Source organism: Chlamydotis macqueenii, chromosome 13 (genome assembly GCF_036417535.1).
Source record: "Chlamydotis macqueenii isolate bChlMac1 chromosome 13, bChlMac1.mat, whole genome shotgun sequence".
Classification (NCBI taxonomy): Eukaryota; Metazoa; Chordata; class Aves; order Otidiformes; family Otididae; genus Chlamydotis; species Chlamydotis macqueenii.
In genome coordinates, this window is record NC_141568.1 from 16651180 (window position 1) to 16939537 (window position 288358).

At 37.9% G+C, this 288358-nt stretch overlaps 5 protein-coding genes and 1 long non-coding RNA gene across 15 annotated transcripts; 3 read left to right on the forward strand and 3 right to left on the reverse strand.

The window, feature by feature from the left end:
* Positions 1 to 6080: 6080 nt before the first annotated feature.
* On the forward strand, positions 6081 to 37808 carry SLC7A6 (solute carrier family 7 member 6). Of its 3 annotated transcripts, none has more exons than XM_086758486.1 (11): positions 6081 to 6169; positions 7571 to 7643; positions 13171 to 13743; positions 17535 to 17660; positions 19465 to 19609; positions 22133 to 22256; positions 33016 to 33119; positions 34182 to 34278; positions 34532 to 34681; positions 35391 to 35574; positions 36953 to 37808. In XM_086758486.1, the coding sequence occupies exons 3-11, from the start codon at positions 13212 to 13214 to the stop codon at positions 37045 to 37047; spliced, it is 1557 nt and encodes a 518-aa protein (XP_086614612.1). In that variant the 5' UTR covers positions 6081 to 6169; positions 7571 to 7643; positions 13171 to 13211; the 3' UTR covers positions 37048 to 37808. The 3 variants fall into 3 exon arrangements, with proteins under 3 accessions (XP_086614612.1, XP_086614610.1, XP_086614613.1); XM_086758487.1 differs by lacking the exon at positions 6081 to 6169 and adding an exon at positions 6216 to 6270; XM_086758484.1 differs by lacking the exon at positions 7571 to 7643 and having other exon boundaries at positions 6132 to 6270.
* A 1194-nt stretch (positions 37809 to 39002) lies between these two features.
* On the reverse strand, positions 39003 to 44862 carry SLC7A6OS (solute carrier family 7 member 6 opposite strand). 2 transcript variants are annotated; one of them, XM_010115519.2, is made up of 5 exons: positions 44680 to 44862; positions 43417 to 43794; positions 41380 to 41577; positions 40369 to 40498; positions 39003 to 39894 (listed from the first exon to the last, which is right to left on the reverse strand). In XM_010115519.2, the coding sequence occupies exons 1-5, from the start codon at positions 44836 to 44838 to the stop codon at positions 39773 to 39775; spliced, it is 987 nt and encodes a 328-aa protein (XP_010113821.2). In that variant the 5' UTR covers positions 44839 to 44862; the 3' UTR covers positions 39003 to 39772. The 2 variants fall into 2 exon arrangements, with proteins under 2 accessions (XP_010113821.2, XP_086614614.1); XM_086758488.1 differs by having other exon boundaries at positions 41380 to 41580.
* A 6-nt stretch (positions 44863 to 44868) lies between these two features.
* Positions 44869 to 61138, forward strand: PRMT7 (protein arginine methyltransferase 7). 4 transcript variants are annotated; one of them, XM_086758489.1, is made up of 18 exons: positions 44869 to 44963; positions 45434 to 45612; positions 46433 to 46469; positions 47835 to 47984; positions 48714 to 48822; positions 49137 to 49249; positions 50439 to 50680; positions 50821 to 50998; positions 52170 to 52297; positions 53107 to 53245; positions 53701 to 53784; positions 54980 to 55027; positions 56223 to 56312; positions 56985 to 57146; positions 58873 to 58947; positions 59751 to 59911; positions 60246 to 60342; positions 60928 to 61138. In XM_086758489.1, the coding sequence occupies exons 2-18, from the start codon at positions 45518 to 45520 to the stop codon at positions 61084 to 61086; spliced, it is 2067 nt and encodes a 688-aa protein (XP_086614615.1). In that variant the 5' UTR covers positions 44869 to 44963; positions 45434 to 45517; the 3' UTR covers positions 61087 to 61138. The 4 variants fall into 4 exon arrangements, 3 of the variants coding, with proteins under 3 accessions (XP_086614615.1, XP_086614617.1, XP_086614616.1); XM_086758491.1 differs by lacking the exon at positions 44869 to 44963 and adding an exon at positions 45038 to 45206 and having other exon boundaries at positions 45438 to 45612; XM_086758490.1 differs by lacking the exon at positions 44869 to 44963 and adding an exon at positions 45223 to 45340 and having other exon boundaries at positions 45438 to 45612.
* A 5684-nt stretch (positions 61139 to 66822) lies between these two features.
* On the forward strand, positions 66823 to 101859 carry LOC147599145 (uncharacterized). 4 transcript variants are annotated; one of them, XR_015259983.1, is made up of 5 exons: positions 66823 to 66996; positions 86506 to 86606; positions 99673 to 99722; positions 100752 to 100799; positions 101313 to 101859. It is a non-coding gene; the product is annotated as an uncharacterized LOC147599145 (long non-coding RNA). The 4 variants fall into 4 exon arrangements; XR_015259984.1 differs by having other exon boundaries at positions 101451 to 101859; XR_015259981.1 differs by having other exon boundaries at positions 100712 to 101859.
* On the reverse strand, positions 75265 to 199692 carry SMPD3 (sphingomyelin phosphodiesterase 3). The gene is made up of 8 exons (XM_086757871.1): positions 199554 to 199692; positions 111041 to 112662; positions 98448 to 98523; positions 91065 to 91220; positions 87780 to 87869; positions 86872 to 86935; positions 81387 to 81549; positions 75265 to 79962 (listed from the first exon to the last, which is right to left on the reverse strand). Exons 2-8 carry the CDS (start codon positions 112376 to 112378, stop codon positions 79861 to 79863), a joined length of 1989 nt encoding a protein of 662 aa, XP_086613997.1. The 5' UTR covers positions 112379 to 112662; positions 199554 to 199692; the 3' UTR covers positions 75265 to 79860.
* A 61717-nt stretch (positions 199693 to 261409) lies between these two features.
* Positions 261410 to 283578, reverse strand: PLA2G15 (phospholipase A2 group XV). The gene is made up of 6 exons (XM_086758214.1): positions 283381 to 283578; positions 273367 to 273523; positions 271792 to 271910; positions 270137 to 270235; positions 269466 to 269690; positions 261410 to 265585 (listed from the first exon to the last, which is right to left on the reverse strand). The coding sequence occupies exons 1-6, from the start codon at positions 283514 to 283516 to the stop codon at positions 265074 to 265076; spliced, it is 1248 nt and encodes a 415-aa protein (XP_086614340.1). The 5' UTR covers positions 283517 to 283578; the 3' UTR covers positions 261410 to 265073.
* Positions 283579 to 288358: the final 4780 nt, after the last annotated feature.

The window sequence follows — 288358 nt, forward strand, 5'->3', positions numbered from 1 at the left end:
GCAAAATACACAGAAATAGACTGCTGAGAAATCATTTTTTAAAAGTTAGCAAAGCCAACCATAATTTTAATTTTAGGGCTGAATACCTTCTAATATTAGCAAAGAGTGGATTAGAAATTGGAACAACTGTGCTGGCAGAGAAAAGACTAAATGCTTTAATAGAGCTATCATACTTACTGCAAAGGCAAATAGACTGGCAATAAATCCTCCCATGTTTCAATAAAATGCAATTTCACTAATCTTCAAGACTCTCTTAACGTTAAAATATTTTACATCTCAATTTTTAAGGTCTACTTTCAGGTACTGAGACGTTCTGAAAATCTTACTCATGGACTACGCAGCCTTGGGCAAGCACTCAGCGAAAACTTCAAGGGGGATCTGATCTCGCATTTGTGAAACAACATGGTTTTGTTTATTTTACAAGGAATGCCTATGCGATATAAACTTAAGAATTAGAACTTGATTAATTGACACGATTTCCACATGTTTAAAGGAGTATCCATTAATCTGTTCACTTTATAGGCAAAATGTATTAATTCTGGTCAACATGCGTAGGCATATTTGATTTGCATACATTGTGTGGGAATCTATACAGAAAGGTCTTTGGGTTTATGTTTTGGAAAACTTTACTTCTAAAGACAGCCTAAATTTGGAGCAAATACAACTACAGAATCCTCCAGAAATCTGAGAGTTTTGGGAATAAAGGCTGTCCTTATCATCTCTTCACCCAACAGTTGTTCCCACCACTGTAAAGTATTGCACTATTATAAATTCTCTAAATAAAATTAGAGAGAACTTTTTTAGAAAAGGTACAAATGTATTTGTATTGTACAAACTTTTCCGCATAATTCAGTAATTAGGAGAAAAGTAATAGGAGTGCACTAAAAGCAAAGATGCATCAGTGGGGTCAGTACTGGTGGAGCTGTACTGTAGCATGCTGAATTCAAAGCAGCTCTGCTGAGGAACATCTGGTTGAATTTAAATTGCAAAGTTTGGACTCAGCATGATAATACAAACAAAATAATGACATTGGCTTCAGCCTCTTGTAACTAGCTGCTTGCAAATAGGGTATCAATGTAACTACTGCTGAGTATTATCAGTCTTCTAAGCTTCCATACTCCTGCTTGTAATCAGAGAGAGACAGGTATCACAAGTGAAGAAAGTATATCCAAAAAAGAACTTACAATAATATAGGGAAATCTGTAACAGAAAGGAATTTTGCTGGTTTGAAGAAAGTCTGAGCAGTTATATTAGAAGGCTGAGAGTTGCATAACATTAAAAAAACAACAGATGTCTTCAAATTCTTGTCCAAAATAAATTTATCTGAATACTGTGAAACCGGGTTAAAAATGCTACCACTAAGGACTTCATAATCTACGCACACTCACATACTAATTTGGGACTTTAAACAACAACAAAAAAATATTCCTAGGAAGCTATTTTTTTCCAGCTAGAAATCCTCCTTAGCTTGTTTTTATACATAATCATTTTAATTTGCCTTCAAAACAGACATGGACAAAGAGCATTATCTTTAAAAATCCCTGCAGCTTTCTAAGTCTTGGTGAAACAATGATCGTAACTCCTACGTTGTTTTCCAAGAAAATGAAGCCAGTGGTTCACCCACTCTCATTAATAAATAGCCAGATCCTTATTAAGTTAATTCAACATAGATAAGACAATTTGTATCATCAAAGGTAGAGTCTTAGAGCTGAATGATTTAGTTGTCTAAAAAATTAAGTCAAACCATTTATTTAAAAATAAGTATAACCACTAAGAATTATATTTTTCCAAATAAACCCTCAAAATTGACTGAAAAAAAACATGACATACTGCACATTCCACTTGTAATAGAGAAGATTAGAGTAGCAAAAAAAAAAAAGAAAATAGAAAGTAAAATAGATAGAAAGCTTAGGGTATTAATCAAAGTAATGTGGAAAAAATACAAGAGTCCCTTGAAATTTATCTGGAGATTTGGATATTTTTTTTGGCTGTTGTTTCTTTGCTCTCCTAGCAAAGCTTTATTGATAATATTTGAAAATTTGTCCATACTTTAGAAGATATTTATTCCCACTTCTTCTTTGCAGCACGGACAGCACTGAACAAAGAGCTTGTAATCATGTGCAGCAAAGATATGTATAAGCAAATAATAAACTTTGATGCGAGTGGATGAGGCAGTGAAAAGGAAAATGCACCTGAAAGGCAATAGAAGCAGATAGAAAAATAAAACTAAATTATGGGATGTTAAAGCTTATTTTACAGCCTGTTTTTCAAAACCGCTGTATACAGAAGCTAAGTTTTCCATAAAAGAAGGCCTAATATTAATCTTCAGAGTATTTAAATAAGAATGCAGAGCTCTTATTTAAATAGGACAAGACAGAGCTATCCCACAGTTTCTGGTCCTTAAAGGGACATTTTCCACTACCTCCTCCTCTTCCTTTTCTCTCTGCTCCTAGCTTACTGCACATTTGTACTTTTGTGATTATGATACTAAAAAAATAACCTCCACAAAAGTATTGTTTTCTGCCATCTTAGTGAGCAGAATTGCCTCACAGAGGGGGCCAGGCAAGTGCCAGAGCCAGTCAAATGTGGAAAGCCAGTGGAGTAGGAGGAGATATGCAGCTAGGAGCAAGGAAAGATAAATTTAGAAGCCTAAATTTAGACTTTTTTAATTGCCTAGCATTTTGGTGCTTGTAGTCACTCTCATTTGTAAGGAATACTTACTCTGCTTAAACCACCTACAGTTTGTATGGTGGGAAGAGGAAGGTAAAAAGAAGGGGCAAAGGATCAGCTAATTTGTTCTTTGTAAAACTAAGTTACTCAGCTTTAACCAAAGAAAAGAAACAGAGGCACTTACACTCATTTTTAACTGTTTCTGTTGCTCTGCTGAAAGACTACAGAGTACATGGTTGACACTGTTACTTGAGATGATGAAGGTTGAAAACTACTGAAAAGAATCTCTGCTTTTCAGTACTTATAAAAATTGTCATTTGCTGGGATCTGTCTGAAGCCACAGATTAATTGTCCCGAATCATTTTATGATCCCTGTGAATAACTCCTGTGTCCACAGAATGTGCATTTCAAAAGAAGAACAAAAGTGGTCCCAAGGCACACTCTTGATGATAAAATTTCAAAAGGAACCAACATAAACCCTCAAACACATGGCTGGAAGCAAGATCTCCATGACAGTCAGTTCCATGTAGCAATGAGTACTACTTACATATACACAGCACAGCTTCAACACTGACCTTTAAGGAGCTCAGTACATGCTCATTCTTCCATGAATTAAGTACATGAGCAACACATTCTTGGGAGACTTATATAGTAAGGATATACTTAAAATCACTCTGCACACCAGAATTAACTTGCTAACGAGCACAAAGCTGATGATTAGGCTTCAGATTCACTTGGACTTAACAGCAATTTTACCTTGGCTCTGTCATGTCCTAAAACCATTTAATGAATATCCTGTGGATTCAGTTCCCTTTAGTCTGATGCAAGTTCAATTTTGATTTGTTTATGGGTATTTAATCTGTTTATTCTTCAAGTTTTTTTAGTTGAATTACATTTTCTAAGATGTATTTAAGTTGAAGTATTTGTTAGGCAAAAAAAAAAAAGAGGCAAATAGGGCAAAACTTACAGACTTACCAAAATTCAGTTTGACTTTGTTCTTTCTAGCTAAAAGAGATGTGATCTTAACTTGATTAAATTAGTATCCAATAAAATCCTAGTGGAAACAAAGTCTTTTATAAGGTTTTCTCTGCTAGCGCTTACAGAATGCCCACTCCTGTATAAAGACAACTTACGAGTGGCCATTTATGGAGCATCAGGGATGAGCCATACAGGTAATCTGTAACAAGAGAAGAAAAAGTAAAGTAAGAAGTCTAGACTTACATTTGGTTTCCACAGTAAAACTGAAAAAGTAGTTTACAAAGTTATGAACCTTGCCAAAATGGACAAAAAAAAAATTTATTTGGATTATTACTCTGAGGTTTGCTTCTGGTTACTTGCAAACACTTTAGAAGCATTGTCTAAGCTTACAATGAGGTCTTAACTTGGGTCTCTCCTACTAACCTCTACAGCATGGTAAGTTTTCATAATTCAAAGGGTGAACTTCTATTTTTAAATCCCCAAATGGGCATTTTTTCCAATAAGTCTTTTTCAAGGTTCTAAAATAAAATGTCATCCTCTATAGTTACAGCATATGCCTAATAATTTGTTTCCTATGTCTTTTCAGCTCTCATCTATTTCTTGTTCCTAAAAGCAATTTTGTAACTAGCTCACATTTTATGAGTCCATTTTTTTGAGGAACAAATGTTGTCTCCAATAGATTCAATTTACGAGAGAGCTTAAAAGACAGTCTAGCAACAAGTGAAATCAGCTGCATCTTTTACACTCAATCAATTTTTTGATTAATGTGCGAGATGGCTGTTGCAAGTATCTGTCAGCCTGAAAGATGTAGTAGTGTTAGTATTACAGAAAATAGAGCACTATCAACATTTGTAAAAATGACTAAACACTATTACCATCTAATAACTGCTTTCTGGTTCATATTTTCTTTACAATGGCAATCAATTAAGTTTCATATTGTACAAATTTGAGTTATATTCCGACGATGTCTTCTATGTTTTTTATCTTTTATCAGTTCTGAGTAAGTGGCTTAAAAACAAAGAAGCCATGTTACAGGGCTGTTGAGGTCACAGAAGGCAAACTGGTTTTGTTTGCTGCTTTGCAACATCGTCAGTAGTTTCAGGAGGGAATAGATTTAGTGTAGTTACCTCTGCATGTACTTGCACAAGATCTAAACCCGACAAAAGCCAAACAAAGAGCTGAAACAAAGATAATTAAAGAGCTGAGATGATCAGGCTATTTCAGAGTATGAACTGCAAATGACAGTTTGTTTTGCTATGGTGCTGTATAGTTTGGAAATCAAGTCTAATGTAATTCTCTCCCATATATGCACTTAAAAAGCCAACTTTTAACAAAGGACTTCCTTCACTCATTGATGTCCAAAGACAACGTAAGGAATATCTGGAGATATAGAGGAAGGCAGCAGCCGTTTGTATGCTGATTGTCTCTGTGACAATGAGAGAAAAAAAAAAACCTCGATAGAACGAACAAGCTTTGAGAGAGGAAGTAGTATGGCAATTAAAAATGTAAGCCTCATGGTAACAGAACTGGACTCCACCATCACATTTACTGGCATGTTTATAGGTATTACAGTGCATAGTTTGCCTTTCTCTGTTCTTTTACAACCTGATAATTTTTATTTGCTTGTAAGGCTTTTACCCCGGTATAGCCTATTGAAAAAAAAATCCACCTCTGACTCATCTGTTTGAGACTGTAGATAACGATCATGGACTGGGGGAGGGATAATTAGATTGTTTTGAGCAAGACAAAGACTACGTCTCCTGAACCCCTTTGTCTTTCCAGACAGTGACCTTCTCTTTTCCTAGCAGGGAGCAGCAAAAAAAGGACAGTAAAAGAACGTTAAGAGAGGGCAGGAACACGCTAATGGTAGTATTTTAGGGGTCTGCTTTTTAGTTCCATATCCATGATGGCTGGTGCGTACCATCTCGTAGCTGTACCCCCAAATATTACCGAGTTCAAGGGCTTCGACCCTCTCAGGCCCCTCATTTTCGACCAAAACCATGTGCGTGTGTGTGCCCCGGGGTTTTACAGGAGCTCCGCATCCCCGAGGCCCTGGAGTTGACGGCAGGGCCCACCTCCACCTGCGGCAGCCCCGGAGGCAGGCCGCGGGCCCACGCCTCCTCCAGCGAGCCCAGAGCGGGAAAAGGCGCCGTCTTCGTACCGTCTAAGCTTTTTCTCCATCTTGTGCCTGAGGAAAAGGATGGTTCCTGGTCCGGCAAGAGGAGGGGGAAGCGATCGTCCATTGCGGGGGGCGCGGGGGGAGTGGGAGCTCGCCGCCCTCCTCCCCCACAGGGCGCGGCGGGGCTGAGGTAAACCCGGCGGGGTCAGGCGGGAGACCGGGCCCTGCGGCGTCTCCCTCAGGCAGACCAGACGGGAGGCAGCCGGCGGTTTCCTGCCGCGGAGGGGAGGCGACGGCGGCGGCGGGCCCGGGGCCGTGGGGCGGAGCGCCCGCCATCACGTGTCGTGTGGCAACGAGCGAGCATCCCCGGGACACGGAGCGGCGCGGCCGGCAGGAGCGGAGGTAACGCGGACGGCCGCGCCGCCAGGAGCCGGCGGGGACGACCCGCGGGACTCCCCGGGGGCCGACACCGTGGCGAGGCGCGGTCTACCCTTCCACCTTGGGTAGGCTTTGCCCGGAGGGCGGTGGGCAGCGCAGCCTTCGCCCTGCGCGGAGGTTTCCGGCGTCTCTCCGCGCCGCCGCCCTCCCCTTCAGCATCCGGGGCTGGCGGTCTGGGCGCCTTGGGCCGGGTGCAGGTGTGCGGGGTGGCAGTGCGACAAATGCCGTGTATTTGTTTATTATTTTTTTAAACAGGGTGCTTCAAGGCAGCACCTGCGGGTGCCTCAGCCCTGACAGCCCCGGGCGGGAAGCGGCTGCCCCACGCCTGGGGGCTGAGGCGTCCGCTTCCCGCCCGGGGCTGTCCAGGAGGCATGAATTTTGTCTAAACCTGTCTTGTTTTGTAAGAACAAGGTATAACCACCGCTTGGGGAGAGAGAGGAGCGGCCACCAAGGGGCGAAATGACCCCAAATCCTCCCTTGCTGCGGGAGGGACCTTGAGGGCCGCTTGTCTCGCGCCGTTCCCGCCGGCGGCAGCTGCTCCTCGTGTCGTGCACACCTCGACTTTTTTTTTTTTTTATTATTTTATTTTTTGAACCACGTTGTTTTATTACATTTGGCAGCGGGCAAGTATGAGGGTTGGTGCTCAGGTCGGGTTATAACAGGGTGTTCATAGTGGCGGGTGCACGTAATTATAACTGATGTGTTAATTAGCTATCGCAGAGAACTGAAGTGGGTTTGGTAATGCCCTCAGGCGAGCATGTCTTTGTTTACTGGCATTTGGCAGTGGTTTTGATGGTTTATGTGTTTTTTTAAGTGGCATGCATTAAATGCAGTCTGATCAGGTGTGACTGTAAGTTGCAGCTAAAAAGTACACGAGTATAGATTTGTAGGTAAGTGTGTGCTTTCTGACATTACTTTTCCCCTTTTTAAGAGATTTTCGCTTTTGTGCCCCAGCATAAAAAATACAATAAATTATTTTAACAAATTCTATTACTCTCCCTTCTGTCTTTACCTGAGGCTTTTGTATAAATTTCACCTGCTGCTTCATGCACTCCCAACCTCACTTCTGTCTAAATCAAGACTGTCTACCACAAAGTCTCTTGTTGTGAGCTTGTTTCTATTTTTTTTTTCTTTGGAAATATAAAAATACTGTAAGTGTAAAGGATATAGTGGCATGTTATTTTCCACTTGTAGCTAGCACAGTTCCCTAACTTTAAGGTGACTTGGTTTAAAATCTAGGTTAATATTACTGAGGTGGATTTGTCTAGGATTGGTGTTTGAAGTTTTGAAAAGTTTCTGAGCCATTGTACCTGAATATCTGTTTGTGAGCTGATTATAGATCTTTCCCTTATTTACTGTTCGTAGTCTTATTCAGGATTTGTCAGAACATGTGGATAGTATGTGTATTTGCTGAACATCTCATGCAGCTGTGTTACAGGTGGGTATAGTTGATGATATGATGACTTAACTGCCCTTGCTGATACACTGTTAAGTGAATAATTGGCATAGTAACTTATGTTCCATACCTTTTAAACAAATTGATATTGCAACTAATTCTGTTTGATCAGAGGTTTGTGTTGTTTTTTATAGCACTAAAGATGGTGTGTTTGCATATGTGAATACAAAAGGCTTGGTTGAACAGATTAAATCTTTACATTGGGAATTGCTTTTGTTGCAAGGGCTTCCTGTCTGCTAGCTATATGTATGGCAGGGAAGTGATTCTTCTCTCACCAGAAACAAGAAAAACACATATTAGACAAACTCTAAGCCTTTCCCACTTGCATGTTCAGACTATGAGGTGCCTAAATAGATACATTGCAAGGAATAGGCATTTTGGGGACTTAGAACCTTTGCTCTTCTGGTGCTTAACTCCCTGAAGACTTTCATGCTGTTTGCTTGTGTAGGGCAATCTTGACTCTGACTCGAACGGCCAATCATTATGTTCAGGAATAGGACTTTTACAGCTGGTATATATGAATAGTCAAAGTATGTGTGTACAGCCATGCTACAACAAGAGCTATTTTATGCAGTCAAGACAGCTGCAGAAGACAGAGGCAAGAACAGTAGAAATCTTTGCTAATGAGCAGGTATTGTATAAAGAGTATAGCAAAAGACAGTAAGCTTTCAGCAGTTTGGTATTTCACACTGGTCGTTAACCCGCTTGCAGGTTGACCTCAAGTTGAACAAATGGCAAGTCAGCTGCTGTTCTGCTCAGTGGGAGAGAGGGGATCTTGGCGGGTAGTTCCTCTTCCCTCCTCTTAAGAGAGCCACCTTGTAATGCTGTGTTAGTTCTTTGGTAACTGCACTGTTAACCTTCAGTAGCTCCTTTGGTACATGGCCAATGTGTGATAGGCCTTATCAGAATATACATTTTTGGTGAGACAATGAAGTGATACTAGCTTCAGGTCACTGTGTCCTGGTTTCATGTCGAAGCTTTCCTTATGAACAGCAGTGTCATGTCAGTAAAAAATTATATGCATATCAGCAAAAAGATTCCTCACAGCTGCAGTGATCAGCAAAAACAAAGAGTTTAAGACTTTGTATTGCACAAGGGTGAGTGATGAGGAAATCCATGTGTTAGCTTGTGTGAAGGTATAAGCCTGCATTAGCCATAGCAATCCTGTGGCAAGGCTTTGGCAGCATTAGAGATCATTCTAACGGTGTTTTCAGCTGCAGTTACAGGATTGTTGTATGTTAGAAAATACATACTATTCCTCTCTGGTTCTTCTCTTGTAAGCCTGTCTTTCTGTTTCCGCAGAAGTAAAGGTCTTGTGAAAGAATCACAGATTTTAATATATGTGAGTTTTATTCTCGATATTGCTGTGCTGGTTTTGGCTGGGGTACTGCTGAGCAGTGCTTACATGGAGTGAAGGCCTTTTCTGCTCCTTACCCCACCAGCAAGTTGGCTGGGGTGCACAGGAAGTTGGGAAGGGACACAGCCAGGACAGCTGACCCCAGCTGACCAAAGGGATATCCCATACCCTGTGACACCATGCTCAGCATATAAAGCTAGGGGAAGAAGAAGGAAGGGAGGGATATTCAGAGTGATGGCATTTGTCTTCCCAAATAACAGTTACACTCCCTAATGGAGCCCTGCTTTCCTGGAGATGGCTGAATATCCGCCTGCCGATGGGAAGTAGTGAATCAATTACTTGCTTTGCTTGCGTGCATGGCTTTTGCTTTACGTATTAATCTGCCTTTATCTTAACCCATGCGTTTTCTCAATGTACTCGTCTGATTCTCTCCCCCATCCCATTGGGAGGGAGTGAGTGAGCGGCTGTGTGGTGCTTAGTTGTTGGCTGGGGTTAAGTCATGACAATTGCTAATTTTGTCATAGCTTCAGTTTTCTCTAGTCTCTGCTCTCCCTCTTCCTTTGTAGTATTTTTTTTTTTCAGTTGGTCAAAGCTTCTGAGTGTAGTTCCAGTTAAGATTAAGTAAAGTGCTTGTAGGAAAAAACTTGCCAATAGTTTAATTTCTGTCAGAGATGGTGTGATAAGATGTGCAGCTCAGGCAAATAAGTAGTTCCTGCCCTGAATGCTTTAAGGATATAAATCAAACAAAGTCAGAGAACAGAATGAAATGCCAGATCTTGAGTGAGCTGTTGCACATACCTTCATGCAAATCCTAGTTGTCAGCAGATGCCTGAAGTTGGGAATAACAAAAGCAGAGTCAGAGAGGAAGAAAAAGTATTGGGGGACAAAACAAGCTAGGTTGAGAGAAACTGTGGTTGTTCTTTCTTGGGTAGAGTAGGGCAAGAAACAGTCAAGGTCATCAGTAACAAAATTGAATAGAAGTGCAGTCACGTGTTGCTAATTGAGGTGGAGGCATTTGAACAGTGACAGGGTCTGTAGTTACAGGTAATTAAATGTACCTCTGAACTTCAGACCATGAGGCAAATCACAGTGACTCTTAGTGCAAAACTGCCTGTGTGTGAGCACATCTGATTTGATTTGATGTGAATGCTTCAATTGATTTGAATCAAATCAAATAATCAAAATGCTTGAGTAATCAAAGTAATGTTTTTGCTTCTGAACAAGTAGTACTTTGAAAGGTGTTCCAGGAAGAAATGGAAATGATCATTAGGATATATGGAATAAGAAATCATAAAGCTGTGTAGTTATCACCAAAATGTTATTTTTATGTCCATGAGTCAATTCTTTACATATAACTTGGTTTTATCCTTTAGCTGGACGTGTTGAGAAGGAGCGTGACATATTTTCAAACTGACAGTCAGATGTCATATTAATAGCTGTAGTGTTCTTATTTTTTCCACTGAGATTTCTCCAGAGTGATTTACTTTCTGAAATACATTCACAACTAGTGTCCTGTCCAAGTCAAAATATAAATGGAAAGACTCAATTTAGAGTCAAATGTTCTTTTTACAGCTGACAAATATTCTGTAAATCCACTTCTTAGGGTCAAATTAGTCATGAAGACATCTGCTTTGATTATTTGTCTTGCTCTTTTACACATTTTATGCTTTCTCTTGTAAAGCAAACCAGATGATCTCACAAGCTCATAGGCCACTTGTCTTTTTGAAGACTTAGCTCTACTACACCAATAACAGAAAAATCAGCCAGTATGTGTTTGCAAATGAATTTGGCACAAGATAGATGGAGAAGTAAATAATAAGGAGAACTGATAACAGCTGGTGAGCTTCATTTGCTTTTGTTTTTCTTTGCAGTATTGGGCACACTAATCTGTAGAAAACTGTGTGAGTCCCTCTCTCCTGGTTAGTTTAATTTTGTTGGAGATACCTCATTGTAACACTCGAGCTTTTAAGTTCTGAAATAGCAGAGTTTAGTTTCTGGAAGGTTGGCGATTTTTAGTCTAATTAAAAGTATGAAATTTGATGGCTTGTGATGTAGGCTGGACATCAGGAAATATTACTTCTCGGAAAGGGTAGTCAGGCACTGGAATGCACTGCCCAGGAAGGTGGTGGAGTCACCGACCATGGGGGTGTTCAAGAAACGTTTGGATGTTGTGTTGAGGGATATGATTTAGCTGAGAAGTATTGGTGATGGTTGGACTGGATGATCTTTTAGGTCTTTTCCAATCTTGATAATTCTGTGATTCTGTGATTCTGTATATATGACAGTAGATAAGATGTTCACTCATGTATAAATGATAAAATATGTATTTAGTCATTAACCATCTTTAAAGTGTTTATTTGAAATATTGAGGAGGAAAATAAATCAGAAGGTATCCAACTAAACAGATTGAGTATCTCATTTTGCATTATTTAAAAGAACACAGTCTCTATTTTAATGTGGAAAAAGCTAGTAGATTCTTGAGCTGGAGATGAATGATGTAATGTGTTTCAATAAATGGTTTGTACTCCATTTCAGTAGAAGTTACTTTTTTTTTTAATTGAAAATAAATTTTCTGATTTTCACATCTTTAAGACTATTCTAGTTCAGGGATGTCAAGTCAGATTTTCTGTACTGTAGTATGCAGGTGTTGGCTTTATAATAGAGGACAAGTATGATTATTAAGATTATTCCAGAAAGATGTGCCTTTAACTGCATGGGCAAAACCTTGTATGTTCAGATGTTACTAGATGCATAGATGTATATGTAGTTTGGGTGATTGCACACTGGCCTTTCAAAATCTCCATAATCAGGGGTTTTGTTCTCTTAGTTAATGAGTTTATTGTTGGAATAACAAAACTTTTTGTAAAATTAGTGTTGCCCCAAGAAAATGCAAAAAGGTTTGTTTTTTTTTTCTCCCTGCTAGATCAGCTCCTTTGTTCTAGTTGACTCAGACTTTTTAATTTTTCTATTCTATAGGAAATGGCTGAAGTATATACTGAGAGTTTAATGAGGGGCAGGGCAAATGAATGGTAGTGCATTCTGGTAATCATGTAGGGCCTATTATTTTTGCAGCTGATAACCTAGTAATCAAAGGTACATTTGTGATTTAAGCTGATTTCTATACAAGACTTGTTATTTGAATAGGTTATTTCTTACTTCTATAAAATGGGCCTTATTCAGAATTGTGCTAATAAATGTTATTACCAGTTAACTTGCTTTTGGAAGGCATGGGAGAGTTTCCTGGAGTCTTGAGAAGAAGGTGGTTCTTTTGCAAATGGTCAACTATGAGGCAGAGGAAAATATTTATTTCGTATCTGTGTTCTTAGGTGCTGTTAAGTACAGTTGCTAGTGGAGGAATTTGGATTGAAACTACTGTGGGTTTTGTCATGTATAGCCAACACTCTTAGATAACCCTAAGAAATGAGGCAGTGTGAACTGGGAACGGTTTCATGGGGGGTGAGGGGAGGGAGCGAACTGAAGTTATCAATTCAAAGTCAAGAGTTAGATCAAGGGGATTCTGGAGTAAGTATCTCTTCATACTGCCCTTAGCAAAAGCTTACACTGCGTTCATAAAATGTGCAACCGTCTTACTAGATCACTCATAACTTACTTGTGTAAGTACAATAGTTTGATTTTTTTTTTTTTTTTTTTTTTTTTTAGTGCTGCAATAAATCAGTGTTCATGCTTAGCATTTCCAGCTTGGTCTTACAGTGCTTGCTTTTCTGTATCACCTCACTTTGCTTCTCTCTGTTGTTTCTTCATTTTCTGCACTGGAACGCCTCAATTCTGCCCTTCCTATGTTTTTGGTGGTTGGTTGTTTTCGTGGGGTTTTTTTATTATTATTTTTGTTTGGTTGTTTTTTGGGGTTTTTTTTTTTGTTTTTGGTGGGGTTTTTTTGTTTTTTTTTTTGTTTTTTTTTTGTTTTTGTTTTTTTTTTACCCTAGAAGTTCCTTTCTTAGCTTAACTTACATTGGAATTTGTCTCTTTCACTATGTGTGTTGGTTTTTCTGTTTATTTTAACTATGCATGAATTTATCTTTGTGTAAGAAAACATATGAAGTAACAAGGTAAAAAGGCAGAAGGAAGATTTGGGAAGAAAGTCCTGGGATAAAAAATTGAATAATGACTTCAGCTGTCTATATTTTGTTTTAGATTGTGATTTGGAGTCATCGAGAATTCGCAGTCTTTCCACAATGGGAGAAAGGACAGATTGTACAAAGTCACATAGTTCACTGGCTGAATACAGCCCCGTCAGTAAATCAGACAGGACAGATCCAAGTGATGCCTGTGAAATGCAAGATGGAAACCAAAATACAATGCAACTGAAGAAAGAAATATCTTTGATAAATGGGATAAGCCTTATAGTAGGCAACATGATTGGTTCAGGTATCTTTGTCTCTCCCAAAGGAGTTCTCATCTACAGCAAATCTTATGGATTGTCTTTAATAATTTGGGCAATCGGAGGGATTTTTTCAGTCTTTGGAGCTCTCTGCTATGCTGAACTTGGAACCACTATTACAAAGTCAGGAGCCAGCTATGCATATATCTTGGAGTCTTTTGGGAGCTTCATTGCTTTTATTCGTCTGTGGACCTCGCTCCTAATTGTTGAGCCAACTAGTCAGGCAATTATTGCCATCACCTTTGCTAACTACATAGTTCAACCCTTCTTCCCTTCTTGTGATCCTCCATATTTGGCTTGCCGTCTCATAGCAGCTGCTTGTGAATGTAAGTATTTCTTGAAATTTACTATGGTAATTTTTTATCCAGGGTTAAGCTTTTGTTAAAACAAATGCTACCAAGTTCTTGCATACTGAACCTGCAACGGTTTGAGTTACAGTGGGGAAAAGAACAATTTCCACTCCGTGAAAAACTTGCAAGTATTCAATCAGTGAAATTACCATTTTCCCATTCAGAAGCAGAACAAGGTATTTAACTCTTCCAATTTTACTTACATTGGAAAAATGAGGTGAAAGGTTTGTTTTCCCTCAGAGAGGTATATTAAATCAAACCTCAGGATACTCTTGGTGTGGTCTAAGAGTTGTTGCAGAATAGTTTTTACACTGTGAATTCTGCTGTAATTTATTTTACAACAGCTTCTCAATGTAGATGTAGTTAAGTAATTAGTCTGGAAGAGTTTCAAAAGATCATTCAAGATTATGCTCATGATTAACAGTAACATGAAAAAGTTGTATCTGTTGTAAAGCTTTTTTGAAAAGCAGAAATTTTGTGTGCACTTAAAACATCAAAATGTTTGCAATCAGATAGCTAGTTGTGGTAGTCAATATGAACAACGGTCCAGGGGCTTCGAATCAGGACTGTTCTGCCATGTTAGGAGAATGAAACTGTAATTGTACTGTGTGTGTCTTAATTTTAGGTATTTCCTATTAAAAGTATTTATATACATATTTTACTTCTGCAGTAAAAACTGAAAAATATGTTTCAGAAAGTCTGTATGACAATCCTTCATCATGTACTGTTCACCACCACCACGCGCTGTGGAGTCTGCCATTCCTATTGACCTGATGCTTTTATCATAAAGCTAATACAGAACTTGGGCTTTTTTACTGCCAGCAATGTGCTAAGGGAGGAGATGTGCTGCTTCTATTTGGTTCATTTTTCAGGCAACAGGGAGTCCGTTGAAATAGCTGTAATGTTCCTTGTTACAGTTGTCTATTTAGGACTAGAAGAGGGGAAAGAGAAAGAGAGCAGTAGTGTCTCCTTCAGATATTTGACCTCTGTCTAACTACTTGTGTACGTTTATAGTGTCCCCTTCTAATTTTGTAAGTTAATTTGTTACTGTTGGGAAAGCGCTAATGTGCTGGTCCAGTTAGTGGGAAGAATAATCACAAACTTCAAAAAAACCTGATGGTTTACTGAAGCTCTGTTCCTTTCGTCTCCCTGCTCCCCCCCAAATGCGTGGCCACGCTTTGTTGTGACAGCTTCAGGAAAGAAATGAAGGACCTGTCATGGCGTGTTCAAATTCCTTGAACAGACACTGCCCAAGGTATTGTGGCACAGATTCAGAGTGTGGGGGAATCTGCTCTTCCATTTAAGATATCTTGCATCTGAGAGGAGTTAGCCCTTATAAAAAAAAAACCACATTATTAAAAAGCAATAAATTAAGATAAAGTTATTAAATTAAAATGAATATATAGTAGATGCAGAAAGACAATGTGATGTCCTCTACCCTTGCTGCTAAGAGAGGAGATTTAGGGCCTTTTTCTTTAGTGGAGATGTGAGATGGCAAGATCACTCTCATGTAGGTGGAACAACTGACTCTAACAGTCTATTGTATGGTTTAAGTGTTTGTTCTGCCCTGCTCTAGGTGTCGGTGCTGACTCTCACTCCTGCTCTACAACTTCATTTAGCTGTTTTTGTTAAAGCCTGCACTTCTCCCTGGCCTGGCAGGGCTGATATTGTGTGTCAAATCCTTACCTCTGGATAAGTTAGTAGTTTATTAATAAAGTTGCTGGGAGTGGAAGTCTGAACATTGGTTAGGTACCGATTGTATGTGAGAAGGGGTGGGTTTGTTGTGAAATTTCCTTTTGTTCTTTTTTTTTTTTTTTTTTTTTTTTTCCCCCAACTGTAGTAATAACAATACTAGATCTAATGTGGTGTCAGTCTTAGTGTTATACGTCATTACTTTGTCAATCATTTTGGCAGCAGAGGTGGCATCTGGTGCTACAGAACTAAACTTGATAGTCCTCAGGAACTTTAAGTAGCTAAACTATAATTAATTTGAAGAAAACATGAGAGAATAGTTTTAGTAAAAGAAGGAGGGAGGGGATGTGGCTTATTCAGATTCTTTATTATCTTGCTTTTTTTTTTAAAAAAAATTATTTTAAGATATCAAAGACAGAGTAACATTTCATCTGGAGTAGAGACCAAGCCCTAACTCATTAAAATAAGGAGTTAATAATAATTACTACCATAGAAAGTTGCTTAAAAAACAAAAAAGACTGAAATAAACCCTCTGAGCAGATACTCTGTGGATAACACCAGTCATTAATACTGAAGAGCAGAGATCTAGCAGAGACCAAACAGAGTTGTTTTTTTTCCTGAGGGCTCTTAGGGAGCTGCAGCAGTGACTTTTGAAATTTGATACAACTGTTTTTTCCCTTCATCTTGCCAAGCACAGTGGAATCTCGTTCAGCTATTCCACTTGGCCAGGCTGTCTAGTATACTAGTGCCATGCTTTTGAGATCATTACTTTTCTTTTGTTATCTTTTAAAAATTATTACTTTTCTATTTGGTAACTGTGCCAAGTACATTTTTATCTTAATAATACCACATTATTCTTGGATTATGGGGAAGGAAATAATTTATCACATCTTTTAATTTAATTTTGATTTGCTATTACCTTACTCCTTAAACAATCGAGTTTAGTTTTTGTCTACATGCATATTTAAAGTACATAGTACAAGAAAACTCTTGGGAGATTAAAAAGTGGGGTAGAATATAACCACTTTTTTACTAGGTAGAGGAAAAAATTAGGTTTGGTGAAAATATTTAAACTTCTGGGTTGGAATCGATAACATAATGATAATCTGGATAAGAAAAATATGTACTGAATTAGTATTCTCTTTAATGAAGAATACTGAAGATACTGAATCCTATTCAATATTCAGCATTCAAGTTCAGGCAGAAGTTGTTTTGCTCTCCACTTGAGGAAGAAAGTAATAAATGCAAAAGGAAAAAGTTGTAAGCCATGTGAACAATGTATTTCAACAATAGCTTGGAAAGTGTTTATTGGGGAACTTGATCACATGAGTAAGTTCAGTCATCCACTGTTACCAAAACATTTCTGAAATCTGAAAGTCTCACTTCAGGTTCCATTACAGTCTTGTGAGATAGGTCTGACGCTGATTTATTTTGTGATAGGAGGAGAAATATATTCAGAATACTTGTTACTTACTACCAGTTCTAAAAAACCCAGATTAATGCTGCACTAGCTGTAAAGCATGTGTTATTTGTTCAGATCTGTTCTAACCTTGCTTAGTGATACAGTTTAATACAGCTGGAAAAGAATATCGAATCACCTGTGACCATATTCAGTATTTCAAATACTCTGTGTATGTTGAACTCACCCTCAGACTATCAAGGAAGAGGAAAAAACTGTTTTAATATGTTTCCCTAAAGAGTTTCTAGATACTCTTTCATTTATCAGAACGATATTGATAAATTGAAATGTATAATGTCATGTAATGGTTTCTTTAGCTTCAGGATAGTTGCAGAATGCAGCTGTTGATTATTAATGTTAGGAAAATGGGCATATAATCAGAGAATGGGAAGGTCTTTCCTTCCATCTTTTGAAACAGTATGTATTATGAATCTTCAGAACATCTGTTTCCTACTGTTTTGTTTAAACGAAGGTGTTTTCAGTACCAGTGTATTTTGCTTAAATATAACAGGTAAGTGCATGTTTAGATTATACTTGAAAATATTTGAAAAAGGAATTAAACAAGAGTATTGTTCAAATAGTCTTTTCATTTTTCTTTTTTCTTCACCCTCCCCAGGTCTCCTAACGTTTATAAATTGTGCCTACGTTAAATGGGGAACACGGGTGCAGGATATATTTACTTACGCTAAGGTCACTGCTCTCATTGTAATCATCATTACCGGACTTGTTAAAATATGCCAGGGTAAGTTATAAAATTAAAGCAAAGGTTTATCAGTTAAACTAAGTAATTGGTCTAAAGACTGTGAAATACCTCTGTATGTATTATCAACTGCCTCAGTACAAGCATGCTATAGCCACTTTGAAAACACATTAATACCAGTGTTAGGCATTATCATGATATTATATCATGAGAAGCTATTCTCTCTCATTTGACTTTGAACTGGGTAAAAGAAGGTAACTGATTGCTCAGCAACGTTGTGCAATTTACAGCCTGCAGTATGGAATAATAAAGGAGATGAAAACAGCAAAATACAGAGCTAGCAAAATAGGATGGGAGCAGAGAAAGCTGTAAATTTCTGTAAGGAGCATACTACTTTACAATGAGATCAACTGAATATTTTTTTTTTAAATTATTTTTTTTCAAGTCTGAAAGTGACTAAACTTAAAGTAAAAATAGATTTGTAAGAATATTTGTAAGTAGATTTGTGAAACAGCAAGTTGGGTTTTTTTTGTGTTTTTTTTTTTTTTTCTTCTCAGATCCTGAGTTCTTCTATAGCTGTTGAGAATTAGAAAGTTCTTGGGTTTGGTTTTTTTTTAATTGGTATGTGTGTTGGGCATTGTGCCCCATTCCTGTGTTAGAGGAATTCTGATCTTAGTTTTGTTCATATGTCTTCCTTTCTGGAGAATGTATTGGTGTGTTAGCTTAAAATAATTACCCTGCTTTCAAAGCTGCCATAAAGGTCTTTTCCTGGCAACCTGGCAATTTGTGTCCTTTGTTCTAGCTGGTAATTGTTGAAAGTCCATAAGCAAGGTAATTATCGTGAATGGAACAAGAATATCCATATGTGAGCACTGTGCTGGAGCGTTTAATCCTTAGCACACCTGCCCAGCCCTTGTTTTGTAGATACTGAGCTTGTTCCCTATGAGCTTCCTTGACATTGTCTTGCTTTGCTGTTTCTAAATCAGCAGTTACTCTGCCTATATCTGTGCCAAGGGAATAGCAATGTATGATGAGGACAAAAAAGAGAAAGAAGTGAAGATGTTTTAGAGGCCTCAAATATTTTCTTGGCCAGTTTTGATGAAGTCTAGATGTTGCAGGATGTACTGGGCACATTTTGGAGTTACATAGTTACTCACCTTTCTGTATTTGGTGTTTTTGTGTGTGTGTCTGTGTATGGAAAATAGTCTGAATATAGGAATCTGTCATTGATGAGCTTGTCTTGACTTGCTTAAAGTCAAAAGATGGCAGAAGTTCTCACAAATACTGGTGCAAAGAAAATAAAATTTTTCCAAGCTAAGAGAAAAAGTGTATCTCAAGTATTGGTACTATTTTATATTCTGTTAATTGTTCTCAGTTTTCTGTTTTTAATAGCTAAAAATTAAAATCCATTTTGTGGGGTTTTTTTTGTCATAATTATCTAAAATCAACTGTAATCTTTATTTTCTGGATAGGTTAAATGATTGAAAATTTTAAAGAACATAGAATAATAGAGTGGATAATTTTATAAATATGTATGTTATTAAAAATGCCCTTAGCCTGAGTACTGTCATCGGCAGTTGTTTGTAGCTTAATGTTCCTGAATTTTCTGTGCCATTGTGGACAAACTAGGTGTTTAATTACAGAACAGTATCATCCACAGAACATAATTTTTGGTAGTTTAAATGCCATGCTTATTATTCTCATGGTTGAAGCACAGAGTAGAACTGGAAAAGGGCTTAATAAGCAGCTTTTTCTGAGGTTTTTTGTATTTGTGTGCCAAATTGAAAAAAAATTTACTTGTTGTATTTTATTATCCTGTGCTTCATTGTCTCTCTTCGACATACAGGATATACATCGCACTTTGAGAACTCTTTTGAGGGATCCTCTTTTGATATTGGAGACATTTCCCTTGCACTCTATTCTGCCTTGTTCTCTTACTCTGGTTGGGATACGCTCAATTTTGTAACAGAAGAGATAAAAAACCCGGAAAGGTAAACAATTCGAGCTTTCTAAACCTAGATAGATACCATGTTGCTTGTTTTGTGGCTCTCTTTAACTGATGAGTCCTGAGCCTATACAGAAATGAGTAGAACTGCTTTATACTTGGATGGTTAAGCTGTCAACAACCACCAGCAAAGATTGACTAGTTTGAAACTGCATTAAAAATGAAAAAAAAAAAGATTAAAAAAAGATAAGAATAAATAAGTCAAATGATTGCAGGATTGCTGTATTCGGTGCTTGATAAGCTTTCAGTTCAAGATATTTCTACTATTCATTACAATAGGTGTTAATACTGGCGTGAAATAGTTACAAAGTGTAGCCTGTGTTGTGTTTATCTGTGCAATAATTCTGATTTCATATTTGAGAATGTTATCTTTTCCATTAATTTACGCTATGGAAGTGTGACTGACTAATCTTGTTCGGTTGTGAGTCTGTAAGCAGATGCCTTTTATGTTAAAAATAGAATCCCATTTGATCATTCTTCCTTCCACTTATAAGCAGCAGCTCAGATTGCTACAACCAGAAGATAAAGAATGGAAGAGAGATTTTTTTTTTTTTTCAATTCTTCCAACTGATTTTTACTTCTGCAGTTTGTTCTGTTACTTCTGAGTTCTGTGCTGTGTGTTTATTTAACCAGGAAAGTTATTTTTTAAAATTATAAAATAGCAGATAAGTATTTTAACTCTAAAAATAACTATTTTTAGTCAAACTGAATTTCAGGTTGACAGTGTTTCCATAAATTGTCTAGCAAAGATTTGTTATATGTATTCAGAAGAGATGTATGTTTTGCATCACTGATTTAGTCCTTCAAATTGTTTTTTTTTTTTCTTCTGCTGAGAGAGCTCCCCTTTTGAGTGAGGTTGCAATGCCTTTTCATCTTTTTTGAAATTAATGTATTGTTCTGTGTTATCAGTTGGGTAACTCTTGTATTAGATGTATTGTTCTGAAAAATAATTTTTCTCACAGGATATTTATCTGATGAAAACTTACCTAGATTGATTTGTTATTTATAGGCATCAGTGCCTAATATAAGCTTACTTCTTGGTAGCATTTGTTGCTGATAAAGTAAACTTAGATTTCAGCTTTCTACATTAACAATTCTTGGGGATAATGAGATATTCCAGACTTCTATAAAATTACTCCAGTAATTACATATTTTTCGTACTCAATTGATTCATAGTGCCTTCATCTTTGTCCAGTCAAAAGTTGCAATCCACAAGTTATATTTGACATAGCCCCTTGACTTTAATTTTGGGTGTTGCAAAGTCCCCAAAATGCCTTTTAAGCTTTTTGTTACATTACATAACATTTCTGAATTAGTGTGTATGTGGTTTTCTAATTAATTTCTTTGCACTGAGGTTCAGATCTCTTACTGTGAGTGTGCAACCTGCAGGCAGAGTCAGAACTCCCAGTTACTAATTTACTGATTTATATGGAGGGAACGTGGTATGTGTTTGTCTTTCTGCTTCCATGCATCAGACAGACTGAGACGGAGTTCTGGGCTTCAGGAAATTTTTGAGGAAACTTCCAAACTGCATTTCATTTTTCTGCTTTGTTGGATTTTTTTTGTTGTTGTCATTGTTGGAAAACATGTTCATGGCAAATACTCATCCGTGCCAGCATGTCATGTTTGATTTCAAACTGTTACACTCTCAGTTCTGCTTTCCCTTTTGAGACATTTAAATATCCCTGCAAGCTTTGGGGTAAGAAAAAGGCTGAGTAAAGCCAGAGCCTAAAATTAAAAGTTTGCTTCTGCTTCTACTCTGCAGAGTTTCTCCCTATAGAGCTGCAGACTCAGGGCTATGAGTTTCTCAGCTTTAAATTAAGTCTTGTCTGTTTACATCTAGAGGTTTGCAGTGTTTTCATGTTACTCTAGCCTAGACATATGTTTGCTAGTAAGGTACACCACATCCTGAGATTCACAGCTGTGTCGCAGTTTGGGATCTGCCCTCTACATCTCTACTTTCTACAGTTACGCGGCCCAGTTAATTTGTTCTCTGCAGTGATGAGTGCAGATGAGAAAATATGAGGTTTGGTTTGGTTTAGTGGATTTCCATATAACAATTCTAGAAGTAGGTGCTAGAACAAAAGCAGCATTTCCCAGGGAGAATGAGTGCAGTGACTCAGAGCTCTGCCCCTTATGGGTTCTAGTTGTGGAAATTAACATGACCAGTAGGAAATAATTTAAAGTACATAAATTTAAAGGGTATTCTTACGGATCTGGAAACCCTAAAGTTAGGGTACTAGAAGAGCAGTTGCATATAATATCATTTTACACATATTTGGGGGTTTTTAATTATTGCAAAACATTATTTTTTTTTTCCTCAGTATTCTATATTAGTATTTTTAGTTTAAAAAAAAAAAACTCTTACACAGATACCTATTTTGAAATCTTTGTTCTGTCTTCATACCTTTTTTTTTAAGGTAAAGGATGCAAATAAATTTATTCTGTTATTAACGGATTTATTTTTTTTCCCCTGGGTTGTGGGTTTTGGGGCTTTTTTGTCTTCCAGGAACTTGCCACTGGCCATTGCAGTGTCTATGCCAATTGTGACTATTATCTATATTATGACCAATATAGCTTACTATACAGTGCTGAACGTTGAGGCCGTTCTTTCTAGTGATGCTGTGGCAGTGGTAAGTTGACCATGTGGTATTTTGCTATATTATTCACTTTTCACCTTTTTAAGATGCATTTGATTTTGAGGAAGAAAATAGGAAAAATCCCTAGTTTATCATAGCACTTCACTGAATACAGAAGGACAGAACAATTCAGCATAACTTAATCTTAAATAGAGAAGTAGTTAATGTAATCATGTATAATTATAATAATAATATATTAATCAGATTTATTAAAACAAGCACAGATGCATCTAGTTAACATATTTTGTGAAGATACTGATTAGACTTGTGCCCTTTGAGCTGGTTGTAAATTAAGACTCATTAGTACATAATTGTCTTCTCTGTTCCTTCATGCTGCAGTATTTAGAAAGCTGGAGCAGTACGCAAAACAGTGTTGCACTGAGTTACATTCTGTTTAGCTAATAATTGGTGCAGTGCGTATCTGTAAATGGATGTGTTGCAGCTTGGCTATGACAAAGTTTAGCTTTGTATCTCCTTTTTAATAACTTAAATCACTGTCTTCCCAGCATTGTGCTAATTCCAAGAACTTTTTAATATTTTGAAATTTGTTATTTTTGTATGTGAATGAAAGTTTGCATCCAATTAAAACAGATAAGCTTCTTAAAGTAAAAGCTGTTCAAAACATGTTTTATACTTAAAGCTAATCGTTTAAAAAAAAGTGAAGGGTTTTTTTTGACCTGTAGGTAGTGAATTAATTGGATAGTTCTGGTTACTATATCCTTTAGACTTGAGACTTGGAAATTTAATCTTATTTTTGGTTATTTCTTTTCCTCCAATGTAAACAGCTTTCCTTGTTTCAGATTCCAAATTGGCTTCCAAAATTAAGTAATTAGACAATGGACAGAGAGTTTATATGTATCAAAATTAAGGAAGTATTCCTCTGTTCCCACAGAGGATTATTGTGATTAAAAACTGGCTTAGCAAATCCGTGAACTCGTTTCAGGTATTTAGGCAAATGGTGAACTCGTTTCAGGTATTTAGGCAAATGGTTCCACAAAAGCACACACTTAGCTTTCTTTCAAACTTGACAAATACTTACATTAAATGTAAGCTTTCAAAATAGTTTATGGTAAATGCGGGCTGTAACTTGTTATTTCAAATGTAATTATGCAGATGTTTATTTCAAAATGTATTGAAAGTAAATAAATTCTAATTCTTTGCATCTTTTTATCTGGAATGTGAAATACAAAGTTGTCATAAAATATATTGTGAAAAACTTGGTAAAACACTTCAGAATGAAACAAAACAAGACAATTACAGAAAACATTTAGTTTTGAATCAGCATATAGTAAGGGGTGGTAAAATCTCCAGGAATATTTATTTCTGTTGTAGGCTATGGTATCCCAAATAAAGTACCTTCCAGTGATTCATAATGGAATTTTAATTCTTGTCTAGAATTTATTAATCCAGATGAAATTAAAAGCCAATACACAGTCTGTTGTGTGTCCTGACTTCTATAAAGCAATACACTATTGGTTTTTTTTCTAACAAAAACTTGGAAAATACACTCCTTTGACAGCAGTGAAGTTGTGCCATCCAGGCTATCCCCTAAGAGTATTCTGTGCATACTCTACTGCTCCTGGCCTTTGTCATCACAGAGGCTTATACAGCCATTTGGTGAATGGGATCAGGAAAACTGATCCACCCTGGGAGATGGGGGGAATAATTCCCCTGTGGGCCTGTCCAGTTGGTGTTGCTGTACACAGCAAGGGGTAACACTGCAGCAGCAGTGAGTGGCCAGATAAAGGAGGGATGATGGATGCCTGAACCTTACTGGACATGTGAAACCCAGGCCTAAATTTTTATGATTTTTATGTACACTTCATTTAGTTGTTCTTTTGACATTGTTCTTGACCAAAAGTGATATATTTTAAATATATATATTTTGTATGTGTATTTATGTATGTACACATGCTGTGAAATTTTACATGAAATTGTAATCCTCTCTAGGATGCATCTGGACATGGAAGAGAAAAAAGGAAGACTTGAGAATGATATAAATCCTTAGTCAATCTAATTGCATGCAGAGATATTGGGCGACCAGGATAAGAATGAAAAAAAATGTTTGTGATTTCAAAAGTTATTAGGGGATTTACTTCTTGTGCTAGTTTTAATGAAACTTAACCGAATGAATGACTTTGGAGGTCCAGAGCTGTGCTTTTTCTCTAGATCTCAGGATTGCCAAATACTTACACTTAAAATTTTAACTAAAGTTGTATCTAAAGGCATTTTTGCTGAGATGTCTCATCAACTGGCAAACAATGGTTTTCTGATTGCCACTACTTACTTCCCTTTTAGAATGACACAGTGAAGGTGCAGCTGAAGTTTAATACTTAACACATGACTCATTAAAGATTCTTTTCCATTGCTGATAGGAATTTAATTGCCTAGTTTTATGAAACCAACTTTAAGCGTGACCTACTAATACATTAGCAAGTAGTGCGGCCCTCTGGAAGGGTGTCTGTAGAGTGGAACAGTTGCCACTGAGGACCTGGCACGCCCACTATACACACTTCACGGGTATTTTACGTTGAACTGCCTCGACTGAGGTCCCGTGGACTGAATGCTTGTGTGGCTGGATTGCAGTAGGGGAGTGCAGTAGGTATGCTCTTGAAGGGCATCTTATGTAGCCTTCTCTAAAAGGGAAGCTCCCTTTAGCTCCAATGCTAAACAAAGTGAACTAAAAAGCAATAAGTGGCAATAATTGAAAGAGTTGCTTCAAAAGTGCACTTGCAGTCCAAATCAAAACACTCGTAATGCACCTGTAGTTTTCTAGTGAAGAGGGGTGGGGGGGAAAGAGCTAATGACTGTAGTGGTCTGTATTGGAAAACTGTCCTATAATACAGAAGTATAAAATTCTTCATGGTGAAATTTCTCTGGGTGGCAGAAGATAATTTTATCCTCAATGGAATCTTTAAGAAGACATAGGCCATTGTGTTCAGTGGATGAATGAAGAAAGGAGAGGATAATTAAGCCAATCCAAAAACTAATTGATGAAAGTGAGCCACTTTGATCTGCTCACATGTTCTACATGTGATGTATGATATAGATTGCTGTAGTTCCTTTATTGCCCTCTCTGCAGTTGTAGGCTGAAAATTACGGTAATGATTTTTCTAAAGAAACATGGTAGTAATATTGCTGTGTTTTAGAGCCTTTTGTGTAGTAAAGCAGCAGTTTAAATTTAATCTTTCTTTGTTGGGAAGGAATGGAGTAGCTTTCTCCTATTCATTTCCGTCAAGAGGCTTTGAGCTGGAAAGGAGGAGAAGCTGTTTCTGGTTTCTAAACGATAAAAGTTGCAAGTAAAAGAAATACTAGTAATAGTGTATCTCCACATCACCTTGTATACTGTTTTTCATGGTGGCTGGGAGGTGAAAGAAGTCTTACCAAGGCGTGATGCAGAACAAAATGATAAAATGTCCTTCCTTTACTTCAGTAGTAGCTTCATTGTGGTATAGTCCCAGTGCTGAGGCTAAGAAACTCAGTTTTTTTGAGCTCTCTTTTGTTGAAGTAATACAGCGACAGCTAGCTTAGAAGTTCTGCAAATGCTCTTCAGAGGGTTGCTGATTGTGTAAAAATTGCTTCCTTTTTTCAAAGATTCCTGTCAGTTTCACAGTTGGCTTCTGTTTTAACTCCTTACACAAACCATCACAACCCCTTACAGTTAAGTTTTATGCATATGAAGCTGTTACTTTGTCGCACAAACACACTTAAATAAATAAAAGCAGAAATTTTCTCTCATTTTCCCCTGTTACTGAACAGTTATTTTTCTGTATCTGCAAGTGCCATTGTATTTTTTGTTTGTGAAGAGAGCAGTTGGCTCCACAAGGACTTTTTGGGCTGCTTCATCTTCTGACAGGAAAGAACATAGTGGCTGCCAGTCCGTAGCTTATTACCTACTTCCTGTGTTTGGTCATGTCTGGGTTTTTTTTTTAATTGAGTTCATACAATAGGTGATATTTGGCAGCTTACTACTTTTACTTAGAAAAGCTAAAAATTATCCCTGGTTGAAGCAAAGAGTTAATTGTCCTGCATAGCCGGCTGTCTTCTTTCTTGGAGCTGTATGGCTTTCTTGGTAGATTAGGGGTAAAGATCACTACTTCAGTTGCATCTTTGAATGCCATCTTGCGAGTCTTGCATTGATCAGTCCAATTTACCCTGGTGTACTCATATTCTATAGTGGACTTACTTTGCTTCAACATGCTCTCTCCCTCAGTGAACCAGGCATGTGGGAGGCCCTGTGCTTTAGCTGTTTTATTCTTCTTTGGTGTATAGTTTAACAAATGATGAGTCTCTTTCTTCTAACTGAATTTCACCAGAAATTCTTAAGTTTAAACCTCACAAAGCCTTTTGAGTATTACTTCTCTTCCTTCATTTGGCCAGTCACTGGCTTCTTCCTTGAAGAGAAAAATCTGCTTGTCTTTGGCTGCGAGTGTCATGTCCCCCTTCTTTGCTTGCACTGGCACCTCCTAATAAGGTTCCTTTGGGTGAAACGCACATTCTGTACCTTACAGTGGAGGAATTCTTCATTGGGAACAGGCAGTTGCTTTTAGAAGAGAGCTGTTCAGTAAGTCCTTTGCCTTCTTTCTTGAAGCTAGCCGTAATTCACTACCAATGCAGCACTCCTGTGGCCACTTCTATATAGGAGTTCTCTGGCCTTGGAGGCCAAGCTGAAAAATTGAGCCAGAACTTGAAAGTGTGCTACCTAGTATTTTAAATATGAGAAAGGTAAGAGACTTTGGAAAACACTGAACCAGTGTTATGCTACAGCTAGCTATTAACAGTGCTAAGAACAGGATAAACACCTGAGAAGATTTAGGTCAGGTATCTTCAGCACCTCCATGCAGACATAAACAAAACTGTTTTACTGTTGGAGCTGGCATCTGTAATCTTAATGTGGGCCATGTGGAAGAGATGTAACGTACAGTAAACATGCAATATATTAACGCAGAGTAATGGTGGTTTCTGTTGCCTCAAGATTGTATTGGGTGACTGAAAGATGAAGAGAGAGTTTCACACTGGACCTTGCACTGCACTGGCACCTTTTTCTCCAGGAAAAGGCATTGCCCATAATACAAGGAGAGAATTATGTCTGTTTGAGTAGTATCAATTGACAGAATGGTGATTGAAACAAGATTTACAGGAAACTTGAACATTTAAATTGCTTTCTTTTGCACCTTTACAACTTTCTGACTCTGTTTTCGGTTGATGTGCACTCTTTTCTTTAATATATGTGATGTTAAATCTAATTTGGCCAAACTGAACAGATGTCATACTGTAGCTTGACAAATGTAATCTATGGCAATGGAAGAAAACTTCATCTACTCAGTGGCTTTTTTTGCATGTGCGGCTTCCTGATTGCCATAAATCATAGTTTCTTAGTTTCCTTTAGGAAGTAGCTCCTTAAAGTCCTGAGAAGATAAAAATTGTGAAAACAGACCGTAGTTGTGACTAACAAATCTTCCTGTAATGTGAGAATGTATTTGTATTCTGCCTCATTAGAAGAGTCAAAGCAGAATTAATTGCATTTCAAAGATACTAGTCAGATTGCTCGTATATATTAATCTCCTCACTGCTATATGTGACTTTCAGGGTAAGAATGGTATAGAACTGAGCCTGGAAAAGCTCACATGTGCAATAGGATCTTGAAATGAGCTACATAAAGAGGTTCTGTAGTTGCCTTTTAAGCCTTCCTAACAGAAACACCTCATCATCTTTGGGTATAGTTTTGTGTAAGTCTCTTACTCGTGTTAGACTACACTCTCTTTGCATTTGTCCATCTGATGAATACTGTTTAGCGCTTTGCCAGCCTAGCATGTGCTCGTAGCTCCACACGCTCTCAGTGTGGTCTGACATTTTTTGTGTGTCTCTAAGTGCACTTTTTGTGTGCAGCTAAGTGTGATTATATGGTTCTCATCTTGTAATTCATAACATAAATGTGGGTCTTTCTAATCATCTGTGTGCCTGAATTTCTGAGTGTGAGGCAGTATCCTGTGTATTTTGCTGGGGCAGCTCTTCATGTGGGGCAATTCCCGCTGCTTGTAGATCAACCTGTTTGTATAGAACTGTTGTTTCGACCTTCAAAAGGACAAAAAAGTGTTTTTGCAAACCATTCACAAGTTACCAGCTGATGATCATGAGATCAAACTAACCCAGGATAAAAATAAAATGTAGTTGAATCAGTCATTCATGTCTTGAAACAAAGCTATAATTCAGTTTTTGACCGTTCTTCAGGGAGTAATGTAATGTTTTAGTCATGACAAATGAGGGCAGTTCAGCTGAGAAGTGCATGGCTGGAAGCTTCTTCCTTCATTATTATTCCCTGTTGATGGTTTGGGAAAAAAAAATCAGAGCTAAGAGGAACAATTCCAGGTGCCTGTCTTTCTACAGTGTGCGTGTATGTGTGTGTATATCTTGTGTGTCCAATGGATGGGAGGGCATAAAAGGACTTTATCTGTAATTGCAAGTGCTGTATCAGCCACTGAATTCTCTCACTGTTTCCTAGCAGTTAGAAGCAGTTATAGTTCAAGTCTGGACTACAGGACTTGTCAGACTATAGCAGAGATGACAATTTAATTTCTTAATCCTTCTTGCTCTTTAGACTTTCTCAGAAGAAACCTGAGAAGAAATCCATCCCCATAGTGGTGGCTTTCTCCTGTTATGGTGGACTAAATGCTTCTGCTATAGCTGCCTCCAGGTAGGCTCCTCTGTCATCCTCCGCATACCCTTGCGAATGCTCCATTCTTTCCCCTGTTGCCAGCTCATTTGTTTTTATAAATGCATTTCACTACTCGCAGAAGTAGTGGTAGTTAAAGTGGAATTGGTCAGGTGCTCAGTTCAGAGCCCACGTCTCGCTGATTTGTGGAGGATCTATGATTGTGCAGTTGTGGTTTTAGCAGAAAGCAGCCACTAACTCTTCTCCCCACCCCCACCCCCCTTTTTTTGTTTCCACTTGTTACAGTGCACATGGTGTATGTCCTTGATAACTTGATTGCTTTTTGTACTTTTCTCTGCCCTTCTCTCTTATGCAAAATAACTCTGACATGCACACAGCTGAATGCTTATTGTGGCCACTTCTACTTACACTTCAGTAACACTTTCTGCAAGAAACACTGTAGAGATCTTTGGTTTTCTCATTGTTCACAAGAGAGTGTGGCTCAGTTTGGAGAAGACATTTCTTGGCGTCTTAAAATGGGAGTGTTGAAGGATTTATAAATGTGTACTCTAAAGTATAAAAGTGTGTTTATTGTCTGAGTAGTAATACACAACTTGGGTGATTTTTATGTTAGGAGTGAGGGTGAAATGCTGTCAGAAAACATCTTCATAAAGGCAGCTGGGTCTATACTTGCCGTGTTAAGCTAGTTACTATCACTGGAAAGTTTAGCCAAACTTCAAGTACCTTTCAGCTTTGTTTTGCTGAAAGATCATTTGGCAGACAGGTCTACTTGGCAAACCAAACTGAACTTTTTAGATAATTTTCAATTACAATACTCTTTTGCCTTACCTCACTTAGGGAGAAGTTAAGCTCTTGAAGTTAATGCTCCATCCTTTGCTCTCTCAGGAATCCCAGCTACATTAGAAAGTACACTTGAGATGAGTGTTTGGTAAAGGCTGTCACTAGGTTATTCTCTGTTTTGAAGAGTCTGACTCATACAGATATAGGGAAATTAATTATTTAGACTTTGAGCTGCATCAACAGTTGTTACACATCATATAGCTTGCACCCAGAATACATTGAATCTCTAACGTCTTGATCTGTGTATAATTCGTGGAAGGGAAACGATAGCTTTGCCTTAACTCTTGGTGGTTTTTACTGCTCGTGGAATGATTGCTGTTTTCCAGGATGTGTGAAACAGCATCAGCATATCTTGGAAAGATTGGATATATATTATAGGATGGAAATGGCCTTTGAGTTAGTCCCACATCTGGCATTCCACACTGGCCCATTACTAGATGTTTCAAAAGAAAATGGGAAGTGCTTGCAAAGAACAGATGCCAGCCTGCCTTTTGGGGAGAAAAGTTTCCCAAATTACATATTAGCTCCTTTGCATCCTGCAGCGTAAGATTACATTCATACATGTTCTCTCTTCTTTAACTTTAGCTGTTATATTACTTATCTAAATGCTTACCCTTTAGGCAATCATACTAAACATCTTAACTCCTTAACATCTTTTTGAGCGAGTTCTGTATCTTAGTTAAAAAAAATAATCCTCTAGCAGTTAAGTTTGGTGTCTAGTAATTTCATTTGCTGTTTGGGTTTGGAAATCAGCAGTCCAGGTTTGAATAATCCTTTAAAATATTACAACAATTGCCTATTAGAATTTTCATCTTGTCCTTATTCTTGCTTGTTCTGGAGAAGTCTGAACTCGTTCACTGGATCTTTATGAATTACATTCTGCTTTACGAGACCAGGTTTCTCAGAGCTGCATTTAGATCCAATAAGGATCTGAGAGAAGCACTGTGGGTTCTAGTAATTATTCTTGAGCAGCAGAAATCTTTTATATACAGTAATGTAAATTATTGGTTCAGGTTCAATTGACTGAAAATGGGTAATCATGGTGTACAGAGCATTTCTTACAGCATGGTCTTTTGCTAAATTGATGTTCTAATTTCAGCATGAAATAGAATTCATACATGGATTGGTTCTTTTATACTTGTGCTAATTTTTATAATTTCTGAGGGAATCTGTGTGCGTACATTTTTCCACCCCTGTGTGGAAGCTCCTTTTTGAGGGAAGCTATGCTAACACGTATAAACTAAAAGAGGCCAGGAAGAGAGGTGCTTTAGTAAGAATCAGGGTGACTAACAGTTGATGCATTGACTTCGAGCCTTTTGGCAAGGTTCCCATTAAAGTGATTTTATGCTTTTGCCTTGTTCCTTAGCAGCAGGAAATCCTATCTGCCTTTGCTGAGGCTAAACTGAATCACACAAAAGGATAGAATAAATTTTGATTTTTAGTGTGGATGATGGTATACAGCTAAGCAGAGTTGAATTCTGAACCTTAACCTGGATAATGGGCTGAACAAAGCTCTTTGTCAACCCAGACAAAGAACAGGAACCTTTAAACCATAAAATGCAGAAAAAATTGTTAACATAAAACAAAGCTTGGCTGGTTAAAGATTGACTTTATATGCAGGGTTTTGCCTCATAAAAATCAATGACTCATTTAATGAAAAAAAAAATCTATATTAATTCATTTAGGCTTTTTTGACCTACAGAACCATTCAGAAAATAGATCATGATGTGCTGCTTTTGGCGATCTTCTTCCTGGAGTAGTTAAATAAAAATTTGACCACTGTTAAATCCAGATAACTTTATATGCTACAAACAAAGGCCAGTTCTGAATGTTAATCCCCTTTGACTGAACTTCTTAGCTCATAAATGTTATAGTGAAGACCAGTTGTTTAAAGGGAGGTTAAGGAGGAGGTGTTTCAAAATACTAAAATATTAAAAACTGAATAACATTTTTGTAATAGGAAAGACAGACCTGCAGAAAGCTGAACTAGTATATATGCTTTTTATGTCTGAGGATCTTGAAATTGATAAAGCAAGAGAGAGCTAAGAAAGTGATTTAGGGAAAGGTTCATTAAAAGGTTTAGATTCCTGCTACGTGCTGACGTGTAAAATGTTCTAATACCCACGGAATCTTTGGGGTTTGTTTGAATACCACCTATATATAAGTAGTATTTGTTTCTAAAAATAGTTATTTCATGCTGTCTAACATAAACATGATCCTTTTGCTACTGTGGCTGTTAGTTTGTTTCTGTAAAATAAATCATGGAAGTAATTTACCTATCAGTAGGTAGAATTGGGGTAGGAAGGCTTCCATCCATGTCCTCTGAACACAGCATGAGCCGATTTCAGACATGTACAATGCTCAGACCGAGATGGGATTTAGAATAGCTGTCAGTCTTCACGTATTAAATTTCTTGATTATTCAAATATTTTGTCTAATATTCTAAGTCTCTCTCCCTTTTTTCTCCATCCAGGAGGCCAAACAGAATTGACCAGGACAATATCTTGCAAATTATTACCCATTTTCATTGTAGGTCCCAGATCACTGTCCATCGATAACTCTTACCACTTGCTGTGAAACTTTGATGCTCCTGGCTTCTTGGTTTCAGAGCTCTATCATGGAAAGTCACCTCAGTTGGCCTGCAGTATTGTCTAGCAACATTAACAAATGACTGCTAATAAGATATTTGCTCGGCCATTTGCTATGTTGTGAGAGTAGAGCTCAGAGGCCCTGCTGGTGGAGCTAAAGGAAAATATGATGTTGCTTAGGAAACTTAAAAAGAAGGAAAATAAAATAGATTCCTAGAATAGTGTCTGTAAACAGTAGGTGGGATGAGGTTATGTTTTATCATCTGCAATATGGCACTTCTCTTTTTGGCTATTTTTGTCCTTTAATCTCTGTAGTCACTATGTTGTTACACTTGAGTTCTGTAATTCAGTTAGATAATAAAATATATTAGGATTGCTGAGAAAATTCTAAAAACATTTTGTTTTCCTTTGGGAGCATTATTTTTGTGAGCAGAAAATGAGAGTTCAGGTGCTTGGCTAGAGAAATTTGTGCTTATTTAGAATCCATAAACAAATAAAAAAGCTGTATGCTTCTTTGTGCTGCATTATGGATTGTCTTTACTGTATTAATATTTTTCCACACAAACTTACTGCGAAAGATTTAATGTCATTGTTTTATGTGTGCTTTGTTGCAGATATTTTCATGTTTCCTTTTTCTTTTCCCTTTCCTTAGACATTTGCTGACCAGGTATTTGGTATCTTCAGCTGGACAATTCCCATTGCTGTAGCCTTTTCTTGTTTTGGTGGACTTAATGCTTCAATTCTAGCATCATCAAGGTAGTGCTTATCTCTTTCTGTTTGACAAATGTTCATAAGTTTTTTTTACATGTTACTGTTAAGCTTATCTATCAGGAGAGTGGCAAAAATTCTTTTTAAACTGAACCTATAATGAATAGGGAGAGTAAAATAACAGACCTAAATAAACCTCTGTCTATGTCTACATACAACCTTAACAGTGCCTTACTTCCCCAAAGCATTCCTAGCTGTATACAGAGTGCAATTAAAGATCAAATGAATGTTGTCTGTGTGGTGAGTCCTCAGGCCTTCTGATTATTTGGGTTGTGTTATCTTCCTTTTTTTTTTTTTTTTTTTTTGATACAATAATTCTAGCAAGTTCTTGTTTTCAGATGTATTTACTTAAAACTTACTGACTTTTTAAAATCAGTATATTTAAGGTTTTTTTTTCTAAGTAAAAAGTTTTAAAGGTTGCTATTGGCTATTAAGCTCCAGTCAAAAAGCTCAGGATACAGTACAGAAGCTTTCCTCTGAGCGCTGATTTTGCATGTGACTAGTGAAAGTTTTAAATAGATTTATTCAGGCATTTTAACATCCTTCCTGTCCACTGAATGTATGTACAATGCCTCTCTACTGAGAACAAATATGAACATGATCTGGTGAAGCAGTCAATGTAGAACAATTTGCAGTTGATAATAAAATTATGTATTTGTGTTTTTTGAGCATGTGGTTGTCTTTTTAGAGGCCTAGTGATCTCTTCTGGTTGGCATTGAAAACTATTCAGCTGTAAGCTGGAATGTTTTCAGCACTAGGTTTTAGAGCTTTTTAAAACAGTAGAAATTTATTTCAGCTACTATAGATGTTTTCTATTTTACCTCTAGGATTGTTTTCTAAAAGTGGATGTTAACAGCATATTTCTAAAAGCTTATTGGTTGTTGTACAGTACGTCTTTACTAGAAGGGTTGAATCCTTGTTCCAGTTCAAAGAATGGAAATTCAGTGGTGTAAATACTTACTTTGACTGGTATTGTTGTTTGATTTTCTGTGATACATTCTCTCTCGCCTGTGGCCTCAACATCCGTTTTCTAATGCTTGTGTTTTTCAGGCTATTTTTTGTAGGATCTCGAGAAGGTCACCTTCCTGATTTGTTGTCTATGATCCACGTAGGGAGGTTCACGCCTGTGCCAGCACTGCTCTTCAATGTAAGTTGTTATTGCTTTTCTTTTCAACTGTTTGGATGCGACTATATGAATTATTTAAAGGAAGACTTTATAAAAGCGTAAGAGAGAACTTCAGATTTACTGTAATTGAGGTGGTTTCTGAGTGTGAGTTTTGAGAGGCATAAAATCGTGCCAGACACCAAGGAGTCAAATGTGTTACTTTCATGCAAAAAGCAGCATAAACAGTGAGTTTCAAACTTCCGTTGTTCATCTTACTCCTGTTCTTTTCTGACAGTGTGCTATGACCCTTATTTATCTGGCTGTGGAAGATGTCTTCAAGCTCATTAATTACTTCAGTTTCAGTTACTGGTTTTTTGTTGGTCTGTCTATTGCTGGGCAATTATATCTACGTTGGAAGGAACCAGATCGACCCAGGCCTCTTAAGGTAATATTTATTTATTATATAATTGTTAAAAATACCTCTTTCACATAATGTAAAAGTACTGGCTAAAATCTGGACCATACATGTTAACGCCTAAAGGTTACAAATTGATCAGGACACAAAACATAGCTTTCATTTTATGTTGCACCATGAAAACTAACTTGTCTGCTAGATAAGAACGAGTGATTATTGGAGTAGTATCATCTTTTCTTGTACGTTAGTTCAATCGGTAGCCTTTCTCTCTGAGAAAGTCTCAATAGGTTAACATAGTAATTAGCCTTTTTTTCTTGGATTATAAATCCCAAATTAGGAATGCTTAAGTTAATTGTGTCAGTGTGGACCACATTTAGATCTGATGATGTTTCAGTTCAATATCTGATCCTCTTACCACCTTCTCATACTTAAAGTTCATATACTACATGAAGAAGTAATTCTTGTTTCCTGGGATTTATTTGATTTGTCTAAAACCACTTGATGCTCTTATACAGTTTCTCTAAACACAGCAGAGTTACCATACTTTTGCAGTTTTTATCAGCAGTTCTGTATTCTGCAATCTGCTTATAGTTCATATAGCCAGATACAGAAGAGAGAGAGCAGAGAATTCATAAAAGTGGGGTTGAGAGGGAAAAGTCTGTAAATCCCACTAAAACATTTGTAACTATAGACAACAAATATTTCAATAACATTTTGTTCTATTTTTTTCTGTCTCCAGCTGAGTGTGGCATTCCCAATAATATTCTGTATATGCACAGTATTCCTGGTGGTAGTGCCACTCTATAGTGACACTATAAATTCATTTATTGGAATTGCCATTGCTTTATCTGGAATTCCAGTCTTTTTCTTGGGAGTATATTTACCTGCGTCAAGGAGACCTCAGTTTATCAACAAGATTTTAGGTAAGTTTCTTTGTAGATGGAGATATTGTTAGGAAAGAGGGAAACTAAGTAAGTGAATCTTGGTTTGTTGAGGAAAAAGGTTGCGATCAGTTGACCTCAACAAGCAGCTAAGTACCTGGAGAGCTGCTCGTGCACCAGCATCCCCCAGCAGGATAGCGGAGAGAACAGGAAGAACAGTCTTGTTGGTCAAGACAAAGACAGTTGAGCGAGTGAAGGAAAGATGGGGAAAAAAAACCCCAAGTGATGCAAAGGCAACCACTTACCACCTCCCACAAGCAGACCGTTGCGCAGCCAGTCTCCGAGCAACAGACACATTGGAAGACACCGTCCCACATGCATGCACTTCTTCCTCTACCACAATTAGTATTGCTGAACATGGTGTTATATGGCATGAAATATCCCTTTGCTTAGTTTGGGTCAGCTGTTCTGGCTGTCTCCCTTCTGATCTTCCTGCCCACCTTGTGGCAGGGAGGGCAGAGTGGAAGGGAAAAAAAAAAGCCTTAATACTGTGCAAACACTGTTCAGCAATAGCCAGAACACTGGTGTGTTACCAGCCCTGTTTGAGCCACAAATCCAAAACATAGCACCATATGGGTGCTAAAAAGAATGCTAACTGCATCGCAGCCAGACCCAGTAAAGGGGTACACTGATTTTTATAGATGTTCTTACACTCAGATTTTATTTACTGTCTATTTAAAAGGCCATACACTTTCTATAGATTCTGTCCTCATGTTTTTTTACATTTCTTTTTAATCAGGCATATGAAAAGTCTTTTTCTTAAGCAAGGCTGATGACTGTAAAAGGGCTGGACATTCCTGGTAATACAAGCTGTCTTGCTTTACTGAATCAGTTGTTTGAAGATGGATAGATTTTGTCACAGATGGAATTCTGCCTCCTGTTGAATTGCTGCAGTTAAATGATACATTTTTCTCCAGCAGTGCATTGTTGTCATTGTTACTACGTGAGAAAACTAGGATGAGGGATGTGGAAAGGAAGTTTAGGATGCAACAGGATGTGGTGCTCCAGCAGCTAGTGACTATGTAAATACTCAGTAATGTTGTCACTTTCTTGTGTGCTATTTGATGTTCTTATTTTATTTCTTACTCAACCAATTTTGCACTCTTAACTATAGAGAAAAAAAGATTTTATTTCCGTTACTTTGTGGGATGCCTAAGAAGAAAAACACCGTGGGATATCAACAGAACAGTTTTAAACATTATTTGTTTAAAAATTGAGTGGAAGACACTTTTTGTATTAACTTTTATCGTTTATTTCCTTTAAGAGAAGTGTGGCCGCATTCTTGACAACTAACTTTCATTAGTCAGATGCATGTTGTGTAATTAGAGTTGTTCTGATGCATCTCCAATTTCCTACACAGGTGCAGTAACACGAAACATGCAGCTGCTCTGTTACTGTGTTTTAACAGAGATGGACACAAATGAAGAAAAGAAGTTAGAAATCAAATCTAACTAAAATTTCAGAGGCATTCAAGAAACGGGAGGGAGGACAAAGCAATTATGACAACAAAAGGGAAGAGACGGAACTGGAAAAAATAGGAATACTGTTTCCAGCAGTCTTTCAGAAAGACTGGAAATGTACTTACTTGCAGTTGGATTCCCACATAAATCATGCCCTTGCGTCACCCTCCTAAACTGTGGCATGTTTTCAGGACATGTTTTCATTGGATGATGATTACCTACTCATTTCAGGCACACAAGCTATGCGTCAATGTTGTTCCTTCTTCAGAATTGGTATTTAAATGGTAAGAGCTAATGGATCAAATTAGATTTTTGCAGAACCAGGTGGTGAAGTAATGCTTTTTTAAGTTAGACTGAAAACCACTGTGACTCAAAAGACCAAAAGTCATTTCCAGCTTAATTCTGATGGATGTTTGCATGAAATGATTTGCTGTGCTATCTCAGTTCTTATCCCAGAAGACAACTGGTCACAACAAACTACCTAATTTGTCATTATTAGCAGAAAAATGAATAAAGTTGTGCTACATTATTTAAAGACAGAACCAACCTTTCTCTCAAAGTTAAGTATTTTATTCTGTATGCCATGTGGAAATGTGGTATCTGACTGTGGCAAGGATTTAATCAACAAAGCACCTTGGCACTAAAGATTTGATTAACATTTGATGATTCTTTTCTGTTAGCTTGTTAGTACTTGGTCGATTTCTGACAGGCTTTATGGAACTTTCAAAATTAAAATATTCAGTTTGAAGCTTCTAAGTATTTGTTTCTGAACTGTTTCAGTGAACACACATTAGCAGTGTTACTTCAGCAGTCAGAAAATTTCCTTTCAAAATTTCAGTGCTGTTAACTAGAAAATGGCCATCCAGAAACTCACAGAACAAATCACTTTTTTCTTCTATCGTAGAAGTGAAGTTCTGTTGCAGCAACTATATCTTGAAAGATAAGTAGCAGGGAGATAAAATACAAATATAAGCAGAAATAAAAAGTCGTATTGCAATACAGACCAATCCTAATTAATAGTATTTCTAATTCCAAAGCTTTAAACCTAACATCAGGATGCTTCAATACTGAATTCTGGTGCAGCAAAAGGTAACATAAAGCCAGCCTGTTTGGCCAGCAGAGTGAGATACGCTTCAAAAACATACCTGGAATTTTTACCTTAGTTCAGAATGCTTACCTCAGTTGACCTGAGTTTTTTCATACATGCATTTTTTTGTGCGTTTAAGTTGAACTAAATCTTGTAATCACAATAATATGGCTGAAGCAATGTACGTTTCAAATGCCGCATCACATTTACATCACCCACTAGAATAGGAGTGGGAATATTTGGGTTCTTGTACTGACTCCCTGCCCAAGGTTGTCTTAAACAAAAAGCTACAGGTAATGGCAAGTGGTAGTACATGGTGAAAACTAATATAAAAATGGAGTCTTGGGCTACTTTTGTGAAGCAGCATTGGAACTTAACATAGCTAAATTCTACTTGAGGAACTCTGACAGATAAACATGTAAGGTCTTCTCAGTATTTAACGAAAATTTGCATTTAGCTATTATAATACATATTTTTAAATCTTGCGTATGATTAGAATGAATTCAGTATCTAAGTTGAGACATCTGTCCAGTGGGCAGCATAGTTTTAACATGCTACTGTTGTGGCAAAAGTTAACAACCATATTAACCTTTCTGTGAAACCAAGGGAGAAATATTTTGCCTCCTCTACCTTGTGGACACAGAACTAATTGACCTAAAGTTACTGCTGCAACCTACAGCTCATGACTAACATAGAGCTAACATCCTATTAGCTATTTTTTATAGACTCAAGTAGGGGAGTGCTGAAATACTTTGTGGGTCCAAACAGGTAAGATTAAATTGTTTTAAAGATGAATGCAAGTTAAATGCTGACACGGCTTCAGCTGTACCAACTCCTATGATCTTCAAATGAGTGGAGAAAACTTAGTCAAAAATTCTTTATTTACAATTTAAGTGCACATATATTATTCAACTCCAACAGTAAAATTACTGGAGGGAGATCCAGCAATAAAATGGAAAGGCATTTCATATGCTCAAAAACACGTAAAGAAGGTAACATGAAACTTGGGAAGAAATACAGTAGAAAGCACTAGGATAGAGTACCTTTTTCCAGGACTTCTACTTGCCATCGTGGCAGACGTGTTGATCTTCTTGTGAAACCTGACACTTTAGTCATGACAAGAAGGGCTCCTGCCAACAGTGTCTCCATATATAATAATGCAGAGGCACTGTCAGTACAGGTACAAATGCTTGGGCAGCTTGCTTTTTTTTTTTTTTTTTTTTTTAAGTCCTTTGGAACCTCAGCATCACAGAATGGGCAGAAAAATCTAATTTAAAGCATATATTATCTTTTGCTTGGAACAAAAATTTGTATTGTCGACTGGCATACTCACATCCATCTATTGAATATCTACCAGCTAAGGTGGCTGCTCAGATGATAGTAAAAGGTTCTAGCATTTACTGGAATCCCAATCTAGTATCTAATACTCAAAGCCTAAAGCTCATCCATGAAGATTCATCTCCTACTGTCCCAATGAGCACAACTTTTAACAGAAAGTGGTTTTCCAGGGTTTTGGTTGGTTTTTTTTTTTTAGTTCAACATTATTATGAATAGCCATCTGTCTGGATTTTCAGTTCTACTACAACAGCAAAACTACATCTTCAGTATGCATTTCACCTTCAGAAAAGGGCTGTTAGTCAGAATCCAAATCCTGGATCTCATCATATTCAAATTCCTGTAGAACCTCCTGTCGGTATTTGTTCCATGTTCTTCTCCTATAACTCTGGGCCTCATCACTGAAGCTCTCTTCAGAGTCTAAAGAAAGAGCATCAATACTTCTAGATTATCCTTTCTTTTTACTTAAACAATTAGGTTAATTAGATTATTGTAAGCTGCTTGAGTAACTCACATTAACAAGTACAAAGTCTAAACAACTCTACATCAGGTGAAGTTTGAATTATGCTTGGAGTGCACTGGGATAGGGAGTTAAGAAAGCAAAGACAGTGTTTTACAAGCATGTGGAACCAAGTCATCTATTCCTTCTCAAAACGAGCAATCTTCTGCAAGTGTAGTAGCCTGAAACTGAGTTCTTAATTTTGACTTTACAAAACCCCTGAGATCCCTTGTAGTTCCAAGAAAGATCCTTCTCTAAGCAGCTTTAATCCATTGTAAGAGCAGAACATTGCCCCAGCAGTGCTTAAGTTAGTTGTTTTCCTAGAAACAGCATGTAAAAATGGATGGGATTTATGTGTGCACAGCGTGAAAACAAACAATTTATGACAGGCATACCTTTTTCTCCATCACTATCTTCCTCAGGTAAGAATTCATCTTCATCAGGATAATCATTACGCCAGTTATTTTCATCATTTTCATCATCTTCATCTTCATATATTTCCCCTGGAACAGGATCATCATCTACCTGCATGTCACACAAAACATAGCATTCACTATAAATACAGACACTCAGCATTAAGTAGTTCTTCATCCGCCAACACATTACAGATCATAAACAGCCAAGAGATACTTGTCTACCACAAGCATAAGTTATTCAACAGTTGCACAAAGACTGCTGTAGAAAAATTTCTGTTGTTAGTATATTCACCATAGCACAGCAAGCTGCTTTAGGTGAAAAATCAGTTGTTATGCATTTAAATGTTCCAGTTCAGCATTTAAATGCAGAGGTTAATATCTAATTAATCCTGCTCACTTCAGCAATAGTGTAATACATCAAAGAACAGGACAAACAGCTTCAGGTTCCTCATATGCAGGTCTGTTGATGACAGTATCTGCACAATGAAAGACTGAAGCTTACATTTAACTTCCTAACTCCACAGTCGCTCACTGAAAGACAATTCTATTACAAGAAAATATCTCTTATTAAAATTAAAGTCAAGTCCTCAAATACTGGAAAAAATGTGTGTGTTCCCTTTGCTCCTTTTTTTTTACCCAAGCACATTTACAACTACATTTTAATTGCTGCCTCCTAGTAAAAAATGAGATGTGAATTACTTATATTTACATTTGTCTGCCAAAATTTCTTTGGCAATTTGAAGCCAGACAAATTTTTCTGAGTACATGAGCACTATTCCTTCCATTTTCATTGTCGTATCATAATTTGCTTGAATCAACAGTAACCGGTCAGAACACAGGACTGGCAGTTACAAAAAGCAACACATAAGTCACTGAGCATACCTGTAGTATCTCAATTTTCTTAGCATGGCTGCTTCTAAGGATAGGACTTTAAGGACGTTTATTTGTGACCTTTCTATTAAAAAAAGATCTCTTTTCCCACATCCTTACCAGTTCATATTCTTCTCTATATGGTTGTACAGAAAGGATATTTTGGATCCAACCAGGGGCTGATGTTTCCATATAGTAGATGTCATAAACATACTCATCTTCTTTCTCATGGTGTTCTTTTTTACCATCTTCAGAAACATTTAAACGCTCACGGATCATCTCTACTGCATTGCAGAGAATCACATCTGGATCAGTCTTCTGCTGAGAAAAAAATTAAAAATGCATATTTCCACTGAAAGTCTTGGCATACAAAGTCTTAGTTACAGCCAGCAGTTTTCGTTGTAGTTCTCCTTAGCTAGCAAATAGCTAGCTAAGGATGACATTCTGAAATATTAAGACTGAAACACTTTCCCACTAGAATGCTGACACTTGGAACATTAACAACCTAGAACTGAAAAACGTCAAAGAATTTTCTAATTACTGTTGTACTGTGCAACCATGCTTGGTTTCAAATAATAGAAAACTTCTGGGACAAGCTCATTAGAAACTATTGAAGGGGATATTACTAATCCTGTAGAACTGTTCATCTGCTTCTGATCACATGTTGGTTGAAAAAACAAGTTTTAAGACAGCCTTTGCTTTGCAGAGCATTACACTTGCAACACTGCAGGAAAACTGTGCATACAGTAGCATGGATAATAAGCAAGTAGATTACAGTATACAAAGTGTACAGGAGAAACAATGAAAATGTGACAGATTAACAGGGAAAGGCTGACAGGCCCTAGAGATATGCTTTTTCTTTCCTTTATTTCCTCACTTCAACATTAAGACAGAAGAAATTTCTCTTCCTAAAAAAATACTTGCAATATATTTGCTTTAGCGACCTGTATTTGAAGGTCTACAAGGGCAGGTTCTTGCTGCCAATTTTTCTCTGCTAGAGCTTTTCAGAATATCTTTTCCAATTCACAGCGGTGTCTCCTGAACTACTTAAGTAATTCTGAGGAAAAGCTACAGACCAGCCTTTCATTCACTTCTAAATACTTACAGAATGACAGAGAAAGCTTACTTCTTGTTTTCAACACTTACTGCTAGCCCTAAACGAATACAAAAAAAAATCTGATGCTGCCTCAGTTTGATTTCTGTTTTTCTAATCAGCAGAGCGATAGATAACAGTGAGCTAACAGATGTCAAATGTCTGTCTGAACTGCTTGTTATGGCTTAATAGAAAGTGAGATTTCCTACTAAAGTTTGACAGCAAAGCCCTGACATTGAAGGATGACAGCTGGTTGGGCTCTTGCTCACCTGAGTACCTCTTTTAACGTTAAGCATGTAAGTTCTCCTCGGCTGTGATGGGCTGCGTAAGTAAAGCACACAGTGAAGAAACTACTGAAAAAAGCATACGCAGCCCTCTTACCTTCTTTTCCATGTAGTTACGAGTCTCCAGTAACGCTCTGTATGCAGGGCAACTCTACTTAGAAGGCAGAGCTTTTCCATAATTAAAACCATGCTATATTTTGAGTAGATACTCTTCCAACTGAAAATATACTTAACTCATAATGCCAACAGAAAGAGGACATAGGGGCTTAAGCAACCTGCCAAACACCTAGAGTTCTGCTAAAAACAAAATATACAATAAAACCTTATATTGGAATTATGAGAAGGGAAGGCTCAAAAATATCTTTTCCTTTAGTGAATCTTGCCTATAAGTGACATTCCTAGGCATCTGAGTGGATGAGAAGACATTGAATTAGATTTTTTCTTTTTCTAGGTAGAGATCCACCTGACAGAAAAATGTGAGAATGTATACATCAGAACAGGGTTCAGAAAAAACAGGGACGTATAAGCCCTTCCTGTAGCAGCCAACTCCACACGGCTCTCTGCCTCAACAACATTACTGCACTTCAGAATCCTCATGAAAGTTATTTCCTGTACAATATATTAACTGTTCCAACTTAAAAATATCTAGTTAAAGCTCCTATTAAAATAGCAGAATACTTACAATGCAAAAAAAAACCACCTACAGCAGTCAGTTTGCCCACATGTACTAGTTAATAGTGATACCAAAGTACTTCAAGTACACTAAGTTTGTTTGCTGACCTGTGGGTTTGCAGCAGTTACACGGGAGTCTCCCATCACCTCCTCTTCTTGTTCGATATCAAACAACTGAAATTTCGCACAGCAGTCCGAGCTCTTATCCACAGCACCGCTCTCCTTTTGTGAGGCATCTTCCGTTGCTTCAGAGCCTGATCTGTCACCATCAATCGATGCCTCGCCATTTATGACAGGTGCAGCTGTTTCAGTACAGTTAGGTCGATGGCTGGCTATTACACGGTAACGGTTTTCCTTCCTTTTCACTTGCTTGGAAGAGCGGAGTTCCTGAATGATTCGCTGAGTGCTTCCTAAAGAGGGTCGAAGACTTTGAACTGCTTTGTCTCGAGTGATCACTTCTTGAACGTATTTCTGAACTGGTTCATTCTGGGTAGAGGAAGAAAAAGGAGGAGGAATATCATGACACCATCAACACAGTAGGTCATATTCGTAGAAGAGATTAGTAACTGCTATTATTGGTGCTCCCCATCTTGTTAGCATTTCTAACAAGATTCAAGTAACTTTACTATTGCTTTAAGCAACATAACTATCATAATATTCTCTTGATATAGGGGAAAAAAAGTATAAGATGTAAATGTTTCGATTTGACTTTTAAACCATGTACTTTATGGTACATAATAACCCTCCAAACAAACCACATGCCTTTGGAAGACTATGATGGTCCTAAATTTAAGGCACAATATCGTTTGCAGTCTCCTGTAAAGGCCAGTTCCCAAGAAAGGCCAGTTCTATTCCACATAAAAGACTGTAGAGCAGATGGAAGTTGTTAGCCTTGTTGACCTGAGCTTCAGCACCTGAAACAGGAAAAATTCAGGCTTCACTTATGGACTGTTCTGTAGTTTATAAGTGAAGAGCAGGCTCTAACTATGGAAAAGTCAGTGTTGAACACAGCTACTCACGGAGGTCGCTGTGTGCCTTAACGAAGAAATAACCTTAACACGCGGCCTTAACGATCAGCCTGCTTTGCACGCAGGTACGCTGCAGCTGCTGCGGAACGGGCTGCTCGGGCGGGAGGGGAGCGGAGCTCAGGCCGCCGTATCCCCATTCACCAGGACAGGCCGGCGTCTCGCACCGACACGCCGCTCCCCAGGCTTCCACCGAGAGCTTCGCACCCCCAAGGGATCCGGACAGACCCGCGTGGAAAAGCTGGAGAAAGCTTTCTGCTTTCCAGACCCCACTTTGGGAGCGCCACGAAACGCCCGGGCTGCACCAAACTGCCACCGGCCGCGGCGGTTGGACGGCCCGCGGTACCTTGGAGGACACAGTCGCCACCAGCTTGAAGAGGCTCCTCTCCACCGGCTGGGCACCGCCGCCCTCCGTGCGCAGCCGTTTGCAGGCGAGGAGCAGCGCCTCGGCCGGCTCCGTCCCGCCGCGCTTCCGCTTGACGCGCAGCACGGCCGCCCGCTCCATGGCGCCGCGCAGCACGGTAGGAAGGGGCGGGCACGGCCGGCGGCTCACCGCCCCGCAGCCCTCCCCTCGCCGCGCGGTGCACGCCGGGCAGGCGGCGCTTGGCGGGCCGGGGGGCGGCCTGACGGGTAGGTGGCGGCCGCCATGTTGGGGGGTGCGGGGGTGCCGCCGCGCCGGCGGGGGACCCTGAGGGGGAGATGAGGCTGCGGCTGCCCGGGGCCAGTTTCGGGCACGGGGTAGCGAAGGACGTTCTCGCCGTCTCGCGTGGCAGCTGCTTCCTGAGGCGAGGGGAGGTCCGGGCCGAGGCTACGTTCCCCCCAGAGAGGGCGGTTGGCCTCCCCCAGCCCGACGTGCTTCGCCTCGGGGGGAAAGTTTTTCCTGGAGAATTTACTGGTGATTTTTCTTCCGGGCTGAGTTCATGAACGGGGCTGGGTGACAGGTTTGAGCTTAAAACATCCATATAGAAAAAGTGCAACGCGATGACCAGTGCTTCTGGCCAAGGCAGGTGTAATAGGGAAAGTGTATATATATGTATCCAGAGCTAATGTCTGTTGTTTTAACTTTTGTGGGTTTTTTTTCTTTTTTTTTTCTTGTCCAGACAGGAAAATAATACCCATTTTGGGTATTATACTGAAGCCAAAGCAGAAAAACTGCACATAAATAACAGAAATTGAGATTGATCATGAAGACTTTTTGTGGAAGAGCTAATCCAACCACTGGTGCGATAGAGTGGTTAGAAGAGGATGAGAACTATGACTACCACCAGGAAATCGCAAGGTATGCTGGGAAAAGTAGCTTGTCGTTCCACTTAAGCTACAAAAAAGAGCAAACCCATCTTGTTTTTATGACAGTTTTTGGTTTTATCTTTGTAAAAGCTCCAGAGGCATGAGATGAGCCTGTAGGACAGTCTAAATGTTACAGTGCGCTGTGTTGTACAGGGCAGAACTGTAAACGTAGAATTTTGTAAGATGTTCTCCAAGTCATTTCCTTCTAGATTTTTTAAAATCGTTCTCTGAAGTGCTGATCTTAATGCTGAGAGCAACTGAGTTGTGGCAAAATGCATTGACTAAATTTCTTGTAAATCCCTAGTGCAACAAAGAATTGCCAGTTGTCTGTTCCTGCAATAACTTTTTAAGAGCTTAATGTAACAGCCAGAGAAATTGGGAAGAATAGATTTTGGTGTATTTTTAAATAGTGTGACCCATGAAGAAATTTGGACCAAAGGAATTTAAATCTTGGTAACAAATAATAGACGCTATGTATTGCTCTGTATGAACCTCTTTCTGTCACAGCTGTTACTTCACAGCTGTTTGTCCATAGGTCTATGTATTGGGTCTATTGCTGAAGAGAGGATATATGCCAACAGTTAATTAGTTCATTTATATGGTGATGACCAGATCACTGAAGAGACATTGTTTCTGAGATGTGGGAAACAGTTCGGATCCTCAGAGAGCATGTCAGTTACCTGCATGTTCATGGGCCGTGAGGACCAGCTGCCTTAGTAATTACTGAGAAAACAAAGCAGGCTATATAAGATCTAGCGGTTTGGGAGTGTTTTGCAGTATGTAGTATTTTGACTGCAATTTTTTTGTTGTAGGTCACGCTATGCAGATATGCTTCACGATAAAGACAGAGTAAGTATAGAAGCAAAAAACTTCTGAATGGTGAGGAAATACTAATTTCCTTTCACTTGACTAGCTATCAATGCGTGATTATACAGGTTTCTCTGAAAGATGAAATGTTCAAATTTGTACCCTGTAAGATACCAGATCTGCTGTTAGATCAACAGATGTCATCTTACTGACTCTAGTGTTCTGTTGTTTGCTAAAGAACATGATATTTACATTCAGTAGCTGATTTTGCTGTTCTACATTTTACATTTTTGACAGAGCACGCTCATTAGATGAAATTTCAAAGACTGTAAATGTGAATCTGGGTCTCTTAGTTTTTTGTAAAAATTTAAGTAGTCTATTCTTTTGTGGTATTTTTAGCTCTTATTTACTGCTTAGGATTGATGAGAAAATTGAGGTACCCAATCTACAGACATGATAAAGTCTGGAGTGAATGGTTTAAATGTTCTTTCTGCTCTAGCCATGTAGTCAACCATTTCATCAATAACCCTTTTAAAGACTAGACTATGAGTCTTGAATTCATACTGTATTGAAACATGCCAGTGGGATCAGCCATTTAATAAGCCATATGTCTAAGAGATTAAAACATCTCTACTGGAATTATATATCAAAAGTGTTAATTAGAATTATTCGGAAAGGGATCCAGCAGACTTTCCAGATTTATAATGTCCAGTGATAGTGTACTATTTGGAAAGGCTTGATTAATTATTTGGAAGCAATATCTTAAAATAGTCTGTTAATTGAGTAAATGTAAGCCTATATTTTGATATCTATACTGTAGCTGACCTATGACAACATTTGGTTTTTTTTCCTGTTAGTGCTAGTATGCTTGTAGCCCCGCTTAATGGCACATAACAGTATTTGCACGCATTGCTTTCCACGTATGAATGTTTTCAGTAGATGTAGAGAGGAATCTAAATCCAAGATACTTTAGCTCTTGTGCTGTCATACACACTATATATGACTATTTGAGTGGTGCTGCAGGGGAAAAGTAATCAGAAAAACAGTAGTATCTCACATGGAGATTTTTTTCTTTGCTCCAGGATTTTTATTTGCTCCAGAAAATATATTGTGTTTGTAAATTATGCACGCGCTATAAATAGCTGACTGATCAATGATGATGTGAATATTGTGGTAGAAATTTATGTACTTTAAATGGACTGATCCCTCCGAAACCGCTTGCTTTTGCTGAAAATGGCTTTGGTGTGACCATATAGAATAACAAATGTTTGTAGGCCTTTCTCTAATTATAAACTCATATTCAGAGAATGCAAGATTTCTGCATAAAAACTGAAAGTATAAATTGATAAAAGATTGCTGATCTTTTTTTCTTCTTTTTTCCCCTCCACCTTTGTTTCTTGTCCACAGAATGTGAAGTATTACCAAGGTATTCGTGCTGCAGTAAGCAGAGTAAAAGAAAGAGGTGAGAAAGCAATTGTTCTAGACATAGGGACTGGCACAGGACTCCTGTCTATGATGGCAGCTTCAGCAGGTGCAGACTTCTGCTATGCAATTGAGGTAGGCATTTATTACAGGTTGCATGTACTTCTGCGTGCGTGTTCATACCTTCTTTTTCGAGCTTCAGTGTAGTTGTTCCGTCTGCATGATCAGTGGAGTTGATGCTGTTTTGTGCTGTGGCTTCTAAAGTGCAAGCTTGATAACCTTTATGTGTCAAAATCACTTTGATCTTACAAGAATATAGTTGAAAAGGTATAATACATTTTTCATTTTGGGGATAGTTTTTGTAAATGTACAGATTAAAATTACTATGTCAAGTTTTATAGTATTTTATTTTCCCTACATTTATTGAAACTCAAGTGTACTACGGAAAACTTTAATCAAGGTTTTGAAAAATCTGAGTATTCTTGCTGATATTCTTAAGTTTCAGCTCTTGGAGATGGGTTCTGAAGTCTGTTGTTATTTACAAAAACAAGTTATTTTAAAAATAAATTTGTTTACTGTAAATACTAAAATATTCTTAAGGTGTATTCTTGTCTTTCGAAAGTTTAAATTGGAGTTGCTTTCAGAGACGAGTGATAGTTTGTAACAGGGACATTGGAGCTCTATGAACTTTTGAAGTGAGGCTTGCTGTCTTGTTTCATGGTAATAAACTTCAAACACAGGAAAAGATATAAAAGATGTTAAAAGTTCTTGCACGACAAAGTATGCTGCATTTTGTCTTGGTGTCTTGTCATTTTTGAAAGCTAATGTTACCTTACTAGTTTGTTACACTCTTGCTAATTACAGGTTTTCAAGCCAATGGCTAATGCTGCTGTGAAGATAGTGGAGAAAAATGGTTTTCGTGACAAGATCAAGGTAATCAACAAGCACTCCACTGAAGTCACAGTTGGCCCAGGTGAGAAAAAGAGGCTAGGATTAAAAAAAAATGGGCAAATACCTCAAAACCATGAAGGAATATGTCTTTTTCCTGTTTTCTGAATGTTTTAATTAAAACAAGCAAATTCTTAACTCTTTAGAAAGTAACATTGGAAGTTTACTTCCAAAGGAAGTGTTGTAATAGTACTTCAGTAGTCATTTGTATTTCATAGTAAACTTCTAAAGGAAAATAATTTGGACTCTTCAGATTCTTTGGCAGGAATAAGTTTTTTAATTACTTGTGTTTTCAGTGTAGCATCTTCTAATATTACAGTATTAAATTGTGTCTTGTAGATGGAGATATGCACTGTCGTGCAAACATCCTGGTAACAGAATTATTTGATACAGAGCTGATAGGAGAAGGAGCTTTACCAACCTATGAGCATGCACACAAGTATCTTGTAGAGGTAAGAAAACAGAAGTTGATAGTTTGTCAGATTTATCTCTAGAGAAACTTTTGTCTTTTTTGGAGTAGGATTTAGGCTTATGTGTCCTTTGTAAATACATCATCAGCTGTGCTAATTTTTTATTCAGTGAATAATTTACTAGATGAATTCCTAGAATAAAGCTATTGGAGTACACATTGTAAATCACAGGCTCTGAAATTACACTTAGTTGCTTTGTATTAAAACTAATAACTTTCTGGTTAACAAATATCTTTCAGGAAGGCATCCAGTTCTGATTCCTTAGTAGTTTGTTCCAATCCAAATAGGTTCCAAGATGTTTTAGAAAATTAATTATTTTTTCTCCTCCTAAATTTGATGGGCTTCACCTTCCAACCATTAATTATTTGTTGTCATTTTTTTTTTCCCCCTAAGGAGCTCTTTTCACATGTTTTTTTGCCTGTGGAAATAGTTTAAGCGCAGTAGTCACGTTAATATCCAGTGGGGTCTTTTGATACGTAATCTGTGGGTATAATTTAGGGCTTTCTTATTTACCCTTTGTAATTTTTGCCTTTAATTAAAATGTGGATGGCAAAACTTTATTGAGGTTTCTAAGTTTCATTTCACCAGTCTTACATAAAAAGGCAATGGCACTCCATAACTTTTTACTGCTGTCCATACATATATCTCTAAATTGTAATTAGTCCTTTGTGTAAAAGCATTGTTCTTGGACTTCACAGTTAGGTCGTAGTTCACGGCGAGTTTTTTTAACAGCTTACACGTTTTCTACTCTTTAAACATGGATACAAAATTGTCGTTGCATAAATACTTGAGCCATTCTTTTTCTTATTTACTCATTGCAATCGCAAACTTTTTAAAATGTTGATAGCTTAGTTGTTATCTGCCTTGAGAAGCTCACGATAGATCTCTTATTTCAGAATGACAACGGAAATGCAAGTTTAACTGAGGCTAGTAAACTGATAGTGTTGCATGGTTAAAGTAATCTGGCCTATTCACTGAAAGTGTATTGTATTTCACAGCTAGAGAGACAAAAGAGAATGTTCTGATGTTACAGAAGTCTCTGAAATAATTTGTGTTTAAGATTTCAAAGCTCCTGGTCCAACTTTTCTTTAAATTGGTTCACATTCAATTTTTATGCTCGTTAATAAGTCAAATTTGTTGAATGTGTTTACCCTTTGTTTTGAACATGCAGGAAGGATGTGAGGCGGTTCCTCACAGAGCAACAGTTTATGTCCAGTTGGTGGAATCCAAAAGAATGTGGTCCTGGAACAAACTGTTTCCTGTTCGTGTCGAAGCGGGGGATGGTGAAAAAATTATTCTCTCACCTTCAGACATGGAGAACTGTCCAGGTGTTCCTTCTGTTTGTGATATCCAGCTGAACCAGATGCCTTCAAGTGACTTCACTATCCTTAGTGATGTGGTGACAATGTTCAGGTAAGGTAGGCATTGTTTTGTTCAAAACAAAATTTTCCTGTTACACCATTTATGTAACTTCTGTATTCAGCTCAGGAAACTAGTGAGAGTTTCTGAAGAATGCTGAACTTTCTTTTTACAATTTTGATGCTTCTCCACAGTGTGGATTTCAGTAAGCCAGTGAGCAGTGCTTCTACCTACTATAGAGTGCAGCTGGAGCCTGTAAAATCTGGCAAGGCACAAATCGTACTTTCCTGGTGGGATATTGACATGGACCCTGCTGGGATGATAAATTGCACAATGGCTCCATACTGGGCAAAATCCACTTCTGATTTCCAGGTAAAATACTGAGCCTTCAGATACTATCATCAGATGACTGCCTGTAATTATTTTGAGTAAAGGCCATACTGGGTGTTTTAAGCAGCTGTTCCTTAAACCATTTAGGAACTTTGCTAATGTTTTATATATTGAAAGATACTAAATAAACAAATAATATAAATGTTAACCTAAAATGGGTGCATACTAAAGTTTTCTTTAATGTAAAACTTAAATGTAATCTTTAATGTAAAGTTTAAAACCTGAAGCTGCCTTCCGGAGTTGACTCCTCCTTTGCCTCCTCAACCTCCTTCTCCCCTCTTGCTTCCCCTCTCTTCTCTTCTACTTTCAAGAAATAAAACAAAGATTTCCACATATTTTTTCTTAACTAGTCTCTATCACTAGTCAAAATACTAGTCTGTGTTTTGCTTCCATCTAGTTCTTCTTCTACTAAATTTTCAAATAAGTGTTAAGTTCACAGTAATATATTTATACTCCCTTAAAAAAGGCTGTTGTGGGAAAATGCTGGGTTGATACTGGATATTTAGGAGAACAGGAGATGACTATTAAATCAGATTCACATGGTTTTGTATTAATGTATTTACTAGTAGGATCAACTTAGTCAAAAGGAAACTAGAAAACAATTGTTTGCACTTGCTGTGTTTGAGAATAAGATTGGAAACTATCAAGTTGCAGGGCGTTCAGTCAGCTTAGAATGACTGATCAGCTTGGAATATTTGCAGTGGAGAAAATAGCTTTTTGAAACAAAATAGTTTTGCTGTCATATAAGAGTGACATGAAGTGACCTCACTTGATGCATGAGGCTCCAGCCACTGGTCGCTGTCAGCAATTCAATACAGGTTTCTACCATTAGTGAACTATAGAGGTGAAACAGCATTAATAAACGTATTTTGTATTTGGTTTTCATTTGATTAAAATATGAGCTTAGCTAGTCCGCAAGCCAGTGGTCTGAGGCTTATTCTTTTGTAAGAGATCTATATAAAGTAAGTTTATTCTATATATGGTATTAGTCCTTATTCAGCCGTGCTGACCTGAACAAGATTCTTTCAACTAGTGGTACGTCAGTGCTTCAAAGTTGTGCCCATTCTTACTGATTGATTTCCTGCTATTTGTTTACTTTCTTTTTATTATTTATGAGTTAATTCCTAAAGTTTTGTTTATCAACCCTTTTCAGTGGAGAGATCACTGGATGCAGTGTGTGTATTTTCTTCCAAATGAGGAGCCAGTTCTCCAGGGTGAGATGGTCTACCTGACTGCCTGTCGTGATGCGTACTCTGTGTGGTATAAGCTGCAGAAAGCCAGGTAAGCATACACGTGCATGGAAAAAGGATGGTATTTTATTCCAAGCTCAAGTATTTGCTGCTCTTAGAGCAGGCATTTTGTGGAAGAGTAAGATAAGAACCTAAAGACTAGCAGATTATTAAAAGCCACTTCATGGGCAATGCACAGGTGAAAAAAAAACATGCAATGCATAAAAACACAGATGAGGTTTGGACTGCAGGCTCTTGCCTTATACCTGGTGGCATTCTGTGACAGAGAAACAAAAACCACTTATGGTTGGTTCTGGAAATCCTAAAATGTAGCTCAGGTGAGCTGGCATGTAGGTAAAGGACTGAAATAATTGCCATTCTGTCTCTCTTTATTTTCCTAGTCAGCACTGTCTTTTTGAGATTGATGCCTTTTGCTCAGCTTAAGAGGAGCTTAGTCATGTTGGTTCTGATGACAATAGCAGCCACCATTTTTAAAAATAAGTGCCAGCTTTAGAAGTTAAATGTCTGAATTTTATGTGCCTTTTTTACTTAGGAATCCAAATGAGTAACTTGTTTTCTAAAATATCAAAGCCTAAAATACCTAGCCATCACAGTTAGTGGGAGAGTTTGGGAGGTTCTTGGTTTTGTCTTTTTAAAAAGGTGAAAATTTTCCCTTTCTCTTCTTTTAATTTGGAAATGCAAAGCTGGAAAAAAGGTCCCTGCAGAACTGGTAAATTTGAACAAGTAACAGTGGAGTCCATATGCATTAATGTACACACTAGTTAGAATGCATAAATGTACCTGTTTGTGAAAACACCTTACTGATGCTGTAGTTAATACTTCGTTGAAACCCTTTTTCAGAGAAGGGGAGAATAAAGCAGGTGTTCGTGTTGAGAGTCCTGTTTGTAGATGTCAGGCTCATCTTCTTTGGAATAGACCGCGCTTTGGGCAATTGAATGATCAGAACAGAACACACCAATACATCAAATCTTTGATGAAGGTGAGTGCATGTTGCCTGTAGGGGTTTGGGTTTTTTTTTTGCTTCTGTGATAGATGCTTGTGTTGTTTTATTTGCAGTATGTTTCTCCCTCGCTAAAGGACTTTGCTTACAAAGTATATTTTATTTACATCAGCAGATGTGAGTTTTATTTTGTCGTGAGAACTTTGGTATTACTTTAAGCAGCCATTTTTGCATATGGATTTGTAGTAGCTCTGGAATAAGGGCACCCTATACATGTTTGTGCAAGCTTTCTCTGACCTAAACCGAGGGATTACATAAACATCACTTACACTATTCTGTTCTGCTTGCAGTGGTTATGTTAATCACCATATCTCCCAGTCCTTAGCTGATATGGAATTGTATTAAGTGGGGAAAAAAATTCCCACCAAAATGTCTAGAATTTGAAAGCCTTTTCATCTGGAATAGGAATAGTAATGACTATTTATTTTCTATAGGTTCTGCAAAGAGATAGTGTTTGCCTCTGTATCAGTGATGGCAGTCTGCTGCCTGTGCTGGCTCACTATCTTGGAGCAAAGCAGGTACAGTAGTTCTTCCTGTTTTTCTGATCTTTGCATGTCAGTATGGTATTTTTAGTTCTCTCAATCTAGTTCAGCATTTTCAGCCTGTTATTTAATTATTTCCAGTGCCTCTTCAGTGACAAGTGAGAAGGAGGCTCCCATTATGTTTAAGTGGCGGTTAAATTGATCTCTGATCAATCTAAAATCTAGGGAGATAATAATTACCAGTTTTGATGTTTACCAGTGTGTAGCCTTGAATGAAAATGGTGTTCTTCATTCCCCACTTATTCCTGTTTGCCGTCTCGTATCTTGGTGCTTTTGGAAATATTCTTTCTACTGACCTAAGTGTCTGGCAATTTTTTTCTTCTTTTATGTTTGCAATTCCATAAGTACATTTATTATCTAGTCTAAAATGGAAGATCTGTAACAGTAACATAAGAGGCATTAACAATGCTGAGTCTGTGTGTGAGAGCTGAGAGCTGCCTCGCTGTCTCACTTATATGTGTGCCTTACTTGGTGTGTTCTCTTGTGGGGCTCTTCAAACTAAAATCTAGTGTAGTTTGACTGAATATCTGGGAATGTGTAACATAATATAATCCTGAGGAAGATGCTAGGCAATTCATAGAAATAAATAAACATGCTGAGTTAAACCAGTGATCTATAGCCCCTGTATTTTGGTCTTTAGTAGTGGCTAGTCACAGATCACATGGGCAGACACAGATTTCCATAATATTTTCCTAACCCTGTTGCAGCATATTGCTTAACTATTCTCCAGTTTTGAATAAAACTTAATTATTTTTTCTTACTTTAAAGGGCTGATGTGCTGCATTGCACATCTTGAGCTCTTTCCAGCTGATACAGTAAGATCATGTTAAACAATGCTTACAAGGAGTAAGCTCACTGGCAATATGCTTGCATTTGTTCACGATTAAATATATGCATAAAGCAAATGTTAATATGCTTTGTGCAACTTAAAAATGGAAAATAAACATTTGCATTCTGTTGGGTTTTTCTCTTGTATAGCTGTGAAAACAGCATTATTCAGCCCGTAGTTATTGGAGGTGGTTTTGGTACATGACAGCGGGCTGTGGAATGGATGCATGGTTCTTAGGAACTGTGTTCACTGTGGCATCAAAATAGTCCCTTCATTGTTCATTTACATATTCTTTTAATTAAAGGTTATAAAGCTAGTTTGACTATTGTGTATTTTCTTCAGGTGTTTACATTAGAAAACTCTGCTGTGTCCTGTTCTGTCATGGAAAAAGTGAGTATTCGGTTTTCTGTTAAAGCAGTCGATGAACTCATGGCATTTCTAAGGCCAGAGCTGATGCCTTTGATTGTCCTTGCATCAACTGCATGGAGGTTAAATCGGGTTAAAGAATGTATTCGGTCATACAATCTGACAAAACTGTGGGAGATGGGATATATTGAAAGGAGGAATTGCTCTTTATTCCTGGTATTCATACGGAGCTTTATGCACATACTTGGAAGAATACATCCCATTGGAGATAAATCCAGTCTCATAGCTTTAGCTACCACTGAACAGGCCACTGGGGAAGTTGAGCTCAGCAGAGTAAATTACGGTTGCCAGTGCTTGATCTTTCCTTGCAGATGCCTTTTGGCTTGTCTGCTCGAGCTGCTGCTCTGCTGCCATCATTGCACTGGGGATAAAAGCCAAGCTATTTGTTTCTGAGGCCTGGTGGAATGTGAAAGCATCCCGTAGCTCACACCAGTTTTACCTGGAAAGGGGAACCTAGCAGTTGTGTCTTCCAGCTGAGGCAAGTTGGGAATGCTTCTCTGCTCTTTGGCTCTTAGGAGATGGTAGGCAGTGGTTCTTAACTGCAAGCGATATTTCAGCTGGTTCTTTAGGGTAGAGCACAGAAGGCCCTGCCAGTGGAGGGGAGGCTGTTCAGGAGAGGCAGCTAGTGTCTAAGTGACTGGAACCAGCTTCCTGAAGTCATCCTTCGGCTGTGTCTGTTTTAGTTGGAGCTACATATTTACAAGAGGTCTGTCTCAGCATGTGGCTTAGGAGTACGGAAACCTCAATGGTAGGCAAATTGCAACACAATCCTGGTCTCAAACGGAAGCCAAATATGTGGTGTATTGATAGTTGAAGTAATTTTTATCTTTCTTGACTGTCCTTCCCATATGCTCCAAAGCTTAAATGAATGAAGGTGTTATCTACCTTTCATATACTTAATTGAAGAAATATGTAGGGCATGTGCTTTAGTTCCCTAGGTGTGACATGTTGACTCTTAAGTGCATACGCCCTTCCAGAATAGACTTGTATCATCCTGATGAATTATGGTAGGCAGTTTTTAAAAAATTTCTTCCGGCTATTGATTTGGGGTTTTTTTTGTTTATTTAATAAAATTATTATTTTGGTATGGGTTTGAGTGTCAATTGTAGTTTTTGATAAAGACAGTATTTTTTTTTTGTTTGTTTGGTTTTTTTTTTAGTTTCTTAAAGCAAATGATCTTGAAGATAAAATAAAAATAATAGAAGCACGTCCTGAGTTGCTGACATCTTCTCATTTGGAAGATAAAAAGGTACGTTACAGTTGTCCAATACTGAATTTCAGTGCAGTGGTGGGGAGCAGAAGGTGAAAATGAATCTTGCTTTCCTACTATGCTACTGTAACCACAATGAATCCCGTTATATCTGAGTTCGTATAAAGTGTAATGAGTAAATGGTTCAGACCTTGTCCCGCTGAAACTAAATAAGGCTTAGACTAAAGACTGTTGGGAGGATTTTCACTTTGTTTTTGAAAGGGTGTGACTTTCCCTTCCTGCATAATCTACACCAATTGTAAGGGCAGTTAAACTGGTTTCACTGCATATGTGCTACTAGTCTGTAGCTCCTCTTTCTCAAGCCACTGAGAAGATTCCAGTTTACTTGGAAGTACTAACATCCTTAAATTAAAAATTTCAAAATTCTATGACTCCTATTACAAAGCCTTCAAACCTAAAACTGCAGTATTTTCTCTCAAACTTTGTTGCAGGAAAATTAATTTTAAAAATTGCCTACTAAAAACACAAAAAGATGTCTATTGTGCAGCATATGCATTTTGCAGTAATTAAATCCTTATGGAACAGTAGAAGTTTTTATCTAAATTACTTCCCTTGCTATATTGCATTGTCAGCTATTGAAGTTATAAACAGCCTGTGTTACTGAGTTGTTGTTCTTTGTTATAATGCTTTTTATCTCCTTTCTTTGCCAAGATTTCTGTTCTTATAGGAGAGCCATTTTTTACTACAAGCTTGTTGCCATGGCATAACCTGTATTTCTGGTATGCTAGGACAGCTGTGACCAGTCACCTTACCAGCAATGTCACTGTCCTACCTCAGTCTGCGTCTTTGCACATGATGATTGTGGAATTTGAGGTGAGATTGTTTAGAACTATCCATTTGATATTTACACAAATTCACTTAAAATTGAGTACTCTTCCAGGATTTTTTAACAAGAAGTTTATTTCATCTTAATACTGTCCACGTCTCAGACTCCCTTAAGAGTTTCCTTATTTGAATGCTCTTTATTCTTGAATATTCTTATTTAAATGCTCCTTATTCTCTTACTTCTACCTTTCATTTGTCCCTGCGAAAACATGTATGTTGCTTTTCCCTCTGGGACTAATCAACTGTGCTGCATGTTTTAACACACTTTTCAGATTTCTGCAAAAACGTAGAGATTTTAAATACCTACTGAGCAAATAATGTAAATCTGAATCTTGTAATAGGAAGCAGATGTTTAAGACTAATCAACAGCAATCAGATTGAAATAAGCAGTTAATTTTCATTCCATGCTCTCTTACCTGGAGGATTTACTTTCCTAGAACTCAGAGCATTTTCTAAGGAAGCAAGCATTATTCTCTTCATGTTCTGGATGAAGAAACTGAAGTATACAGAGTCTTGACTTAAGATTACTCAGCAATCTAGTAGTAGAGTGTTGAGTAACATCATGTCACCTGAACCTCAGTTTTACATTTTTATGTACAGGGTTGTGGTCAGAGATAATTTCACATAGCTATTTTGGTAGAACATTTAGCATATGTTTCATTCCATTAAGCCATTTCCAAAGCTATTACTTCAGTTTTACCTTTTGCTCTTTATTCAGTGGTGGATCTAGACTCAAAGTCTGTGGTTTTTAAAAAATAATCTCTGCATTTACCAGTTCTTGGTTAGACAGAAGGAACAGACATAGTGTTGTAAGGTATTCTGCAGAACTGGTTTTGTAGGCTATTCCTTCTTGTCAGAATAGAGATATGTCACTAGAGTTAAGCAGTTAGCAAAAGCTGGATCCAGGAGAAAGAATTTGATGAAATTATTTCTGTTATAAACTTGTTTTCTCCATAATTGCCATTAGCAGTATGCTACCTATCTGATTTGATAGTTCTATCAGGTATACCATTCAGAGATTGTTTATAGTCACTCTAGTTCATGCTGTATTCAGGCATAAATTGTAACAGCATTTATTTAAATGTATAGTAGTCCTGCTGCCATCTTGTAAAGCAGGAACATTTGAGATTGCCAAGTGCAACAATGAACAGGTAATAAAATGTATATAGCCACAGCTAGTGAATGTTCTTGTTCTATTGAGAGACCACTAACGCAGTCTAAGAAAAGGCAAAAGTTGAACTGAGTCATTGTCTGTCCAGTGGATTGCTCAAGTCAGTGAGAGTCATAGTATGAAGTGCCTACAATGATTTTACTAATCTTTGGCATGCTAAAGGGAAGTATGGTAGTTGAATAGGCTGTAAGATGTTTGATGCAACTGGGAGCACTTACCTGTGCTGGGTAGTGGAAATGGGAGGGACTGTAAGGGTTTAATCTTGGCAAATCCATACTTACTCTAAAGTAAATGCATGGAGATGGTAGAAGATGTGGCAAATTCTTTAGAAGGGTTGAAAAAAAAGGCTAAAGAAGTAACTGTCTTCAAAAACATTTTCCCAGAATACATCTCTTCTGATTCTTGCAGTAATTCTAACTGTTTAGAAATGTATAGATAGTCTTTACCTGACTTGTTATAAAATGACTAATCTACAGCTAAAATTATTTTAAGATTTACTACTTCTTTTTATAAAGCCAAACCAAATCCTATGGATTTTTTTAGGATTTATGGAGAATCCGGAGTCCATGTGGCATCTGTGAAGGTTTTGATGTCCAGACTATGGATGATATGATTAAAGTAAGAAAACTAAAATAAATTTCAGCACAAGTCTCAGCAAAAAAAGAGCAAAACTCACCTTGGCTTTAAAAAGTATTTAGTGACTGTTGAAAAACTTGTATGTTAGGCAGAACACTTTTGTTTTTAGTTTTTCTTAAATATGGTGGTTATTTAGTTCTTGCAAAACAGTAACTTCTGTGGCATGGGGTTTGGGGTTGTATGTTTATTCTCATTTGTCAAGCTCTTCAGTACTTTGCACCATTTTGAAAATACTTCTGTTCATTCAAAAAGAAAAATACTGTTCTCTACATTTTATTCTGAGCTTGAAATCAGATCATCTGGGAGTTGTTCACAGATGAATCCTGCTGCCCTTACTTGCCCTTGCGGGTACTTTTGAGAGAGAAAAAAGCTTTTAGACTTCTGAGTAATAGATATGAAGGGAGAGATTTATCTGTATCAATTTCTAGAGCTGTATTGTCAAGATCCATATTTCAGTTAGCCATTAGATTGCCATTTAGATTGCCTTATAATAATTGTGGAGAAGTACGGGCAATTCTAGAGTAGGATTCATCTAAAAGGAGAAGAAAAGTTAAATGCATTGTATTTGCAAAGTGCCTGTTTCTGTTTGACTACTGAGGACCATAGTCATAGCAACTAATTCATGCATGTAGTACGTATTTTCCCTCGTGCCTGAAAAATGCAGTCTTGTCCTCTTGCAGCTTTATTGCTTAAATACTTTGAGTTCAGGACACATAATTAACTTGAAAACAAGGACTGTTTGCCTTTGGATTGTTTTCAGATAGTTTATTACTTTCTTTCTTTAGAACTCTCTGAATTTTAGGGAATCCAAGGAAGCAGAACCTCACCCTCTGTGGGAATATCCTTGCAAGTCACTCTCTGACCCCCAGGAAGTTTTGACATTTGACTTCAGAAAGACCGTACCCCAACACTGTGTCAGCACAGAGGGTTCTGTAAATCTTGTACGGTGAGTTTTCTCATTGCAGTAAATATTTTTTGGTATCTTATGCCATGTTACTGAGTGCATATGACTCAATAACATGGTGTAAGTTAAATGACTGTGGTTAGGAGCAGACTGAGTTACGACATATTCTCCTTTTCCTAGTCTTCTTCTATATTTCATATGTGCAAATAATTTAAAAGTTGCTACCCATTTACCAAATCATTCAGCTGTTCAACTTTTTTTTCAAGGAAACAAGTTATTAATGCTTTTACAGCTCTCACCTAAACTATGTGAGGAATGGGTGCAGTGTTTCAGCTGTCAGTATGGTCTAAAGTACAGGTTTTGATCCTCTCCCTAGGAAAGGAAAGAGCCATGGAGCAGTTCTGTGGATGGAATATAATCTTGCTGCTGATATCTCCATTAGTACAGGACTGATGCAAATTTCAAATGAAAAGGTATTTCTTCTATCTAATTTATTACATAAAAGTTTGTAGGATTACAATGCTGGAAAATGGGTTGCTTGGCCATGCTTGATTTATGAAGTGCTCTTTGTTACGCTGTTTGAATACTGTGTAGACAGAACTAGTAGAACTGTCTGTTCATATTTTTCAGGGGAGCAGAATATGTAACTTAAAATGGCAGAGCCTGAATTGGATCCAAATGCTTGCATAGTTTGGAGCCACATTCAGAACTTTAAAATATGATGCTAGCTCAAAGTAGGATTTAATCATACAAATTCCTTTTCTTAGTTTTACAAAAGCAAAAGTTTTGGGGGGAAGAATTAAGTATTTTCGGTATTCTATCTAAATATTCTTTGACCAAATCCATTTTTTCCTCTACAATTTCTGTGCAATGTAGCGTATAGTAATTGAGGTTATGCATTCCTATAATGGAATGGGATGGCAATGGAAGTGATATCTCTATCTGATCATTGTGAACTGAACTGGGAACAAGAATTCTTGTGCTCTTACTGCATTATTACTGTCTAGTAATAATATCGCAGAGTTTTAACTGCTTTCGCTTTTAACTCTCTCCTGAAGGGAAACTGTGAATGGAATCCCCACTGCAAGCAAGCTGTCTATTTCTTCAGTTCTGTCCTTGAATCAGAAACTCCGTCAGACCTTCCTAGTGCTGTCACGTATGCTATAAATTTTGACACGAAGACGGGAGAAATTGCCATGGATTTTAAGCTATTATAAACCACTTTCCTTTTACTCATGTTCCTAAATTATAATAAACTTATACAGTATTTTTTGTATGGCAGAAGGATTTTTTAAATTGTGCTCAGAGAGAAAACTGTTCTGAAATATACTTTAAATCTTTTTTGGTTTTGTTTTCAAAATATATAGTTGGGGAGTTAGAGAGGAACTTTTTCTTAAGGACAGGTATTCCTGATAGGGTTTATATATCTATGTACACATACTTGTTATCATCTATTTCAATGTGAAACTCTGGTATTTTGAGGGTTTGAATAATGTTATGGAGCTAAAAAAAAATTGACTTACTGGTGATTGCATGGCACATCAGTGGATGAAGACACTAAACCTTACACTAACATTAGATAAAAGTGAGTTAAACTCATCTTTTTCTAGGCTTTGCTCTTGTCAGTGTAAAATGGGAAATAATCTTCAGAGGGCACAAAAAGAAATCCCATCAAGCTATATATGTATATTAGTACACTTACTAGGGAGAAGGAAACAGTTTAGCTGCTCACAGACAAGTGTAAGCTGTGGCTAGTATTAATCTGAAGTGGTCAATGAATTAAAGTATGATGCGCTGACATTCTGCTGGAGTCAGAGATGTTGCATTTCTGAAGAGACATTTGCCAGACAGTGACCAAAGTCTGTGAAGGTGTAACTGGAAATTAGAAAATGCACATATTCAGGTTAATTGGAAGTGACAAACTGATGGTAGTCTGACCAGAAATAAAATAAAAAGAGCCGTAGTCTAAAACACTTGCAGATCTGTAGGAGATATGTAATATGCATTATATGGTAAAAAATATGGCCTTATACTCATTCCATCAGAGGTCTAAATATCTGCCAGTATATCTAAGTTGTTGGTTTGCAATAGCACAGATCCACCAGTGAGGTTTTCTTAGTTGCATTCCAAATCACGCTGGCAGAAATTATAGTGTGTGACCATGTGTGTGCAATTAATTCTGCTTTAGATGAACAATCAATTGGTGTATCCATTTTGTATGTGTGACCTATTAAGGGAAATAGAAAATCAATGTACTGCCTGTCCTAAATTATGTCAGCCAGCCGCAGGGATAACTCTGCTTACCAAAGCTACTCCTGTTTCCTCTGAGCAGCAACTTCAGCAAAGTGAAAGGAATGCCATAAAGAAGCCATGAAGGGAGCAGGAGCCTACTCTGCTTTGCTTTCCTGGTCACCACGATGAATAGCTCTGGTGAGTAGGAATTCTTCCTCTTCCTAAGAGTGTGATCGTATTTATAGACCTGGAAGCCATCTGAAATATTCCTAAATTTTTTAAAACTATTTTCCTGAGCTAGGCCTTAACAATAAATGTAAGGAAGCAATGAAATACATGACTTCTGTAGAACAGAAACCCTGCAGCTCCTACTAAGATCTGTGGATTTCACTTTTCAAAACTCTACTTTTAAGATGCTTAACTTCAGACTCTTATTTCTTACAAACTTCACTGGAATATATGGCTTCCTGTTGTTTCTAACTTTGATACACTGCTCCTAGCCCACAGGCAGTATAGTGGCACAAATCTGTTTGTTGTATGTTGGAAACATAAGCTGTGGAATTGTAAAGGGAACAATAATATGGCCAAGCCTTTTAAATGGTAAAGGCTTGGCCCTCTGTGAAAAAAAGGCACAGAGATAGATGTGCAAGTCTGAATGCATAAGGCTTCCATTGTGTAGCTTCTCTTCTCCTGGAGGAGATAAGACGGCAGAAAAAACTTAGATGCTGCCTCCTGTCTTTGCTCGTGGCCTGACACAGAAAGCATGAGCTGCTGTTCCTGTTCTGCAGTAGGAATAGCAACTGAAGGTGCTTAGCATTTAACTGCACAAATTATTCTGGATCTAACAGAAGCATACAGTGTTACAAAGGGAACACAGGACTAATAGACACCAAAATATTAGAGTTGAGAGGCTTGAAAAATGAAAGGCAGATAAAACCACAATTGAATTTACAGTATTTTAATGTCTAGTATTAACTTTGTCAAAGGTAATTGTATACGTACGTGGCTGAATCATACTTCCTAAGAAAAAAATAAAACAGATACATTTGCTAAAATGGCAAAGGGAGGAAATCCACATTAATGGGAATTTGTATTTTGTTATCACTATTATCTATGTTGAAGATACGTGGGCACTGCAGCAGATGCTAGGCATGGTGACAGAGGTGTACCCTTTTTAAACTCTTTTGGTATTGTAAGATTTGGCACTATTGAGTATCTCGGAGGTGAGTGTAGTGAAAGTGAAGGGTGTAGTCTATATGTAGTAGCTGCATATCTGCAGAACTGGACTGTGGCCATTAATATGAATCATCTCCATGTGAGAAAAAACGTCTTAAATTTCAATATACCTGGAGTGGTAAGTGTGTTGCTACTGTCTAAAAAACTAAAAAGGCTGGAAAACTGAAACACTGAGCATATTTTAGCACCTGTGAGTTGCTTAGAGGAACAAAATCTGATGCATGGTTTAATTCACTGTGAGTGTGATCAGCATTACTAATGCTTGCTGGTTATGCCTATGCATTTAGACAGGTACTGAAACCGCTTTGAGGATTTGGTTAAAACATGCTGGAAGCTGTTATGTTGAAGCAAACCCTTACCACATGTATGGTTTGAACATTTTCATGAAAGTCACACCACTGCTTAAATTCTGGTACACATAAGACATATCTATGTTGATACAAATCTGGGTGACTTCAGGAAAGATTTGTTCACTTGTAATTAGGAGTGTTTAGTGTATATATCAGTCTTCCTTAGCTTCTGTGAAGTCTTTAGGTTGGACTGGAAAACCTAGTGGGATCTGTAAATCGTGTGGAAAACAGCTGCTTGTAGGGTGATACTGGCCATTCCTTAAATGTATGCAAAAACAAAACAAGAAAGTCCTTCTATCTCTGTCCTCTTCCACGGGGCATTTTCCTGCAAGCACACACATGGGGGAGGAAAGCTGCTTTATCAGAAAAACACATCTACCCAGTAGCAACGTTCAGACTCCTTTTTTCTCTCAGACCTGACAGAAGCATTGCTATGATGTGCTGAATTTCAAGAGCTTTTGGCTGCAGGCATCTTAATAAGCAGAGCAAGAATCCTGTTCTCTCTTGGAAGGAACTTAACTCTGTGTGGCCACCACAGGCAATTTTTTTTCTAAATGACAACAGCTTTGATCCTGACTAGGCCTGCAGGCATAGATGCATGTTTTAATAGAAACAGGATCCCCTGCCACCACTGAACTAACAATACTACAGTTCATATATTGCGTGAGAGCTAGTGTATAACTGGCAAGATTTTTTAATGTGTCACAGGAGATGCCTGCACTAAAGTCATAGGTTTTATTCGGGTATTAAATATAAACTACTAAGTTTGGCCATTCACATTTAACTTCCCTATTGTAGTTTTGCTGCAAAAATAATAACTTTACTGTAGCTCTGAACTGTATCGAAAGTTTTACTAACACTTCATACTTACCACACCGCAAATCCACAAGAGGGTGCTGATCATCCACTTCTAAATTCCTACTGCACGTTCAGATCATGTTTGCCTCTAATAAGGACTTGCAATGCAGCTGTATCATATGCAAATAAAATGCATGTGATGCGTAAGATACACCATACATACATGCACTGAAATGGAAAACTAGTACAAAAAGTGGCAACTGCTAGTAAGTTGGACTTGCAAGTAATATGGACTTACCATAAAACACAGGCAGGCAGGCAACAAAGTGCCTCATGCTAAATACACAGAATAAAGAATCCTTTTAGGACAGTGAAATTGTTATGGCCCTAATGAAGGCTAAGTCTTGCATTTAATTTAAGGGATGTTTTCTAAGTTGTGGCAGCTGCGAGATTTTTTCCTTTATTTGCAAAACAGGTACCTTTTGTCTAAAGGTTGGGCAATTCAAGGACTGAGATCCCAGAGCTTGCCTTTCTCCTTCATTAGTCCCTTTGAAACTGTCTGTGTAGGCTTTCTGCATTTAACAAGACAGAGGAAGCAGTTCAGGGCTAATTCATTTAGTCACTCGTCTTTTGTGTTCTATTTGTAGTTACAGCTGGTTGTTAGGAAGGGAAGAGACTATTACAGCTTCTTAGTGTTAGATTTTTCCAGTGACGATTGTGAGCTGAATACAATGGGTGCTTGTGTTGTCATTTTACCTTATTGACTCCAATGGCATTGCAAAATGTAAATTTGGTTTGGTACTTAATAATTTTAAAACTTCACATTTCCAAGCATTTAATGCAGCTGAATGATTAGGATGCTTCTTGGAGAGAGGCATGTGTTGTTATTTCCATTTTTCAGATGAGGAAAAACTAAGTGTGCTTTGTGTGGGTGTTCAAATGTTCCATCTGCCCCAGGCTCACTATAAGATTAGGACCTCAGAGCTAAAAATGACTTGCTCAAGGCCGTGCAGAATAAACTAATCTCCTGACTCCCTTGCTCTGCTTTAATCATTTGTTTTCTTAGCACAGTGTGATTTCAAATGCAGCCTTACAAGATTTGACCGAGATAGAGCAGATAAAGGCTCACAGGCAGCAAATCCTTAGGTACTTCCATAATTAAAGTCACGGGGTTTATTTATATAGGATTATCTATATTAAAACCATATATTTATATATAATATAAAAATATATTTAAATATATAGATAATACCTATATATTTACAAGGCCATAGAGTTTGGTTTTGTTTTGAAAGGCTGTCATTGAAGATGACCCACTTTTTTTTTCTTTTTCTTTTTTCCCCTCTCCCCTACCCTCAGCAGGATTCCGTCTAGGATTTGAGAGCCCTAAAGATGCCTCTTTGTAGACAAGGGCACTAATGAAAGAATGAGAGCTGATTATTTTCCTGTGCGTGAAGGGAAAGCCCCGCAATTGCAGGGCTGGTGGTACTCTTCGCAGTGGTGTGGGCAGTCCCAGGGTATCTTAGCTCTTGCGTTACACCCTACAGCCTGGCCACGTAACCTCCTGATCTTCCTCAGGGTTTTGCTGAACTGCAGCTGCATAACGTGTTGCAGCAGCTGCCTCTTTGCTGTGGGTTTTGTCTCTCGCTTCTGTTATTTTCTGCAGCCTCTGCTTTCTTGCCCTGTGCATCACTCTCCAGGTGAAGTGTTGCACTCGTGCTTTGGAAGAATGAGCACTGCAGTTTACAGGACTCCTGCTTCTCAAGGCTGATGCATCCTGTGATATCTGTACTCCCATAAAGTGACTGCTTGCTTCATGTTAGAGTTTCTAAGAAACCAATTATTCACAACCCTGAGAATCAGCAAATAAATCAAGCTGCGGCAATGAATGGGCTGGGAGGGAGAGACAAACGGCCTTTGCTGCACCACTTGAAAATGTCATTTCTTCTCAACTGCGGTGTTTCTAGGAACGGCTGAACGTACTGAAGGTCTACATGCATAACCTCGTGCCTACCTTGCAGGCAGCTGCGGAGCCATTCGGAGGGAAGGGCTGGTGCTCACGGCCCTCGCTTCAGGGGGAAAGGGCTGTGAGCGCACCCAGAATTAATCCATAATACCCCACGCAGAAGGGGAGGAGGGAGCGGCAGCCGCTTGGCCAGGGATGCCCGTCGAGTCTCCTGGGACTGGGGGACTCGGGGCTCAGTCGGGGTCCTGCCGCTGCCGCTCCTCGCCCGGCCCGGCCCGGCCCGGCCCGCGCGCCCCCGACGCCCCCTTCTCTCGGGAACGCGCCGGCCGGCCCACACCTGCCCGGGGCGCGAGCCCCGCCCTGATTGGCCGAGCCCCCTCCTCAGCCCGGCCGGGCGCCATTTTGCCCTCCCGCTGCCACCCGGGGGGGGGCGGACATGTTCTTGTACCCCCCCGCCCTTCCCACCACCGCGCAGGAGGAGGCGGCGGGGGAGCAGCTGGTGGGGGTAGCGGCTCGGCTCGCCTCTGCGCCGCGGGAAGGCCGCTGTAAGCCGGGCCGGGGAGGCGTTGCGCTGCGGGGTGGGGGGTCTGGGTTGGCCGGGCCTTTTGCGCCGCGGCGGGCGGCCCTGGGTGGCCCCAAGCCCTGCAGCGGTTTGTGGGCCGGGCGGGCCCTCAGCCGTCTGGCCGCGGTGGCCCTGCCCTGCGGGCTGTGGCTGGCCTTGCTGCGCCCGCCGGGCCTGCTGCCCCTCCCAGTGAGCCTGGCTGTTTCCTACGTAAAATAAATCGTGTCGGCACCTGCTTCTAGGCCACAGGTTTGCAGGAGACTTTGGCTGGCTTAGAGGCCTCTTTTGTTTTAGAAGTAATAGTGGGACTTCAGAAACAAAAATTCGTGCGTCGAGTATGTCTGCGTGACTTCCAGACTGAGGAAACCCAGGCGTACGCATGGGTAATGAGTGGGTGCTGAAAAAATATTCATACCATGTAATTTTGCCTCCATTTTGCTACGTGTATATCCTGGCGTGCTGGGACGTTGTACCAAGTAGTAATCTGAGCACCCAGACAGTGGCTTTAGTGTTGAATGTTCATGCCCCTGGTGTTCTAAAACAGCAGTAGCGTTTAGGGTCTCATCTCCTTGTCTGACGTTTAAGAGTTCTGCGTAATGCTTCTCATAGCCTGTTTCCTGTGAGTGGAGCCTCTGGCTTTTTAGTGGAAAGCTTGTGAAGAGGGAAAATGTTTTGAGCACACCTCTGTAGAGCTATAAACCGGCTTAATTTGTTTGTTTGTTGTAGTATCACTGAAATGTTGTTGCTTTTAGGTCTAATTTGCTGTAGAACTTTATTTTTTTTCTTCTAGATATACCTTTACAAATAATAAAATAAGTCTAAAGAGCTGTTTTTAAGCCATGCTGACTGACGAAAAGGCAAACAGTATGCAAGGGTTTTTTTGTGGATTCTGCCATACCTTTCAGTATTTTGACTAGCGTTTATTAGCTTTCCTTGTCCTAGGGGGAAGAAGGGAGAGGGCGATGGGGGATAAAAGGAAAATACTAGTTGGAGAGCCCAGTTTTGGGTTAAATTTAGTGTTAGTTCTGTTGTAATCTATACATGTAAAGCTGATATCTTGGGGAGAGTTCATTGTGTTAAAGTCCAGTCATCCCTGCCTATAGAATCATAGAATGGTTAGGGTTGGAAGGGACCTTCAAAGGTCATCTAGTCCAACCCTCCTGCAAGGAGCAGGGACATCTCCAACCAGATCAGGTTGCTCAGAGCCTCATCCAGCCTGGCCTTGAACGTTTCCAGGGATGGGGCATCCACCACCTCTCTGAGCAACCTGTGCCAGTGTTCTACAACTCGCATTGTAAAAATTTTTTTTCTAATTTCCAATCTAAATCTACCCCCCCCCCCTATTTTAAAACCATTACTCCTTGTCTTATTGCAACAGGCCCTACTAAACAGCCTCTCCCCATCTTTCTTGTAGGCCCCCTGAACATGGTTCATTTTAAAACTTATTTTAAAAACAGGAGGGGAAAAAAACACCAAAATCTGTCATAGCAGCTTTATCATACCTCCTGTGTTAAGTGAGGTGGATTAGCTTCACCTGCCTACATACACAGCTATCTCTGTTACTATGTGTCTCCAGTAGCATGTTCTCATCCGAGTGATTAAAATGGTAAACCCAGCAGTTTCGTTCTGTTCAGAGAGTTTTAGTGATGGTCCCTTAAGTGACCCTGTTGGCATTGTTCATCATTAAGCCTTGCTTAAAGTCGGTGGCTGTCCGTTTCATTCCTCCAGCCTCCCTTGTGCCCAGCTGACCAGGCAGTCTATCCGGAGAGCAGCGCAGAGGTTTCAGAGGCTAACAGAAAAAGCACGCTGGGAAGTTTCCCAGAATTAGGCAGGCACTTGCACTTCTCTTCAGCAAAAAGTGTTTCTGCGTACAAAAATGTTTAATTCAAAGTTTGTGCTTCTGGAACTGAAGCATAAAACCAAAACTTTATCTGAAGGCACTGGTGAGGCATGGGGAAAACACGATAAGATTACACCAAAGTTATCTCGTGCAGCTTGTGTGTCATTTTAGAGCACTAATCCTGAGCATGCCAAAGGATGAAGATCTTGGTGGAGGCAGAATGTAAATATGTTACGGTCTTGTGTATTGCATTATGATGGCTTAGTAGGTGTTTCTGTTTGGTTTTTTTTTTTTCTGAAATTGTTAGGGATCTTGCATCTCTTCTCCTTCATACATTAAATCAATTTTTTTTTTCCTCTTCCCCCCTTTTCTTTTTGTGTAACATTGATTAGTGCTTCACAAAGAGTAGCAGTTGCACAACAGAATAAATTAATCATAAGGTCAACTTCCATGTTAAATGTTATATTTTCACCTTGTCTTTTATTATCTTGGCATGTATTCTGCAATGTACATCCAAAAAGTCTCCAGAAAGGAAAGAAAGCAGGAAAAAAATCTAGGAAAGACTGTGTCTTCATATTTCAGTATGAAATAGGCTTTATGTCTGTTGTAGCAGGGTGCTCCACTCTGCAGGTTTCATGGGTGTATACTGACAAAACATTTAATTTCCATGTGTTTCCTTTTGTGCTTGTCACAGACAGGAAGTTCTTCGAGGCTGGTCTCTTCCTGTATTTGTGCGCAGTGTCTGCACTGCCAGGCAAAGGTTTGTATTTGATGTTTAGAGATGATGTGAAGGAAAGAGCAGGGCAGGAGTGTAAGTAGCATTTCCCTTCCAAAAAGGGGCACCAGCACCTCGGGTCATGTAAGCAGTTCTTCCTAAACCAGGTTAGTGTCAGGGTTGCATTACAGAGAGTTGAACTCCTCTAATTATCTGCTGCAGACAGGGTAACATAGAGATGTGGTTGGCAGCATCTTCTGTGTTCCATAGTGGTGGTCATCGGGTATCAACAGCTTTGCGGTAAGGACGCGACGTGGCCCTTTAAAGTGCTGTTTAGCCCGTTCTGTTTCTTTGAAGCCTCTCTCACTGGCAGAACGTGTCTCCAATTAGAATGCTGCCATTTTTGTATTTGTCATGGTGCCAGTCAGCTAAGCGTGTGGTCTGCCTGAATAAATAAAGGTATTTTCTCACAGGAGATCATCTGTTCAGATCGATGCAATGCCTTGTATCCACTGCCAGCTTCCTGTTGCTTTCTTGGATGCTACTGCCCGTATCCCTGTGCTTACGGGGAGAATATTCTGCTGGTGCGTCTGTCTCTAGCTGGGAACTAGATACACTGCTCCATTGTTTACCTCCTCTTAAAACTGAGAGCTGTGACTCTTCTTGAGACAGTCTGTAGTTGCATTCCCGGGGTTGTCTGGGCAACAACTAATCAAATAATTTCTATTTAAAATAAAATTTAATAAAAAAGCATCTCTAAAAGTAAAGGCAAGGTGCAGTCATGCTTCTCAGAAACAAAACAAGTCAGCAATGTATGTACTGTGGAATGTTTCCCAAATAAGGGCCATTTAATCTTTCTTAATGTTCTTTTTTTGTTGCTGGTGGTTTTTTTGGTTGTTTTTTTGTTGTTGTTGTTGTTTTTTCTTTTTTTAGATGCTCATGTATCTTTATAGTGTGTCTGCAGATTGAGTATCTCCTTCCATTCCCTGCCCTCTCCAGGCTGGACAGGAGCTTTGAGTAGGGTCTTCATACACAGCTCCTGGACAGGGAGCTATTCATACTTGAATGGTTTCTGCTAGTAAGTGCCAGCTCCATCCATGCTTAAAATGTGAATAAAACCATCATTTAAAAAAAAAAAAAAGAGTAAGCTGAAGGTCCCAAACAGATAATTATGCTTGCACTTGTAAATAATCATTACCCAGAAGCAAAAGAAATTCTGTACTTTTCCCCTGTCCTCAAACCAAACAGGACTGAGCAGGGCCCTCTTGGTTGCTCTGTATAGTCCCTTCCTGCCGTGGGGCTCATGCATATAATCTGTCTTTAAAAATACATCAAACTCTGTTTTAAAAGCAGTGGGGTTTTGGAGAGGAATCTTTGTTTGTTTGTTTGTTTTGCATTCCATTGTGGTCATTTGGAAGCTGGTTTTGAAATTCTCTGGTCTTGTGGTCAGAAACCTCCTTCTAATTGTCAGCCCCTGGGAATCCAGGCCTGGACAAGGACCTCTTATACTGGGTACGGAGCCACTGCCCAGCATTTAACCAGAGCCAGCGTTTCTTTCTGTTGGTGTGTAATAAATGCTACGTTTACAGCTTCTAATTTGCTCTAACATTGGAACACACAGCCGCAGAACAGTGTGGCTGAGGTTTTGCAGTGAGGTGGAAGGACACTCAAGGTCAGCTGTGGGTAGGAGGGATCTCACCAGAGTAAGCACCGTTACTTCTATGCACCACAGAGTTCCAGGAACACCAGTCTAATGATTAAGTAGCTACAGCATGAAGTCCTTCTTATGTGCTTATTGTGGGATACAATACACGTTTTGTTAAAAGTCTGGGTTTACTGTGGCTGTAGCTAGCTTTCTCTGCAAATGTGGAAAAGAGAAATTATATGTAACCAAAGCGTAACTGAAAATAGAGTTTAAACATCTGTTTCATAACAGTCTTATTTTGGGGCTGAGATAATGGACCAGGCTGTGTACTGAGGATTAGTTTGTCTTGTGTGATACACCTTTCATTAGAAGTATATTTAGCATAGGGCTTGGCACCATGCTAGGCCTAGGATTTTTTTTCAGTTGGTGTCTTGCAGACCTTGCCACTGCCTTTTGTTTCTTGATGTCCTGAAGGTCCTTACTAAGCAACATAAAACATTCAGCGTTGGCTTTGCTGAAGGTGGTGACAGTGTGACAGTTGACTTCAGGAGAGGTTTTTAATTGTAGAGAAAGATCTAGCTGGATTTTGCTGAGTATTCAAAATTCTAGATTGGCATTTGAAAGGTGTTTAAGAACCTGTTGCAGCCAAGCGCAAGGAAGGTAACGATTATACCAGATCTGAAAAGGTAGTGAGGATGTTGCCCAAACTGCAGCAGGACCAGGGTGTTCAAGCTGACAGTCTTCTACTAATTTAGAAGTTCATTAAGCTCTTTAATGAGAACAGAGGTACCTAATTACACTTGATCTGGAAAAACATCCTCTTCCTCTCACCATGCTCATCTCTTCCTGTTCATGGCAGCGGGATCCGATCAGAATACTCTGCCACTGGGCAATTCCAGGTTCTGAACTCCCACATCGCTTCTTTCCAGTACCAAATGTTGTGAGGCTGCCTGTACAGGCGATGTAGCGTGTGACACTGGCAGCATTGGAAAGCCCTCTGGTTGTGTTTACTACGTCATCTGCTAGGCATTTGTAGAATCGCAGCTCACAGGTTACATGTGTAGGGTGCGTCCCTCGCTTTACTGACATGTTACTGTCTTCCTACAGGCAGCTCTTTCTCTGGTGTAACATTGCAGTGCCTTATCCACCGTCCTCCATTTTGTATCGTTAAGGCAGAAGGATTTATATCAGTTACTGGCTAATACACTGTTTAATGTGTGTGTCTGTGAGGCAAATTTCATTTTAGCAGGGTGGAAAGCGGTCAGAGATATCAATATTCAGTACACTAATGACAGTGCGGCATTCAGGATCACATTAAGGTCTCTGCTGAGCTCATCAGGCTGACGCATCTTGTTGCTGGGATTTGGAAGAGTCAAACGTTTGCAAATAGGAGTGGGACTTTGAAGGCTTCTGGCTGCTTTGGGCACATGCTGTCATGACTTGAGGAGCTTTAGCAGAGCTTTGCAAAAAATCTGTTGTGACAGATGTAGTGTAACAGTGAAAACTGCTTGATTTAAGAAGCTTTAGGCTTTTGTTGCAGTGTTTACGCAGATAAAGGGCATTCCGACACACCTGGTTACCAGCTGTACCTTGGCACTTGCAGCAGTTTGGAGTTGTTCTGCGGGTTTGGCTTTGGAGACTTTATCAGAGGTTTACTTACAAAAGGGAGAGAGGGGGCTTGGCAGTGGTGCAAGCTGTGCAGGCATGTGTTGGTGAGTACGAGATGCTCGTGTGGGAAGTGAGGGGAGGTAAAGCATCACCTTATGGACATTTCCAGAGGAACAGAGTAAGCAGGAACTGTTTTCTAGGAATTACACAATTTACAGACAGGAAAGCAAGCTGAAAGCTAGTATGTGAATAGGAACATGGGAAAAATGTCCCTTTATTTTATGCGATTCTATTCAGTTGTCCTTTAAAGCACACGGGAAGGCTGTAGCGTTTTTCTACTACAGTTAATCTCCACTTTTGATTTCTGTTTACTGTTTCGACAGTTCTTGGTGCCTAGGAGCCATTTTCCTTGGCAGTGTAGTGCTGGGTGCTGTATAAAGGGCAGGACAGTGACACAGTCTTCTGCCCTAAAGAGTCTGTGGGTCAGACAGGAGGGGACGGAGAGGACGAAACAAACGGTGGAGGCAGGTGCATTGGGCTCACAGGTTGGAGAAGCCGCTGTCAGTGTGAGATGCAATGTTGTCAGAATGGGCGCTGTGGCATGTGCAGGGCTGAGCACAGTCTCTGCAGCTTGTATGATGTGCAATAGTAGGACATATTCATCGGACCTACAGAGGGGTTTTGGGAAGTCAAGGGAGGAGGGAAAGGGAATGAATGTATGGCCCAGATTAAATGTTGATGGAGATTCCATGATCTTTCTGGGTACCCAGACCCAATGTGAAACTATTATTGGATATCTTTTTTTTTTTTTCCTCCTTTCATTTTCTTCTAATCTTACCTGCTGTTAGTGCATACTTCTTCCTGTCCACATCTAACAGTTATAAGGAGCAGTTGTTAAACCTGCCATTATTTAACAAGAAAAGATTATTGTTATCTTGCCAGTCTTCCTAGCAAGGCCCGTTCACTGATTTCACAAATGGCTGCTTGGAGCCTTCCCTAAATGTCAGGGAAAGTGTGGAAGAAAATATGAAAGGTTTACAAAGTTAGGAGTGGTAGATGGGGAATCTGGATTGGTCAAACACAACAGTAGAGGGTAAAAGCATCTTTTGAAAGGCCATGAAAATGTAGACTAGCAACTTGAATTTGCTGCAAGAAGGAGAATTGGTATATCAAAGTATTAGATAGTCAAAGAGAAGGGCTAGAAGAGTTAATGGTTTCAGCAGCATTCTGAGCAGGAATTTCAGTGGGGTAAGGAGGTTTGTATTTTATTAGGTGCTTTGCCAAGAGAATGTGTGCAGTAGCCAAAGAGGCAGATGGCATTGCAGTTACAGTGCTGACTGACGGCAGCTGTGGGCACGAGTTCATGATAAACTACACTATGACGCCAGGGGCAGAGGCAGCAGGAAGGAGTTACCATTTTCTGCACTTGTTCTTCTTAGTTAAATGTCTGGGAGATGCCAGCTGCCCAAGAAATTGTTTTGCTTCTGTAGCCATTTCTGAGCCCCTTGCATAATGCAAAGTGCAACGATGGGGAAATAAATACATCATCAGGACTTGCAGGAGAGGCGCATACCAGGAATCCACCACTGGAGAAGGAACTCTGTCAAATGCTAAGGTAGCATCAGAATGCAGGCAGAAACCACCTCTGTACCAGTAGAGAAGGCTGCAGAGATCTAACAAACATCCTGTCTCACAAGATGGAGTGGTTCCTTCCTGAGCTAAAGAAGACAAATATGCGCACTGTGCTCTTCCTTAATAACTTGCATTCCACTCATTTCCTCCTTTTTGCTTGTGGAAAAAAAATAAATTCTTTGAGGTGGGGTTTCCTACTGGCTTTTATAAAGAACTTTGAGGACTGTTCCGAAAGACTGAACCAGTAAAATGGATTATTTTCCTTTGACATTGTTTTGTTCAATTACTGGATTTCTTAAGGACATGCATACGCGGGGGATTTTTTGTTTTGTTTTTAAATAAACTTTGATTGGACAGTCTACAGATAAAAACCTGCTCTCAGTTAGTTCAGGGATTAGATAACTGTTGAGCTGTTAAGATGTGCAACTGCAAAATAAGAAATTTTTCTTGTGAAGTGGTCTTATGTTAATAGCTAGCAGAATGCGATGTGGAGTGGATGTCATTGTACTTAGGGTGGGGTTTGGGTTTGCAGCCCGCAGCAGGTGCTGTGAATGCTTGTGTGAAGGCTGCACACCTTGAAAACTGAGTGGGGTGTGTCTGTGCAGGGGGATGTCTGGGCAGCAGAGGCCAAGGCGGAGGGTGAGTTAAAAGCACTCATTTCTTTCACTCTATTTTCTGCAGATTCACTAGAACAGGCGTAGCACAGGGAGACTGTACTTGACCCACCCACCAGACTGCATCTTAGAGCGAGATTTCCGTTAGTGCCATCAGACTCCACATCACAAAACCAGAAAAAGTGGACTGCACAGAATCATTTGAGCCTTGAAATTTTATTATCTTGTTTGCATCAACCAGTTACTCCTTTCAGCACCAGTAAAAGACAAAAACCCCTCCCTGTTGTTCAAAATACCTTGTTTTTATCAGGTCTGAGATTGTGGTTTTCTTGCAGGCAAAGAAACCAATGAAAATATTTAAATTTTTATTTTTTAAATACATTTATAACAAAATGTCAGAAGGTGTGTGCTTACCATATAAAAACATTAGGTTCCAGAAGGATACAATACCGAAAAATCATTGAAATAAAAAAGGTTATTCTTATTACAGGATTTCTAAACCTTAGCAATCATACAAGTCTTTAAAAGCATCAAGATTATATTTAAAACAAGATAGCACGGAAAAATGAGACCTTCAGTAACAATTTGACCCTCAATCGTAATGGATGATAAAATTGGGGTGTTTTTTTAATTTTTTTTTCAAAGTGCTTGAATTGTATTTCTGTTCTCATGCTGTAGTTCCAGGAGAAGGTAAAAAATGCTTTATTTCAGAGCTGATGATATGTGCTGACACTGACGTGCTGTGTGTGATCCCAGGGTAGCTCAGAGACCAAACTGGGGACAGTCAGATCTTAATCTGCACCACCAAACAAAGGCCGTTTTTTTAAAAAAATTCTTCATTGGAATTGTAAGTTCCTTAAATCTTACTGTCCTACCTAACGAGTAGGACTGACAGTCTAGCCAGACTAGCCAAGAGTGCTTCTGGGAAAACCTTGTCATCATACTAGCAGAAGACAGGTACCTCGTTACACCCGATGGCTTTCGCGTGGGTTTCTCTGCAGGAGGATGCAGCTCAGTGGGCTGCAGGCTTCTGCTGGAGCCAGTCTGTGGCACAGTTCATGCTTGGTTACTTTAGATGGCTTCTATTAAGTGTCCAGTTTTTGTAATAAAACCAGCTGGCCACCACGTGAATTAGTTATAGTAAACGCTTGTTACGTAGCAGGAAGCTGTGCACTAGGCATTACTACCCTGGTCCTCAGTGGCTGAGCTGTGGTGCAAAGCAGGTGGATCGCGTATCCCTCAGGCCAGCACTGCCCAGAGTAACTGGATCTGAATGTGCCTGAGAGGCTGCCACCTGTAGGTTGTGTTTTCAAAGTGATCTAAATGTACCAACTTTGTCAGGACCTGACATCCTTGAAAACTTCTGGAAGTTCTTAGTTTTTGGCTGTTCTTATTTGTGTCTTTTGTTCACTTGTTCTGGAAGTGCTGTTGTAAAATGCAAACTGAACATGAGAAACAGAAGGTGTTATCTAGCTTTTATAAAAACAGATGACACTTCATCTACAGTATCCCTGTTGAGTGGCAGTTATTAAGCGAAGAATAGCATTATCACCCACTCTTGAAGATACCTAAAATTCCTGTACAAAGTGGGGTAAGCGTAGTAGAGTAAGCTGAACTCAAATTTCTTATAAATATCATCGTAGTAATAAATTGGGTCATGCTGTCCTTAAGCAAAGTGGGATTGACTTCTGAAAAAGCTGCCCCCCTTCCCCTTTTGTTTTAAAATGCAAATATTCTATTACATAGAGTCTGTCTAAGGCTTGTAATGATTGGATTGATAGCCTGCCGGTACAGGTGTGTGAATGACTCTGTGAGACCGTATATGGAACTGTAGTAGTAGTGGTGTAGACAAAACTCACTTCTCTCCAGAACGTTACTCTTGTGGAGTGGAAAGCCTGTTTGTTACAGTTTACCGGTGTGTATGCTCTCTGACTCCTGCAAGCATACCAAGGCATCAGAAGGCACAGGATCAATGCAAAAAAAACCAAGGAGCATCTGTACAGTGGTGCCACAACGCTGTACCTCCCAGCATCACTCTCCTGCAAAGTTAGATCCTTAAGACAGTACATTAGTAAGAACTACCTAGACTGATTAAATGTATGTGTATTGTTTAAAGATAACATTTTACAACTATCTGTTTCTTGATCACTGAGAAACTAAGAACATCAAGATCTAAAACAGTTTACTTCAAATGTGAAAAATATTTTTCAACGTATCTCAAAAAGTTGACAAAAGTGTCTGGTTTTTAGTCAGCACAAAGCCACAGAACTCTTTTTGAAGTAATTTAGACCATGTTAGTTTTACTGTAAATGTAACATCGTTTGGCAGTAGTTTTATTATTATATCCCACAGTGTCAAATTCAGCTCCTGCAACTGATACTTAGTGAAGTTGATATCAAATTGTAATTTACACTGTTAGGAAAGCTATTAAAAATACTGTACCTTACAGTTAATCTTAGTACTGAGAAATAGCTGCTGGACAGCACACAAATTGCTACTGATACTGTCTTTTTTTAAAAAGGTTAATAAAATACAAGCAAGGTAGAAAATAGGATTAAAAGCATTGTTTCAGGTACAAGTCTTTCTGAATTGGGATAAGAAACCAGAAAAACACATTGCACATAGGTGCACCCTCTGTATAAAGAGAAGCATACAAAGTGGGAAACTGGAGGTGCACTGGGATAGTACACTGAAGTCTCTGATGCTGTAAACTTGAATTCCTAATTTTATCAAAAAGGGGAATTGGGTCTGGGTCCATTTTTTAGTCCCCATGGGTTACACTTGCAGACTACTCCGTGATTTGGCACAGTACACTTTTAAGAGGCAGTCTCTGCTGAAGGGATGCCAGGACTGGAATATGAGGCATAAAACATGTCAAGACCAGGTGCAGCGGGAGAGCGTGAGCAGTGGCTCACTACTTACTTGGAATTAGACAATACTGTCAGTCCAGTACTTCTATGAGTTTCTCTACTTTCAAAATTAGGCTGATCTAAGTAAAAGTTCTGTGGTTTACTGTAGCTAATTAAGCCAGTACCAGAGGCTGTGCAGATTGGGATTTCTAATTTAAATCCATTCTGATTTAGCTTAAGCTGATTCCTAGCAGGTGTAAACTAAACCAGAACAAGAGCATCTTCAGGGGTTTGTGGGTGGCGTAACTAAAACATTTTACTTAATGGAGTAAGTGTAGGTATTAGGTTAACTCTTTTTAACACAGGGAATTTGTAATGTAAGAGGAAATAACACTAAAATTTAACAGGACGTAGGCAGAAGAAACTAAGCATCTGTTAAAACGCAAGGGCATCTCATTGTTCTCCCAGCAACACAAACCCTTCTCCATTTAAATCCCTAAAAAACTCCCTAAGTCTCATTATGGACCTGATTCTTAGCTTTTCATTATTTTTGTGAAGGTTACAGAGGCTGGGTAGGTCAGGTCACGGGGGTAAAATGGCAGAGCGGAGCCCCGCGTTTAAAGAGCTGCAGTGGAAAGAACACATGAATTAGATGGCACGACCCCTGTTAAAGTCTGTGAGTGCATAAGAATGGAGAATTGTGTCTCACAGACCAAAACAAACCCTCTGCTCCTAGCAAGTAGTTACCTGAGGCTGAGGTCACAGGTCTGTTCTCTAGTAGCTAGCCATGCCACGCTTTCCTTTTCAGTGTACTGATTCCTTTGGAAAATTGTTAGGTTATTCTGCCTTATCGATCATACACTGTTCTACACTTTTTCTCCCAAAATGTCACTTACGTTTATTTTAACTCTATCTAGCATGCATTTTACAAGCTATTTCCCACTTATTCTTTCTAGCTAAGGCAGAATGTTGGCTCTGGTATTACCAGTGGCACTACAGGAATCTATTCACTCTACTGTAACATACATATCATCCCATAGTGTAATGCAGAACTGCCCCACCTACGGGAAAGAAAGAAAAGACATTGCAGGGGAACTATACTCCTCCTTAAGGGAATAAGTTGCGCTTAAAAAGCCAAAGGCCCAATTCTAGAGTCATTATTCAGACAAAACACTTCATAATTTCAATGGGAACACAGTTGGAATAAGGGTAGAACTGTGTTCTTAAAGTCTTAATTCCAAATCTCTAAAGCATCCTTAAATCAGACAGGAACATATTGGTCTGCAAACTGAACAGAGTTTTTGTTTGTTTGTTTTAAGGTCTATCTGCAATGACAGAATGGCTTGCCAGTCCCAGAATGCCTTACTTTGGCTGGTATCTGATTTTTGAACTCACTTCCATTCTGATATTTCCCCATGGTATCATACTGACTATTTTATCTCAGAGTGGCATGCAGTGCGGGCGCATGCTACTGATGCAAGCACGCTACTACAACTTTAGCAGGCTAAAAAAAAAAAAAAAGCTTTAGCTTCTTAGTTATACAAAGAAATTATGCAAAAAACCATTGAGCAGCACTAACTCACAGACTAATTACAAACTAAATTGTGCTATATATTAGTATAAAAACATGTTTTAGTAAGAATGGCACTGGTTCAGAAGGAATTAGGACTTCCATCTTGGTTCCGTTCGGTCCACAGTGAAAGCATTGTAGTACAGGCCTGCCCTGTTGCCTGAGCAACTTGCGATAGTGGCGTCTGGCCACAACCCCTTCCATTTCTTCCCTTCCCTTTTAAAATCCGCCATTGTTGGTACATTCTGGGAGTAGCCCAGGTCAGGTCTGGCTGTCTTTCCTAACATGGTACCAGAATAGTTCGTTCTTATCCTCTGATACTTTCGTAGTATTGTGAATGTTTCCCTCTTCCAGTCTCTCAAAGCTGGTCAGTTTTAAGGGTCATCTTCTCCTGTAGACACCATGAGACGCATTGCTACTGGTAGGTGGTCTGTCAAGCCTGCTAACTGGGTAATAAAGCTGAACTCTTCCACTTCCTGCAGAAGGAGAACAAAAGTAAGACAGAAGGAACTGGAAAACTGAGCTATTATACCACATACCATGACTCAGCTTGTATACTTTGAACTACCTTACTGTTAGTAGATGCGTGGGACCAGTCTGGCTTGGCTGGGCTAATGGTCTGGCACACAGGGCATGTCGGCGTGGTGCAGCTGATGAGCTGAACCATTTATACAAAACACAGTTTAATCAGGCTGGATGAAATCAGCTGTACTTTTCCTCTCCATTTACAATAGCATCTGTGTTGTTCCAGATAGACTTACTGGTCGTGCTGCGGTAGGTAAGCCATGTGCATTAGGAAGCGCTCGCCTGGGAGGAGGAGCTGGCTGTACTGCAACTAGATGTGGCATGCAGCTAAAAAGGAAGCCCGTCTTCATTAGACGGAGGTGTAAAACTTCATGGGAACTTACGGTGATCAGGAACTCAGCTCCTCGCATCTCTCAATTCCAGCCTTTGTCCTGGCAGTGTTTCACAGGACCAAATTAAAGTTCTGTAGGAAACACAGCATGCTGCCCAGCTTCGGAAAGCTGGATGGAGCAACCCAAGGCTGGCTTGGTACAATGTAGTTGTCCCCACCCAGGGGCAGGTACTTACTTTGCCAGTACTTCAGGAATTGCTTACAGGAAGCATAGGTACTTTAGTTCTCTTTATGCTGCCAGCATGAGCCTTATCAGAGACCTATATTGATTTTGTTGCTGTCTGTGCAAATTGTGAGATGGGTTTAATATACAGATGCACCATCGGCATTTGCGCATCTGAAACAGGAAACCTCAGAAGCATTTAGCTGCTAAGTTGCTGTGTCCACAGATGGAGGTATGTGCTAAGCTATGCTGAACTGTTCTGTCACCTGCTGTTCTACAGCAACTGCAGTGGGGTGTGGTAAGTAAGGGTGAACCAGTTCCTCATTTTTGTCATGGAATTCTGTATAAGGTGAGGTCCTATACTAGGAAGCAGACAGTGCACTACAAGTCTCATTCTGGTTACCCTGTGTCAGCTTCTGCCTGCGTATCACAGACTTGTAGCTCAGGTAGGTTTCCATAGGCATAATAAAAGCACATCCAAACACTTGAAAAGACTAAAAAATATTCAGACTGCTGGCATGGAAAGCATAAGCCAAAACATTTTGTCTGGCAAAAGTTTAAAGAATGGAAACAAGTTTTTTTTTAATTTGTTTCTGAAGAGCAGCCTATCTACCAGTGTTGCTACCAGAATCCCTAAACCAATCTTAAATTTGGTTATGCAGTAGGTTTACAGACTGGATATTTGCATGCAAAAGTAGAGAATAGCAAAGCCGCAGGTTCTCTGTGGAGTATGAATTTTAACCCAAGGAGAACGGGCTGCAGTGCAATCCGGACAGTTTGTTCTGTGAGTTATGGCTGTCATTGTTAAGTTTGAAACTCACCACTTTCCATTCCAGGTAGAGACCTTCTTCTGTATAGAGCATATAGTCAATCCTCCTCCCGTTTCCCTTCAATGATGCCTTCCTCCCCTTTTGACTGGAACTGTGGTTCTTGCTGGTGGGATAGACTAAGTATCCTTTCCTCCCTTCTTCACTTTCCAGCACCCTAATTCATTAAAAAAAAACAAAACAAGGGCTTTAAACACTTGCTTAATCTGCCCCTTTGTGTGTTACACTAGATGCTCTCCATATCCCCAGTAAGGGTAACGCCTGTCCAAAAGGACTGTTAAACTTGTAAAGCGCATCTTCTTCCCAACAGTGTTAGTACTGGCCCCATCTTGCATGGAGATTACTCAGCCCAAGACTATATACAGAAGCAGTCAAAATTAAGACTTCCCATTAAATTTTTAGGTTGAGTGTTCAAACCTTAAAAATAGATTTTATACAAAAGACTATTAAGGCCTTGAGCAACCTGATCTAACTTTGAAGTTAGCCCTGCTTTGAACATAATTTTGGACTAAGCCCACAAAGGTCCCTGAGACACTATTTTTACAATAATTCTATGTTGCTGTGGTGTTCTGTGGTGTTTTGCTGTTGCATTGGGTTTAAAAGGAAACTTGATTTGCCTTCTTGTGTTCTATTTAAAAGACCTGCCAAAGGAGCGCTAAAGGCAACAGACACAACTGTGCATGCAGCAGCAGGAGCTACGCACTGTAACTGCATGTGTGAGGTGTTACATAGACAGTTAAAGATCAAGTACAATCAGAGCTGGTTTACATCATAACTGTGCAGGTTGTGGTTTTGGTATCTGGCTGAAAACACAGAAACAAACTACTTTCAAAACCACCTCCTTGAAAATAATTTTCTTTTACTTACCTGCCAAAACCCTGAGCTCAAGGTTCTGTGGCTTCCCTTGTAAGAGTTGATTAAGCCATTAAGCTACATCATCAACTGCTGCAGGAAGAACACTGAGCCATGAACTTGGGTCCTAGCAGGTACAAAGCCTTTCATTTCACCTTGGAAAAAAGTAAGATATTTTTTATCACCCAGTTTTTTAAGACTTGACTTTGGATGGATTTTAAGGGGTTGGATTTAGAAGGTTGGATTTTTTTTTTAATGCATGCATATGAGAGTACAGAATGAAGGAAAAACAAGTGACAAACACTAGCCTCTCATAATGTGTTTTAATGTTTGAGATTCAAATGGTTTCTTTGTCAAATTTTGTCTCATTGGAAAGATCTGAGCGGTGGCAGAGGGGACATAGCACTTGGTACAGTTGATTAGGTCTCAGTAGTGTTATAATGTGTAAGTTTGGGTCGATTGATACATAAAAGAAGTACTTTCTGTGCCTTCAAAAGATAACAATGACAAAATTCTGGTCATACGGTTATTTAATTAGAACTTTTCTGAACCCCCTTTGGACTTAGTGAGGTATTGAAGATTTTTAGAATTTATTGTAACCAGTTTATAAAAGTAAGCTTCATTTTATGTATTACTCAGGTTTAGACTGTAATCTTATAACTAGTGTTAATTAGCTTACTGTCTGCAGCCTATTTGCAAGCTGATTCTACAAACAGCTACTGCAAATGATTCACTTCCTGACATTCTAAGTTCAAGAAAGCAAGCTCTTTGATGGGACTGACCTGTTTCAAAAAGTGTGTTTATATTTGCCAAAGCTGATTAAGTAACAAAGTAGAAGAAACTGCTGATTAGTGCTGCAGTACTATTGCAAAAAATCTTATTTGCATTAATTTAAAAGATGAATTTGTTTTCACTTCAATTGTGTCCTTTTAAAAAGTCTGTGAACGCTGAGTATTCACTTAACCTGTACAACTGCTTACGGAAGGGAAATGTTAATTTCAGATACATAAGGAAAACAAATTGTAAATGTGCGTGCATCTGCTTCTGACTAAAACTTCTACCACTTTGTATGCAGTGGTTGCTGTTTGCCTCTACAGGAAGTAGACACACGTTCTGGCCATCTGGCTATGCCATGCTAACAATTTAAGTGAACATAATTAATTAGACGGAGTTGCACAACTAAACCTGAATTTTGTCAGAATAATTGTCTTAATTCATAGGACACAAAGAAAGGGAGGATATAAAGTAACTGGAACTTCATTTTTTTTCCTTGAAAAATTTTCAGTCCCAGATAACTCCAAAGCTTAAGTATGAACATTCTGGCCAGAGAAGCTGCGTGATGATGGTTTCGCTGTAGCACTGACCATAGCTGCAGTGAACAAAGATTATGAAAAGCAGTTTATGTAAGGGAGCCATAAAACAAAACTTACTCCCTCATCATAAAGCTGGAGGGACTATCTCTCCTTCAGGCAAGAAGCACCCAAATGAAGGAAGACTTTCCTTACTGGTGTTCCAGCCTGTGCCCAGAGTTGTGAGCCACTGTCCAGCAAGTGGAGACTGGAAAAAAATTGCATTTAAATCCTGTTTCTTAGCTGTGCTGTAACATGCTCTCCTGTGGCAGACTCTATTCAGGGTTTAGAGATGAAAATGTGCTTATTGCTGTGCTTTGCTCGAAGGTGACAGTTGTCTTTGTGAGATGAGATTATTTGTGTGCATTTCATAAAAGCCTTTCTGAGCAGAAGCTTGTTTGGCTTCCAGCACTGTGGCATGGCCCAGATTGTTACATCATACAAGAAGGACATGGACCAGTTGGAGAAGGTCCAGAGGAGGCCACAAAGATGATAAAAGGGCTGGAGCACCTCTCCTATGAGGACAGGCTGAGAGAGTTGGGGCTGTTCAGCCTGGAGAAGAGGAGGCTCCGGGGAGACCTGATAGCGGCCTTCCAGTACCTCAAGGGGGCCTATAAGAAAGATGGGGAGAGGCTGTTCGGTAGGGCCTGTTGCAATAGGACGAGGGGTAATGGTTTTAAAATAGAGGGGGGTAGGTTTAGATTAGAAATTAGGAAAAAATTTTTTACGATGCGAGTTATAGAACACTGGAACAGGTTGCCCAGAAAGGTGGTGGAGGCCCCATCCCTGGAAACGTTCAAGGCCAGGTTGGACGAGGCTCTGAGCAACCTGATCTGGTTGGAGATGTCCCTGCTCCTTGCAGGGGGGGTTGGACTGGATGACCTTTGAAGGTCCCTTCCAACCCTAACCATTCTGTGATTCTATGATCTAGCTTATTAATTGTTCTATAATTATAAATGACTTGCTTATTATTTATACCAAGTATGTTCTTCTAGTCTGATGTTTTACGTATGCTGTACTTAACTTGAAAGAGATATTTAAGAACTAGTTGTTCTGCTGCTTTTATGGCCTAATTACTTTAGTAATGTGAACTACTTAATTTTATTTATAAACTAGAGAAGAGTGCTGATGAAGAAATAATCCTCTGGATAGCTTACGTTGCCAATTGGAATGTCTGCTTTAAACAACTGTAAAGTGTGATCAAGGTTTATTACTGAAAAATATAAGAACGGATCAATTTTAGGCTGTACTGTATTTTGCTGTGTATGTGAATGATGTTTGTTAGCTAGACAGTGCTCCACAGGTGCTTTGCTATTTCACGTATTTAAATGTCTTTAAAGCCCAGATTCCATTAATGGCTTTAGATTTTACTGAACTTATTGGCAATTTTTATGTTTACTAGTTCTTTGCAGAGATGGGAGGACAGGCTCTCTTGGCCTCTCGTGAAGTGATGGTTTCGCTCAAATATGAGCATGTCTACATAATGTGCACATGCAGAGCTCTGATTCCCTGCAGATCTGCATAAAAAGCTAGTGGAAATTCCTGTCTAACAGAGGGGTTTTTCCATCAGTTTAAGAGAATAGGAACGCATTGCAGAAAACTGAAAGCCACATCAAAAAGTATTATGTATATTCTGTTACCAACACTCAAGAATATTTTCCAGTTATTTCATACTGAGATGCTGTACAGAGACATAGGAAATAATACTCTTAAATCTTCATCAGTCATTTGATGGCTCTTTATCTATCAGGCAGGTATATTCAGCAGTTAAGTTCCACTGACAAATAAGTAACTAACTCTTCAGGAAATAAAACAAAATACCCCAAAATTAATTTGGTGACAGATTGCAGGTTGTCTCAAAAGGCACTTGAAACAGGGTTGGCTTTTAAAAAAAAAAAAAAAACAAAACAAAAAAACCCCTTTCCAAGCCTGCTCTTGGAACTATAAAATAGAATGTTACACCCACATACAGATTTGCATTTGCAAGCTTGATTGTAGGGCCAAATTACCTTACTTTTGCTTTCCAGAAACCCCTTTCACATGTACCAAATTAATGTTTTCAACACGTGAATAGAAATGCCTGGAAATTGTGCAGGCTCTTGAATGCACAAAGTGTGACTTGCTGTAACAAATCTTTATTTTGGATATAAGCTAAACCCAGACCTTATGTCTAGAATTCAATTTCTTTGTTCAAGACTGATAGAAAGAAGACTTCAAGACTTTGCCTCACCTAATACATTCAACCAAGTGTCCATCTGTGCCATGCAGTGTACTGTACTTAGTGAGTAAAAATGCCAACATGAAGTGTGCCTATATAATGCACTCTTTCTGTTACGTGTGTTAACTGAAGCATCTGCAGGGACTCATTAATTCCAATAACTTTACCTCTTTAGTATATTTTGGTAATGAACAGCTAGAACATCTTTTATAGTTACTCATGATAACAACAAATTTAGTCCATTAACCTGGCCTTCAAGGTAGAGATGGTGCAAAAAGGGTTATTACATTCATTAAAGGCTGCTCTAAAATGTACAAAGCTTATAAACTTTTTGAATACTCGTACTGTTTGTTAAATAATATGCCAGTCAAGAGAAATTAAGACTTCTGCAAATTAAGGGGATTTTTATTTCTCATAAGTCAACTAGCTCAAACCAAAGATACCTGTTTCTCAGTATCAAACGCTCCAAACATGCTGCACTAGTATCACCCATAGATATTAAGCCATATTCCCAGTTACGTCTGATGTGCTGTGTAATTCCTCTCTATATTTGTGAACTTGCTTTTTTAGATGTACTGCATTCTGCAAGCTTTCTAGAATGGGTAATTAGTTATTGGGTTGGGGGTAGAGTTTTAAACTTGATGCTTTTTTTATTTGAGGAAAACTACATTTCCTTTTGTTGCTGCCTTTATAGTGCTGTGACCACAGAACTGGCTGCCTGGAGAAAGACTTTCAGACAAGCTGCGTATCGCTTTCAGTAGTGCTCGGAGTTTCTCGTCCTATGGGCCTGTCCAGGTAGGACCAACTCTAGAGACATAAAAACACTGACTGGAGTTGCTCTCATCTTTTCACCCACTGAAGCCAATTCTATTAGACTTAGAGAAGCAGCCACTTTTCCTTCCCTTTTTTCCTTTTCAAGTACCCCTGAGTAAAAAATTATGTTAGGAGTTTTTTACAGTTCATAAAACACCCCTCAGTTTTTGAAATGTTAAATAGCAAGCAATGAACTGTCTTTTTAAGGAAATGTCTAAAGCATGTGGGAGGATTAGGAATTGCATACTTCTGTAGGTTATCTGGAGTGCACACTTCTTCATCGTACAGTCCTTCCGGATCCAACAAGGTACCTGTGAACAGAAAGGGAGATGTGACTGTCCCAGCGTACCGCCTGTGACTCACCTCTCAGGAAGCCCCTCTTCCAGGGCGGGAGAGGGGACGGCTCTGACTGAGAGTGCTTTGTGTTCACTTTTCTGTCCAGAGCTTCCTCCTGCCTGCCCCCTTTCAAAACACTGCCTCTGCCCTTCTGGTTTCTCAGCCCCAATGTCTCTGATTTTTTTGTTGTTGTTGTTTTTCTGCTACAATAGAGTAAAGCCACAGTATTAAACAGTTCCACATTCTTACCTTTACTATCTTCACAGTTACATAATTGCTCCTCTAGAGAAAGTCTAATTCCTAATCTAAAACTTCACCAAGTTCAACTGAGTTTCACTAGGTTTGAATATCTCAGAGTTCCATGAAATTTTTTATAAGATGAACCCTACAAGTTCGTACTGTTGTTGAATTGCTTTGTTACATCCTCACTTACAGTATTTATAGAACACCAAATGGAACATTGTGATCAGGCTTTCACTTTGTGCAGAAAGTACAGAAACAGTAACTTAGCTCCCCTTCCCCCCTGGCCCCAAAGTAATCTAGAGATTAATTGAAAAGTAGAAAAGATGTGGGAAGGCATTCAAGTAGCTTGATGCGGAAGTTCTAGAATGTGGACTGAAGTTTGAGATCTGTTTGGTTCTTAATTATAATTCAACAAGACACTGTTAAAGTCTATATAATACACACTACAGAAATACCCCTTGTAAATTTGGTCTCTACAAAATTCTTACTGCCCTTTAGCTGAACTATCTGCTGCTTATAGATGTCATGTGAGTGACAGACAAATGTTCACAAACCCATAGCTAGGGAAGGTCTTACCGATTGCCCATGGTTTATCCTCCCCAGGACCAATTCGACACGGGTCTTTGTAGTGTGTAAACAGAGAATGCTGTTGCTCCAACTTGTCCTCTGCAAGGAAAGAACCAGCCCAAGAAAAGGCATGTCAGCTAAATCTTGTAAACCTGTGGACAACTGTGTTCTGCCACAACAGAAAAGGCAAGTCCTTCCTACTCAGTAAACGTATACAGGGTGGATTTGAACCAGTTCAGTAGTAGCTTTACTGCACAGCAGTATCTTGTCTTGATTAGAAATTCCAGCAAATGCTTGTAGTTTCTAGCTGTAAACTGAGGTGAAGGTTTTCCAACATATTTCCATACCCTGCAATTGACATTGCATTGCTTACACCAGTACAAAACTTTTGTTGAGATACAACACACCATGGAGAATTGGACTGACTTCACAATGTAACTGGCTGATGGAGGGCGTATATGTACATCTTGGTGAGTTTGAAGATAAAAGTTTGTGCTTGACATGCTCCAGAAGAATTTATTGAATGTTTTCCAAGCTATAATAGATACGAGAAAGGACAAAGAATTGATAATTTGCTTGGGATATTATCTTATCTAGAGCATTAAAGCCATTCTAAACATGATCGGCATGACCTTTCTAAGATAGGCTAAATTTCTGTCATTATTAGTTTGTAACTGTGGCACTGATAGTGACAAGTCACAGATGATGAGACAAACTTAACTCATCTGACTGGAAAGCTTTTTTTTATAGTATGCTAAAAGATTTAAAAACATAATAGACACTTACTCAAGTCAGCCCAAAGCAACCTGACAGTAAGTAACTTTCTAATAATGTTCCCACTAAGGGTGAATTGACTGTATGAATGTTGTCGTAATGTTCTGTAAAGCTGGAGGGAAAAACTGAGTTGCAGAAATTTTGTCGCAAGCATAAGCTTGCTCATGGCCCTGGAGATCTTTGAAAACTGTATTGCCAATACATCTAAGAATAGAAGCTTGATATTCATGGAAACATTAATTACATGCCGTATCAGTCTGTGGAGTAGGAAAGAATACAGAAAATCATCTACAGAATTACAGGAAGCCGATTATTGTTGAAAAAAAAAAATCTTAAAATATTCAATTCTGTGCAATGCTAACAAATGTTCCTAAAGCAATGAGTAATGTAAAAATGGAGAACACCGCACAAAACATTGCATTAATCGTGCTTAGTTCATAAGAAATGAAATAGCCAGCTTAATTTCAGTTTCCAGCCTGAGTGAATTTTAAGGAGGAGGGGGATGTAAATAAGCTGCAGAGATACCAAAAATAAAATGTTGGGTTTTTTTATAACCTACTTTTCAATTCTCTTTAGTGTTTGCAATATTTACAACTATTATTTGCAAAAGCAAATAGTTGGTTTTACTTTTCCTTCAAAAGACAGGTCACAATAGCATTAATTATACTCTGTACTTCTTGTGCAAGATCTTGGTTAGAGTGCCAGAATTTCTCAGGTGGAGAGTACTGACCACATGTTCTGCCTCACAGTTTCACTCCCATCATTTTCTCCTGATGCTGCGCAGCCCCATTCCCTTTCCTGTTGCAGTCTGGCTGGGCAGTCTCTCCTTTGCTACGCAGCAGATTGTTTATTTCCTTGATGGACATTTTTGCCCCCAGGCCACTCCATCCGTCCAATAATATTGCAAGTGAAACAGTCAAACAGATGTGTCTGTCTGTATCCCCCAGCTTGTGTCTCCCTTCATCAGTGCTGCTGCAGCAGCCTCCTCAGGGTGTGTGTATCAGCTTGGCTAACTGAAGACGTGTTACTGACCACATTTCTTCCTTTCGTCCCTAAAAACTTAGTACCACTGCTACCAATACATTTTATGCTAGTACTCGTTTGTTTAAATACAGTATCCTGTACCCGTTACTACTTACTGTTCGCCTCCACAGTGCATAATGGATTCTTCTACCAGTCAGAGCACTTGCCAGCACCTTCTCTGACCATTCTGAGTTTACTTTGGATGATACAGTTGTGACGGAATTATTTTTTTGTACATATGAACTACAAACAAACAACAGAAGGGCTGTGGTTTGGGTCTTTTCTACCCCATTAAATGTTTCTCCAAGTTTGCTAAAATCTTCCATTACAAGTGTCTGATACAAGTCATAAGATTAGAGAACACTAGTTGTTTTTGAGATCAGACAATGCTTACTTAGCCTCAGTTACCTAGGCTTCTTATCAAGACTACAGAATTCTCATTAGATGCCGTTCACAAATTCACCTGTTAATCCACAAACTCTACTCTGAATTGCTGCAGCCTGAGCTCCCCTGTACACTGCACATCTCCCTGTAATGCAGCACAGACAATGAACATCTCCCTGTGATGACACCCCCCCCCCCCCCACTGTACCTGTCTTGTACTCTTTGTATCTCAGTATTTTGGTTTTGGCACAATCATGCAAAAGGCATTTTGGCCATCAGCCTTGCATGAGGCTGGCTACTGGCTGCTGCAGATCCATTTGCCAGCTCCAAACCAGTAGAGTCAATTGCCATAATAGAAAGTCAGCATGGAGCTCTCCCTGGATTCCTGAGCTGAATGAAGCAGGAAGGCAGAGAGGATACACAAACACAATGCTCTGCGCTCTATGTTGGCAATTCAACTGTTAACAGTTAATTTATGTTTGGACAAGGCTACCATCTCTGGGAATTCACCACCCGTTAATTACGGTTTTGTGTTCTTTTTCTGGTACCCTCAGTATCCAAATATAGAAAAAATATTAAAAATTTATTAAAATAAAAAACTTCAGAAGTACACAGCATTAGTTAATTTTTTCTAACTAACTGATTCACCACTGTTTAGTTCTCTCTGCAGCATTAATCTCCTATCTCTAAGTATATGCACTATCACAATATTTTCCACTGCATGAATTTACTACTTCTTCTCCACAGAAATCCCATAACATACATGTCTTTCATGAGTGACTAACATTCTAGGACAACTGGTGTCTGCCTCATTCAAGTAAAGCTAAACCACTGGATCTGTCCTTATTATCACTACCACAAGTCACAAATTGTTGCCCTTTGTGCCTTAGAAAGCATCATGCTTAAAAAGTCAGCAGAGCTCATAAGCATGAACTACTCTCCTTGGCTCACCTCAAGGCCAGTACCTATTTTAGAAGCATATGTAGCAATTAAGTCTTCCTTTGCAAAGGCCAGTCACTACTTGGCATACTGCTGTAATCTACAGGAATCAAGAAATTTCCTGTTCCTTTTTTGGAATAGGTAGACACCAGGAAAAGGAAAACTTTGTCTTACCAGAGGAGCAGTTATCGAAGTTGAGATCTCCACAGATTACATCAAAAGCCACCAGCTCCTCTGGATTGGCTGTACTGGAGGAGGAGGTAGATTTTCTGAATTCAGACAGCCAATCTTGAAGCATATCCAGCTGCTCACATCGAACAGTAGTATCTCCTGTAGCAAGCAAGCAAGCAAATGGTTAACCAAAACAAGAAATAAGACCTCCTTTTAGCATGTTACTCAGAGACATATTAGCTGCTAATCAGATATCTTGAGAAAAAGTGTGCAAGATAAAAAAAGGTGTGGCTAGCAGTATAGCGAGTACGTAGAGCTTATGAAGTACATTAGGAACCATACTTTCTGACAATTCAAGTATATCCTTCAGGAATCAATCATATTAGGCACATCTGGAGAAATAAGAAGACAAGTAATCTGTGCTGCAGACAGCTAGCCAAAATGGTGACGTTTCTAGCCACAGGAGGAGGGTGATCTGACGTATTACATTTATAATCAGGAGTTCAGAGTTAAAATCCTACTTCAGACAAAACTGGACAGCACCTTCTGGGGTAAATCACTTGATCATTCTTTGCTTTCCAATTTTTAAACATGAAAAATTTAACTTTCAAGTGTTACTAGTAAATAGACATCGATGGTAAATTCAGCTTACTCATACTGTAGTAGTGCATCCGAGTAAGGGTTTTATTTGTGTAATAAAAGTAAGAATGCCTAAGCTGGAGGTATTTATTTTTTTCCCTATTTTTAAAGGTTTTGCTAGGCACTACTTCAGAAATAAAGAACCAAATCCTTTTCACCAGTTGCAGGGAAGTTATACTAAGCTACATGTACTGAGGATGTGCCCCTATTCTATAGGAGTGGTATGAAAGGGTTGAGATTGATTGGTTGCCAAATATTCTTTGTGAAACCATCTGACACACAAAACAGCTCCTTAATTATAGCAACTAACCACACTTAATTTCAAGCGCATTAGGTGACATGAACTCTAAGGAAAAATTAATTACTGCTCTCTTAAAATTATTACAGCAAAAGCTTGATGTGGGGAAAGGAGCAGGAAGAGACACATTCTAGAAATAATCGTTCACTATATTGTCGTTCCTTTCCTTTTGTTTTTGCTGTACCTGTAGCTAACAGTTAGAATTTTGCTTGTTTCAGACTTGAAATGATATGTCAAGTCAGAACAACATTACTTCTTTTCAAAATAAAAAACTTGTTTTCAAATGCCTCAATTGGAAGGAAAAGCAGCAAACCCAAAATGACGTATTCTGACTACAATTTTACTTTAACCTAATTCACTACTTTGTGCTAGCTATTAAGAAGGTGTAAAACACAATTAGAAACATCAGCTATGTATGTCCAAAGCTGCTTTTAGTGTCCACTGTGGAGGTGGTGAATATTCAAGTCGACATGCTCACAGCTTGTTAATCACTCGTCTCAAGTGCAGCTGTCCCCAGCAGCTTAAAAGACATGTAAAAGGTGAACTCTGCAGCACACTGTAACTGCATTAGCATACAGACAGACTTTGGGGGTCAGGACTTCACTTGCCTACCACTATTAACCTGTGGAGGGTTGGATTTTCAAGAACATCTTGGGGGAGGGGGTTAAAACAACAGTTAAATACAAACCGAGTCAGAAATGTTCAACCAAGCATGATTTGATACAATCCTAAATAATTAAAATAGGGAAAAGAATATGACCAGGGAAAGAGAGAGCTTTAAATACGTTCTGACAATGACTCGTGCCTTCAGATTGGTATTTCCAACAGCAAATAATCTGATTTTTTTTTTCTTCCACATGCGTTATTCCCAACAAATCTTTACCAGTTGGGCTGCAGTATAAAAACAGGTACTTGCACCTCAAGTTCACATAATGCCCTAATCGCACAGCCTGACGCAAATCCAGACCAACGTATTCTTGGGAAAACCCCTTGCTGCAATAGTGCAAGAAATCCCCACAGTGAAGACGTAGCTAGACAAAAGCACAAGAAATAGGTCACGTGGAATAAATACAGCCTGGAGCAGGTGACACTACTCACAAAAGGTGTGCGTGACTAACATATGCATTCTGCTTAACTATAGATACAGACAAAAGTACAGATTCACAGAAAGCATGAGCTTGATAGGGACCTCTGGAGATCATCTAGCCCAACCCCCCTGCTCAGGCAGGGTCACCTACAGCAGGTTGCTCAGGACCGTGTCCTGTCAGGCTTTGAATAGCTCTACGGATGGAGACTCCATACCCTCTGGGTAACCTGTTCTGGTGCTTAGTCACCTGTACAATAAAGAAAAAAAAAAAAAAAATTTCCTTTGTTTAAATGGCATTTCTTGATTTCAGTTTGTGCCCACTGCCTCTCGTCCTGTCACTGGGCCCCACTGAGGAGAGTCTGCCTCTGTCTTCCTTACAGCCTCCTATCAGGTATTTACATGCTCAGGATCCTTCCTGAGCCTTCTACTGCTGAAGCTGAACAGTCCCAACTTTCTCATTCCTGGTGAAGCTTATGGAAATTCATGGACTGTCGTACTTCTGCAGCATCTTAATCTCTCTATCCTATCTTATCTCCTTAGGCCAGTACTTTCTTATGGCCTGCCTTCATTTCCTCATAACGTAACTTGTAAGCATGGTGCTTGTTGACAATGCAGTAACCGTCTTGCTCCCACAAAGTCCTGATAATATAAATTGCTTAACTAAGACCGGCTTTTACATCCCTGAACTGTCAAGGTTTTTCTTCCATTTTCTGTGAATTACCCGTCAAACATGGCTTTTCTAGGATGAGTGATAAAATAATGCGGCCATTACTATATGAGCATAAACCTCAGGCAGCAACCTGTCACAGACCAGAGTGAAGAATGCAGCAAACCCACTTAACTGAAACACACAAAGGTTAAATTTGTCCAAAACAGAAAACTCTTGAGAAAAACAAAACACAGGAAAAAATGTTTTAGGAGGATATTGTGAAAGGTGTCTGGTAAGGTGCATTGCTATTATTAAAAAAGCATCAACTACATAGTGACATACCTCTTCCTCAGTAAGAATGCTGAGACTTTGTAGCAGCACTGTACACCAGATAACCTCAGGGCTCTACAGAAAAATAGTAGCCTTGGCACTCTAGAGATCACTTTCATTTCTTTTTAGAAAGTGTAGAACTTGGGATAGTCTGGCATCTCTGATTATCCCCACTAGGGGTCACAGAAGTAACTGCACTTCAGTACAGTACCTGGAGCACGTGCAACCAAATGAGCTACATTTCTGTGACAAAAGATACGATCCTCTAAGGCGACTCGAATAGAATTGTTTTCTGAGATTAATGTTAAACTAATGGTTTCCAGCTTACTGCAGCTACACAGCAGGTACTGCATGTATCTGTATGCAAAAGTTATAGTGAGAGTCAGTCTCACTAGCTCCCAATGATCAAAAGCTTTCGAGATGAAAGATAACTGAACTTATCAGACACCTAAGCGGAGGAGAAGCCTCTGAATCCAGAACAGTCAGGGGAGCTGCTGCTGAAATGAAATAGCATCAGTAAATATTAACAGAGGAGAATTAGGTATTAACTCGCAACCCTAACATTCAGCTTATTGTTCTTCCAGCCTTCAGCTCTAATTAAACTGCCACCAGTGATTAGCCAGAGAATACAGATTTGTGCTAATTGCTCTACACTCTTTTTCTCAGTAACTGGCCTGGAAAATGCAAATAATTGTGTTGTGACTGGTTCCTGCAGTCAGCATTTCCAAATTCTTTGCAAGTTCCCTTCAGCTTCAAATTTTGTGGAAGGATGAAAGAGTAGTGTGAGTAAGTGAAAACCTCAGCCAGGGTAAATAAATACTGCACCTTTGTTCATTATAGGATAATCATAGTTGCCCTTACCATTCACTTTGGAAATGCTTAAGTGGAATAGGTAGGTACTACACACTGAGGAAGACTTTTTTGTCCAGCTCTGAAAGATGTTAGAAGGAGCACTGTGGTCTTTGAAAAAAGCAGCAAACAGGCCTAGTCAGGAAATGAAAAGATCCACTGGAGGCTTTTAAAACCAGAGTTCTCAGCACTGATAAGCGCTATGGGATATATTGGCGGAATATGAGCAAAAAAAAACTTGTAAAGTGTAGGATGTAAAGCCTAGTCAAAAGGAAAAGTTGTCTCCATATCACAACCAAAGGCTTCAGTTTAGCCATGAGTCAGGCTGTGTCACACCTGACTGTGTGACAGATTAAGTAGATCCCTACATTCATAAAATACTTAATCCAGGATAGGCTGGGAAAACAAAATATAACAATAAAACCCAACCACTCAAAAAACCAAAACAACAAAACCTCCCCTTTTATTTTGCTGGGTTACTTTTCAGCTAGGTCAGGTCCCCAGTCAAATGCAACACAGCCTACAACAGCTGTGTTAGCACACCTGAGGGGAGGGGGCAAGGGCAGGCTGCCATGGTGTGGACACGCCAGCTTTGCTATTTCAGAAGCATATGTGAAATCGCTGCCTGAGGATGTTTAGCACTGAAGTTACTCCTGACGGCACAGTCAGAATTTCAAACACTGAGGGATCTCTCAGTGCTGAGCCGAGTTCTGCTTAAGCTGTGTGTACACTTGTGGAACATGAAACTGGGGCTAGAGAAGTGTGAGTTGCCAGTGTCTATGCTGCTCATGACTAGATTCACACTAAATGCAAAACAGGGACGTGAACGAAGTTATGAGATAGCATCCAGCATGCTACATCGTCTGGACCTGGGCTGGAGTAGCTTGAGGCTAACTCTGTTTTGATGACGTGGTGGAGTGTCTGAAAGGCATGGCTCAGAGGGACTTGGGAGGTGGGTGGATTCTAGGCAGCAAAACCTGTCCAGAACATTAATCACTGACTAATTGAAAGACATAAAAGAACCATGTAAACTTAACAGCCCCTTGGAAAATAATTACAGTCAAGTCTCATTAAAAGATCCCTTCATTTGTCACTGAAATGCAGCCATTTCCACAGTGGAAATGAAGAGCTGCTTCACAGCACCATTTAGTAATAGGTAGAGAATTGACAGGATAAGCAACATCTAATTCTAAAGTTTTATTGAAAAAGGTGAATTTCAGGTCTGAAAAAATAGTAATTGCTCAGAACAGAGTTGAGCCAGCACATATCTTGAAAAAAGCATTAGTAGTTCACCCCTGACCGTAAGCAGTTGGATCCTGTCATTTTATACTCATGTAAGTATCAGAACTGTCAAGTGTAAGTTTATGTATCCTGGAAGGGAAGCCAAATTGTACTCAGCCATGTGTGACAAGAGGATTTAAATGGCTAACCTTTTAAACAGTACTTGTTTTTATAGATACCACATCTTTACATTGTTGAACTGGTTTTTAGATAATTTTTTAATGTGTGAAATGTTATGAATCAGATGATACAAATCAGAAAGCACAGCTCTGCCAAACTTATGAACTTTAGTTTTCCATTTGATTACATAAACTAGTATGTCAAAGAACAGTTAGAGTCTTAAATCATTGTCTGCTCTATTTGAATCTAGTTTGAACCAGATAAGCCTAAAAATGTGAAGGAAAAAGCTGGAAAATGAAAGGTTGCATTTTACCCTTGAAGAAGCTTTAGGCTGATTTTGAAAATAGAACATTACTTCCCCATTCTTCTTCCCTCACCCCTCTTCCTCTTTAGTATATTAGGGATTTCACAATGTGGTTATCAAAGACTAACTGAGAGTACATGACTGGTAGTAAAAAACAACAGGACTAAAAATGGAGGTTTATAACCTGAACTAGAACAGCAACGAATCTCAGCTCCACAACAGCAATCTCACAGTACATTACCATAATTCCAGAGTTAAAAATAGAAAACCAGAGAAGGATGTTACATTGTCAAAATGTAGCTGAAAAATTCATGAATCTTCTTTAGAACTATCCAGTCTCTCTAATGTACTTCAGGGACTGGCAGTTTTGTTCCCAAGTCTGTCTCTCTGCAACTGAAGCACTGGCAAAGTAGAATAAATGCTAGCTGCCTGACTGGGTTAATCCAGACATGCTGTAGCGCATAGGTTCAGAGTTCTACCATTTATAATACATTACTGCCTTGCCTCCGTCTGCAGCATACACGCTATCTTCAAGCGGTGTGGGAGGGCTGTGTCATGCTCCTCAGCTCTCAGGAACACAAGAATGGCAGTTGCTTTAAGTAAAACTAAGGAAATCAACCCCTCTGGCTAAATTAAATTCTGATCTTACACAAAGTACAGGTTTGTAGATTTGGCTTTTATTTTACTACTGCACCTACTCTAAGTATAGAATGAATAGTTTTGATGCAAAAGATCGAGAAACATAGAAAATTTTCCATAGGCATGGCCAAGAATTTAAAGTATTTGTCAGTTTTAATTGACGAGTGTTCAGGCAAACAGCCAAAATGGAGAAGCATTTTGATTTCAAGTAATCAGAATACTAAAACTTTAATAAAACAGCCCGAAGTTACTAACTTTTCTTCCCCTTGCTTTCTGGACTTGGGTTGTAAAATGGAGATAAGGCCACCCACCTACCTTAGTCTTGTTCTGAATTTTAATATTAAAAGGAGACCCGAGTGTTGAGATACTATCGTAAAAAGAGGTCATAAGATAGTTGAGGAGGAACAGTCTCCCCCAGCAACCTGACAGAGCTACATGAAATTCCAGTCTGGTTACAGGAAGCAGGAGAGTCCACGTATCTCACAAACACAGAAATCTGCTATTAAAGAACATCTCATTCTTTGTTAAGATAAATCAGTGAAAATTAAATTTAAAAAAAAAAAAGCCTTTGACATCCTGCTAAGAGTTTCTGCATTTTATTTATCTTTAATGACCTTAGAAAATATTTTTTCATGAAACAAAGGACACAAAGCATGCTGTGTCATGCAGTAGTGGGACTGCTTGTCCTACATGACTAAGAGAATTTTTCAGTGAGTGTATTAGCTTGCTAGCCATTTATGTATGATATTTGCACGTCAAAACCCCAAGAATTTGGGCTTGTTCCAGCTGCTGATTTCTGACGGAAAAATTGTCACAACTTGTATATTCTGACAGCCCCCTAGTTATGTATAAAGAAAATACTCACAGTATGGGTTGTTAAATGCTGTTGAGTAATGATGATAGGAATGTATTTACTAGAATAACAGTATTTGGTTAAGAGGGAGCAAAGAGAAGAAGAGCTCTCAAGGGATGTTTTTTGTTTGTGTCCTGTAATACTTAATTACTCTGAGACTGAAAATGTTTGGGGACATAGTTCTTTACCCTTCTTTTTTGGCTATTTCACTGCTGTTTGCAATGCACACTGCACTTTGTCAGAAGTATTGGAGGATAAATGCTCGCTACTTTTGCACAACAATACCACCATAGACCTAGAAATAGTAAAAACTAAGATATGTAAATTGGGACAGTACCTGCAATAGCTTGCAAGTGAGTGCAGGAAATGTATCCCACAATTCTTTGGTCCTGAGGTGTACTTCCCACTTGCACCTGGAAGGGAAGGAAGAAATAAAAAGGTGATTAATGGAAGATCTCGTATGACTCCACTTCCAGCCTGGCTGTGCAGCCTTTGTACACGGTATTGGCCTTTTTCACCACTCCTTCCACCTAGCTTCACTTTGAAAACACACACACACACACACACAAAACCCACCAGAGACACAGACTGGGGCCTACTGAGGTCACGCTTGCTGCTAGCACAGTGACTCCTCCCTGATCACCACTACTTCAACGTTTAGATTTTGATCGGCAACACACGCAAAAATTGGACTTTCTCGTGCTCTTCACAGTCCCCTTGGTTCTCAGTCTCAGTTGCATTGCTGTGCTTTTGCATCTCAGCCCTTGTTCATACGCAAGATTCAGGCCCACCACTGAAGTGCCTTATAATACTAATATCAGCAGTCTAACTCCTGGTATCTGTGTAAGACTAGAATGCAGAAGGAAAAAAGGCCAAGGGAGTCTGAGGAAAAAGATGAAACATGAAATAAATACTGGTTTTGACCATGTTTTCTCCATTCCACAGCAAGTTTTGGATTTTGGTGGATTTTTTACATTCTTCTACAAAAATGCTGAGGATTTTTGCTTTCTCTCAGCAAAGTGTTTACATTCTTCACCTCACAGCAGCAGCCCCCATGTCTGTCAACCAGATGAAAACACAACCTGAGCCCCTGCTCTTACACATAGGTGAGGCGGGGCTTCCAGGGAAGCTGAAACGTAGTATAACTCGTCATCCATATCATATGCTGTGGTCTTTTAAAAAAATTTGCTGGTGGACACACAAGCAAAGTAGAATGAAGTTCTGGTTTAGGTTTTCAACTCCGTTGAAGGTTTTGGCAGTTCAGGACTTAAGCTGCAAGTCAAAATTCCCAGTGATTTGAGGATGAAGATTTGGACTGAGGCAAGAAACTAGTTTGAGAGTATGGTTTTCCTGTTGACAGTTAACGTGGCAACACTGCGTGGACTGCTAAAGAAAAATGCCCACAGAGGAAAGTTGTACCCAGGGCTCAGAAAATAAAACCACAGATGACTCTCCTTTACAAGGCTAGGCTTAAATTTCATCTGACACCTCTAAATAACAAGCAGAGCTCCATTTCATACAGACACAATTTTGTCAGCTTGGTTGGTTTTCTTCTTTTTCAGCTATCCAAGAACCATCTGATTCATTTTATAACTGGAAAGTCAGCTTTACAGTAAGTGAATTTAGAAGTCATTTCTACTCAACAATGCCTTTTTAACTTTCAGCTTTTGTTCCAGCTAGAAGAATATGTAATAAGCAACTTGCATTATTCTCTCCACAGTCTGTTCAGTCCTCTTTTAGACAGTTTTCCAAATGGGTATTGATGGTGTTCTTGCTGTTCCCAGTTAACCTGCTTCAGGGAAGGTGAAGGGAGAGGTATACAAGGAAAATACATACAGTCATTGGTGAATCTACCCCTAAGCCAGAGGATTCTCCTAAACTCACAAGATGGTAGCAAATCTTCCCATCCCATCTGCTGGATGGCTGTTCGCGACTACTGCAGGAGCTTCGCTATGCAGACCTCTTTCTTACTCCCTCAGGCTGCCTAGGTCTGAATATATCACAGTGTCACAGGTGAATTAAAGGAGCATTCTCTCCCAATTTTTTATGCAACGTATGCCATTCCAATAAAAAAGTGAGAAAGCATTAGTTTATATCCTCTAAGGCAGGCAGGTGTATGAATTATATTTTCCAAACTTAATAATTCAAAAGCATATTTTCTCTTCAACACTGAAAACTATATATTGTAAAGTCTCTACTAGTTTACAAATTTGCACTGTCTCCTGCTACAGAGAAAAAGTGTGCAGGTCGTACATCTTTCAATGACACCTACCGCAACTACCCTGAAAAGAAAATACTGCACGTAGTTTTCTGCCTTATAAGAATGTGCTGCTTATAATCCTCTTATTGACTAAAGCAGATGGATCAATGTCTCTATCCAAAAAGCATAAAAGATTTAAGTCTAAAGGCTGAACATCCAACCATAAATTATATACAGTTGAGAAAAAGAAATCAACTCAAATTGGCTTTAGAATTTCCTGTGCAGCCTTAGTGGAGTGTCTGACAAGGCCTCACACTCAGCAACCAATTTATGTGTAGGATCACACTCATTTCCATTAATCATAAATAAATATGTAGTGTACAGTGTCCCTGTGTGCACAGATCTATACTGAAATGGACTTGGGATCTTTTGCTCTCAAAGGATGACAAGAAATGGCCTAGAAGAAAGACTGACTGCCACTATACGCAGGTGGGTGGGCACAACAAATGCCCCCCGGGGTTGCCACCACAGGGGGACAGTGCCCCAGGGCTCTGCGCTTTCTTTACACACACCCCTGAGGGGAAAAGCAAAGAGCCTTTCATAAATATTGTGCTAATTAAAAAACAAAAGAAAACAGAACACCAAAATCAAAAGCAAGAGCTGAAGACATTAACATAATTAGAATTTCCTTGGAAAGTGTCAGCATGGAAGTACATCCAAAGCAGCCTGCCTCCTAAATTTCACATTTCCTCCAACTTTGACTTTTGGGTTTTGGGGTTTTTTTTGAGTTGCAGTATAGATGTAAACCACCAAGCAGAGTCATTTTGAGTAGAGTCATAATGGAGGCAAATACTTGTGACAACTACTAGGAGAGAAAATAAATACCATTGCAGCCTCCTTAGTCAATTCCAAGCTACAGCAGAAGCACTAGTACATTAAATATGGTCTGAAATAAAATAGTAAGGAAAATCTGATGATTCAGTCTAATTTGGTATTTCACAGATGGACAAGTACTATGGGATGTGCAGACAGGAAAACTATTTGACCTCTGGAATATTACAAGCCCTATAATTCTGCATAAAAAACATTCCTTTGTGTGGCTAAATACAGTAGCTACTTTTAGACTGTTCCATTTCCAAGGGTATGTTACATTGTGGTGACTCGGCCTGAGCAGCTACGTGGCAGTCCTGCAGGAAGACAGCACTGAGCATTCACTTCAGCCTGCAACGTGGATCTTGGCAGAAGGGTTCTACTTCCACCAAACCAAGTCAGTCCTTCACAAATACAACATCATTTTTGCTGCTTATTACAGAAGAAACTTCTAAATTCATATTTACAGAGAAAATATATGAAAGCAAATAAGCCAGAGTGGCTCCTTAACCCTAAGCCTGACTTGAGTTCATCTCAGCTGTGCTATGTTAGTAGCTCTGTATCAAGAACACATTCATTGAATTACCCCTCTATAGGGAACTACTGCAGATACTGCTTTCTAAATATCATTGTATAGTCTTAGTTGTGTCATGGACCACTCTTCTGTGTCTATGGAAATTCACAAATATATTTAGATACTACCTTCCTGTAAGTTCCCAGCATTTTAAAATAGAATTATTACAAGAGAAAAAAAAATTGTATGTGATATCCTGTTAAACTCTGATGTTACCTAGAAGTAAAGTTAAAACTGAGGGAACATATTTGTGGTTTAATAATGTGTCCCAATTATATAATTTTGACAGGAACAAATTAATATTTTTCAATATTATGCTGAAATTTGCAAAATATATTCCAGTTCTCAGTACATTTGCAAAGGTTAAGTAATCAAATTAGTCAAACATTTGGAAGCTAGGAGTGGATTCTGATCCCTGTTACACCACTGAACATTTCATTTTGTAAGCTGTTAGGGGCAAGGATGGTGGGGGGAAGAGGCATAAAGAGCTCATTACAGATGAGAAGAAGGCTTTTTTTCCATGAAGGAGAAAGCCTGCTAAGGTTGTGTTTGGAATTCAAAATACCAGTTTCTACGGCTACATATTTACATTTGTCCCCTGCCTGTAAATTAAATAAATAAGTGCAAAAGTGACAGCTTTGAATTTTTATTTTCAGAATACTGACTGTGCCAAGTACACAAAAGTACTTGACATCAAGTACTTTTTATTAAAAGATTTCATCTCTGTACCACAGCACATTAGTAAAATCTGTTGGAGAGACCACGCTGATACTGTGCTGTATTACGCAAGGTTGTGTACATTCCTATAATTGTATATAAAATTTTGTCCTATATGGACTAAGGAGTAGTGTCCCCTTCCAATTAGATTGGTATCAGGTAATAAACAGTGCTCATGAAAGGAATCAAGCCAACAAGGCAGAAAGACTCTTGTTGACAAGGGAAAAAAAAATAAATGTAAGGAGTAGCAACAGTTGAAATTTTTAGAGCTAGAGTGAAGGCAGTAACTTTAAATTCAATCACATTACTTGCTATCATGGGCATTTTCTGAGTTAACTGGAAAATCTTGCACATCTCATGTTTACCATGCTGCATTATAGTAAGTATACAAAGCTGCAAACATGACAGATATCTTGTCTTTAACAGTTTATATTTACACACATCTGTCCCAGCAGCGCAAAACAGCTCTATTACATCTGAATGTCAAGAGAAGCATCAACAGATACTTAAACAAAAATAGGGAAATGCTACCCAAGTACCAGGGGTATTTCAATACCAGCTTCAAAACCAGCTTCAAACATATCATTGCTGTGTTAATAAATCATCAGCTACTTGGAAGGAAATGCTCTTTAATGCTTAGAAATTTGGGCCACGCCGTACATGAGAAATCTCAGTCCATTAAAGAATCAAACTATATTCTCAAACACTGACCAATAACAATGCATAGACAAAACCAAAAGGTTTGTTATGAGGGGAACTCAACCTTTAGTGATATTTTCTAGAAGTTTCACGTTGCCAGGAGCCATTCAAAAAATTCTAAATAAAGTAGGACGGTTTTTGTACCCTCCCGTATGAAGGGTTTCTGTACATACGGGTCCAAGCATATGCCATTGCCTCTTCCTTCACAGGAAACAAATCCAGGTGTGCAAACCAGAAGAGAGCTAAAATTTTGGCGTACTCCTGGAAAAAGAGCTCCAAAGAGTTTATCACCCCACAATCTATATGCAGCCAATAAACCCAAAGCTGGGAAAGGCAAATAATCTGAACGCAACATCAAGAATCCTTCAGGGAGGTAGTATACTACACAGAATAGCTCTAACTTCAGCCATTATCATTTAATCACATCTTGGACTGTAAATGAGCAAAGCCCTTCATTTCATCAGCTTAGTTGACCATGAAGGTGTCAGTTTTACCATTGGAATAAATGTGAACTGTATTACCGAGTCCTGTGTTATTTTCTTGAAGAGCGACACTTTTTGTCTCCAAAGTATATAGCTCTATGGCAAACAAATTTATGGTCATGACAAGAACCAAGCTAATGATGTTCATATTATGAAGAAAAACCAGCCAGGCTGAAAAGCACACCTGCATGCTCTGTGGGGAAAAAAAAAACCTCTCTGCTTAAAAGCAAAAGCATGAACACCGCATTTGTAAAGAACATCATCTAAGCAGGGACCTCAAGCTACTGTTTGTCTTAGAAATAAAATACCCCAGACAGAGAATAAGAGCAGGGCACAGAAACAGACTTTACAGTAGATGTGACAGTGACTTACTCCCACAGAAACACTCATCTTACCATATGTGGCCAATATTGTTTAAGTTCAAGGGAAGCTCCATTAAAAATACACCAGCCTAAGATTCAACTGAATTACTGCAGATAAAGCAACTGTATGTGCACAAGTAGCGCTATCCACACGCGCTTGTGTTTCAGACCTCCTGGGTTTGCTGCTCTGAGACATGTTGGTAACGGTGCACGGTTAGTACCTCCCAGTTTCAGCTACTGTGGGAATACCATTAGAGACATCCTATGCAATTATAATGAGCAAACAACAGAGTGAAGGAAAAGAATGGAAAATATAATTTCTCTTTCTTTCCAGTACAACTTTTCCATAAACTCCCAAACTGTATCAAGCCCTCCTGGACATTTTTTTTCAATTTCAGCAATTTTCCAAGACAAATGGGAGAGTCAGCACCAAGAAACTAACTGCAATAACCAAACTGTGTGCCCAAGTCCTCATTCCTGTTTCTGTCAAGAGAGAAGATGCTAAGGAAAACCTGCAGCTGCTCACATTCACAATTCAAACGTTGCTGTTCCACAGAGATGACTTAGATTAGTGGTAACTTCCAACAAAGATATATTTTATTCCTGTACTTTGTGTTCTTTGCAGTAGTTTTTTGTTTAGCTTAGACATATTGTAAAAAGATCTGTCTTATTTGTAGTACTTCGACAGCTCTGTCTTTTGCCTTTAGGGATATGTAGCAGTTTCTAAGGAAGATGCATTAGATGAATTACTAATTTATTATTATAGTATTTAAATGTATTAAATAAATTAGTTTAAAATGTTACAGAGATCAGCTCAAAATTCTGTTTGGTGCTCTGCAGTTCTTTCTAGCCACTTTTGCACTTGATTATTTCAGAATCCTGTTTTTTCCCCATGTTTTCTACCATGTGACAGAAATTACTGTTCCATGAACTCAGAGAGTTAGTTATTTGGCAAAGCTTCATTAAGCTTATATGCGAGGGAAAGTGGCTGTAAATTGGTGCCATGAATGAAGGGCTCTTCCTCTTCTGAAGAGGATAAAGCCCGCAGCTCACATTGTCTGAAACCTGTATTTCACCCTGCACAACAGTTTTAATTTATCCCCATTACTGAAGGACAATATTTAATAACATTAATTATGTCAAAGTGAAGGAACATGGTACAGTGCCGTGGTAGGGTCTTTTTAAAAAACAGTCTCAGGCAGTTTATTGGACTCTATCCAAATCCTGCATTAACATTTTACAGCAGAAACTGAACATGTGGAAAATGTTTACATTACCCTCCTGACTTAAATGGCACAGCTTTAGAGTTATTTAAACAAATTCATGAACAGCACTAGACAGTTCTTTTATACATCTTAGGATAACTTGATACTGGACAACTGATCAAGGACAAGAAAATCTAACCACTGAAGTCTCTAGATGATCTTTTACGGGGGTCAGAAAAAAAGCCATTCCCCTTTTCTGTGTAATCCTTAGGTAAAAAGGCTTCCCCTGAATATGTTGTGCAACTGTGTAGCAGAAGTTGCCCCTTCATTCCCAGCCACAAGAACACACAAGTTGGCATGGGACAGTAAAGACAGCTGAAATTACCCAGCAAAATGTATCTACATCAGTAACATCAAAAAGAAGAATCAGAGGTTAGTTCAGGGAACCCTATTTTACCATACAAAGCAGGCACTTCCACAGTAGCAAATAGTCAAAGCTGTGCTTCCAAGCAGTTCTGCAATCAGAGCTACTGCTCCTTCTACCATCTGTTACCACCGTATCAGCTCTTTTGAAAACAAATTTAGCTTTGCACATAAAGCAAAGGTTGCTAGGTTTCCTTTAAGCAATGAATAATAACATGTTCTCTGCACAATTACTGTACTTCCTGAGAACAGCAGTAATTTTCAGAGAATTTGAAAAGTAAATCTGTTAATAAGCTTAGGAATTAATATTAATTAAACACAAGTTATTTCAGAAATTTAGCAAAAAACACATGACTTTTTTTTTCCTTTTGATTCCTTTTGATTTTGTTAGAATACTATTAGCTGTTCAAACTACACACGTCAGACTGCAGTTTTGCTTTTGCTCTATGTTGACATGCTGTGTTTTATACAAGAATTCTTATTTTTGCTAAAATTCTCTCTTGGCAGATGCCAAAAACCAGAATAATTTCCTACTAAGAATGGTAGGAAGAACAGCCTTCTATGCAACATACTTCTGGATCTCCCAGTCTCAGTGGGAAGAAAACCACTCCAAAACCTCTCCTCATTCAATAGCCATTTTGAGAATACCGCTTTCATTCACCTCCCTACCCCAAATATGTATTTACCTGTCTTGAATGGCTTAGATTTACATTACAGTTATATCTAGTACAGTTTTAAAGATAAGAGAGAGGCAAGATTTGTCAGCAGAAGTGACAGGTTTTATTAGATTGATACATCTGGAAAAATATGGACAAGCTCTCCAACTCAGTAACTCATTAGCTGAAGTTCAGGATGTTTTCTGGTTTTATTACACTACTGTCCAAAACTTACACAGCATCCCTAAAAGCCTATGAAACTACAGCTAAATACTAATCCCTCTGTCTAAAGATGAATGTTGACATTTTGAAATCTAGTGAATTACAAACAGGTGATGCATTACACAATTTCTGCTTAGCACTCATTGGTACCTTTTAAACTTGATTTGACTGCAAAATCATAGAATCATAGAATGGTTTTGGTGGAAAGGGACCTTTAAAGCCCATCCAGTCCAACCCCCCTGCAAGAAGCAGGGACATCTCCAACCAGGTCAGGTTGCTCAGAGCCCCGTGCAACCTGGCCTTGAACGTTTCCAGGGATGGGGCATCCACCACCTCTCTGGGCAACCTGGGCCAGTGTTCCACCACCCTCATTGTAAAAAATCTCTTCCTTATATCCAGTCTAAATCTACCTCCTTCTATTACCCCTTGTCCTGTCACAACAGGCGCTGCTAAAAAGTTTCTCCTTGTCTTTCTCATAAGCCCCCTTTAGGTACTGGAAGGCTACTATAAGGTCTTGCTGGAGAGCCTTCTCTTCTCCAGGCTCAACAGCCCCAACTCTCTCAGCCTGTCATCATCCAGTTTCTGAAAGGGGCATGTATTTGAAAACTCCTTTTAAAGTCATCAAAACCACTGTGAATTAAAACTATGCATGTGTCAAATCAACAGCTGCAAGAGTAACCGAGAACACTGCAATCTGCATTATGCTATATACAAATACATACAAGCTAGATTTTTAGTTAGAATCATCAGTACAGGATAGCATCTGTGTCAGTCCCACTTCGCTCCCCTATCTACAGCAGAGCAGCATTAAGAGACAATTGGAGTTATAAAACCTACAAAGCAGACTCAAGGGTTCTTTTCTTAGGCATTTTAAATTAACGTGAAATGCAATGCTAGAACAGAGAGTCACGGCAGAGTCTCCCAAGGGCCCAGACTGTCAAAGTATGAAAATGGATTGGATTATTTATATATTTGCTAACTTCTCCTCTGAGTCTTTAGCAGCAACTAGGAACAGTGGTTCAACACTTCAGACATGAAACTCACTTAGATGCAAGTGACATTTCCTCCCTTCTTATATGCTATTTTTTCTGTGACTGTGTCCCTCTTACATCCCAATGAGACCCTCAGATTGGAGACAGAAACACTGCTGGAGTTTGAAGAGATCAAAGTGCTGCATGTAAATCAGTCCCCCAGTTACGCAGAAAATGAGCTTTACACAATAGCTACTCAGGACTGTGTCATGGTCATGCCTTCATCCTGACCTGGAAAGCATCAGCCTGTGCAGATGGAGAAACCAGCCTGTGAGCTGTCAGGAAAATGCCAGCAGTTACACCTTTTGTGGCAGACATCTTTAGGAAGAGAACAGACCAAGGCTAGCAATATTCCTTTGCACAGGTCTCCAGTTAGCCATTAGGTAGCATGAAACAGTGTTAAAAGCCTCTGTGATTTACTTCCAACTCCTTTCCTTGGTTGTGGTGCCCCAGGTGTTAAGCCACAATCAAATCACTTTACCATCCTTTAGTTTCTCCTTCTATTAAGCAGATATTGACCTTTCTTGATTATGCACTCTGAGACATATGAATGAAAAGCAGGGCGTAAGAGCTGATTGTTATTATAACTACTAATAATAACCCTTGAGCTGTGTAAGTCTCTCAGGTAAAATAATTCTGTATGACTAAGCAAATCTCTCAAATCCTTTGAAATCTCCACCTGAACTTTACAGCCTAGATGGTGAAGGCAGGGCAGGGAAGAGGGAGGCAGTGCAAAATAATTTCCTCTTCACTGGGAAAAGAATCTATTCCAAAAGCAAAAAATATGTGAAGCACTCATACCTTGGTGGTGGGAATCTGTTTTCTAACTTCCCCAAAACACTTTTGCCTTTTTGTTCAAACTATTAAACTTTCATTAGATGTTTCGTTCTGAGACCTTTAATTTATCTCTTTAACAGTTATATTTGTAGTAAACACTCATTAAATAGGAACCAGTTGATTTCTCTGAACTTTCTTCTGAATTGAGTCTTTCCTCAGCTTCAGAAAGATTTGAATAAAGGCTTCATCCTTGCAGTGAGTGGAAACATAAAGTAATTTTTATCCATTTTTTCAAAACATGCAAGTCTTCTCCCCTCACTTGCTTTTCACAACTTTTTTTATAAACAACATAGAGAGCAACTGCTCCTTTTCTCAGAGATGCAAGCTATGCAAAATAAACAGTCTTCGTAAGTATACTTCAAAAGTAAAACTCAATTGATGTCTTTCCTAATTCAGAAATGGGAGCACTGTGGTTTCCACAAGAGTCAGAAACTTAAAAACACAGTTTGCATAGGACACAGGGACTTAACTCTGTCACTGCTGAATGGAAAGCAATTTGGAGACTTGTTCTGCAAAGCTGTTTTACTGTGTTTGAATCCACACTGAGATAAACTCTAATGTAGGACTGGATTGCACCACATACATACAAAATACTGTAAGCGCCAGTACAAGTAGTAAAAGCAGTGATATAAGCTGTCCATCCTGAATGGCAGAGTACTGACTACAATAACACCTTCCAACCACAGCTCTGATACGCTGTGCTAATTTGCTGCTATCCCAGTGTAAGACCTCAAGACTTCTGAGGTTAATGGATTGATTCTGCCTGATTTCAAAAACAAACCAGGCTTTTATTTACTGTAGCTTTTGTCTCTGGAGTCCATACACACTCAGTTGCTGATTAAGCACTACATCAAGAAAAACCACCTTCAACTCTACTTTGTTTCAAAGCTAAAATTAAATAGATCATTCCTACTTCTTTTTTATGTATGTCGAAGAAAGAAATGACCAATGATCGCTTAATGTACAATTCAGAAAAAGTCATTTCATATCAGGATGGACTTAACTCAGAATGAAAAATATTTTAGGTATAAAGTACAGTAAGTTAGAATGACACAGACATGAAGAAAAATGGTCTTTTAGCTGGGCCAGAATTCTGTCATATTTAAAAGAATGTAGTCATCTTTGAATTTCATAATAATTGGTCCCTATTCCCTGCTCAGCTGTAACATTATTTAAAAACTCGAATCCATAATTAAGTTCATCATCCCTGTAGAATTTTGAAAAGAGGCTTAATTTTCTGAAAGAGAAATGGAGACATTGCGGCCTGTCTAGCATGGTAGCAAATCAATGACTCAGCGATGAGCAGCTGAAAGCAGATTGTTTTTAATCTCTTAATCCCTAGTAGATGCATATGTTGAAGGGTAGTCTTTGTGACCTCAGTAATATTTATACTTCATTTTTTGCAGGTAGCACTGTTTGTAAACTTTAGCTGTTTATAAATATGTAAGAGTACAGTATAGAAAGCTTAGACTCACTTTTTGGAAACCTATATTCAGATATGGATAGGCTTTTGTTTATGTAAATGTGTATGAAATACTGGACTACTACCAGACTGCAAATTCTAATATTTGCTTTTCTTATCCAAGTCACAATACCAAAAGTTTTTGCTTTGTTTAAAAATTACAAACAGTGGGTACAAAAGTCCCCACTGAGTGTTATTAACAATCCATATTCTTAAGGGCTATTCATGGCTTTTGTTGAGGACTTGTGAGCATATGCACTAGAAAGTACATATAATTTGAGCATTTAATGTATTTTGGTAGCATTAGTAAAAAAGTTTAGGTTTTGTTTAGTGAAAGGCATTCCAAACTGTGACAGAAATCACAAAAAATGAAATCTAGTATCCTAGGAGATTTTCAGATCTGTCAAGGTTTGGGTCTACAGATTTGGATCACTGCACAAAGTTTTGGATCTTGATTAATTACAGATTAGAAGATCCCACTTTCTAGTTTATGAAAAGCACAGCCAGATTCTCCCAAGAATTAAGCATGAACAGCCACTAGTCTTGGAAAAGCAAATCACTGCATGCAGACTTTTATTTCTGCTTTTCATGATTTACAGAAGTATAACCCCAGGCTTCCTGTTCTCACTACCATCAGTTAATTTACATAAACTGTGTTAATGAAGTGAGAAACCTCTGTGCTCCCCAATGTCCCAGGCTTTTTTGTTTACTTTTCTTATCTCTCCTTAACAATTCTTTTGCAATCAAGAGAGAGGGACAGTCATACATTTCATTACAATTCCTTCAGTTTTATTCTACTGGCATTTAGACTTTTGATTCCCACATAAACGCACAACATACTTAAACTGGTTTCCAACAGTAATGTCCATTGTACTATACTTGTGTTATGAAACTTAGAATTTGTGCATTTAACTAAAGAGATTTCTGTAAAAAAGAAACTAAAGTTACGTGAAAACTACTCCAAATTTTGACACTTGAAATTATACTCAACTACCTCTGAAAGTTCCTCATTATTTCATGCACATCCATCACTTCAACACAGTATCTAGGCCACAAAAGCCTATATATAGGTCGTATCAGGTAATATTGCTTCCTTGAACTCTAACAGAAACGACTGAGAGAAAATAATGTAACTTTCTAACTTGTCACATATGTAGAGTCAATAGTTATGGCTTCAAAAAGGCTCTTACCTTAAGAAACAAGGCTCCTTTGGAAGCCAAGGAGTCCGTTCCTCTTCCATTGGGGTAACAGTGATAGGCAGCATCCATAACAGGATAGCGGCTGGCAAAAAGTAGACCACTGTTCACAAACTTAAAGCTACAGCAGCCATGGCAACTGTAGACCCCAACATCATAGACAATGTATTCAAAATAGTGATGAAGCTGCTCTTTCAATTTCTCCGCAGCTCTTTTGTCAAACACTTCCTGCAAACACAGAAAGTCCAAGTTGGCAGGGAAGAAAGCAGAGATCTCATGATCAAAGGTCTCATCTGTATGTTTCTTTTTCCGCACTGAAGTCTTCTTCATGATTGAAGCTTTGTAGAGGAGCTTGTTGTTGACAGTGCTTTGGTCCACTGTACCATCTCCAACGCGAACTTTCACTAAGGACTCACGTGAGGCAGAATAGCTGTCTAAACTCCCAGAATCTCCTTCCTTCTGTTTGTGGTTAGGTGTTTTTGAGATCTCTGCGTCACCTTCAAGTGAGGGCTCTGCTGGGCCACTGGCATGAGCCTGGCCATTCACTGTATCTGTTTCTGTGTCTGACATGTGGCCATTATCCTCTCCATTTATGCGGACAATGCAAGTGTTTTCTTCTCCCTCATTTGGCTCTCCAGCTCCACCTTTATCTTCTCTACTATCCTCACTGTTGTTTGAGCCACAATTGTCTCCTTTATACTCCATTGATGTTGTCCTTTTGATACCAGCATTAACAGTACGATTAGTGTTATCTCCACCCTGGGGGGAGACCAAGCTGCTAAAACTTGCTGCACTGATGGATGTGTTGGTAGGAGAATCTATATATATTTTGATCTGTGGTCTGCTTGCTCCATTTCGGATCCTCCGGCCAATCTCTTTAGCCCTAGCCTGTGTATTGAAAACATTATTAAATCTTGCCAGAGAATCTGGCAGCAGGCAAACATTGGCACTGCCGAAGCAGAAGCTTTTCCCATTCCCTGCAGCCTTCCATTCAGTGAGCAGCGTGGCTCCGTTGGCATGGTTCTTGTCTTTGAGTCTGGAGTAGATATATGGCCTTCTGGCTGACTGGAGTGGGGACCACAACAAGAAACCAATCAGGGCAAAAGGAAGAGAGGCTACCAACAGTGCCAAGTAGATGGGAGTGGTAATAATGATGCAGAGAGCATGAAAATAGCATGGATCATCTGCTCTTTGACGTTTTTCATAGGTGGTTGGAACAAAAGAGGCCACAAGCCTATCCGCTAACCAGTAACATGGGAAAATCAGGCCCCAGGAAAAAGAATGCAGAACTGACAGAAAGCTGTTGGGAAATGGGGAAGTGTATAAAACCATTGCAACTCAGTTATGACAACACTTCAGGGTCTACTACATGATGTCACTGTGTCAAGCATCCATGAGAACACTGGGAGAGGGCTGGGGAGAAAGGGTCCAGTCAGGAGTTTTTTTTCCAGGAAGAGTCAATAACAAAACTTTAAGAGCACCATTTCACTGTGTTGGAGTAAAAATGAAACAAGGCCACTGTTTTCTTCTGGCTTTTTGGCATCTATATTTGTCAAAGGATGTCATTGTTCACTGGAGGCTGCCATAACGAAACACTCCGGAGGCAAAAAGGAAACCTGTAAAAACAAAAGACACACAACATATGTAACACTTATTAAAAGTTTAAAGCAGATTTTGTCACACTGATTTTGCCTTACAGTCTAAATTACTTCCCTTTTTTTCTTAGCATTTTTGATAGTCTGTTAAAGACTATGAATCTAGAGCAACTCCAACAACAAGGGACTGGTATTGGAATCATAGAATCTGCAAGTGAAATCAGTACATTGACCATTTAATGCACATGACTAATGTGATCATGAAATACATTTCTATTATGAATTTTAGGCCTTGCATTGAGAAATATAGTTTGGAGTTTCTTTTAGTTTATAATGCATTCACACTAATATTTATATTTATTTATATTAGCTGTTTTCAGAACCTTGCAAATGGTGCTTAGCAGTCATCCCTAGGCTGCTCTAAAAGACTATTACATCTAGTATGCTGTCACTGAAGTTAAATTTGCTTGAATTGCCAAAGTACTTAAAAAAAAATTATATAATGGAGGTACAATGGCAAAGGCACCTTGTATTTAAGAGCAAAAACCATCTGTTTGCTATAAAATATTATTTGCTTTGTTGCGCTTTTAAAAAAAGGTTTAATTTAAATCAATTAAAATACTCTTGATATGGTTGCTGTTGATAAGCTGCAGTTCAAATTCACTCAGCTGCAGTCCACGAAAAACTTCCTCTTAAAGGTTTATTACACATAGGGAATACTTAAGCAAAACATAAATTAATCATAATTAACATTATTGTTTTTAAACTGCAATCTTCAGCCTTGAAGGAAATGATACTAATTGAACATATAAAATAAGAAAAACAGTTTCACATCTCTCATGTGAAGAGAGATGATGTCTTCTAAAAGTTGTCTTACCAGCTGGAAAATTCTGACCTGAGGTATTTAGCAAATGTCATGATTAACCAAAGACAGCAAATTGTTAGGGGCTTGATCTTATTAAAAAAGCTTGGCAGTATACATACAGCTTACATATTGTTCTGCAGGGCACCCAGAGACAGAAGGGCAGTTCTATTTCTATTTAATAGCAAATTAAACAATTGTATGGGACTCAGAAGAGACAAATACAGTTATACAAAGCAATGCCACCTTAGAATCAGAACAAAAATACAATTCTTGAATTTTCTCTCACCTTTTACATTTTTGTCTCTTTAGACCAAGCCCTTGCAATTGACTTATGTTCCTACTATCAGCAAATTTTTAATTGTGGTACACAAGCAGTACCAGACTGCTGACACAGAGTATACTGTACAGGTCAGAAGCGGTAAGTAAGGCATTAAAATACATGGCTTAACTAGCTCTTTTTTTTACTACATGTATTTTTTTTGTTTATTAATGGTAAGAAAATTCTTCCCTCAGCCTAGATTCCTGATCAGCTAAGAGTAGTCACAGCACATCAGATGTGCAGCTATACATTTTTGGTAGGCACTATGCAAAGAAGATTTTAATAAAGGAACAGATGAAGATGAGACAGTTTTGCAGGTATCTCTTCCCAGAAGTGAAAGGCAACCCTGGAGAAAGCACGTAAGTGTTAGTCCAAAAAATCTAGTAAGATGGTGACAGGGGCTCATTTCAAAAACTTACTGGAGACAAGAATCAAATCCTAAAATAGAGTGAGAAAAATCAGGTTCAGTGGGGGCATGATTACAAAGACCTTTCAAGTAGCTGGTACCCAAATACTATAGAGGATCATAGAATCATAGAATGGTTTGGGTTGGAAGGCACCTTAAGGATCACCTAGTTCCAACCCCCCTGCCCTGGGCAGGGACACCTTCCACTAGACCAGGTTACTCAAAGCCACATCCAACCTGGCCATGAACACTTCCAGGGATGGGGCATCCACAGCTTCTCTGGGCAACCAGTGCCAGTGCCTCACCTACCCTCTTCCAGTTTAAAGCCATTACCCCTTGTCCTAACACTACATGCCCTTCTCAAAAGTCCCTCTCCAACTTTCACTAAGTCAGTAAGCGCATACATTGAAAAGGATGGCAGTGTCACAATAGAAAATTGCTTTTCAGTACTGTCTCCTGGGCATGCAAAGAAAGCTGTATCTTTGAGATCCTATGTAGAATCTTTGAGACAGAAAACGATGCTTAATAAATATGCATCTGCTGATATCAGGAAAAGATTGCCAAAACTTGACTAAAAATAAAAGGAGAGGGGAAGATAGAAGAAACAAGAGTTGGTTTACTGCAGCAACACACATCTAGCCTTCCAAGTGTAAGAGTAACACCCCTGCAACTGCTCACAGCAACTGCACAGTTTGCCAACACCAGGCAGCCGATTATGTTTTATGGGATATATGGTCCTGTGTATTTTTTCTGATGATACTATCTGGATGGAAATTGGAAAGGCTGGACCAAGGGAGGTTATTTTTTTTTCTTTTTAATTATTAGCTTAGCATAACTTTCTCAATCTTACGCAACATGTTTAAGTTTAAATAAATGAGTGACTAGTCAAGTGCCAAATAACAAATGCTTGGCATTTACTCACTGCCAAAAGCATTTTGGGATGTTGATAATAGAGGGAAGCTTAGCAGATTTGTTTTCCTGAATGATTTTTAGGACTCTTCAGTAAGAATACTCAAAAGAGACTCTGGCATCTACATATCAGATAGGAAAAAGAAAAAAAAAAAAAAAAAACCCAAACCAAAAAACCCCACCAATTTAAAACCTGTCCAATTATGTAATTACCAGTAGACACAAAAAAAACTGTAAAGAAGTTATCCTGTTCTACTGGATGCTTAAAATGCTTTATAAAAGCCTTGTGTACTTACATAATCACTCAGTAGACCAGAAAGGTTCTTCTTTACAACAGTGCCAAGGGTAACCAGAACACTGTTCTTCAGGGTTTGACAAGTTAGGATGGACTGCAAATCCAACTTTCACGCTAACCATCTTACCAGTGAAAGCTGCAGTTGTGTGGCAGACTACAAGGTCAAATTGACTTTTACTATTTTAAAATAACACACTAGAAAAAATGCAGAACCACGATAGATCCATAATAATTTGTCTAATTAGGTCTTCTATAGATAAGTATTTTCTTAAGTATACAACGACAGGGTGTTACAACTCCTAGGGAAACATGACATCAAGTGACAGTTTTGTAACAACAGTAGTCAATGCCTGCTCGATGATGTGATGAAGTGAAAAAAAAAAAAAAATATATATATATATATATATCAATCCAACATAACTCAGGCAGGTTCTGTTATGGACTGCAGCATGAATGAGCTGTAAGATAAACAGCTGTCCAGCAAACCATAAAATGCTCAACCGTAACAGCTTCACAAAAGCAATCACCCAGATTACAGGGACATACTAAATCTGAGGAATTAATGCTTACTGTAGATACAACATACTATCGTGTATTAGTAAAAAAGGAAGAAAAATGAATGCAATCAGAAATTCTTTCACAGGATAAGATTACACAGCAAGTGTTGTAAAGCAAATTGGTTCAGACTGAGGTCTGTTTTAACAACATTTAGCAAGAATGTAATTCTTTGTAAACGCTAAGAACTGAATGATGGTTCAAGGCCACATTGGTGACTCCCACACTTCCTCTGCCTTAAACAAGGCTAGTACCTTGGAAAATCAGGGATTTGCTGGACAGTTTTTGACCAGGTGCCAGCTGCATTCCTCATTGCTAGCCAGCTGAAAAGGGGAGGCAAAAGGGATCTGAGTATAGAGACACATTCCATCCATTTTAGTCTATGAATTCTAATAGAATTCTCACAACTAACGATACAGAAGTATAAAAACTGGCACCACAGCAAGTTTTAAAATATGATAGCTGGAGAAAAGGGAGGAGAGAATTATGAGTTGCATGTCCTTTAAATTTTTGCATATTGCAGACACAAGGCCCTGTCAGCACATATCAGCACATCAAGGCCCTAATTAAAAACAGTCTTCTTGCAAGTACAATATTATTCTAATTTATTAATCTTATAGATGAAGGAAATCACACAATTTGCCAGAGCTCTCTTACAAACTCACTGGCACACACGCCGTCAGGAACAGAGTCACAAGAGACTCATTTTATCTCAGCAAGATCTTAAAGGGTGAGGGAAGGCACCATGTGAGTAAATTGCAACTTGGAAAACATGACGTCAGTAACATTGCTCTTAATGCAACGGTTTAGATGGAGCCTAAAGTTAAAGTGCCTAATTCCTTGTGATGAAGGGCATTACTTGGTAATCCAATGCTTTATTCATAGGGTTTGAGAGATTAAGGGAGAATTTAAGATATTGCAATGAAACAGATATTTTTATATGCTACAAAAGACGTAAACTGCAGTCTTGTTTAGTTGTTTTTATTATTTTCTAAGTGTTTGAAGGCTAAAAAAAGACTTTATTTTATTTTTTTATGGTGCTGGTATAGAACATCTCAACTTTAGTGATAACAAGACATCAGGTGGAAAGGTTTCAAAGATTTTTATGATTATAATTATGCCCAGAAGTATGCTAGAGACAACATAGATCAAAAGAGATGTTCCTAGCTCCAACACAGCTCGCAAACTAAATAAAGGGCAATACAAGTCAACAAATAATAGAGAAACAGAAGAAAACCAAGTAATGTTGCAGTAACAAGGTTACTGGACAGTCTAGAAATGGTTAGAAAAGTTTCAATGTCCTTTTTCTTAGAAAACTAAAATACACGTTCAAGTTCAGGTAACTCAAATGTCTTCAAATTTGCTATTAACACCTCAACTGTATTTTTAAAATATATGTAAATTACTCCAAGAATAGTTATTTTTTTAAAAACAGAATAAAACTGCTGAAGTGACTAACTGATTTGGAAAGTTACTCTATGGGTAACTTCACAAAATAATTCACATGAATTTATTAAAAGTAGTTTTTCAGAATCTTGACAATTGCTTGGTCTTCAGTGAAAGCTGTAGCAATACATATCTAAAATTGGATTCTAGAAAAGTAGTTTGTTTAGACTGTGATGACTTTTTGTTAGCTTTATTTCATGATTGTCATTGTAATTTGAAGCAGAGAAATATAGCTTACAACAATGCTACCACTACACCATGCAAAAGAGCAAAAATTAGCGTTTGAAACTGAGAACAGGCGAAATGAAGATCCCAGGGAACTGAGAAAATTCCCACTCAGACCTACATCCTTGCTTATGAGACAAACCACAACTTAATCTCTGCTTTCCTCCATGCTCATCTGGTTTTGCTCCCACACACACTTCATAAATTCTTCCTTTCTTCAGTTTCTTTCCCCTGATTATTCTTATACATGCTTTTAATTAGAGTCTAGTTCAATAACTAACTACCCTTCTGGAAAAAAGCCTACTCCAAAAGGCAAAATACATGTGACCTGTTTTCCATGCTTGATTACATGACTCATTACAGAGACACAGCCATCTCAAGGTGCCAATGGCTCTAATGGAGAAGCTTTCTTGTCCCCCTGTGATCACTTCACAGCCTGATGTTTTAACTGAAATCCTGTCATCCTGTATGGGGGCTCATTCCATGAAGCAGTTCAAGATGTAGGCTAAGGGAATGTAAGCACCACTTACTGGCTTACCTTAACTTCCACTTAAATCAATAACAATTTACAGCTTATGAAAATCTTAGTAACAACTCAGTAAAAATGTGGATTCACTATGATATGAAAAGTTGAATTAGGTGTATTACTGGCACTCACGAATAAAGCAGTACCCATTCAAACTAAGGATTTGTCAGAAGGAAAAGGGAAGGAGGAAAGTGTTTTTGCAGACTTGCCATTGCAATGTTCATTTACCAGTTTCTCCCTAAACTTTCTTCCTTCTTTCTAAAGAAGGTAATCAAACATTGCCTAGCTACTCTGCGTCTTGACTTTATTATGCCCATAGGCTGCCACCAGGCAAGAAGCCATTATAAACAAGATGTCTAGCTTAACTGGACTAACTTGTAAAAAGTAAAATATTGAAAAGTGTGAATTTACAAGTCTCACTGAATACCAGTGATGTCAGAAGTTAAGTAAGTGTCTGTAGAAAATAAAATCCAATCACCTCCAGAAGTTCATAGAGCCTGCTCAAATCTCTGGCATATTTAGTGATGAGTAGAGTTATGAAGATGCAATCTCTATTCGAAATAAAGAGGTATCAAGCAGTTGGGCTAAGTTTTCAACAGGAGTCTTTGGAACTCAATGACACCTCACTGAATTTCTGTAAAAGCTTACATTCAAGCAAAGATGGTGCTGTTATTAACCACAGCCTTCGTAGCTTAAGGGACCTGAAACAGGGCTATCAAGTCGAGAGCAAATCAGCCCTTCTGTAACAAAGCCCATCCTACTGGAGTTTGATCGGTAGTGACAGAAGTAGCTCTTGTCACCTATGTGACAGCCTGCCCACAATGAATGGGAGGTAGTAATCCTGCTCATTTGACAAAAGATTGGCTGTAGCCAAACCAGAACACCTGCTTAGACACCTTAGCAGAGAAACTAAGTTTCATACTGGCATGGTATCCTATATAACTCCTCACCCCAAACAGGAGTTTTTCTATCACAGACCTGAAAATTTGCTTATGACCAGACTGTAGAACTTGCTCTGTGCTTTACAGTTAAGTGTGGCACGGCAACAGATTCTCTTTTCCAAAAGCAAATCATCTGAATTTGGTAGTCTCAGATCATATTCCCAGGCCAAAAACCAGACCCACACACCTTCTGCTACCTAAATTAAACTGGATTAAGTTTTAAACTTTATATTAAAATACAAATTAAACTATGTCAATGTATGGAAACACACATTAAAAATATATCTAAACAGATATAGCCAATCAAAAACCATGACAGTTTTGTGCCTTTTTTCTTTCAGAATGGATGGAAAATTGTAGCTAAATTCATTATTGCAGAAAACAACCAGCTTTTTACATTCCTGCAAGGAACCTTCATTCCACTCTGACACAATAGATACTACTTGCTTAAAACTTAATTTTGGAGTCATAAATGCAGAAAGGATACATCCAATCTTTCAATCCTAGAAGAGATTTATTCTTTACTTTACATATATTAACTGCAGTCCCAACAATGAACAGACAATTGGTGTCTACATCAAGCTAAACACCAGCTGTAACAGTGACTCCCAGCAGGCCTAACCCAAACTCGGAAAACCTCCAAATTCTAAAACTAAAAATTTTGTGCATTCTGTTATTTGAACCTGAGTGCACCAATACCAGCCCGCAAACACAAGCTGACTAGTCAGATACATGCCACGTGGGAACTTCTTAATAGGGCATTTAGTCTACTTCACTGTTGGGTGCAAAGACTCATCTGAAAATCAGGACTCCAGAAACTTTCATAAATTATTTCAATGTAAAATAGAAGCAGACTGACAGTTGCTATTGTATTTTAGAGGAGCCAATGCCACAAACGCCTCTAAAACTGTCATGGTTATGCAAACTAAGTAACATAACAACCAGTACTAGTTATGATCAGCAAGAACATTACTTCAAAACATAAATTTAAGTGTATCATTTGAGTAACTTCTTCAGGAATTCATACCAAAAAATCCTAATCAACAAAACTGTCCCTTCTTGTACAGGAGGCACAATCACATATTTACAAATTATCCATTCATAATCAACAAAACTGTCCCTTCTTGTACAGGAGGCACAATCACATATTTACAAATTATCCATTCATATTTATGGCCTTAGGAACTGGTAAGAAATAGAACAATAGTATATTCTCTAATGGCTGAAAATAATGGCAGATACTTCATATAGCTTTAAGTTTTCAAAAAAGCATTGCTATCAGGCAAGAGTTAGACAAAACAAATTCGTCTGACCACTTGGTGATCTCACTCAGCACCTGGAAAGCTAAACACTCTCTATTCTGAGACCTTATTTGGCGTACTTCTGTAGTGAGACAACTGTAGCATAAAAACGCATGAATCTGTGACACTAAGCTCTATTTATACAATAGAAATGGAATGGGCTCTATTTACAAAATACCATTTTAGTGTGCTTTAGCCCCCTATTTTACAGGAGCTGGAGTAATTCAATAATGGCTAAATAAATCTGATCTTTGTAGATGGTTTGTTTAACAAATCTTAGTGAGATGGAACAATATTAGCTTTGAGTGCCCAAGACAGAATTGGAGATAAAATTTTTCCTACTCATCTTTCACCATCTAAAAACTACAGAGGCTTGACTACAGCCTAGTCCATAAATTGTTAGGGGGCATCGGCTCCCTGTAAAATGAAAAGCTGTACTTTCTCAAGCAGCACTTTAAGCCTTCAGGATTCTAGTAGTCCAATATGGCTCATCAGATAGATTTTCCCTAGAGTGAGTATTTTTATACTGTTGAAGTTTTTCTTAACAGCTGGCAAAGAAAAGTTATCTTAACCTACAATAAATCCAACACAAATCCCTGACAATAAGTATCTCTTCTATAAAAAAGCTCACCTATAATTCTCAAAATACTTTATAAAGGAAATTAAAATACAGCACAACAGAATTAAAACACAGCTATCCCTATAGAGAAAATTAAAGTACATTTGTGCATGTTCTATATATGGAAAATTGGAAAAGCAAAGCATTTGTAACTTACGTAAGTTTTCATGGAAACCCTGAGATTAGACTCCTTAACTCACAGTTTCCTGCTCTACTCACAAAGGCATATTTCCTCAGGATTCAGAGATTTAATTGTATGGTGTATAATTATAAAAGAATCATCATTATTCAAAACTAAACACATAAACACTGAAATCTTTCCCCAAAACTTGTTACCATATCAGCCTTTCTGTCAAAAACTGAAGAGTTCAAACTCAAGATTTTTTTCAAGATTAAATTGTGTTGAGATATATACAACAAAAATACTCAACTTTTCCTCAAACAGTTAAATATTAGACTACTGAAATTCTGTTTAAAAAAACCTGACAACTCAGAGCACTCTACACTTGTGACTTTTCCAATGTGGTAACAAATTCAAGCAAAATTTTTTTTTTTTACTTATTTGTAAATCCATTTCACTGTAATACACTAGTAGACTAAAGTATACCAATCCTCTCATATTTTTATTTCTTGTTACAGAATAAGACATGAAAAAGGTCTTACTTTTTATGATTATAAATATTATAATTTTTATATATGATTTTTTAAAAACTGTCTCATGTAATCAGTTTGCACTTTGTTTAAGAGAACATTTGTTGCTATCTTTACATAAAGCATGGCTGAATTTTGCTCAACTATTAATCTCTCAAATACTTACGAATAAAATATTTGAAACCACAAAATCTATTTGGTGATTTGTCTTAAAACTGCTCCTAAGAAAGCAGAGAGAAGATCTTGTGCAGGCTTATTCTAGGGAGCCTCATGCCATGTTACAACTACAAAATACACCACAGAACAGTGGCGCAGAATATTTCAACTCTTCATTGTCTACAGTGGAGTAACGTGGCACTCTGTTACACTGAGTACCTCAGGAATAACAGCAGGTTATACCTATGTCATGGTTTAACCCCAGCAGGTAACTAAACACCACACAGCAAGTTTCTCACTCCTCTGCAGTGGGACAGGGGAGAGAATCACAAGGGCAAAAGTGAGAAAACTCATGGGTTGAGATAAAGACAGTTGAATAGGCAAAGCAAAAGCCATGCATACAAGCAAAAGCAAAACAAGGAATTTATTCACTACTTCCCACTGGTGAGCAGGTGCTCAGCCATCTCCAGGAAAGGAGGGCTCCATCACGTGTAACAGTTACTTGGGAAGACAAATGCCATAACTCCGAACACATCCCTCTTTCTTCTTCTTCCCCCCACTTTATATATGCTGAGCATGGTGTCACAGGGTATGGGATATCCCTTTGGTCAGTTGGGGTCAGCTGTCCTGGCTGTGTCCCCTCCCAACTTCCTGTGCACCCCAGCCAACTTGCTGGTGGGGTGGGGTGAAAAGCAGAAAAGGCCTTCACTCCATGTAAGCACTGCTCAGCAGTAACTAAAACATCCTTGTGTTACCAACACTGTTTCCAGCACATATCCCAAACATAGCCCCATAATAGCTGCTATGAAGAAAATTAACTCTATTCCAGCCAAAACCAGCACAATCTAATAAGACTCATGCCAAGAATCCACTTTACTATCTAAGTACACAACTCCACTTCTACACGTTTGTAGAAACACTCTCCAGCATTTTTTAAATGTTTGCCACCAAAATAGCATTCTTGCAAAAAAAAAAAAAAAAAAATCTTCTAGACTCTCACACGAATGCAAAACAGAAGGACTGCAATATGTTTCCCACTCATCCTAAAACTTATTTCACTTTTTATTAAGCATTGGGTTATACAGAAAATGCTGATCCTTTCTCTTTCCCTTCCAAGACATCCTGACAAACTGGGAGACATGCTCAGTATGTTCTGGACGCCTTACTGTTACAGTACAGGAAGCAGTGTTCAGTCACAAAGCATTCTTTGAAGTCTACTAACACTGCCTGATAAGAGCCAGGTTTCTGGCACCCAATACTAAATTGCCTAAGAGTCTTACACATTTTCTGCTGGCAAAACAGATCCTGGCTCACATCTGGATGCTTCCAACCTTTCAGGTTCCATGCTTCAGAGACTCCTATTCTATACACATCACTGTGATTTTGTGCATAAGTTGGGGGTAGATTTGGTAGAATAAAGTGAACGCAAACTTAGAGGGGAATCTTATTTCTGAGACAGAAGATTTTATATCTCTGTAGAAAAACAAGAATAAAAGGAAATTTCATTTTTGTAGCATCAACAAAAAGATGCTTAATCCATAACACATCCTGAAATATCCAAATTGTGTTGTTGATACTCAAAGTGGTTCAGGTTTAGGAAAGAAATAACAGAAGCTATGCTAAACACAGAACATTCTAACACTTCTACCACTAAAACAGAGAACTGCATAAGACAGTAAAAGAGTCTGGCAAGAATTTAAAAGGAAAAAACAATGAACAAGTGAAAAGGAGCAGCTACTTTATTTGGTATGCATATAGAATCATAGAATCACAGAACAGTTTGGGTGGGAAGGGACCTTTAAAGGCCATCCAGTCCACCCCCCACCCCTGCCCCCCCACAAGGAGCAGGGACATCTCCAACCAGATCCAGATCAGGTTTCTCAGAGCCTCATCCAACCTGGTCTTGAATGTTTCCAGGGATGGGGCATCCACCACCTCTCTGGGCAACCTGTGCCAGTGCTCTACCACCCTCAGTGTAAAAATTTTTTCCTAATATCTAATCTGAATCTCCCTCCCTCTATTTTGAAACCATTACCGCTTGACCTGTCACAACAGGCCCTACTGAAGAGTTTCTCCCCATCTTTCCTGTAGGCCCCCTTCAGGTACTGGAAGACCACTATAAGGTCTCCCTGGAGCTTTCTCCATACAAAGTTCACCTTGCAATTCTATGGACTTTTATTTTCCTTAAAAATGCAGTATTGTTTATGCATTGTAAAGATCAGGACAATGTACAGATATTTCATTTTACACCCTAGACCCCAATTTTTAAATTACTCTTGCAGCTACGATGAAATCCGCAAGTTTTATACATCCAGCATGAGCAGGAGGGACAGAGTTGCTTATTTACATATTTTTAAGGAATCTCTGCAGTGTTCTTGTGTGATCACCAACAGCTGATGAATACTACATGCCTCTCCTAGCCATCAGCAGAAAAAAAAAAAAATCAATATTTAATATGCTTTTAAAAAATTCTACTGAGTCAAATCATTATCAGTATTTTCATTGAGACTGGAAGTAAAATATTTAATTGAAACAGTTGTTGTTTAATAAATAATCAGAAGCTGTGCACACAAATGCATGGTATTGCCAGATCAGATTTTCATGCATTATATTTTCCATATACTGAATATAAGACACATTTAAATAAGATCTCAATCCAAATAATAACACTTTAGAGAATCAGAAGCATTGACTCCAAAATAGACCTGGGCCTATCTCCAATTTAAACGCAATCTCAGTATTATATTTAGGATCCAAAGCAAGCATCCTATATCCTCACTGCTGCTTTTACTCCGTCAGGTAAGCTTTGCTGTTGCAAGTATTTATCAAGAAGATACATACTACAAATAAATACTGCTATTCCGGGGGGGGGGGGGGGGGGGGGGGGATTCTGAGTGCATTAAAATTTGGTCAAAATATGGTCAGAAAATAAAAAATGTGGCATTTCTTTTTTAAAATCAAATCTCTGATGCATAGTAATGTGGATGGAACTAATTTTACTTTCACAAAGTTTAGTTTTAGTAGCTTCTACACAGTCAGTTCTACCATGGCAAGTTAAATGGGGTTTTGGTTTTACAAGATTTGCATGAATGTATTTGTCAAGTTTGTTCCATTCCCTGGACCAACTGTGCAGTCTATTATTTTCAAAGAGCATCTGTAGACATGTACAATACCTGTATAAATTATTAGGGTTATAAAAGTGCTAAGAAGCATTCACGTAGCAGAATTTTTGTTAACAGCATAACACAGCATAGAACTTTTGTTTCCAGCATAAAGCTGGAAAGACTTTTGCTACATCTTCCAAACCAAAACAGTATTGTCTTGCCATTAAATAAACTCACTTGCACTGTGATTCACTTCAGAATTCAATTTTTAAGAGTCATTTTGTAGAGTAGAAATACATTTTAAAAATTCAATTGTCTTTACTAGACAAGCAGGCCTTAGTGTGTTGAATGCTGTGATCTTAGAAGTGAAACTCTTCAGCACTGAAATGAAAATAATATTCCAGGGTAAGTTTGCATTATCTCCTGCATGTAACAGGAGTTGTCAAAGAAAAGGTGTAAGCCACAGAATGCTACATTTCTGGTACTTTTCATCTCCTTGGCTTTGGATTATCTCACCCCCACTACAAACCTGAAGTTGTCACATACAAATATCTGAAAGTCTGTGTTAGAAATGATGCAGCTTCAGAGATGAAACAGCAACTGTCATTTTTTTAAAGGGCAAAGTGATCTTTATTAGCTATTATTTGCATTTCTACCTCTGCTAACTGCCTCTTGCCTAAGCTACACTTTGCAGGACATACATTTCTTAGAGTACTGCAGGTAACGATGCTGTCTGTTTGTTGGCCATGGGTTGTACTCCTATATTGCCTTTCACAGGACCACTCCCAGAGGTAAATCTGCATTAGTGAAGCAAATGCATACCGGGAAAGTATCAGAGCACTGTCAGACAGAATAACATTATTTATACAATTCTGATTATTATGCATCCCAAATTTTTTAAGATCTGAGGAGATGTAGAGGGAACATACTGCTAGTATCTTACATAATTCATCCTGATCACTTAAATAGTTTCTTAAAACAGCATCCCCTGCATGCCTGTTTTTGAAGTGTTTAACAAGGTATACATAAAGAGGGTAATAATTATGATGGGGGTGTAATGAGCTTCACTATCAACAGGAGTCAAAGTACAGTAGATTTTTATCTAGGTAATTATTTCTATGTGCAGTAAAAGCACCTGCAAAACTGAGGAAATAAAGCCTTTGTATTACCTCTAGTGAAGGGAATTCACAAAAGGGAACTTCAAGTTTTATTCTGAATTTGTTATATACATCTGACAAGTATTAAGCTGATAAATCAAGAGACCAGAAGCCTCATGTATTGACATAGAGCTTATACAGGACAGCATAGGAAGTAGAACTTCAAGTTCTAGTGTGCCTTGGCTACAGGTAACAAGAAACGACTTGTGTCTATGGAGTTAGATGTCAAACTTTCCACATCAAAAGGACCATTTGTAATATGACTGAGAGAAATAACTGCCTTAGCTATGAGTAGCAGATTGCTATCACAACAATACCCATGGACCAGCATAATCCACAAGCCACACAGTTACCCAAAAGTGAATGACCTTTTCCCAGGGAAGAGAAGTAGTTTATTTACAAGCCACGTTCATACACTCTTAAGTCCAACAGCCAAAACAAGCACAAAGTACTGCTGATCTATTTGCAGTAAGCGTTGTCAAGGTGGTCAGGGCTTGGGCTGAGATCACTGAACTCACACAGGACACTGAAAGCAGGTACCATTAGCTGGTTACATTATGTATTCTGGTTAACGGGATCATTGATCTGTTTTGGTGGGAAATACTACACGGCAAAAGCCATAAGGCCAGTAAGCAACAAGAAGCTATTTCATCCTTCTAAAGGGAAAAACCACTTATACTAGAATAAAAAAGTTTGTGTTCTGGTTTTTTTTAAATTTATATTCTGTTTTTCTTAATAATTTTTCCTTTGTATCTCAGACTGTCTTATGCATTTAAAGAAGTAATTTTGTAGCCGAGACCAAAATTACTCTCTGAAGTTATTATCCTGAAAAACTAATTGAGAATGATGACCAGCTCTATTAAGGCAAAGCAGCCCAGCTGGTAAGCAGTGAGGACAGTAAGGCTTCGTTGCTCACTCAGTTGGTAACCCAACTTCATTTTCAGCATTATGAGAAATTAAGCAAGCAACTCAGGTCAGTTTGAGAGCTCCAGCCTGATCCTGTAAAACTGTTGGTAAACCACAAACCTGTCAAGGTTCTGTCACATGCTACTTGGCATATTAATTATGTCACCATTATACTATGTTTAAAATACACAGTTGATACATATATCAATGAAATTACAAGGAACTGACAGAAGAAAGGAAGGTATGAATACAAACTAAGTAAATTCAAAGCAAATTCATTTAAGCTCCAAAAACACTTCCCAGTATGAAAGACACTCTTTGAAGTCAACTGTTATTTAAATACAGATTTACCAATTTCTTTTTCTACATCCTTGGATTTTCTGTACTGCAACACTGTCTGAAAACAAACAAAGCAGAACAACAGCAACAAATAAAAGCCCTCATTCTATGTTTGTGAATATTTCTCAGAAGCCAAATAGCTGCCTTGTTTTACCACATTTATCCTTCTTTTCAACTCTAAGAACTCTGACAAGTTTTGAGCAAACAACTGCTTTTGTAATCAACATTGATTTCTACAGGCAAATATGTATTGGCTCTTTCCTGCCTTAGGCCTCTAGTAAGCTATTTACATTCACCAGCTATACTACAGCTACTTAGATAACAAGTATGCACTGGAAAGTGTGAAGCACCTGTTTTAAGTTAGGACTCACTTTTGAAAGTTCTTTGCTTAGTCCATCTACCATGGCTCATACCTACCCACCTACACAACTGATTTGCAACAAGTAATTCAGCCAGGGCTAAACTTTTTTCAGGCTGTAGCTCTGCAAGCATGCCACTCTAAACACTAACTCTCCAGTCAGCTACAATCAGCGTCAGTCTCTGAAGACACTCACATCATCTACTTGTGTCTATACTCATGTGAGAAAAGTACTTTGAAGCAGAACTTGACTTGGTAGAGGAAGAAAGATCAGGAAACTCAAACTTTGCATTACTCTAACAGCACAGACAATTATTAACTTATAGAACAGAGTGAAATCCAAAACATTTCTCTACTGTGTTGCACTCAGTAGAATACTTGGGAAGTTGAAATAACAGAAAGATTTATGGGCTTTCTGGTGGGAAGGATCTATAAATAATTATCCTTTTTTTTTTTTGTTCTTGACCTCCTACCCACACATGTACCTCCTCAGCCAGATCCCATTGCGGCTCAGAACAAGATCTTCCTTTGTAATCTTGGGATATGCTTCAAACAATATGCTTGAAAACACAGATGATAAGAAAATTCATCAGTACCAGTGCTATATTTTAAAATAAATGTCAGAGTAAAGGACTTGAATAATACTGAATGCAAAATGCTCACTTTCCCTTTTGTTACTACACACAAAAGGTGATGCCACTTGCAAATTAAGTTAATATCACAGCAGCTGAAAGCCAGCTTCTGTCATCAGGACACAAAGAACTTGGATATGGCTGTCAGATCCCACTAACTCCTCCAATGGACATCTCCTATTACTGACCTTTTCTTTCTTGATTCGATTGCATTAAAAAAAAATGTTAAAAACAACATTAGAAATGCTAAGAGTAACATGCAGAGAAGTCAGACAGAATTGAATTAAATGGCTTGTACATACTACCTGCAAACTCAAAAGCAAGGAAGCACCGAGGTGAACAATGCAATCCTTACTGGGTTTTTGAAGTCTAAATGGACAGGAATGGCTCTCATGAATCTGAAATAAGAATTCACCTATAAAAACCTGGATTTTAATATGCAGTACCACAAATAGAAATAAGAAGTTGCTCTCAACAAAGTGTATGAAAGGCTTTATAAATGAATTCAGTTATTATATTCCACTGTGCAGAATGACCTTTTCTTAAATCCTATTAGTGCAGCAGTCATCCACATGGACTCTTGCTGACACTAACAGATATCAGTGTTAGAGTTTAAAGTGTACTGATTCAAAAACTGGACATCATGTTTACCATTCTGGATGTACTCCTGACCAGGAATGGGACATCTGAAAACAAACGATTTCTGCATGCGTACACTTGGCTCAAAGAACCACTTGTGATTAATACAAACCTACAAACCTCTGGCTTTATTTGGAGGGCAGAGTGATGGCACATTTTAAATTGTGAAAGCTTAGAGTGCCGCTGATCACATTGTGTCAGCTTGCTTTGTAAGTGTAAGATTTCAGTGTTCAAATGCTTTAAATAATTACAAGGAAAATTGCTTTTTTTTTTTCAAAAGATAATAATCTCTGGGATAATCAGAATAATCAACAAACCATGCATACTTCGGTTAGCAACTGGACAGATATCTTGGTTGTTTGGCACTTCAGTGGACCAATTTTTCTTTTAGTTCAGTCATCTCTCCAAATTGTAACGTAAAGAGATGAGAGCTTCGGTTAGCTCTCCTCTAAGTACATTTTTGCTTGCTTTTACAAAATACACAATGCTTCATGTTAAAATACCATCAGGCAGAAGAATCAGAACAGAACTCTATCACCATTAAGAGGTTTTTATGATATGTAAAAATCATATTCCCTCACAAGCCAACTCACAAACTACAGACTGCAGCATGTTTTCCAGACAGGCACTGAGTAGTCAAATCCTCAGATATCAAATTATCACTATCATCAGCATACACACCAATTCTTACAAACAAAACACATTCGTATTCTGAATACCCTCAGTCTGAACCCTGCAGTTACCTATAAAAGAGCTAGTCTCTGTCTGAAGCAACACACTTGAGACTTCCCAGGAAGCACAACATACAGTAGCAGTCATCAGCTGTAACTCTAGCAACCACAGAGAAAACAGTTGAGGAAGATCATTTGATATTGTACCTCATATGAGGAGGCTGCAAGCCAATGAGGTTTAACTACTGTAATTTCAGTTTCACGTGGTGAGGCTAGGACAGACTTTATGCCTTAATTCAATGACAAAAAAAAAAATCTCTTACTTATAAATGGATAATCTAGGCAATGTTCCCATCAAATACTCAAAGTAATTATAATGCAGGATGTGTGACAACTTTCTGTTTTGCTTTATGATACAAACCTGTTAGCTCTAGTTTTTAGTGATTTAATAGCTACTAGATGTATCTGGCTCCATTTTTTTTTCTTTTTAGCTATAATCTGTGACCACTTCTTTCTTTCTCTTCAAAAATTTCTTTGAATTACTTCTATTTCTTCTTATTTGAGGGAGTATTACTGTATTATTATTATTACTTCACAGAAATTCCCCAGATAGGAACAGGTTAGGTACACATACACAAGAAAGACCATCACCAACAAAAGACTTCACAGTTCACACAGTAGGAAATCAGAATCTTACAACAAATCTAGTTTTTTCCTCTGCCTAACATTTTCTATTTTACAGTTTTCTTTTAATGCACGTAGACATCCAAGTATTGTAATACATCTTGTTTCTATCAATTCATAGTTATACAGCACACAACTGCTTTCAAGGTAACACTTTTACCTACTTTTAGATTTAAAACCCTACCTTCAAGACATGCTAAATTAAAGACAAATATCATAGGAATAAACCAGAGATGTGTCTCTTGTCACTAGCTGTCATCCCAAAGAGACAATGGTAATGATGGAATTAAAAACTAACTGAACTGTCAGGCCAGGTCTAAAAGGTGATCTTCACAACAGCCTAACACTGTAATTCTAAATAACTTGTATTACATTTTTTAATTGCATCAGGAGGAAAAACTTGATAACCAGAGTAATGACCAGGTTATGGGAGCCAATCCAGGACAAAACACTGATTTCACAAACTTCTAAACTTGCTTCACAGTTTCTGACATTTCCGAATCATCCATGGTCCCAATTCAAACACTATCCTGCCTTTGTCTCCTTGCCACTGCACAACACAAGCAGCAGAGACAGGGCGATCCAGAAAGCGCGGAGCAGCGGGAGCTATGGCAGAGACACAAAGCAAAGCACATTCCTGCTCCTGTCACCTGCACCTAGGCGAGCTCTTGCACTTCTGTGTGCACCTCCTCATTCACTGCCCAATTTCCTGATTCACCTGCTTGAGTTCTGTGCTGTGTTAGACCTTGAACTTAGGCAGAGCTTATTAGGGAGGGATCTCACTGATTAGGAGCCCAATGAGCTAGTGACTCTGCAGCCAGTCAGCATATCAGAAGACAAGCTGCCTTCTGAAAATAAGAAAAGAATTGTATTCTTTGAGGCAACAATCAGATGTGTAATGCTAGTCAAGCAACTTTCCCCACTGAGATCACTTAATTTCTTGCCCTGTGTCTCAGCCCTTCACAGCATAAGCTTTTAGGAGTGCAGTAACTGTCTATCTTGGTATATTTGATATACAATGAATGATAATTTGTCCAAGATTTCCCATCATACATATATATATATTTCATACTCATCACATTAAAAGCTGACACATTTTCATCAATATAATTAATGTTTGTTGTATTATCACTCAAATAAGTATATGCAGTTGTGGTTCAAGAACAACACTCAGCTCTAAAATAGCACTCTTCATCTGCAGATCAATGCAAATGCAGCTGGTAATTCAGCTTTTGTGAACAGGTCATCAGCATGACTAGCATATTAACATCTCAGCCAAGGAGCAACACTTACAGGCATTCTTTTAACGTTAATGAAATGGCTCAATGTGTACTTCAGCAGTGATTATTTCCAAGAAGCTAGCTCAAGGCAAATGGACCTCACTTGAATGTTAATTCAAATTATAATTTTAATCTGAACAGTTAATACAGGTGTTGCCTGACTGTTATGAATATATGCTTGCTTCTGTTCCTGTTGTAACCTGCTTTCAAATTAATTGTGTATGGTGTTATTGATTAAATTCCCTGGGAAAGGACACAATACTCATATATAATGACTAATTCACTCTCAGCTTATTGATTCTAAGTTCAGAATCATTACGTCAGTACAAATGCAGAATATATGAAAGACAGATGCTATACTTAGTTCACATCGGAAGTTCATACCAAGAGTAGCTCTCCTATGAGCACAGGCTGAGAGAGTTGGGGCTGTTGAGCCTGGAGAAGAGAAGGCTCCAGGGAGACCTTATAGCGGCCTTCCAGTACCTGAAGGGGCCCTACAGGAAAGATGGGGAGAAACTCTTCAGTAGGGCCTGTTGTGACAGGACAAGGGGTAATGGTTTCAAAACAGAGGGAGATAGACTTAGAATAGATATTAGGAAAAAATTTTTACACTGAGGGTGGTAGGGCACTGGCACAGGTTGCCCAGAGAGGTGGTGGATGCCCCATCCCTGGAAACATTCAAGGCGAGGTTGGATGAGGCTCTGAGCAACCTGATCTGGTTGGAGATGTCCCTGCTCTTCTACAATTCTAGCTCATAGTAGCCATAACTATTTAACATTAAAGTTGTATGCTGTTACATACCTAATTTTACATTGATTTGGCCACCCACCAAAATAATTTTCTGACCAAATAAATAAATACATACACCCCAAACATCCATTTGGAAGCATTCACCATATTAATGTATTATTCATTGCAGACACCCATAATGGAGTCCTCCAACAAATTGTCATTACAAACAGATCAAAAAGCATCAGTTCCAAAGACTTAAAGACTAAGGGAAAGAACAGGTTAATGCAGGCAGCCTACCTGCTGTTAACAAAAGCTACAATTATCTTTCATATTTCTTCAGCTGGGCTTTATGTCTCTTGTAGGGTAATCTTCACCTTTGCAGCCTGAAATCCTTGAGGGCTTCTTAGAAATGCATCTCCAGAAAGATCAGACCCTTGAGGTAGAATTGCATCACTCCATGAGTCATAATGCCCCAGGTAAATGAACCCGTTATTCACCAGTTTCTCAGCAAAGGCAACCAGCTAGCATTTCAGCTACAAGAAGAGCTGAGACCAATGTGTAAACACAGAGACCCAGAATGACTCTTTCAAAATTAATACTGTCTAATTGTACATCGGAATATAGCAAACAGAAGAAAGATTTTAAAGAAAGAAATTCTTTGAAATTATTCCTATATCTTACCGAGGGAAAACATAAATGTTAGGGTCAACTTATCCTAACCTCATTATCTTCCAAGGAGAAAGGTTCTATCTGCTGGAAGGTGCCTCTCAGCAATTTCTGGGGATTTTACTTTTAACTAAAGAAGGTTTGTTCAATCTAAGTCTGCTGAAACTCCTCAAGTCATATGTGGTATCACACCCTGAGACAGTGGAGATAAAATTCAAAACATTGTTAGCACTCAGCAGAGTCTACTAAATGTTGCCAAAAGGATTATTTAAAGCTACTCCTTGCCTCCTGCACACATAAGACATGAACTTAACAAGAGATAATGCTTTGAATGCAAATAGCAAAGCAACGTGAAACAATAAGAAACAACAATAAAGAGGCAAGCGATATTATGTTCATAAAAATAATGCAAGAAACTCCCAACAAATAACTAACACCCTTTGCTTAACAAGCATGACTGCTGCCTATCTTTCACAAGAACAACGCTGTTAAAATATCACTCGGAAATTCTGCATTAAACGCTATTTAGCTTTTTTTAAACTGTTCAGTAGCATGCACTGTTCATCAGATTTGTTGTTTTATGTGCTTGCACTGGAAATGTTAAGCAGAATGCTTTCTCCAACAGTACAGTTTTAAAACCAGATGTAGATAGTAACAGGCAAAACCCCCCTACCAGTATGGAGGTTACACAGTGTATGAGAGATGAAACAGTATCTGCTTCTGTTTCTGTGGTGGCATATTTCTTCGCAAGGGTTAGGAAAGAACTGACCTTGACAGAAATGTTCTGTATAAAGGAGGAAAAGACAGAGCTCCACAATCACTGCAGAAATACACAGAGATTTTTTTTTTTGCATTATTGTTATTTATTCTGCTTTATTTTTTTTAATTGTCATCTGTTTTAACATTCTAGAATTTATCATCTAGTTTTCTGTACTTCCTGTATTTTATGCTGACTTTATGGAAGCAGGAGGTAACCTAAATTATTGAAACTAAAATTTCTGTCTGCATCTACAAATTTATTTAATAACTTTCTATACTACTCCTCTAACTGTACATTACTGTAATTTTAAAAGGCATTTTAAAAGTCTTCAGAAAATTTCTGTTATTATCATAAATTAAGTAAGTATGGGTACTATATAAATTAAACATGACACTTGAAAACAAATCCTACAATCTCTGCTAGGCAAAATTCCCAATCAAACGAATAAAGCTCTACCTGAGCTATATCTAAATAAGAGCTAAAATAGATGGTCGCAGTTACCAGCTACTGACTCTTAATAACAAATTATAATTTTTAAAAATCACTCTAAAGCATATACTTATTTTTCCCAACATCAATTAACTACTTCTCTAGATATCACTGAAAATCATCTAAAGGTAACACTTAAAATCCTTTCAAGATACACCAAAGTGAGCTGAATAATCTGTACAGAAAGCAAAAAATGTAATTACTTAAAATCCATAAACACGTGCAGCTTAAGAATACAGTTACAATAAACAACTTAACCTAAAGTTTAGATTTTCTATTACTCAAGCACTATCTGCTCCTAACACCTCCACAGATCAGGCACTATCAGTGGGAACACACGGTTGCAACCAACAGTAGACCAACAGCCACATTTTTAGTCTTTCCTTGCATATTTCACTCCTGCAGGCCAGCTTTTATCCTTCCATTTCTGTGAGCAGCTAAAATCTGAGCAAATGGGAGCTGTACAGATCTGAAGACAGAATCTGTCCACCAGTTCTGTGTTACGTGTTCTATAGGCGCAGATCATGACACTTATGCAACTTTGATACTAATGAAGGAGAAGTGTCAAAAAAGGCAGGACAAAAAGTCCTCCAAAAGGCAGGAGCTGGGAGACATGTCAAAAAGCAACTAGGAGCACTGGAAAACTTGTCTTCCAGAGGGAACTTACTCTGCACCATGCTAGCCATGCCCATGACTTTCCTCACCTAAGACTTCATCTATACGAAGTGATGAGTGTGTAGGTGTGCATGAACTTTTATTTATGTAATTGCATATATTAACATTGACTAGGAGAACTGCTAAGCTGTTTTATCACTCATGTAAGAGCTGTAGGAAAGAACTGGTGGATTTATTGCGGTGTAGATGTGCATACTTAATACCGCCAGTCCACCCTTCTCCATAGTATTAAATTATTTCTTTCATTCACACAAGGGAAAGTATTTTTACTTTATGATATAAAATATTCCTTAAAAAAAAACAGAAAAGAGTTAAAAGTAATCACAGATAATACGAAAAGAATAAAAAAATACTTAGAACTCAGCAAGAATATATCTCTCTACTGTGTACAGAGATCCCAAAGGACAAATGGCCAAGGAAGAGGAAATTTGCTCATGCGTACCTCTCTTCTGGAGATGAATTAAATATAATATGCGTCCCTGTGGATTAAGGAATTCCAAATACATGGAGTATACATTCACCTCCCAAATATGGAAAAAAGGTATGTCTTTCAAGAGACACAAAAGCAAAACAAAAATCTCACTCTCTTGAACTCCCTAAGGAACTAAACAACTGACTGTCCCTTTTATGGCTCTGAAAACCTCCTCCTCTTAAAATCAACTTAAATGCTACTGTAATAGGTGCTGATCTGCATAACATTATGGTAACACATGCAGTTTCCTTCTCTGAACAAAAGATGCTGTTTTTCCAAATTCAGTTGAAATCAACCCACTAAAAATTGATTACATTGAATAGTTGCATTACTAGGCTCTCTTTCTGTAATTATTAGTTTATCTTGAAGATAAAGATAATTTATACTATGAAATGAAATGTTTCTTGTAGCTCAGAATGCTAGAGTTGTGCTTTGGATAGCCATTCTTCAATAGCCTTGATGTCCCTTCCAAACTGATAAGAGGTTTACACACAGTCTGTGTGCCAACTAGTGGCTCATTTCTGCTTTCAGAAATGCAGCTGGCAATACAAAAACTGCAAAAATTTTTAAGCCTTCTGAATCTTGTTCTCACTTAATTGAAAATGCTTTCTTTTTTCTCACAATTGGTATGCAATTCATTACACTTCAGCTTTTCTTCTTGGCCACAATAAACCTGAAACAGTAGTTCACGGTCTTCTTAATTAAAAACATTTTTACTTTGAAGGTTTTGGGACGTGCTTTACCTTTATTGTCTCCGGTGAGTAAGAGTACATTAAGAAAAAAAAAAAAACACAACCCAAAAAACACACCTCTGTGGGCCTTTCTGCACCAGCTCTGTTTCCCTCTCCGTTGCCTGCAACAGTGAGGGCTTTGGATTTGATAACCCAGATGGTTCCTTCTATTCTTACATTCCTTAAAAAGGACACCAAGTACTGTAAAATGATGCCACATGGCATACAAAAATCACAAAATTCTTTAAAATGTCATATAGTTATTGAACAAGTTTTAGTCCCATTAATCCAATTTCACTAAATGAAAAATACTGTTTTCAAATGCAGTTTGGGTTAAAAGCTCTAGAAGCAGAAAACTAAGCTAGCTCTAACTAGCTCTAAACCACAAAGGCATAAACACATCTCTTTCCTCTAGATCTGCAGCAGAAGTAATATGATTACTGAAAAAAACTCTGCAATCTTGACAATAGAAAAAATATTTTTTTGGACATGATAATCTTAAAAATAGCCACTGAGATGTACTTCTGCATGGATATGAGTACTTGACAAATACAGGAAAAGCAACCCTCCATCATTATTATAGAATCATAGAATGGTTAGGGTTGGAAGGGACCTTCAAAGGTCATCTAGTCCAACCCCCCTGCAAGGAGCAGGGACATCCCTGACTAGATCAGGTTGCTCAGAGTCTCATCCAGCCTGGCCTTGAACGCTTCCAGGGATGGGGCCTCCACCACCTTTCTGGGCAACCTGTTCCAGTGTTCTATAACTCGCATCATAAAAAATTTTTTCCTAATTTCCAATCTAAATCTACCCCCCCTCTATTTTATAACCATTACCCATCGTCCTATTGCAACAGGCCCTGCTGAACAGCCTTTCCCCATCTTTCCTGTAGGCCCCCTTGAGGTACTGGAATACCGCTATCAGGTCTCCCCGGAGCCTCCTCTTCTGCAGGCTGAACAGCCCCAACTCTCTCAGCCTGGCCTCATAAGAAAGGTGCTCCAGCCCTCTGATCATCTTTGTGGCCCTCCTCTGGACCTTCTCCAACTGGTCCATGTCCTTCTTGTGCTGGGGGCTCCAGAACTAGACACAGTACTTATGATGATGATCTACATCTTGTCCTCAAAGTTTTTATGCCTTTTTGCAGCAATAACTGTCCTTTAATGACATGTCAATATGCCAGCAAGCATAGTGAGCTCCTGATCTTACAGGAGAACCTTACATGCCATGCAATAAGCAAACAACACAAAACAGCCCAAGAGTAGCATTTGTTCCTGTAGGTATCTTAATCATTCATGGAAGTTAAGCTGGTAATGGGCAGCTCAAGACTGTTAAGAACTTTCAGACAGAATCCTGACTACACAAAACCACCATTCACACATGATGCCAAGAAGACAAACTTCAGTAGGGACCAAAGCCAAGATGGTTTAGAAGCTAGGAATAAGCTAGTAAGAAAACATACGAAGAAAAGCACCAAATCCAGTCTGCAATAAATATGGAGATGTGCACAGGAAAATTTAATACACATTTACATAACAGTCAACAAGGAACTAAAGCACTGCTCTGTGTTAGGCATCTCTTTCAGGGTACACTGCTCACAACTTATCCTCTCCAGGGATCCAGATTCAAGTACCCAAACATTCATTATGGCCTCCTTATAACGGAGAATGCATTTGGGAAAGCATGAGTTTGTTTGTAAGGAAGCAGCTATTAGATTAAGAATGTTTGTCCTGAAACTATGAAATCAGTATGAAGTCTTATGAAAGGCTTTCCAATTGAAAAGCCATTCTAAATCACCTTTGTTTTCACACGAGCTATTTTTAAAAGGCATAAAAACCAGTTTGGTGCCCAAATGCCTTTAAAAATGTGACAGAAAGCCACCAGGGAATTAATTCAGTGTTACAGCTCTGACTTTTTTCAACACTACAAGTCAGTGTTTTGTCCCTCCTGTACAAAAAGTGCAACATAGATTTATGTGTTTTCTTGGAATTAAGAATGAAACATACCCCTCCTCACACACAAAGCATCGAAGGTGGGATTTTCTGGTCTCCTTAGAAGTCAATAGCTCAAATAAGACTCCATCTTCAATTCGCAGGGCTCAGAGAACTTAACCCTTATGCCAGTTTGTAACAGTGGTAACAACCTATAGCTCCCTTACAGACGCAGGCTGATCAACAAAAGGAACACTAAGAAAATGTGGGTCCTCTCCGGAAGGAAACAGGAGATCTGGTTACACAGGACATGGAAAAGGCTGAGGTATTCAACGACTTTTTTGCCTCAGTCTTCACCAGCAAGTGCTCTAGCCGCAGTGCCCAAGTCACAGAAGGCAAAGGCAGGAACTGGGAGAATAAAGAACCACCCACTCTAAGAGACGAGCAGGTTTGAGACCCTCTAAGGAACCTAAAGGTGCACAGTTCCATGAGACCTGATGAGATGCATCTGTGGGTCCTGAGGGGACTGGCAGATGAAGTTGCCAAGCCACTATCCACCATATTTGAGAAGTTGTGGCGGTCCAGTGAAGTACCTATTGACTGGAAAAGGGGAAACATAAGCCCCATTTTTAAAAGGGAAACAAGGAAGACCCAGGGAACTACAGGCCAGTCAATCTCTCGTCTGTGCCCAGCAAGATCATGGAGCCTTCCAGTACCTCAACGGGGCCCTGCAAGAAAGCTGGGCCTTTGCGAAGGTTATGTAGTGACAGGACAAGGGGTAATTACTTTAAACTGAAAGCGGGTAGATTCAGATTAGATATAAGGAAGAAATTCTTCACTGTAAGAGTGGTGAGGCACTGGAATAGTTTGTCCAGACAAGCTGGGGATGCTCCATCCCTGGAAGTGTTCAAGGCCAGGCTGGATGGGGCTTTGAATGATCTGGTCTAGCGGAAGGTGTCCCTGCCCAGGGCAGGGGGGTTGGAACTAGGTGATCCTTAAGGTGCCTTCCAACCCAAACCATTCTATATTTCTATGATAATTAGAAATTTTTTTTTTTTAAAGGTAACATGACAAATTCTTGAAAACTATCTGCAATAAGTGGTACTGGAAAGCAACAAGCAAAAAAAACTTGGCATCAGTAAAAGAATTCTTTGCATGTTTACATGGGAAAGAAAGTACAAGGCTGTCATAACCACTGTGAACAGCTGCTTAAGAATAATTACATAGTGGTTGGATCACTTTTTCTCACAATTTTGCTCACTAGAATACTGACTGATGTGAAGCCCAGTGACTGGTCCACGATGGGATTTACAAGAGAATAATTAAGTTGCCTTCCTATATCTCAGTAACACTGGTAAACCAATCAGTAATACTTTAAAATTTGAAATGCTCCTGCTATGCAACCCCCTGAAAACACTGACAAAGAGAAGTGCATTTGTATAGCTTCTGCTAACTAAAGGAAGATCTGGACAAAGCATGCATCATATGCATGCCACAAATGTGTGCAACAATCCTCTGAATAATTTTACAGGATGCAGTGAGATTCTTTTCCTGTCATCACCAGAACAAAAGCGTAAGTGCTTAAGAATTATGATTAGAAGTCAAATAATCCAAGATGTGACAAAAAGACGTGTGCCTGAAACAAATATTTAAGAACAAAAGTTCTTTTTGAGGGTCTTAAATCCATTGTCTATGCCTGAATGAGTAAATAGCATGACAATGAAGAATAAAACTAGCACAGTTTTGTAGAAACATACTGGTTTGACTTCTGCAAATTAGTATTATTGTCCAGTTAGCTCATAATTTTGAAACGAAAGCTGCCATGAAAAAACATGTCTTTCTGAAAAAAAAATCTCTTCTGAAAAATAAGCATTTCACCACCTTCAAGAGATTTTTTAATAGAATCATTATTTGAAAGAGAATATTCAATTTTAAAGTACGTGCTTCTAACTAGTGGAACAAACAACGATATGCAAGCCTTAAGGATATTAACTCAACTATGGATCTCTGCACTAGAGAAGTGTGCATATGCAGACAATGAAGTTTATCTTACCAGATGTCAGTTCTATCTTTGAGGAAACAAATTTTTATATAAAAGGGAAATGCAAATTTTATATAAACTAGGTTGGTAGAAAGGAATTTATTTTACGAGGTTTAATATTACCTTTAGACTGAGATCAAATATCATTTGCAATAGATACGGACTTTATCCCAAAATCCATTTTCAATGTCAGCCTTTGAAAACCGATCCACTTCACTCTTCAAGGTCACTACTGAATTGGAAACATTTTATAGTAATCACTTTTATTAAAAACAAACAAACAAACAAACAAACAAAAAATCTGTTCCATTCTTACCAGTCATCTCTTGCCAGCAGAAGCTATGTTAAGTGAGACCACTTCCAAAATTATTTTCTGAAATCAGTTTCTGAAGGCAGAAGCGGACCCTCACAGGGTGCTAGGAATATTGCTACAACTTGCTGCTAACATGCTTAACTACCATGAAATACAAATGCAAGCATAACCAACCGGTTATTTTAAATCTCAGGAGGCCAAGAGGCTTTAAGAAAGAGTCAGGAGAAGCACTTGCAATATTTTTACTTAAAAAAGAAAAAAAAATTATAGCGAAAACACTAGGTCAGTCCATCATTCTCTTCATATGTATAAATAAAAGTTGTTCAAGTATGCTTTTACTTTTTACATGGACTACATATATAAAAAAATATATGCAATACATTTATATAATACATATATGTACTCACACATATATATGTATATTCATATATACATAATTTCCCTGACTTTTCATTTGCAGATCCCCCCAGAACAATTTCAAAGACTAATCCAGGAAGATGCTTTTCCCTTTTTTATTTTTTTTTTATTTAAATCTACTAACACAACCCTTTCATACAGCTTGAGTTTACTCTATAGACTGAATCCACAGCCAGATGAAGCAGATTATTTTTCAAGTAGTACCCTAAAAAAAAAAATAAATAAATCTTGCTCAACTGTGATTTAAAGCCTAATAACGACTGTTCTCTGTAAAGAACTGCACCTTTCAAAGCAGCATTTAATTTACAACAATCACAGAGTACATATTCCAAATATAAGCCCTAGTTTTAAAATGGGTATTCCAGCTGCCTTAAAGATCAGCTTTCATTTAAATGAAAGCGTGAATCATTCCTCAAATTTATGCTTCACTAAAATGAAGTTTGCACAGAATAATAATAATTGCACCAAAAGTACACAAGCTTGGATGAAACTGTGTTTTTAAAACTGTGTGAAAAGAAAGAGGTAATGTGTTTGACACTACCTTTTTGTGACATTACTCTGCTTTATAATGGCAGTTCTTGCAGCATATCTGAGTGATGAAGAATCTGAGTACAAGATCATTATCATACTGCTGCCACATCTTTCCTTTAAAAAAAAAAAAAAAAAATCTTATTTCACCCTTCTTTCTGTGTTCTGAGACATACTGTGCTCTCTTTTACCTAATTACAGGAATGCAATGAGTTGCAATTCATTTTAATATCTTAGTCTCTTACATGTGCTCTCAGAAGGCTATCTAATCTCAGGTGATTTTAAAGCTATAGTATTCTATCACTTAAAGCACTGCACGGGGAAGGGAGTATGGGGGAAGAAAGAAAGAGGAAAGGTTATTCTCTAAAGATGTCCTGGACAGGTAAAGAAGCTGGCTATGATCTAACAGAAAACTTCTATTCTTATAAATACCTGAAAGCCATATCATTCCTTAGCTTTTAGGCACCTGGACTTCAGAGGGGAACTCTCTGAACTGGATACCTAGCTTTGCCAGATAGCTCATACTGCAAGCTACCTTTAGAGTTTAGAATTCAAAATAACTGATAACACGAGCAAGAAACTAGCTGGAATTAACTGTTTAAAAGATATTCTGTTACTTGGTTAAAACTCCAACAATCATCTTACAAGGTTGCAGAAAATCATGCCACCCTATTGTCCTTCACAGCCTTGTTCATCCACTGAAGACAGGCGCTGGCATACCTTCAAAGGAACTGTGCAGAGCTCAGTTAAAGGCTTATCAAGAGCACTCACCTAAGGGCGGTTTTCTCATCTGTAGTTTCTGGACAAGGTAACTACATGAAACAGTCCTGGAAGTAGACAGTAGAACACAGACTGGAGTCCTGCTCTCTGTCCTCAAGACATTGTGGTTGTTCATTCCTTAAGTCTTAAACACTCTCTGAAGAATCATGGGGAAAAAATGAGCAGAATGAATGAAATGAGCAGAAACACCACCCAAAAAGTTATCATAGCACCGGTCAGGGCTATAATACCAGTAAGCTGTTGATGTACAATATTTATATTCTTCAAGCAAAATCAGCTAGTTTCCACTATTACCTTTTACAATCTCTTTTACGTATTTCTTGTTTAAATTCTCTAGTATCAATTCACAACAGTAATTTAACTAATGATTTTTTTCACTTTTCCAACTTCCTCCACTGACTTAACATGCTCTGTTAGGTTTTTTGTCCTTGACAGGATCCATGACCAACATGCTAGTTAGAAGGTGGGTATTATCCCCATAGTCTAGGAAATATTAGCCCAAACCTCTCCGGTATACAGCACCGCACATAGGGAATATGGGGTGCTTCTCTAATACACAGCAGAAGACAATAAAATAACCCAGAGAAATATAAAAAGGGAAAGCAAAATCCTCAATTTTGGAAAGAGTGAAGATTTTACTAAAGCAGTAGCACCCAAATGTACAGGGAGATGGGAGGTCCCTGTTTTCTACCACAAAACAATAGGACAACAGGAACAAAAAGATAACAGCAGGGCTCTCCAGAATATACCCACACATCACAACTTTCATCTGTTTATATTTGGGGGGATTCTTAGTTAAGGCTGATAACAAGTTTTTGCTGTCTTTTATCCAGCTGCACTTACCCTAATAGGTTAGGATAGAGGTCAGAGGACCAGTAAGCACACAGCTCACCTTCAAAGAATTACAAAATAATTACTTCAACTGTAAAGGGTCTTTCCTAACGCATATATAAACTAAATAACATTTGAATTATTAGGATATGTGTTACTTAAGTCAGCTTTGCTCTGTCAGACATACAGATAAGCACCATCTGCTAAGTTTGTAACTGTCACATTGCAACTCTAGATTTGAATTTGGGTCTAATACTCTTTACTATTAGCCTTTCACATTCTTAGTTGCAACTTCCAAAAATTCTCTGTATTTTCGTATCATCTTTGTTCCCCTTTTTAATATTTTCAATTAAGTTGGTGCTATAAACATAATTAGGCAACTGGTTATATAGAATACTGTACTTTTACAAACATTTTTAAAATACAAACTGTTAAAATATTTAAAAAAATAAGGTTGATCCATCTAGTACAAGCCTGCTATCCATATGTATATTTAGAAAGAAAATGTATATATTTGTGAATGGGTGAGGAAGGAGTGTTAGGAAGAAGATCAAATTAAAGAATTTTTCTCTTAATGGACACTGTGCATGTGGTCACCTACTTACCACATCACCCTTCCTTTTTACACACTAAGTAACTCTTTGTGGTTTTTTCCATTTACCATCCCCAAGGAATGAACACATGAAAATATGCCCCAGCTGGGGACATTATGCTCACAGATGTTTATATGCAAGTCTCTCACAGGAGACATTTGCAAATCTTCTCCAGCTATATTCCACAATCTGTGAATCTACAGAAAAGTGCTGTAAGCACCTCCCTTCCTTCCGATATGGGTTCTATCCACCAGTTTTCATATCCTTTTATTTACCGATTAAAACTTGTCTGTTATTTTGTGCAATTAGATTCGGAATGCCCTGACAAATAGCCATGCCGATTATAATGCCAAATGATCATTCTGAGACTCAAGGATCTATAGCATCACAAGAAGATCCCAAAATCCCAATCCTGTAACTGCAATATTGTAATCAGTTCTCTTACACTGGTGCATGTATTTCCAGAAACATACACGTATTCCTAATTCAAAGCGCAATAGTCCTGTTATTTTTCAAACAAACACAATATATTGTGTTCATTTTTAAATCCTCACTCAGAAATATTCAAGATTTATCTTTTACATTTTTCATCTTTGCCATAACATTTTGTTTTCTTGATAAGAGGAAAGATGGAAAAGAAAGAATGAAAAGAAAAAGGGAAAAGATTATTCTCCTTTCTCCAGTGACAATAACCTCTCCTGTCTTGCCAGAAGTTGGCTTACCAGAGGCTAACAACTAGAGCTTCTTACTCCCTTATAAACTTCTGTTAATCTTTGGTTTCTCACCTCACCAGCGGCCTGAAACATCAGCCTCAAGTACATCTTGAGTTTACAGACAATATGCTGCTTTCATTAACAAAAGATCTCCCCAAAAAACTGCGCTGCTCACACTCATCTGGAATTGCAATAAATTGCATCAACACAAATCATGGGTTGCAGGAGTTTATCCACTTTCAGCACCAGAAGTGTGGGGTTGCCACAACTGCACCAAAGGCTATAATCAGGGCAAAACCTCTGTCTTCTTTCCTCGTGAAGGAAGTGAGTGAAAGCAGAAATCAAGCAGTTTTACACATGTTGATACACTTCTCCCAATGCTGCACACCAGCTCCAGAACAAAGAGCAGTTCAGCTCCAGGAGGCCTAGCAGAACTGTGCATACAATTAACATGAGGCTGAAAGTTTTGACTGCTTCATCATCCAGATTTCCTGTGCAATGTACATGGATTGTAAGTAAGTTTTGAATCCTGAACAATTAAAATCCATATTTGGTATTCAAAAAACCACTTATCTGCAGCAAGAATTTTCCCATTAAGTTTGATAATTTTGACATTTTGAAAGAAAAGATTCATCTTCCTTCTAGCATATTCATTTCAATATTAGCTCCTTCCTCATCACAATGTAAACTAAAAAATCATACTAGTAGTTGGCACATTTACCAAATCTTGCCAGTTTGGCTTAAATGAACAGCCACAGCAACACCATGCATGTACCTGCATAAGCAGTGGTTATAAAGAAATCAGATTACATTCTAAATTATGAAGATAACATACAGACTGACAATTTTTTAGCTAAGTTGTGCTATATTTCACATACTTCAAAATGATACAGTAAATCATAAAGAATGAGTTTCAAGTTAAAATTTTAAGAAGTCCACAAATTATAAGTAAAGAAGATCTTCTGGCATCAAGAAAGAAAAATAACGAACAGAAAATTCATTATGAAACTTTGTTTTTTACAACTTATTTCATACATGTTCTGAACCACAAATTATAAAATTTAATAAATGAAATTCTTAAGTAGTTTTTAGTTGGCTGAAAGACATTTCTTAACTCATCTCAAAATTAATTAATTCATTTGACATTTTCAAGTGGTTTCAAGATACACTAATAAGTGTAACAGCTAAATAACTCAAAATCTACCTTGAGGTTAACAAGCTTCTCTCACCACATAACTTGTCATAGTTCATGACTTACCAAACATGCAGCTAAGGTTGAACTTCAGATCATGTACTTATTAAAATATATTGACAACCTATTTCATTTCAGTGAACTGGTGAATTCAAAGTTTTCCTCCAGTCACTACTCAATTGTTACATCAACTTCAGTACTCAGATTAACAGCCTGTGAAGAAGGTCTAAATAAAATTAGTCCTCGTACATTAAACAAATCTTAAGTTTATTCAGTTACATTTAAGAAGAATAGGAAACAGGAAAATCAGGAAAAAAAAAAGTTAGTATTCCAGTGAAATGTGGAAAGCACTAGAGAACATAAGAGGTTACTCTAAATAGTGGCACTGGAAGATTTTCTCAGCATCATGGCTGAGACTTTCAAGGAACAATAGGATAGGATCAAACTGTTAAAAATTTCACCTGCTGATATGAAAGGCTTAGGGAAAAAGCTCAGCATGTTTCCAAGATCAATTGATCAAGTGCTTTCAGAATCCAGCAGCAAAAATCAGGAATCTTGACAAGAGCACTGCAATCAGAGTGCTAATGGAACACATGTTGCCATCACAGTACAGACATAAGAGGTGAAATGCTATTATTATTTGTTATTACTAAACCCTGCATGCCTGGATGCCCATTTGTGCATGCAAATACTTGCACAACATAAGCTTCAAGGAAAGTAAAACTACAGGAGTATAAGCATGAGCAAAAAACTGTAACAGAAATGCATAAACAAATAAAGCAGAAAAAATCCCATAGCACAAGCTCTTCTTGGTAGTTTACAATATAATAGACAGTGAAATAAAACTCTGAGTTTTCAGCTCAAATATTGTCTTTTGTTTCAAAGGTCACCAGCATAGACTTCCACTTTCTACACATTCATATTGAAGTATTTCAGATTAGAGACTCCCTAAATAAAACAGAGAATGTCTAATAACATCTCTTACGTATCTTAGTCTTTTTATGATGAAGACCAAGTATGTTATTGCACTTGAAATGCTGATCTCCTTACGCTGACCACCTTATATTCTGCATCCTTTTTTTATCTCAACAGCTCTCCCATCCAAATTTAATATTACTTTTACCACTATTTTTTCATTATTTATATATTTCCTTTCCTCTTTATCCATTACAATGACTCATATTTAATTTAGTTATTGCTGTATATTTCAATGGATTGTTATATAAAGCTCCAGTTTAATAAGTTTATATAATAAACATACTGTGAATAATAAACACTGAAATTACTTGTATGTCAGGACAAACTATATCCAATATGTCAATGGATTATGTTGATACTTTTGCATATCAATTTTTTCAAGACAAGCTGCATTAACACTATTTTAATTCTTGAATATTGTGACTACACTCTTTATAGCTAAACATGTTCAACAGCATTACTGTAAAACAGCATTAAAGAGTGACAGTAACATAAAATTTACAAGTACTCTGACAACTAACATTTCCAAAATGAAATTTTAAGTACTGGCATTAAGAGAACACATCTCAAAAAGAAGAAATAATTAGTTTGAAGAATTTGGTGCTTCATTAACTACAGCTACCTCATTATGAGTACCAAGAACAACATAAGCCATTCAGACAGTTTAGGGTTTTTTCATTTTGTCAATAGCTAGCAAGGTCTGCTAGCAGGGCTGAACCAACCAGCTTTCCTAACAGCAAAAGCAAGGCATCAAGCAGCACTGAGACCTGTCAGGCAGTGTCATAGGAAAACACGGAACAACTTCCCCCTGATATGAGGAACTACCAATAAATTACAGAGGTCTTAAATATTTTCTCAGACATATAGTTCAACTCCATGTTTTCCGCTCTGGCAGTAATTAAGTGAGGTAAATGTTATGCTTAGATTTTAGAATTGCACTGGGATACTCAACAGATTTTACTGTCATCTTGGGAAGTCCTATTCACACAACCCTGCTGCACTGGCTTGAAAACATTCAAAGAGATTCCTATCAGAGCAACTCATTGCCAGTTTAATATAACTGGCAACATTTTTATTATAACCCCTTCTGCCAGCACTGGATGATGATCAACTGTGTCCAGCTCCTTTTTAACCCATTCTTTGACTGCGATTTTCTCCTTCACTCTTCTTTTGCAAATGAAGGCTGATTGAGTTACATAAAATCTCCATTTTAAGTACATCTTTCAGGATTTAAGCCCGAAAGCAGCTCAGCACGTAAAGATTAGCACACGCTAGAATCAAGCTGCAAACTCCAAGGCTCTGGTCTTTATTTGGCAAACAAATCCACTATAGGAAAAGTCAAGTGACAATCTTCTGAAAACATTCCTGAAGAAAACAGGAGTGCACGAAGAGTAACACGTGCTAAAGAGACAGCATCCGTTTATTAACTAGATATTGTAATATGCTCTCTATTTTTACAATGCAGTTAGAGTTAATATTTACAAGACATACTTTCAATCAGGTGGTTAATTTCCGCATTCAGACAATCTGATGTGTTTTAATTCAGTGGCATGTCTTCACTTATGCATCAGAATACCAAGCTCATTTCCTGTGTAGTGGAAGGTAGGTAGATGTAGTGCATAGAGTTACCACTCAAATTATGTTTCTAGGTGTTCTGCCTGACAATGCATGATGTAAAGATCAAAGTATGCTCTGTGAGCTGATTTCCTGTGATTCACAATTAAAAGCTTTACATGAACCACTAGTTAGTGCTAAAAATTTCAGATTAATTTCAGGTACACATGACTCATCTAGCTGTCACGTCCTGCTGTTGCCTGGCTTCTTCTCACTAAAGTAGCTGCAAAAGTAGCATTACTCTCTACAGAAACTAAATTTACACATATTGTTTTACAAAGATATTACATTTGAGGCCTGCTCAGTTCATTAGCTACTATGACCAAATGAAAAAGAGTTTTTCTCCAACCTGGGTCACAAATATAATAGCAAGAGTTCTTTTTTAATATAGTAGCATCAGACATTCAAGAATAGTGCCATGCGGTCATTCCACTGGGTAACAGAAGTTTCATTTGAGTACCACCTGCAGAATTTGGCCTTACGCAATTCAGTTGTTAAAAGACCAACAGAAATCCAAAGCTGATGATATAAGATTAGAGCCAAAGACTTGTTTGCATACGAGAAAAATTCTGCACAGTTGGTATGTGCTTATGGATGTTTTCATCAAGTGAAAAGTTCATTATATTTGTACAGTTGATCAATACACAATCCCTACAGGCTGCAACCTAAAAAAAAAAAATAATCTGATCAACAGAAATCTGTAAAAATACAAAAGGTAAGTTTTAGTTAGTTTCAGCTCCAGGTCCTTCCCCTGAGCTTAATTCATACTTTTTATGGGAAAGGACTGGGGCTATGGAAATCTTCGTTAAGTCAGAATTACAACTCCCATGCTTTCACAGTCAAATTTTGTGGACAAATAAGGAGTCGGCCTTAACTGCTCAAGGAATTCATGCATCATGTAGAGTCACAGGAAGACAGCTTACTGTGCAAATGAGGCAGTCCAAGACAGACTGTATCTATCAGGTATATATCCAAGACAGGCATTTTATGTGCGTGATACATAAAATATAAATGTATCATGCAAAATTAGAGTCCATCACCTGTATATTGTTCTAGGTCTGTACTATATGCCGATAAAACAGCTGTTATGCAGCAGCTCCTAATTAGATTTTCTGCCCTCATCCCCCTTTCTACAGTTTAGGCCTCATTAACATGATACTTGCAGATGTCAAGAACAACTTCTTTGAGTGTAGTGCAATGAAAGACTTAAATACACAAAGCTCTGGCTGCCATCTCACAAAAACACTCCCAGAAGAAACCAATGGTTGACAGGAAAGAGTCAGATCCATTAGTGTCTTAGTTCTCTTTAAACTTTAATTTGTAAATCTCTGGTATACACAGCTGCACCTAGTAGATCTAAACTACAACTCACATGTTTTGGTTTGATAAGCTTCTATCTACTAGCAGATCAGCTTTTTAAACTTCATTGCAATATATATTAATCTAGCTTATAATTCCACACAACTAATAGTAATAAATTTAGTTACCTTTTGGCTGAGATCTCATGTTTTAGCTGCATTTTCCATGTTTAATAATAAACACTGACAAAGTGCACTTGCTGCTGTGCTGAACATTTCTTAGTGGAACTGTGGTCTGGAAGGAAGGAAACCTCATTGGGACATTATATAACTACAGTTACCATTAATTTAACTTTGTTGCTTTATCTCGTTAGCAAAAATCAGTATGCAAAAACATTGCAACATAAGTATTTTTAATTAGCTGATATTGAGTTAAAGACTGCTTTCTTTAACATGACCCAACAAAAATCTAAAGAGTATTAAATTTTGGAGCCACGTGAGCTTTATGATGCTTTCAGTCTAATCTTCAAGACTGGCATTTCTAGTGCACAAAATACCCTCCTAGAGACTTGAAAAAGTGTTAGTAAAATATCCCACAGAATTTCCACTTACATAATCAATCCACAGTCTTCCAAGGAAGTTTAAGTAAACCTGGCATGCTCACCATGTTATACACAGTGCTGTCTGTACTTTCCACATATTTGTGAGCAGAGGACTGAGAAACAAATAAAGCAGCAGGGAAAAAAAAATTAGCTGTTTAACTCATGGAAAGGATTTGCTTCAAGAAGTAAGTTTGGGAAGGTATTAAAAGGTGCCTTCCAAAGCAGTCACTAAATCAAAACATTCTAACAGGACATTGTAGAATTCTAACATAGAAGTCTAATCAAGGTCTGTGAAGGCCTTAGAGATTTAAAAACTTATTGAGTATGATACTCCCTAATCTCATCACCTACCCCAACCTAGAAAACACAAACAGAGTGGGAGAGAGGAAAATACATAACTGCCCTTTTCTTGAATCTAAGGAAGGAGTAAGCTGTAATTCCAAAGGAGGATGCAGCATTAGGTAAACACATCTAGAACATTAAGAAAAAGGAGGTTTGTCTTTGATATTTCACAAATACCTAACGATCAGCTGTAGGCAAATGTAGAAAAATCACATATAAGCACAGAAACACACTTAAATTTTGTCCATGAGACCACTGTCTCAAGAGTTAGTTTTGCTAGTGGTCTTCTTGTGAAACATCTTGCTTATCCCCATACTGCCACCACAAATAGTCTGTGCATGTCCAAAGTAAATGAAAGCAGAGTACAACTCCAACAACTTTACAGAGACAACTAGATGGCAGGCAGAATTTGAGTCAGAAGCCTCTCTTTCTTCATCATATCACATCCATTTTATAATCCATTTTTCATGGAACTTACTATACACTTATGTTTTGAAACGCCAAGTTCCCTCAAACTGCACAAAAATAGGAAACTGTAGTGTGCACACAGAGGGAAAGGAGAACAACAGAAAGACTAGATTAATGCATAACATTAAACATACAAATGGTAAAATACAATGTACTTCTGAAAGCTTCAGCTAGTGCAGAACCACATGGAAAGGCACCTCCCTACCTATCACACAGTTTAATTTCACAGCATCCACCTCTGTGTGGCTACACCTCAGGGAACAGTGCTGCCATGGTAACTGCAGGCTCTATGGCTTTCTTTTTTTTCCTATTAGCAGTCATACAAGTCTTTTGTTAGCTTCAGGATCAAGTAAATTTAGACTGATAGCACTGTTTATTTGGGGAAAAAAAGGAGAAGAGGGGGTTTGTCTGAAAATAACCAATACTGCAGGAGGGAGAAGCAGAAGCACAGCTTAGATTAAAAAAAAAAAAAAAAAAAAAGGAAAAATTATACATGGTTGTACTCCTCAAAACAGTTTCAAGAAAGAACATGCATCAAAAACTTTGTCAGTAAGGACAGAACGGGCTAAATTTCACTTTTACTCTGGTGCCTTCGTTATCAGTTTCAGTAGAAAAGCAGAAGAGTGGCCAGAATTAGAAAAAGTCTTTAAAAGATAGTTCAGTTAATTTTAAAATTAATTTTTGTAATTGAGGATTTTTTCAAATAATTTTGACCCTAAGTTACCTTAATAGCCATCATATTTGTAGATCTGATTTTATACACAGGAAAAATGTCAGGTCTAACCTTTTTAAAGTAGAGTGCCTCATACTATGCTTCCATTATTTTTATCAGAGTAACTTGCAGACTAATGAAACACTACGTATTAGAAGACTATCAGAAAAAAAAGTATGGAAACCACAATTCTTACAGTTTAACCTTAACTGTAAAGTGTCTCAAGGATTCCCTCACTGACCGAGTGAATTATTTCCTATTCGTGTTGCCCCTTTCTACAATCCATTTGCACAATATACACTAACTTGACCCAGTCAAAGCCACGTGGTGCATAACAAACAATCTAAGAATTCATTAGACAATGCTTGTAGTGGACATGCTGTGGAGATGGCAAGGGGCTATAATATATCCCCACAACAAGTACTGAGCGAATTAAGTAATCTTGTCAGTCTAAAGGTTTATGTAACTCTCTCTGTTATACATGCAAGGGTTTACTCAGTAGTCTGAAAATGCACTGAATAAAATTACACTCTAGGCATTCCAGGTACCTATAATAGGTAGTGCCTCTTTGCACCACCATGTAGTAATATCGCCATCTCTTCTTGCAGAAACAGATAGAGAACATGCTTCTGATACCTTCTGGAAATGTCTATGACTGTGAATTAGACATGCTGTCACACTGGTATCTCAACTATGTTTCTTTTGTCCAAAGTGTTTCTCATTTGCCAGATGATGATATAAGAAAGAGAGAGAATTAACAGATTATCTTGCTTTTTTAAAAGTCAAATCTATTTCAAATGCATTTTATCCACTTCTTTCATACTGCAGTCTAGGCAACCATTAATCAAATCTCAACTTCATTTTTTCCCAGTTCCTTACAGCTTTTAAAAAAAAATAATAAAAGCAATATAATTAAGAGAAGTGTCTTGGCTGTTCGTAAGATCTCTCCCATGTCTCAGTTCTTCCACTTTACCTTCCCGATTCTCTAAAACATTAGATCTCTAAAACCACTGTCCTTTCTTGCTACCCACCAAAAAAGCTCACCTTCCTCAAAAGTATTCAAAACGCTTTGGTAGACGTCTGTGGGGATGAGTGGATGTGGAAACACTTCTGTGTTCATGTTCACATAATCTAACAATTGCTATCCAACAAAGAAAAGCCGTAACGGCTGGTCACGCATAGGGCTGTGTGCCTAATGTTTGAAGAAATAGCATTTATAATGACTGCAGGTGTGGAAGAGGGGGGTGGTCTGTGAGTTTCATGCTAGGTTGCTACTGTTACTTTACTGTTCAATTTTGTAGAACCCAAAGAAAGTGCAACCAATTTTAAGCCAATGCTAGAGCAATCAGAGTATTCACTTCCTGTCTATTAGATAGATGAATACTTTAAAACAAACAATTTTCCCCCTCTCAAAGGAAATCATTTTATCAAAAACAAAAAGCTCAAAAAGACAGTGGTATTATCTGTGCTTCAAAGAAATGTTTATAAGATTAAGAACTGAAGCAGCCTGGTGCATTCACACTTTCACTACCAGGAAAGAATATACACAAACTTGTTCTGATTAGCACCTACAATCCCTACTTTTCTGAAGAGCCCCATTCTCACTCGTAAAGGTTATTAGCAGCATACTGATTAAGCAGGTATGGCCAAAAGCCAATCAGGGTCTAAATAAGTATTTAAGAGCTTTTCTTACTGATTGAACAATAGGGTCCTTCACCTGCACTTGAGCTCAGTTCAGCTTTGTAAGCCTCACTCTGCAGGGCTCTGCTGCTTCTTGTAGTGTAAGAGTCCAGACTTGTTCAGTGTGGGTTAACCAGTATTTCTGACTCATTGACACTGAGTTCTGTACAGTAGCTTTGGAATGAATTTGCCTTCTAAACATCTAATTTCTTATACGGACATTGAGAGTGAAAAAAAAAAAATACAATTATTTTCCCATTAAGTTTAAGTGATGCTACTCAATTCTGTATTGTTCCCATTGGCCAGAAACATTTTATTTAAATATTATTACAGAAATTAATGCAATCACCTACTTCTTTTTGTCATTTGACATTTTTAATGACTCTCTAATCTATTAGATGGATTTGTGTGAGAAAGAGGACACTTTTGGTGCACAGAATAGAAGTGCAAGCTTAACTTCAAAAAATCTAGTGGTGAAAGAGCTGTTCATTTGCAAACAGCAAATTTAGAACTTAAAGTAATACTAGGTGCAAATCTATGCCTTTTTCTATTATCACTTTCTTTTTATTAAAGGTTAGAATTGTAGATGATAGTGTTCACTTGCTTCCATAGCTACTGTAGTTCCACATGCATAATAGAGTGCTAAATTTAAAAATCAATGTATTTCAGAGTTAATAAAAAGGATACAGTGGTAAGTGAACATGAATCATAAATAAGATACAATTTCTTCAAATTCATTTTGGAATAGTCAATGAAACATCTGAATGACAGAAGGCCAAGTAAGTACAGTATTCGCATTTCAATGCAAGATGATCGATAAGCCTCTAGAAACTATTACAAAAAAGCTCAAACCCTGCTCAGGCATGTTCATCACTTTATTTTCCATGCTAAGACTCTGACTATAGGCTAAGACCATGTTTTCTTGTTATCTAGGAAGGCTGGAACCAGTCAAGTAACAAAGCTTGTATTATATAACCACATCCTTCTAAAATCCAGAACAAAGATTCCTGTTCTGCATATCACCAGGTTCTGTTACCTGGTGATTTCGCGTTGCTTTTTGTTTTGTGGGGTTTTGGGTGTTTTCTTCCTAAATCATTAGGAAATCTAGATATATTTGTAACATGGGAGTTACACATCTATGTCTTAGTAGGGAACTGAGCAGTGTGTTTTTCTCCTTCTCATGCAAAACCATTCTTTTCTACAACTAAGAAAAAAAACATAGAACAATAACTTTACCTCGTTTTTAAGATTAACTATCATGTACAGTTTTAAAACTGAATGCTAGACAGTTAATATTTAAGAAGCATTCAAATTATGTAAAACTAGATATACAGAAAATACTGAACAGAAGACCTAGTTATCTCTGGAAGTTTCTTATCCAAATTACTGTTAGACCAGACTGATTATCACACTCAGATTTGACTGCAAATGACTGGATGTAAGGATATAATACCATAAACTATTTGTAAGAATTTCTTGGCTTTATGTGTAAAGATTTCTTTTCATATACAGGCTAGTGTTCTCTGTCTAAATCATTATGACCAAAGTCATTCAATAGAACCCCTTACAACATGTTATTTCACAGCAAGGCCTAATAATATGCTATATCAAAATAAGATTTTGTAAAGGCAGTACAGGAAATAAAGGAAATAAGATTAAACTAATTCAAACACTGAATAAAGAATGGAATGACTGTCTTAATTCAGGCAATTTGAATTATTAATGAACTGCTCGCATCTGTAAAGATTTACTCTATTAGAAAGATTTCCTCAACCATCTGGTTCAGGAAATTGGAACCTCAACTTCTGAAAGGTCAGATGCAACAAGCTGGAAAGGGCTGCTCTTTTCCAGAACTTATTTCTTTGACTGAAACAAAATTACCAGGAAGTCCATCCTCATAAGTGGGTAACAAAACGCCACATTTAAAAAGTGGGATACTGAGACAGTAAGCTACATACATGGTTACAAAATTATTCTCAAATACCATAAGGAGATGGCATTTCTACCACCAAAATACCATGGCAGCAGGGAACAGGTGCCATGTCAGCTTTGTATCTGAGTTTTGTATGTCTGTCATCATTCATTACTGAACAGTCACAGTAAGAAAAGAAGTCCCATTTTCTCCTATTCCTGGTGCCCTTAGCGTTCTGCTCCAAAGATAAACTGTTGTGAAAGCTGATATGCCATATCAGTTTTAGTCAGCCCATTAACTACTTTGAGAACAAAGAGGATGCTTTTCACTCTTGAACAAATGTCAACTTTATTTGTTCATTTTTCACACTGGAGAGTTCTAAGATTTATAACATCTTAGATGTAAAAACACTCTGAATACGTAAATCACCTGATTTACATATTAGTAGACCTCTAGACTTACAATAACAATCTAGTATGTTCTCAGAACCTAGTAAATTCTACTTAAAGAACAGCACTATTTGTCAATGTTTAAATTTGACCGAGACTTCCTGTGAAAAATTTGTTACTATTGTCAATATGGCTAAAAGAAACCACCAGTCCTTTGCATTAGATATTTTATACCTTTAATCTTGCTTAATTATATATTTTATTAAGTCTTTTATTTATTATTTTTTTATCTCTCTGCATGCCATTCTTTTGGTAATTGGCCAGTCTTCTTTACAGTTACTTCCACTTCAAAAAACGTCTTCCTTCCTTCGAAAGTTACTCTTGGCTTTTAAACTGGAACCAATATTAAAATCTTACTTTATTTTGGAATTACAATGACAGAGATAATTCCCTTCTACAAAGCCAATAAATCATACAGATTCAGGTAAACAAACAGAGGTGATCTCTTAGGAATTCAAAATGTTGTTTTTGCAGCCTTGATGTTAAAATCTGCACTCATGACCACAGGCTGTCTCTTCATGATAATATATCAGATGCTATTAGAAAAAAAAAAAAAACAACACAAGGAACTTCCATATAACAATGTAAATAAGAATAAGCAACAATATTTAAAAGAAATCTAGTACCAAGCTTCAGAATTCTGCATACAAAAGTTAATACCCCCTGCATTTATGTCTCACCAGTTGCTCAAACACCCTATGCCTTGTAATCATACAATCCTCAGAAGGGATGCATATAATCAGAAAATGCTGTCATTGATTTAGGGATACCAGTTGGTAAATATACATAACATGTACCGTAAGAGAATTCTACTACCATCTGCACTAGAAAAGAAAAAAACCAAACAACAAACTTCTTACGATGCTTTAAAGTCAGCTGGCTAATAGTATATGGATAATTTTCCCATCCATATCATAAAAACTATTATAGCTACACATTCAAGCACTGCAGCTTCTAAAACTGTATAAACAAAAATCTTGCAAGTAAGACAATCAGAAGATAAAGGGACAGATGGTATTGGCAGTCTAGCATCACTGAGGCTTAGAGTAACCACTTCCCTAATAGAGTTCCCCAACATCTCATCCTATCCCACTGCATGTTTTAAGCATCTATTAAACAACATAGCAATTCTCATTATGCTCTTGGCAAATCTTTTTCATCAAATCAAGCACAATATTCCCAATGGTAATCAAAAGTTATGTTTCCAAGCCTGGATTCATCAGCACATTTGTCATACATAATAGATGCCTTAAATTTTCCTGATCAGTGTAAGTCACAAAAGCCAACTAAATTGCATTATGTTTTTTTTGTACCTCACGCTGCATCGCCCCCTTGACCCTGCCATTCATTTCTGCCATGACCGAGACATTCCATAGTTCACCATTTTCCAGTTATAATATTCTTAAAACAAATAAACCCACAAAATAAAAAAAAACAAACACAACCAAAAAATAAATTTTTTACCACCAATATGCTTGCCTTGCTATCATTCATATGAGACATGTCTACTACTCTTCATAAATTTCAGCAATGTCTGTTGAAGAGGAAAGCTGCAAAGAAATACAACAAATTTCTGCTGGAAAAGAACTGCACAGCAAATGATGGCATTTTCAGAGCTGTAGGTATCCACCATTGCTAAGTAAAGCATGAGGAAGGTATGTGGCAAAGCACAGTCATTAAAGCAGTTTTCAGTAATCAGGCAAAGGCTTTACTTTATACTAATGCATCATTCTTGACATTTAGCTGTATGGCTTGTTGTACCATCAAGTTCCACAAATCCTAGAATATTTCTGAAACAAAATGTGCTCTAATTACTTTAGAAACTTCTTGTAAAAAATGGCATAAGCAAAATGGAATGTACAACTGAGTTCCAGGTTCAACAGTTAACCATACACACTTGTCAGAAACCCTTTATACAGTCCCATACCATCCCCTACAGAAGACTGGATAGTCTTACAGTGTCACCATCTGACCTGTGTAAATGAACATATGGCACGAAAGTGATAACACAAAACAATGATTGCTTTTCATTATGCCTCTGAACTACTTTGTTCTGAAGCAGCCAGCCAGAAAGACAGCCATACTCTCCTCCTCATTAAGTTTTCAGAGGCACTGATTCAACATTTTGTATGAGAATACTGAAAAAAAAAATAACTGTGCATCTTAAATCTGCAGATATCAGTAGAACACATTCACTTCCCAAACGGTTCCAAAAATTCATTTATTTACAATATTAATACCTCAGCTATGTTTCCAAAGTTTATTTAATATGAACGTGTTTAACGTTCTACAACATATCAGAAGTTTCAGGCCTTTTTAAAAAAAGAATATCCATTTCTCTTTCCCGTATTCAGCAGCCAGCTATGGATATTTCCAGCAATGTGCTCAGCACCCTCTTCTCTCAGCAGCAGTGTTCAGCACATTGCATTATCTTACTGACACTGCAGATAATTACTGTAGTTTTGCAGAGAGATCTTGACTGCAACCAGTTCCTGCTGTACTGATGGAGAGAGAGTACATGCAACTCTCTATGAACACTGACTGCACGCAAAGACAGAATCTTCTAAGACCTATCAGGGAATACATATCATGGCTTCCCTGGACTGAAGATCTGGCTCCTAAAGAAGGTTGGTATGTTATTCTATTAACATCACTAGGAATCACACAGGTGAATATTCGCATCAGGTTCTGCATACAATACATTTTTTATTTTAACAACTAATGCCAGCATAACAAAGGTAAGAATAGTCCTCTAGTCAGGAATTAGTGGGAGAAAAATAATATATAAATGATTATGAATATGTAAAAATAATTTGGCCATTCAAATAAGGCTTTAAGGAAGAAAAAATTTATGCAATGCCACTAACAGAGACTTTTATCTGATAAATACCCATCTCTGCTTCATCAGGTCAATTTACATGCACAAATCTTTGTAAACTCAAGAGCTATAAACAGCTTTCTTGAAAACAACAACAAAAAAAAGCCCTCCCAGCAGCCCAGTTTTATAAAGACTTCATAGCTACTTGTACGTTTAAACATTCCAGAACACATTCCATGATTAAATTCTTGAGAAGATTTGAAAAACAAAACAAAAGCAAATTACATTCCCAGCCTCACAAAACCATGACTATGCTGTCAGTCCCTGAAAATAATAATTTCTGACTCTAAACTACTGCAGCATAGACAACCTAATGCTGCAGTAACTACTTCTGATGCAGAACTTTCAAATTTAATACCAGACAACAAGAACTTTGTATATTTCCCAATAAACATATTGCTTTCTAATTTTAAAGACCTATTTGGAAATCATTATGCATCAACCTTTTCTCCTCAGTGGGATTCAGCAACAGATTAGCAGCAGTTAAAAACCTGAGATTTGTACCCTGTGGTTAAGCAAAGGAAAAAGCCATGCTGGTTGCTAATATTTTGGTCAAATTTGACTTTAAAGTAAATAAGAAGCTTGGGACTACTGACTGTGATTTAAGTACTATTCTACATGGGACAAGTTCAACCTTCATAATACTAGGACAAATTTTTGATGACAGGTTCTAGAACCATTCTAAGACTTTCTGCAGGGGAACAGCTGGACATACAAAAGTCATGCTGCTAATCACTGCAGCCGTTTGTGAACTAGGTTTACAGACAAGTGAATCCGATTTCCTGCTGACTTCTCTAGCAACTACATTTGGCTTTATACAAGCAACACCTGCAAGTACTATTTTACAGTTTGACTGCAAGTATGGCTGAGCTGATAATTTTAACTTGAGCCCACAATGTCAATGAATTCTTGTGCGATTTTAAGAAATCCTATATACGCAAACATCATGGTTTCCAAACACAATATATCGTCAAAAATTGTGAGTTTATTGTGAAGATCTCCGTAACACTTCAACAGAAAAAGAAAGCCCTGTAGTAGTAATCTCCCCAAACAATATAAAAGAAATAAACAAAGTGGATTATTTTATTTACAAAAATACCTATAAATTGTTTTTATCTTTCTCTGTATATTCAGGAAATGGGCTTCAAATTTTTGTCCCTTTCATGTCAGTAAAGCAAACAGTAATAGCAATATGTTATCATAGTCCTAAAAGCATTATCAAAGCCCTCCATATTACGAAGGATAGATTTCCTTTCCAGGTTTTATTTCAGAAGGTATCAGACTTGTCCAAAGACTGATCCTCATCATGCAATCTCTTTTCTCTGGGCAAAGAGCCTCTAGGCAACATCTAAGCACCCTATTCAATACAAGGTGTGCCTCTAGTCCACCTCTTTCCTATCTTTGTGCCTGGCTGGGTACAGGTGCTGGGCCTCCACACTGATGTAGGATCAGTTTTTGGATTCAAAGTTTGCTGTTTGGACCATTCTAATTTCTCTCCCTTGGAAATCTCCTATTCAAACTGTGAAGTCTTTGGGACACATGCTGTCTTTCGTATATCCTTATAAAAGTTATCAGCAGCTAGAAATTACAGAAAAAAAAGGACAGGGGGAGGGGGAAGATGGGGGTGGAGGCCCTGGTACAGAACGAAGCAAACTTTAAGAGAAATTAAATGCAAAAAAGTAATTAGAAGTTTATAAAAAGACAGCAAACACACATATCCTTCCCCCCCCAAAAAACCCACTGCACTATAGGATTCAAAAGACAGCCTGCACCAAAAAAAAAAAAAAAAAAGCAGAAAAAAAAAGTGGTGCATGGAAGATGAGAGAATTCTCCACATAAGTGACAGGAGAGCTAAAACATGCAGTGTAAAGCCTATGGTAAAGAGCAGATCTGTTCTTCCCTCCCCACTTCAAGTCTCACAATTACTCAGACAGAACTGCTTGGTTACATCCCCAGACTAATGTTTAGATTCTGGTTCTGTCTGAGGCTCTTGCTCACAGCCCTCTGAGATTTTGACATGTGACTTTTCCCCTCCCCATCCCCCTGCCTTGCCACATGTTCTTGCCAGTCTAAATGGACAAGTAAGACTTTTTTCGAGCAGACACTGCCTTCTTGCATTTTTGTACAACACTCATCAAAATTACCAGACTCTAAAAGATCTAACTACTAATAAAGTGTCCAGAACCAAGATTTTGGCATAGTTCAGTATTGCAGTAGACATTGATCTCACTTTTATCATGGGCAGACTGTCATCTAAAAATACATTTTGGTTTAGGTTTCAAAGTAAGTCTAAGACATGCAAGATTCTGTCTCCTGTGAACTCTCATGAAAAGCACTGTATGAAATTATTTTCTCACATCAGTAAAAGGTCTAAAATACTGAAATATTTCTTCAAAAGTGGAAAATTTTCAAATGTCTACCCCTCCATCAAAAGTCATAAGCTTAATTTTAAAGAATTGTATTTTGATTTTAGGACTTCTCCAGAAAATAACTGAAAAATGGATTTTTAATGAAAACTCTAAATATTTCATTTTGAAAATATAAAGTTACATTAATTTGGGTTTTTTTTTTTCCTTAGGGTGAGAGATTTATGAAAAACAGTCCTATTTGGCAAATGATTTTGTTTTCAATTAATCCATATTTTGATATATATAGCTTATATAGAAAAAAAACATCAGGAAGGTCTATTTCCTTCATCTACAACATTCTTCAATAGGAACTGATGATGACTCAGAGTTTGCATCATCAGATTTTTAATTTTCACGTTTCAGCCTCCTCGGGAGGAAAAAATATACTATTTGCCTGGAATACAGAAGGGACACAAAGATCCTTACACTGCTTATCCTGTAGCACTTGCCTCAATATGGTAGAAGGTGAAGTTCACTGGAAAAAAATCCTCCCGGATTTTTAAATGCATAATAGAATTTGGTGTAGAAAAAACATGCAGGGCAAATAACCCAGAGGTCAACGGATTAAAACTACTCTCTGCCATTATTTAGCACCCTACCATGGCACCAGGCCTTAAAAGCCTGGCTTTTGGGTACAACTAGGGCACCAGACAAGGTCCCATCTTCCCTCAAACCAACAGAATTACATGATCATTTGCAACATTTCCAAATACAGAAGTACAGCATGGCAGATTGTGGAGGTTTGCTGTATTGCGAGGTATTAAGCAGAGAACATCCTGTCCTCTTTCAAAGCAGTCTTGAGTAGGAAGCATATCAGAGGAAACTACAAAGTTCATATTACCATGTTCAGCTGAATCTAACTTCTGTGAATGTAAAACTCAGTGCTGCAGCTGAAAGGGCAGTCTTCTCTCCATGTACTACATTCTTGCCATCTACTCTGTGCTTGTGTTAATGGTGAGTTGGATCAGTGCGGAGAGAAGGCAAGCCTGCACAGACAGCAGCAGTGTGACATTAGATTGGCTAAAGTGTACCATGAAACCACCTTCAGGTATAATCAAACAATGCTTCTAGCTAAGCATGATATGTTGATATCTGTCTCACTCCTAAAGTTATTAAATCTGCACTTTCCCCACTCCCTCTCTATTAATTTGACTTCAACACTTGGGGCTGTGGTAAGGACCTGGAGTTAAGATGAAATGGTAACTGCTACTTTTCTCAACTGTGCAAAGACTGGGAAGACACAGCTATCAAGTACCTGGTCATCATTATCAGGTGAATAGTCAAATATTTGGACCTAGTTTAGATGTATACTTCAGACATACAATTAGCCATACAATTCCATTTTTATACTACATGGATACTAATAACATTGTTACAACTGTAATTATACAGTTTGCTTTACTGCATGCAAGTTCTCTGCATATTAAATTTACCTTACTAAGCAATAATAAATTTAATTTATTCAATCACGTATGCGCTACACAGTCTTCTTATTAGTTGGTGTTATTACAGCTGCCAACCACTTGGACTAGTAGTAAACAGTTATCACATCATCATTTTAATGAATAAGAACTCAGGTTGTACTGTACATGTGTCAAACTACCACCATAAACCAACAATCGTAGCATACTAATGAGCATCATTACTGTTGGCTGTTCTCAGAATCGATTATTCACACTTACCTTCATTTAGGTTGAATATCAGGATTGTTCAGCACCAACTCTGTCCAGAAGACACTGTACCTGCCTGAATTAGGTAACCTTTTTACTTTGCATAACTCACCTAAGAATTATTCAGTTTAAAAAAGCTTAGCTCATTTTCAGATTAATGCAGGAATTGTCCCCCAAACAATTTTCACCACACATGAGAACGTCAAAGCCCTTAGTGGCCTCTCTATACTCATAGGATCATGGAAAACTGAGCTCAGAAGGGACCTCAGGAAGCATGTAGACCAACTTCCGGCTCAATGTAGGTTCAGATGTGAGGTCAGAGTTATAGAGTCTCAAGTATTTTCATTAATGAGAATAAGGATAAATATAAGTGTATTTAGCCTGTGCATGCAAACACACTTTGAGCTAGCTTCTACTGTTAGAAGCAAACCTCAGTACCAGGAGTATAGTGCAGAGAAATCTGAGCTCGATCCACATGATCCAGGTTGATTCAGAAAACCCTCTGTGGGCTGAGCTTAGTTTCAGCACAGTTCACAATGAAATGACTACGGTATTTCTGGTCTCCAAGCTGGGAAGCATGAATAGAACTTGGGCATTTGCTCCTCTTCCTTTAAACTATTAGCTAGGGCCATCAAGAAAATTGCTTATCCATTTTTTTTCCAAATTTATTACTAAAATAAATGTACAATTTTTCAGGGCAAAATACCCAGTTAATTCAGTCTGTTTCCTAGGCCTGGTTCTTCATGGACTGTTACACAAAAAGAGCATGAAATGGAGAAAAAAACCCTCATGCTTAAACAAAATTTAAAGTTAGTGCTTGATGTTTCAAGCTTTCTTTCACTCCTCTCGTTTCTGCGTAAGACTGTTGTTTCTTAACTAGAAATCAGATTTATATAACTCAAAATTACTGAAGAATAAGTAAACATCATTTTCATCAAATAAAAGTTAATACAAGGCTCATAATCTAATTGAAATACTTTTAGAACAGTCTGTGTGTAAAACATCTAAGTATATAACTTTTTTCTTCCTACATCTATTTTAGATTTCCTAAAATAGATGCAGAAGTAAATGTTAATGTATACAGCACACAAATAATAACAATGCTGATAGAGAATCAGTAGCAAATACAGGATTTTGCTAGTAGGGAATAAATTTAAGGGGTAAAGTTCCCGAAGACGGAGAGGGGATAGATCTTTAAGTTTCTTGCTGCAGTTCACAACATTAAAATTTAAGCACTCTGGAGTGAGAATGAGCAAACTTTATATTCAAGTATTTCTGGCTGTTCAAATTTACTCTCTTGTTAAAACTCTATTAAGAACCTTTCAGAGGCAAACAATGGGCTTTTCAAAAGTAAGACAGCAAATCTCTGATAAAAAGCACCAACCTTGAGTCAAACAAATGAAGATTCTTAAACGTTTTTTAATAACTGAGAGCATGAAAGAATTTTTTCTCCTTAAAAATGTAAGAATTCACACATAGCTACCAATCAATAAATATCAATAGATTTAAGGGAAAGCGGTTATTAGTTTCTATTTTAAATTGGTTTGTATGTGTCTGAAATAAACCAATTGTGTATTACAAAGTTAAAATAACAAAGTTCCTTTGTATATATATTTTTTAGATGTCTGCCAATTTTGAGAAGTGATTACATTTCATATAGATAAAAAAGAATTATAAAGTTATATAATGAAAACACCTTCACCATATAAAGTCCTCCTTGCTTGTACTAAGTCTGAACAACAAACTTCCACCTAACAGTAAAATAAGAGAATCCACCAACCCTGTACCATGGGCTCAGAAACTACAGCTTAAGAATTACCTCAGAGTCACTACTACTTCAGCCTACTGACTGAAAAACTACCAAGCTTCTGAACCTTCGCTGTAGCATTTTAAAACCAGAGGTAGAGGAGAAAAGAAACAGCAAAGAAATAGAGCATCAGTTGCTTGACAGAGTGACTGAGCACTCTCCACTCTCTTCAATTTCAATTTCTGATTAATTTTTAGACTAAACATCTACATGCATCCAGTCACTATAAGCTAAAAAGTTATTAGCAGAAATTATTAGCCACAATCTTTTTCCCAGTGAAGGAAGCAGTAATCAACTTCCATCAGTGTTAATGGACACAAGAAGAGCAGCTGCTTATATTGTTGTTACATCTCTTCAGTGCTCAATTCTTGGCCTGCTCCTTAGAAGAAACCGTTGAAGAAAATCATGCTGTTTCTGCTCAAGTTTACTACCCCACTGGCTTCTAACTAATTACCAATCAGACTAATAAAAGTTAGATATTTGAGGCCTATGAATAGCTTTCCCTTGTTGTGACCCATTTGCTAGCTGCAATCTATGAGAACAGAATGTGGTCCATGAAAGGATCACAAAACTTGATTTGAAAACAACACTTTCCGTGCAACACACACATTCATAAACATGATAAAATGGGAGGAAGGAATGAAGATGTAACAAATATTCAAGCATTAGTCCTATTTTTAGTAAAGAAAAGCCTTTGTGATTAGATTGCAAAAGAGCACATGGATTTTTCTTTCAATGAAGTAACATGACTCATGGCTTTTTAAAAATTATTTTTCTTTAATCAGTAAGATCACTTAGATTAAAGAAGGTGCAGAAACACTACAATAAAGAATGACGTCTGCAAGCATACAGCATACACAAAAATGCCCATATAGCATGTGCTGTATGATCCCTCATACAAACAAAGCAAGAAACAGAAGACATTTCAGCCTGAGAAACCAAACTTCTGACACTTCCCAGGTCCTTCAGCAGGATGTATGCCAGACAATAATATTAAGCTTTGTATACTCTAGGAGAAATTGTTCCACCCCAACAGATACCTTCAAGTAAGACTGTATATTATACACGTGAAGCTAAGTAGTGGAAGATGTACTACATTTTCCATTAACAAAACCTTAACTATCTTCTTTACTTGCAACTTCAAATGTAGTTTTCTATATGCAATTAATTTTGGACTGTAGATCTTTTTTCCTCCTCTTACAAAGAATAATACTGAAGTCACTTCCCTGAGCATACAAATACGTCCTAAATTTCCCCACTCAATCTCTTTAAATTCTAATATATATCAAAATTCATGCAAAGAAAACCATGTCTAGAATACAAAATACGGAATTAGATAATTGTGAAAAACTGTATTTAACTGTACTCTCCCAGGCCTAAGTCTACCAGTTGAAATTGGCATACAACTAGAAAGAAACAGACTGAAAGCAGTCTGGAATTACAGATTCAATCCGCTCCCAGAAGCATTTATGGATGGAACTCACAAAAGGGTTGAGACTGAGTTGCAAGCCTGGGCAGAAACAGCAGCATCTCTGTAATGGAGGCGTTTCTGTCCCTACCATTACGTTTTGTTATTGTAATTTTGTGGATCTTTTATGAGGCCCTCCCCCTCCCCCAGTAAAGCAATTAAAGCGTATTAATTAAGGTATCAACAGAATATACAATAAGAGGCATGGGAAAGTAGTACCCCTATATTCCTCAGGTTAATTCCCTTTAGTTTAGAGATCAAGTTATGCACGAGGTTGCATGTTATTATTACTACTAATTATTATATTATTGCATAACATTATATATATGCAGTCTTTAAATTGTTCAGACTGCAGTTATACAAGCTGATTCAGAGAGACTGTACAGAAACCAAGCCTCCCATATGCAGTTATTACTGTGCTATGTCTAAAACATTTGAAGTGCTTTAGAGCTTATATGAAACGGTCAAAACCACTCATCCCACAAACAAAAAGGAGTACAGATTTTCTGGAAGATAGCAGTAATTGTGCCAAATTTTTGCATTTTACTTGTAAAAATGAGAAGCAATGAGGGAGCTCTCTAGGTAACTAGCACTCTCACAGTTTCTATGGATGCAATTAGTATATCAAGACAACTACAAAATTTACTCAATCCAAAACAAACCTGTAAAGTCTTAGAATCTAACACACTAATTTTTACATTCAGTGTTTTATCCTCCTGCAAAGGCTATACTAACACAATCTGGGACTGGAGTCTAAATTAACAGACATAATAAACTTCCAAAGATAGGTGCCTTAGCAATAAAAGAGGTGTATGTTTGCTAAGTAACTCACTGAACTACTGTAAAAAAAAAAATTACAGCATTGAAAAGAGGCCTTTTGACTTCACAACAGACTTCGGAACAGAAAAGGTTGCCTCTTTAGCAAGAGGCTTACTACTGTTGATGAAAGCCTACAACACAATATAAAATCTTTTCAAGGTCATGCATGTCAAACCCATGAAAAGCAATCTGGTTAAACTCAATTATCTGTTTACTACCATCCCAGTTCCAAACAACTCAAATTTTATATCTGAAAGCTTTAACTTAGGCCTTAAAAACTATTTGAAGGAAAATAAATACATCTCCAATTCCTGAGTGAATTGCTAACGTGGCGAGCCAGTGATTTTTTCATATCAGCTCCAAACTTGATTATTCATACCGTAACCATTGAAATGTAGCAGCAGAATGAAAAACAGACACTACCAGATCCATACTACATGTAGACTAGATTTAAATAAAATCAGAAATGCCATAAAAATCAAACTGAAGGCTTTAGAAATCTCACGTACTGCAGGCCAGTAACAAGAATGAAACGGTGTTACAGCCTTTTAAAACAGACAGAACACAAAAACTCTCTGCTCTACTGCTTGATTGTCTGTAAATAGCTCTGAACATTTCAACCAAAGAAAATATTCATGCAAATACAGAGAATCCTAAAAAGATACAAAAAGCATTGTAAAACATAAATACAAACTTAAGGAACTATTGCAGTAAAGTACCTTTTTCTTTACATAGAATCATGCTGGAAATCAAAAGGAGCTACAGAGTTAAGTATCTGAGCAGCAGAAGGATGTAAGGGATTGAAAACTTTTCCTGTTTTCTACTCCTCCTACTAAAAACATCCAGGACAGACTGATGTTACTTACAAAATGTTCTTTGTGCATCAAATTAGTCAACATTGCATCATATCAAATACCCTCAGGGTATCCCGAAGAAAAACAAACAAACAAACAAAAAACCCCAACAAAATATTATGGCCAGTGTGAAGAATCACCTTTTTATCTGAAATGGCTCAAACCTCAAACAGCATGTAGATACCTTAGAAGAAAATTAATTAGCAACCAAAAGTCTTTCCCATAGAAGATATGACCCTGAAGAGAGCTTAACAAGGAAGAAAAATATGTCTGTATGTGTCCAGCAGTGCCTATAAAAAATATTTTATTAAAGAAGATTTCTTTTCCATTGTGCTGCCTGGCATTGTGCCTAATTACTGTGGTAAAAAGAAAAATGGATGAAAAATTATCCTGCACAGCTTTAACTCTCTATAAGCACTTTGTAACTTGAAAATTATATTTGCTCTCAACAAATGTTAATTTCTCTGCTAAAAAATACCTAGGACTGCTGAAAGGTTAACAAGATATACTTTAAGTAATATTTTAATATATTTTATTATAGCAAGACAGTAATTAGTTTTAATTAATAAGAAAGCAGTAAATCCAAAGTTACACTTTTTATGGACCTAATCCCCTAAACATCTCCAGTCATTTTATAATAATTACCTCAAAGTCTCTACCCAAATAAAATTTAAAGTGGAAACTGCTTTATATCCAGCTCCCATAGTGTTTGGTTCAGACTCCAGACAACTGATTTAATAGTAAGGCACTAACTAACCTGAGCTGGTTTAATTTTCAGCTCTGTGCTTTGTGATTTTTTGGTTTTTGCTTAATTAAAAAAGAGACCCTCAAAACTCTCTAATCTCTCTATACTGTACTTCTTTGTTCTTGGTCTGAAGACGCTGCTATGTCAATTCAAAAAATCATCTGTTTGTTTGAGCATCCAGACAGTTCTATAATTTAACATTAAGCCTATTTAACAAATGGTTCAAACTAGGCTCCTAAGTGTTTTACCCATCATCATAGAGCAAAGCACTGAATGGAAGAAAACTATCTATAAATCCTGCAAGAACATCCACAGCATTTAACACATCTTTGCAGCTCTCGGTTAAGTTTAACAGTGGGCAGGCAACTGAGTAAGCAAGTCTCTGAACTGAAACAGGTAACTTTTACATCAGTCTATCAACCGACATCACACTATTTTTTTCCTTGAAGTGACAGAATAGTTAACAAAAGCTACATATATTTCTCTTAGAACTTCTGATATAAACTTGAGATATAATTAACAAATTGACAGCTTTACTTAAAGGAATTCACCTTGACGGTTGCTGTAGGGTATCAAGTTGTACTTGTCTCTTCCATTACTGGGGAAGAAGCAGTTCTGAAATTATGCTTGTTCTGTATCCTGTCAGCATTCTATTTTATTAATTCTGTCGATGAGAAACAGACACTATGTTTGGTTTTTTTTCTGACAACAGTTCAATGGGGGAAGGCAAAAAGCTTGAAGACAACTCAAGAATGTTTAATTGCTTTACAAAATGGCATGCTACAGGACTCTTTGCACTCTGAGTGCAAAGTAGCAGATGGACAAGATACTCAATTTCTGTAAGTTTAGGACTGTTCCCTAAATCATATCCCTATTACACTGCACAATGACAATAGTTTATGGGAAGAGGTCAGCATCTTTACTGAAAAAATGACACACAACAGACGTTTGATTACTGCCACTGTGCCCACCTCCTAAATGTTAGCTTTAAAACCAGCAAGGTTCCTACTGAGTTATCCAATAAATGTAGATTCTGTTTTCTAGGATGAAAAAGTCTACAGAAGGCAGTCTTCTAGTAAAGCTGCAAAGCAAGCCAAAAGGAGAGAATGTGAAAAAAGAGACACTCTTAGAAAAACAAAAGGTTTTTTCTGCTAGAAGTTAATAATTGCTTTCTCTTTGGATTAGTAAATACTAGCTATTAACATTAAAGGTCTTTCATGACAATATTTAACATTTTATCCGTGGTTCAATCTGATGAGAAAACATCATGCCATATTTTCTTTTCTTTACTTACAGTGACCCATGAATGGAGCATTTTTAGCTAGTAAAGCATTTTAAGAATTTATTTTATTTTCTCTTTCTTCTTCTGTTTCAGCCCTTTAAAGGGCTTTAAACAGCTTCCTACGGTCATCAAAAACGTAAGATTTGCCTTCAACCTGACTGTGACGTACCCACATTCACACGTAGCATTCTTAATGAATCCACAACTAGGTGGACTTCTTACTCCCAGGCTTCAGGAGCATGGCTTTACCCACATTGTTAGTTGCTAGCTATAGTAGGTTTATATGTATTAGCTGCATGAGTGTTGTGTCCCTGATAAACTGTGATGCTAGGTAGCTAATTATCTTCTCCCTCCTTTCTGTCACTCTTCTTCAATACAAGTTGTTTGTGTCTTTTTTTTTTTCTAACTGCCCCACTCCCTGACCTATTGATCTTTTAACATTTCAGAAAACAGTTGTAGAATATGTAGCAGGCTATTATTGCATCTTAAGAAATTTATGATTCTGTTACTAAATCAAACATAATCAGATATATAATTCCATCTTGTAGCTTTAAGTAACCATTGCCACATTGTAAAGGCTACACAGATAAATCAGTGGCTCCATTTCTGAGTAACAAGAACTGATGTTGGATTAGAAGTGGACAAGACAACAAGACAACTCTGGTCACTATGGGTAGATTCTTACCTAACTCCTCCCCAATTTTCAGGCCAAACCTGCTTTTACTGCAATCAATTTGAGAGAATGAAGAGATGACAATACAACTGTCCCACCATTCTTAATTGCAAACTACTAAGGAAAACAGTATTGACCCGTGGAGTAATCATCTTCTATGTTAGACTATGCTTGTGAATCTGTACCTTTCTCAAAATGAATTCTGGAAAGGGCAAGAGTAGGATAGAAAGCAGAATCAAGCAGACCTAGTGCTATTCTTCTCATCTTGCAAGTAATTTCTCAGGAATACAATACAAAGAATCAACCAAACAGCTGTTTAAAGGAGCTATCTCACTATTACAAACCATAATGAAAGAACCATAGTGTAAACTACATACATTTCACTGCAGTATAGAATTATTCTGTATAGTTTTTGGCAGGGTTAAGTATCATGTAGGAGATAACGAGGACTCTCTGTTCTTGCTGAATATAATTTTGTACAAAATAGCAATGGAAAGGATTTTCTTCATTAACAAACCACGATGGGGGGAAGAATGAAACTTGAGAGCTAATTTTTCCAGGATGATAATGGTCTTCACTTTTAGGTCATTTGAGTTCCATATTAATTTAGAAAGATGGAGGCTTTATAATCGCCCTGCTCCCTCTCTAATTGCATATGTAATTGTAAAAGCTACCTTGCTGTAATAGAACATTAATCTCTGTACTTATTACAGCGTCACAGACTCGTAGTGATGGATGACCATGTGTCTGAGCACATTTCCACATTATGCTGTAGTATCACTGAGTCATCATTTGGAATGTGAAAGCACAAGTCCAGAATCTTTCCTAGACTACATCTGTTTGTTTGTTTGTTTGTTTTAAACAAACTTGCTAAAGTATCTTCTGAGTAATATCATCGAGCTACCTGACATGTTATTTAGGCATAGTCATACCTCACTGAATTATTCTGTATATGTAAAATACACAGGACTGTAACTTGTTCAACAAGACCAAACGCCGAGTCCTGCACTTCGGCCACAACAACCCCAGGCAGCACTATAGGCTTGGGGCGGAGTGGCTGGAGGACTGTGTGGAGGAAACGGACCTGGGGGTACTGATTGATGCTGGCTGAGCATGAGCCGACAGTGTGCCTGGGTGGCCAAGAAGGCCAACGGCATCCTGGCTTGCATCAAAAACAGTGTTACTAGCAGGAACAGGGAGGTAATTGTCCCCCTGTACTCGGCACTGGTGAGGCCGCACCTCGAGTACTGTGTTCAGTTTTGGGCCCCTCACTGCAAGAAAGACATTGAGGCCCTGGAACGCGTTCAGAGGAGGGCTACGAAGCTGGTGAGGGGTCTGGAGCACAGGCCTTATGAGGAGCGGCTGAGGGAGCTGGGATTGTTCAGTCTGGAGAAGAGGAGGCTCAGGGGAGACCTTATAGCTCTCTATAACTTCCTGAAGGGAGGTTGTAGTGAGCTAGGGGTCGGCCTTTTCTCTCGTGTAGTCAGTGATAGAACTAGAGGCAATGGTTTCAAGCTGCGCCAGGGGAGATTCAGGCTGGACATTAGGAAATATTACTTCTCGGAAAGGGTAGTCAGGCACTGGAATGCACTGCCCAGGGAGGTGGTGGAGTCACCGACTATGGGGGTGTTCAAGAAACGTTTGGATGTTGTTTTGAGGGATATGATTTAGCTGAGAAGTATTGGTGATGGTTGGACTGGATGATCTTTTAGGTCTTTTCCAATCTTGATAATAATTCTGTGATTCTGTGATTCTATCTGCTGAAACTTGCCCTTCTTGAAGTGTTAAAGACAGAATTCATTATACCTAGGAACAGTAGTACAGGACATGGGCATGAACGTTATGCAGATATGAAAAAAAAAAGACTGGAGAAATACTACTTCATTGCAGTTGATATAACAGTACTTGCTTTGTACTGCAGTAATGATAGAAATTAGAACACTTGTCTTACCTGAAGATCTATCAATGCAGCTTATTTCATCTGCAGACAAAAAAATTTTGGCACATATCTTCATTCAGCTGGTGTTTAAATATGATTTCTAATGTGGCTTTTTACATTTTTTTTTTTTTCTTAATGTGTTCTGTGGTCCAGGACAGACACAATCTACAAATATATGTGGAAGATATATTTACCTATTTACAGTAGCTACTTACAGCTGCTTCTAGATTTAAAAACAAAACAAAAAAAAACCCCACAAAACAAAAAAAAAAACCCCACAAGCAAAAACTAGACTGAAAAGGGTGTCAGTCAGCAGCTTTCACTAAAAAGAAGTAAGTTAAAAGAAACAAACACTTGATTCCCAGGTTCTTAGAAGCCTAGACTGGAAGCTATAGAAAAGTCTAAGCTAAAATTACTGCATTCTCTCAACCTAAGGTTCCTACGTCTTTTATCAAGAACAATCTTCACACAGAAGGTTAAGTACAGTTCTTTCAAATATCCTGCCTCTCAAAACTCATTGCCCTGGTCATGGAAATTGCAGTGTGCAGGTCAGTTAACTTAAAAGTCTTAAAATAAGAACTCAATTTAATTTTTGGAAAAAGACAAAAGAAACACTGGCTCCTTGGTCCTTTTATCCGAAGGAAAATTGGGACCTAACTCTAGTGCTACTGACATTTTTTATGAGAGGAATACATAAATATCAAGATAAGAATCATACAACCAATGCACTGGCATATATATTTATATATACACACAAGTACAAATATTCTCAGCAAATTCTATGCAACTTATATAAACAGGTCTTCTGGAAAGAGGGGGCAGGGAACTCAAAAAACCCTCAAAAATTTGATCTATGTTATGTATCTAACTGCACAGACACAATCCATATAAGTATGCATAAATGAGTTTCTCACACACAGTACTTACACAGAATATGCAGATCTCCCACACCTCTGAGAAGGGAGAACGAATCATAAAACCACACTATCTTATTTGTTGATTCTTATAAAAAAGGAAGGCTTACAGTGGGAAATCCCAGTCTTTGGATCAAAACAGTGAAAATCAGCATCAGATTAGTATAATTGGGATGATGTTGCTTTGCCAATCCTTGTACTTCTCTGTAACTCAAATTATACATGTATACCTTTTACAGAATATTTTCCCTTCATCCTGTCCAACACAAAATGCTGAGTTTCACTTACTCTTAAATTTAGGGGGAAAAAAAGAAAAAAAAAAAGTGTTTGAATTTCTGACTAAGCATTTAACATTTTCTTATCCAAACTGAGTTATATACGAAGATATTTTACTTTCTCAGTAATTATGAAGTAGAAAATACAGAGTAGTAAGTATTTAATTTTAGAGAAAGATCTTAACACCATGCAAACTGAAAAATAAAGGTATGAAATTCCCATATTCAGGTTTCAGTGTCACTGGTCATTACTCACATAATAGGCTTAAAAACTACTTGTAGAGGAGTGACTGTAACAAAGAAAGAGTGTCCATGGTCATTTTTCTTCTGCAAAAGCAAATGTGCTTTGTTGAGGGACAACAGCCATCTGAGAGACCTATGCAGTCCTCTGGCATTAAGGCTAAAGAAGTCCATGGCAAGACACTGCAGACATATGAGCAGGACACAGGAATGGCAAACTGATTATTTCTTACCATAACTCCACAGAATTTCAGTATTCATAACCTAACAGGTCCAGGTCTTTAAGGATTCAAAAAACACTGATTGCTTTAGTATTTTATACTGCCTATCATAGTTCACCAGAGCAAACAAGATGAGTAACTAACTGGAAACTGCAACATTTCTTGTTATTTATACCAGAAATTATAAATTTGCTTTAGTTTGTAAGTAACCCTACAATGCTCTCTTTCCCTAGATATGTTGTTTCTTCATATTTTCTTTTAGTTCTGATTTACTTTAATTGTTGCCTTTAGCTCAAGCATTACAATTAACAACACAACACGGCAACATCCACCTGACATCAAGAAGAAGGGGTAAATACAGTCAATAACCAAATGCTCCACTTTTCAAATGAAAATTATGTTATGCACTTTATAAAACAAGCGTGTCTTGCTGGCGCCACAATTCTTAATGAAGAGGTGACAGTCATTTAGCCATGCGATATGTTAGTAACTGCAATCTGTTACAAGTGACTAGCTTTTGGACAAAACCTATTCAAAGCAAATCTGTTCTATGTTTAAGCATACTCAGGACAGACATGTGTAGTTTAAACATCATCTGAAGTGATCTAAGACACAGCCAACTGTGCTGTGCTCCTCTTCCCCTACAAATATATCCAAGAAGCTTTATGGGCACAACAGGGTAGACTGCTCTGATCTCTGTAAAGCAGCTATTTTCACTCAGATTTACAAAGCTGAAATGAACCACACACTGAAGTCCTTATGTCTTTCCACTGACAATAAAGGTTGTGCAGATGATTAGCTCAGACGCTGTGCAGAAAATGTGTTTATTCTGTAGCTGCACAAAGCTACACAAGTTGAATAACCCTCACAGAAATGCAACCTCCGTGTTTTCCTTGGCCTTTGAAACTACTTTGAACTACTCTATTTTGAACTTTTTGCCAGAACACGTTTCTTTGTCATTATTCTCTTGAAGATACTAGCAGAAAAGGTCACTTGTACTAATAAATCCATGCCAGTTTTAAAATTTTAACCATAATTAAACTGTAGAAAAATACTATCAAGAACAGACAAACATCTGAGTGTTCAAAGAATGGTGTTCTATTTACAGAAAGTACTGGTAGTTAAGAATATTCAAAGTTAACAGTTTTCATATAAGGGGACAGCACAAGACCTCATACAACTCAAACACTTAAACAACGCATATGCTTTCTACCTATCCTCTATAAACTAGTACATTTTCCAGAGATAATTCTTCAGCATTTCTACAGGTAGGAGGGAACAAGATTTCAAAAAGTCATGCATAAAAAAACATGCAGTAACATCAGGGAAAGAATCCAGATATCCCAGTTCCTAAATCTTACATTCAGTCCACTAAGCCTCTTCAATTTTTGTTCAGGAAACACAATTTAATAAATTACGTGAATTTCACCCCTCAAAACTCAATTAAAATTAAATTTCACAAGTTGTTTATTTTTTTTTACGCCAAAAACTAAGAATGAAGGTTCCATACAGAAATGAGACAAAAAAAAAAAGCTTTGAATTTATTAAAGTTATTTAGCTCTGTTTGAAAAACAACAGATTTTTTTCAGAAGTCAGATTTATAGCAAGGGAAAATGAGGAATTGTGAACAGCAGAGCAGAACTAATTTCTGAAACCAGCAAAATCTTTCAAACAGGATTTAGTAAGGAAAAGAAAGCATGCTACACAGAATGCTGTCTCAAATAGGGATTAGACATAGGAAGCTCTCCTATAAATTCTATTTTTTTACAGAGATAGATTGAACAATAACTAGAAATCTGCCAATTCCATGAGATATCACCATTAAAATGAGAAAAGATATAGTATGTTTTAGGGAAAAGTGCTCCTCTGGTGATTTGACGCTTGAAAATACTTGAATTTCTGATTCTAAACCAGCACAGTAGATACATAAGAACCAATAAGAACAGTTTCAGCATTATCTCTTTTTTTTTCTTTTTCAATACCCAGCAGTAAAGAATGAAGGATACAATGGTGATTATCAGTGAACAAAAATTGAGGAATGTGAAATATGTAATGTTTGAGACAAAGCCATAACACTACTTGGGAAGAAAAAAAAAAATTACAAACGAAACATGTCTTATTTCCCCATACATTCTCTTCCCCCTCTCTAGAGTGTCTGCTATACTCTCTCAATTTTCCAGATAAAAACATGAAAGAGATTCATTATACAAAGGGTAGTTCCCAGTTATAGTGGAGAGCCACAGACATTTCAAAAAACACAAATCTTACAGGTCACAAATACAGTCTAGGAATAAACACTTTTACAAGTATATATGACCTTTAATCTTTTGTAAATTCTTCTGGTTCTGAAAGCTGGAGTGCAACACCAGCTTATATGCAGGTTTTTATTGGCTGACTATTTGACTTTGAAAGTGAAAGGCAGATTTAGGTCAGATGCTAATGTATTATTTCCTTTATTTAAAACTTAATATAAAGAAGTCATCAAAACAGTCCAGGAGAGAAACCCAGTCAAAATACTCTATTTTGGAATCCCTGTTCCTGATAAACAATTTGCATATAGCAAAGCAGATGATACCTGCACACTGAAGTAATTCAGAGCTAGCTACTCATCCATCAGATGCACTTTCTTCAATTTCAAGACTTGTGTTAAACCTTGACATCAGAATCTCCTTACTTTTAAAGCACTACTGTCATCCCAAAGTATTCTACGCTATTTTTTTTTTTAGCTAGTAACTAGGTACTGTTTGCTGCCAAACACTACAAAAATAAGAGCTAACTAACATAAGCTATGTCAGAATTGTCTGTCTTCAGGCAAAAACATCTGCAGTCTCCACTGTAGCCCAACTATCTCAAGAAAAGAGAACAGCTGAGTACAATGCCTAGAAAAATGCAGACATTGCTACAGTACTTCCTAATAGCAAACAAAAATATACCACAGAAAGGAGCTAGTGCTTCTCATCTGAGTTCCTCAACCCCTTGCTGTTGCAAGAAGTGCCATGGACTCCTGAGTGACTTAAATTTTACAAGTTTATTTCCAAGGAAAAACTGTAACTGGGAAAGGAAAGTATCTATTATACACAATGCAACCAGGTCACAGTTACGCCCAAGAAGAAATGAAACTACTTTTTGTCAATATTCTCCAGAACCAAAGAAAACAACCTATAGACAATATGTCCATTTATTAGGACCCAAATCCTACTGTATTCTGCTGTAAGTTATTCAGGTAACACTACTGGAACACAAACCCAAGACATTTGGATGAAGTTTCTACTTGCAAAATAGGTTAGACTGCTACTTCTACCAAAGTCCCAAAGCAAGACAACAGATTCTTCCACAGTCAGTTTTTCTTGCTTAGCCTCAGTAATCCTTCCCTGTAGCATACAGCAATCCTTTACAAGTATTACATAGGCTGCTTTTTTGGAGGCAGAGGAAGAATGACAACAAACAAAACCACAGAAGTGCAGGTTATCATTTATTCCTGCTTTACTAAACAAATTATTAGAGTAATCTGTAATAGCAGAATTTGAAAAAAAACCTAATAAAAACACTAAAATATTTCCTTGGTTTGAAGAATCTATGAACAAAACTCAGCTTGTATATATGCTTCTGAAATTTCCAGGAAATGTCAACATTTTGTTTCAATTGCATCTGGCAGTGGAATCTCAGTATAGCTTCATTTTTGTGATGGTAAACTTTGTGGGCACAATTTGGAGATGGCTATGGTATGAAGATGGATAATCAAAACAGTCATTGATTTCCCATGCAATACAACAGAAAAAAGGTCTAACATTCTTTTAAATTTAATGCTGATCTAATGGACTTAAGATTAACAACGCCCAACATACTTTTTCTTCTAAGGTTCCAGCAATTTATAGGAATCTTAATTCTTTTAAAATAAAAAATGGTTCAGCTCCCTGTGGCTCAAGAGATGAGTTGGAAATCTGTGCTGTATAGGCCCAAATGACAGTGACAGATTATGTACTGAGAAAAATTAAGAGAAAATTTTAAAAACTAAGCCACTTATTTGGGGCTGTAAAGCATGACTTGTTTTTTAAAAATTTAAGCAGGTACTGGTAGAAGTATGTATTTTCTTATAAATTTTGATCTACATACCTGTAGATACTTCTATCTAGGAGATGAGTAGGAATTGTTCTCTCCTGATCATGCTTTGTGTACATCATCCATTAGCAACTTAAGCTTTTGAATTTATGAACAATATTTCCGTACAGTCTTAAAGACCTAATAGTACTTTTTGATGCCAAAGGATTATTTAATATTTCATAAGGAAATAACACAAGTTAAAATAAATAACACCTTTCATGTCTTGAATCACTAAAAGCTACAAGGATTCACATGGTATTTTTCAAAGTAATAAAGCACAAGACTGATGCTCATAGCTCCATTAGAAACATTTATATGCAAAACACTGCTTTTTCCAATCATGAATTTCTTTTGAGATTCATTATTGCCCTACAGTACTTTTGTCTGAAAAGAGACTCTAGGGAGATGACACTTTCCTTGGTTAGCATTGTTGTAGCTGACAGAATGCATAAAAGGCAAAACGCTTTTTCTCCAGCTTTCAGCCTGAGCCAATCAAATGCACAAATTCTCAGTGTCTTCTAATCTTGAATTCTGGATTTTGAAGTTTAAAGAATAATTGTAGCTTTCGAGCACAGAATCACTTTGTCACATAGCCCATTCTAGCTCATGTAAACGCTACTGGTACCCTAAATACCGTTAATAAAAAAAAACTTGTTCTTTGCATTGTAGACATGTCAGTCTGATTTAAAATTATTGCATATTGTTAGCATTAATGCACATTTCATTATGAAGAAATGATCCCTGAAGGCACCTTACGCTTACCTTCCTATCAAAAAATAATTTATACCTGGAAACATTTTTTCCTTCTCTCTCGAGCTTGTGTTACAGGCGTCTGCCTGGATTTCTGTGCCCTGCTGTGTTAAACACTTGTACAAAAAGACAATCTCTGAAAAGCTCACAGAATCTTTCATTTTATTTTTAGACAACAGCACAGAGTGATTGGAAAGTACAAGTAACAGGATGATTTTGAACATCATTATAAGCACTGTTTCATCACTGTAAAGGCTTTATAGATATCACAGCAAATGAGAGTTTCAAAAGGATGGACTTGAAAGGAAGGTGACCTCAAGGGATATTTAGAGGCAGCTTCTTCTAAACACAAGGGAAGGTAAAACAAAAGAGGCTTGTTAGAAAGCTTGATAAATAAACAACCAAGACACTTTGACTGCTCATTTGTAGTTCAAAATAAAAACTAACAGCAAGTGAGGAAATAGATAAGGCAGAGCAGACCACAACTAAGTATCTTTCTTTGGAAGTAGCTGGAAAGATCCTGTCACAAGTATACTTAAGAGGCTTGTAGGGAAACCATGCAGGGCAGCCAACTCAAGAACCAAGCAAATGACCCTAGCAGCAGAGTTCTGCATTGATGTTAACTGCACAAAATTGGATTCAAAGTTCACAGAGACAGAGGAGGGGGATTTTTCTGAGAGTGAGGGAGAAGTCTGGGATTTGTAAAGCTTTTTAGGGGGTTCTGGTTCTGGTTTTGCTCCACTTCGGTGCAAGATACTGTGGCAAGTTATTAATGGCAGCAGCATTTAACATCACCCAAGGGTTCAATGCTGAAGAAAAAACAAGCATTTATTTAATTAACAGTGGCACGTAAAGCTACACCTATAGTATCTCTTCACTGCTCGCTCCTCAGTTCTCATAAAAGCCCCATGAGTGGAGAAGCCACCTAGAAAATAAAGGTTTATAAAGGTCAAGACAACCCAAGTACCAGAAAGATATTTCATCATATACTGAGACAGAAAAAAAAAGGCAGAGTTAAACAGGCAGTGTAATCTGGCCCAAGTCTGCAAATAATACAGACACCTGAGCTGGCATCAATTCAAGCTAATGCAGCCATATGGTGTGGCTCAGCCCCTGTGTGGACACAACGGGACATAATGCAACTGAGTTTCATTAACATAGCACGGAGGGTAAGCTAACAACCTCGGCCTCTCCACATGCTCTACTATCTTCCCAACAGTCTACCACAACCACTGCTAGCTCAGCAATTCTGTACCACACTCCATTGCTCTGTTATGCACCAACAACCACCCATGTTCAATAGTAACTGTAGCCATCTGTTTCCCTTCTCCAGGCCCCCACTGAAAATATTTCTGACATCAGCACTGTCTCCATAGCACCTAGAACACTTAAGTGAATTTTTACTGTTTTAAAGCAAACCAGAACAGAAAACTGGACAGATTTAAATGCAAGATGGCATTTAATAATTTAATAAACTACTCCAAATGGCAAGCAGTAACTAAACTATGTGCAAGTCCATTTTTCATATGTTCACTGAAATTTTGACTCAGGGTGAAGCTGTGTAGTCACCAGAAAGGACTGTTTTGCACTTCTTCCCCCCTGCTATATGCATTTTCACCATAACCTTCGCACTGATACTAGCACCTCAAGCAGCCCCACACAGTCAACTAAACTAAGGAACTGATGCAGCTAAAAACTGTGTGGCAGCACTGATTTGCATCATCTTAAAACTGAGCATGGATCTGCATTCCCAAAGTACTATATTGCATCACAGCATGTCACACTGCAACTGACAACTTTGAAATCTGTATGTGACTGTAGATAAATTGGTGTCCTGATCTGGCTAGGATACAGTTAATATTCACCTGAGCTGGGTGGAGAACTGGAGCTGGTAGCCCCTATGGCTGGGGCACCCAGCTGGGATAATTAACTAATTAGCTAACAGCTGGGGTTAATTTACCCAAATTAGCCAAAGGGCTATTCCATCACATCTGACATCATGCTCAAGTATATAAGTGAGGAGGGTGATGAGGGGAACCTCCTGCTGCTTGGAAGAAACTAGGTGTGGAGATTTGTTGTAAGGAATTATACTGTATTTGTATTCCATCACTGTTTTGTTTTCTTCTGTTATTGCTGTTAAATTTACTTTTTGTTGAATCTCAACCCACGTGTTTTTGCTAGTTGGTTTTTCTTGTTTACCAATTCTCCCTTCTGTCCCACTGGAGGGTGGGGGAGTGAGAGAGACACTGTGTAGTCTGGTCCTGATCGGGGCTGAACTACGACAATTGGTAAAAAGGGCAAAAAGAGTATCTAAATCAAACTCACTATTACTTGCTATTCTGCCAGTCGACAGTCTTACTGTTCATATTCCACTGGATCCCTTCCTCTGTCAGAAGTACCAATACCTCAAGTTTGATATAGCTCCTCTGAAAAGAATGTGCAGCTTTTGCCTCTGTTTCTACCTTTTTTCTTAGATTTCACTCTTTATTGTACCAAAAAAGTTATTTCCTTGCTGCTCAGGTTTATTCCATTTTCTCTGGCCACCAGTCCTCTGTGGGTCTGTTTGTTCTTCAGAACGGAAATACTCATACTTTTGAAGCAATATTAAATCATTTGATACTACACATGTAATTTATATGGACTCTGCCCCCTATTGACAGTTATTATCCCTCTGCTTCCTCTGATCCTTTTAGTTTTCTGTGGCACATTCAGAACAATCTCAGTGAAGTGATTTTACAGCAGGCAGGAGTTTCTCCAGAAGTATATCCTGTAGGATCCCATAACAGTCAGTTGCAAAAAATTCTATTCACACAAGAGAAAGGACAGTTTGGAAGGGCACACAAATTTAGTTTCTAGTATCTTAAACCACGGAAGACAGTTACATTGATTTTATATGAATGCTAGTAAGTATTTGTGTCTTCTAGAGCACAAATAAATCCTCAGACACTAAATATCTTATTTTCAAATCTGAAAGCACATTAAACACCAAAGCAGGAAATATGCTTTCATGTTAGATTTTGAAGTGTATCTTAGACATTATTCTCACAAATTAAATAATCATTATGATACCATACTGCTTGACCTTGTTTCAGTACAAGTGCTATGCAGTACACAGAACTACAGAAATCGTAGATATGTGCATCTGAGACAAATTCCACTCTGTAGCCTGGATGAACAGGTGATGGCACAGTAATGTTTCACACTAACACTTCTTGGGGACTCTTCCAAAGTAGCCACCTACGAAAAATGGCCTTTTGATAAATAACAGTGTAGTTTTGGGTTTGGTTTTTTTTTTTTGTTTTTTTTTTTGGTTTTTTTTTTTTGCCTCATTTAAAATTCTTGCCACACTGCGCTGGGTGTGTACCCTTCATTACTAGGCCACTTCTTACCTTCATGCCTGTAACTGTAGAGTAATAATGCCATAATGGGCTCACAATGTCACTGAGGTGTGAGCTAAATAAGATTCACTATATTAGCATCACCAAATTAAATCTCCATTTGCAGAAGGACATTTGAGGGATACAGATGTAAAACAGAGCTAAGTTATACCCCCTGAATGTGTGACAAAGGAAGCTGCGTCTCATCACCAGTACATCAAATATTCTTTGTCCAAAATGAGGTGCATGACTGCTGTGAGATTGATAGCCTTCTGTGATAGATTTTTTTTTACAAGTTTTTAATATTGTCAGTCTTTGTGATGAAAGAGGAAAGATTTATAAAACATACCGCTTCTCAATCTTAGTTATTTACCACTGAGACAACTGTGTACATACTATAAAAGACAGACAGAAGCACAGTGACCCAATGATGTGTCTGGGAAAATAGCTTTCACTGATCTAGAGACTACATACAGTCTACATGCTGCAATTTTAGTGTTCAAGTTCCACATTAAAAAAAAAAAAAAAAGATTAAAAATTAGCAACTGCTACATTAAATTGCTACCAATAATTTTAGAATCTATATGTCACTCTGTATACGTGTACGTGTATGTAATACTAGAAGGATAACTGAAACTTCAGAACTTTGTGTCCATGCTAGCAATGAACACAAGAGTATTTCTCAAAGCCCAATCAAAACCTTTTATATTAAACTTGCTTGCACTTGGCAACAACAAAACAGAATAATGTCATATCATCACAGCTACATTGCAAGTAAAACATAGTCTCCACTCAACCACTTAGACAGGCTCTGAAGCAAAATGGAAGGACCTGTACCTGGAGCTCACAGAATAGTGACAGTGTTTATGGGCAGTTCTCTTCATGCAAGCTTTTTCAATCTGTACAATCACCATACTATTCTAACTTATTAAGCTTTTTTAAAGCCTAGAATTTGCTCCAGCTAACACTGGCAGGCTAGAAACAGCACGATGTCTTAAGTCTCCAGTTAAATTTTATGAAAAGCCTGTAAAGCAGTTATTTTAACAGCAATTAATCTCTTGTCCCTTATCACCTTTATTAGGATGTTTCTGAATCTTACTGCTCTGAGAGTTGTAGCCATTTAGTTTATTTTCGTTCGTTTATCTGAGGTTCATCAGCTATTCTGCAAGTGCAATACTAGCATATAGACAGATATCCCATGCTTCCTACATAAGAATTACAATATTACAGTCTGCTTAATCTGCATTAAAGTCCATATTTAAACTGTGCAAGCATAGCATAAAAGAAGTACAATATATGCAAAAATACAGCTGTCTAAATTTGTTTTGTCTTTTCATTTTCCCTCAAAAGTCCACAGAAAATTATTAGTTTGTTTCTTCAGTTGCAACAATTAATAATCCATTTTCCTAGCGTTTATGCTTGCATCAGGTGATGGAGCTTGTGTGTATAAAAATTTTTGTCCAAAGGCACACTTAAATTATTATAGAACAGTCGTGTTAGTATCTCCTGCATTTAAAACAGAGGATTTACTTTCTCCATAACAAATCATTTTCTATCAAATGATGTTGATCAGTTTTTTGTTTCTTGCTTCTGTGGAAGTAGGACTTGAAATTTTTACAAGGAATCTTGTACTACATTCCCACTCAGCAAAAGAACACAAAAGATGGCTGATTGAAATAAATTTTTTCCAACGCAAAACATTAATTTTGTTTATACTGCAACTATTTTTATACAGGACTCAACACTGCTAAATCAAATTCAGTAGGATTGCACCACTGATGACAGTGGAAGGGAATCAAAATGTTTATCCCAGCCTCTAGGCTAGAAGGCAGCATAGCTGTAGAAGCAGTGGTGGTATCTCAGAATTCACAATATTACGAATGGTTACTTAACTAAATTTTAATTAAAATATTTCTCTCTTTACTTTCCCAAACACATATGACATTTTGCACTCTTACAGCTAGCAGCCTCCCATTCACAAATGCTTATACTTTAAATAAACACACTGCCAGAATAAAGGTAGCAAAACAGTAGTTACCTGCGCTGCTAAGTTTGGTTTCAATCTAGGAAATTATTTGCCTGCACATACCAGAGAGCTAAACTCTGTCTTACACTGTGCTGAGTGGCAGCTTTGGGGTACTGAACTGGGGGGGGAGTGGGGGGGGGGGGTGCGGTGGCGGCAGGGGGGGAAGGGGAGCTGCTATAGAGTTTTGTTGTTTGGGGTTTTTTTTGTTATTATTGCCCTCACAGCGTTCCAAGAATGCCACGCTTAGCTATAGGGACCAAATTTTCAAGAGATCAGTTAAGTTAGGCACAAAATCAAAATGGACAAATCTTCACAAGAGCTCAGAACAGGCAGTGCTAACCTCTTTTGAAAATCTGTCCCCAATTATAGATGCCAAGTACTTGAAAACTTGGCTCCAAGCTCTTAAAAATCTGTTTTCATATGCTCAAAACAGCACCGCAGCCACTAAAGGTTTTGGGACTCCTGACACCATGTATTTCTACCAGGGGAAGAGCAAAGCAAGAGGCAACCAGAATAGACTGAATGTATCTAGTGAATAAATCTACTTTAAGTGACAAAACTTACTAGTACTACATTTAATGGCACTGTCCATGGGCCAGTTTTGGGTTTAACCCCTCTTTTATTTATATATTAGTCTTTCTGAGGCAAAACTGAGCACCTCTTCCTTTTACCAGTTCCTCACTGATGTCAGCCTTGGGTGTTGCTAGTCACAGGAGATCAGAGCCAGAACGATGAGCTGGCCTGAAAGAAAATGCAGCATTCCCTCACACCTTTATTTTCCTGTAACTAAATCAGGTTGAATCTATGTAAATGAATTGAGTTTACACAACACGGACAAAAACCACAACAATAGAATACTCATCCAACTGGCTATTTATACAATTGCGAGAGAACATAACCATTTGTTATTTAAGTGGACTAGGATGCTATCACTCAGCTTTAACACACACTCCAGGAATCACTTCCTAAAAGAAACTGCTGTGGAAAATGAGATTGAATAATACATTTTGAAGCTTTCACAACTTTGAACTTTAACATAAAATGTGGAATACGAAGGCCAAAATTGTGTATTCAGTACAATTCTTTGTCCCAAAGACCTGAATTAAAGTTGTTTTGTTATTGGAGTTTATTTGAGGATATTTTAATCTAGTACAGTAGTTGCTCACACTTTTATGCTCAAATGTAAAAACTGAAATGACAGCTTTGGCCTATTCATACACTTACTACACTAGAAAGTCAGTTTCCATTAGTTCCCTGAACTGCCACATAGAAAAAGTAGAATCATCAGAGTTTTTTGCATGCTGTGATCAGAGCTATAAGGAGAAGTCTCCAAGCATCTGTTAAGGAACTCTTGCCTTTAAAAGATGTGCATGACATCTAATATAGAAGCGTTTGGCTTTTTACTGCTACCACCTGCCCTGATAATTTAAACATGTTATTTTCTTAACAAAGACTCTCTTTACCCTAGTTAAAAATACAGACTTTTTAAAAGAGGCAATGTTAATTCTAGCTTATCTAAACATAAGATTATTCTTATGAGACAACAAAAACATCAGGGACTTTATGTAAAAACCTTCTAATACCCTAGCGTATAATTACATTATTCATTAGCAAGTAACTTCAAGTGGGTGTAATTTAATGTTTCCTTCCTGTCCCTTGAGCAAATACAAAACAGAATTGTTAATCAATTTGATCCCAAGCTACTAAAAACCCCTGTCTCAACAAAATCTGATACAGAGACTAACAGAGGAGCTCCACCCCAGCCTACCCTCAAGGATCAAGAGTACTTATACAATTTACAGGTTTGCTCACTTAAGGAGGGGGAGGATGACAGACTGTGCTTCCTTCACTTTTCAGTAAGTTCAGCAGGAAGAAATTGCCCTGTAAGACTTACTTATATAATCTGTTGTGCCTTTTGACTAACTGTGTTTTGCAAAATGGGCTGGCCATTCATGAGGTGCATTGCAAATGGGCACAGCTGCCCTGATTCTCGCCTCAGACCTCCCCTTTCAACAAAAACAGTAACCAGGTTGCTTTGATCTCAGCCTGCATAAGGAACTGCACACTGACAAAAACTCAAAGCTTTAAGAGTTTTACACAATCTCCCTATTAAAACCTTGCTTATTTAGTAACAAATTGTTTAATAAAACATTTAATTATTTAATAAAGCTATTGCCATTGAAACACCCTCGCTCCATCCTGCCTAGCACGGTCAATTTCCAACAACACTGGAGAAATAGACATAAGAGAGCTTTACAAACAGAAATTTACACTCTGAGGAGCAGGGTGACCCAAGAAGCCCAGCAATAGCAGGCCACGCCTTCCTACTCACTTCCTCACACCTCCCTGTCCTCCTCAGCTTCTTCCTCAGCTGCCACTTTCCTATGGCTCATCCAGGCTTTTTTCCTCCCCTCTTTATTTTTTCCTTCTCCTGCAAGGCTAGCGTGATAAGGGCAAGAAAAATATGAATTAAGAAAGCCGCTTTTAATTACTGCCTTCAGGCTTACCTCCCCTGAGGACACGGAACGTTCAGAAAACCAGCCGATCCTCGTCGCCTGTAAGAAACCTGTAATGGCGCCCTCACCCGCCAACCGACGCGATAGTGGAGAACTCACTTTCCCGCCACCCTCGCTCTGATTGGCTGCTCGGCAGCAAAGGCGAAGACACGGCGGGAAAGCACCAACCAGAGGCGAGGGCAGCGCTAGGTAAGGGCTGTGAAGCTGAGGAGGGTACAAAATGGAGCCCGTTGGTGCTGTGAGGTGGTTTGGTGAAGGAAGGCTTCTCTTGTTCCTGGGAGTGAAATACTTAGTCTTTGGTGAAGAGTGAAATGGCTACTGATGTTCTTTGGATGAAGTATAACGTGTATGTTACTATTTTCAATGTTATATTTGTTTGGAGACATCTAGTGTTAGCTTTAGAAGTAAAATGTCAGTGCCTTCTTCATGAGTAGTCCTCCTTTATCTTACCTATATCTTTCCAATACTGTGCAACAAACTTAGCACCCCAGTTGATTTTTTAAACCAGGACAGAAGATGCCTTAACTGATGTCTTGCAAGTAAGTCCTGCCATCTTTTTTGATGCCAAACTGCCTGGCTCACTTGCTGGCTGTTAGCTTACTTTTACCAGTTCCTAAACTGGAAAATAACTAAGGTATGAAATCAGAGGATTGGCTGGCAGAAGCTGACTTCATTAAGTGAGCACTGCATGGGAAAGATAGTAATCCCCTCTGGGATGTAGAAGAATGGCTCATGTTACCTGTTTGGCCTTCTGGTGTTTTTGTTACTTGGTCCCTCCTGGCATCTTACAGCAGAGATGGCTTTCCTGCCCTCTTGCTGTGGCTTCACATTGCAGCTACCTTCCTTTGTTGGAATGCAACAAAAAGCTAGGAAAGGGAAACTTGAGATAGACTGAAGAAGAAGGGAAATGCTATGAAATTGTGTTTTAATTTCTGATATATCTGTAGACAGATAATGGAATGTGGGGTTTGGGGGTGTGGGAGGTGATGTGAGCTCTAGCAGCTCTCTGTGAGCCTGTTTCCACTTAATGGAAGAGGCTTCCAATTGATATACAAGTTCTCTATAGTTTTCAGAGAGAATGTTTTCATCTCAAACTTGTACTACCTGCCTCTTTAAAGTAGCTTGATCAGTAGTAGATTTATGTAGTCTTGCTGATGAAAGCTCTTAAACTGTTTTTTTTTTTCTCTGAACTGTAAGCATATGAATTAGTTCTTGTCAGTTGGACTGACTTGTTTTTGTCATTCTGATGATTTTTATACTTGTTATTACATTAGTGGTTTGTTTAAATCTATTTTATGTACCCAAAAGTCTGATATGAGTACTTCATAATTATGTTGGCTTTTTGCATTAACGTGTGATCTATAATGTTTTGGAACTATTCCATATTGTTTATTTAATTAGGTTGCCTGGCCTGCATATTAAAAATCTTTCTGCATCTTGGAAAGTAATCTAATTTTCTGAATACCAGAAAGATAATCTTATTCTGTAAGAAATTTGACAGGGTTTTTAATATTCTACTTGTCTGTGCCACAGCCATTTTTCTTTGGCGGTAGCAGTAAAAGTCTCAGTACAGCTTAAAGAATTTTGGAAGGGCTGTCTTCAGCAATGATTTTTTTTTTTTTTTCTTGAACTGTACAGCTTAAATATTATACAGTACATGTTTCATGAAAACAGCATGTACTGAAGTGTATATCTGTGTAGTAATATATCCTTCAATACATAAACACTATCACAGCAATCAAAGGAAGGATGCAGTTTTCTCCTTGTTCTCAATGACTGGCAGCAGTAATGGGCTGGAAAAGTAGTAAGAAAAAGTAAATTGGCTAATCAGTAGACAATGTAAAAACTATTTTTTATTTAGGTGCCCATTTTGGGATAGTATCGTGTATCTCCTTTTTGTCAGGACTATTGCTTGTTAGGACTGTATGAAGTGCTAATAAAATTTGAGATCAATTTTCATGAGACCTCAGGACACCTCCCTGTGCATGCAAAATGTTCAATTCTCAAACTTGTTCTTCCTGCAGTCCCCACCTTCTGCGCATTTAAGTCAATATTTCAAAGAGCTAGCTTTTTGCAAATTAATTCTAGGTGATTATCTTTTCAGTGCTTATGTCTATTGAGCATTTTCTATACTCGCTGGTGAAATCAGTTATATGTCTCTGAACTATTTGCTGCTGTTTTTTCAAGTAATGCTTGACCTTTTAATCATTCCATTGTCTCTTTGCTTTTGCACTGATGCTGAACAGTCAGGCTGGGGGCCTTATGCGCTGCCTGCAGTTCAGCATATCATCCACATTTTTATAGAAACTGTTGAAATTGCATGATTCCTCTCACTTATGTGCTTGGCAGCAGTTCCTTCATGGGTATAGCTGTTGTTTTTCCTCTCTACTGAATGTTCTAGCTCTTGCAGTGTCAGTTCCTTCACGAGCCATCTGTCTTGCTGGCTCACTCACCATCTTAACAGTTCTCCTTCTCAGACTAGATGCAAGTTCTAGTGCGTACACCATCAGCTGTTAATTTTTTATTCAGAAGCTTTTAAAACAATAGTTGCTGCACACAAGTATCTTATACTTCAGTACTCTCTATTCACTCTTGGCATTTACAGTTGCTTTCTTCAGCCTTCTCCTTTTTCGAGGTTCTTTTGCAACTTGTTTGTCTAGCACTTCATTTCTTTTCCTGAAATTTCCTAGAATAATTTGACAACCTAGCTTGCCCCTGAATTCTGTCTGGAAGGTGCATGTCTGAATGCAAGGAAAGTCTAATCCAGTTCTGCTTATTGTTTCTCAGTAACTGTTATTTAAGATCTCTGAAAGAGGCATGTAAATACTTTAAGAGATTACATAAGTCAGGTGGTAGCTCCTGAGAAACGCAAGACTGATATATTTTGTTGAGAACTTCAAGAACAACTTCTTTGTAGCAGTATCAGTGTTAGGATAGATTGTCTTGTGGCTCAGGGGCTGGCATATTGCTAAACAATCTAGTGGTCTTTTTGATGAGAAGTTTTATTCCCTGTAAGCCAGTCAGGCCTGCATGCAAAATTGCTTTATGAAGCCCTGAGTGTATAATATCCCTTATTATAGTAGCAGTTTGTTTTATTTTTGTACACTATACCTGCTTCATAATCTGCCAATAGCTAAGATTCATTTAGATAGTGTCTAGAGCATTGCAAACCACTACTTGGTGTTAGTGCAATTTTCAGGAGAGATAATAAATCACACAGATAATAATTTCAATAGAGGCATACCAGATATTTTTCTTAAGGTATGTTGATAAGCCTTTCTAAGACTCTCTGTTCCTTTCCTGGACAAATTAAAATATTGTTTATTGCTAGTGCAAATTAGCCAAGCATCTGTAGCTGGCAGCTGTCCCCATGAAGAAGGCTCTATGAGATTAAAACTCCTGGGGCACCGATTTGCATGTTAGATGTTACAGTTTGTCATCTTCTAAGAGTCTTTCATACATGTTATTCTTTAATTATAAAGAAAACTGAGTGTGCTTAGAGTTGTAACTAATAATTGGTAAGCTGGATTTTATTTTGCCACTGTACTTATGGACTCCAGGGTAGGTTTAGACCTGTCATTTAATACCTTTAGTGACGGACTGTCTATGTGAGGAAGGTTTGTTTCCAAACTAAACCATTGCAGCTGAAACAGGTATTTTCCTATTGTGATGTTATGCTGGTAAAGGTATGTTCATAATTGGTTTGTCTGTTCTGGGCTAGGAAGTTAAAGCTGTATTACTACATTGGTAATAGAATTTATGCTGGTACAGTAATTCCAGTAGTATAGAAAAGTAACACAGTGTGTCTTTCAGGCATTGTCTTTTTTTTTTTTTTTTTTTCTTCTTTCCCCACAGAAAGTGAAAGCAGTGAAGTAGGATAGCAGCATGGAAGAGAGTGGGGATGTAAATTAATTTATTTTCTGTCTCTCTCTCAGGCAAGTCAGCTTCCTGCTCCCAGGATGTGACTTCAAATAGGAAGGTGGCATAGTGCTAGTATTTGAGGCTGCAAGAAGCTGTCTCCAAAACCCTGTTAAGTGAGGTTCTCAAATGTGGTCATGACAAGCCTTATGATTATCATGAGAGGCAGATGAATTTGAAAATGTCCAGAAGTCTGCAACAGTGAACTGGTAACTAACAAACTTTTCCTCTCATTAAGTGAAGCTGCAGATACCTTACGCTAAAAAGAGCAAGCAGTGAAACCCAATAAAGCTGCAGACAGAAGCTGGTGAACTACAATTTATATTCCCTCCTTGTTACTAGAATGCACTCTGTAGCCGGGTTCAAACTAAGCATTATCCCATTAAATACCAAGGAATGTCATTACTGTTAGGTGAGCACACTGCCTATGTTAATTTACAGTGCTGGAAATAACGAGTAAACTCACTGCAGAAGAATAAAACTATTCACCAGAATGTGATTGGGAAGGATATTTTAAGAGCAGACAAAATCCACTTACATGCTAGGCTAGAAGGAGCTAGCTGCTACTTAGCATCCTATTAATTAAAAGGAATCTCTCAATTAATTCCCCCTGAAAAAAAAAAATCATTAGGCCTCAAGATTTTGAAATGTTGTGCTTTAAATAATCTCAATTATGAAAGAGAATTCCTACTAACCAGTCAAAATTTGAACCAATGCATTTAAGGAAGTGTGAAGTGAATGAAAACTTAACTTACGTATTAGGTTAATAAAATCTTTTCATCATGGAAAATACAGAGGCTTTAGCTTCATCACAGTTTTTACATTGTTTTCTAGTTAAATAATTTACATTATATTAAAACTATCTGAATAAGTCACACCTCCAGTTGCCAAGACATGCTCATTTCCAGCACCTTAAAGTAATAGAAACATCACCGTGCAGAGCTTGTTGATCTTTTTCATGCTTCACAAAACAAGACAGGCTGCTCTATTTACTTGTAATGGGTTCAATAAGAAGTTAAGATTAAGTAACTTTCCCTATTCTGTAAAAATAAGTGATATGAGGTGACATAACTTGTGTTGTGGTGCAGACATAAAGACTGCATATAGTTCTGAATGGAGAAATCTGGAGCTGGGCCCTGCAGCGTTGTCGGAAGTAGCTCTTTGGAGGCAGATTATGAAATTAGAGCTGTAATCTCTGCTTGACATAGAGTTAATATGCAGCCTTTCCAGGGCTGAAGCTGTTTACTGGTTCTTCCATCTGTCAGGACTTTCCTAGCTTCCATGGAAAACAAATACATACTTTTGAAATACATATATTTGAAACTGAGATTGCATAGAGGAAAGCTTTCTTTGCGGATGTGTAATGGAACCCTTTCTAAGAATTGTAGGTAGCTGCTGGCAGGCCACCAGGTGAAGGAGTGAATGGGTGTAATTAAAGTAGTTATTTACAGTAACTAAACAAATTAAAAATCCTTTTTCTCCTATTTGGTGTGACACTTGAAACCTGTCTATGAGAAAAAGTAGTGAGGAAAATAATAGTCAAAAGCATTAAGACCTGAGGAAAATGATTGACCTGAGTGGAAGCCAGTGGGGTTGCGGGTTGAGGGGTGGTGGATTGTGGTGTTTGTTTCTTTTAGGACTGGGCTTGGCTTTTTCTTTCTGAGAAAGTTTAGTGTGCAAAATCTGCAAGGTTAATGTATAAACTAAACTTGAAGGACCTTACCATTGTACAATAATGAAATCAAGCATCATATCAGCTAGCAGAGATTAACTCTTCATATTTGTTGTAAGTTGCTTGCGCAGACTGTATTGGAAAGTCAGAACAGCAAACATGTAGGACTGCTTGTTTCGTGCTGGCTTAGTGATCTGATAAGATAGTGTTCTGCACCTGTAGATTGACTCTTATGTTCCATAGCCTTTTCTTCCAGGGCCAAAACACAGACTAATGTAATTATGTGTTAGATGTATGCATCAGCAGCCTGTGTGCTGTGTGTCAAAGAAACTTTAGGTAAAGGTTTCTCTATACTTCTGTTCCACAAAGATTTAGCTGTGCCTGTTCCTTTTCACCTTATGTACCTTGGATACATTACTCTTTCGCTTTGGAAGACTTTAAAGAGTGGAATATTGGGCTAAAGCTGGAGGATCTGAGAAGTGATCAGAAGGCTGGCTTTTAAAAAGGTGCAATCATCTATTTCTGTCACTCATGTAATTTGAAAATTAATAGTTTAACAAGGAAGCTGAAATGACAAACTCAGGGCCTTCTCTCAGTCATAAAAAATGATAAAAATCATCTTATATCCAAGATATGCCAATCCATTTACAGCAGTATACAACTGGAATTGGGTCTGCCAGTCTGTGGTGGCCAACTTCTCGTGCTTCATTTCCATCGTCTATTGTTCTTTCAAAGGAATGCTTATCATATAGCTGATACCCTGGCAGCAACTAGAGTAATCTACATAATTGCACCTTATCAGGACAGGCTTTTTTTTTGGTAATTTTTCTACCTTTGGTGTGGGAGTAGAAACAATGAAGTGCTGTTTTTTAGACTATACAGTCATCTTTAGTTTTACATTGTCTTGCCATGTTTGAAGGGTACATGCAGCTGAAAGTTAAAGCTCTATGGAGCTTTAAGTTTCATCATGAAAAAGTGATGGTATGTGCATCTACAGTGGCTAGCAATCCTCATCTCCCATATGTGTTGGCAAAATATGCACCCTTATCCTCCAAAATTAATTATGGACACTGTCAGGGTTTCTTCCTCTGTCTCTTTCTCTAAGAGGTACTAAGGGATTCCAGCATGGATTTTACCCTTTCCTTTCACTCATGGGGACAAGAGAACACAAACTTCTCTCTAACCTCTGAATAGATTTGCTGATGTATCCCAGTCCACACAGAAATAATAAATTAACAAGATTGTTATATTTCTTCATTTGTCTCTGCCAGTTCTTTAGCTTGGATAAGAGACTCCTGTCTGTGTTGTGTTTTCTAGCGTCTCCCTGTCTTTTCCTTCTGCTAGTAGAGTCATTGGTGGAATTCAGCTTTGAGCTGGATGAAGCACTTCTGTAGAAAAAGCTATGAAACTCTCATCTGTATGGCCATACTGATTTCACAGAAGTAACTGTGCTGAGTATTCAGGAACTGAATAGTCTTTCTTCCAGTCTGTGGTATTTGAAGCATTTCATGGCACACTCACTATTTTAATGTATCTCCACTCCACTTGTCACTTTTCACTGAGACAGAATTTCTCATTGTTTTCAATATCAGTGACAGACAGTTCTGCTTAGTAATGTGGTAAGGGTGGAGCAGCCTGAATAGAAAGCTACAGCCTTTCAACTGATAGCTGCTATTTTCTTAAAAAAATAATATTATCTCTTCCCAGGCAGGGTTAAACTCTGCCTTTTCTCCATCCAGTAACTGCTTAATAAAGAAAGAAAACAAAGTTGCACAACTTGCTGAGGTGAGTGATCGTGAATCTTTCTGCTGGCCTCTTTACAGTTACGGTAAAGGAGTCTATGGATTTTTACCCCTTTTTCTAACATGGCTTTGTCAATGTTTGAGTAAGTAAAGGGAGTAAAGTGATTACTTAACTCCTCTTTTGGCAGAGAGGAGATTAAAGACATCCTGCTTAAAAGCAAATTAAAAACCTAAAACCTGTGTTGAAGCAAAACTGTTAATTAAATGTTAACTTGTTTCGAAATAGTCAAGAGGGACAGATGGAATCCTGTGATTCTCTCTTCTCCTTCAGTCAGTTTTTAAAATATATTAAAAGCTTGTATACTTCTGAGTGACAGATAAGGCTTGTCACTTTAGGGGTTATTTTTGCTATTGTTAATACTGAAATAGATTGTGCTTGAGTTACAGTAGTTGACAGAATTCTGTAGTACCACAGAGCACATACTTGTCTTGCATTTATTATCTCAGTTTTCAGATTTAAGGAGCTCAGTGTGGTTAAACTTTGAAATCATGTAACAGTAATAGAATCCTGTTCAAGTTGATGCCTTTTAGCAAGCAAGGGAGCGGGGGGGGGGGTGGTATGATTGTACAGTAAACACATGTTAAACTTGTTTCTTAATGTATTCTTTAAGCCAGCATTCAGCTACCCAGAATAGTGCCTAGAACATGCTCTCTGCAGTTTGCACTGAACTCATAGTGCATCTTGTGGTATTTTTCCCATGACACAGTGATCTGAGCCTTGATATACTTCGTATTTAAAGCAGAATCTCTCAGCTTGTGTCATCTAATTTTAACCCTTTTTCTGGTAGTGTATTTCTGGAGTAAACATCCTCTTGATTATCTGAAGAATATACATTTTGAATGATCTCAAAATTGAACTGAGTTGTTAAATCTTGTTCTAATTCTGTAGTTGAACCATGTCATAAGTCACATGCTAGTTTCCAAACTACAAGTTTCAACAGATGCTGTGGGAATTTTAACAAAGGGCACCCTTAATCGTTGCCCATATTTTCAGGATGCCAATTTAATGTTTGTCCACTCTGTATTTGCGATGCTGAAATTTTAATGCACTTCCAAAGCAAAGATACCAAACCATGTCACCAGAGCTGCTCTCTACTTGCAAATACAGGCAAGAATAGTCTCTGTCTGCAGGCATCAAGCGAAGTGGACAGGCAGAGGCTAAACTTCTTGAGTGCAATATTGCTTGGGCATAGATGACTCTTCTATTATAATGCCTGAGACATCTTGGATCCAAACCTAAAGTAGACTGAAGCTACTGGAAATTCTGTCTGTTTCAGAATTTTTAAAGAATTTGGTCCTGTATGTTTCATATGGAATATGTAAGATAGCTGTATTTGCAAATTTTATCAAGTTGCTTTTTTTTTTGAGGACAGGTAGCAAGAGGGTTAAAAAAAAAAAACCCACCAAAAACCCTGTAACTTTTTAATAGTAGCCTCAGATAAGTCTCAAAGAAAGCAAAAAAAGAAACCTGAAGAATGACAGAGTAAGTTATTTTGGTCAGTTCTCGCAAACAAATGCTAGTCCAGGCACATCATGTATGCTAACTGTAGAATAGCAGATGAGTGAAGAATATGAACTACAAAGTAGCATTTAACCTGAAGCCTAGTAGGCCAGCAGCCAGAGGGAATAATCATCACACACAGAACAGCAGGCATGCTGCCCAGGCATCCTTTCCCATTGAGGAGACTAGGGTCAGCTCACACACAGAGTGCTTTCTTTGTGTTCTTTAAATATACTTGTTAAACCTCAGACTCGTAGCACAAGATTCAAGACCGAGAGATTTCTCAGTCTTCCTCACCTTCACCGAGATTTTCTATAACCATGGAGTTGCTTGCTCCTGCTTTGACTTAAGAGGATGTTTGCTGGTCACTTCAGTGAGATACGGATGGCAGGATTCTGCCCGCTTTTAGAATAAAAGCTGAGTAACCCTGACAGTGTAGCCATCAAAGAGCAGTATTTGCATGACTAAGTCAAGAATTGCCAAAATCTGGTGACGTCCCAGTGCATAAATACAACTGTATGTGCAGGGCTTGCCCTCTATCTCATAGTCTTCCTCTTCTTACCCTCATCCCAAGCACTAGAAACAAATCTGAGTAAAATTTAGTCAAGAAGGAAAATCTTTTATCCATTGGCATTCCACACAGATACTGTCCCCAAACTATATGTTTCTCAGAAACTAGTTGTTCGAGACAAAATGAAATGGAATTGTATATTTCTGCACAAATCTTTGTCAGCATTGTATTGTCAGCTCAAATTATGGACTGTTTCTTTTTACAACAGTGGTCCTATTTCACTGCAGTCTAACATTTTCCCAGATTTTCCAGTGAGTTTGACCTGCGATACATAAAAAGTACATGATTATAGCAATCATTCTTGGAGAGTGGCTACAATTTTCTTCTGTTTACTCCTGAGTGTTGTGGAAAACTTACTACAAATGCTTAAAATCTATAGTTAAATATTTGCAAGTTAGGAGCTATACCTTCAAAAATTACTGAAAATATTACTTGCTACTTGAAGCAAGTCACTGGGATTATACCTTTTAAGTTAGCAGGCCCTCTCTTGTAAGAGGAAGCAGTTCAGTAACTGCTTATTGCATTGTGCATTTAAGATCTATGAAGGGCAGACTTGGGAGTATCATACTAACAATTTAAAGACATTTGTGGGGATAAGTAAAATCTAGTTATATTTAATGCCAAGCACTGCTAGAATTCAAGCAGAAAATTGCCACTACACAGTAGATAAAATTATTTTTTGCTTTTTTTTAGAATTGTGGAAAATACATAGGCTATCTCATCCACAATCCAAGGAGCAGAACAGCAGATAAAATACTTTATTCTGTAATACAGAGTGCTTTGGTTCTTTTTCATAAAGGTATGTGTCTTGTCACTCTCCCTCATATAGCTAGCAGTAAAGAAGCAGTAGTCTCTGCTTTTCAACAGCACATGTTGATTGTAATGATAGCATTTTTGTACAGATTGTGCTTATAAGGATTTTTTTAATCTTAAAAAAATCAAACCTCATTGTGTTGCTGTATAATGAGATCATAGCAGTAGCTCTAATGTTAAAAATATTTCCAGGTCAGTTTTTGTGAGTCTTTTTGAAAAACAGACTTTTACTTAAGTGTAATGGAAACATTTCCATTACTTTAGCAGTCTACTATAGAAGTTAAAATAAACATTTCCACTAAGAGATTGCAATTTGAGATTTATTGTACTGTGCTGAATGCATAATAAGTCGGTAGGGAAAGTTACAGTGGATTGTACATCAGAAAAATATTGATTGTTTATTGCCCAAGCTGACATGTAAGTAATTAGCATAAATGTTCTATTTGCAATAGCCTTTAGCGTAAACAATGTCAGGGTAACAGAACTGTCCTTTTTAAAATATTTTGGGAAGACCAGATCGTTGGCTCTATTAAAAGCATGCTGTGCTAGCTTCATTAGCACAAAGCAGCTTTGTCTTTGTCCTAACTGATCAGGTAAAAATATGAATGTGGCAGCAAGCACAGAGTCTCGGTTTATGAATTATAGCAATGTAGGGGTGTGGTCAGAGCATGCTGCTTAGCTCTTCTGATATTTTAGTGGCTTCTCAAGGGCTGTTGCAGGCAGCAGTAACTGAAAACATACAACTGAAATGTCTTCAGTGCCCTTCTGGTATTAAGCCTCTTTCATTCCTACCCAGAAATGAGAACCTATTTTAAGGTTTAACAGTGTCCTTTTAAATTAGAAGCAAACTGCCACAGTGAGATATTCAGGCTGAGTTAGGCAGTGTATGCTATGGTTACCACCACTAAACAGAGCTAGATCTGTTAAGATCAAAATGGTTGACTTGTCACTCTATAGTAATTGTTCTCTGTGGAAAAAATTCAATAGCATAGCTTAAATCACACATAGCCGATCACATGCTCTGAGGCTTCTGTGGTGCTGAGACTAAAAGGCAGAGGTAGGGAGGAGCTGTGTCAGGAAATCTTTTAATTCTACTGGTGGGGGGGGAGCTCTCCTTGCATACAGTCATATGCAGAAATTGATTTTTATTTTACAGTAATGTGCTATTATAATTGTTAACTAGATTCCTAAAAGGCTGCTTTGAAGGGCGTGATGTTATGCCCCTGCATATCCCAGGTGCCCATTAAAGGAGAGTTTTTGGATATGTGATGACTGTGAGATGGTATCAAGTCATTTTATTACGGTAAAGTACACAAACTGTTAAACTGCAGCCTGTCTAAGACAGATGGAATGCATGCTATCCTGGAAATGAATTACATTCGTGAACCTTAAAAGCACTAGTACAGAAAGAGTCATCAATGAAATATGAGAAGTAATAAGCTTCTATCCAGGCTGGGGAATCTTAACAAACTGATATGAGTCCCATCAGCTTGATTTTAAACACCTGCCTTACTGATCCCAGCAATTGCCTTTCTGGCTCTTTTTCTGGTTTGATACATTATATAGTAACATGAGGAGCTGGGGATGCCTTATATGCAAAGAAATTATTATATTCATACAGGGTAGAAGTAGTTAAGAGTATGCCAATTAGACTGCATTTGGTTTTCTAAAGGAAGCAATTTTTCAGTCTTTGTTTTGGTTCTTCAGTTTCTTTTCAAAAATAAGTGTAGAAACTGTGCAAGTTGCTGGTCTAACAGCATGCAGTCTCCTAGGTTAAACTTCTCTCACTATCTACACCTGAGAAAAGTGCCGAGTTTCTGTTTTGCCACCTTCCCCCTTCCCATACCACTCTGAGAAATTGTAAGTCAGCCTGTATTACCAATTAAAAAAAAAGTATAGCTGCAGTCTGCTCTATCTAGGGTAAAACACATGGTCTTTTGATAGCTAAAGAATACTCACCAATCCTTTGACAACAGAAGCTACTACACATACAAGCAGTTAAGAACACTTGCTGGTTGATTATGCATGTTTAATATGCTTGCTCAATTCCCTATTCATCATCCAGCACTAAGAGGAAGCCTGAAGCGTCAGGCATAGCAGCACAATACTTGGCTGTAAATGACTTCATGTAGGATGTAAATTGTCATTTGGCCTTAAACATAGTGGAATTTTTTCCTCCCTTTTCTGATACACAGTGTTTCTGTGAATAGGTATGCTAATCTGTCTCTAACCTGCTGCTGCTTGTCCTAGCTCTTTGGTGGGGCTAGTAATCCACACAGAAATAAGTAAGAAATGAGTGCTGTGCTGAATCTATACAAGCACTACAGCTAAGGAGGGTACTCAAGGAAACCATTTTGCAGTCTTGACTATAGCATTACCTTACCTGTATGACAAACACTGTCTTTATCTTTCCCACTGCTGAACCATAAGAATAGGAACATGATTCCCAGAGCAAATTAATATATTTAGGTGGTTTTTTCCCTGCGTGTATCTAGGCACAGATATTTGCAGTTAACCAGCCGACCCTCTCTTCTCTTCTCTTCCCTTCCCCACCCCCCGGAAATTAAAATAACGAAACTACTTAAAAAGCAAATGCACTGCACTGCTTTGTTCCCCGTGGTCCAGCTCGCGGTGCTCGCTCCCCGCCAGACAGCTCGCCTCTCCAGCAGCCTTCGGGTCGGCAAAAGCCCCCCGAGCCGGGCCCGCAGGCAGCTTCGACCGGAGGGGCGGGCGGGGGTGCAATGCGGCTGGGCGGGGAGGGAGAGGCTTTACCTGCCGCGTTCCCCCGCGGAGCCAGGGGCGCCTGGAGCTGCTGCATCCACGCCGGGGCGCGGCGGGCGGGCGGGCGCTCAGAGTGCCTGGCGGAGGCGGCCGAGCGCTGGAGCCATCGCCGCGCCGGGGAGCGGTGGGAAGGGAGCGCCGCCGGAGCCTCCGTAAGCCGCGGGGAGACTCAGCACCTGGGCGCTGAACAGCTCCACGGAGCGCCACAGGCGGGGCCGGCGCCGCGCTCCCCGCCCCTGGGCGCGGGAGGGCCGCGCCGCCTCCCGCCTCGCTGCCCGGCGCTGCGGCCGCTCCGCCCTGCCCCGCCCCTCTCCCGCCGCAGGCGGGGAGCCGGCCCGCGGGCGGCGGCCGAGCAGAAAGGGCGGGAATGAGCGCGCTTCCCAGCCGCCCCCGCGGCGGGAGGAGATGGCTTTGTTCCTAGCGGCAGCCGGGAGTTGTAGTCCGGTGGGTTGCGGAGCGCTGGGAGCACCGGCATCAGGGGTTCAGTCGGGCGGTGCCTCCCATCCGGTGCCGTAACGGGGGCCTGACTGCAGGCGCGCTTGGGGGCCGGCGGCCTTGCGCCTCCCCGCGGTGTGAGCCCGCGCGAGGGAGAGGGGCGCTAGCGGCGGCGGCCCCGGCGGCTTTCCGCCCCTCAGCGCGGCTGGGCTGCTCCCGCGCCTCGCCGGGTGCGGCCGGGGGCGGCTGAGCTGCTCGTGGAGACTTCGCGAAATGTTTCACTGTGTTCTTTTTTGTTTGTTTTCTTTATCCCCCCGCTCTTTTCTTTAAATCAAGAGTTTAGGATGCTACTGTTCTTCCACAGTGTTAGAGGCTTTTTTTTCAGGAGAGAAAAAAAAAAAGTGATAGAGTTCTTATGGTCCTGGCGGAAGTCTGAACGCTGTACTCCTTCCCTCCCTCCCTCCCACCGAGGTTCAGAAGGTAGAAGATACATGTAAAGCAGTCAGACGGAGTCAGGACTCTACCTTGCTCATCAAAAGATGTAGCAAAAGATACTACAGCCCAATTGCAGCTGGCTTTCAGAAAGACATCTCTAATGCCGATGTTTATACAGGGCTCTTCAGATAGTTGTGAAGTATTTTATGAAGCAAGATATTTTATTAGTTAACTTATAACTGAACTGACATAGTATTTCCAAACAGTTTTTGTATTTGCTTGCTCATCAAAAGAAAAAATAATTATTCAGTGTAGTTTTAATTAGACGTTAATTTACACTTTTAGTAGTGACCACAATAGAAGAATCTTTCAAGAGTTGTTTAAAAAAGAGTTAAGGTTAACAAGTTAATTTAGCAGTTTGAGCACTAGCCCATCTCTCACCCTGAATTACGTGGTGTTGAAAGGTGCTGAAGGCTTGCGTATAGAATCCTGTATGTTAGGGTTGCATGTATGCACCTGCTAGCGCTGCTTGGAAACCCTGATGTTCAACCGTTGCCCTTATCTAGGAGAAGGTTTTTGGCAACTGTGCTGCAAGCTAGCAAGCAGTATGACAGAAAGCTAGGACAACCAAATTAAACTAAGCAGTATGTTTTATTTATGCTTTTAGCAAAACCTTCCTTTGGGTTATCTTCATCCCTATGTTGTTTATGCTAAACTAGTGATGCAGAAGAAGTTAGGTTTACTGCTTCTTTTTTTCAATGGGTAGATATTAAAATGATTTCTCATCCCCTTTCAGGTGCTTTCTTGTATAGTTCTTAAATGTAGCAAGTTTCCTTGATAGCAACTGGATCTCGCAGCCGCGCCCTGCTGAGCAAGTTCAATTCTGCAGCTATCCTTGAAAAGGTGAGAAGTTGACACTGACTCCGATGTTACCTGTTGCATAGCAATTCTTGGATTTAAAGTACTGTCACCTTTGTGTTGTAATGGATGCCTGCTCTGAAACTATGTTATATGCCACCAGCATACTAACTTGTTCACAGCGTAAGTAAAGTCTGTGCAATACATACGGTTGTTTGATGATTGTTCTAATCTTTGCTACATGACTACTCAATTACTTCCTGAAGTACCTTCCCCAGTGTTTTCACAAGACTCACTTAGATCAGAATATTGTACTCTTGGTTCTCTACCTGAACTTGTCAGCCTTATAGAGTTGTGGCAAAATACAGCAGATAAGTTTAAAACAGTATTTACTTTATTACAGCTTCTGTTTGACTGAAGCAAATTGTAGGTGTGGAAAGTATTTACAGAGCTTTGAATAATGGCTCTTGAGATTATTGAAAATGAATTCTTGGTGTAGTAAAGAACAAATAATGAAAAACCATTTCTTCCTTTTGTCATTTCCTTCACATTCAAGTAACAATAGAATGTACTTCCTCAAAGCCGGGTCTTTGGTGTGCTGTTTGAGCTCCCTCTCCAGGACGTGTGTGCTGTATCTGAGACAGTAGGAAACTTGTGCTGATAAAGAGCCTAGCTGAGGTAAACAGTATAGTTAAGGAAAACCTTCAGTAGTCTATGCAGCTGTAGGGCCCTCCCAAATTAGAAGACCACAAATAAGCAAACCTTTTGGTGCTGATGTGGAGGAGAGCCACTACAACTCACTGCTCATTGCTCTTTGTTTCCTCACCCCATTAATCTTAATGAAGCTATGTTCGTTCTTTTGTTAGCTGAAAGGGCCCTGCTAAAGCAGTAACCATTTTCTGCTTTGCAAAGCAGAAAAGTTGAAATAGAGACGCGTCCAAAATACTTTCAAAATAGTTGTGAATAATCTAAATATATTAATTCAAACAGTAACACAGTTCAGATTATCTTTAAATTAAAGGTTTAATGACTACAGCAATTTTATACAAGTTGCAGGTAACTTAGTTAATCCAAACCTCAGATCTCACATCTTTCCTACTCTCCTCTTCTCTTTCGTACCTCCAGTTTGGAACTATAACTTTTTAGGCACCAAAATAGAAGAACAAACATCACTTTGCTTCCAAATTCACATAGAGATTCCTCAGAACTGTCTTTGAAACTGGAGGTAGGTCTGCCTAGGTTAAGTCTGTTACAGTTACATGTGGTTCCAGATAGAAGTAGAAGTGGAATATCTTTTGTCAAGTCAAATATGAAAAGTTCTGTAAGATCTTATGTGGACACTCGTGAGCCGTTTGAGTACAGCTGAACAACTGGATTCGTGGATCCTGGTTTCTGCAAACAGCAGCTGTAGTGTGCTGTTGTCAGCAGCAACCAGTCTGCTTACCCTGCAGACAATGACTCCCATTTTCCTACACACGTAAAACAGATTCAAGGAAACCCAGACAGAAGATTAAATTTCTTCCCTATTTCAATGAGATTCCTGTGTTTATCTCAGCAGCTCATCTGTCTTATGAAGGAAAGCAAGAAAAGATTACTAATGTTACTTTCTACAGATACCTCAATTTGTTGCTTTTTTCAGTTTGTTGTACGTCCAAATTCTTACTGATGGGCTTAGTAAACATTTAATTAGACATACTGAAGGATCACTGATCATTTTGTCTAAGGATTGCCGAATTATGCTTCCAAAGGTTTTCTCTTATTAAGTGAAAGAACAGCAGATGTCATGATTCATCCTCACTAGCTCCATTTTCTCATCCTCAGTAAATTATTACCATACAGGGTCAACACTTTCTTTGCCTTGCAAAGAAAAAAACTGACAAATTAAAGTAAAGGAAGAAGAATTTCTGTCTAGTTGATAGCAGAATAGAAAAGAAGAGATTGTGCCAAATGGTGTAGCTAAAATAAACGGCATAGCCATATACAGTAAGAGCCTCATATAACTGAAAGGATATATAAAAGGGTAAGTTCAAGGTATTTACTCAAAAATGCAACAAACATTTAAAAAAACCCCTTCTTAGAAACAGCCTTAATCTGCCCTTAAGTACTCACTATGTAAATATGTTTTTGAAGTTATTTTTAGATCTTCCAGTTCACAGAGTACTGAAAACTGATTTGAGATGTCCTACACAACTCTTTCATGGTTTGGCCATTTGAAGTTAATTGTTTTATCAGTAAGAGATACCATGGCCCATTATTCTATGCATGTAGTTGTAATAGTTTGTTTGTCACTGTTCAACCATAGATATCAAATGCACAGAAAAAAATAGACTGAACTGAGAAAGCAGTTGATTTTAGTGTATCAGTTAACAAACCAGGAGCAAAAAGGTATGAAATAGTTGTAGGTGTGCAAGATTTCAGAGTTATGAAAGGGGAAAAGTCAGACAATAATGCTAAAAGGAGTTAATTAGACAGTCCAACCTTTTCTGGTAAGTGGGGAATCCAAAGAAGATGATCAAGTTGGCTTCACAGAAGATGACTACAGCTGTCATGTTTAAATGGAGCGCAGTGCCTTACCTCTAATTGTGCTGTATTGTTGGAAAGCAGTCAGGTAAGGGAATTAAAGTAGAGAATGATAGAAGCAGAGAAAGCAAGGTATAGTGAAGACTAAGACAATAGGTATTGGAATTATTGCCTGCAAGTTCTCTTCTGTCACTGCGATGACAATAATTTTTTTAGTTATAATATGATTTAGTTGTGTACTTTCATTTATTAGTATCCACAATGGGAAATTAATTTTTTCAGTCTAACTTTATACTGTGGCTTCTGACACCCTCACTGTGGAGTCTACATGAAGAGTGAAAAACTTGGGTCAGGAATATTTTTTTAATAAGCAAGAAAATCCTATGCTTTGTTCATCAGCTGTACTTTGTCTAAAGAAAAGATAATTTATTACAGTAACTGTCCTGCTGTCAGCAAGGAAGGATAAGGGGTCTCATAATGACTAAACTATATCTGAGGCTATTAGGAGGTAAAAGTTGGTCTAGAGAATGAAGTTGGGTTGGTTTTCTATTAATAGTGTTGTATTGATAAAGAAAAATATTTTACTGGCAAGGTCCTCAAAAAGTAAGTTTGCTTAATCTTCTGCTGCATCTTTAGTTTAACTTCTTTAGGGGAGTGGCATTTCAGGTCACAGTTTCTGAAAGGCAGGCAAACACGGCTATAATTAAGTTTAATAAAAGATATGTGCTAATTAACACCAAATCCTCAAAAACAGAAACGTGATTTAATTCAGCTTCCTAAATACACAGTCAAAATAATGCCCATAAACCCTGGCTTTCAATATTACTTGGATTTGCATGATGAAAGAGTAGCAATTGCTTCTAAATTCAGCTTACCATCGAGAACTGAAGGCCTGTAGTGTGCAAAACCACTACTGCAGCCTTATAAAATTGATTTTAAATCTCTTATTGGACCATACAACCAGAAGGCAAACTGCTGTATATTGAGACATGAAGACACCTAGTACTTGTCAGTTAGTATTCAGATTTGGCATTTAGGGTACATGAAGTTAGCTTGAGGCTGCTCATAATTTATGGAGGGAATTTTTTATTGGTATGGATGAGAATTATTATATTTAGCAGGGAAAAAAAAATGCAGTACTTATAATCTAAGAACATATTTGACCATGACAGGTTATTTCTTTTGCAGTGTAAGGGAAAAAAATAACCTCTCTGCGTGGTTACTGAGTGCAGCCCAACAAAGCTTTCTTCAGGCCACCACCACAAACTTAATTTTAATCACTTTTATACTCTTAACTACAAGCTTTTTTATCAAAAAGCATTATGTTGTTGAAATGTTTCATTAATATAAATTGCAGTAAAATCAACTATATAGAGCAGATTGTATTCAGAAAATGCTGAGAGTTAAAAATAGCATAATTAAAGCAACTTTACTGTACTTTTTTCTCTCAGTATTTCACTCAACTCTCAGAGTTTATATTCAAGACAACAGTATCACACTTAATTTAGCTATCATCAGATACCTAGTGCTAAGAATTTTACTAAGTTCAAAATTGTAAGAGGTTTTGTTACCTCTTACGAGATGACTGGTGTGGGTGATTTATCCAGTATCTGCATGATATCTTCAGAGAACAAGATATTTTGGGATTTGTAGGTAGGTTGTTTTTTTACCTCATCAGTGTTGGAAAGCAGTCTGAAATATATTTTTTTCCTCTCTTAACCTTTATTTCTCTTATTTGTTTGTTAGAAATCTGAGCAAACTCCTTTTAAAGCGCGGCTGACAAATGTCTTGAGTTCTTTCTAGATTTTAGTGGAAAAACAGGTGAAAGTGAAGGATAAAAATTAGAGAGTAACTACAGGAAAACATATATGCTTAGTTTGCGGCCACACAATCCATTATTGTGTTCCCTGGTAGAGTGTACAAAAGACAGCGAAGCAAGAGTCAAATGTTTATTTTCAGCTTCAGATCTTTTTGTTGCTCAGTAAACTGAACAATTATGATTGGGTCTGTCAATTTTTAAGCAGTGTAGTTATCCTGACTAGTGGACTATGCATCAGATTTTTGAAAGAATGGATATTTTTTTTTCAAGTCCTATTGGCCAGGATAATTGTAGCATCTAAGTGAGCAACAGAAGACGAGAATAGCTATTAGCCTCGTCCTAATAATCAGAAACAGCAGGGCATCTCATGCTCTTGTCCTGTGAACAGTTTCAATGAAGTGTAATAGATACTACAAACCTAGTTTCACTGGATAAATAAAAATGGCTTTGATTTTTGATCCTTCTGTTCAGAGCTGTACATTCATCTGTATTCCTTCTTGTTCACTGTCTATCTTTGAGAATGCAGACAGACTCCTTCATTACTGGGTTTATATAACATAGAAAGGTCCCCAGTAAAGGGGGCCATTCCACTTTATTTAAAAAAAAAAACAAAAACCCAAAACAAACCACCATCAGCACATACCCAGTGCATGAAACACTCTTACAGCTCACTTACTAAATTTAAGGATTTTTCTGATTAGTCCTTTGTATTTTTGAATGATTACTAGTTTATGGTGATTTTTTGAAATGCTTGTCCCTTCTTGATTTTTGGGCTAGCCATTTAATCAGAATTTTAATTAGTATCAAGTAGTAGGTGTAATCTCCTAACTTGATTTTTGGCAGTTCTTTCCTCTTGCAAGTATTGCCGATTTTTGAGCATTATAGCTATTTCAAAATAAAGGACAACCTTCTTCTTAGGGCTCAAATTTTATTGGTTATTTCACTTCACGTTTAGTGTTTGAGTTTCCCTTGCAGAGAGAAGGGCTATGCACAGATTCTGTTTAAACCTTGAGAAAATAACATTAAATCAATATTTTGTTAGCAAATCAAAGAATTTGCCCTGCATTTGGCTTTAAAGGTCTGGAAATCATGCTTAATATTTCTTTTTCTGGATAGCCCAGTGGTGGGGAAACTTACATGTGCCTACACATCTGTCACTCCACACTTAGGATGTATGCTTTAATAACTTGGAAATTTAAGTGACTGTAGAGAAAATGGAAAATTCAAGTGTAAAACAAAGATGTGATTTTTTTTTTTTAATTAACAAATGAAATTTCTTAACAGGTCAGATATTTTAATGTAAGGTAGGAGCTCTTTGGCTTTTTAAACCTGCTGAGAAATTGTTCTGAATTCTTTGAACATGATGGATTTGTGAGTTATATTGTTACTTTCAATATTTCAGAAAAGTTTATTTTTACAGATGTTAAAATAGGTATCAAGGAACACACTTCACTGCCAGCCATCAGTAAAAAGCTCCTTGTTTTGGAATACATTACCAGCTTCTGTCTGTGAGATGTTTAAAATACTCTTCTGGGTAATCACGTAAATGATGGGTTGCCACAGAAATAGTGAGTGTTCATTCTGAGATGATTTTCTTAAGTAGTTCAGCAAAATCTACATTAAGAACCTTCATGAAAGGTTACTCACTTTCAAGAAGTTAGTGACAAGGCATGATTTGATTAAAAATTTATTTTATTATATTCTGAAGTCTGCACAGATGTTTTACTCAAGATGACATCGTAAAGATAAAATATTTAAAATATCCTGAAGTTCAATATAATTGATGTCCTATAACATGAGTAACTAGATGGGAAGCTTTTCAGTTACACTGGATGAATGACCAATTTTGTAAAGGGTTTTTGATAGTGCCAATACCTGAGAACAATATAAAAGACATCTGGACCCTGAAAGATGTTTGGCTTTTGCTGAGAGGTATGACAAATACCAATATTTAGTTGTGACTTGTCATTGAAACCATGCCAATAAGTGGCCCTTCCTTGAAAACTGAGATTGTGAGAACTTCTATCTCACTTTATGTCTTCCCCCAGAGTGTCTCTGGAGCACTTTACTTTTTTGGGATTTTTTTGGAACTATATAGCAGATACTTTTGTGCAGCAGTACTGCTTTTGAGAGAAAGAGAAGAGAAGAAGAGGAGGGCAGACAGGCAGAGAGGAGAGGAAAGACGTAGTTCTGCATTTGACGCACAGTACTGGCCATGCTGGATAGACATAAGTTATGATTTAGAACACAGAGGGTGAAAAAAACATTATTTAAACAATGCTTTAGTGGTAGCAAGGGCCAAAAGTTCAGTCTGAATACTTATTTTCAGAGTTTGCATCTTTTCATCTCTGAAACCTACTTTTATTTGAATGCCTAGTACAGTTTTATTAGTGTGCCTAAAAATGGAACTAGAGATAAATTTACAGTTGTAATGTCAGACTTTTGGATGCTTTCATTTTGGGGGTGCCTTGTACAACTTTTTAATAGCAGACCGTTATGATCATTCCCTAAAAATGTTCTTTTTAGTGAGTCAGGCTGGATCACTTGTAGAAGAGTAGCTCTCTAGGCTTGACTTCAAGAACACGAACTGGAAAATACTGGCTGGGCTCTGCAGTTTGTGTTTCATAGATCCAGTTAAATAGTTTTACATAGTTGGATGTTTGTCATGTTGTCAAAGCACACCACTTATTAAAGTGTACAGCGTCTTGTATATATGAATCTTCTTGTTTCAGGTTCTTACTGTTCCTAGGAAGAATGTGTGTACCTTTTATCAGATATGATATTTTATTGTAATTCCACTTTCTAACGTAACCGGATAATTTCTTACCCCACGGGCAAAATAACTCGACCTTCTTCTGGACCAAAAACATATTTAATAGCAGTAAAGACTGATAAGCTGAACTTGTCCTTTGTGTTGTGACAAACACTTCACAGAACTCATAAACTCCAAAATGTTTTGTTGCTTTTTCTTCAACTACAAAATGTGTTAACAAGGTCTAGCCAGTCAAACAAAGCTTTAGAAGACTTGAACGTCATCCTTCACAAGGAGAAATCACTAGCTAAATGAGAGATACTGGGAAATGTTTGTATTACTTTCTCCTTTAAAAAAAAAAACAAACCAAACCGAAAAAAAAAAAAAACCCAACAAAACAAGAAAAACCCCATATGAATCTGATTTCTGGCTGCCTATTTTTCTCAGTGTCTCCTGTCTCCTGTCTCCTCCTAAGCTTCTAGGAGGATAATTGATTGTGTATCATAGCACCTTCAGTTTCCACATTGGCCCTAGGAGGAAATTAGGTGATCTGTAAGTAAATATTGTAAGCATAAAAACTGTGCTGAAGCCTTCATTTGAATTGTCTGTTTTGGTTTTTAGAAGAAAACTTCATTGATGTTATGGGTGGTTTTACTGTTTTGTTTAATGTTTTATTTATGTGGGAGTACAAAGCCACTTATGTAACTTTTAACTGCAAGAACATTAAAATGCCATTCTTCTTTTTGTGAGCTATTTGGGAAATGAAAACCAAGTATTTGCCACTTTCATAACCCTTCAAAAATATTAAGTTTGTGCAATATTTAATTAGTTATGCCTTATTAGGCAATAAAATAATTTTACTTAGCATATTTGAAAAGCGAGACCGTTGATGTAGATACCTAAGCATAGATCAAGCTGCCTATATTTGGACATCCAAGCTGGAAATTTCAGAATCCTTTGTAATTCAAATTAGTTTAATATTGAATAATTGCCATAAACAGTTTGCCTTATTAGGCTCTAGTGAAAAAATAACTTTGATTTTCAAATTAATTTTGAATAACAGATTATTTCAAGAAAATTTGATCTGAGCATAGATAGTTAACTAGTACAGGGAGAGGGGAAAGGATTAAGCTAATTAAAACAGAATTCATTAAGTATTAGTCCATACTGAAGCCATATGCTGCCTATCTGGTGAAAAAAAATTGCTGTAATAAAAAGTTAGGAAAAAGTTTAACAAGATTCGTGAAACAGACTTCATTATCTGCTAAAACAGAAACCTCTGAGAAAATAATATTAGAGAGAAGAGACATAATTAAGACATTATGTAATGAAGCAGATCAAAAGATCAGACCAAAGTCTAGAATTCAGCAGCTTCTCCATTTCCTTCTAATTTTTCTGATGGGGAAAAAAAATACATTTGAAGATATTTGTGGCTACTTTTCTTTGTTTCGGGTGATCTTCCTAGTTGGCTTTCTTGGTAGATTTATTTGTGTATTGAAGATGAAAAAAAAATTAAGTTGTTAAGTAGCTCTCCTCTACCACCCAAATACTCTCTATTATGAGATTCTTTCCTTTCTGTTTTTGGAAGAAAGATTTTGGCTTTTAAAGCTGTATGTTCTACAAGTTTTTCATTTAAGATATTCCCACTAGATGTTTAGTTTTAAAACTTACTGATTATCTAAATCCTTGATTCTTCTAAAGACACAATTCTGTCCAAGTCGCAGAAGGCAAAAGCAGGGACCGGGAGAACGAAGAAAAGCCCGCTGTAGGAGAAGAGCAGGTTTGCGACCATCTAAGGAACCTAAAGGTGCACAAGTCCATAGGACTTGATGAGAAGCATCTGCAGGTCCTAAGGGAACTGGTGGATGAAGTTGTCAAGCTGCTGTCCATCGTATTTGAGAAGTTGTGGCAGTCTGGTGAGGTTCCCACTGACTGGCAACGGGGTAACACAACCCCCATTTTTAAAAGGGGAAATGAGGAAGACCCTGTTCAGCCTGGAGAAGAGAAGATTCTGGGGAGACCTTATAGCAGCCTTCCAGTACCTAAAGGGGGCTGATAGGAAAGACAGGGAGAAACTATTTAGCAGGGCCTGTTGTGATAGGATGAGGGGTAATGGTTTTAAAATAGAGGGAGGTATGTTCAGGCTAGGCATCAGGAAATTTTTTTTTACAATGAGGGTGGTGAAACAGTGGAACAGATTGCCCAGGGAGGTGACGGATGCCCCATCCCTGGAAACGTTCCAGGCCAGGTAGAATGAGGCTCTGAGCAACCTGATCTGGTTGGAGACATCCCTGCTCCTTGCAGGGGGGTTGGACTGGATGGGCTTTGAAGGTCCCTTCCAACCCAAACCATTCTATGATTCAACAAGATAACCAGAAGATATAATTAATGTGAACATATGAATATGGTAGGAATCTCAGTGACTTGCTGACTCAGAATTTAAGAAGGGTTATTTTTTTTTTCTGATATGACATAATATTCTCTTCCAGTGAAACATTTTGAGTTTGTACTATCAGAGATATTTGTTTTTTCAAATGATAAACTGCCAAGTTCCTTGCTTTTATCTCCTGCAGACACTTGAGTGCCTTTTTTGAAACTATTAGCTGTGGTAGGTGCAAAACTACTTCAAAATGTACAGTAGGTGCAAGATCATTTCAGCTGCAGGGTATTGTTCATGTTAAATGCTAACTGAAGACTAAAAAATCGTTACAGACTGGATTTCTGTGCTAAATACTTCTTTCTCCAGTGCTAACTACAAGAATATGAAGATAATATTGAACACCCTAATTTATTTTTCAGACTTCTTTTTCTGTGTGACATCATCCTTGAATTTCCAGTTTTAGTGTTTTGGCAGTTTCACCCTGTGACATAAAAAACTGACTGTGTCAACAAAACTATATAATTAGTTTCTTATGATTTTATGATACTTTCCAAAATATCTTCAGTTAACCAAAAAATAAGATGGATTTGCACAGCGGGCAAATTGTTATTAAAAGGATTATGAGATTTTATCTATGCTGAGCATTTGCCACAAGCCATTTAGTTGTGAAATTGAGAACGATCAGAAATGTGTTTTCATTTAAAGCCATTTAGATAACTCTTTGTTTCTTCTCGACTCAGTTTCCTTTTTTAAAATTGTATCTTCACTGAATTCTGAATCAAGAATTGGATTGAGGGGGCAGGTTATTACTCCAAGGAAAATTTTGCCCAGTCTATTGCTAATGGCTTTCATAAAGGCATATGCTCTAGAGAAGTAGCAAGTCAGCGGTTTAAGGGAATCTGACGTAGAAGTGCCAGAAATTGTAAGCTATTTAATTACCATTGCCATCAGAATATTTCCTGCTAAAAACAAGCTTTCCAATACTCAAGTTGTATATTTAAAATATTGAAGTTCTTATAATTCTGCCATTTCAGAAGTGTTTGCTTACTCTCTGCTTTAACAAACAGGTAAGCTTGTCAACCTTTTAATAATTACTTTAGTAAGAAATGAGCTCTTTAATAATTACTTTAGTAAGAAATATGCCTATGTCAACTAAATACAAAGATGTGATGTTTATACACTTGAAGGAAGTATTTTAATGGGTGTTTTAGAAGTTTATGCTCTGCATTATTCTTTCAACTACATTTTAATTAGGTTGCTGTTTATTTGAGTGACTGTTTCCTAGATATAATAGTAGTCTTGTAGCTGTAGAGTTCAAATTCAAACATCAGTTGTGAAGGCTTAGTAGGTTAGCACCCTTTAGTCCAAAAAAGAGACAACTGGAGAGAGTAGAAAGAAGGTCTAAAAAAAATTACATTAGTTTGGAGGGAGTTAATAGCCATTGTCTCATTGAGTACAATGAAGGGACGGTCACTCAGAAGTAGCAAGAAGCTTATTTAAGACAAACAAAAATATTCTTTACCAAGATAAGCTATAGCACTTCTGAGAATCTGAGCTAATTTACATATTGAGGAGTAATGGTTTTAATATAGAAGGAGGTAGATTCAGATTAGACAACAGGAAAAAATTTTTTACAATGAGGGTGGTTGAGCACTGGCACAAGTTGCCCAGGGAGGTGACAGATGCCCCATCCCTGGAAACATTCCAGGCCAGGCTGGATGGGGCTCTGAGCAACCTGATCTAGTTGGAGATGTCCCTGCTCCTTGCAGGGGGGTTGGACTGGATGGGCTTTAAAGGTCCCTTCCAACCCAAACTATTCTATGATTCAGTAGGCTACTAGTCCATCTTCTGATGTGTAAAATATTGTTCTCTGTATCTAGAAGCAGAATTGGTAAATAGTGGAGAAGTAGACTTTAGAGCCCTCTGGAAGACAGCCACTCCTAAGCTGGCATAGGAGATGAGTTTTCTAGGTTTTTCTGGTTTTAACTACAGAACTGTATTTTACCTTGTAATGTATTTTAGTATGCTTTATACATTAATGTTGTGGTTTTTTACAAATGTATTGTACAACTTTCACCTATATAGCAAATGAAGACTTGGAGCCTAACACAATAACTTCCTGATTGTCCACATTTCTTTGTCTAAGATTCAAAATTCCTGTTCTTTTGCAATCATTGTCTGATACTGGCCAGTGTCGGAGGCAGGACTGAGCTAATCATAGGCATAATCAAGCTAATATAACAATTCTTATCTTTCTAGCTTCTTGCTCAGTATAGTAAAAATATCATCAGAAAGGCCTAATTTTGAGGTCTTTGCTCAAGTAGATAACTTAATCCTTTGTGTATAAAATAGCAGTTGAACAGTATTTAAGTCCTAAGAAATGTAAAATAAAAATTGCTAAAACATTGATCACCCGGAATAGATCAAGATAGCATAAGGAAAGAGAACAAATCCAGTAGTCTTTGGAAAGCTACTATGCATCATCCTCTTTCTTTTTTCAATTCTGAAATCTATATGCAAATGTATTAGACATAAGCGGTATGTTTTTGTATGAGATTGATGTAGCTTTCTTTGCATCACTTTGCCTAATTCTGATCTCTGCGATTATATGATGGAAAAGAGATAACAACACGAAAGATACCAAGGTTAATTTAATTTCTTCAGTTTTACTAACCAGAGCTCACAAATGTCAACAACTGAGAATGCAAAACTGTTGCAGTTCTTAAGCTTGATGAATTTGTGGGTGAAGGCAAATGTGTATTCAGTATAGCATCTGACATCAGGATGAAATGTAGCAGCAAAACTACAGACCTAAGGATGAAATTAGAAATGCCAAAGTTCTGCTTAGGTTATGACACTGAGTAGTTCTAGCTTTTAAAATCATTTTTACAATGAAATTTTTTTGAAGTTTGATTAGCAACTGCAGTGGCTGTGTTGCACTCAAGGCACTCAGTCTAGCTTGAAACGGACCTGTGAGTAACTATTGCTGGGGAAAACATTTCTACAGTACTTTGTAAAATTTTACTGTAGTATGCAGTAGTTTTACTGCTCTGCTTTCCTGTGCTCATGATACTTGTCACCATCTTTGCAATTATGTCGAGTGTTGTCACATGGAAACGAGTTTAAAAGTTTTCCCAAACCTCGGAAATTAAAGGCTAGTGACCATGATGTAGCAGTTTAAGCCAGTCGTACTTTTTGGTTTGTGGCATCTGTGAAGCAAGCAGCTAGCAAGACAGTGTTCTAAATTCTTAATTTCTTGCTGTTGTTTAAGCTTTATTTTTCTAATTCTGAATTTACTGCCTGTCTGTATAATAACAGTTCACACTTTGCATAGTAAAACACTACAATTACAATTATTGTGATGTTTTTTAAAAGCAAAAAATGTTTACTCTTAATTTATCAAGTTAGGAGAGTAATTTCAGAGATGAATGTGGCCCAAAATATCTTTGCTAACTAGTGTATTTTGATCTTCTAATTTAAGCAATAAAGAGTGAAACTGAGACCACAGAGGAGTCTACCATTAGTTTAAGGAGAAGCAAGCCTTGCAATTCAAGCCTTCTGCTACAGATAGAGCTGTCATTCAGATCAATTATGAGATCTTTAATTTGGACTCTGCAGTCACTTTTATATAATTATGTTTTCTTTGAACTGCATTGATGTGGGTCACTAGCAAGCATTGAAAAACAAATCTGAAATCTGAGATGCTGTGGTTACAAAGAAAACAGAGAGAGCTGCGGTCATGACAGTGTATTTTCTGTCTCCCTTGATCTCCTGGGAAACCATAACAAATGGACAGAGAGCTTTCAGCTTCTGAAGCAAGAGGAAAGAAGAATCATCCTTCAAGGAGCAATGAGAAATGAGGAAACTGCACTGTTTAGGCCATTAAGCTTTCCGTTAATACTCAGTCAACTTCCAGGTTTATGTGTTTCAGAAACAGTTACAGCAGAAGACTGTCAATATTCAGACAAGCAGAAGAAAGCTTACAAATATGCCTCTTGTTCTAATGTTGCAGAACCATCATATTTCTCAGATTTATGTACCACATGTTCTGTCTTTCCAACAGTATTCATTTATTGGTGAACTTCCAATTGGAATCTTTCTCAGAAGTAAGTCTCAAGAAGGTGCTCATTTATTGATAGTCATTCCAATTATCTTTCCAGAAAATACAACTGTTTAATGTAGTCTTAACTCTCAGGTCAGTTCGTTTGATGTGATAATTTCAGACTTGATCCCAGGTGAATTAATTATTTTCTTTTTAGTTGAAACAGTTAGAAAGTTGTGCAAAGGACATGAGTGTGGTTGTGTTTAAGGTCCTGTGCTTTACTTTTGTAACAACCAAAAGATCCATTATCAAAACTCAAGTCTTCCCCTGCTGAGGCTGCTTCACCAGCATAAGATAATGAAGATAGTCTTAGAAAAACATAGGACAAATCTCTTTGTGGAAAGTTATTTATTTATTTCTGTTTATAACATCAGAATGCTTACCTTCTGTCTGTCTTGCAGAAGCGATACAGAAAGGTTGTCTGAGATGTGATGCTCTAACATTCCCTGGAAAAAGTATGGCTTCTTTAGTTTTCTGTGGTTGTTGTCTAGATTTACGTCAGGAAGCACTCCTAGAAATTACTTTTTCCTACAGTAAAGGATATAGCTCATCTAGTATTTGGTATTTGCATGTTTTGTCTCTATCTTACCTAGACAACATAAACATTTTATGATTCTTTTTTTTTTTTGCTGTGGCACACCTAGGCCAGCAGGAGGGAGATGATGTTGTTCTTTGTGCAGGTACTGAAAAAAAAATGCAAATAAAGGAGTTCTTGTAACGTAACTAAGTAATTTGCTGAAATAGATTCTAAAATACCTTTAGGAATTTAAACCATCTCTAACTCTGAAGTATCTGAGAGCATAGGCCACAGCAAAGGATTGTGTGTGTTATTCTGTTCTTACATTGAAGGAAGGAAGAAATACAGATTATTTACCTACCACCACAAAATTAGCAAAAATCACTCAGCGTACACAAGAGATTGGAGTAAGTGTTGCTGATTCTAGAGGCATTGCGCACGCAGCTTTACGAAAGTCTTTGTTTTAACTGTTGTAAAGCACATGAGCATTAGTGCAGTAATTTGGTAAGGGTTGAGGAGATGAATCGTTTGAAATGCAGAGGTTGCTATGCAGTGGGAAGTCCCTTCATCCATCAGAATGTGAAAACATATGGTATGAAATGACAGCTTATATTAAGGAAAGCGTTTTCTAATACTTGATGTTCTAAGGACGTTTTTAGAAAGCTTAAACCTTTCTAGTTTCAATTCCTTTCTCACCTAGCTGAAAACATGGTCCTGATGAGCAAGGAATAGCTTATGTTCCTTTATCAGGGTGCTTTTTGACTGATTGGCATTATATATATTACAATTATTTTTTGTATTATTACTTATTTCTGGGGTGAGCTACAGAAACTGCCCAACAGAACTACAGAAACTTAGGACCGAGACTGACCGATCCTCTATCACAGGGCTTTTAGCAAAAGCCATTCAATTGTAGTCTGAAGATGAAGTGCAATGAATCTCTCTTCAGGTAAAAATCCCACTTTGCAGAAATGCTACAGGTTCTGGGGACTATACAAGTTACAACCTAAATAAGTGATGATTTTCTTACTAAAAAAAAGTTTTTTCCTCTTCAGAGTTTTCTCCCAGAATGTTTTTATTTGTCTGTGATAAAGGGAATGGCACCTAGGAGCTCAGCAACAGGAAGCCTCCAGGGCTGATGTTGTTCCCCAAAAGCTCCGAAGTTTTGCTGGACTATAAATTCCATAAGCATTCTTAGTTCACATTTGGCTTCTTTGTGGACAGGTAATAATTTATATCAGACATATATGAATACATGTTGAAATTGCTTTGCAAAAAGTAAAATTACTTCGCTGCATTGAATAACACCACCGCACTGTAGACCAAATAGTACTTCATCTATTTAACGGTGACATTTTCCTCCCTATTTTTGTACGTGGTCAAAATCTGTTAAAAATTACAAGGTTTCTTCTGCATCTGCTTATGCTTTCAGAATCATCAAGTGTCTGTATATCACCTCAGACAGATTTTTTTCTTCCTCGCCTATTTTTTCTGTCTTTCTCTCAGCTTACTCCTCTGTCTCTTCTTCATCTTTCAAAATTGTCAATAGCTACTTTGTAGTTATGTGTTTGCATTTTAAAAGTTCTTAATTTGTGAAGTGAGACAGATAAATCTGTAAATATTTTGCATTAATAACACATTTTAAATGTGTTGACTTCTAAGAGAAGTATTTTTATTTCCAAAAATACTTTAAAATTATAAAATACTACAAAAATAAAACAATTGTATTCCAAAACAAATTTATTTTTAAATTAAATTTACATTTATATATATATTTATCTAAATAAAATTAATTTCTACTACTTAAAAAAACAGTAAATCTAGGTGTACTTCAGAAGTAAACGTACTTTAAACATAGGTATATAGTATTTAACTTGGAAAATATGCTTTAGAGAGTCTCGTAGAGTACTCCTGCTAAATACTGATACTCAGAGTGTTTTAACTCTACAGGATAGCATTACATCTAACATGTCAGTGTTCTTACCATAATTCAGAATTTCTGATCCTAGGCTCTTTTAAAATAAACTCAATAGTTTAGTAGGGTGCATGTATCAAAAGTTACAGCATTCACATGTTGCCTGGTTTGCAAGTCAGAAGTAGAATGATTTTATATGGCTAGTTTGGGCTGTAATTTTTGTAGGATTGCTGATGTCAGTCTTGGAAATTTAGCCCGGCAAGTAACGTTCCTGATCTGAGGTGCTTATGAATAACTCAGTGGGACTTGGTTAATGGAGAGTTTGGAAAACTTCGCTTTACTGCTGCGCGTAGGTTTTGGAAACTGGTTCATTCTTGTGAGATTTGAGGGAGGAATGGGGAGAGAATATAAAAAAAATATATATCTGTAGTTAATCTAGAAACCATGTAAAAGTGGGTAAACTTGCCTACAGTGCACTGATGAGCATATAGCATTGCTTCACTGTGTTAATTGTCCATCTTGTTAAATAATACTGAATTATTGTTGGCATATATGGCCACAGTAATCTAGTTAAAATTCTTTCTTAACAGATTTGAGTTATTTGGTTTTAATATTTGCAGTCTGGTTATGGGTAAAGTAGATATGTAATCTCAGAAAGAATCTGGTGCTACAGGTTCTGACAACTGTGTTCAGTAGATTTAGAGGGGGGGGAAAAGAGGCAAAGAATGTCTAAATGTGTTTAGATGCTGAGTATTTCTGTATGCCTTCCAATGGGTCGATTACTTGTATTTGGGGTATTGAGAACATAAGGTTATTAAAAGTGCCTATGTCAGTAACTGATTTCTGTTGTACAAGTAATGGATCTCGTGTGTGGGAAGAAATAATTTAGTACCTAAAAAAATGGATATATTTTTAAATCTTTCTGCATCCTACCCTAAAGAGTATGCCATGAAGAGCTGTGAATTTAGCTTCAGTACCTGATTGATTCATTCTAGCTGAAAACTGAGCTGGATGCTCAGAATTAATTTATGCAGGAATCTCACTGCTTCCCAAGTGAAATTATTCAGAAGGAGATTTCATTACTTTGCTGTTTTCTTCACAGACTGTTGCTGATTAACTAGAGCTTTAAGATTTTCTTTGTCTGATGAAGCTATTTTTGCTTCTTCAAAGTAAAACCTGCTGAGATGGAGTGGCAAAGGCACTGATGATATAAATGGCACACTGAGTCAGCTCTTACCTCAATCAGCTTTAAATAAACATTTGTTTCAAATGGTGAAACAATTAATGTAAACACAAAGTATCAAATACAGCTCTGGAATGAGCCAGTGCCTGTCTACTGACTCCAATTGGTTTATGCCAGTGTTGAATATGAGCACAATTATGTCTCCCTCATAACTGGTAAGGTTTTCAAATGAACTTCCCTTCAGACAGTCATTGGTGGAAGATGACCTAACAATAGGAGAAGGGATAAAATAACTGTATATGAAAAATGAATCAAGAGCTCAGAGTTGGGCAGGGACCATCGGAAACCGAAATAATTTTACCATGCTAAAACCTGTTTCTTAGGAAGAGTGATGAAACGATGAGTACTGTTCTGGCATACTGGTTTAGCTAATATGAAGTTTTAATAGAAGACATTTTGAGAGGGGAATTCTGCAAAGGCAGCTCAATATAAGAGGTGGAGGATTGTGCTCCGTATTCTATATACTGTGATGGATTGAAAGTTTCCACAAGTTTAGAAGTTGGGTTTTGGTTTTTTTTTTTAAGAGAATGTGTAACGCTTTATTAATCACAGGCTGGCCTGACCCTCTGTAATCAAATAGGCTTCATACTCTTACTGTGCTTTTCTTGACTCCTTAGATCTTCAAAATTTAGCCATCTCTCATCTACATAGACAATTGTTTAAAGCCTAGCTTCAATATCCTCTTTCAACTGTGAATGATTTTAAAATTTCAAATAGGGGAAAAAAAGTACCCAGAAATAGAACCACGAGTTTGAAGTGTCTTAAACATTGCGGTGCTAGTGACTTCAGTAATAGATGCTTCAGTACTATTTAATGATTCTTACTTTACAAAAATGAACATTACACTTCAGTATGGAGTTTCAACCCAAATAGCCCTTTTTCATCAGCAGAAAGATGTTGAACACTAATATTTTTTTGCTTCTATGCAAGAGGCAAAGCTGGAGTTCTGCATTACTTTTGGCACAGAGCCCTTAAATTCAGTCACTGCTAAGTGGTAGTGTTTATTAAGTAGAAAAACCTAGCCAGAGCTGTGTCCGCTATGATCTTTTCCAGTCTCCCAGTTGATCTGTTTCAGATGTAAGGCATGCCAATTTGGGAAAAGAGCTATTTCTGTAAAAAAAAAAAACCAAAAAACCACAAAATAAGATTCTTTTGAAAAAAAAACCCAAGAATGGTTTGGTTTTTTTTTTTAAAAAAAAATACAGTACTTTTACTATCCCACTGGCTGTCCAGTTAGGCACCTTGTTATTACTGCTGTGTGGAGAGTAAAAGTGATAGTTCCTTTCTTTTCTGTAACAGATGACTCATTTATGTATACCAGATCAGAAAAATGTGCACAAAGGGTGCGGAGTTGATTTTTTTTTTCTTTGCCCTTGGGTTTTAATATATGTCATTAAGATATACCAGAAAAAGATTTAGGTGTATAAATGAGAGGAGGTTTCCAGATTAGCTCAGCAAATTTGGATTCTGGACTAGTCAGAGAAGCATTTTCACAGGAAAGACTTGACATTTCTGTGGAAAGTAATGTGAATGTTGTCAGCCACTGTTTGAAACAGCTTCATTTTCCTCAGTCCATCCTATATGCGGTATGCTCCAGGCAGAAATGTTTGGCTATATGAATCTTGGAATAAATGGGATAAGTTGGAGGTAGTATTTTAAAACATAGGATTTAATGTTTTTCCTCCCTGTCTACTGCTAAACTGTTCAGTGTGTCGTCACACAATTTTCGCAATAGTCCTTCCCAGCAATCACTTCACTACAGCTGAACAGTTTCTTGTCACTTAACTCGTGACATATGGCTAACCAACTACTCCACAGTGAAGACTGAATTGCTTGCTTGACCTGTAGTTCCTTATTAAAGGCAGACACATGTCTAGAAAATATAAATTTTATCTATAACAAAGTGTCCTGAAGCCTGAATGCAAAGCCAAATAAATATATTTAAAATTATAACAGGAAGATGCTAACTTGTTGACTGTACCAGTACAGTGAAAACCTAATTGAAAGATGAGCTTGTCGTGCTATTTGTAATAATAAGGTATATTTTGAATCCTTCATCAAAATAGTACTGTTTCATTTTGCAAGGCTAGGTAAGGGAACTGAAGTTTTGCATATTTAGTACAAATATCACTGAGTTTTAAAATTTTTTAAAATGGAAAATTATTACTTATTCTCTATATCCCAAGACATGGCTGTATAAATTGAGGTTGCAGGGCTTGAATCTCATTTTGTATAGAGGGCTTTTACAAACAAGGCCCTGTAAATTCAAGGATGGTTCAGTCATGGAATTAGAGTAAGAATATATTTATAAAAGATTAATATTGAATTATGTACACCAGAAATACTGTCTTCATTGTTCTGCTTAATGTGATGAACATATACATTAGCTTTCTCTATCCTGAATTATCTACAGTATGTGATATACCTTCATTGCCACACTTCTTTTGTTTTCAGTGACATTTTTCCTTCTTTCATTAAGTTTTATCTCTAGTCATAAAAGATAATCTATATTTAATATGACTGTATCCAGCCAGGGGATTAAAAATCTATAAATATTTTTACTCCAACATGTGCCTGCAGGCTTGTATTTCATTGCATTCACTGTCAGAGCAGAGAAGGATGTGGTCAGGAGGAAAGTGGCTAGTCTTTTGATCAGACAGAATATTACCTGAAACATTTTAAGAGCTGATGGGGAAAGGTTTCTTCCCAGAGCAAATTTGCTTTGCTGAAGAAGGCAGCCTGCATTAAGATGTTGTTAATAAATAATATCCTGTCTCTCACGCCCCTCTCTAATAGCTGTACATATATCTTGAGGGAGAGTGGTTTGGACGCGTTCCATATTAGTGTCTAAAAAGTTCTATTAGGTGTACTGTGAGCTCTAGAAATGTACTTATAGAACAGAAATGAGTGAAGGATATATAGACTATTTATCTCCCATTGAACTGTGTGTTGAGAAATTAATGGTTACTAAGTGCCTATACTCTGCACTGGTGAGGTCGTGCCTGGTGTACTGTGTCCAGTTCTGGGCTGCACACTACAAGAGAGAGGTGACTGGAGAGAGTCCAGCAAACAGCCATGAAGATGGTTAAGTGACTGAAGCATCTCTCTTGCAAGGCAAGGCAGAGAGACTGGGACTGTTCAGCCTACAAGAGAGAGGGCTCTGGGGGAACCTCATTGATGTGCATAAATCTCTGAAGGGAGGGTGTAAAGAAGACACAACCAGCCTCTTTTCCATGGTGCCCAGTGACAAGACAGGAGGCAGTGGGTGCAAAGTGAAACACAGGAGAGTCTAACTGAACATAAGGAAACACTTTTTTTTTTTTTTTTCTTTCCTCGTTTTAAATCTCTTACTGTGCAGGTGATTGAGCACTGGAACAAGTTATCCAGAGGTGGAGTCTCCAACCATGGAGGTGCTCAAAAGCTGTCTGGACACAGTCCTGGGCAGCCAACTCTAGGTGACCCTGCTTGAGCAGGAGGGTTGGACAAGATAACCTGCAGAGGTCCCTTCCAATTTCAACCATTCACTAATTTTGTGGCCAAAAGGTTTATCTTTGCACTCTCCGTTAGAGTTGTTGCAGGTATTGTTGCATGCTCAGTTAAGCTAATAGAATGTCAGCTTCAATATATCAGGCATCCTCATTTCATTATCTGGTAAGACTTCTGCATGTTGTCTGTGCTAGTGGCAACATGTCTCACTGAGCTTTATGATGCACAGGGGACAGAAATTCAGGATAGGAACTGTACAGAAGTGCCTACTGCAGGAATGCTGTAATCCTGATTAAGTTCTTTGTGAATACTTCCAGTAAAAGTTTTATTGTAAAAATAAATAAATAAATTTACCTGAGACTGAAGTTCTACATCTCCTGCAACAAATGTGTACTCGTTATTTAGCGGATTCTGCCTTTTCTGCCTTTCATGATGCCCAAATTTTACTTTCCATACCACGTAGGTTTGTCAGTAGAATTCTGAAAATATTGACTATAATTGAGGCAGCTGTAAACAAGCAGAAAATAATGTTTGGCCTTGTGAAACCTGAGTTTAGAGATGTAAAATATAATTTTGGTGCAATTACATTGATGGTGTGAAAAAATGTCCATTTACGTTTTGAGGTGTAAACTGATTGTATAAACAGGTATACTTGCATCTTAATAACTTTTTGTTATCTTAATGGAAAAGATCCAAATACTCTGCTTTTATCTTTCTGCTTGAATATCTGTAAGGTTCCTTTTTATAGTTTACTATGTACAGTAAGTTTTAATGTTTGTTCACTAAACATATTAATGACTAAAATTCTGGAAGAAAGACTTGAAATAAGGAATACATTTTTTTATGAATCTTGCTGAAAATATATGTCCGTATAGACGGCTGGTTTTTTTAGAAATTCAGTGCAGGTAAGATACAAAGGATGCTGCTCTGAAGAACTGGATTGATTTACAATAATATAAACTTGAAACAACCTGGTAATTCTGTGCATTATCTTGCTTAGTGAAATAAATTGTTAACCCCTTGTTCTTCCTACCCGACCCTCAAAAAAATCCTTAGATACATTTGCAAAATGTTACATTTTATTTATGCTGTAGGCCTATGAAAATCAATCACCCTATTCATATAAGTGCAATTTTCTGGATCGGTTTCCAGTTATTGGCAGATTACTACAGTAGCTCTGCTGAAGTCACAGGTGATTGCTCCTGGTTGCTTACTTAGTGATAAAGCGTAGATACGGTGTTAACCAAAGCTCATCTACTGCTAACATTGATAGGAGGATAAATGAGGAAAGATAACAGCTTAAAAGAAGGTGTCACAGATATAAGGGCAGGAGCAGTGCTGTTGTAGCAGATCCCACATAAAAGGCTAGCAGTTTTTCCGGATGGCCAGATGAGTTTGATACATGTGAGGCTATTTCTGTTTGTTGTTGTGTTCCCTACCATGCCAAGTATAGTGAAATACAATGAAAGCGCAAAAGCTATCATGAAAATTAGCAGCTGCCTACAAAAGGCACCTGTAAAAAAGCAAGCAAGCTGATTTTCTTATGTATGCAAAATCTGTCTGGATTTCACAAAGAACTGGATCTTTCCCACTATTGTGTGCGTCGTCTGTGAAGGCTTACTCTGGAGTCCCAAGAAGGTTCAAGAAAGAATTAAGAAAGAATTCAAGCAGTCACTATTCATTAAGTAACCTATGTGTAAATACCATAAACTTGGTGAATAGTACTTTGAATGATAATGATGTTTACTTTTTTTTTTTACCTTTTTTTTTTTCTTTCCCAGTCAGGACTTTAAATCATTACTCTATGCTGGTATGAGCATAAAAGACAGTAGTGTGTAACAGTTCTCCCCCACGTTTCAGGAGGGAACCAATAACATATGTCAGGGTAATCTCTCTAAACTTGCATATTTAATTAACACTATGAAAGACAAAGATTCTCTCACCTGCTTTCCTGAAATGAGCTATAGAAGTATTTGGCATTGAATTTCTTCCAGGTGGTTTGTCTTTGAGTTCCTTCAACCTTGTATGATTTTATAGTACCTTAATAAAACCCCTATAACTACACAGATTACTTGTCTTGAAATGTGTTTTTATATGCTTCAGTTTTGCTCCTTTTTGGAGTAAGGGCACTTCTGCTGCTGTTCTTACCTTGATAGCTGTAAATTATATGTGCGTGCCTAGTTACCAGTGTAGCTGGAGTCTTAGAGAAACACAAGGCACTGAACTCACTGCTTGGTACTTGGAATGTGAAAAGAACGCCCCTTTCAATGGACTGTTGCTGTCCAAGTTCTAGTTGCGCTGTTGTGCTTTATATCACTGTATATTATTTGTTCTTAACTAGTTTTCATGTGTCTTTTTACCACACAGTGCATTCTGATTAAGTTCAGCTTAGAAAACAGTACATTGTGATGTGCTGTAGAATTATTAAAGAAGGTGAAGTGTTTAACAGCTATCCATAACAAAGTATTTGTCAAGTTGACTGCTGAAATAGGCCTAAGTTACTCTCTTCCTATTACGGTCTGTTTATTTTAGCTATACTTCTCAAAGCAGACATTTGGGGCGGGGTGGGGTGGGGTGGGGTGGGTGGGAGGGAAATAACCCCAGCCAACACGACTTCACTGATCAGGCGTTGTTTCTGTTCCAAGTCACAGCTCAATGCCTGGCCTGAGCAAATGAGCCAGGCTGTGGGCAAATGTGCCAGGGCCCAAAGAACAGAAATCGTAGTCGCAGTCATTTCCAACTTCATGCAGCAAGCCACATTTGCAGAGAACACTGTTGGTTTTCTTTCCACTGAGTTTTTTTCAAATGCGTGAGAATTGGAACCTTGTTTTTCCTCTCTCATAGTTTTATATATACTTGCTGGGAAGTGAGTTATTACCAAATATAGCTTATGGGACTGCAGCAGAATCTTTCCAGTCTGGCTGTCTGCCAGGTTCAGAAAATATAGGGCTATCATATTTGTTTGAGATTTGCTGGGAAGTTGTATGTGTATATGAACTATGGAGCATGCATACAGTAAGTCTAATGTTTCACCAAAAGACTGTGCTTACTTTGTTGCTGATACATTGCTAAAAGTACAATTGTGATTACTGTATTTTAGAACAAATGTATATGCTCGTTGTAGTAAGTCAAATACCTTTTGGAATGTACATGCATAACAAATGTACGTGGAATTTTTGGACATATGGTGACCCGTTTGGTGCTGCTGTGTGTGCGTAACTGATGTGACCTAAATACAAAATAAGTAGGGTATGTATATATGTATGAATAACAGAGTGAGGAATCCCAGAGGAACTGGGAAATCCTCAGTAGTCAGAGACATGCAGGGCTATGCTACATAAAACCTCATGACTAAGAATCTGTACGTTAAAATTCTTAGGATCTGGGAAGAAACTATTAATGAAAGAACTGTACAGGAGTTATGTGGCTTGGTGACTCTGTATTATCTGTCCAGCAACAGCTAATGTCATTACTGGTATTCACAAATTATACCACCATCAACATCTTGTCTGTTATAATTTATTTTGTTCACAGATGGGACCTCTAAAGAGACGTTTCCAAGTATAATTCTAGTTATAATTCTGTTTTTGCAGTACTTTGCATAAATGTCTATTTTTGATGATACACTGCTTTAATTCATTACAGAATTTTTGTCAGTTCTAAATTGGACAAATTGACAAGAAAAGCCAATTGCTTTTCATATAGTATTTTTTGTTTCTAAGAGATTTTTCAGAACCAAATTGCACAGACATATGTCAGAGGAAAATATGATCCTGTGTACAATTTGTGTACTTCATGGTGTTGAACAAGGAAGGCTAAGTACAGAAAATAGGGCTTTATAGTTAACCTGTAAACCTATTGATTTTAAGCACCTTAATTTTAAGAAAAAAAACCTCTGGTTGGCCAGTCTACATTAAGCATTGCAGTTATCCTGATAAGTAATATGCTCATTAATATTTAAACTACACATTAGCTGCATCTCTTACAAGGAGGAGATAATATTCCCCGTAACTTCCATTAATTATAACCAAATTAACGTGAACTGAGAATAACTGATTTGGAATAAATCTTTCATGGTTCAAGGCAAATCTTAGTAAAAGTGATAACAATACTTATATTAAAAGTAACAGTTATGATAGTTATTCCTTATTAACTGTACAGTAAGAAGGAGCACTCCACTCATGTTGCTCAACTCAGCAAATTGTGGAACCATCTGAAATAAAAGGAAATTAGTACAACGCCAACATCTATGTAATATACATTCACATGTTATTTCCCGTTCTTCAGATAATCCTGAAAAGAGCCAGTTTAGAGAATTAACAGAACTTTACTATGAAAAACAACATTCTCATACTGTCAGAGAGCACAGATTACAGTAGGTTTTGTTTTGCTGTTGTTTCACATGCTTAGACTTTGGGCAAAACTTCAGTGTCTTAGGTGAGACTTAGTATTCAGGTGTCCTGTGTTAGAGAAGTTAAACATACAAAGCTTTCTCAGGTTGGATTTGTTCTGGCAAATACTTACTGGATCAATCTGAAGTTGTGGTAGTACCTCCTAAATTGAGACAAAGCTCAAGTTTGATATAATACATTAAAGAAATCTGTCAGTACTAGCCAGTATAGGTGCTTGTGGGTTAGGAAAGATGGCATACAAAACACCAATGATCCCTACCTGTCAAAATGTTCTGCGGAGCCATTTACTGCTTATTTTAGAGTATATCAGTTTTAAAACTGATGCAACCTAATTTTGGGTAGGGATTGGAGGACCCTGGGATTTGGATAGTAGTCGTCTTATCCCATATTGCTTTCACTTATGATTTTGTTTTATGTTACTATCCACTTGTATATTCAAAATGAGCCTAAATTTGAACATACATGTAATAGCTGTGATCTCACAGAACTGCAGTATTTACATTTACGTAATACTTGTTGATCTGTTTATATCAAGGTTAAAATATGCAGTTGCACAGAGACCTATGTTAATTGTAAGCTTATGAGATCTAGCTGTACTTTCTAGAGAAAGCTTATGTTATGGATAGGGTGTCAACTGAACCTTTTCTCAATACAATCCAAATTTTATCAGCTGCTGCATAGAAACCAGTTTTTCTTCAATGACCTGACTGGACAATTTGAAGAAGTACTCTGTGCCGTGCCTTACTTACTTGGTTTTCATAGGAAAATATAATTCCTGAAGGGAATTCTATTTCAGCTGCAGAACAAAGGCCTGTGAACAGCTCTTCTTTCTGCCTGAACGTTCCCCTTTGAATTGCTGATGGTTAGGAAAGCTCACAGTGACAGGAGACAGTATCTTTGTGCTTAGATTACAATAGTCTGTGTCTGTGCTAACTGCAGCTGGCACCATTAACTACCTATCCGTACACTAAAATAAGAACAATTATCGCTGCATACATTAGAATGATGAAATCCACTCTGTTTCTATAGTAACATGAGTGACAATTTATATTATGACCTTAAGAAAGTAGAATGTGACCGTTTCTTTTCTTATTTTTGCAGTTTTACATGGAGCAGCAATTCGCAGAGAAAATACTGTTTAAGATGATGCACATAATTGACAAAAATAAAGGTAAGATGTGCCTTACTGGCTACAAAAAGATACACAACGTGCGTTCAAGTTGGAAAGTTGATTTTAACCTTTATATATTCTGTTACGTAGAGACATAACCAATTTAGTGCTGTTTGAGGCAGATTCTTCTTTTTCTTCTTTTCTGTTTATTACAAATAATCTTTAAGTGGAAGCTTTACAAAAAATCAAGAATAAGACAGGAAATAAAGTGAGGGCTTTAGCAAGTCAAAATTTTCAAATTGTTTTACCATCTGGTCTGACTTAAGGTATCATATGACAAAACAGATTTACATTCTGAGCTTTTGTCTTCAGAAGCACATTGTATAAAAGATTACTTTGTGGTTATGTTTATTATATTGCAGCATTTTCAGGCCTATCCAAGCTAGCGTTAATCTAGTTAGTTTGTTTATTAGTAGCAGGAAAGCTGTGGCAAAATGTTGAACAATCTTAGCTAGGATTTGGAGGATGTATCTTTACTGATACTTATGAAGTAGAATATTGTAGTATAGACCTATCAATAGAGTTCCTGAGTTCTTTAGACTGATTTCAGCATTCTGCTTGAATATTGCTTTATTTCAAAATCACCTCCCTTTGCAGAGAATGTAGCATGTGCAGTCATTTAGTAACAGACATAACTCTTGAAGTGTTTAATAATTTACAACCTTCCCTCTCCCTGCATACTTGCCTCACCCAAAACCTCTTTCCTCATTATGTGCTAGATATACAGTGTACTTCTATGAGCAGCTCTGGAGCTAGGATCATCTCTGCTATGAGTAAAAGATTATGGAATATCTCTTCAAGTTCCCTAAAGCTTTAGGAGTGTGACAGTAATCCACTGCCTGTTGGCCTCTCCTTGCATGTAGCAGAGATGATCAGATAAAGGAAGAACTTAATTTTAACTCTGTGCTGAAATATCCTTTCAGTCACTTGGTATTCTTTCTGTAGACATAGTAATTAATTATTATCTTGCATTTATAGGATTTTTTTTTTAAATAAGGTTAGTGATTATCATTGTTTGTAATTCCAGAGGTGTCTATAACCATGTGTTTTAGAGAAGTTTTTAACCTCCTGCTCATTTTCAAAATTAATTTCACTGCAGTAGAGCATAAAATATGACATAATACTGTATCTTAACATCCCTTTCTAAGCTCAAGCTTAGATTGCTGGTTTAACTGCATTTAAGTGTACCGGTATTCTAATTTTTTTTTTTTTTATATTATGCATGCCAAACTTCATCTTATTTACCTGCAGTTATGGTGATAAACACAGACATTCTTCTTTTAAAACTGCAAATAATTTAATTTTAGAGAATAAGCAAGCATTTTGTTCAAGGTCTGAAGTATTCAAGTAATGTTATCTCCATTTCCAAGAGGATTCAAATGACTTATCAGAAAAGTTGAGTTGAAATGCTGAATATTTCTAGCATCTAGATTTACACATTAAATATACAGTCAGTTATATAAAAATAAATCTTGTACTTTATGAGCCAGATTGTACATCAGGTATGATTTATAGAATCATAGAATCATAGAATGGTTAGGGTTGGAAGGGACCTTCAAAGGTCATCTAGTCCAACCCCCCTGCAAGGAGCAGGGACATCCCTGACTAGGTCAGGTTGCTCAGAGCCTCATCCAGCCTGGCCTTGAACGTTTCCAGGGATGGGGCCTCCACCACCTTTCTGGGCAACGTGTTCCAGTGTTCTATAACTCGCATCGTAAAAAATTTTTTCCTAATTTCTAATCTAAATCTACCCCCCCTCTATTTTATAACCATTACCCATCGTCCTATCGCAACAGGCCCTACTAAACAGCCTTTCCCCATCTTTCTTGTAGGCCCCCTTGAGGTACTGGAAGACCGCTATCAGGTCTCCCCGGAGCCTCCTCTTCTCCAGGCTGAACAGCCCCAACTCTCTCAGCCTGTCCTCATAAAGAGGTGCTCCAGCCCTTTTATCATCTTTGTGGCCCTCCTCTGGACCTTCTCCAACTGGTCCATGTCCTTCTTGTGCTGGGGGCTCCAGAACTGGACACAGTACTCCAGGTGGGGTCTCACCAGGGCAGAGTAGAGGGGGAGAATCACCTCCCTCGACCTGCTGGCCACGCTCCTCTTGATGCAGCCCAGGATGCGGTTGTGACTGTCACCAGTGCAAGAAAAAAGCTACTTAAATAGAATAGGAAGAGTGGAGAAGACAGCTTTTGTTCGTGTAAAAAGGGCACTGCTTTAAGTTCACCTAACACAGTTCCTCTTCTGAAGCACAAATGGAATGAAGAACTTTGTTTAAGGCACATAATGGCACTTCAGTTTCTAACTTGGTGAGATCAAGTGTGGTCTGAAAAATGGAGAAGTCTAGTTTAACTACATTTTTCATTCTGATGTTGATGATTCATATGCATGTGCCGTGATCCTGTGACAGTTCATCTCTAGATGGAAATATCATGGAAAATTAGCAAGAGAATTTCTGTGGAATGGAGGAAATAGGAATGTAGTTGCTTGTGCTGTTCATGGAATTCTAATGATAGGATTATGTTTTCATAATGTCATAGTTATTTCAATTATTTTAGCTTGTTTGTTTGTAGAAAACAAATTTGTACTTCCCTGTTTTTTTTGTAGTTGCGAAAGTTAGTATATCCTACTGAAACCATGTAGTATTTTTCCCAATTACTTTGGTTTTTAACTTCTTGAATTGACTGCCTAGAAATGCATGTGGAGCCAAAATGAGAATTTTTTTTGTGAATGAAGAGTTAAGATTACAATTGGCATGCAAGTACTATATAAATCTTCCAAATTCCAATTGAAATTTAAAATTTAGCAAATCAAAGAAAGCCTAGCTAGTAATAAGATCCTTAGAAGAATGTATGAGATTAAATAGTTACACTGGAAACACTCATGAGTACACATTGCTTTTTAAGCTAGATATTTTCCTGCCATCAAAAGCTGAAGGATCATAACAATAGTTAAGCAGCAAATTCTGTTCCCACAGGCAGCCATACATAAATAAAATATTGTTGTAGAGAGATTTATTACTTTACATTAACAAACAGTGTGTTGTAATAAGCAGTAAACTGAAGAAAATCTACAGTAAGGATAGGTAATCGCTGTGTTTTAGTAAAGGCAAAATTAATAGCTGAATATGTCTGATAGCACTTTAGTTAACACGTACCAGGTTGGCTTTATGTTTTAGTGACAGTTTTCTATTTGCTGAGCATATTTTTATTTATTCAGCTTTTAGACTATAAAATAATTATTTTTTAATCCCTACGTCATTACAGCTACAATACCATTATTAATAAATATTGCAAGTTTTTTGCCCACGTTGATAGATATGCCAATATATGTAATTGTTTACTCACTGATTCTTCAAAAACAAACATCAGTGAAACAATTAAGCTACACTTCTCTTCATGAAAACACCTCAAGGAAATCTTCTAGTTTTGGAAGTTCATAGAGAGGATCAGGGAACAGGATCCTTCTCAAATTATATGTCCATTTGGAAATTAAAATTATGAAAATAGAAGTAAAGTGAATGAGCTTGTTTTATTCTGCTGGGTATGATCATCTAGGACTAAGATACATAATGTTTGCAGTTCATTCTTGTTTGCCATCTTGTTTACCTAGAGACTTCTGCTCATGATATCCTGAATTTTAATGCATGCCTCAAATTCCTATTAATATCCCTGTTTAACCTCTGTTGCTACAAAGGTTCATAAATACTTCTGCCTCTTGGCGTGGAACCATGAGAGAGTCTATAAAGACAGCCTTCAGTGATGAGCAAGTACAGTGAAAGCTCAGTAAATAATGTGCAAGATTGTGGTTCCAGTTTCCAAAAGTATAGGAGGGAAAGGCTGTATGCAGGACAGCTGTGCCAGCTTCTAAAAGGTACATGGTAGAGCAGAGATTTACAGCCTCTGAGTCCCAGTATTCGTTGGATAGCATAGCTTTCAATATAACTGGAAGTTTCCATTCTGTGATTTTAAAAATATGAATTTCAAAGGAAGTCTAGTGTGGCTTTGATCTGGTGGGATTTTATTAAATGGAATCTATTTCTAAATCTTTCTGATACCTTTGTTTATCCATAATCTTGCCTTGTATTCTTTATAAGAATTATTCTTAAGTTATACAGACCTATAAAAGAAGAAAATACTTTCAAGTGAGAATGCCAAAGGCTAATCTAATTAATAATCTGATTTTACCCTTGCTCCACCGTTTCTTCAACATCTTTTAAAATATTAATTCGATACAAAAACAAAATGTCACACTACTTGCATATGCATATGAATGTAAGTCATGTCTTCGTGGCATATGGTATTCAGTTAAGCCTGGTATAGATGACATATGTCTAAATAAAGTCTTTTTCTGGTATTAGATATTTAAATTTATTCATTTGCGTTTTGCTGTGGATGAGGTGACACTGGGCATTTATGTCACTTATAGATATATCATTTTTGTTGACCAAATGGTTCCTTTTCTTTACACCTTTCAAGGGAGTTACTAGAAAATTTTTGCTGTGCAGAATCAAAGTCCCAAATGTCAACTGTTGGTAATAAATTCAGTTTGCAATAAACTGGAGTCCAGACTGCCTTACTCTGGTGATTTTCACTGGACATTTAGTTTTGTACTGGTCTGTAAATTTACAACATCTCAAAGAATGGCAGACTTTACAATGTCTCCCTCTTCTGCTGTCATTGCATGCTGTTCTATACTAAGGGAGTTCACTGTCTTTTTTCCAAAAAGATACTGTCAGTCTGCTTATTATAGTCTTAAATGCTTTACTTTTTCTTTCTAGTTTGTTTCTAGGCCAGTATTCAATGTGTGAACATCTGCATTGTCCAGCAGAGCACCTTGCGTAGTTCTTCTAATCCCTCACTCTTGATTGTGATAAGCAACACTGGGTCCCAGAACTGAACTGCTAGGTTGTCATACTGCAAAAAGTCTGGATAACGAAACTTTCCAACAATTGGACTCACTTCTCTAATGTTGCCATAGCAATATCATTCTACAAATTCCTAAGTGAAAGATTTTAAATTAATGTGAATAACTTAGGGAAAGAGCACTTAGAAGTTCTAGATGTACATGTTCTACTTTCCTAGACATCCATAATAACAATGTACTTTAACCTGGATTTATTTTAGGGAAAGGAATGAGAACAAATACTTCTTTAGTGGGAGAGTATGATGTGTTTTAAATATGTAGTCTGCAGTGAGTGAAAAAAAATGGAGAACACTGCTTGTAAAGTTAAATTGAAACACACTAAAGGAGAAAGTACTCAGTAGTTTTGTAGCTGCGTGAACTACACTCTTGAGTGATAGTAGTCTTCTACTCTTAGCTTTATTTCCTCAGAAGAGTAAGATAAATTCAGACATCTGTTCAAATTAAAACTGCATTGTTCAGCGTAAGATTAGTAAGAAGCTTGAACTAATACCATAAGTTTGAGATGTTCTGATCTAGATTAAATCTTTGGGGCCTCAGCATCCCTAAAATGTGATATAGGAAAAGGCTTTCAGGAACTCATTTTGGGAAATTGTACTTTGGGAGATTGTACTTCAGGTTGAGGGTAGGCCCATCTCTGACTCGTTTTTATTCTCTAGTAGGTCCAATCATATTTGGGTTAATTTGTTTATAGTATACATAGTGCTTTATAACATAGTAGGGAAAAGATTGTTTTCCTCTGAAAGTTAAAGAATTTATACTGTTAGTCCAAATACCGGTTGTTCATCTGATGATCATGCGTATACCTGCTGAAAATATATTCACCTAAGATCTGTTTTTTGGTTCCGTAGTATTTTGAAGTGCCGATTTATTTGAGTTTGTTGTGCAAAGAGTGGGTGATGCCTAAGCGTCAGTTTTGGGTATTTGAGGTTTATTCATTAAAAAGTGTTCTGTCTACTACAGATTCTGTTCATACAGAATCCTAATCCAAGCATGTACATTGTCTTCTTTTATTTCCTCATTAATCAGCTTTGCACCATGATCAACATTACAGCCTTGGCTTTTTGCTGATTTATACACTTAGAATGTTAACAAGAAATACACCCTTTACAATGAAAGACAGAAATTAGTATTGTCAGGGTGAATCCACCAAATCCTTAGCTGCCTACTGTTTATTAAGGATGCAGAGCTAATGAGTACACCAAATTGGCATGCCAGAAATCTCTAGTTTTATGTTTGCAAATCTGTAGGGTTTTTGTTGCTGCAAATAAGGCAGTACTGCAGTACAGTCATTGCAAATACTGTGGTTGCAGTAAGAGACTAGATGACAGCTTACTCAGAATGGTTCTAGTTTTTTACAGCTATCTTTTAAAAGAAAATGTTTTTCAAAGAGCTATTCTTGACACTGCATCAAGGATCATATTTCACAAGAGCTTAATTCATATTTAGACCTCAAAATTAAATAGTAATATTTTGAAAATACATAAACCGGTTAGAACTTGCTGGGTGAACATCATTTTAGGAAACTTAGCTACTTTCTTTTCTATCCTAAGTGGAAACTGCTGACTTCTTTGAAAAGACTCTTTGTATAATTGTATACTTTGATTGCTAGCAGAAAACTGAAAATCTGGGCTTGAGATGGTAAAGTACAAAGCCCACAATTCCAGTGATTTTTGAAAGAGTGTTTTTTTAATCTAGTTATTAAGTTTCATGTTCTTTGTTCTTCGCTATTTAAAGTCTGCACATATGGTTATGCTACTGTATGATACTAGAGCGACCTTAGAATAGTTAGTGGTAGTTATCCTCAAAGCCTAGACTGCTGTCCTGGTACAAGAGTATGTCATTAGTCCAGGACTACATTATTATCTCTGAATCTTTTTGCATCCTCAGATTTTCTGCTTATAATTTAACATGATCACTAACTAGAATAACCCAAGTAAAATGAAGTCTTCTCAAACTGTTTGATAATTGTCAATTTATAGAGCCATATATATCTGGATGCTGACTTAGATCAGAGAAGGATCTTCCTAATACTTATTATTTGTATCCGATTTCTTATAATCAATCCTACAACATAATGCTACAAATAAAACATAATTTCTGTATAAAATATGTTAAAAGCACCCTAACACTATGACAACACAGCAGTGAATTTGGCTCTTTCATTATCTGTTAGCATCAGTTGCTCGTGAAGAAGCTGACCAGTCTTCCAACTTCCATTTTGCCCCTTGGGTTATGGGGAAAAAATGGCATACACTAAATTAGCTGAGTAAGAGTGTAATTATGTTGGAAGCTGAACCCCGTTGACAGGTGGTACAGGCCAGCATCTTTCTTTAAAAATAGTGGAATTAAAGGGATTTTTGTGGTTATAACCTCAGCAGTATAACAAGAAAGAGGTTAGCTTTAGATGACATTATCTCAGCTACTGTTTTCTCATTTCAGAGTCTCAACACATTTTACTAAGGGATTATTTTGTTTTAAAGACAGAGGAAACTTCCTTCTACCAAAAGGACAACATAAATCAGCATGTGTATATTGGGAAAGGAAAAAAAGCCTGTATTTTTGGTTTGCCACAAAGTTGTTTGCAGTGCAAAACTGCCTGTGATTTCAACATACAAATACAAGCCTGATTACTCTATTTGAGGGAAAGCTATTTTTGAGAATTTGACCTCGAGTGATGCAGTTTAAACCACATTGTCTTTGTGGAGCCCACATCTTTGTAAGGTGCTGTTACTACCAAAATAGCTATGGTTAGTATGTTGGTTGCCTAACTGTACTTAGAACACCATGGGCTTTTTTTCCTATGCTAGTGGAGAAAATAATGTTATACAGCTAGGGAGTCTTATTCTAGGCTGAGTATCTACCCAGAGAGAAGAAAAAATCGTGCTAAAAAAATCAATAAGGCTGTAACTGTTTAACCACAGTTATTTTTGAATAGCGATGGAACTAGACGTTAAAGTACTTTTCCAGTCTTGTTTTTAACATGTGCAATGTTGAACTGAAATGTTGAACAGTGAGACATTATACCAAGATTGTCCGGCCTTACCAGTTTAAGAGATTAAGCAGTGGAATAGACTTCTGAAGGAAAACAGTTGATACTGCAGTAACAGAGATACATTCGGAGTTAGTTCAGAATTAAGATTAAATATCAAGAAATGAAAGCGTATCAAGGCATTTGAAGGCAGCCATGGCAACCATATAAAGTCTCTGTTGTGCAATTACATTGTCATTTAAAACATTGTAGGTTTTGGAATCAGTTTAGATGAACTTGAGTTATAAATTTTATTTTCCAGAAAAAAATACGTTTTGTCATATGTCCTAACTCTCATTTTCTTGCATTTATATGAAGGCAACTATAAGCGTTGTTCACCACTGACTGAAGTGCTTCCCTACAAGATCTTGCTTTTTCTCCCATTTTGAAAGGAGAGGCTTTTTTTTTTTTATTCTTAGATGTAGAGTTTAAAAGAAGTGCATGCCGATTCTTACTCAAAGTTTATTGTGCATTTTATTACAAGATTCATGCATCAGACATCAGTGCAGCTTAAAAATACTCTATCTGTTAAATTCTTACTTAAATGTTTTCAAGCTGTTACAAGGGATATGAAATACAGGTATTTATTATGCAACCATGCGTCACAAATATAATACGTAGGTGAATCGTAGATATTTATTTACAGATCTAAAAATATACTTGGTAGTTACCTTGTGAATAAAATATACTGCTGGCCTAGAAAGCTCCAAACCTCGAGCAGTAAAGCTTTCACCATAGGATCCATTGTGATTAGAAAAGGTTACTTTCAATTATGCTTGCAGTGCACACTGTGATGTGGGGAATACAACTGCACAAATAAATTTTCATATTTGCGACTGGAATCTTGGCTCTTTAATGGAGAAAGAAGGCAAAAAGAGAAAAGACCAATAAGTTAAAGAGTTTCCATCACTTGATAACTGAGTAGGAGGAATCGCCACGTATTTGTTATGATCCATGTCTGGTGCATTTAATTGGTAGGTGTGATCATAACATCTGTTTATGCAGATAAATGTTTAAATATCTAAATTGTGTCCTGCACTGCAGGTTTAGAGATACAGTGTACAGAAGTATGAACTGTGTGAAGGGTTAGAGGGTTTGTAGTCCGTGAATTCTGAGCTTTCAAAGGATATCGGTCTCTTGCTTGCTGGAGTGATGTTTCAGTTCTGTGTAATGCTAGTTCAGCGGTACCCGAGTCCCTCTTCCTTATCTGCGTTGTTCAGCGCAGTAGTCTTGTCTGGAGAACAAGACAAGCTTGAAAATTATTAAGGACTGCTCACACAAAAGTAAAAACAATTGTTAACATATCCTTAAACCAGGGTTTGTTATTATCTTTATAGTAATTTTTTGCCATATTAATGTAATCTAACTGTGCTGCAAAGGACTGTGGGGGAAGCTAATAAATGAAGGCTATGTGATAGAGTGAAGGCTTACTTTTATTTTTCTGTACATTCTTCCTTTGATAACTGGATGTTTCACACAAATATGTATAAGAATTCTACCTGCAGTTGTATTTTAAAGAAAAAAGTTCTTGTAGAATCATAAAATTAAGACTGAGACATGTAAGACATGATATGAATAGCTCCGGTATAATAAAATCCCTCTTAAATAAGAAACGTCTTTAGAAATAATTGTATTTCTGTAAGAAGGAAGGAAAAATGTGTTTATTACAGATTCATTAAATAGTTTCTGACATGTTTCCCATTCAATAAAGTGAAAAACTTAGTTTATGTGAAAAGTTATTGTGTTTATCATATATATAGCATTTTACTTAGTTGATAATTCTTTTTGTTCTCATGCCTTTACCTATAGTATATGTATGAACATTTATATTATGTTAATTGGTTGAGGCATCAGTTGAAAATAATGCTTACTTAGCGTCTGAGCTTTGCGGTTTATTTTGTCTGTTAAGTGATCCAACATTACTTATGAAAAAATGAGGTCTGGAGAACTACGGCTCAACTTTATAGTTACTAATTTTTAATATTAAAAAAAACCCCTGTGTTGCTATCAGTTCCGGGTTCCAAATTTGGGAATCACATTTGATGCTATAAACTGTATTAGAATAATTTTTTATAAAGGAATGCATCAGTAATGAAACTAAAGCACAATGGTATTATTTTGCAAAAAGTTGTGAAAGAAAAGCATAACTTAATACTTGTGATTCTCCTGTGGATATTGAACTGTATTTTAACATCAGCTAATGTAATAGATGTTTAATAAGTAATAAAACCTGATAGGATTAATTTAGTAGTAAATTGCAGAGAAACATCTACCTGTGAATACTGTGTGAAAGGTCCTTTTTCAGAAGTTGACCTGGCGTATTTAATACTGTTATATCACCTCTGTATCCCTCAGCCACCCATGAAAAACAGAATTGAAATATACCTTTGAAAAACAAGAGAAGGAGCTGATACAGAAGTGTTACTCTATTGATTTAAGAAGCTGTTTAAATGACTGGTCTAGTCAGTGTTTGCTTACACTTCGTTGTGTATTTCATGGTGTGATATGCCATCTAGTGTTAAATTCCCCAAAAGGAGCAAAACACTGCAAAGCCCTGATAGAGCTTCATCAACAGCACACTCTGGGAGTCAGTGGATTTTCTGAAGTGGTAGGTGTTGAGGAAGATACTGTATATATACAGTTAAGTGAAGAGACAACGTTTACCTCTGTTTTTACTGACTGTTTATTTTAGTATTTGCTGTCTAGAGCTCTGTTCAATAACCGTTGCTGTCTGTGAATACCTATCTATTCAAAAACACCCTTTCCAGCTACAACCATGCACTTTGATGTTTATGCCTCAGGTAATGTTCATACCTGCTGTGTTCTTTGTTAAGGGCACATGCATTATGTTATATTTACGAAGAAGATAAATTACAGAGAGAAACAGTTTTCTGAGGGCTTCTAAATGCGTCTAGCTGAGTAGGGAAAACATTTTTAATAACCCCAGAGATTTAGTAAGGAATACTCATAGAATACATTTTGTAATGCAATAGAATGTCCTTGTAATAAGCTGAATATGACAACATTGACTTAATCTGCTTCTGTCCTACAAACAGAGGAGGGATTCCATGCATTCAAGTAGAATGTTGCTTTAAAAATGTGCTTTTCTGAGGAAAAAAAAAAGGCTTTTGTATTTGGAGGGAGGGAGGAGGGAGTGTCAAAAACTTGCAAAACTAAGGCTAGCAGTGCCACAGTGAGCAATTTTCTTTCCTTTCCTTAGTTAAAATACAAAAAAAAAAAAAAAAAAAAAAAATGTTATCCCAATGTTTGGAATTAAACATTCAAAACTCAGGAGCAAATTGTGCAGATGAGTTAATTTTCTCTGAGTAAGGCAACAAAAACTGGGGGATGTGGTTCTGTTTCCCCAATTGAGATTTAAGCAAAAATAAAATTAAACAAAAAAAAAAATTTCCTAAGTCCTATATCAGTAAAGGTTTTGAACACGTTTATTTGCTTTGCAGAATCAGAGCCATTAAGTGTCTTTTTTCATTGGACGCTATGCTATATGTGCTCAGTGTTCACTGTGTAGCTATAACTTACAGATTTCATCAGAAATCCACATCAAGGATTTAAATTAAAAAAAACTGTAATTTGATGAGCATCCGTTTCAAATCGTGTATAAATTTCAGTTGTAACAAACAAGGATAACGGTTTCAAGAGATTACATGTTGATATATTTGAGAGGTGGAATGAAATACACCCACATCGTGATGTTCTGCAGCAGTCTTGGGATTCTGATTAAACCTGGAAAAGAACTCGTAATACCTCCCCGCTTAACATCCATCTTCAAATCATTCCTTCTTTGAAAAGAACTAAACCTTCCTTCTAAAAGCCAACATTCTTGTCCTAAGGGCAGTGCCAGTGTGTGAGCAATGTTAAACTAGAACTTTTAGGTTGAAAACTTCTTCATTCGTAGGAGCTTCTGAAATAATACTGTTAAAATCATTTAAAAGTTTTCCGGAATTGTTATTTGAAGAAAATTAAACAGAGCTTTGATATTTTAAAAGGAACGTCTTATTGCTTAGTAAGGCTGATCTTCAAATCAACAACAACAAAAAATTAATTTTAGCACCTCGTAAAGAATCTGAATTCATTACAGGAATGAACATTCCTTGTTTTAATAGGTAGTTGTGTATGTCAGGCTGCTGCTGGCATCTTAGAACATACTTAGAAGCTATTTTGGTGTTCAGGTCCTTTAACAGAGTTGGCTTTATTAATACCTGGTACTTTTTTTTTTCCTCCTCACACAATTACTTACATAAGGATGTGTCATTCTTTTTGATCAAAACAAGCAGGGAGAAATGAAGAAACTCACTATATCCAAGCTCTTTGCGTTTCCGATATTTATTTTATGTACTGTGTCAGTTTTCTAAATTAGCTTCAATTTTTAACAGTTTCAGGCGAATGAGTGTAGAAGCAGCTTGTTTTGTGGTCTGGCAGCCATCTAATCTCAAATGGGAACTATTTAAAGTACTTGTCAGACAAATATAACTTTCTCTTGATGCTGATTGAAGAAGGGAAATAGCTTTTATAGTGAGTAATCTTACTATGATGACAAACTTCAGAATCACTCTATTTATGAGTTAGCAGTCAAAGTAATGGAGTGTAAAGGGAAAATATTAAATGGTATCTCTTAGAAAAATACAGTATCCTACTTTTATTTGAAAGTTAATGTCAGTTGAAATACAGTAGAAAATTGCAGATATTGCTTTTTTAATTAATTGAATCTATTAAGTGTAAACAGAGTAACTCAGAAATCTCTTCTATTTGTATATGTATAAGCCAATAATAACACTACCCTTGTTACATGTCACATTTTGTGAAAACTGGGGTTGAGTCTTCTGGGTTTCTGTAAACTATGCACTATACACATTAGTAGACCTCTGTCCGCAGCTGGATGTGAATCTGTAGACATCAGTTTTTATTGATCCAGTTTAGGTCTTTCATAATAATAGGCTAAATGTAGCCCTGACCAACCTCATTGGAAGTCCTAAACTGTACCTCCTTACGATAAAATGAATATGACTCTTCCTTTAAGAGGAAGATAGTGTTTCGCTTGTACAGCACACCGGCTCAGAGAGGGGCTGAGAACTGATCGATGCATTAGAGTGTCTGTAAGTCACTGAAAAGTGAATTTTGCTATCATATAAATTGCAGGGACAATTTTCCAGAAGCTATTATTTGCTTCTTGAAGCAAAGCCAAAAAGTGAATCATATGATTCGCTATCACTCAACCAAATTGGCGTTAGACACCTGTTCAGTGGATATTCATATAGACATGCCACTCGTACTCACAGTTTTTAAATATTTAAGTATGCACGTGAATTCAAGGTTATCTGACTAAAATTCTGATTCACTGATATTTTAAAATGTTATCTTACAAAATTAGTTTTTATGGGAATTATAATTAGAGTAATATTAAGAGTGTGAAAGAGCAAATTGTTCTGTTCTGCCTGTAGATCATTAGAAAATCTGTCTGCAGAATTCTAATTTCACAATATTTATTGGTAGTGGTGGTGTAAGTATTGTGTGTAGCAGAAGGAGCTCAGCTTGACTGTTCAGATCCCAGATGGAACTTGAGCTGCTGGCACTTTAAAGATTCTATATTTGACTTACAAATGCCTGCAAATGTTGATGCAGAGAAATAATCATAGAACAAGAAGAAATCAGAAAAGTGGAAAAGTGGAACTCAGACGAATATATTACCTTCCATTTCAGATAACATTTTCTTAACACTGCCACTGTCTGACTAACAGTTTGAAGTGTCGAACAGAGTACATTATGGCTCTGTACGTAAGGACAGGGTGCTATTCATGCAAGTTATTAGTTTATAGAGTTCTTCAATGCATATTAAGTCATATTAAGCCATAAAATGCCGTATTTTATGTTGAGACCTACAAAAATCTTTAATGACATTTTCATGAACATATGAAAAGAAGGAATTGACAAAACAGATTTTTGGAATACTGCTGCACTGGCACTGTCTTTAGCTATTCTTAGCCTGGCTGCCTGTGTACCTTTGAGTTTCAAAGTTTTGGGGGATGTAAGCTTTTGAAACACTGTACTAGGGTGTACAGGTTATATCGTATCAGTTCACAGAAAGCATCATATCATAAACTGCAAAATGAATGTATTGAGGGATTTTGAAAGAACAAATGAAAAACGTACCTCATTTGCTATAGTTCGTTTACTGCATAGAACAAAAGGCAGTGATGGTGTCTATTTAGAAAAAAGAGTAGAGTGTTGAATATAGCTTTGTAACTTCATTCTAAGAGAGTTAAAGCCTTGTCTACAGCCTTCATTAAATGCATGTTTAAGGGTTTGCGATAATATCCAGGGCAAATTTTTACAGTGGTTTTCACTTGACATGCAGATTAAACTGACAGAACTAGCTTACAGGTGATATAAAATAGTGTCCCAAACCAAACTTGGTTTAGGTTATCATCTTCGACTACTTGGTTTCACTTTCTCTGTAGATCACTTCAAATTATTTCCATATAATTCTACCTGCCATCTGCTATTATTGATGAAGTATTGACTGAAGTAATTTGGTCTCCTAGGGAGTCACCTCCCCTCTGCCAGCCACAAAGAAAATGAATCAGGGAGAGCAGAATTAACTCTTCTGGGTGCATTTTGCTTGAGGGTTTCCAGAGACCTCTTTTCATGAGAAGTGACTCTGTCTCTTACGTTGCCTTTTAAGGAAATACACATTCAGTTTTGTGGAATGAAAAAATACCACTCCAGGTATTACTACTGTGGCTCTGTGTGTATGTAGGCCTGCTTGTTGGAGGAAATGTGTATAGTGCTGTGTGTTTTGTCGGGGGTAACACTATGAGAGAAGGTACACTGCAAAATACACAAAAGAGGGTTGAAGAGTCCTGAAAAAAATTTACACAGTAAGAGAGAAAGAGAAAGAGGACAGGAGGAATGAATGAGCAAATTAGCATTATGAATACATTTAGGGGAAAACTAAGCAAAAGGGGAGGAACTGGTAGAAGGTAGGAAATTTCAAATGAAAGGTAAAGAATATAAAGATGAGGGAAAAAAGTTTTTACACGCCTGGAAGGGCGCACCTGGAAGCAAGTAGTGCTTTCTAGAATCTGTTAAAAAAAAAAAAAAAGTGTAATGCAAAATTATCTATGAAACCTCATCATAGATCAGGGCATATAAGACTTTAAGTTAGCCTTATGTTTTGGCATGTTTGCTCTCCACCCTGACATAACATGTACAAAAACCATCCAAAAATGTGCTGCCTGTCATTTGTGAGCTCCTGCTTTTGTGGAGAGCCTGTTCCCATAGCAACATTGCTTTAGCATTATAGCCTAGGTACATCAGTATGGCAAATTAAATTTACATTTGTATGTGTGCACATATTTTTTTTTGCCTGAATAAACACACACACGTATTGTGTGAGTACTCGGATGGCATATTGTGTGTATCTTTTGGAGCCCGTGACATTTGGGATCTTTTCTCATACAGAAATAAATGTGTACTATAACTTCAGGAAGAAATACATTTAACTAATTAATTATTTAATCACAAACCCCAAGGCTGGAAGACCTAAAACTATAGATTAAATTAATAATTAGCTATATATTTTAGAGGTTTCAAAACTTATTTTTGAACAGAACGAATATTCTATGGAAGTAGATTTTGTATTTTTGTCCTGCTCCTTGCCAGGGGGTTGGACTAGATGACCTTTGAAGGTCCCTTCCAACCCTAACCATTCTATGATTCTATTGCAAACCTGAAATTCTGTCTGTTTTAAAGATTTACATTTAACTTGTGTGTATATAAGTTACATCTGGAGTTACAAATGTTCTGATAACCCAGTTTCAGTTTTGTACATTTTGACATATTAGATGGCTTTAATGGGGAACTACGCTGTTCTGTGATCACGCCTTGTAAACATTACAATTGTGCTTTTTTCTGAATAATCTAATCAGGGTTCCCTCTATGGTAGGTATAAAAACCATTGGCGTTTTACCTACCAGAGAGAGTTTAATTGGCTAGTTTAAAGGGTAATTACGGTAACTGCATTATGGAGCTAGAATTCTAATATGAAGGTTTGGTGTTACTGAGAATGCAAAGTGTATTAACAATTTCTGGTTCAAATACTATGGTGCAAAACTGGCAAGTGAGAAAGTAATAAAATAAAATACACAATAAGCTTAGAGGGTAAAAATAAATTTTATACCAGCTGTCTTCCGTCACATGTTAGTGGGAAAGATAGTGGTAGTATGCAGTAGTAGGAAATGTAGTATGCTGCAGCCATCTCGTAATGAAGTCACTTGAACACAGTCCAGCTGTAGCTCCACATCTTTTTCCAGCTCCTTCAAAAAGCTACTGAATGTTTTCTTGTAAGTATAGCAGCTGCCCAGGAGCAGCCTGTCTGTACTAAGTCTCCGTTTTACCGTGCAGAACCGACAGTTGTTTTTCAGCAGCTGCAGCAAAAAGAGTGCATTATTTTCTCACAGGTGAATCTGGTGGAGTAATTAACTGATCATTAAGGTGCCTTTTAGGTGATCGTACATAACAGCTTTGGATGCTTTAAGTGTTCCATACTTCTTACAGTACTTTGAACTTTCATGTATTACATTTGTGGAAGGATAGGATAAAATTACAAAACCAGAGTATGTATGAGTTTGTTAAGGCTTAAGACTTTCTGCTTCTGATTAAGGCTGAGTGTTATGATTGACAGCAGTCATGTTAATACATATTCAGCAGATGAAGTTGCTCCCTGACGAGCACTACTCTTAGTCTTTTTCCCCATCATCAGTATCATTATAGGAACTGCACTGTCAAAAAGAAAACTAGCAAGATTAGGAAACAATTGTCTTTTGCTTCAAGCTTTAGATGATCTGCTAACATTCTTTTGGTATGTACAAGGCAATAGTGATAGGTTGGTTTTATGTATCTGCTGAAGAGAAGACAACTTCTGTGTACTCCTGTAGCAGTTACAGCACAAGTTGGGTATAAAGATTTTACTTTCTTTGTAACAGACTCTTAAAAGAACTGGAACCTCTGTTGATGGAGACTTGTAAAGAACAAATTACATAAATAGCTGCTGCAGATATTTTAGGTGTGTGTGATGTAGCTTCATTGCCAGGGGAATGTAGATGAGGATTTCCTGTCACTTTCCTGCCTTCCTGCTATTTTGACATGTTCCCTGAAATGCAGTTTTAGACTGTATCCAAATACTACGGTTTAGTGCCAGCCATAGTAGCTGCTGATGTAATATTACTGTGTAATTAAGTGCTTTTCTTGGAAGGTAGGGAGATAATAACTTTTTAATGAATTTCCTTTTTCTAGAAAGAATTATTACTTGATCCAAGAGAATTATGTGGTGGTGGTGGGTTTTTACTAACTATATATAAAAATTCATTTTTTTTCAGCCATTGACAAAAAAAAAAAAAGAGAAAACATGAGATGGAACATATCAGAAATATGAATAAAGGAAGAAGAGCTGATTGATGTGTAGCAAAACGTTTTCAAGGTAATTTATCAACATTTCTAAAAAATATGTAGCAGTCAACTATAGTATGAGACTCCTTTTACAGCTTATTTCCAAGTGGAAGGAATACAATGAACTTACTTTTAGATTCATAAATCCAACAGATTTTTAGTTATTGCAGTTGGGTCACAAATTGAAATATTTGGGGAACTACTCTTCTAAATATTAGTCTATAATTTTTAAAAGTTAATTTAGATTAAAAAGCATGGTTACTTTGAATTCAGCTTCTGTCTATTGCCTTATTTAAAAGAGAAAAGATATGACTGGCAGATTTTATTGAAGTATGATACAGAAAACAGTGGATGTGGGTAATTACTCTCATCTTCCTAGAATCTTTTTTGATATAACATTACCCTGAGCAACCAATACTTAGGAGACTCTCTAAACCACCTGATACGAATAAACATTGGCAATTTTTTTAAGTTATTCTAAGTGCAAGCACATCATAAGCCTTATAATGATGCTATAAGTACATATAAAGCAAATTGTACTACTTAATATAAAGTTAAAAGAACCTACCAGATACTGTGAGTTACTAAGTTACCTGCTGATGGCATTCTTTATGCAGTATGTCTTAAGAGTGTAAGTGTCTCTTAAGAAATGTGTACTAGTGGCTCAGAAAAAAATGCTACAGGTTTTTTTAACCTTCCAGCAAAGTCTGAACTCTCTTTCTAACTGCATAAAGCAAAGGTGTATTCATTTATTACATAAATTATTAGAAATAAATTACCTGTCCTTTGAATAATTTGTTCTACCAGTACAGAATAAACAAGTATATGTAAGTTGATTCTAGCAGTTCTTCAAGATATAGTCTTCAAGTATGTCTGAGCCAACGTTTCCATAGCAGCCTCTTTATTTGCCCTGCACTAAGGGAGTCCATCCAACTTTGGTAGAAGAAGTAAAACGAAAAAGCATATATAATGCAGTATTGAGTATAACTTGTGGTTACACTTCAGCATTTTCCAATCCTTGGTTTCTAGGGTCGCTAACATTTCAATCTGCATACATTTTTGAATGTAGCAACACTTGATTGATTAAAAATGTACCAAGGTTCTAAACTACAGCATATCACAGTGGAAACCAGCTTGGTGGTCTCTGTGATGAATTCCCAGGATCAGGTAAAGTGTGCAGCATTAACTGAGGGATTTTTTGTATTGCTTTTTTTTTTTTTTCTTTTAATCAAGTAATGATGAAAATATAAATGGTAGCATATATAATAATAATAATAATGTAGTAATAACTGATCCAAGCTGCACAACAGTGTTTCTCATGCCAACTTTATATAAAAATTTGCACAAGTCGATTAACCCTGCATCCCTCCCTTGCTTTATCCAGCTGTGTATGGTAGTAATGCTACTTGAGTGTCTTATGACTGACTGTAGGTCAAAACTGAACAAACTTTTTTGTCTGATTAAAAAAAGAGGGAGGGGTCTCTGACTCCAAAGGGAACAGTGTTTGACTACTATTACATAAATGCTAGACATCCGAATCTGATTATTTTCATTTACAATTTCCTACATGAAATACTTGTAGCCTTCGTCGTCTGCTTCCGTGCCTAGCTGCATTTAGTACGTTTGGTTTAGCAAAGAGCAAGTTGGACAGATTCAGATCAGATAGGTTATATTGAGGTACATACCTTGTATTGTATAACAGTATACCTTTCTAAAAAAAAAAATCACATGAAAATCCTGCTGAATTCTAGAGGTTCATATTTAAGGGTTAGCAGATTGTTTCCGCACAGAGAGAGGTGCCTGCATCAAATCAGCTCTGATCTGACAAGCATGTGTTGCTATGGCAATGGAAACTATTTAATGTTAACGTGCTGCTTCAGCTATGTGACAAATAGGAAGCCTCAGATAGGTGATACACATTTTCATTTTTAAAGCATGTGTCTGCTGTACTTTTCGCTTAAAAATTTGATAGCAATGAGCTATTTTTTTTCTTCTAATATTTTCGTTAGTTGCAAGTTCACTTTGGTAAGTTTCAAAATTTCCTACAGTGTGTTTATAAATAAAACCACTGAATAAGAAAAGCACAGTATTTTACAGGTTCTGTGTTTATTGATGCTCCTATTAAACACTAGAAGCTTATATACTATTTCATTAACAGTTTTAATACATTTCTTTGTATAACTGATGTTAAAGGACAGCAAAGTTGGCTTTAAAAAAAATCATGTGTGTAAGCTGTATTAACTGTCTGTATGCAAGTCCATATGCAATGAACTGTCTGCTTCAAGTTAGCTTATTTGTCTTTCATCCTTTGCATGTCTTGATAAACAATTCTCTGCTAAATGACAAAATATGACTTGAGTTTTTGTAGAGAAAAAATGAAGATTACCATCACATGAATGAGGCACATACTTTAGGTTTTTTCACCCTGCCAGTGTTGCAGGGCATGTCTAGAAATGCAGGAAATTTTAGACACTAGTCCTTAACAACATCTATTCCCTGAAAATTGATGTAAGTGCTCTTTGAGCATTTGAGTGTGTTCTTTCTTAAATGCTGTCCTTGAAGGTCTCTGTTAAAGGGAAAAAATGGATGGCTTTTGATGTCTGAATATCACAATCCCTTTTACATCCAACAGCAAATAAATTGGATTTCCGTGGACAATTTTGCTTTGTAGGCATTTCTGCAAGACAGATTTGCTTGATTCTGTGCAAAGAAGCTTGACTCTTCGCAGTCTCAGAAGACACGCTCTGTTGTTTGCTCTGATAATGAGATGAAATGCTTGTTACTTTTTACACTTTCCGTGCTATATTCTTTTTTGATTTTTATGACTACTCATTTTCCAAATGTTATAGAATTCTTTCATTGTATACATGAGTCCCACCACATGCCCACTTCCCGCGTGGGATCGTTGTACAATGAGCACCCCCAAATAAAATGTCTGTTTCTGCAACCGCTATGCGTGCCCCAGGGCGAGGGTGTGCCTCAAAGGCCCAAGAGCGTCTAGGTAGATTTTCAGTTCTCACCAGAACTGTATTTGTATTAACCTCACTTCGTGTCATAAATCTTTGTCAGGTGGGTTAAAGATCAATTTTCCACGTGTTTTCAGGGATTGCTTTGTAAACCATCAAGTGCAAAGGCCATGATGATATTGGTTACCATGAGCTTGCTTTCAGAGCTGATCTAGGAAAACTGAAAATTGTAAACAGGGTTTGTTTTGTTCAAAGAGGACATTCATGAAAAAAGGTTGTGCTTAAATGTGGAACTTAGTGGCAATTTCCACAGGTTTTATATTGCTGCAGTGTAAAGCATATGGGATACCAGAATTTCATTATCTAACAAAAGAAAAGAATTTTTGATCTGAGCTTACACCTAATATACAGAGTGACTACAGAGAGCATTACCCTTCCCCCGTCAGAATAACTATACTGCACAATTGCTATAGAAACTAATGATTTTCTAGATTTTCTTTAGAGCATGCTTTTAACAATTTTTACTGCAAAAATAATGTCTTTCTATATCTCAAAGGGCTTTACCACAGTGCACTAATAATGATGGAAAGTGTTGGGATGTCTCTCAGTGACAGAAATTTACTTTCATGCTAGAAGATTATAATTTAATTGGGGGATTTTTAAAAATTTACATTTTCTGTGTTCAATGTGTAAACCACTAGTGACTTTGAGATTTCTCTGACTTTGTAAATGAAAGAACATTTCACTGCTTTGTATTTAGAGTTTTCTTAAGTAGCTTTTGTCTGAGAGTTTCGCAGTGTTTTAAGCAGGCGTTCCAAAAAGTATTTGCTTAATAGACAGTTAATTGCATGGTGTGGAGAACTGACATCTCTCGGATGCAAAACTTTTTACAAGAACGTACTTTAATTAATTAAAAATTAATTCCTTCACTTATCTAGCGTTTGTATAGTAGTGCTATTACTTAGGAATACAAATGTTCTGTACCTAGCCTGTATCTGATTGAAGTCTGTTTTATGTGATATTTTGAATTTGAGTCTGAGGTTAGAGAGAGATGCAGGTGTTTTCGCTCAGATCAGTCTCACGTGCTTTACTAGACATTTTTATCTTTTGGGGCTTTGCTCAGGGAGGGCAGGGGGAGCAGTTTTAAAATCTTTTCGGAGCAAATTATTTTTTATCTTACAATGAAGTCAGCCTTAGGAGTCCTATGTTAATTTCTAGAGTAAATTAGAACATTAAGAGTTTTATAACTTTGCTTTATATTCTGCAGCAAAAGCAGTAAGCTTGTGTGCTTAATGAGCATGGTTGCTGTAACAGAAAAAGATTATAATATATAGCTTTGCTGTTCTAGTTTCTGGCTCCAGAAGATAATAGTAGCACTTAAATATGGAAAATAATTTGTACAGCAAAGTAGCAAACATCAGTCTTTGTAAATACATTCTTGTCTGTATATTCAATCTCTCTTAATCAATGCATTAGCTATGCCAGGTCATCTGCTAGCTGGCAGTTACATGAGGAAAAAATAGTCTGAAAAGGAATATCTTAGTTTCCATGGAGCTACTGTAGTCTTCACGGACATGTTTGTAGGTTAGAACTGTACTGTAGGTAGAAATAGCAGCACTGAAATAAATGAGGAGCAGAAAGGCTGTGTAAAAAGATTTTGAAGAAGAAAGAAATTAAACAATAAAGAACATTTGACATTAGGCACTTCAGAGGTAAGTAAATACTTCTACGAGAATCAAGTTCAGATCACGCTGTGAGGTAGATAGATAGATAGTTTTCTCTTCTTAACCTCTCTGGATTTTATTTGTGAAGAGTCAAAGACATTGCATATTATTAGCAACATAGAAATAAAACATCAGTAATTCCTCGGTCGTTCTTTTCTGTTTTGTAGTTTTGTGTTTAGTTGGTCCTGTATTGTGCCCCATTATTTCTGAGCTAGCCATCAGCTTACCAAAGGGTAAGAAAGTTTTAATCAGCTCATGGGCTGATATATCTGGTTCTAACAATTCTGAATGAAAGAATAGGAGAACAACAACTTCATCTAGTCTCCTCCTTGGGCTAGGTATATCAGGGGTGGTTTTCCTAGTAAAGACACCACCTTCCCCCCAAAATCCCAACTAATCAAAAATACTGTTGAGCTCAATAACAACACAATTGAGGGACAGCTTGATTTTTTTTAAACAAACAAACAAACGAAAAACCTAAACAAAAACCAAAACCCTTTCCTCTAGCAGAGAATCACCATTTTTATAGTGGAATATGAAAAGTAACAATGTTCTCATTAGCTGTGCAGATTTCAAGATGCTGGTCCTCGGTGGTCAGTGATCTTTGCAAAAGGCAACTGTGTCTGACTGGACATACAAATCAATTGACTACTTCAGCCAGCATACATGCACCCAACTGCATTTGAACTAATTGAGTCTCCCCTCTAAGTCTAATTATAAATATAAACAATATCATCAAGGGCTCATTAAAAGGGTAATTACTAGTTTGGGAAACCTCTGTAATGAAACCCTGCCATTCTAGAACTGCAGTTTAAAGCCACGAGCTAATTTTAAAGTGTCATCTAATAAATTTCTGGAATAAATGTTATCCTTTCAGGCAGAAGTTTTACAGATTGCCAGAAATAGAGAATTCAGTAACAAATTATAAGACATGCATTCTTCTATACTTGGCCTATTATTTCAGTGCGAGTCCAACTCAGTGAGCAGAATTGACGGTAAAGCTAATGTGTAATGTAGTAAGCTCAGGTTTTGATTTTTTATACAAAAGGACAAAAACAGAAACACACAAATTTGGAATCAATTGTGACTGCTTAAAAATGCTGTCAATTAGTCAAGGGTGTCCAAGTCTGTCCAAACAGCTGGCCCTGATGCTTTTGTTGCCCTAGAATCACGTAGACATGCACCTTTTATAGCTGCGCAGTGTTAGGATTCAAACACTGCTGTTTTGTTAGGACAGCTTTTTAGCCAATAAACAATTCACTTGCCAACGGTTCTAACACCTGTATGAACTAAGAAGTTGCATTTCTTGCAGTGTCCACTGAAAGCTTATATTACAATATGTACTATATACGTGATATATACATTATGTTATGAGTAGCAATTAGTTGGAACAAATAAGCAAAAGTGGCTGTAATAATGCTGCTTGTATGAAGCAGTCATTTTCATACATTAGTAAAGATGATTTGTTACTGCTTTTCTAAGAGAAAGGTGTGAATTTTAAAGCTCTGCACTGCCTTCCTGCCCTTATACATAGGAAAAACCTCTTGATGAAATCTAAGACATGCTACCACCTCAAGACTTGGCCTTGCTATAGTGTTCTTTTTTCAACCCTCTTCGTCAGAGCTAGAGATTTACCAACCGCAGTTGTTAAAGCTGGTTTTAACACAAAAAAAAGCTGTGTCCATTTTTCCACCTTTAATTAGTTTTCTGCATTGGCCCTTACCTTCTCATCTTTGCTTGTCTTTCAAATATATAAGCCTCTCATGCTCTTGATTAGCTCTCTTATTTTATGTGATCTGCAGCACAATGGTACTTGTTGGTCTACCATAAAATATGAACGCCTTTAAATTCAGCTGTAACGGAATTGTACATCTTTGCGAATCCTGGATAGTAACTGACAACTGCAAGCTAGGTTTGGAACTTGCTTTGGGGGTTGTTGCATCATATTTCAGTAAAATTTCGCTTGTTAAAGAGAAAAGGAAGTGGGAGTAAAGACAGGTTTGCATCAAGAATGTAGCACTTCTATTCAGCCTTGAAATAACCCTGTGAAGTAAGAGTGCTTAGGAGGTAAAAGCTGGCACAAGGAATTGAATACATAAATAAAGAGCAAGGAGAATTTTTCAAGTGATTCAATACCTTCCTCTGTTCTGAAGTTTGCCCACCCACTCCTACATACCATCTCCTGTGGTGCAGGACATTTTAATGCAGTGTGGGAGGTTAGCATACAAATTCCTACTGACTGCATTTGTGCATAGCTTCCCACACACCTTTTGAAATAGGGTCCTTTATTTAGAAGAGTTAATGAGTATTATAGCTGTGTCCCAAACTACAAAAGCAGTGGGTTGAAAGTTACCTGTTACATCCATTTTGAACGACTTAGCATTTCAAAATTTTTAACCAGGTTTGTGCGCCAACTATGAGCAGTGAGTAACATGGAGAAAGATGGTTTTGTGCTGAGGACTGGAAAGCTAGATGCTGCATCTTGAAACAGGTACCTTGCAAAGGATGCTGTCCAGTGAAGTTCGGTGTGCTCCAGTGGTTCACTGTGTGCATCGATGACCCACACAGAACTTAGGAGAAAACAGTGCAACTCTGCAACTACTTCACAGCAGTAATATAGTAAAGATGACACAAGTCAGCACCAGAGAAGTAATTAACAGCTTAGCAGTAAAACTTAGTGACAAGTCTCATCCGCTTTCAATGACATGGGTACTTTAGGCTGCTTGAGTCAATTTTCTGTCTTACAGGATGCTGACATACTCTACCCTCATTTGCTGAAGGCAGCCAGAGCTTTCCCATCTGTTTTGGTGTAATAGGTTCCTGGTTCACAACTGGAGCTCAGAGCTGCTATAGTAAAACAGATGGAATGTAAGGGCAGGTCTAAACCCTGCAGCTCTTATTATTTATCACAACTTGACTAATTTCAGCAGATAAAAGATGGCATTTCCTGTTTTCAACCTGACACTTCTCTGCAAAAAAAAAAAATAATTTTATGAGTCATGTGTTTGTTCATTTCTGAGAAGTCAATATGAGCCAGCTCATACCTTCTACTGATCAGTGAAACCAGACAAATCAGTTTAATTTCTTAATTTACTAATTGGAGTACAGGAAATAGAAACAAACAAATGGCAACAAACTAGATTGTTTCCTCTGCTGGTCTGAAACATTAAAACTTACACTTAGCATTTCACAAAAACCTTTTTGAAAGAAATAAATCTCTTATTCTACTCCATTAACTTTATCTTGCTTCTTCAGGGCCTGATGCTAAATACTTATTCCCAAGAACAGTCCCACATAAGTCAAAGACTACTTTTTCAAGTAGATCAAGGCTTTGATCTCCAATTCTGGCTGCTTCATTGTACAAGAATATGGTTATGTTACACTTTGAATTCTTAAGGTTTATCTAGTTAAAAAACTAAGTACATTTGCAATCTACCTAACAAGGACTGGAGATGGAGAACCGTAGCAGCAGTATTTGTTTTTGTGTGCCTCACTGTTATGTGCTTTTGAAAAAAAATAAACATATTTCTACTCCTTTGTCATACTTGGACATGTATCTGACAGGTGTCATTATTACCTTGAAAAAACAGAATCATTATATGGATTAACAAAATTTGGGATTTTTTTTTAGAAACAGATTAGGTAAAACTACCTCTTAACTTTTGCTATGGATCAGTTTCTTCACCTAAACTCTATGAGATTTAATCCCAAAAGATATAAATTTTAGTTTACAAATTAATCCTTCTAGATTGATAATAAACGTATGAAGTACAGATGATAGAACTTGTATTTTATTCCATTGCTAAGCTGCAACAGAGACTTCTTATTTAAATTAGGACATACTCCTTTTTTAGAGATGTATACTACTGTCATGTATGTTTATGTCCTTATCTCAGATGTACTCAGTGGTAATAAATCAGTGATCATCCTCAGAAAGTTAGTAATAAAGACGGCCGAATGAGGAAAAATGTGATGACCTTGAATTTATTGCACAAGCTGGTCTGAACTGGGAGACGAAGTGAACTATGGTCTGTTCTCTTAAAATGGAAGACATGAAAAAATTGGCAAAATAAACTGAGGGTTGTGGCCCTTAGGTGAGTCTCAACTCCTTTGCTAGGAGTCTGACACATCTTAGAGCTGAAGCCTAGAGACTAGAACTAGGCAAGTTATCCACCATGAATACTGGAGGTCTCTGAAATGTGAAAGTCACACACAGTTCAGGGTCTTCTATTAAAATTACTTGTAGATAGGTGGAGATAGTAAACATGGTGTCTCATTGAGTTTCTCTTTCTCCGCATGTAAATCCAGATTCTTTGGTGCTTCTTACAGGAAAAACGCTCTTAAGACACATGATCTATACAAGTATCTTGTGCAAATACTTGATAGCTTCAGGATTTTCAGGCAGCTGCAGTCTTTACTGTTCAGCAATCCAACACCAGACACTACTGGCCAGGACTCACTGGTTGAGAGCCCAGGGAGCACTTGCTATGCAGATTTTGATGCAGCATAGTCAAATACCAGTAAATGCAGTCGAGCTAGCTACTTGTTTTTTCCTTATCTCCCACAGTCAGAATTTTCCTTCTGCTTTGATGAAGTAGATTTTAAAACCAAATATCTATACATCATCACCTGACAGACATCATTCTACCAGCCCAGCCTCCCACTTCCTTTCTGACATTTTGGTCTATCCTCTTCTGATTTCCTGACACTCTTAAGCTCTGAGCTAAATTCTGTCTTTGCATAGGCAACCCTGCCAAGCAAACATGGGTTTCTTAAATTTCATTTGTTACTGTTGAAGCATTTGGTCTCTGTCCAAAAAGAAACTGTGTGTAATGTTTGATTGTAATGAGTTTGCTTCTGTCTGTGTGGAAGATTTTCCTGCAGTGTTTGGCTTTGGAAGGTTTATTTGAGCTTAAGGTGCTGAAATTTTGCTAACCATTTAAGTGGGGGGAAAAAAAGCTTGGGCTCAGTGACAAGAACCAGGTTGGAAAGGCTTGAATCAAAGGCAGGGAGGAGGGTGTTTGAGTCACTGGATTAGGAGCCAAAACTAGACTGAGGGGTTTTTAATGGAATGGTTCTATATTGGATCATATTTTAGTTGTGTTTGTCTTCATTGCGTCATAGTCTGGCATAGAAGTACAAATGAACATAACAGAAACATAGAAAATGTGAAGTGACATATACTGCGATACTCACAGTAGATGAAAAATCTAGGATGCATTATCTTCACATGGGATTAACTGATTTGGAACCTAGAGTTAGTTCAGCAAGATGAAATTGCTAACAAGGACTGTGTTATGCAGAAAATGCATTCATTCACACACTACATTTTTCTCAGGTATTCTTTCCTTTATCAAAGAGTAGCATGTCAGCTTTGCCCTTACTCTCTAGCAAATGAGAGTAACCGCTGAAGGTGGTTTAATGACAAGAGCACTAACTTTAAAGATACACAATTAGATGCTGCCTAAAGGAATCTGAGCAAGTTACCTGTGACTTTGTGTTAAACAGGGACAACAATACTTGCCTTCATCTAGAAATATTGTAAGAGCTCCAGACTGAAGCAGGTGCAACAGAAGTGAGAGTTTCACACAAGTACCAGAGATTATTACGTTCTTTACTTTATCATTTCACCCTCACTAAAACCTCTTTAATGCTTCACACCACAACTTGACCTTCCAAAGATCCTTCTGAACACCTGAACTATATAAGTAGGGGTGACCAGTCCATATTTTTGGACCTGCGGGTACATATTTTGGCTTGGCTCATGAAAGTATGGCCTTGCCATGTGGATAGGCAGGGACCTCTTATTACTACTCCTTGCCAGCCACATCTCCCAGATCTGTTTTCAGATTCTACTGTCATCTTTAATTTGCTCTGGTAACAATAGTTTAAGTATTTAGTGAGATTTCCTATATTCTCACTTGCCTTTTTTTATACAGGTACAAAGAATCTGCTAGCACAGCCTAGATAACAGTAGTGATTCGGGCTCATCTTAATCAGACTGCGTAGACCTGTACTAGAATCCTTCTTTGACTACCTCAGACACAGCACAGTTTCAAAAATAACAATAGTGATGAAAATAGCCTGTAAGCATAGTATTTTCATGCATCTGAATTTACCATCTGGTTTGATGACTTGGTGGATACTTACACGTTACTCACATAAGGTGACATTTTTAGTTATACATCCAGTTGCAGCTTCGTCAATAATTCAGAAATGTTATGAAGTATGAGTCAGTGGTTACGAGCAAACTGAAAACTTTGAGGTACAAGATTTGTCCATTGTTCAGCAATGCAATAAGAAAACAGATCCAGTGGCATTTGTAGCACTTTAAAAAAAATACATTATCTGTTTCATACATCATAGTACTGTACACTGAATATATTTACACATCCAGTCCATGTAGTGGTTAGAGAAGAACATGTCTGAATGACAGATTGCAGACCTGTAAAATTTTGTAATGTAGATGTATGCTTCATTGTTGGTGTGCAGCCACTACACATAATGCTCAGACTTCTGACAGCAACATCCAATTATTTGTGCTTTAATCTGAGCGTGTAGAGGGGAGTGGATATATAATTCATGCTTCAGATTCTTTTACTCAGTTTAAATCAAGCTGAAGTTTCTTGCTTTTTATGTCAGAACAGTCTTTGCCTTACTATTTAAAGTTCCTCCAAAAGCAGAATCTGCATATGGACAATTGCTTTAGGACAGAAAACATGTGGCTATCAAACGTAGGTCTTCACTTCCCTATAATCCTGGACTTCTCAGGTGAAATTAAACACAGATGCCATTTAACATTACCCAAAAAACCTCTGTAAATTACATACTACTGCCCTCTACTGCATTTTTAATATAGGTCCTAAAAGTATGCATTCTATCATTCTCAGAAATTTTCAGAGATCTTGTGGACACAAAATGTAAATCAGAGTCACAATTCAGCAGAAGAACTGCACAATTTGAACTTTTCAACATTAATTTTTGCACCTGGATCTACCACAAAGTCACCACAAAGCAAAATAAAATAAACTCAAACCACGAAGTCACAGTTCTTGTCAGGTTTATGAGAATCATTCGTGTCATCATTTAGCCAGCCCACCTGTACAGAAAAGTTATAAAAACAAAAAGTATTCAAAGTTTTGGGGAAGAAAATCACAATATGTCTGAACCAGGAGAACCAAAACCCACAAGTATTTGTATAGTTGTATTCATTAAGTCTCCCATCTTTCATCTCCCAGCTACATAAGAAAAATGCAGCATCACAGTCATTACAGAATTAAAAGCACCTCAAGTCGGCTCCAGCTGCTCAAATACAAGTTGAGGCGAAAAAAAAAAAAAGCAAAAACAAAACCTGTAGGAGATGTGAAACACATAACTAATATTAATACCTTTGGATTATCTGAGGTTCACAAATCTTTAACGCTACCAGCTGCTGACGATGTCTACCCCTACAAAAGACGTGTCTACACCAACTTATTTCTTTCCCAAGAACGGAGGTTTTCATATTATTGAACATGGCTCTCATATCCAGAGTATGCCTTGGAATAAATGGCATCAGAACAAACTGGGTGTTAATCCTCTTAATTCACTTCCCTAGGAACTGATGGTTTGTTTCAGTATAGGAAAGAGATTTCTGCAGGACATGAGACACTTCAGACTTAAGATAGTTCCTTCAATATTTACAAAGCATTTTGCGTACACTTACATCACTCCTTTCTAACGGAGAATAGGCAGACTGAGGAAGAAAGACAGGGCCGCATATTTGTCATTAAAATATACTGGATTAAGGTCAGGTAAATAACATTCCTTGATGCCATCATGCTAGGGAACGTTTTTTTTCCCTCTTCAGTTCAACTGCCAAGACCAAGCTTTGCCTTTCACTGCCAGGCCAGCACACCCGAGCATTTGCTGAGGTACTCCTCCCTCTAGTGGGGGCCTCCTTATTTGTACCGCGAAGTTTGCATGAAGCTGAGTTCCATTCACGTTTACAAAAACATGCTGACAATCGTGTGGCTATTTCCCAGAAGTGAAATAAATACTGGCTTTAATGGCCAAAGGAGTCCCTGGCACACAAAATTGTGACCCAAGCAGCAGCATATCCCAGGAGGGAAACTATGGCTTTAGATACTGTTGACAACGTTTGAATTCCAAACTTCCTAGGTATTTCCAGACAAAGTAGATATATGCTTTCTAAAAATTTCCATGAGAAGTTGATGAAGCAGTTACAGCCTGAAGGTCTTGATATCACTGAGTCTTCAGTAATTCCTCCCCCTTAAAAATCCATTACCTTTCTAAGCCCTTATGTTTAAAAAAGGTTTAAATGAATACACACAAAAAGCTCTAAAGCCATTGACCACTGAGAACATCCCATTTTCTTTTGTTACAAATTCAGAATTTTTAAGCAAGCTTTACAATTACATGAAGTTGGGGGAAGAAAGGCAGAGTAGTTTGATTCTTCAGTGTTTAAGTGTGAGTATACTAGCATATTCCAAAGCATTGTACAAACATTGGCCAAATTTGATGTGGCCCTGGAATTAACAGAAAGCAGGAAAAAGTAAAACTGATGGTCAAGTTCTGCTCAAGGCAATGCAGCAAGTTACCAGAATGACAGGATTACAACTATTACAAAAATTGCTAGAAGCAACATCTCTCTCCCTAATTAGAGTAAAAGTTACTTTGATTTAACTTTACTGTTCAAAATAGTTATTTTTTTAAATTTTGTCTTGGATAGCTATCCATACCCTCAGAGGGTACAGCTGACCTCTCACATTTACCACTTTTGAGAGGGCAGATAAAACCTGTTTGTCTTGAAAGTTTGTGCTTTGGGACATCCACCGCATTAGTTACCTCTGTATTCGTGTTTGACAGAGTAGCTTACTGTCAAGGTACTAGTCAAGGCAGAATGAGAAACTAAAGTAGCTGAGCGTAAAGAAAAGATCTCTTAGGCACAGTCACACAGTTGCATTGCAGACTTGGGCAGTCCAACAGTGGTTGTGAAGGCTGACTTTAACACTTTTTCCACTGATAGCTGGTCTTTGGTGCATAGAATAGGGATGCTGTTGAAGTGTAACAGATAGGGAAATTGCAACTCATTTTTTGTTCTCTTACAAATCAAAAGACATTCAACCATGGTTTTAGTTTTTTGTTTGTTTTGTTTTGTTTTTAATTCAGTTGTCAAAAACTAGCAAAATCATCAAGTGTTTTTCACAGGTAAAGCTCAACATTGTACACACAAATGCAAGCTCTGTCAGATGACCCTACTTTGCAAAAGCCTAGATTTCCAAATTGTTCAAGTCACCGTAGTCAAACTCAGGCTGATATATAAAGTGCATAACATGACTTCCTCAAATTCCTGAAGGCCATTGAAACTAGCAGTCATTGCATAAGTCTGGCTGTTTAAGAATCATCAGTCTGTAAGAGAAAGTTTCTAGTTGGATTGGTTTGTCAAAAGCCTCAAAATATATTTTCTGTTTGCATTTTTAATCTGCTAAAGTGATTCAGGTACTTTTTACAAATTGCATTAGGGACTTTGCTATTACGGTTCATCTTATTTTAGCTTACTGCTCCACTTTTTGCAGCTTCTGAGCTATTTTTTCCCTCTCTATTTCATGCTAAACATTCTTTCTACAAAAGGATACTCACTTGTTTTTTGCATCACAAAATTTGCTTTCCTTCACTAAAAGAAATAATTTTGTAACTGGTCCTAGTGTTTATATATCCAGGTGACACAGGTACAAAGGTTCATTAGTTCACCAGCCACTTTGAAACAACTTAAAAGGCTACGAAATATTTTCTTTGTAATTTGGCTTTCCAGTGCTCTAAATTTAAAACTACCTGCTCCTTTCCAGATTTTCAGCAGTAACTCTTTAATAGCCCCAGTAACATGCTATGCAGTCTTTGGTTAAAATGTAAATTTAAGAATTTGTTCCAGTACACAGAAATCATTATAGAAATAACAGATTGTTTTCTATGATTGTTAGCCAAGAGTGACACTGATCCACATCAAGCACCTTTAAATGCTGAGAAAGTGCCAACAGTACTGTAAGTGGTAAGATGTACTTCAACTGGTAACAAACTGAATAGAACCTGCAAAAGTGCTAGAAGTACTAGTATGATACTACTATTGCTTCTAAATCTGCTGGGGTGGGGAGAATAACTTCAGCTTCAACTATTTGAGAATAAAACCTGAAATGAAGGTAGCTATTCCACACAAAATGAGGGATCACTTGTTACATAAGAAAAAGAGTTCAAGATTGGGATATTCTGCTCAGATGCTGCATGGATTAGAGGAGAAAGTTTGCAGGCCTTAACAAACTTAACACCAATGTTTTGAATAAAACATTGGATATTAATTTCCTTGATTTCCTGGGATCACATTACATTCTCATTTTGGATAAAGGATGCCAGTTTGGAAACTAAACATTTCACTTTACACTCATTTGTTGATCTGAATAACAACAAAATAAGTTATTCTTAAAACAAAGGAAACTATTAAGCTAGAACTTCAGAGGAAAACTGTAACTCAAGCAAAAGAAAAAGTCAACATAGTTTCTTGAAACTGAAAGCCCATCATTAAAGTAAGTATTTAAGATAAGGCAGCAAAATAGCATCAGGCAATATGCAACTATAACTTTGTTATTTAGAGATGCACAACCCAAGCTAGCACCGATGTTACATCAAAATTCTAGGATTACACAGGACACCAGTCTCTCCACTCTAGCCAGGCCCCATTAGCATTCTATCCCCCCTTCCCTGTGCTCTCAGCCTTCCCAGCTTCTTCCAAGAACTGGCATAGTGCTTTAGTGTGGGACTTGCCCTATTTTAATAGGGAGCTGGAGGAAGGCCCCATTCCCCTTTCTCCTGCAGTCATGAGGTCAATGAACCTTGAGGAAAGGAAAGCACAAGAATTGTACTGGGATGAGACATCTGATTAATAGGGATCTAGGGCACAGAAAGGAGCAGCAGTTACTAACACTCATCTTATGTTACAGCCTTTATTATGTAAAATAAAAAAAAAAAAAGCCTCCACAAGGCAAGTTTCAGCCTCATCATTTTCTCTTCTTTCTCGAGAGTTATGAGCCATAATTTCTATTATAGGTTAGTGAAGCATCCAGGCCAGCCACCAGAGGACCTATGCTTGCACAACAAGCTCTTAGATTATTTTGATAAAGGAGATAGACAATGATCTTGTAGGGAAAACACCCCTGGAAACTACCATTAAAGTTTCTTCAGCGCCACAAGGCACTATTTTTAATCACTAAAAAATTGTTTCATACAATCATGAAACTGTACAGTCAGTGTGCATAGGTTTGTGGATCAGTTTGGAAACCAACACTATAAAGGAAACAGCAGGCATTTAGGACACTTTAGGACTAAAGGACTAGTTTAAAAATTATTACCTGAATGGAAGCACAAGGCATTACACTGGTTTGGTTTTTTTAATATGAGAGGAGCAGGAAAGTAGTAAACAAAAGAAATTAAGAAATCTCAGTCCCATGAATCCTCCATGAATTCAAGAACAGTTAGCAGAGAACTCCAAATGTACCACAAGACAGTAGGTACATCTGGAAGGTGAACCAAGCAGCAGTTCCTGTGAGGAAGTGAGACATCAAGAATTCTTGGGAAGAAAGAGCAACAAGTTGACATTCTGTCTGAGCAACGAGACAACACATTATTCACAACAAGAGACAAGCTGTGTTAGATCAACTTTATTATGTTATCAAAGTTTGACAATAAAATATTCAAAATCTATTGAACACATTCATACACAAAGAGCATATAAAATGCTAGGTCTCAGAATATGTTCCATACAAAATACTGTCAAGTGTAGAGCAGCAAAGTCATTGCCAAACATTCCCTGAATTTAAGCGGGCCTTGAACACACTGTGCTCCAAGAACTACCTTAATACCAAACATGCCTTCCTTTGGTCTGCAAGTCCTTTGCAATTATTGCTAGTTATTGAAGCCTTCTGTATTTAAACAGAATCACATAGTGACTCTGAAGCTCTTCAGAAGTATTATAGTGACAGCTGAAAGCTTCTTCAGCATTTTCTGTACATTTTCTCAAGAAGAAACACATTTGGTCCTCAATACTATTTTTGGTTTCTGAAAATACCCTGGAAGAATAAAACCAAGTAAAAATTATGAAAAGAGATGATTGATGTGTGTTAGGTATAACAAAGATATGTCAGTAAATTCAAAACATTTCAACTGTGCAGTGTGGCAAAGCACCTGAGTTACTCCTCTTAAGTGCCACATTCTCCTCTCCTTAAAGATTTATTTCTTCACACCTCTCTCCCCACAAGAATCCAGAATGCTCAAGTGCACGTGGCTCTAGCAAGCCTGTAACAGTAATGCTAAATACTCTTGCCTTGTAGAGGAACATGCCGTAGTGAGTAAGCACTTCTCAACATGCTGAGTGAAGTGGTTCAGTTTCAATGACTAGAACAACATAGTTTACTTGCTGCATTCAATGAGAGCTCCATCCTAATATCCAACAAACTGAAAATGAAAAGGCTGAAGATGATTTGGTAGAAAAATCACAAGTTCTGGACATAAAACAGAACCATTGTCTGCAGAACAGTCATATCCAATAAAAAAAATTAAACAAACTTGGAAGCATTGTGCTTCCTCTAACACAGTACTTAGAACTCAAGTACACATTCTTGCACACCAAGGCTTTTTAGTTGCAAACAATGTAAAACCAAAAAAAAAAAAAGAGCACTGAAAAACCTGGTGAAATTAAGCTGAAAGTTAATTAAGACAGGTTTCTTTAAATAGCCACACTCTAGGCCTTGTCTACAAATGACAAGCTGATTTACAGATCTTTAGGTTAAAAGATACAGTCAACTAATCTCAGAAACAGTGCTAGGTTGATAAAATTCTTTTGGGGCACAAAAAGTAGTAAAGAACAAGAATTTTAAAAAGAAATAGCATATTTTGGAATAATATATTTTGGAACTTCAAATCACGAAAAACCCTGAAGCTAAACTCTTGGCGAGAGACGGAAAACAACACTGATTAATGGGTAAGAATCTAAGTGCATCTTAGAAACATTGTCCAGATCAGGTTAAAAACTGTTTACCTATGTTCTCATTTTTTTCAGCCCTTGATGTTCATGTTGGTAGCCTGCAATACAGCCTCCAGCTCCACTCAATCCAGTGCTTATTAACAGGCATTCTACTTCAGCAAGAAATATGGATTGTGATAACCTGTTTTCTATAATTTCTGTCGTAAACCAGTAACATAGCAATTTATTCAAAAATTGAGTCAGACCACAGGAAGAGCTTTATCATCTTTTAGCAGTCTTGGAACACAAGCCTGAAGTTTATCCAGCTGACAGCCCCAAATAAAACAGAACACTTGGCTAAAGGACTTTTTTGTGGGGGGTTTTTTCTTGGGTTGGTTTTGGTTTGGTTTTTTTTTTTTTGGGGTGGGTTTTGTTTTGATTTTTTTGTTTTCCTTTCAACAGTTACCAGTTATAAACAGCTTGGGACAACTCAGTACTTAGTCTGGAAAAGTCTAGGCAATATTACTGCTGAACTGTAGATTCCTGGGCAACTGATGATAAGTGTCTCATTTTAAAAATCAGGAAAATGCATTGTCTCCCTCAACAAAAGTAACAGGGAAAAATCAAGCTATATAAGGAAGTTAAAACCTAGGAAGATATTTAGCTTATCCATGACCCTAGTTCAAGTTGTTCTGGATTTACAAGTCACTTCTGAATTAAACCTACCTCCTGTGCCAAAATGTTTGCATTCTACAGTAACAAGAGTTCAAGCCTACCATTTGAACACATCTTATGGATACATTAAATGGCAAAACTTGTGTGCTACAAAACCAGTTAAAACCGTTAGACAACTTCAGTTTGTTAAGTAATGAATCCTCAATAGTTCTGATGATTTTCCAAAACACTTAAACATTTTTCTTTGAAGACCTAGCATTTTGAAAGCATTCAAAATTGCGTTTTCAGAAAACTAAGTGCAGTCTAACTGGGTGACTGTTTTTAAAGCAAGTAATAGAAAAAAATCTTTTGAGTGAAACTATTTCTCAAACAGGACTTCAGTGATCAAGGTTGTAAATATGATGGCCTTTAGACTATCACTTCGGTGAAGTTCAGAGTTGTTTGTTTGGGTTTTTTTAACCATTGAGTAAAACAGCACTGCAGGAAATTCACGAGTTGCATGTTCAGCAATTTATATAAACATTCAAGAACAACATTATCGCTGTTCTTGAAACAGCGATAATGAAACTTGTAATCTATGGGAAGTGAGTTTTAGTCTGAAAAAGAGTAGTTTTTCAGCTGAATGCAATGTTGATCAGATCACTACTTGGTGAGTACCTGGATCAGACCTTAAGTATTTTACTGAGAACAAGATATTATGCTGGCTTCCATTCCCCACTCCATTTCAGGAAGTTCACTTTTCTTTTTGAATTAATGCCCACCATCCATTATCATTTCCACTACAGGAGATCATTTTTCACCCAGAAATGCAACTCTGCACTGTATGGATTGTTTGCCAGTATTCAATTCAATTAGCTTTAATTTATGTGCTACTCCACACAGCTATGGTTATTGCAAGCACCAGCCACTGTTCAGCTACTTTCCCTCATTGATAAATAAAGCACAGGGTGAGAATTCCTCAGACTCCAGACTGTAAGTAATCAGGTTCTAGGAGTTGGTGAGCAAACAATTTCTTCCTTGAAAACAATAAAAAGCACTAAAAAGGTACCCAAGAAGCAACTTCAAGTAATTCACACATCTGTCTTTTCCCCAACAGCTGTAACAAAAGAAAGGCTGGATCATGACAAAGGTAGTATCGTACCAGGCAGACCTCTTCCCCATCTTACCTAGTAGATATGCACATTTACCAACCAAAGTACTGGGAACTGTGGATCAGAATATGCCAGACCCTTGAATGGGTTTACTGTGCTTCCCAAATTGTTAATATCATTCCCTTGTTTTATGGGCATCTGAAATCTCAATCCTTCCTAGCCCTCCTACTCCAGACCCTCCAAAGACCACACAAAGGAACTCAGGTATCTATGATTCTATGTAGTATGTGCAAGGGGCTGCACAATCTCCAAATGAAAGTCTGAGTATCGGACACAACACCAGAGGCACCAAAATGCATATTTGACCAAATTTGCAGAATGTGAAAATACCATGAAGCATCATAAACACAAATCAGAGACAAACAATCATTTAGGACACCAAACAACTTCTTGAACACAGCCTTAAAAAAAAACCCACAAAATAAATAATTCAAATATCTAAATATCAAGGGATTAAAAGGCATTTTCCCATATTTAAGGAAAGGCATCACAGGTGAGGAAAATAACGGTCAACACAAGGTATCACAAACCAAAAAGCAGTTTTTTCACATAGGAGATAGTAGTATCATTGGACAGCATTTGAATATGCTCATTTCCTGAAAGCTCAAGTATCACCACTTCTTGTTTTTGCATGTCCACCCACTTTTGACATTGCAAGGCACTCTGTAAGTTTACTGTTCCATCCCCATCGCTGTAAAAAATCTTGGGTTCTTTGTCAGGAAAGCTTTCATAATGGAAGGAATCGGGTGTTTCCACGCCAGTACCATAAAGACAGTGTATACGCACACCAGGTGGTCTCATCTGGTACACCAGGGTTTCAGTGTTTTGTCTCATGAGCCAGCCATCTTCAAAATTGATGTCCCTGTAGAATTTTCTGTAATCCTGAAGAGTGTAGTTAGCTGTAGGTGTGCTTACAAAGACCTTATCTGGAGGCCATGTGTAGTTGTAGGGGAGCATCCAATTTGTGGAAACTGCTGATCTCTGCTGGTCTCTAATCTTGAGTGAACTGATAACAGGTATTCTATTGTTGTCACCTTAAAAAAAAAAGTGGAATTTCATTTTACACAAAGCAATACGTGAATCTCAACCAGCAGCAATTACCACCACTCACAGTGATAACCTGAATAAAAAGATTTCCTTTGCTTGCAGTGACCATTTGAGATTTTCGTCATTCATGATTGTCTTGATAGTTAACTTCTGCAAACTAACTTCTGATAACGTACAAATTTAAATACAAGTTGATGAATGAATGACTGGCAAAACAACACACACAAGAACACTGCTGCCTTTCCAATATGCTTCTTTATAAAAGAGAAAATATTTCCTATATTAACCAAGTAAGAAATCAGCTTTTATTAGGCATTATTTATATAATTTGCCAATTTTGTCCTAAATGCTCTTCTGGAAGTGTGTTTTGAAGAGATCTGGTACCTATCTGCTTAAAGAACAGATAAATACTACTATCCTTACATTTAAGAACTCATGAAGAGACTTTGTAGGCTTAACAAGACATTTAAGGTTTTGCACAATCAAAACAAGCAGAGTAGCAGTATTAAATCAGCATAGCTACAGAAGTTACTATATGGTTTATTTACCATTCAGCATAGTGTTTTACCACTTTATGCATTCCCTTCCTAAAAAAAAAAAAGAACACTTTCTTGAAAGAAAGTGACAGACTCTTAATAGTTACCTAGAAGATATAACTTGGCATAAAAGCAAACAGAAGCAAAGCAGGTATTACTGTCTGCTTATGCTATCAAAGAAAGAATGCTGCACTCAGTGACCAATTCAGTCTCTATGCAAAAGAAGAGTCAGAGCTTGGTAGCTTCTGGTGGGAACCATGGAAAGTCACCAATATCACCATTTTCCCTGCCAGTCAGCATTTCAAGACTGCTAGAATACTCGTGTTGCTCAGAACAGATGTCTTCTCTAATGTAGTACTAATATTGTCTAGCAACTCTGGTAAACTAAACTACATCTTGGCAGGGGGTGGGTGGACAAAACCAACAATTCTTGAAAGACCAATTACTACACTTGGGAAACGTTTTCAGCTGGACAAGCTTTTCCAAGGCATTATATTTTCTTAATGTAGTCTAAATCTAGAGAGCTAAAGCTTATATCGATAAAGGTCAATAAACCACAACATTGTTAAATTTTACCGAATTTAGACTTATTACAGAACGAGTGTTTGATCAAAATATTGCAAGAATTTTTTTTTAGTTATCAGGTCCATTGTTTTCTTTGCAGTTTGTTCCAAAGATGGCTCAAACACATGACTAAGTTACACTTGATAGGCATCTTTCTTCATATTTTAACCATTGTTCTTGCATCTTAACAAAATTAAAAGCTGCTTCATAAATAGCAGATAAAGTGATTACTAGAAACTATTTTTAAAAAGAAAAGCCCTGAGACAGATCTGAGTTTTAGTTTCATGGCAACTGTCTGATCAGACTTCTTTTCCATTATCACAATGGCTGGCACACCTTAGTTATTTTGTCAGCTGAACCTTGAAGCAGATTTTCTATTATTTTTATGTCCAAGTGGTTACAGCATGTAGTGACTGAGGTCAGCCACATCATAAAAATTGTAATACTGTAACCGAAACAATTATTCCTGAAATAGCACCGAAGTATATTTCGGTTCCATAAGGTGGCACTATTGCTTCAGCAAGGAGACCTAAAGCAGTCTTTGATACCATATTTAGGAGGACTACATGCAGACATTGCTAGTATAACTCTGAAATAGATGAAAAGGAAACTCAAGAGAGCACAGCAAGATTCACAAAGGTCCTGAAAAATTTGTTTCATATTACTGTGTGGTACAAATACTTAAGTGTGCACACTCACTGCTCAGCTGTTGAATAGTGCTTGGCAGTTTTCAGCAAAGCAAGCCCAAGTTCTGAACTGAACAATGAAAGGAATGTGTACACGATTTATTTCCAGGAGAATGATCAAACACAGAACCTGACTCTATTCCAGCCTTCTCTTACAGAACTGTTATAAAATGTTTGTCAAATTCTTTACTTTTCTCTGAAATGCAGAAGTAGCATATGGCCAAGCCCACGCTTAAGTCAGCAGGTACGCTCATTGACATTACACTAAACAAAATGTTCGGTGTAAGGAAGACACTGCTAGTATCTCCGGCTGACACAAATACCAAACAAGCCACCACAGTGAACTTTGTCTGTTGGTGTACTAGGAAGAACATCTTCACTTCATTGGCACTGGAATTATAATGATATAAGTATTGATCCTGCAAAGCACATACATAAGTAGCTGAAGGATCTAAAGAAAACAATTCCACCTGTGTACTGTTTACACTTGGATAACACAAGTGTGGATTTGGCATGAAGTTCTCAGCCATTACTGTATTTTGAACAGGACTAGGAGCAGAAAATGCATTCATAGCTTGTCTTGTCTTTCCTGCAGCAATGCAGTATTTTTCTTTAAAGCAACAATTACTCTGCATACTAACACTCTGATAGCATCAATATTAGAAACTCTTTAATAGACTAATATAATCTAAGTGTTAATATCTGGCAGTAGTGATTTGCTACAGATATCCAAACAGAAATAACCTAAAAACATGCATTCTGATATTATGTTCTGCCTATTTAACTTTCCTACATGATTCTTAAATTTCTGCTTTAAAACAGTTTAGTACAACAGACATACAGATTAAGAGATTACTATATTTTATTAGAAATTTAACTATTCATTATGCATTTGTATAGCTAGCCACTTTGGATGAAATGCATTATAAAGGATTAACAAGATGTGAAGCACAACAGTTTAATCCAACAGAAATCTGGGACTGTAGAATTTTATATAATCATGTGGAATTTTATGAAGGTGATATTAACACTGCTCACTTCCTGCTATTTCAGTAGCATGGGAACTTGTCGGATGAAGCCTGTGGGAAAAGGGCAATCAATTTTTTTACACTACTATTGCAATAGATTTAACAATGTATAACTCAATACAAACATCCAATTTAAGTTTTCTAATTGGTAACTGGTAATTGGTAACTGAGCTGTGCACTCCTATTCAGAATCAAATGCCCTTGCTAAGCAGAGTATTCTTTGATCTGTCCATGCATGGCTGGCACTTGCTATGTGTTCTGCATTTTGATGAAGTCTAGTTTCTGATGTCAGCTTTGTTTAGTAAAACGACAGCGATATCCAAAGCTAACAAGTCAGAAACAAGCTAAAAAAAAACTAGCTAGAAACATCATGAACTAAATGCCAAGGCAGATGAAATAGTTATGGTATCACACAACAGGGTAAGTGAACTTTTCCCATTTGCAGTTACTTAGCGAAATACGTTATGCTTTTTTTTTTGCTTTTTTTTTTTTTTTTTTAAAGTCTCAGGCATATCCAGGATGCTAAACCCAAGATCTCAAAGATTCACTTTCCTTATCTGTAGGAGTTGTAACTTTCAACAGGCATTTAGCTGTGGGCACTTCACCACCATGTCTACAAGTTTCCCTTAACGTTTACCTCAAGCAGGTGTGTGATCTTTAATCAAAAGAAACTATTGAATGCTCTGGAGCCCTTGTTAGCTTTGCAATACTGAACAGAGAGCAATCAGGCTGAAGGCAGAAGTGACAGAAATAGAAGACACCAGGCCAAACAGCAGATGACACAACAGTCTGCTGAAAAGAGGTTAGGAGAGGTCAAGAGGGAAGTAGCTCCTGGTTAAGGGATGTAAAAACGGTCCACTCCCATGAACATAAAGAATGACAGTCTGGTCGTCTGGTCACAAGGCTTGAAACATCAAGTTGCCATCATTTATGAAAAAATTATTTTTAACTTCATAGTACCTTAAACTCCCATCCTCCAGTCTTACAGTTAACTGTTTAGTTAGTATCGTGCACTACTAACAAAAATGTATCGCAAACCCTCAAATTACCTACCTGAAGCCAGCACACGTAGAGTTTTAGCCACTCCTCCCCATGGAGCACCTAATGACACATAATCCTTTATGTACTTGTCCTTCCAGTCCTGACTCTGATGGTTGAGGAAGTAGAGGGTGTACATATTACCCATACTGTGCGCAATTAAAACAACGGGACTTCCATACTGCTCATACATCATCTCTATCATCTTGCGAAGGGCCACAAAATAGTCTCCATTCTCATCTACAGTAAACATACACAGGTTACACAGTTATAGTTACTAATTGTGAATGCTAAACTTCAACACAATTCTTTAAAGGGTTTGGTTTTGGTTTTTGTTGTTTTTTTTTTTTTTTTAAGCTGTCTGGGGAATTAATAGTGTAGAGCTTAGAAATTCCACTATTAAGCAGGAAGGGTGGGTGGTTTTGTGGGGATGTGTTCTAGTGATGTGGTTTTTTGTTGTTGTTTTGTTTTTAAGCAAGTCTTAAGTGGCAAGTTGTTTAAAGAAAAAAAAAGAAATAAACCAGACCACAGAGCTTTCGTCTTGGTCCAGGGGTACCCATGCCCCAAGATCTAGTCAAAATTAAGGTTTTAAGTATAATTGTACAGGCAGGATGGGAAAAGAGGCCTAAAACATTATTTGCTGTCTAGGAGAGTCAAAATTTTGCAAGTAACAATACATTATTTACTTGGTGCCTTTCGCCAGTCATAAGGTGCTCCTCTCACATCTTCATCACGTTTGTAGCCCCAGTCTACTAAACTCTGCACCAGCATATAGAAGTAACTGCCTGCAGACATCAGATAAGAGAAACAGAACAGTGAAAAGATTACGATTAGAAGCAGCTGTCAGACACAAACTAAGTTCGAGATGCATTATCTCCAGTACAGAGATATATACAGACATTAAAACTGTAGTCTTAATCTTTGACAATCTAGGAAGCTGCATATTAAACAAAATGAGTTATGCTCACTCTCCCCCAAGAGAGAGAGAATACTATCATTAAAATATCTTACTTCTTGGCTGATCTATCAAACAAATGTGGCAGCAAAACATTGCATACACAGAACAGATAATTTTCCTCAGTAGAAATGTGTCTTACCCTTGAACTGTAAAGAATACACATCAGAAATTACTACACTGGCGTCCTAGCTTTGGTTGATTGCAACTTAAATTGAGGCAGGGTATATAATACATTCATGAAGGTTGGCGTGGACTTCGCCAACATTTATTCTTGAAAACAAATGCTTACAGTGTACCCCATTGCAAAATTCTGGAAATTACCCCAAAACTATTTTTCTGTCTATCAGGTAGTGAACTAAGACTTAAGTGACTGAACATAATGCTTAATAGCAAAGGAGGGAAACATTTGCAGACTGGCTAATGTTGAAAGATGTTACATATTACAAGCTTTGACACATAGGATGTAAGTATTACCACAACTAGTAACAGTTTGAAAAATTAAGTTCCAAAATATCCTACTGAATGTCACAGTCATATTTAAGTTTTGAGCAGAACCTCACCCTCACTCAGTCTTGAATGCTTATCATATAGCCCCTGAAGTAAACATAGGCAATTTTAAATATGGCCCTGTTCTAGTTATGAGAGTCATCTAGTGAAGAGCATTAAGCACATTACTACCTTTTTGGAGATTGCTCCCTAAAGAAAATAAAGAAGTTCATGCTACGAAGTGTGTGAAGCTCAGGGTATTACTATTATGTTAGTTCAGCCACAGCTAACAATGCCTCATAAAAGCTTATCAGATTCAGTGTTTCCTGAAAGATGGCTTCTACAAAAAAAAAAAAAAATAATAATTGCAAACACATTAATGCAGAAATCATTTGCAGCACAAATGTAATTATATAATTATTCTGACACTGACAAAAGCCAGGAAACTACATAGTGTGGGACCATATCTCCCAAGCCCATTAACTCATTCTTAAGGCCAAGGAACATCTTACTCAGAAGTATGCTGAAATGAATGTTTTTGTTTTGTTCTTGCTTGTCAAGCTTCAGTCACAGAATTTTCTGCTCAACCCATCTTATTTTCTAAAAGTGTCCATCTTCAGAGTGCCTACTCAAGTTTCATCCAGACAACTTAAATGTGGCACAAGACTAAACATGGAATCCTTGTCTCAATCTATCAGGCCAAACAACAAAGAAAATATAATGCATTGAAAACACTTAAAAGCAAAGTGAGTCCTGTGCTAACCTACTACCAAAAAAAGTTGGTCTCCTTCTAAAAAGGACTGTAATTTGAAATCACAGTTCTGTAGCTGCTTGTATAAAGACAGACTAGAGAAATCCTACAAGTGACAAAGCACTTCAAACACAGCTTGTACATACCAACACTCCTTTTACTTGGGTCAAGAAATTCCAAGGAAAATGTCTGCCCAAAACCTGGGACTCTGATATCCACTCCATCTGGTGGTTCTGTAACCTTACTTGTTCGATTATATACCAGCCTGAGGGCAGGAGGAAGAAAGAAGGAAAAAAAAAAAAAAAGAAAAGAAAAACATGGAACATGTTATTACCACATGACAACTCTCAGCTACATTAGGTCTTACATTCTTAGTACAGTAACAAGAACTTTAAGTGCTATTACCCAGAAGAAAAAAGCCAGGCAGACTTCTTAAGAGTACTCTAATGGCTAACAGGTTACACAGTGCAAACAATTATTTTAATTAGTTTAATGCTTTACATGCAGAATCTGAAACTTATCTTCTCTGTAAAACTGAGTATACAGAACTGTGGCTGAACTTCAACTTTAGAATATAAGCTACTTTATACAGTTCTATACCATTTTCACTTTGCATCAAGCCACATAATGAAAAAAACTTGTCAAGAACATAAGAATGTGGCAGTAGAATATAAAATGCCTGTAAAATCAGATATCGGAAAAATTTTCCTAGATAAAAACAATGCATTTCTGTTTAACTGGAACACCCATACCAGCATAAGGGAGTACTTGAGATTTCTTGACTTATAACAATTGGTACCTCAGGAAACATAGAGAGGTATTCAGTGTTTTGTAGATATTTTTCAAATCAATTTGAGATATGAAGAATCTGGAGCATTGGGTCAGGAGTTATTATTAGGATTGTGTTTGTTTGTTTTTAATATCATGTCAATACAATTGCCATTTCTGAATGCAAGTTTTTACCCCTACATGGAGCCTTAGAATTGATACTCAAATCATCACACAGCAAAAACCTCTCTAACCTGTAAGGTACGTAGCAAGACTTAAAGCAGAGGTACAACTACACAACAGCTTGGTATATTCACATAGAAGAGCACCGTGCCAATACATTATTTTTAAATTGCAGGAGCTAAATATTTATTGTTTTCATAGAGGTATTTATATTATTTTTACACGAACATTAATGAAGCAGATTGAATCATGAAAGAGTCTGGAAGCTTTGAATTGGGCAATGTTTTAAACCAAAATAATTCTGGGAAGAAGCTTCCAGATTGCCCTTGAAGTACCCCATGTGTCTCAGCTGCCTGTGACACTGCTCTCTAACAATACACAGCCAGCAAAAGTGCAAGCTTGCATTCCTCCTGCCCTCTGAGCTGCCTGAGGTACCTCCTTCCCCCTTGCCTCATTGAAACTTTAATTCATCAAAAAAGCAGAAAGCGTTCTGCTTCAGATAAGCCTACAGAAGTGTCTGACAAGGACCCAAAGCAACACTGGCTAACTGGTATGAGAGAAAGTGGAAGAAACTAAGAGAACCTCTGCTTTTCATCAGGGATGAACAGCTACATCGTGTGATTCAGCCTGTTACTCTACCTAGCAGAATTACAAGTAATTCTTCTCACTGGTCTTGAATCAGAAAAGAACATTTAACACAGCCATTCTGTACAAAGCATGTCAGTCTAAGGAGAGGAGCTAACTGCAAAGAGCAACATTTCTGGTCTTACCTGATATTATCAATCCAGCAGTCAATGATGACAGGAAGAAGCAATTCTAAATTCAGCCAGAGTGTAAAATAACTGTCTGTCTTCTTAGAGCAGAGATAATGCACTACTGATGGCTTATCTAACTTTGCTTCCAGCTGATTACCTAAGTCCCCTGGAACTGAAAGATATAAAAAGGAAACACTTAAAATTAAAAAATGTATAACATTTGACATGGTAATACACATATCTTAATATTGTAGTCCTCATATGCAGTATCACTGCCATCAAATTTTGTAAATGGATAAAGAAATATTACATAAGAACAAAGTACTGCATTCACATTTTCCGCTGAAAATATTTGGATTTTCAAAAATCATTAGCTAGGGAACCAGCATGTAGAATAATTCTGGAACAACAGTTCATAACTTCAAACAGCAGACTATATAGAAACAGGTCATGTCAGGTCATGGGTATGAGAAACAGATGGTCTCAGACATTATCAAAATTGTCTGTATTTTAAAGTACAAACTGAATCTTTCTGAAATAACTTTTTCTTCAGAGTATTACAACAGCACATGCAAATCATTCTCTTCTCTTTAAACAGTTGCCTGCAAACTATCAGTTTCATATTAAAAATGTGAAAAGCAAGAGCAGCTCTGTTTAATTTTTTTTTTTAACTTTACTTCCAACTGCACTTTCGCTACACAAGATTTAGTTGGCTAGCATAGTTGAATACATAGTTTCCTATTTTTAAATTTAGTTTTAGATGCAACAACAGTTTTGATCTTCACTTGTTTTGATACATTACATCAGTAATACTTGGAGGAAAGTGTCTTGTATTTGCACTTTCTCTGAAGCATACTGTCCTTAAGGCATATACCAAATGCCAGTATTCCTTTGATGAAGTTTTATTTTCCTGTATTTATTTTAAACACTAGATGGAGAAAGGAAAATTATTTCTAAATTAGAACTACACTTAAGAAATGCTCTTACAACTTTTAGCAGTAAGCTACCAGAAAAACTTCTTACATCGTTATTTTTAATCATTTTTTCCCCCTCAAGAACCGGAAAGGCAAGGATACTTCAGTAACTGAAAAGTTCCTCTGTATTAGAAAAACTTCATAGTTAGGTGCTTCTTAAGGGTTCCACTCACCCTTTTCAGCTGCACACACCTCACCTTTTTAGGATATGCGTAACTGTATCCTATTTACTTGCCCATGTTTAATATTGAAGTTTTTTAATGCAGGCCTACCTATACAGTGGCTTTTTTTTACCGCCCACTTCAGTAATTTATTTAAATCAAAACAGTTTAAGTTAAGAACCCTGATACTTAACAGTAAGTTAAAGAAAGAGATAATATCTTTTAGTGGAATGCCGAATTTAAGTGGAAAGCTAGATATGCTTTCAGATAAATACTTATTGCAGAACTGAAAATGGACAGAACTTCACACTATAGACCCAGACAACCACACTCTTACAGCCTTCAACCACTGCAGGTTACACCCCACCACAAGAGATACACTTCAATATTTCTTTAATAACTGCCCCTACTTTCTCATTAGGTTTTTAGTGGTTTTATTTCTGTAGTCTTAAGTAAAACGTTGAAAGACCCAGTAGTAGACCACAGTTTATTTTAGGTCATATTTCAAGGACTCTGATATACTGGAAAGCATAGTAAGGGAGATTGTAGTATTGCATCACACCCTAGAAGGAGTTTACTGAAGTTCAGTCTTGTAACCTCACAAAATGCTGTTTAGTTATTTCTTATAGAACTATAAGGCAACAGCTTGTTCCACAGTCTCGTGCCTATGCTGTATCAGTGCTTTTTAATTAGAAAAGGAACATAATGTATTTCTATTTATGTCAATCCTTCATGACTGGCCAGTTTCAGCAGCAGACCTGCCAAGGACAGAACTGGTTGATTTTTGTCTTCAGTTTCAATGCAAAACAAAGAAGAATGACATTCTGTTCTACCCTGGAATCTTATTTCATTGGGTAAAAATCAAATTCTTCCAGCAAAAATACCTTTAAAAGACTTAAACAGCTGGAATATGAGACTTAAGAACTTGCTGAGGTTTCCAGACAGCACTCAAATAATCATAAGCCCTCCCACTCTGAGTAAGAAGATTCACAACTGACAAAGTTTAAGATTATAATCAAGAGACTTTTATCAACAACAGTACTGAAAGTAGGAAGCTGTACAGAGTCTCAACTTGGACTTAATGGAGTTATCTTAGACTAACTGCAAGTTTAATTTGGTTAAGATATTTTATCCTCAAGAAGCTTGAGGATGGAGGCTGTGCTCCTGTGTCCAATTCAGAACAGAAGATGAGAATATTATTTTTTTACTTAAGGAATGATAAGCAACAAGTTGAAAAGTGGTAATTTTATGTAATTCTAAACAAAAGGAACCTGAAGGTGCACAAGTCCATGGGTCCTGATGAGATCCATCTGCAGGTCCTGAGGGAACTGGCGGATGAAGTTGCCAAACCACTGGCCATCATATTTGAGAAGCCGTGGTGGTCTGGTGAGGTCCCCGATGACTGGAAGAGGGGGAACATAACCCCCATTTTTAAAAAGGGGAACAAGGAAGACCCAGGTAACTACAGGCCGGTCAGCATCACCTCTGTGCCTGGCAAGGTCATGGAGCAGATTCTGCTGGAAACCATGCTAAGGCACAAGGAGAGCAAGGAGGTGGTTGATGACAGCCAACATGCCTTCACCAAGGGCAGATCGTGCCTGACCAATTTGGTGGCCTTCTATGACGGGGTAACAGCATCGGTGGACAAGGGATGAGCAACTGACATCATCTACCTGGACTTGTGCAAAGCTTTTGACACTGTCCTGCACGACATCTTTCTCTCTAAACTAGAGAGACATGGGTTTGATGGACGGACCACTCGGTGGATAAGGAGTTGGCTGGATGGCCGCACTCAGAGAGTGGTGGTCAACGGCTCGATGTCCATGTGGAGACCGGTCACCAGTGGCGTCCCTCAGGGGTCCGTGCTGGGCCCAGCCCTGTTCAACATCTTTGTCGGCGACATGGACAGTGGGATAGAGTGCACCCTCAGCAAGTTCGCCAATGACACCAAGCTGTGTGGTGCTGTCGACACGCTGGAAGGGAGGGATGCCATCCAGAGGGACCTGGACAGGCTGGAGAGGTGGGCCCATGCCAACCTCATGAAGTTCAACCAGGCCAAGTGCAAGGTCCTGCACCTGGGTCATGGCAATCCCAGGCACAAATCCAGGCTGGGCGGGGAATGGATTGAGAGCAGCCCTGAGGAGAATGACTTGGGAGTGCTGGTGGATGAGAAGCTTAACATGAGCAGGCAATGCGCCCTTGCGGCCCAGAAGGCCAACCGCATCCTGGGCTGCATCAAAAGAAGCGTGGCCAGCAGGTCGAGGGAGGTGATTCTCCCCCTCTACTCTGCCCTGGTGAGACCCCACCTGGAGTACTGTGTCCAGTTCTGGAGCCCCCAGCACAAGAAGGACATGGACCAGTTGGAGAAGGTCCAGAGGAGGGCCACAAAGATGATAAAAGGGCTGGAGCACCTCTCCTATGAGGACAGGCTGAGAGAGTTGGGGCTGTTCAGCCTGGAGAAGAGGAGGCTCCAGGGAGACCTGATAGCGGTCTTCCAGTACCTCAAGGGGGCCTACGGGAAAGATGGGGAGAGGCTGTTCAGTAGGGCCTGTTGCAATAGGACAAGAGGTAATGGTTTTAAAATAGAGGGGGGTAGATTTAGATTAGAAATTAGGAAAAAATTTTTTATGATGCGGGTTATAGAACACTGGAACAGGTTGCCCAGAAAGGTGGTGGAAGCCCCATCCCTGGAAGCGTTCAAGGCCAGGCTGGATGAGGCTCTGAGCAACCTGATCTAGTCAGGGATGTCCCTGCTCCTTGCAGGGGGGTTGGACTAGATGACCTTTGAAGGTCCCTTCCAACCCTAACCATTCTATGATTCTATGAAAAGATAAGGGGCAAGTTCCACCTGTGCCAAGATACAATACTGGAGTTAAAAAATGAAGTCACATATACTGGTGTGATGACTGTTTGTTTGTAAAGCAGCAATTAACAAACATGTTTCTAAGGTTTACATTTCCATATTAACAGCAAAACTTCTAATCACTAATTCACAACTAGTGTTTTCTAAAGTTTTCTGCAAGCTGAAGAGGGTTCATGATAAAGCTATAGGAAGCAAGATGTAAACTTTGATTTTCCAGATTATGGAAGGAAACATGCAAGATCTTCAGCCCTCACCCCACACAATTTAACAGTGTTAATGATTTACATTTTGGCTAGAGAACTATTTATTGGCTTTTTTATAAGTAACAGGTTAAAAAAGATCACATTGAAGATTAATTCTGTAGAATAAGGACATACTTTGCTGAATTTTCTGTGATGGAATTTGCAAGTAGTAGAAAAAAAAAAAAAACACATTTCCCTTTGCTTTCACACCATACAGAGAAAGCATCTGTGGGCAGAGTAATCTGAAAGCAGTTTTCCTCCTCATCCTTTTATCTACCAATATCTGTAGTTTCTAAGCCTTTTTGCTGGAAACATTGTAGAATGTTCTTACTTTTTAAAGCCTGCAGACTGACCCCATAAGCGTACCAAATAACTGGCAAGGGAAGTTCTGCAAGATAAATCAGCAATCATTAAAACTGGAACTCCAAGAAAAGATCTCAAGCAGTACCCTTGCTTTGCTAATTTGCAATTGTGTAATACACGTATTGACTTCTCAACTGCGACATTTGGAAATACAATGAGGCTTCCTATTCAGAAGAACAGTATTTCCATCAGATTTCATGACCTACCGTTCTAGCATATTCTCATACTTTACAAAGACTGTAATCTGAACAGAAATAATTCAATACATTGATGAGCCCATACTATAAAGTATCCTTTGCTGGGTTTTTGTCTCAACTGTCCTGACAAAACTAGTACAGCTCCCTCTGGGACATGTTCTTGTTTGATTAAATTTCAGGGAAAGCATGTTTACAAGTTTCATTTGAGTTTAAGATATTTAAGACTTTTCGAAGTCTAGGAACTACAATAACTAGCTTTAGGATACGTTGATACTCCTGGCCTATCACTATCCTTACATCTTAATAACTGATGCACAGTTCCCAGCAGAAGATCATAAGCAAATTGCACCCTGGAAAGTGACTTGCCTTAGGAAACAAAACAAAACAAAAAAAAAACAAAACAAAAAAAACCCACCCCAACGGTCTGTATGCAATAACTGGAGCAGGAAACTATTGTTTGTGTGGCAAAGAAGCCATAATTACTTCTTTTATCTGAAATGCAAATATCCTTGGATATATATAAACTGTTGTAACTTTTTAACTGGCATAATTGCCTCAAATAACTGCCATCTTTTCAGTTCTATAAAATCAGCCTTCCTTCTAAATGAACTTCCTTTCTAGAAAATTAATTTTAAACCCTGACCACAGTTCTCCAAGGAGAATGTCTCAAAGTAGCTCATAGACTCAGTGATAGACTGCCACAGAAAATGCTTGAGTTTAAAATTAGGAACAAGAAAGCAAACAACATCTCACATGATACTTCCAGATACCTCAGATCACATGAGGCGTAAACATTTAAATCACTCCTGACATCTAGCCAGCTGACCATACAAACACACACACCTCCATTAGCAGTCAGCAGGAATTCACAGGCAAACCTCGTTTGCATGTAAATCAATTATTAACAAACTACATTTAGGTGTCTTTCTAGAAAACTTTAGCCAAGTACCTAACAAATTGTTTGCAGAAGGTATCAGAACATTGATATAGTAATTGTGGTGAGTCAGCTCTAAAAGGTAAGGAGTTCAGTGAATCCGCTGCTGATCTTATAAGGACAGGTTATCAGCTCCCAAAATTGATAAGACATGAGATAGTACACAGTGATTATCGATGGGCTATATGGGAAAATAAAGAAGGAAGAACAGCCACAAAATAAATGAACTTCTTATTGCAAGCATTAGAAGACAAGCATGTTGAATATATAATCAAACTGATAAGAGAAGTGCAAAAATATTATAATTACAGGTAAACATGAAGCAGACATCCAGAAGTACTTGCACAGAATGTGTGTGTGTGTATCTATCTATTTTTAGTAGATACTGGCAGTAGAACAGAAGTTAGCCTGGCTCTTAAAGGAGATTTTTCTTGTACGAATATGTTGTCCTGGCTGAATAGGAAACTTTAAAAAGGCATGAAAGCAATTCATTATCTTAAGTAGAATCACAGAATGGTTAGGGTTGGAAGGGACCATCAAAGGTCATCTAGTCCAACCCCCCTGCAAGGAGCAGGGACATCCCTGACTAGATCAGGTTGCTCAGAGCCCCATCCAGCCTGGCCTTGAACATTTCCAGGGATGGGGCTTCCACCACCTTTCTGGGCAACCTGTTCCAGTGTTCTATAACTCTCATCGTAAAATTTTTTTTCCTAATTTCTAATCTAAATCTATCCCCCTCTATTTTAAAACCTTTACTCCTTGTCCTATTGCAACAGGCCCTACTGAACAGCCTCTCCCCATCTTTCCCATAGGCCCCCTTGAGGTACTGGAAGACCGCTATCAGGTCTCCCCGGAGCCTCCTCTTCTGCAGGCTGAACAGCCCCAACTCTCTCAGCCTGTCCTCATAAGAGAGGTGCTCCAGCCCTTTTATCATCTTTGTGGCCCTCCTCTGGACCTTCTCCAAGCCCCCTTTTCCCCCAAAACACTTGAAAGAGTAACTCCAGCACAATCACCTTACATTTTAATGAGCATTGTCTTTGATATCAAGCCTTCAGGCAGGACTCTGGAAATAAGGTTTTGACTTTTACCTCGTATTTCTTCTTCTCTAGTACCACTATTATATGAATACCCTTTGACACTTTGTTATTTAAATCTCAAGGAAAACTGAGAAATTGCATTGCAGTACTTTGCTGTCAATTACTACCCAGGTTCGTTTGGCCTCTGGTCTTGCTCCCTTGGTATGTACAAACTTGGGCTTCAAACATAGTAGCTCCTGCTCCTAAGGCACCATTTGATGATGCACAGACCAGCTTAAAAACATAATCTAATCCAGACCGAGTGGTGCAGGTCTCCACATTCCTTATGCCAGCTCCTCCATTAATCACTTCTTCCTCAACAGGTTAGTTTTCTCATGCGTTAGCAAGACAAACAGCTCCACGAAGTGGCCAATGAGCAGGCACAAGGAAAGCTGGGGAGCACTAATGAGCTGTTGGATTGGCTTGGCTATTCCACAGAACCACATTTCACCTGAGCCAGTTATGGGGCTCTGCAAATCTGAGATCTTTTGCCACCACAGCTACAGCCCATAGTTAAAAGGTTGTATTCAAGCAGCTCATGTTTTCGAATTTGAAGTTCCTAGAAGCAGTATTTTTCTTAGTACCTGGGGAGCAGATCAAAGTTACCCATACATAAGCAACGTCTCATATTTGCAAACTACTGCTGTACGTCCTCATCCTTGGGTAAGCATAGGTTGCAACTGCAAGTGGGGTCATTACACAAAAAATTTGAGAGCAAGTTACACTGGGTGTTGTGACCATCAATGGTCTAAAACATTTAGGAAATTACCACTGTTGACAACATTACTTTAAACAGCATTCCTTCTTTCTTTATTTCTTAAGATCAGATGGCCAGCCTGCCATGCACAGAATAAGACCAGACTTGTTAACTGCCCTTTCTACTTAAGAGTCTTAACTTCCAGACAGACCAAGAGTGAATGCTTAGATCACGAGACCACATTAACTACAAGATAAATACATACTTAAAAATTGAACACTTATGAGGACTTAAGGGTCTAAACACCAGCCTGATATGATTTAGAGAGGATCAACTCTGTATACCCCTCTTGTATGGACTCCAAAACCCTATCAGGCTTGTATGCAAGGCTGCATTATACAGGCCTATGCATATCAATCTCCTTTTGCATTTGTGATTCCAGAGCTATGTGTTTTTCTCCCCTCTCCCAAACACCTCTGCTAAGCCAGCACTTAGAATGCCTCCCTAAATGATTCTCCTAAACCCTTCTACCTTCCTCATCGCAGCAATTCCTAAAAAGCTTATCTTAAACATGTCACATACGCAAGAAGGGTGAAGAAAAGGTCATGAAAAGTTAACTAGAATCAAGATGAGAACATTTCATACAGAACCGGTGAGTGACCGACAGTTACTCCTTCCTCTCCTTTATTTGTTTGACCTTCACTGCCCATGTCATGGCTAATTGAAGCTAAGCTCTTAGTGCAGGTGTTTTTATGACAGTCATTTCTATACATCAAAAAAAACCATGGTATTTTACAACAGTAAGTTACAGCAAATTACTCCCTTTCTCAAAAAATTTTTCTGAGTTGTCTGTTTATGTTAAAACCCACTGAATCTTCACTTTCTGGACAGGTCAGGACTGGGCAGCAGAAAACAGCAAGTTTTAAAATGCAGACAATGACTAGAATAGTAAGAGATCCAAGTTCCGTAGTATGTGGGGAAAATTTGCTCTAACAACAAGAAATGATTTTTTTTTTTAAACTACTTGCTGATGAATGCATGCTCAGCCATGTAGCATTTAGCAAAATAGGAAAACAAAAACCATGGCTGATGTACATTTTAAAAGCATTCTTAGGGTACGTATACATTTACAGTAGGTCCGTCAGTCCATCAAGCTCCATGCTTCTAAAACCAGTATCCCATTATCCCCATTGTTTTTAAATCTTCTTTGATTCCCTCATAGCTAGAGTTGAATATTGGATCAGCAGCTATAACGTTATCACCTTTGTCACTTATCCCAGTGCAAGCTTCTTGATGACAAAGCTTATTGCTAAAAGCCAGCCTCACAGAGCTGAGAGATGGGATAAAAGATTGCTTCTAGCCTTCACAGGCAGAACTCGAAGAGCTTTTGTTCACACTAACTCCAGCCTCTTAGCACATACTTTTGCGGTTTCTACTTCCAAATCTACGTCCTCCCAATTAGTTCAGCCATCTGTTAAGAACTCTGAATTTGTACGTGGTGGTCCTGAGACACGCATCCTCTTTTAAAACGTTCTTGTTTAGCATTTACCCTTTTATGTCAAAAGTTTGTAACAGTAGTAATAAAGTCAGCAGCAGAGCCTAAGCTATTAGAAATAAACAGAGCTTAAACTGAACAACATACCAGTGATTATCTTTTTCCCAGTATTTTTCTTATTTTCTTAATTTTTGTTCCTCCTTTATCATCAAGGTTAATTGCATAAGAACATACAGCACCGAATACGTTCACAGTGCTGACTACTGGCATTAATACCACCAAATATAATTACTGTATTGGAATGCTTCAGAATTGCCATTTCAGTAGACAAGTTATTAAAACATTCAAAATTTATTTACAGATCTTCTTCTCAACAGATACAAAAAGCATCTAACAGATATTACTTAGTAACTATTTCTAGATATTTGTTACAAACTTTTTTTGTGTTAACAGGTGAAGCCACGGGCCAGTAATCAATATTCATTTTCTGTGTTGTGCTAGGAAACAAGCCTGTTATTTTTTTGATACTTGTAGCGTGACCACTGAAACACCCGGTCACTCTCCTTTCCACATCCGATCCCAGCCTCCGTTATGAAAGGTTCCTACGGAGTGAAAACCTGAGAAGCGAGGCTCCGGTTTGAGTTCGTGACCTAGGACTGCGTCTGAGCGAGCCTTGCTTTCCCCCACGCACTGCCCAAAGGCAATCTCCCCGTTTCAGCGTGTGTGCGTCCCCCCCGTGTCACGCGTGGGGCCGGTCCCCCCTACCTGGGCCTGTGCTTTTGGCTGTCACGGCCGGGCCAGGCTGCCAGGGCCGAGTTACGGAGGAGACGCTCCGCGCCCAGCGCCACCTCCCCCCCACCCCGTTACCCGCAGCAACCGGGTCGCTCGGCCGAACACCCCGGAGACCCCCGGGCAGCGGCCGAGGCGGGCACCCCGCCGCCTCCCGACCGAAGGGGGACAGCAAGGGCAGCGGGCTCGGCCAGCTCCCGCGGCGCCAGACGCACCCCCCGCCGCCCCCTGCGCTTACCCAGCACCACGGGCGGCCCCGGGGGCCGGCGGCGCGGCAGGCACCCGCCGCCGGGGCAGAGCAGCAGCAGGAGGATGAGGAGGAGGCTGAGGACGGGGCTCCGCGGGAGGAGCCTAACGCCGGCCGGCAGCACCATCACCCCGGGGCCGGGAGCAACCACCGCCTCGCTCCGCCAGGGCTGCCGCGGCAACCGCCGGAGTGCGGCCCCGCCGCCCGGCCCGGCCAGAAAAGGGCCCGCCCTGCCCTGCCCGGCCGCGCCCCGCCCCGCTGGCCCCCGGCCCCGCCCCCGCAGGCGGCACCAGCCGATTGCGGAGAGCCCGAGCCGCTGCGCGGCCTCGCTTCCCGCGGCGGCCGCGGGCCTGGCCTTGGGGTCCGTCGGCGGGAGCCCGCCCGCCGCCTCGGCCCTGCGCGGTGCTTGGCCCCGCGGAAACCTCTGTAGGTGCGGCGGCCCCTCGCTGCCACGGCCGCGGCCCCGGCCCCGCCCGTGTGAGGCAGAGCAGACAGGTAGGGCCCCCCGCAGGTCCGGGCCGAGGCCTCTGGGCCCGGCTGGCAGCACGCAGTCAGGGAGGGAGACCTGCTGCGGGAGGAGTGCGTTTGTCTCATTACCGCCTCTGCAGCTGGGTCATCCTGGAGGTTTCTGAAAGAGAAGGGAGGGGCGTTTGCTGCAAAACTGACGTGTAAGAGTAGGTAGCACATAAGGGGAATCCTCAGAATGGCTTAAGGAAAAACAAAAATACTTAGCAGAGCTGGGAGTTTTAGTATTACGCAGTCAGGACTGATCTAAAAGTCAGGATCTGATATAAAAGCTTACAGGCCATAGCTGTACTTCAGGCCAAGCCTACGGTGACAGCTAATTGGTACAGAGTATCATTGAGGTCAGGCATTTGGCAATACTCAGGAAAAAATCATTAGATCTTTATGCACATAACAAGAACAGGTAGACTTGTAATTCCAGTAACTTAAAACCAGAAGGAATATAAGCCTTTGTGCTTTGGCAATAACAGTTAGGAGCTACATACACATTGTTTAGTGGGTGTCTGGCTGTGGAGGGGGAGGAATAAGGGTGTCCACAGGAGCAGAAACTAAATGGATTAAAAAGTGGTATTTGGAACCAGTGTAATCACATCTCATGATCAGCCATGGTCGTGCTGATGTGCAGGACAAGGTTTTTGTGGTTCACTCGTACCCACTGCTACTGTGGACACATGCTTTCTGAGCCAGGTGTATCAATTCATGCTCAGGCTGAAGCTCTTTCTGATAGGGTTGCTTTGCAGCAAGGGTGCTACACTGTCTGCTTCACAGCTCCCTGCATCCCTCAGTGTCTCCTAATTTTCAGAAATATTCCTACCTTGAATGGCTAATGCACTAGCATGAAGAGTATCACAAATGAAGACTTGGGAGTGAGAGACACATAGAAGTAGAAAACTACTCATTGACTTGGTAACTCCTACCAGCTATACACACTGTAAGGTATAAAGGTGAAGGTGTTCTTGCCTCACCAAATTCAGTATTCAACAACATTTGTAATTGCTGCAGAAAGACATGTCAAGAAGATCTCTGCGTGAAGGCAGGATCAGGTAAAACAAATACACAACCTGTTGACAGGAGTTTAGAAAGATGACAGGGATGGGTTGGCATTGACATGGAAGGAGGAAGCCACATCTTCCTCCTTCTGAAATAAGACAGGAAGAAAGTGGAACAAATAACACAAGGAAGCTAAGGCTGAGTCTAAATCTAGAGTTGCTTTTTTCAAGGCAGCTGCCACACCACACATTTACAGTGAGTGGAAAGCTGTCAACATCCAACAAAGCCAAAGGCAGGTGCTTAGTCACCAGGCAAGTGTTGACTTGAAATGACCTCCTACTAAAACAAACTACAGGGTGAGCAAGTGTGACTGTAAAGCTGATTGCAACATTGATCCTGGTGTAGGAATTAAATGTTACAAAATGCAGCCAAAGACCTTATGGAAGGGTAAAACAATATTTAAAGAAAGCTGATTTCAGTCACTCACAGTCATTCTGTCATACCTCTTTACTCAAAAGCTCCAAAATGCAGGCGTCCAAATAGTCAGGCCAGGATTGCTTGTGCTATGACATGAGGGTCAAGGAATGCCAGCTGTCAAGTCCTCACATCTTTTGGATTCCCTTGGGTAGCAGCAAAGCAGTTTTTGTAGAGATTTTCTACGCCTTTTAGAAGTGAATTATTATTACGTGATTTTTTTTTTATCTCAGTCTTTTATTTCACCCTCTGTAAATTTTGGGCAAGCTCACTGCGTGTTGTCTTTGTTCCCTCCTTTTTGAAGTGTCTGTCTTTCTTCCCGCTGAGCTAATAGAGAGATGAATGGCCCATATTACTTACTGTAGACTTGTTGCTGTCTTCCTGTTACCAGAAGGTACGCCTTCTGCTGATAAGGCATTTCTGCTGTAGGCCTCTGAGACCACAGGCCTTTTAGTCTTGATGTAAAGACTGCATTTGTCAGCATTTGCCAGTTTAGTTGCTCCTATTTGTGTCCTTGATTATCATGTGTCATTTTTGTAACCCTTGCCGTATGGATTCTATTCATAATATCACACACAGACATTTCCATACTCAATTCAAACCAATCCAATCTTAATATTTCTTTTACAATTCTCTATACTGTTCTGGCAGCTGGGAATATCTTCACACTTCACTAAAAAACTTTCCATCTTATTCTTCTCCAGGGAAAGCCTGCTAAACACATAATTGCTGTTCCTCCTGTTCTGCAAGCCCAGGCTCTTCAGATAGCAGTCTTTCAGCTGATGAATCAAGTAGTGTATGTTAGTTACTTCTTTTATTGTCTCCTTTTGGGAGGTCAGAACCATTCACAGTTAAAAGCAAAGTAAATTAAGGTCTTTACTTTTGTAAAGTTGTTCAAATATGCACAGCACATTTCTGTTTTCACATTGAGTGCCTGGTCTTATTGTCACTTGCACCAACAAACACGAGGATCCATGACACACTGAAGAGTCTCCCTTAGCATCGCTCTCCAGTTGATGAGAGCCTGCTGTTAATTGAGTCAATGTAGCTGTTTCCAAGTGCTGTTTTATTAGAAGGGCAATCCAGCTCTTTCTTCACAAAGAATGACTTGACAGCAGGGCATTTGTCGATTAACAGCAAGTTAGGAACATGACCTTGTGTAGCCACACAACAGAATTCTACTAGTCATCATCCACGGCAAATTCAAGAAATAGCAGAACCAACTACAAGGCTGAACTGCCAGTCAAATGCCAGCAAGCTTATTATTATAAAAAGTACATGCTATATACTGCTTCCTTCAAGTGTTTTGTATCCAAAGCTGGCTAGAAATGGAAAAGGAAGTTGTTACAGCTGAAACTGCTGATAAAAGCGGTACTGCACCTTTTTCACTTACGTATGTGGTGAGAAAAATAGAATCACAGAATGGTTAGGGTTGGAAGGGACCTTTAAGGCCATCCAGTCCAACCCCCCCTGCAAGGAGCAGGGACATCTCCAACCAGATCAGGTTGCTCAGAGCCCCGTCCAACCTGGCCTTGAATGTTTCCAGGGATGGGGCAGCTTGTGCCAGTGTTCCACCACCATCATTCTAAAAAATTTTTCCTTCTCCAGTCTGAATCTGCCTCCCTGTGTTTTAAAACCATTACCCCTGGTCCTGTCACAACAGGCCCTACTGAAGGGTTTCTCCCCATCTTTCCTGTAAGCTCTCTTTAGGTACTGGAAGGCTGCTGTAAGGTCTCCCCAGAGCCTTCCTCCAAAGGCAATTTTGTTACCAGCGTAGAGATTTTTTTTTAATTGCATCATCAGTCTTCTAATCAAATATTCTTCATGTCTTTCAAAAAAATCCCACCAGAAATAAACTATATTTGACACTGAAACTACAAGATCAGTGGCATTATCTTTGTTTAAGGCTCTTCGAGGGCTTGCACTGGCAACTTGACAAAAACTGTGAATTGGGTATGAGTTTGCACACTGGTTATTTAAATGAAACAATCCTTTCCAGAAATGTAATATTTGCTTAAACACCTTTTATTTGATTGAACAGAATTCTCTGTTTGCTTCTGATCCTTGCCATTTAAGTAGTGTTTGTATTGGCTCAAATACCTCCAAACATGATTGTGCTGAGCTGGACACACTAGTAGAAAAACGGCAAGTTTCAAAGAAAGATGTTCTCTTTGGTTTTGGGTAATATTATAATACAGGTCTGTGACATTTCTTTCCTTCCAACTCCCAAACATCACAGACCACCTCAAGTATTCAGCTTTAAATAAGTTTTGTTCATATGCACAATTTTGAACTCCCACCCAAGGTCAGAAGGGAACCAAGCAGTGAGAAGAAGTCAGACCTACCCAGGAACTTCCATAAGCCTATGCATTGATAAAAACTTAATTTATACAGAGGTGTAAGGGGCTTAGGAAAACCAGAGTGATACGTTTTGGTTTAGTTTGCCACAAGTAGTCAAAGTCCATAAGTTCACATTCAGAACAGCACATTTGTTCAGTTTTAAGCTTCATTAGAGAATTGATTTTTTAAAGAAGCTGGGATTTTTTTCCCCCTAATAGTTGTTCTTTCTGCACCACAAACTTTTCCAGTGCTTCTTGACACTACAGATTTATTCTAAATTTATTCTTCTAAATTTTCCAACCTCAGTAGGAATCCTGGCCATTGTTTAAACATGACTTTTTTTTTTTTAAAAAAAGACAGCTCTAGAAAAAAAACATACAACACCAATATGATCTTTCTTCACTGTCTACGATCAAGATAATTGTTTGGGATTTTTTTTTTGTGCAAATATCAGGCCTTAAAACTCAACTCAGGAGGCAACAAGCGAGTTAAATCCCTTCCTTCTCAGAACTGGTTTGAGGCCCAGCTGAAGTCGCTCATACCTGTACAATGTGTTTTGGTTTTAGTGCAGTTGTGACTGACCTGTAATGATACTTACGTGTTGCAACTGACCTGACAGTTGGGCAGTCATAAACATATA

Bases quoted from the DNA above. Each gene is read 5' to 3' on its own strand.
- SLC7A6 (XM_086758486.1), top strand. From the start codon at position 13,212: ATGGGAGAAAGGACAGATTGTACAAAGTCACATAGTTCACTGGCTGAA. The intron at 13,744-17,534 runs GTAAGTATTTCT...CACCCTCCCCAG, and splicing joins CATAGCAGCTGCTTGTGAAT to GTCTCCTAACGTTTATAAAT. The intron at 35,575-36,952 runs GTAAGTTTCTTT...TTTCCTACACAG, and splicing joins GTTTATCAACAAGATTTTAG to GTGCAGTAACACGAAACATG.
- SLC7A6OS (XM_086758488.1), bottom strand. From the start codon at position 44,838: ATGGAGCGGGCGGCCGTGCTGCGCGTCAAGCGGAAGCGCGGCGGGACG. The intron at 41,581-43,416 runs GTCAGCAAACAA...TTTTTTTCTCAG, and splicing joins TAACTGCTGCAAACCCACAG to CAGAAGACTGATCCAGATGT. The intron at 40,499-41,379 runs GTAAGGATGTGG...TGTGACATGCAG, and splicing joins ATAGAGAAGAATATGAACTG to GTAGATGATGATCCTGTTCC.
- PRMT7 (XM_086758489.1), top strand. From the start codon at position 45,518: ATGAAGACTTTTTGTGGAAGAGCTAATCCAACCACTGGTGCGATAGAG. The intron at 45,613-46,432 runs GTATGCTGGGAA...TTTTTGTTGTAG, and splicing joins TACCACCAGGAAATCGCAAG to GTCACGCTATGCAGATATGC. The intron at 55,028-56,222 runs GTGAGTATTCGG...TTTTTTTTTTAG, and splicing joins CCTGTTCTGTCATGGAAAAA to TTTCTTAAAGCAAATGATCT.
- SMPD3 (XM_086757871.1), bottom strand. From the start codon at position 112,378: ATGGTTTTATACACTTCCCCATTTCCCAACAGCTTTCTGTCAGTTCTG. The intron at 91,221-98,447 runs GTACTGTCCCAA...TGCTTGCTACAG, and splicing joins TCACTTGCAAGCTATTGCAG to GAGATACTACTGTTCGATGT. The intron at 79,963-81,386 runs GTGAGTTTCAAA...CTCCTTCTGCAG, and splicing joins TCTACCTGGAATGGAAAGTG to GAAGTGGAAGAGTTCAGCTT.
- PLA2G15 (XM_086758214.1), bottom strand. From the start codon at position 283,516: ATGGTGCTGCCGGCCGGCGTTAGGCTCCTCCCGCGGAGCCCCGTCCTC. The intron at 269,691-270,136 runs GTAAATAATGTA...TGTTTACTGTAG, and splicing joins TGACTGGCGAAAGGCACCAA to ATGAGAATGGAGACTATTTT. The intron at 265,586-269,465 runs GTAGGTAATTTG...TTTTTTTTTAAG, and splicing joins TCTACGTGTGCTGGCTTCAG to GTGACAACAATAGAATACCT.